Here is a 288358-nt window from a genome sequence, read left to right on the forward strand (position 1 = left end):
CTGTTGATCAGATATTTTAAAAAACAGCTGAAAACAGAAGGTGTGCACTAGCCCCTGTGTGCTAAATTATTTCTTTGGTTGACTGTACCTGAGAATCAGTCTCTTCTGTTTCATTCTTCCAAGAAGAGAATCATTTCCATCAATCTTTTATATTATCGTGTTTCCCACAGAGATAGAGAGTTGGACCCGTCAGCTGTGTGTGTGTGTGTGTTTTTTTCTAGCACCTAGGAGAATCTCTGATAAAGAATCATAGACTTCAGAAACTGTAAGAGACTGGATGCTAACTGTAATCTGGACTGCCTGCTTGCCATTCCTCACGGGGTATTTGCTTGAACACCAGCAAAAATCTTAACCAGGCTTGAGAAAGAAAAAAAATGTAATTTTAAAAGGCCCACTGTGTGTTGCTGGGCATGGTGGTAAATGCCTACAATCCTATCACTTGGGAGCTGAGGCATAAGGATCTCAAGTTCCAGGACAGGGAGTGAGTTCCTGTCCAGCTAGGGTTACACCATGCAACCCTCTCTTCAAATTAAAACATACACAAAAAGAAAATCAAAGCAACATTTCAGTAAGTTGAGAAATAAGCAATTTAAATGAGAAGTAATCAAATATGATTTTCTAAATGTTTAAACGTTTTATTGGTTCTTTGTGAATTTCACATCACGTGCCCCAATCCCACTCATCTCTTCTTTCCCTTATATCCGCCCTCCATCCTTGCAACCTCCTCCCACATCCCACAGGTGAGAAAAAAATCTCATTGTAGAATCTATAGTGTGTCACAGTGTGTCCCACAGTACACCCTTTCATCCACACTTCTTTGCTTGCAAATTTCCATTGCAATGACTCCTTGGTCTGGTACAAGGTCTCTGGCTTCTGCTACTCTATCAACACTGGATCCTCACTGGGACTCTCGGATATCCTGTTGTTGCTCTGTGTCATGGAGATCCTGTAGTTTGGGATCTGTAGGATGGGTTCCTTCATGCACTCCAGCAGTTCACCTGATAGGGTGTTGGGCTGGGCCAATTCAAAGCCCTGGATCTGGGCCTGAGCTAGTCAACCTGCCAGCTCTCCTGCATCCACACCAGCAGGTCGAGCTCTTCTGCCTGGCCCCGGCTGGCCTATCCAACACCACAAGCAAGGGGCAGAGCCAGCCCTTACACTCTCACACTCGGGCCTGGCTCATCCACACCCATGCCATCAGAGCCAGCTCTACTGTGTTGTTCAGGCAAGGTTCAAAGCCTGCTTTTCCTGAGTGCCCAAGCAGTCCAGGGACAGGGCCCAGTTTTCCACTCTCATGACCCAAGGCCAGCTCATGGACCTGCTATAGGTAGTGAGGGACAAGGGAAGGAAGGAAAGCATCTTTCCCTCCTCCAGCAGATAAGAGGCAGAATTGGCTCTCCCACACTCATTCCCTCAAGGCTAGCTCAGCACCTTATTACCACCACTACCAGTCTGCTCTGTGCTATCCAGGGGAGGCGCAGGGCCTGCTCCCCCAGGTGCTGTAGGTGATGAGAGGCAGGGTCTGTCCTGTCTCCCGCCTGCCACAGGTCTATAGGAGATAGGTGGCAGGGCCAATGCAGCTCTCTTATACTCATACTCTTAGGGACAGCTCACCTGCAACCAGGGCCAGCACTGCTGTGCTTCCTACGCCCATTCTCTAAGTATGCATTTGGCTAAGGGCAGGTTCAGCTCACCTGCTCTTCCACCCCCAGGGCCAGAACTCCCACAATTCCCAGGTGAGGGGTGGAGCCAGTTCTGCACAGCCCTGACATCAACATGTCTCTGGGCATTTAGCGCAGAGCAGGGATGTCTGCCTGGCCTTTGGTGGCCACAGATACCTGCTGTTGCAGGACCCCAGATCCAGGCCCCTGATGTCAGCACAGGCCAGGAGTCCATGACGGTCTCAGGTGGCATCTCTGGCTACTCCCATCAGGCTGTTCCCCACTACCCTTGAGTCTCCAGTTCTGCCTTTCTTTATTGTGCCCACATCCTTCTGTTTCTCTTTCGTTTTTCCACCACTTACTTGCTCCACTTAGTGGTACTCAGAGTCTCTGAGCATCTGGGGTTGTCTCAGGAGCGGTCTCAGGAAAGCAATGCCCCACCTGTGCAGTATGGCACAGGGCAGGGGTCATATCAGGCATGTTCTGCTTTTCCCTCAGGTCTGCACAGCACCACACCTGGTGGTCACCCAGGCTAGCTCGTGCCCAGACCCCATGATGCTGTACTTGTGGTCATTTTGGGCTCGATCCTCACCCAGTCCCAGTCCCAGGGTTCTTCTAGTCTCTGGGATGGGAAAACTATAATCAGAATATGTATTTTTTTTTTAAAAAGCCTACTTTCTTTTTAACCTTTTTTATTTATGTAATCACTTTACCACCTGATCCTTTCCTCCTAGTCCCACCCTCACATCACCCTCCTGCCATTCTCCTCTCTCCTTCTCAGAGAAGGGGATGGGGTACCAAACCACCATGGTACCTCAAGTCACAGTAGGACTAAGTACATCCTCTCCCATTGAGGACCTGACAAAAGCAGCCTGGCTAGGGGAAAAGGGATCCAGAGGCAGGCAACAGAGAGACAGCCCCTACTCCCATTGTTAGGGGGCCCATATGATGACCAAGCTGCACATCTGCTACATATGTGTAGAGGGTCTAGGTCCAGCCCATGCATGCTCTTTGGTTGGTGGTTTGGTCTCTGTGAGCCCCCATGGACCCAGGTTACTTTACTCTGTAGGTCTTCTTGTGGTGTTCTTGACCCCTCTGGCTCCCCTAATCCTTCCTCCCACTCTTTCACAAAACTCCTTGAGCTCGGTTAATTGTTTGGCTGTGGGTCTCTGCATCTGTTTTCATCAGCTGCTAGATGAAGCCTCTCAGAAGGCCATTATGTTCGGCTCCTATCTGCAAACATAGCTGAGTATCATTAATAGTGTCGAGAGTTTTAGCTCTCTCCTATGGACTCAGGTTGGGGCAGTCATTGATTTGCCATTCCGTCCATCGCTGCTCATTTTAATCCCTATATTTCTTGTAGGCAAGACAAATTTTGGGTTGAAGGTGTTATGAGTGGGATGGTGTCCCCCTCCCTCCACTGGAAGCCCCACCTGGATACAGAAGATGGTGACTTCAGGCCCTAAAAAATCCATGCTAGGAGTCTCAGCTAGGGTCACCCCCATAGATTCCCAGGAGTCTCCCCTAGCCCAGAAATGACCCCCACACTGTTCTCTTTCCTGGTGTCCCCACACTGCTCTCCCCACATCTAGCTCCCCTTCTGTTTCCCTACCCACCTTCACTTCTACCTAGTTTCCTCTCTGCATCTACTTAAGATGTCTATTTTATTTCCCCTCTGAGTAAGATTCAAGCATCCTCCCTTGGGCTGTCTTTGGCTTCTTTGGGTCTATGGATTGTTGCATGGTTAACCTGTACTTTGTGGTTAGTATCCACTTATAAATGATTACATAGCATATGTGTCTTTCTGGGTCTGAGTAACCTCACTCAGAATTATCGTTTCTAGTTTCATCCATTTGCCTACAAATTGCATGAGGTATTTATTTGTTTTTAATAGCCAAGTAGCATTCCATTGTGTAAATGTACATTTTCTTTATCCATTCTTCGGTTGAGGGACATCTAGGTTGTTTCCAGTTTCTACAAATAAAACTATGACCATAGTTGAGCTAGTGTACTTGTTTTATGGTAGACCATCTTTTGGATATATGCCCAGGAGTTGTATAGCTGGGTCTTGAGGTAGATCTATTCCCAATTTTCCATAATGGTGTACAAGTTTGCAATGGAGGAAGGTTCCCCTTTCTCCACATCCTCTCCAGCATGTGTTGTCACTTGAGTATTTGATCTTAGCCATTCTGATGGGTGTAAGGTGGAAACTCAGAGTTGTTTTGATTTGCATTTCCCTAATGACTAAATATGTCAAACATTTCTTTAAGTGCTTCTCCACCATTTGATATTTCTTTGTTGAGAATTTTCTGTTTAGCTCTGTACCCTGTTTTCTAAATGGGTTATTTGGTTTGTTGGTGTTTAATTTTTGAGTTCTTATATATTTTGGATATCAGCCCTCTGTTAGATGTAGAGTTAGTGAAGATCTTTTTCCAGTCTGTAGGCTGCCCTTTTGTCCTATGGACAGTGTTCTTTGCTTTATAGAAGCTTTTCGGTTTCGTGAGGCCCCATTTATTAATTGCTGATCTTAGTTCCTGAGCTGTTGGTGTTCTACTCAGAAAATTGTTTTTTGTTTTGTTTTGTTTTGTTTGTGTGTGTGTGCGTGTGTGTATGTGTGTGTGTGTGTGCGTGTGTGCGCGCTAGTGAGTTCAAGGCTATTCCCCACTTTGTCTTCATATTGAGGTCAAATCCACTTGGATTTGATTTTTGGGCAGGGTGACAAATATGGATCTATTTGCATTCTTCTACATGCATACATCCAGTTAGACCAGCACCATTTGTTGAAGTTGCTGTCTTCTTTTTTCCATTATATGGTTTTGGCTTCTTTGCCAAAAATCAAGTGTTCATAGGTGTGTGGGTTTATTTCTGGGTTTTCGATTCAATTCCATTAATCAGCCTGTCTGCTTTTATGCCAATACCAGGTGGTTTTGAATACTATTGCTTTGTAGTACACTTTGAAATCAGGGATGGTCACACCTCCAGAAGCTGTTTTATTGTACGGACTTGTTTTAGCTAGCCTGGGTTTTTTATTTTTCTGTATGAGGTTGAGCATTTTTCTTTCAAGGACTGTAAAGAACTGTGTTGAAATTTTCATGAAAATGGCATTTGAATCTGTAGATTTCTTTTGGTAAAGTGGCCATTTTTACTATGTTAATCCTACTGATCCATGGGGATACGAGATCGTTCCATCTTCTGATATCTTCTTCAAATGTTTTTCAATAAAAAAATAGTGGTTAGTCTGTGAAATGACTTAGCAAGTAGAAGTGCAGGTGTCTCAGGCTTGTGGACCGAAGTTCAATCCCCAGGTTCTACTGTGAGACAAGAGATTCATCTCCTGTAGGTTCTGACTTTTACATGTGAGGCACAGTAAGTGTGCACCAGAATTACTCACACACACAGAGACACTGACCATATGTTTCTCTTGGTAATGAGATTATATAGATTATAGATAAAAAGATTATAGAGTACAATCACTCTCATTGTAACCAACAGAGAAATACAACACATTCACAGATCCAATTGCTGGTGAGACTGAAACAACCTTTTCCAGTTGACCTAAACTTAAGCCCAAACAAAATTAATATTGGTGAGAAAATCGCCAGCCACATCCTCAGTACACTTTTTGGTGGTCTCTTTTGTGTGCGTGATCTTTAAATCTAAAATTATGGATATGTATATTTTAATTAATTGTGTATCTGTTGATGATCTATGCTTATGTGAAGACCCTTCCTAGAAAATAACTGAAAGTTTCATAATAAATGTTAGTTTTTCCTTCCTTTAGGGTAGCAGTTCTCAACCTGTGGATGATGAGCCCTTTGCAAATCTCTATCTTTAAAAATACATTATGATTCATAACAGTCGCAAAACTATAGTTACAAAGTACCAATGAAAATAATTTTCTGGTTCAGGGTCACCATAACATGAAGAACTGAATGAAAAGGTTGCAACATTAGGAAAGTTAGGAACCACTGCTTTATGGCTTTGATCAGTCATTTAGGGTAGTGTGGTAAATGAAGCTCTAATAGTAAAAGTGTAAGGCAGTTTTCTCTGGAAGAAAGAAGTAAGCCTTTGTAGCTGACCCAATATTAGATCTATAGTTCCACCAAAGACCTCTTCTCCCTGCTGTGTCTATCAATAATTTAGCTATTGTGCTGCACAGAGGAAGTGGTTCATATTTACAGAAAAAAAAATATTGGAACCTCTGCAGAAGATAAGGCTTTCGGGTCCCACAGTAAATCTGTGTGCCTATGTATTAGATTGCCACCTTTTGTATGATGGCTAGAGCTCCAGTGAGCCAAAGGTGCTTTTTCTCTTCTGTGAGTAAGGGCTGGAATGGAAAGAACATCTTATGAGCTCTGTTGCAGACTTGTTCTGAGGCCTTGTAGGGCAGGTAAATCTAAAGCTCAGGTTTTACAATGACTTCAACACATTCTTCAGCAATCGCTCCATTGAAATGTGTGTATAACCACATGATCTGAGAGTCTGTGTATAGGCACACATGTGCTCTTCATGCCCAAGTTCAATATACAAGGTTCATGTATTTTCAAGGCTAAGAATATCATTTCATGGAATACACATTATTATTTTTGCAGGCCATGTAAAATTGGATTGTTTTAAGTCGGATTTCTTGTATCATTCAAAATTAAATGTTAAGGTGGTTATGCTTATAAGCTCAACACATCGAGATTAAGGCTAGAATATCTGAAGTTCAAAGACGTTTTTAGCTATGTAGAGGGTTTGAGGTCAGTGTGGGATACAGAAGACCCTATTTCAAAAGTGGAGGGGTATGATTGTAATGTTTTAAAATGAAGATTGATTTTGAAAAATTAGAACAGGGAGAATTTATTGGTATTAAAAATATTATCCACATTGTGATACTGACACAAGAGAGAAGAAGAAACATTCTTCTGTAGCCAGAACTATTCACAAGTAAAGTCAAACGCATGCTGGTTATTCCTCCTCCTTTTTAGAACCAACGGCAAATCACTCAAGACTTGTGGTTAAGAAGATGTAAGTATAGCACTGTGGAAGAATGACACCAGGGGCAAGGAATTTCCAAGGTAGGGTCTGTGGCTGTGGTCTCCAGCTTTCAGGGACAGGAAGGAAATGCTGCCGACCAACCTACTCTTGATCTCTACCAGTTTTGATTGTTTGTTTCTTTGTTTACTGATCCTCCGTCTCTTCTTTTGACAAAGTCTCAGCCTGACAGGCGGTGGTGGCACACACCTTTAATCCTAGCACTCAGGGAGGCAGAGGCAGGCAGATCTCCAAGTTCACGACCAGTCTAGTCTACAGAGTTGGTTCCAGGAAAGCCAAGGCTACACAGAGAAAGCCCGTTTCAAAAATCCAAAACCAACCAAACAAACAAAGTCTCATTCTGTAGTAGGTCAGGTTGATCTGTGATTTACTATGTCACCCAGGCTGGTCATGAACCTGCAGAGAACCTCTACCTCTGCCTCCTAAATATGAAGATGACAGCCATGCTCTTTCACATCAGACTGTTACCCCTTTGCTATTTTAAAATATTTTTGTTTCCTCCAAATTTTTGTTCTGTGCTTTTTCCAATTTCCCTTAAGTAATGTAGGGAGGGGCGAGGGGAAGTAGCTCAGTGATAGCTTGCTTACCTGGCCTGCACAAGGTCCTTGATTCCATCCCCTGCATGATGGTGATGGTAGAGGTGGTGGCAGTGGGTATGGTAATGGTGGTAGTGGGGATGACAGAGAAAATTAAGACAAATCTATCCCCAACAGATCATTTCTAATATGGCCTGTTTGTTCTATCTCTTCAGGGTGGATGGGAAGATAACCTGGAACATTCCTACAAAAAGTGTCAAAAGTCCTCCTTCCCAGATTTCAGAAGCCAATAGAAATCCTGCCTACTTCAAGGGCTGCCTATAGTCAGTGACGGGAAAAAGCCCAGGTGGTGTCTGCCTTTCCTTTGCCTTCTGTCTTAGTTACTTTTCTATTGCTGGAAGAGACACCATGACCAAGGTAACTTAGAGAAGAGAGTTTATTGGGGCTTGCAGTTGCAGAGGGGTAGTGCATGACCATTAAGGGGGGGGGGAGAGTATAGAAACAGGTTGGTAGGCATGGTGCTAGAATAGCAGAGATCTCACATCTGATCTACACATAGGAGGCAGAGAAAAAAAGAACTATCTGGGAATGGCAGTGCCAGCTTTGAAACTCCAAAGCCTGACCACAGTGACACACCTCCTCTAACAAGGCCACACCTCCTAATCCTTCCCAAACATTTCCAACTGGGGACCAGTGTGAGTCATTCCCACTCAGGCACCTTCAATATCTCTCACCCATCTGTTTTATTTCTTTTCTTTTCTTTTTTGTTCCATTTTGGTTTATCATGACAGGGTTTCCCTGTAGCTCTGGCTGTCCTAGAGCTTGCTCTGTAGACCAGGCTGGCCTTAAACTCACAAAGCTCCACCTGCCTCTTTCTCCTGAGTGCTGGGATTAAAGGTGTGTAACACTACCACCCAGCACCAATCCATTTTCATGGCAGAACTGAGGTGAATCCAAAACCCTGCTAGCAAGGAGGATGGGAAAAAATGCTCCAAGGTTTCTGCTTAAGAGAGAGGGAAGACATAGGGTGAAGAAGAACCCAGAGGCCTACAGACAATATTTCTCTCCCTTGTGTATTACCCAATCAATACAAGTAGCCCTGTTAGACTGAAATAGAAGCATTAAATATGCATAGAGAAGACAGATTACTGGCTAGAAAGAGTTGAAGAGAGGGGAAAGGAAAGGGAGAGAAAGGGAGACCTAAAGACAATAGATTAAATAGGTATTTACTAGAAGTCCATTATGGCTCTTAAACAGAAAGGCTATATCATTTAAAGCAGTCCTTTAGGACAAGGACAGGATGAACTTCCTAGCTGTGTGGTATTGCAGTGGAAGCAAAAGAGCAAGGTAGAAAGTGCAAGTAAGGAAGCCTTTTAGAAGACAACCTTAAGAATCCCCCAGTGACATAGGAACCTATTAATCATGTACAAGTCAGGAGAAAACCTGAATAGGGGCCTGTGAGAAAAGTGGCCCTTGGTCCAGAGAAGTGTTCTTCTATAGATGGTATGAGCCACCATGTGGTTGCTGGGAATTGAACTGAGGACCTTTAGGAAGAACAGCCAGTGTTCTTAACCTTGGAGCCATCTTTCCAGCCCAGAAATATTCTTCTCTTAAGAACATTTTAGTATCACCAGTCAGTGGTAGTCCATGCCTTTAATCCCAGCACTTAGGAGGCAGAGGCAGGCAGATCTCTGCGTCTGAGGCCAGCCTGCTCTACAGAGTGAGTTCTAGGACATCCAGGACTACACAGAGAAACCTTGTCTCAAAAAACAAATGAATGGATAGATAGATAGATAGATAGATAGATAGATAGATAGATAGATAGATGAATAAATAAATTCCTACTATCTCATAGAGATACAACCCAGTTGGGACAGGGCACATCTGCAGGTGAAAAGCCCTGTATTTAATTCCCAGAACTGTATAAATTGGGTATGGTGCTGTACACCTGTAATGCCAGTAAAATAAAGCAAAGACAAATTTTCAAAAACCTTTTTTATAATGAACTCCATCTTCTATTCCACTCCCGGGAGAGCTCTGCCACTGCCAGGCTTATCTTTCGGTCTCCTACATTCTGCTGATGTCCTCTGCAGGACCTTCAGGATGTACGTGCTCATCATGCAGTTCTCTCTAGGGCATTTCTGGGGACTTAGAAGTCAATAACAGTAAGAACTGGAATGGGTGCCTTTTAGTGCGGAAAGGCAGGCTAGAAGGAAATGGCACTGTGCATTAGAAGGTCAGAGGAGAGGGAGATAGTGAGTAGAATGGCCTGCCTTTCTGTCTTTTAGTCTTCCTTTTTTCTTCCTTCGTGTTTTGTTTTTAAACAAGGTCTCCTACATGCCTGGGTGGCCCTGATTTTCAGAGGATGACCTAGAACTTATGAATCCTGCTTCCTTTCCACTCCCGAGTTTGTACTCAATTTATGCAGTGCTAAGCATGGAACCCAGGGTCCTGGTTTTGCTAGGCAGGAACTCTACCCTCTGAGCTACATCTCCAGTCCCCTCCATGACGTTCTTCATTTCATCCCACCTCCCGATTTGCACAGCCAACTTTCTTTATACTCCATTGCCTAAAATTTCTGTAATTTCCTAACCTTCCCAACCCACAACAAGTATCTACTTCAGTGTCTGACTGCCTCATGTTTTCACGTTTTATCCATACAAACAACAGTAACACTCCCTCCTCTAAACAATATTGGAAATATGTGGCCATACCCAAACATGGAATCTTCCGTACCTGTTTGTCAAATGTTCCGTGAGATCACCTGCCTTCATGGCAGCACAGTCACCATTTATAGAATCCTAGTTAACGAAGTCATGAAGTAAGACTTGAGAGAAGACTGACATGGGAAACTGGAGGTTGGAAAAGAGTGAAGAAGTCAAGGCTGGGCTCAAGGTCAAAATAATGGATTTACAAGAAATGAGTCTTTTTAATGAAACTAGGGCCTGGAGACACAGTCGGACAGAGAGATTGATGGGGACTAAATCATGTTAAGACAAATTTTGTGAGAGGATTATGGAGAAGGAAGAAAACAGAGGCTTAGAATTTGGCTCTCTTGGCCCATTCTCTTGGCTTTGTTGCATCAGCCTGACCTCAGGGGCTTGCCACAGCTAAAGCAGGCCTTGCTACACTAAATTCCTCCCTTGGGATTTAAGAGCACTCGAAATTCATCTGTATTTGCCCCTGAAACAGACCAACAAGAACAGCTGACTACAAAGGAACAAAATTAGCTCATCTCTGGAACTGGGAAGATCTCCCGGTAGGAGAGTCAGCTCCTTGAACGAAAGGTCTTGCTGTTATCTATTCTTCTATATTTGAAATCCCTTAACCTGACAGAAACCTTCATAAATCTTCATTTAAAACACAGATTTTGAGTGGCTGGACATATGAAAAAGATTTATCATTCTAAGAGAGATTATGTATTTAAAGAAAGAGTGAATAAACAAGAGAAATGTAATTTCATATTTACACAATGGGACTGTCTTTGGTTGGTTATGTTTTGAAAAAAAAAAATAGACGAAACTGGACACGAACATAAAGCAAACTAAGCCGGTCACAGATAAATAAACATCACGTTTTCTATGATTTGTAGTTCTCAGACTTTGTATGAACAAAATTCTTGTGTGCGCATATGACATCAAAGTAAATGTAAAGCTGTGTAGAGGACAGGAAGGTATGGGGAGGGATGAGAGGAAGAACTATGTTCAACATGTAACATACACATCTATCAAACTTTTAAAAAATTAACAATTTGCCTATAACCCCAGCACTCTGGGAAAGAGAGGCAGGTGGATCTCTATGAGTCTGAGGCCAGTCTGGTCTACAATGCAAGTCTAGGACAGCTACGGCTATGCAGAGAAATCATGTCTCAAAAAAAAACAAAACAACAACCAAAAATATTTAACAATTTAAAACATAGATCAATTCTCATAGATTGAAAAATCTGAGTGTTCAATGGGAAAGTTCAGAACTGAATTTTGAAACTGAAAATTGAAAGTTTAGAATGATGAACACATTAAATAATATCTTCAGGGTTTTACTTGGGAGGCCTGTAAAATTGGTTCAGTAGTTATAAGCATCTGCTGCTCTTGCAGAGGACCCTAATTAAATTCCCAGCCCCCATACTAAGCAGCTGACAACTGCCTGTAACTATAGTTCTGGGAGTTCCATGTGCATTCATGTGTACACAGCTATACATAGACATATACTTATATACACAATTTAAAATAAATAAATATTTAAAAAGAGTTTAAATTTTCAGGCAGTGGTGCATGCCTTTAATCCCAGCACTCAGGAGGTAGAAGCAGATTCTCTGAGTTCAAGGCCAGCCTCTTCTGCAAAGTAAGTTCCAGGACAGCTAGGAGTACACAGAGAAATGCTGAAGAGAAAAAAAAAAAAAAAAAGAGTTTAAAATGAAATATTTAACAAATAACATACTACGTTTAAATGACTGGCTAGATAAGATGGAAGTAAGATGGATCAGTTCCATTACTGATCCACTTACGTGTATATGTATGTATACAAATAACCCTGTAGAGACATTCAAATGTGGTCCAGGAGATGGCTCAGCGAGCTTGATTTCCTGAATTGCTTAGTTTATTTATACTTGTCAAGTTTAGTTTATTGAAACCTTATTTGTCTAGTGAAAAGAAAGACTCAGATAGATTTCCCCAGAAACCATAGAAAAAGGGAAGAACCATTTCCCCAAAATTGTCTGTTGATTCCTACATGTGTACATGTGTATGTATGCCCATATGTCATAAAGATACACACAATTACATGGGAAATAAAAATTAAAAAGGTCTAAGTGAATGTATATGCAATTGTAGTAAAGAGGTTAAGTGCCTATTTTCTTTCTTTATAGTAGTTAATTTTTTACTAAATTACTGGAAAATTGAATTTGTATTCCATATTTGTCTGTCTGTGTAAATCAAAATATCATATTTTAGTTAAAAATTATCAAGTTAGCTGGGCACAGTACAACATGTCTTTGATCCCAAAACCCAGGAGGCAGAGCCAAGTACATCTCTGTGTTTGAGGCCAGCCTCAAACTACAGAATGAGTTCCAGTATAGCCAGGGCTACACAGAGAAACCTTGAATCAAATGCCCTACTCAACAAAAACAAAAACAAAAACAAAAACAAAAACAAAAACAAAAAAAACAAGCCAATGAACTCACTAGATAGAAATGGCCTAGGACAGGCTCTTTGACCTCCCCACCCCCCAAGGGAGGAGCAGTCCTGCCAGGCCACAGAGGAGGACTTTGCAGCCAGTCCTAAAGATACCTGATAAAACAGGGTCAGATGAAAGGGGAGGAAGTCCTCCCCACTCAGTGGACGTGGGAAGGGGCAGGGAGGAGATGAGAGGGGGAGGGAGGGCTTGGGAGGGAATGAGGGAGCGGGATACAGCTGGGATGCAGAGTTAATAAAATGTAACTAATAATACAAAAATAAAAAATTACAAAAAAATAAAAAATTCTCTTCAAAATACAATTAAAAAAAAAGAGAGAGAAATGGCCTATGAATTATGCTCCAGAAATTTGCTGACTTTGGTGTTAATGAGAGCAACCACAGTAATTAGTTTCAGCCAAAAACCCCACAAAAAACAAAAAACAAACAAACAAACAAACAAAACCAAAAACATTTACACACACACACACACACACACACACACACACACACAATGTACCCCTAACTAACTACACCCTGTTTCCGGGAAAGGAAAAAAAAATCTAATAAACTTAACATAAAGAATATATTATAATGACTGTGGTGGTTTGAATGAGAATGGCCCCCATAGGCTCATATATTTATAATTTAGTCACCAGGGAGTGGAACACTTTGGAAAGGATTAGAAGGTGTGGCCTTGTTGGAGAATGTGTGTCACTGGGGGTGAGCACTGAGGCTTCAAAAGCCCATGCTAGCCCCAGAGACTCTTTTCTCTCTCTCTCTCTCTCCCTCTCTCTCTCTCTCTCTCTCTCTCTCTCTCTCTCTCTCTCTCTCTTTCTCTCTCATCCCCCCTTCCCTCCCCTAACCCATGCTGTGGCGTGATCAGGATGCAAAACTCTCAGCTCCAGAGCCATGCCTGCCTGCTTTCCACCTTCATGATCCTGGACTTGCCCTCTAAAACTGTAAGCAACTCCCAAATTAAATGCTTTCTCTTGAAGGAGTTGCCTTATTCTTGGCATTCCTTCATGGCAATAGAAAAGTAAGACAATGTCAGTTGATACGCATATCATTAGCTGTTCTAACGTTGAGACAACATTGTCGTTGGTCATGTTTTCCTTTTTAAAGAATGCTTTATTACCTTTTAGTGTGTGTACACTAGGCGTGTGTGTCTGTGTGTGCACACGTGCACATGTGTGGAGATGAGTGAACAGTTTTCCAGAATCAGCTCTTGAATTTTATTCTAGACATCCAAGTCAATTCACCAGGCTTGGGGGTAGGTGCCTCCACCCACGAGCCATCCTGCCATTCATGACCCACAGCCCCTTTTTATTCTTTTTTAGAACATAGTCTCAGGCCACCCAGGCTGGCCTTGAACTGCTATGTAGCTAAAGATGACCCTGAACTCCTGCCTCTCCTCTTCAACTGCTGAGATAATAGAACTTTTTGGATTTTGTTTTGTTTCTGGTTTTGAGACATGGTCTACGTAGTTTGTTATGGTCTCAAATTGTCAGCATTTCTTCTTCCTTGGTCTTCTGAATGTGCGTCATCATGGTGCTCATTCTGGACAGTGCAGATGTGAGTGACAAAACACCGGGCCACGAAGGCTGCACAGGATAGAGTATGATCAGCTTCTAGGTCTGCCTGCAGACATGTGCATTTCTTAGCCAGCAAGCCTATCTCTAAGGCCTGCCAGTTCTCAGGGAACAAAACCTTATTGATCCAGTGGAAAGTCTGCCTTGAACAGACTACTGACTGACATCACATTATGGCTCTGGTGTGGAAAATGTCCAATCATTTGTTCTCCTCTCACTTCTTTACAGTCTTTTGCCTCATGCCCCTGATTACACCCTAACCCAGAATTTCCAGGTATCATGGGGTGAAGAATCACTTGGGACCATACCCAGTAGTCTCTTGCTGTCTACACTGCAGAACCAAGGCTACTGTATACTTTCTGTCCCGCTAAATTCTTTTGGTGTCCATGCACCTTATAAGACATTCATGAACTCCTGTGAAATGTGAGCTAAGATGCTTTACCGCTGATGGGCTGGGGAGACAGTTCAGATGGCAGACAGCTTGCCTAGCACGGTTTGAATCCCTGGAGTACTCTTAGTACTGCAGAAACTAGGTATAATGGCTCAAACTCTAATCTCCCAACACTTGGGATATAGAGTCAGGAGGCTTAAAAGTTCAAGGTCATCCTTTTTTATGTAGCAAGTTCAAGTCCAGCCTGAGATATGTAAGACTTTTTCTCAAATTGCGGGGTAGAAATCTTGCATTGTAAAGCTTCCAAGCAAAGAAAATAAAGCATTATTCATATGTCCTAGAAGAGTAGGGGACTATGTTTTTGTGTTTTTTTTTCTGATCATTTTTTGAAATTAATGTAAGTATGTCATTTCCCCTTTCTTCTTTCCCCTCCAAGCTCTCCCATGTGCCCTCTATTATAGTCACAGAGAGGCTGTGTTTTTTAAAAGATTTCTTTATATCTACAGGATCCAGCACAGTATCATGAATGCCCAGGAGGTTCATAAATTTTAGCCGTGGATGATGAGCCAGTCTTTCCCCCTTGCTATCAGCAATATCCCACATAATCACCACACAGGCGAGAGTCAATCCTGATTTTACAGATCTCCAGGGAGCGTAAATCCAAACCTTCTTCCATAATTCATTTCATTGCCTGATCAGCCTTAGCATCTGCTAGGAGCTCCTTCCTTAGAGGGTAGTATTTATAAACAAAGGATTCCCTGGATTAGACCCAGACACTTGAATAACCAAGTCAACCTCATGAGAGGAAATTAACTGGGACCCAAGAGGGGATACTGCTGGGAGAGCTTCGAAAAGAGATAGCAATAGGTTTGCTTCCTGCTAGGAGGAAGTGGCTTAATGTTGCATTGATAGAACTGGCCAATGCTAGTGTGGCTGAGAATAAACTAGTCAGGAAGCTGTGGATGTGCAGTACTCAGGAATGGCACACAGCAAGTCTGCAATTGGTTATCCAGCATTTTATCCCTGGGAGATCTAAGAAGCCTGAGGGGGCCTGAAAATTGGCATGACTCTTTCCATTATCCCTCAATGACATCAGCGTGACTTCCCATCAATAAGAAAGACATATTCACATTTAAGATAGGTAACACATGACTTTGGACAACTTCCTCTATAATGTGGTGTGCACATGCTTCAGTATGAATGTGTAAAGATGCTTGGGGTTGGGGTGGGGACCGGAGTGACCAGAGGTGAGAGAAGGAAAGGTTAGTCCCTTAGGTCTTTTCATTGTTGTTGTTTTTGAGACATCATCTCGCCATGTAATTATGGCTGTTCTAGAAATCACTATATGGACCAGGCTGACCTCCAAGTCATGGATACCAGCCTGTTTCTGCCTTCCACATGCTTGGATTAAAGGTGTGTGCTAAGTTAGTCCCATAGATCTGAATAGACAAAGGTAAGGGACCTAGATTAAAACTGAAAATCAGAACTGACAACTAAATAGAAGAACTGAGAAGTCAGTGAAGGCTAAGGACAGGAAGGGCAAAGGCAAGGCTGAAAGGAAAACAGAGCTGATTGAGGAAGAGGCATGAGAATGTAGGACAGTGGAGATGCTGGCATTAGCTTGGATACAAAGCCTGGTCTCCTGAAAATAGGGTTGCAGAAGGAGTTCATTTTCAGGGCAGTTTCAGATCTCTGGTTAGGACTTCCTAGCACCTGGGGAGCAAGGCCTGGCTGCAGGAAAGACAGACACACTCTGTAATCAGAGGACAGGATTGCCTGCCTCCCTGCAGGGACGTAGCACCAAGTGCTTCTAGATAAGCTGAGTGCTGCTGGAGCCGGGTAAGGAAGTGCTCAGTCCGGGAACAAACAAGATTTGTTTCAAATTCCGTGGGGCTCCAGTTGTTTGCAGGAGAAAACATGGCATACATCCAGCTGTACGCTTTCAGGATACCAATAGCAGGACAGGATGGATTGTGCAACACTAGCTGCGTGGACTGGTACTTCGATGGTCACATGTAATGAATCACTTAAGAGAATATAGGTCGGTTTAGCGGGAAAACTTTCTGGCCTACTATGTCTCATCGTTCTTCCCTAGGGTCCTCACAAGCAGAAACGCACCTGACTGGAGAGCAGCAGGAAGTTGTGGCTTGAATAACCCCAGCTGATAAAAGAAGGCCCTGTAGAACGAAACGCCATGCAGTGGAGAGTGGGTGGAGAGTGGGAGTCATGAGTAGTGACTGGAAAGCCTTCTAAACACTGTCCACCTTTCAGACTAGAACAAAGGATCGGCCTACTTCTTCCATCACCGCATTTCCCATCTGCTTAAATGTCATTCTCCCTCTCTCTCTCTCTCTCTTTATGTGTGTGTATATACATATGTATATATATGCATATATATGTATGTATATAGAAGGGAACAACTCTAACTTCCTGCAAAATATGTATGTATATACATATATATATGTATACATATCTATACACATGTGTGTATACGTATGTATGTATGTATATATATATATATATATATATATATATATATGCAGGAAGTTAGAGTTGTTCTCCTCAACTTGTCTGTAAGTGGCTTCTTTTATACATATTGAATCAAGCAAATAAAAATCTTCATATAAGAGACAAACCTGGGGTGGGACAGGCTGGAGACATGGTTCAGCGTTTAGTAACAACTGTTGCTCTTCTAGAGGATCTGAGTTGGGTTTGCAGCACCTGTCACAGCTCCAAAAGCAGTTGGACCTGGGAGAATAGAGTCCATAAATGAAGCAGACCAAAGTCTGAAATAGTCAAATTTATTCAGAGCCTCAGACCATTTATACTCTTAGGTTTAAGAAAGGTCACATGAGTAAAGTTCTTACGTGTTCAAGCTGTATACAGTTGTAAGGACAGGCCACATATGGCAAAAAACACGCTTTTCCATGGAAGCATATAAAGGGTAGTTTAAAAGTTTAGTTAGCTGCAGCTGTTAGAAACCAGGTGCCCCCTCCCCCACCCCACCTTCAGCAACTCAGTGCCAGCAGCTATGTCATCACCAGCTGACAAACGTGATGCCCATACCCTTTACAAGTTAACTTCGCACACCTGTAATCCCAGTACATAGGGAGTCAGAGGCAGGAGGATCTCTGTGAGTTTGAGGCCAATTTGATCTCCACATCGAGTCCAGGACAGCCAAGGCTACACAGAGAAACGTCTTAAAAAACAAAAAACAAGCAAATAAAAAAGTTACCTGCCTGCTCTCTGTCTGTCTGTCTGTCCCTCCCTCTCCCTCGCTCTGGCTCCTGCTCAGAGGTGGCTTCCTCCTGTTCCCCCACCCCCTGCCCTATAAATCTCTTCCCTGAGATTTGTTGCATGGTGTGATTTCTTCAGCATTCCCTGGCTTCGATTTACCAAGGTGCTCTTCTGCGGCTAAACCCTAACATTTGTGCCAAGACTTGGATAGGATGCCCTGATTCCTACGTTCCCCCTCAGGATCTGAGGCACATCAGGTACCAGGAGCCGACCAGCCCTCTCCATTCCAACATATCTGCCTTCTGGCCTACCCACCCTTTAGCCCTCAATCCATCACCTGCAATGATGAGTGATGCCTCTCCGTGTACATACGTAAATGCTTCCCTCTGTCTCTGGTACTCTGGAGGCAGAGGTACCCACCTCTGACCCAAGAGGTCAGGTGAGGATTCTTTCTTGAGTTTGGTTTTCGCCCTTTGGCTTCATTCAAAAGTCCTGGTACCAGGCTCTGTGCCTCCTCAGGCTTTTAGCCCTGATCTGTGTCCTGTGAGGTCACTGAACAGCTTGTGTCTTCCTCTTTCAGTCCCCCTGAGTCCTGGAGACACCTTGTATTTCAGGCCTGGGACATTCCCCCTCTTACTTATCGGTGGGAACAGCATCATCTACAGAAAACCTCTGGCTTCTCCTGGCACCCGACCTGAAGGGCTCCAAATTTATTCGCTTAAGTTACAGTTGATGATGCCGGCGCTTGCCTTTAATCTTTGCAGTTGGAGGCAGAGGACCTCTATAAGTTTGGTGCCAGCCTGGTCTACAGAATGAGTTCCAGGACAGCCAAAGCTACACACGGAGAAACCCTGTATTAACCCCCCCCCACCCCCGAAAAAAAAGTTACAGTTGATGGATATGTAAGTTTGGGAGCCAGAGGGAGACCTAACAGGAGTTGTGACGAGAAGAGTGGCCAGCTGCAGTGTGCACACACTGGGGTTAGAGGTAAAGCCTGGAGTCCTTGCTGAGTAGGATCAAGGTCTTGGATTCAATTCCCAGCATTTCACGAAACTGGGTATGGTGACACACGCAGGTAATAGTCAAGAATAGACTTCATTTTTATCTCTTCACACCCAAGGTAGAAAGTCTTTCCGGCATGGTTTTGGGGAAAGAGAGTCTTGGACAGATGATTAGACAGAGGTGTCTCACTGAAAAGTGACTGCTTGGTCTTCAGCACTTTGGCTCCTTACTCTAAAGCTGAACTTTTCAAAGGAGATGGAACGGAGTTAAGCTGACTACTTCCTCCTTGCTAGGGCAAGCTTTCCAAAGACGTGGACGTATTCCATCTGGGGGTCCTGAGAATGGAACGGTTCAAATCCACTTTCCCCTAAGGGAAAGTGCACTGAGGGTCACGGCTCTGCAGGACTGTGGCGAGCAGAAGTTCCCAAACAAGATGTGGCGAGAAACAGAATTTCTGCCCAGTTGCTCATGTGTGCAGCTGTGCATGGCATAAAAACCCCAGGCCACCTGCTTGCCAGACACAGTTAGCTCTGCTTGATCAGTGGAATGCGGCTCAGTGGAACAGAACACAGGTTGCCAGATGTATCACCGGTCAGGTCTCTATGGCCTTTCCTTATCTCAGCCCCTTTCTCTGTCCTAGTGAAGCCTTGTTTCAGAATAAGCAGCCAAGACTGCCGACAAGGCCAGGATATCAAACTGTAAAGTGTGCGTGTGCACTTACAGATATTGTTAGAGCAGAAATCATCAAACTGTAAACTAGAGACTAAGCCTTCCTGCTATGAGCAGTTTCCATTCCATTAAATGGTTAAGAGCAGGGAGAAGGGCAATAAAGAAACGCACAGCCTAAAACTTTACTAGCTGGCAGTTAAAGTTTGCTGAGCCTAGCTCAGAGCTCCTATTCTCTTTTGCCTGCACTCAGTTTTCCTGACCCTTCTTCATCCCCTCTAGAAAGGAGCTGACCTAGTTAGTCCTCAGCTACTGATCACTTACTCAGCAAATACAGCTTGCCTTTCTGCTCAAAGGGAAAGCCACCAAAAGCTGCAATTCTCAGTCAACAGGATATTTTCTTTCCTCTACTACTGCCGTTCTCTGGGCTTCCCCCATGGAACCAGGAATAGGGATGCCCCCACCTCCACGCAGTGAGAATCCTAGTGTTCATTGCCCATGGCAGTAGACCCCTTTGGGCCCAAGAAAGGGTTCATGAGGCCCCTGGACCCAGAGTGCTTTTGAGTTCCCAGCCTTTCACTAGTTCTCTCTATTGCCCCCTGCATGTGGTGGTGGTTAAAGTCATGAACTCAGACTTGGGAGGTATCTCGGAGGGCAGAGTGCTCCTCTAGCACGCGCTGGAAACCTGGGCTCGACTCCAATACTGCATAGACCCAGTATGATGAAGCCCACTGCGAATCCCTGCACTCCGGTGGTGGAGGCAGGAGCACTCTCACGTGCATAGTGAGTTGGAGGCTAGCCTGACCTGCTTGAGACCCTGACTCAAAACAATGAAGTCTTAGAATTAGTTCTCTGGATAAAAGCTAGTTCTGGATACCTTGGTGGCTTAGTGGCCCAGTGCCTTGGTTTTTCATTGTGGATAGGGGTATAAAAATATTCCCTGCTTCACTGAGATATAGGGAATTATTACATCTGTAGGACACTGTTTTGAGCTCATTGTGAGTAGCCAATACAGTGCCTTCTTTCCCTGCTTCTCAGTCTTCTGAGGCTTCAGTAGGGTCATGGCTAGCTTTAGCCACAGTCTGTACTACTTTGCACCAGTACAGCTTAAAGAAAAGTTCACTTCAAGCTTAGGCCAGGCCAGCCCCATAGGACTGGCAAGACTAAGAAACAGGTGAAGTGTGTTGATAAGGCTTCCCATCTCTTTTTTTTTTTTTTTCTTCTGGTAGGGATAGGGGTGGTGGTGGTGGTGGTGTCAGAATTCAGTCATGGTGTTGAGATAGAATATTGTGCTGCCCCAGCTAAGGATGACCTTGAATTTCTGCTTCTCCCACCTCTAGCTCCCAAGCGCTGGGATTACAAGGATGGGTCACCATGCCCAGCTCTCCTTCATTCTTTATGTGAGGGCTCACATTCACATGTATGCCTGTGGATGCCAGAGGTTAACCTCAGGTGTCATTCTTCAAGAGATTCCCAGCATGCTGCGGGGTCTCTCATGAACCTGGAACACACCGTGTTTACCAAGCTTCCGGCTCAGGGATCTGCTGGTCCAGGCCTGTACAGCACGCCAGTCTCTGCTGTACACCACCACACTTAGCTTTTCATGTGGGTGCTAGGAATAATACGCAGGTGTCCATGCTTGCATGGTGAATATTTTAGCAACTGAGTGATCTCCCCAGGCTTGCTCCTCTGTGTGGGGGCCATGATCTGCTCTCATAAGCATATTACTGGATGCTTACAGCATTCCTTACAAATAACCAGCTTAGGGTGGGCACCTGAAAACGTTGACTCAATGAGAGATATGTCAGTCAGTAAATGACATGGTGGTTGTTTTGATGGGTTGTTGGTCACACAGTGACCATCAGAACTGTCTGATAAGCATTTTGAACAGCCACAGTGTTGTCAACATTGTCCCCATTTTATCAGTAAGATAAGCAAGTTTCTGAACTTGTCTAAGAACACCCACATAGGAATGGTAGGGCCATTTCTGGAGCCAAATTTCTCTGCTGTCTCGTCTAACATTGTTGCCATGTTATTCATGCAACCAAATTAGTTGTCTGAGGTTTCCCTTGCCCCGAACCTGACCCTCGAATTCCCAGACAGAACTGGTCAGGTGCACCTTTTCTTGCTGTGGAGATTCCTTAACAGTTACAAACGACTAGAGGAAAAGGTATCCTGAGGCAAGGCCCCACCACTACAGAGACATGTAGCCTTTCCGGGCCCCTATGCCCACTGCCTTCCTTCCTCTAATCTTGTGAGTAACGTGTCCCATTGGCTAGTGTCAAGGAAGGTTCAGCATCTTTCGACCATATTGAGAAGTACCCTCCAGTGTCTGCCAGCTCAGTTAGCCACTCCATGCACAGGAAAGCATCTCTCGTGAGCCTACTATTTATGACTCCCACCACAAATTCATATATTGGCATCTGACATCAAAGGTGACCTAAGATATGGAACTTCTGGGCCAGCCCTCATGAAGAATCACGAGCTAGCTTGTCTTCTGCGCCCTGTGAAGAAGACATTAAGAAGGTGCTGGTTGAGCTCGGATCTGGGCCTTTCACCTGACACCAAATTTGCCAGAAGCAGCAATTTGGAATTTCACACTTCCATAATAGAGAAATTTCTGTTGTCTAGAAGTTACCCAGTTTATGTAATCTATAGTAACGATCTAAACCAAGATAGTATCTTCGCTTGCTCAGGACAGAACTATTTAATATTTTTATTTACACAAATGTGTGTGTGTGTGTTATTTACCTGTGCGTGTATAAGGCTCAAGTGTAGAGGTACCTCTGGAGGCCACTGAGGGCATCCAATCCCCTGGAGCTGAAGTTACAGGCTGTTGTAAACTGCCAGGGACTGAGCTGTAGTCTTTCGGAAGAGAGGCAAGTGCTCTCACCCACTGAGCTAACCCTTGGCCTTCAAGAATGAACTCTGCTTTAGGAATAACTTCATTTTAGACTGGGACAACACAAATGTGAGTAAAGCAATGTGCAAACTAAAGCTATAGCGCTGTTATTTTTATTTATTTGAAAGTGTTTGTATTTGTATTTTGAGTTTGTGGGTTTTTCCTTTTTTCTTTCGTTTCTTTTTGTTTGTTTGTTTGTTTTTGGGACAATGTGCCCAAGTAGTATAGTCTGGCCTGCAATTCATTATGTAGCCAAGGATGTGCTTGAATTCCTGATCCTCCTGCAATTCATTATGTAGCCAAGGATGTGCTTGAATTCCTGATCCTCCTGCAATTCATTATGTAGCCAAGGATGTGCTTGAATTCCTGATCCTCCTGCAATTCATTATGTAGCCAAGGATGTGCTTGAATTCCTGATCCTCCTGCAATTTAGGTTCATAAGACTGTTTAGATAACTCTTAATGTTCAAAATAATTTAACAATTTGGAATAACTAAAGGGCTGTTGAGATGGCTCTGGTATTAAGGGTGCTTGCTGCCAAACCTGATGACATGAACTGGATCTTTAGGACCCACAAGATAGAAGGCTATTACCAAATGAGGCATGTGCACACATCCCACACAATAAATGAATGTAATTTTTTAAAATAAAAGAATATTAAATTATCTTGTAAAGCCAATGTAAAATGTAAATTAAAGCTATATGATTTAGACTTGTGGTTTCAGGCGAAGAAGCTATGAGTTTTATTAAATCTATAGACATTTTTTTAACGTCCAAGAGAACCTGAGTCACATTTTATAACCATTCAATTATATTTATGAAAATTATTTAACTGCTTTTGATTCTTCTACTTGCCTAGCAACTTAAGATTTTTGCTTTGGTTTTTTTTTTTGTTTTTGGTTTTTTTTCCATTTTTGTTGTTGTTTTGTTTGTTTTAAGACAGGGTTTCTCTATGTAGCCCTAAGTGTCCTGGAACTCACTCTGTAGCCCAGGCTGGCCTTGAACTTGGAAATCCACCTGCCTCTGCCTCCCAAGTGCTGGGATTAAAAGCATGTACTATCACCACCGGCTGTAACGTAAGCGTTTTTAAAAAGGAGATTGGACTCTTAAATGTACACATTCCGCTTAATACATGGGAATTTAATTAACCAAACTATAAACATGCCTTTAAAAGGAACAGTTAGATCTTTAAACTTGAACTTTTATTTTTCTTGCCATTTTGACATCACTACGAGCTTAAGCAGGCCTTTAACTTGTGACAATCATCCTTCTTTAGTCTCCAGAGTGACTACAGGTGAATGTCACCATGCTAGGCTCTGTAACTTGACTTCCAAGGGTTAAAAGAATAGTCAGGTTTTCACACGCCTAACTACCAAGATTGCTATAGAATGGCAAAGCCTGTAACCAGGTGGTCATATGGTGGAGAAGAGGTGGTGGAAGACAGGAAGACGGTGGCCACTCTCTTTTTATCAGCATGTACTATTAAGACCCCAAACAGGACATCCACCTGACTGCTTATTCCCTTTCTGTATCTAGTGAATATTTCTTAGATGCTAAGATAGGAAATGTGACACAAATGGGCCTCAAATTTCACTTAGAGCCAAGGACAACCTTGGCCTTCTGATCCTCCTACTTCTACCTGTATCTCTTTATTCTGGGATTTTCCATGTGTGCCAATGTGCACTGTGGTACCTCCAGCTTCCTGCATGCTGGGCAGTCCAACAGAGCCACATTCATAGCTTAAACATAAAAGTGGGTTTCTATTCCTTTTTCTTTCTTTCTTCCTTTCTTCCTTCCTTTCTTTCTTTCTTTCTTTCTTTCTTTCTTTCTTTCTTTCTTTCTTGCAATCCTTTGTCCTTTCTTTTTTAATTTAATTTTATTTATATATTTATATATTACTACTTATTCACTTTGTATCCCTGCTGTAGCCCCTCCCTCGTCTCCTCCCAGTCTCACCTACATCCCCTCTTCTCCCCCTATGCCCTTTCCCCAGTCCCCTTATAGGGGAGGACCTTTACCCCTTCCATCTGACCCTGGTCTATCAGGTCTCATCAAGGTTGGCTGCATCATCTTCCTCTGTGGCCTGGCAAGGCTGCACTCACCAGGGGGAGGTGATCAAAGAGCCGGCCACAGAGGTCATGTCAGAGAGAGCCCCTTATTAGGGGACCCACTTGGAAACTGAGCAGCCAATGTGTCTTGCCTAGACCTGCATATTCTTCCTCCATTGAAATGAAGTCTGTGCCTGTAGAAGCCTTAAGTTCATGTTCTTGGCTTGCCTGCAGCATGACCTGAGATTCACTATTTGACTTCATTATGCCATGCGTCAGACTATAGTCCCAGTACCCTAATGAGAGACACAAAGACTTTGTTTCCTTTCTCTGCTGTGAGGACACAGGGAGAAGTCACCAGAACCTGGCCATGCTGACACCTTAAACTCAGGCCTCCTCACCCCCAAATGTCAGGAATGTGTTTGTTCTTTCTGCCATCCTGTTTAAGGAAGACACCGCCTTTCACAAAATGTCTTGAAAAGAGCTTGCACTATGATTTACAAATGAGAGCAGCTAACACTTTTCTGTGCATCAGTTGTAGACATATACAAAGTCACTGCATGCTAACCTCTGATTACATAGGTTTATCAGGGCACTCCTAATTAAAAGAAAACTTAGCTGGCCATGACTGCATACACTTTTTATCTCAGTACTTGTGGGACAGAGGCAGGTTTATCTATCTCTGTGAGTTCAAGGCTTGCCTGACCCTGTCTCAAAACAAACAAACAAACAACCTCGTCTTTCCTCCAAATTTAAACCTGGCTTGGTGGTTCATGCCCCAAATCACAGTACTGTGGATGTCAAGATGGGCAAGAGTTCAAGGTCATCCTCAGCTATATAATGAGTTGGCCTGTCAACCTGAGCTACATGAAATCCTATCTGGAAAGAAGACAAACAAACAAACAAACAAACCCACAAAAGCCAGAACAAAGCACATGAAGCATAAGCATGAGCTATCAGGTAACTCAGTACGTCTCTGTTTACACAGACTGCCTAGTTTACTATGTCTATCTACATCCAGAATTTTAAATATTACCTTTATCAAGGACCACCTCCAAACATTAGGTTAAGGGCCATCCTCCTTACAGAGTAAGACCCTGCCTGTCCACAGTCTAGTCCTTCTAGCCAATTCTCCACACCATCTCTGAGATTTCTGAGTCCTCAGCGCCCTCTTCCAGTTGGTCTTCTATGTAAGAGCCAGTGGCCTTCTCTTTGAAAGGAGGTGAGCCAAGCAAGGTTTTTGCCCACAGCTTTGCTGTGGCGGTCCATGTCTGAGAACGAAAGGCCCTTTCTCCTTCCTTTGCTTCACACCATTTGCTGCAATTTGCTTAAGCTCCCAGGATACAGCAGTTGTGCTCTTACTGGTTTCTATGTACTGTGTCCCCTCTGCCTGTAGCGTCCCTTTTCTGATGGTGAATACTCACTTCTCTGTGTCCTCTTCTGCTCCTGTGTCACTGCAACTCAGCATCCTTCCTTCTCCATCTAAGACAACAGGCCATGCTTACTCCCTACCTTGCTTTTCTTAATCTGTTATTATTTCACTTTCAAGTGCCGTTATCTGACCTATGGACAGGCAGTGAGGAGTGCAACCACCAGTGGCTTGATGTGACTGGGAGCGAGAGCAGGAGAAGCCACTCCAGAGCTTCGCTGGATGGATGTGGTATGCTGCAGAGTAGAACCATCTGGCTCTTTTGTGTGTATGCGTGTTTGTGTGTGTGTATGGGCATGGGTGTGTGTGATAGGTGTGGGGGCCCATGAACATATGAATGTGGAAGTCAGAGGACATCGTCACATAGTTGGTTTTCTCCTTTCAATGTGTTCTGGAGGTTGAACTCACAAGACTTGCAGGGAAAGCACTTTTACCTGATGAATCATCTTTCTGGCCCGTGGCCAGCCTTTGTGTGGGTGGTGAGGCTCAAACTCAGGGCTTCCAGCTTGCAAGGCAAGCACTTTACTAAGCCGTCTCCCTAGCCCTGCAACGCTAAGTCTTTCACAGCTTATTCAAATGCTTCTGCTTCAATGTCAGCAGGAAAAGAGGACAAACCTCCCCAAGCCATTTTGTCTTTGTGACAAAAGCCAAACCATAATGCAACTTAGCTTCTTTTCTTTTCCTGTTTTGTTTTTTTTAGACAGTCTCACATGGCCCAGGACGGCTACAAATTTTATGTGTCGTTAGGATGACCGTCGACATTTGCTCTTCCTTCACCTGCTCTATAAAGTGTTGAGGATGGAACGCTGGCTCCACACACGCTAGGTAAGCACACTACCAATGGAGCCAACACAGCCTCAATTACGCAACTTAGCTATATTTTTTGAAAGTTTCCTGATATTTGTAAACCCTGTTTAGTACAAGATTGAAATGTATACTCCATAAAGCCTAGGGGCTGTTTGGTTCCCCGTAAACAGCTTCTGAATGCCTTCTCCTGCTAAGCATTCGGTAAAAGTTTGTTGAATGAATAGCAAAACTGTCAACACAATATGAGGCTCTTCATGCTGCCGAGCAGCACAAGGCTGTCAATAAAGGTAGGTGGTTGGTGAGACCATTTGCTGTGTGTATGTTTGGCTTTGTGTTTTGACTGAATCACAAACAGGATGCAGCCTGCTATTTCTATATTCTGTGAGATATGAGGAGTCTTTAAGTGTGGTTTTTCTTTCAGAATTTTTATTATTTTTAAAATTACGTATGTATGTGTTTGTCTGCGTGTGGATATGTTCAGTTGCTTGTTGAGGAGAGAAAACAGTGCCCTGGGGCTGAAGTTATAGTAGGTGGTTGTGAGGCATTTGACATGGGTGTTCTTAACTGCTAAGGCCCCTTTCTTTTTCTTTTCTTTTTTGTTTTTCAAGACAGGGTCTCTTTGTGTAGCCCTGGATGCCATGGAACTTGATCTACATGTAGACAAGGCTGGCCTCAAACTCAAGAGATTTGCCTGCCTCTAACTCCCAAGTGCAAGGATGAGAGTCGGCACAGAGCACACCCAGACACAGATTCTCAGCACAAAGGAGATTTATTCACCCCACAAAGATAAACAAGCTGCCTCTGGAGTGGGCAAAGATCTCTTGGCCAATTGGCACATAGCCTCTTTTTTGTTGTTTCGAAACAGGGTTTCTCTGTGTAGCCCTGGCTGTCCCAGAACTCACTCGGTGGACCAGGCTGCCCTCAAACTTATAGAGACCTGCCTGCCTCTGACTCCCAAGTGCTGGGATTACAGGCATGCATCACCATGCCCAGCATACATTGCCATTTTAAGGGCTCTAGTGTGGGGATGGGGGTGGGGTGGGAATGTGTCTCCTAGGGAGAGGGTTGGAGTGGCTGTCTCTAATTGGCGAGGAGGAGAACAAATGAGATGAGGTAGCAGGCCTGGTGGGCTTGAGAGACCGTATCAGGGACAACACTTCTGAAATCTGATCACAGGTCGCGGAGCACTGCGACAAGGACACACTGATGAGAAAAGGTCACAAGGGGTACACCCTACACAGACGGAGAGAAGCTTGTGTGCTGAGATCTAGACTCTGTGGCTAAGCTGTTCATCAGTCCTGACAGCGTAGCCTGGGAGCCCAAGAGCCACAGAAGAACTGCGCAAGTTAGAAGGAAACAGAAAACCATCAGTGCACTGGAAGGATGCCTATAGAACCTAGGCAAGCAGGAGCCACTGAGAGCTAGGGTGAAGGACGGGCATGAGTCAGAGCACGGGGCTACACAGTTGTTTGTTTTGAATGCTTTAATTATGTGGGCCACACAAGCATTTTAAAACACCATGGTGGTTAGTCTTGCTGCATAATGCTCCTTGGATGAAGTATTATTCAAGTGAGACAAGTCACCATTTGTTTAGCCAGAAGATATGTGAGTGTGAGCAGTGATTTTGTCAGGGTTGGTAATAATAGACTTTACTGAATGGGCACTCTCCTAGGCCCTAAAGCTTTTCTTCTGTCTGTGTCTGTCCGTCCATCTGTCTGTCCTGTCTCTCTCTCCCCCTCTCATGGCCCAGACTGTCCTTGAATCCCTTCCACAGCAGAGGATGATTTGAACTTCTGATCCTCCAGTTTCCACCTCTTCAGTTCTTGGATTACGAGTGTGCAGCACCAGCCCCACTTTAGGCAGTGCTGAAGATGGTTCCTGGGTGATAATTTGTCCTTTTTAGAAATATATAACATTTCTATTCAAACTGCTGAAAATTAGTAACAATTTTTACCAATTTGTCCAGGTCTAATTATTGCTTGAATTTCAGTTCAGCCTTTGATTTTGTGTGCTGGGAATGTTGGAATGGCTGATGGGTGGGTGAGGTAACAGACAGTTCCTTCTACCCTTGTGCTGAGTCTTCCAGCTGCTGCAGTGGGTAAGATGCTTGCTGCTCTTGCAGAGCCTGACGCTCATGTTGCGTGGCTTACGACTGGAACTCCAGCTTCAGGGGATCCACAGACAACACACACTGCTGTGGAGCAGTCTCCTTGAGACTAAAACACACACACTCACACTGTTCTTTGATAGTCTCGAGATTAAAACATTCCACCCTGCTGGCAAGCTCCTTAAGCAGGGAAGTAAGCCCAGTAAGTATCTTTAAGACCTCTCTCAAACAGACCAGATTCACTAGGCTCCTCCCTGCCAGAGTAAATAAAAGCTGAGAGTCCCTCGCAGAGGAAGAGAAGTTGCTTAGAAGATTTTCAGACCAGCCAAGCAGGCTCTAAGAAGCAGACAACATGAGCTGCTAGAAAAGGCTCAGACCAACGGAGGCAGCTGGAAAGGACACTCTCCAGCCTGCTGAGCTGCCTGCAGGCTGTGCCGTGTGCTCCAGGTTCCCAGCTCTATGGGCTGTCCCCAATGCCGGGGTGGGCTTTGGTGACGCAGCAGTGATTTCTGCTCCTTCACTAACTCCTCTCCCACATTCCTGAAAGGAACTTCAAAAAACCCGACTGGTTCGCCCTGTGGTATCTCTACTTTTCATCAGTCATCTGTTCCCTATCTGGGGTGAATAGTGTTTCATCTCCCAAGGAAAAGTCTTGTCACACACAACACATACCCCTGCATCCCACACACAGATTCAAAAGACAAAACAAGCAAGCAAACAAAAGGAAAAAAATGCTGAAGCCACACTGAGCTTTCAGATGGGTTCCTGCACCCAGAAACCAGAGCAGCCTCCCTTTAGCAGGGAGGCACAAGCATTTTCCACAGGTAGGCTTCAGTTTTATTTATTTTTAAAGTGGAAAAGCATTTAAAAGAATGTTAGGACTCTTGTTGACTCTCTGTGTGTGTTTAGATGCAAACATAGGCGAAGAGTATTATGGGGTCAAGCTTCAGGACTCAGTTCTTAGCTTCTTCCTTAATTTTGGGCCTGGGTGTGTAACCTTGGCTGTCTTTGAGTTTACCATGTAGATCAGGCTGTCCTATCTACCTGCCTCTGCCTCCCGAGTGCTGGGCAAGACGTGTGCCTCAAGGGTCCTGAACTCCAGGACAGCTGGCCGAGAAGCTTCCTGCTCCCCGTCCTGCTGTAGCTTAGGGACTGAATTCCAGGTTGTCATATCAACCTTAGCAGGTGGCATATCAACCTGTGGAGTCATTTCAAAGGCCCAATTAATGCCTAATAATGGTAAGAGATCCTTCCAGCTCGTAAAAGGGTGAGGCAGGAGGATTGCCAAGATTTTGAGACCAGGCTGAGGTACACAGGAACAAAAGGACCAAACAAACCACGAAAACAACCCCCCAAACTCCAACAAACAAACAAACAGACAAAAAGCTTGAAGGGCACTTTACTGGAACACGTTTAAGGTTCAGACACCCAACTCTGGTGACTTTTGTCATGACATTCAAGGAGAGCAGTTTAGGTCGGAAGAATACTGCCTGACAGTCACAGGTTCTCACCACTTTCAACGTCCAGTGCATACGGAACAACTTGAGGAAGCAACCTGACACAGGGTCTAAGGACTTCTGGCTGGAGGACGGTCTTGGGAAGAGACATCTCACAGGAGGGCCAGGAATCACCTGCTTGGAGCTGACTGTTAAGACTGGTGTACATTCTTATCACTCAAAGTGTGGCTTCATCTTCTTGCAGCTGCCGTCTAGGTTAAGGGCTGGAATGTCAGCTGGCCTGCTCATGCTGCCACCGTAAAATACTGCAGTGGCTCCCTGGGTGTATCAGACAAAGAACCTGCACTACAGTGACAGTTTTATGTTGAGCAGGCATACATAGCACTAGAAAATTCTTAAACACTTTCGCCATATGGCAAGATGCTAAGTTCACTGGGCAACTGAAGGACTGAGCCAGGCCTCAGCTTTACTGGTTCCCTAAACACCCAGCAGTGTTTTGGAAACCCGCCGTTATCTAAATTCCCATCAGGTGACATTGTTTAATCTAACATTCCCTTTTTCGCATGTGTCAATAGCTCCGGGGACAGCCAGGCTCAGGCTTTGAACTTTGGTGGAGAGGGCGTTTCCAACCCCAGACTTCCCTTTGGTGGCTTTCCCACTCTATTCCAGTTATGTCAGTCTAACAGGCACCTGCTGCTGCCCCCAAGGAGGGGCCCACCAGGGGAGAGATGTTGACCTTGACTGAAAAGACAAAACAAAACAAAAACAATCCAGTCTAATTATGGAGTTTATTAGGCAAAACAGAGTCTATGGAGGTGAAAGTTACTTCAAATGATACTTTGTTTGAAAATTTATGTTTGAGGCACTAAAGACAGTGCTTGACAGGAATATACATGTTTCCAATATTTTGACAACTTGAAACCGAACCTCTCACCCAAAAAGGCTGCAAAATACTATTTTTAAAGATAGTAAGTGAAAAACAGAGCTTCAAGTTATATGTTAGCATTAAAAAGAAGGCTGCCTCTTAATCCCCAGGTTTCTGAAAGGCTCCAAAGTCACCGCACTGTTTTAAAGTATGTCTCTCTTAAGAAACAACAACCCCCCCCACCCCTCTGCGCTCCCGCAATCACATTTCGGCATCACTGAGCAGCCAGATTGGACTTCAGAAACCGCCTTCACGTGCCACACGCATGCAGAAAGTAGAGGGGACGAACTCCCGCGGACAGCACGCCAGGGCGCACACTTAGGTGGACAGTCCTTCGGTCTGTGGCTTGATTTCCGCGCAATGGGAACTGACCGAGCAAACCTTCCAAATAAGACCCAGCAGGCGAGTCCCACATTTGGGCGCACAAACTCCCATCACAGCTTAGCGTTGGCACCAAAGCCCTCTCGCCGTCTGCGCGCCGGGACCCCCAGCCCGCCGGTCAGCTCCCAGCAGACCGAGCACCTTTCCAGGTACGCTTCCGAGCAGGCGAGTTTACGCGCCGGCGGAGCGCGCGGCGCCCAACACGCGAAGTCCACGCGGGAAGACCGCACCGAGCGCCCTCCACCAGCCTCCCCGCCCCGCTGAACCGCTCCGGGCGAGGGGAGCCGAGCGCCACCCGGGCGGCCCCGGGACAGCCCGGGCTGCGGGCTCTGGGACCGAATGTGCCGCGAGCCCGGCCGCCAGCGCCGCCGCGAGCGAGGGAGGGCGGGTGGAGGGAGCGCGGAGCGAGCGGGGAAGCGGAGACGGGAGACTGGAGCCGCGAGTCTGCCGCCGCCGCCGCCCCCACCGCCGCGCGGCCCCGCCCCCCGGCACGCCCCTCCCCCACCGCGCGCTCCTCCCCTCCCCTCCCCCTCCCGCGCCCATCCCCTTCGAGCGTCCCTTCCCCCCTCCCCCCAGGCTCGGGCTCCCTTCCCCCTCGCCTCTCCTCCTCCGGGCTCCCTTCCCCCTCCACGCTCCCTTTCCCTGCCCCTCCTCCAGGCTCCCCTCCCCCGCTTCTCCCTCCCTCCCCTCCTCCTCCGGGCTCCCCTCCCCCTCCGGGTCCTCCTCGCTCGCTCCCCTCCCCCTCCCCGGCGCGCCCCTCCCCTCCCCCACCCCGGGTCCTCCTCCCCTCCCCCTCCCCCTCCCCGCTCCCTCCTCCCCGCGCGCCCGGCGCAGGCCGCTCGGGTTTGTTTTGCTGCGCGGCCGCCGCCGCCGCCGCCGCCGCCGCCGCGGGCCCGGAGCTCATTTGTGCCTGGCTGGTCCCCGCGCTCCCCGGTGCCGAGCCGGAGCCGTTGGCCGCTCGCGCGCTTGGCTCTCTCCCTTAGTAACAGCTCCCCTCCTGCCTCGGTGCTGCGCCCTGCCCCCGCGCCCCTCCCCCGCCGGACCCGCCGCCCGGCTGTCAGCGCCCGCACCCCAGGGCGCCTCGGGGTGCCGACGGCGGCCAGGAGGGGAGCGCCGCGCGTCCGGGAGGGGACAGCGTCGCCCAGCAGGTGAGCGCGGGCCGGGGGCGGCGGGCGCCGCGAACTTGGCCTGGGAGCGGGGGAGGGGCGGCGGCGCTCACGTGCTGCCCCCCGGCTCGGGGTGGACCGGCGGCGGGAGGCGCTCGGCCCGGGCGGGCGGACGGACGGACGGGCGGGCGGGCGTGCGGGCGCCGGCTGGATGCGGGGCCGCGGCCGCCCCGTGTTTGCCTTTAACCGGGGGAGCCAGCCGGGCTCGGGATGGGCGCCCGGGCGCGCGGGCTGCAGCCGCCCGGTCGCGCTCCCCTCCCGGCCGCGGCGCGCGGGGACCCCGGGCGGCGGCGGGGACCGCGGGCGGCTGTTGGGGCGCGGGCGGGGGAGGGGCGCGGCTCGGCCTCGCTCGCTCGGGACGCGCGTGTGGACACCTTGTGCCCGTGGGCTCTCCAGAAGGAGGCCCTGGCCGCAGCCTTGGTAAAGTTGGGTCAGAAGTGTATACAGTTGGCAAACTTATTGCCAGCTTCCTGGTAAGTTTCGGGGTGGCACTGGCACACAAGTCACATTATCTTCTGACAGTATAGAGGCCACGTTGTGAGTGTTTGCTTGGTGACTTCCTCCTTGCAACCGATTTCTTTTTTTTTTTTTTTTTTGGAACAGGGGCAGACTTTCATCTAAGTGTAATTCCATGTTGAAAGGCAGCTCGAGGGGAGCCTTGAATGTGTTTTTAGAGTGTTCGGTAATTTTGGAAGTTCTCAATTTGGATTAAATTTAGGTTGTGAAAATGGTCCGTTCTGTGTAACATTTGGGTTGGGTAGGTTTTAGGAAACACTCTCTTTGTTAGGTTACCAAACACTGAAAATAATTTGGTGATCGCACAGAATTGTTGGAACGTATCTAAGCATTACATTTCCTCAGAGTCTGAAGTTTTCCTAAAACCTTGGACTTCACAGGCCCCTGGGTGAAGGGTTTCCCTACCTATGTCATGTACAGTTAATTAGGGAAGTTCACAGTTGCCTTTCTTGTTTCCCATAGAAGAACCTTATGCTGCTCTAAACATGTTAAATAAAATATGGTGGGTGAAATGGTGTTGTTTTTAGTTTGAATCTTGAGATCCCCCACGAGTGTAAAGTAACTACCCGCCACCCCCATCCCCCTCCAAATCACTTGGGATAATACAAAGGCCCTGTCAAACTGATTTAGTTTAGTTAAAATGATTTGCAGTATCCTGATGAACCGTTGAAGGTAGTGAGTTTGGGGTTTCCCTGTGTGATTCATGTTCATTTTTGTTAAGTAAGAGCCCTGCTTATTGGAGTACTTCAGTAATCCCGACTTCCTGGGACTGTGTGTTCTCACCACTTTAATAAGTTTATAGTCTGGGGAAGTAGGGCATCTTTATCTCCACAAAAACACTGTGTATCAGTTGGATTGAATCCTGTGAGCTAATGGCAAACTTCCCAAATTACCATTGAGAGTTCTAGAAACAGTTGGCATTTACCTATGGGGGAGGGGAGGCAGGACGCCACCGTGCCTGAAAGGAGTTAGCCCTGTGTGCGCTTAGCTCCCAAGGAGAGGCTTTTCTGTGGCCTTGGAATTTTTCTATTAGTTTTGCTGTCCTGCAAGGCATGAAGTCTGTGATCACAAACACTAAACACTTCCTTCTTTTCTTGTTTGAATAGAGTCAGATCTCTAGAATTTAGGACAAATGCTAACCTGTGGGGGAAGAAAACAATGTACAAAGTTAAACAACTTAATTAATTTGTTAATGACTTCAGAATGTTTGCACCTTGACCCTCCCTTTGAAGCACACTTCTAATCTGTCCATGTTACATAGGAAACTGGTGGGAAATGGAGCAGTTTCTTAGTTTGAATTTTTGTTTTCTTTTTTTGGCAATACTGGGAATTGAGCTAGAGTGTCTCCAAGTTAGCCAAGTGTTCTGCCACTCAACCCAGCCTTGAGATTCTATTCTGTATTGACTTTTGTTGAAGATCCGTTAAACATCTTAGCTTTTTACATAAGCCTGAGAACCTCTTTTGATACTTGTAGTTTCCATCTAATTAAGGTGTTTGCAAGACTGATTATCATAATACCTGTCTGCCAAGGGAACAAGAAATAACTGCTTCCTGTGACCTGGGAAGCTTTCCAGCCAGTGAGCAGAGAGGGTAGCTACTGCTTCATAAACATGGATTTCTGAAAAAAAAGGTGTGTGACATTTTTGGACCTTTGAAGCTATAACCTGTTGAGTAAACGTGCTAGTTCACGTACAGTGATAAAGTGTAACTATAGTGTGGTCAGATGGTGTGGACAAATGAATTTCCCCACACAGTTCCTCCTGGGATGGTTATTACGGACATTGAGCACATTTAGATGGAGTTAGTAGAAATAATTTGTTAGGTTTGTTACTTACAAACAAACAGAAATACATTGGAGCTCAGGGGGTAGAGATGGCAGACACGTTGGCGCTGGTTAGGACTGTGTTTTTCTAGTACCTGTGAATTTGATTCATTTTCAGAAATAATATTTATAGTGTACATCCCTGAAGTGGGAAGAGAGAGCTGTGAGCAGAGACATTTACATTTTGTCCTCAGACCTTCCCTGGGGCTGTGTAGCAAGGAATCTCATTCACTTTGCCTGCTGAACTGCTACCACCACCAGGCTTGTGTAAGAGCTGATTTTCATGAGGTTTGAGCACTTACCGCCTTTGGTGTCATAACCAGTAAGAGTACAGTTGTCCTCTTACCAGACAGCCAGAGGGACGGACTGCCTGAGCCACCTCTAGGAGGTGTGAGGTGCTGCCTGTCATCTAGACTGATCCCCTGTGAGGACATGGGCAGGTCCTCAGAAGGTGGCGGCTGGCCTTCTTTCTGACCCTTCTTCCGTGCTCTTTCTTGATGGTCTCCCTGCTGCTTTGGCAGGCTTGGTTTTCTGATTTCCTGACAGACCTTGTGTTTCTAATAAGGTTGCCCTCTGAGGTTCTTCTCAGGTGATGGCATGGGTGGGTGATAGTCTAGGAGTTCTACCATCCTGCTTAAGCCTTTGAACTGGCTGCTGAGGTCTAGTGCCTTGTCAGCTGTTGTGTTTCCTAATGTTAAAGGTAGCCGCCAAATACCAGCAGCAGAAAGAGAAAATGAAGAATAGAAAGCCAAGTGTGGCCAACAGCCCTCACAAGTGCGCATTTGAAAGCTCTGAACAAAGGGCCCTGCATTTTGTGAGCAAGGGTTCTTTGGGGTAACTCCTTAGTCTGTCCCCTAAAGGCTGGTGTCCTTGAGGGCTTTTAGTTCTTAAGCCTTCACTTTAGTTTTCTGCCTTGTATCAGAGAATTGAGACAGTGGAGTGGTAGGATGTGTCGTGCCCAGAACTGTGTTTGACTTGCCAGGCATTGCCAGAGTGTCAATGGGTTGTGAGGTGGTTTCCTTGTATTACATTTTACATCCTGTTACTGCTTTCAGTGGGTGTAATGCCACCAAAGCCCATGGCAGGTCTGTTTCCATAGTTCCTGGGCAACATTCTTGAAATAAAGTTAGCGTAATTTATTTATTCTCAAAGTTGTGATGGAGGCTGGCGCATGAAGAATTAGATTGTATTGTCAACACTTCCTCGGCCTGTCCATTTCCTTGATCTGTGTGGTTACAGGGCAGAGGGTTGGGGTGGGTGGGGTGGGACTGTTTCTGTAGCTTGCTTACTGTCTCTTCTGATGCTTGCTCTTAGGCTTCAAACATTTTTTAAGTTTTTAAATAAAAAGGAATTCTTGAAGCTGAGTCCAGTAGGACTTGTGACCTGCCTTACAGGTGGATGTTTTTTCTGCTCTCTACCCTTGACCGTTTGTACTCCGTGTCTTCAGCTGTCAAGACGGCTTTTCTCAGGACTTCTTGCTCAGGTCTTAGGCCCATTCTTTTGTTTTGTTTTCTACCACGCTCAGCTCAGCAGTACTAGTGCTGTGTGTCAGGACTATACTGGTGCGTTGACAAGTCCTTGTGACAATTTGAGCAGCTGGTACCCTAAATTTAACTGAGGAGCAGAGGCTCAGGTAGTGAACGGCGAGAGCGGAAGCTTGAGCGCACTGTGGCTTTGAGGCCACTGTCTTCTGGCCTCAAGACAGGAATCCAGGAATGTGGGAGAGCTTTAGGTTTGGTCCTTGCATTGATGTTCCTGTTTTTCTGAGCAGATTTGTTCTCTTATCTACTGTAACTACTGATGTCTCATTTGTTTAAGGTACTGATTTTTATCAGTTAGGTTCTTCCCTGGAAAGTCCAAAATGGTTGGCTCTTTCCAAGTGTTGTGAGGTCATGGGCTCCCACATGGCTTTTAGGGCTCTTTTCTACGGATTCCACTTTCCATGCCCCTCTTGCAGCTGGACTCTTGCCTGCCTCTCAGATTCCTTACCTGCTGTCTCTGTCTTTGTTTTACTTGTGACCTTCCTCCCCCACTGTTTTTTTTTTTTTTTTTGCCTAGTTTCAGCCTTGTATCTTGAGAACTCTCTTTTGCAGCCATGACATGTTCACCTCTGATTCCGTTGCATTTTGTGCATGCAGCAGTCAGTCCCCTTTCCTCTTGCTCTTGCTTTGCTTGTGGATGTAGGCCATGGTGTGCCATTGAGAGGTGCTGTGCCTCCTGAGGGGAAGACCTGTGTTCCTCAGGGAATTTATCAAAGTTGTTGGCATTGTAGCAAGAGCTCAAATATTATTTTTACATAAAAATGACCCGTGTTGTTTCGGTGAGCAATAGTATCCGTCCCTGTTCCATGATACGCTAGAATCTTCTTTCTGACATCTCAAGCTTAGTAGTATTACAGACATGGGGGACTGCTCTGTTAACTCAATTTTAATGCTGCTGGAGTGGACAAGGGAAAAAAACTTGGTTCATTCTTAGTATTTAGTGAAAGTGGGTAGGTTTGTCCTTTTTTTTTTTTTTTTTTTTTGAGACAGGGTTTTTCCGTGTAGCCCTGGCTGCCCTGGAACTTAATCTGTAGACCAACGGACTGGCCTGGCAGAAGATTCACCTGCCTGTGCCTCCGAAGTGCAGGGATCAAAGGCGTGTGTCACCCACCACCTGGCCAGGGTTGTCCTTTTAGCTAGAATAGTAGCTGCAGTATTAAAGGAGAACGTGATTCCGCTTGTCACCCACTCAGCCTCATCCAGCTGCACACACGGTGTCTTATCTGAACTCCCGGGAGTTTTGGTTTTTTCCCTTCATATTTTAGCATGTACATTATGGGATCTTGAGTCTGAACCTGAAGGTCATTTTTGTTTCATGTGCACATTGTACCATAGCATAAAGTGATTTCATGTTTTAGTATTGCCTGGTTTTCCAGTGTCTTGTCATCTGAGGTTGGGGTTGAGTTTGTGTTTGGGTCTGGTTGATGGTAAGAAATTTTTGGAGTTTTGGAGCATTTCAGATTGTGGGCTTTCTAATTAGGGTTGTTCAACCTGTGTGTTTGCCAAGTATGATGCTTAAAATTTCAGAATTTGTGTGTGTTGAGACAAGATTCCAGGCTTATTTTGAACTGAGTGTAGTTGAGGCTGGTCTTATTTCTTTCCCATTTCTGCATTGTTGCTCTTTGAGGTGTGCTATTATGGCTGTTGCTTTCTTTAAAACTGTAAAAGACTTCCTTTATCTTTCTTTCTTTTATGCATCTGTTTTTTTGGAGAGGCTCACTGTGTATGCAGCCTCTGCTGGTCAGGAACTTGGAGCAGTCCTGTCTCTGCTCCTGAGTGCCACTATCATATCCCGCTAGAAAGTAGTGTTTTTACCTCGGCCTTTTCATTCAGGCTTTCCTTGGCAGTGTATGTACCTAAATAAAACTGGGTTTTTAGCTTTCTTTGGTTATAACATTCTGATGAAGACTGGAGCTTGATCTGAGCCATAATATTTAACATACCAGCATTTAACACAGGACTGTCTATTCAGTGCATGTGGGTGTAATTTACTGGAAGGACTCTGTCTTAGCCATCTCCTCTCTGAAGGTTTTTATGGCATAGTGGTACTGTTTTCATTCTAGTCCACCAGAGTAATTGACACCGAAGGTAACTAATTTGATGTTATGTCCTTTCAAAATGTTTAATGTAGAGTTTAAAAATGTGTGCTTTCCAGCATGATTTTGAGTTGAACAAAATGCTGCTTTGAAACTGTGGCTCAGAACGAACACAAGGCGTGCCCTAGAGCTGGGAGCATTAAGGTGAAGGAAGAAACTGCAAAGAGGGGGGGTAAGGAGCACAGGAGGAGGATGGGTATTGAATGGGCACCAGACAGTGCAGCCGTGGAGTCTGCTACTTGTGAATGTCCTCCCTGGGTTTTCCTGAGGAGGTAGAATGTAAAAACCAGAAGAGAAGGTGGTGATGAAGTCAGAGATGATCATTCCATCAACTTAATAGAGTATTTTCTTCCTGTGATTTTGAGACAGTGTTGCTCTGTAGTGCTATTTGACCTTGCGCTCCTGACCTTCCAGCCATAGCCTCCCAGCCAGGAGATACAGATGTGTTCACCAGGTCTGGCTCCATTAACTATTGACACTTGCCCTTCTTCCCACATCTCCTCCTGCCCCTGTCTCTCAGATGCTGGGATTGTAGGATGAGACAACATGACTGGTGCTTTTTCTGTATTTTAAGTAAAGTCGTAGTTCAAAATTTTTATTAGTACAGTGAACTTTACTTTTTAGGAATTAGATGTTAATTACAAGATTCTCTCTTTGTGAGGCAGAGTTCCATGCTGTCCCAGGATGCCCTCCTGCACATCTAGCTGAGGATAGTGTTGGACTTGTGGGTTGACCTCCAGCTCCTATTGCGTGCGGGTTACCAGAGTGCTCTGGACGCTCTGTGTGTGCGCCGCTGGGGCTGGTGGGATCCAGGACTGCACTTTCACTAGGCTAGCACTTGGTTTCTTTTTTCTTTTGCTCTGAGGTCAAAGGTATTAGTGCGTTTTTTTTTTTTTTCTTTTTCTCTGTGCTCTGGAAGGCAGAGTGTTGGGAAGAGGTAATCAGTGACGCTTTAAGAAATTTACAGGTTTGTGGTTTTGTTACTACTGTATGTTTGCTTGAATGGTGGCAGCATTTTAACATGGAACCAGTGCTAAGTCATCAGCTTTATTTTGATTTTTAATGATAACTGTTGTAATTTTTACATGTATGGTGTGTGCACTCCCACAGTTGCTGCATGCCTGTTGAGGTCGACTTCTGGGAGTCATTTCTTTTCTTTGCATCCTCATGCAGTTGGGTGTTGTGCTCAGGTCTTCCGGCCTGGTGGCAGGTGCCTGTTCGCCTGTGAGGTATCTTGCCATTCTTTTTATTTTCTTTTGCAGTGCTTGGGATTGAGCCCAACAGATGATAAACTCCTCTCTCCCCAACCATGGGGAGAAATAATTTAGCTTCTGTAAATTTATATCAAGGCCATTAATGAAATACTGTCAAAAGTTTTCTCACTCACTTAGCTCATAATTAAGTCAGTATACTCAGTATGTCACTTCTGTTGAAATGTGAAGTCTGTCAATTAAAATATTAAACATTTATTACATTTATTTTATGTGTGAGTATGTGTGTATATTGTATGTATGGGGGTTAGAGGACAAATTGCAGCAGAGTTTTGTCCTTCTATTATGTAACCCACATGATCAGACTGAGACTTTTTGCCAGTTCCAAGTCTGTTGTTTTTGTTTGTTTGTTTGTTTGTTTTAGAGACAAAGTCTCATGTTAGCCCAGTTGGTCTTGTTATAGCTCAGGATTGTCTTGAACTGATTCTGCTGCCTCCCAAATCCGGGATTGTAGGCATGTATCACATGCCCAGCTCAGTTAAGACTTTTGTACAATTATGCGCTACCCAAATATGTATTAATATTGGTTACTGGGGTGGGGCACAGGCGGTGGTACACATTGTATGGAGGTTGGGAGAGAATGTGGCTGTCAGTTCTCCTTCCACGCGGGTCCTGGGGATGGAATTCAGATCTTCAGGTTTGGTAGTGTTCCTGCTGAGCCATCCTGCCAGACCTCAGTTAAGCATTTTAAAAAAATCTTTTAAGCTGGTTGTGGTGACCTATTAATTCCAGGGAAGTTCAGTGCCAACCTGATATAAATCCAGTGAGACCTTATTTCAGAAAAGTAAAACTGAAAAGGAAAAAAGAAGTTTTAGTCTTTTAATTTGGATAATTGAAGAGGGAAAAAGCGAGCCAGGCAAGGTGGTCATGGTCTGTAATGCCTGAGGTCAGGATGCTGAGAGGGAGGTTACCAGTTCAAGGCTATCCTGGGCTGTGGCCATCAGTTAGGGAGACAGAGCTGTTCTCCTACCTTTCCACCCAGTTTCTAAAAGAGCTAAATACATTTATTTCTGGTAACACTTCATATTTATTACTCTGATTCACTGACAGAATTAGAGCTGTTACATGATGAGGATTGTTAGAATGTTTTTGTTGTTGGGTTTTATTGTTTGTTTGTTTATTTGTTTATTGAGTCAGGGTTTTACTATATACAGCTCTGACCAGCCTGGAATTTGTTTTGTCAACCAGACTGGCCTTGAACTCACAGAAATCTGCCTGTGTCTGCCTCCTGGATGCTGGGATTCAAGGCCTGGGCCACCACTCCACATGTTGGTATTTATTGTAGCTGGGTGTTGTTTAAAGTTGGTAAATAAAAATAAAGTTGTGGTTGTCCAGCAAGACCTAAGTAATCTTATTTCAAAAGCAGTGCTTTGTCAGAGGTTTGGGAGTCAGGTGAAAGCCTGTTCTCTTAGGCTGCTCCTTGACTTTAGTGTTGTGGTAATCTTTGGTTTGGAAGGATTTGTGTCACTGTGTGGATTCTGCACGGCTCTTACTATGACATGTCAATTGTATTGACTCTGCTTTTGGCTGTGATTGCTGTCACTTACAATTGTGTTACTTGTACTTACCCATTGGCAGTTTAGACCTTGTGTTGCCTTCAGTAATTTGTGTACCTCATATTCGGCTTCAGCTGGAGCAGGTGGAACACTGTTCATGCTAAGGTCTGCTGCACTGATGAGGGGTCAGCTTTCCCAAGGCAGTGCCCTCTGTAGTGACTGGGGGCTGCATAGGGTCTGGCAGCAGACTCCGCCTCTGCATGCTACTGTGCAGAAGAGCTGGCTCCCGGTGGTGCTGGTTTGATTCCTTTCACTCCTGTTTACCTGTGGATATGTTTGTGAGATCATGTGGCTATTACAGTTGGTTTCCACACCGGGAAGTGGAAATAAAGCATAGTTCTTTGTTCGATGACTGACTGAAATGAGAATGCATGTAGTTAGTATGGTGCCTGGCAAAAGGAGTTCCTCAGGTAATGCTAGCTGCTTCCTAATGTCCTTTAATAATTAAAGAACATTATGTGTATACTAAGGATAGGTCTGTGCATGTGAGTCCAGTGTCCTCTGAGGCCGGGGAAGGGTGTCTGGTACCTTGGAGCTGTAGTTACGCATGGTAGTGAGCTGCCTGATATGGTGCTGAGCGTCAAACTGATCAGTGAAACCTTCTCTCTAGGCTGCTGGCCTTTGGGAAGTAGCAGAAGCTACAGATGTGTAGCTGAGGAGGTTGGGCAGTATAGAGTTTTGCAATGTTTGAAGTATGTAGGTTTTTTGTTTTTTTGGGTTATTTATTTATTTTGATTTTTGGTTTTTAATTTTGAGGCAGGTTCCCATGTAGCCCAGGTTGGCGTGTAAATTCCATGTAGTGCAGCTTGACCTTGAATGCTTGATAGCCCTTCCCAAGTTTTGAGATGACAGGAATGTGAAGCCATGCTTGCCTCACATGTGTTGCTTTCTGTGGAGTTTGGTAAGACTGATGTTTTCAGAGGAGGGTTGCTATCTGAATAGGTAAGTTGCACTGCTTTCTCTAGACCTGGGCCAGCCATTTCCTCGGTATAAGTGAATGTCATGGGAACTATGATATGAGTGACAGTCACTGAAGCCTGGACAAAACAACGCGGGTCTGTGTGTGAAGTAACGGAAATAAGTGAGCCCAGAGGGTTGTTAACAGGGCCACAGTCGTCTTCTGTACTTTCCTGTTTCTTTTAAGAAAGAAACCCCATGTGTGTTTGTGTGTCTGTCTGTGTGAGGGGCCCCCTGCTGAGTGTATTTTGAGGTCAGAGGATAACTTTGTGGAGTTGGTTCCTTTCTTTTACATACTCTTCAGGGATGGAATTTAGGTATCCGGCATGTACCTTTACCTACTGAGCCATCTTGCCAGCCCTTGTTTGACTCTTTAAATTGTTTGCCTTACGCAGGGTCTTTCTTCCTCTGTAGTCCAGGTTGTCTTTTAACTCAAGGCAGTCTTCCAGGTAATGGGATTACAGGTGTGGCCATCATGTCAGGATTTTGTTTTCATTTAAGGACATTTCTATATTTTTATTTTATATTTTAAAATAAAGAAATTTTCTTTCTGTGAAGGTATGGAGGGGTTGTTACTCTGTGTATGTAGTCCAGGCTGGCCTCACCCCCCTGCCTTTGCCTCAGCAAATGCTAGAATTACAGGCAAATGCTATCATGACCAGTTTAAATTGACTGGGGTGCAGTCAAAAAGATGTTTGCCATGCAAGTATGAGTGACTGGAGTTTGGGTCTCTAGCACTTACATAAAAACGTGTGTGTAGTGGTACGTGCCTAAATCCCAGTGTCGAGGTACAAGCAGAATCCGTGGAGATTACTGCTCTGGTCTAGCCTTATCCATGAGGTCTTTTTTTTTTTTTTTTTTTTTTTTTTTTGTGGTGAGAAAACCCTGCCCTGTTTTTAAAAATGAGGTGGATAGTGACCAAGAAAGATACTTAGCATTGACCTCCACATGCCATGTACGCACTTTGCCTATCACACGCAAAACATTTATCTTCCCCTTCCCCAGGAAAAAAAGTTTTAAAAAACCTTTTTGAAGTTTACTTTATTACATCATAGTATTTTTATATTGTATTTTGATTGTATTCCCCCTACTCCATTTCTGCACCTGACACATTCTGGATCTAACTCTTACCCTACCTCCAACCTTACGTTCTCCCTGTCTCTTAATTTACTCCCCTCCCCCCAGTCCAGCTTTTGCTGCTGCTGTGCACATTGGTGTGGTGTCATCCACTGGAGCATTTTTGACGTACTCTTAAGTAAAACTGACTCCTCCTCCCGGAAGCTATCAACTGTCATTGTCAGCTTAGCTAGGGGCCAGGTCTAATGAGCCCCTCCCTTTCTGCATGGGATTGTTGACTGGTCTTGATAATTGTGCAGGTCCTACACAAGTAACCGCAGCTGTTGAGAACTTATTAGGATACTGGTCCTGTCATGTAGAAGACACAGTTTAGCCTAGTTCTCCTGAGCCTCTGGTTCTTAAAATGTTTTCTTACCCACTCTTCCTCCATGTTCCCTGAACCTTGAGAACACAGGTAGGACTGAGTACTCCACAGATCTTTATATTTTGACTGGTTGTGCAGTAGCTATCGTCCATTGCACAAAGAAGCTTACCCCGTGAGACTGAAAGCTGTGGTGCACCAATATGTATATAGTCCATTTTAGCAATATGATAGTAAGAATATCACTCCTGGGCTTTAGAACTCTGAAGCCATGGGTTCTTGGCCAAACTTACAGTGCCACACAGAAGTTTCTTCCTGTGGAACTGGCCTTGAAACAAAAGAAAAGAAAAGCCATTGGCTACCCCTGTAACATGAAGTGCCAGTGTTATTATTATAGCTCATGGGGTTCACAACTGGGTAAGACTTGCTGACTTTTCTTCTTCAGCAACCTATGTAGTAACTATGAAAGTGAGCAAGCAGGGAAAAAGCTTCCCAGTCATACCAGCTTCATATCTCCCTTCATGTGACCGTTCTTTTCAAAGCTATACATTTATTATAATATTTAATAATTATTATTTTATTATTCATTGAACTTGGGAACTATGAGTTTAAATATAGAAATACAAATTTTTACGTTTATGAGTTTAGAACCAGTATTTAGAATGGGCTGGAAGGAACAAATCCCATTTTGACTGTTGCACCAAGCCATGCAGGCCCTTCTTTTTTATAATTTCCTGTTCCTTTAGGTGGGTAACTTTCCTCCCTACCCCAAACTTCTGGAATAATGACTCATGAGATTCAAAATATATTTACAAATGCGTAGGCCATATAGCTAAGCTCTTCTCTGACTAGCTCATAACTTAAAATAACACACTTACGCGAGTCTACATTCTGCCACAAGGCTGGTTTCCTCTCCTCAGGTACCATGCGTCTGTCCTCACATCTTCCCTGGTGAATCTCCAGGGCCTGACTTTTCCCCAGAATTCCCTCTGCCTGCCAGGTGACCCACCTTCTATTCTTTCTTATAGGCCATACATTTTTTTTTAATGAAAATGTTGCATCCATACAACACACAAGATATTCTGTCTACATTTCTCTCCTTTTTGGGCTGCTCCTGTGCAGGGCTGGCTGCCCTGATATGCCTTCTTTGTCTTTCTGTCAGATGACTCCAATAGTCTTGTAGAAACACTGGTAGGCTGTTCCCTTTGCTCTGACAAAGTGGCATAGAAATAATGTCTACAAGTTGAAAGGGGCCCCCCGCCCCTATTCTGAGACAATAGTTTATTATCTTTGAAAAACATAATATTGGTCAGTGAGGTGGCTTAGTGCCTGAGGGTGCTCACCACTGAGACTCAGCCTGAGGTCAGTCAGTAGGACTTACGTGCTGGAACGAGAGAGCCGATGCCTCAAAGTTGTCCTCTGACATGCACATGTGCCCTGTGGCTCTCCTGGGCCTACGTGCATATATGACATCACACACAGGTATATGGTATAATTTAATGGCTATGGTGTGAAGCTGGCTCAGGGTTTAGCTGTCAGTGTGCATAGTGGGAAGAAGGCTGCTGAGTGAGTTCAGGAATAAAGAAAAGTTTGGAAACATTTCATTTACCAACTTCCTTTCCGTTATTTGCAAAGTACCACATATATCTTATGGGTTTAAGTAGAGTGGAAAATTGAGGACAAGCCCAAGAGAACAGTCCAAGGTGTGGAAACCGGGAAGTTCTGCGGCTTTATCAAGAGTTGCTCTGGCTCCTGCACCCTCCCCTCCCCTGTCTGCTTGTAAATTGGAGAGCTCAAGAGCTTAGCTGCTCAGGAGGTTGCTGAGTTCTTTGTTTTGGGAGAGGGGGTTGGCTGTCCATCTTCAGTTATTTTTTGTTTTTGTTTTTTCTTTTTGGAGAAAGCCCCACCCTGTATCCTGCTGGCCCGGAATTTGATATGTAGACCACCCTGGCCTCATACTTGTAGTTATGCCTGCCATGGACTCTGCCTCCATAGCACTGAGATTACCCAGAGGGCTCCAGGCTCACGTCTTGTTCAGCAGCCTCATGTATTTTTTGATTCTTTGAGGTTTTTGTTTTTCTACCTGAAATTGAATATTTTTCTCATGAGAAGTTAGCCACTAAAATTTTTATTAGCATTTTTATTTGGATTGTTAATTTTTGTAATGTTTTGTTATAAAGTTTTATGGGTTTTGAATGTCTGTATTTCTGTTTTAAATTGCTGTTGTCTTCAGCATTTGACTTCACATACATTGAAGTTTTCCACCAATCTGTTGCTTTTAGAATGTGTAGCAGAAAGCACCTTTTGTCTGTTACCGCTCACTGTGGAGCTGCTCATTGATGTCGGTCACCTTCCCTTTCTGTTTCCTCAAAAGGGCCACAGTCTGTAATCTCAGCCAGGCAGGGTAAGGAGGAGGGTTGCAACGAGTATCCAGCTTGCGTCCTGAGTCCTGGATAGTCAGGGCTACGGTGAGATTTGGTCCCCAAAAAAGTCAACCAAAAACCGAAAAGGCTGAGTGGATTACATTTGTAATCCTAATACCTGGAGGTGGAAGCAGGAGGGTCAGGAATTCAAGGCTGGCCTTGGTTACAGAACAAGTTCAAGTTAGTCTGGGCCACATGAAACTGGGACCCACCAAACAACAACACAACACAACATCGAAAAAGCAGCCTTAATTACTAAAACCGAAAGCAGGGCAGTTACTATTTAGTTTTTGAGTACTGCCTCCCCCTTACTGCACATCTCTTATTTCACAGTGACTCCCCCGCTGGCACTGCCTGGCCAGCCCTGGCAGCTTCAGACTCAGGGATGTGCTTGCTTCTGCCTCAGCTACTTTGTTCTTTGTCTCAGGCTCTGCCCTGGAATTGGTATGTAAAGTAATGCCCATCCTGTGTGACTGTCTATAGGTCCTTCATTACTGTTACCATTTTACCACAAAAAAATCTTCCTCCATTGACACCTGGCCCCCCTGCATAGTTCAACGTTATGAGAGCAAGAATGGATTCTGTTTTCCTCGTCATTTTCTCCAGTACCTAGAACAGGACCTAGAGGTGTTTAGTTAGTATTTTGATGCCTGTAATTTTTTTTTTCTTGACCAGCTGATAGCCTAAAATGGAGTTTACTCTTACCATAGGATACTGTAACAACTCTTTAAGAAGCCATAAGGTGGGCTAGAAAAGGTTAGATTAAATTGGTGTTTTCATAATGTTTGTAGCTAGTTCTTAGTAGTTGAATCATTCTGGGAAAAAATAGGTAAAGGGATAGTTGAATGTACTGATACTAACATTTGTGCTAAGATATTAGTTTTTAAAAAGTTACATTTCATTTCTTTCAGTCTGTATATTTCATCATTCCTTAATAGGAATGGGCTAAATATCAGTTACAGTGGAGTTGAGGAAACTTTGCAGTTTACTTTCAGCTACATTTACCTGAGATGTGGAGGTGTCTACGCAGATCTACTTCTTAAAGCTAGCAGTGAGGCAGAACTCAGGTGAGCTGTGCTATAGAGGGCCAAAGCAAGCTTTTAAGACGTGATTTTAAAAAGGCCCTCGTTGGCATACGTATACATCACTCTTACTGAATTACCCCCCTTTGGGAAGAGCACCAGGCCAGCTGGGCTATCTGTATAGCCAGAACCAGATCTGAGTACCACGAATGTCGTGACCACAACAGCCTAGCTGTTTTCACTCCTTCATAATAGTCCTTTACCTACTTGGAAGTAGAATGACAGTTTCTGAATTTGGTGACTTCTTTACTTTTACTAGGAGCTCCCTTTAGGACTCTGATCAGTGTAGCTTGGGAAGGGGCACCATAATTGTATTAGAATTTGTTGCTTCCAAGTGCTGGAAGATGAGCTTGGGGATTGGCGTGTATATATATATATATTTATATAGGTGAAGGCTGGCCCTTTAGTCTACTTTGTATGTCACTTAAGATTGGTGTTTACTCAGAAGTGGCATGTGTCTCAGTACACCTGCCACCCAGCTGTTTCAATAACCTAGGGTTATTTTCAGTCTGTAGGCAGTGGGGTGCTGATGGGGACTGCCCTCAGAATGAGCTCCACCTCAGTAGGATGTGATGGCACTGAAGGTACTGAGGGAGGGCGTCAGTTCTTTATGCAAATATCTGATATTGTAATTTCTGAGGAAGAACATCTAAGATGTATTCTATTTATTTCATATGTGTGTGTATGTATTTCTGTGTGGGGGTTTGCACATGAGAGTGCAGACACTCATGGAGGCCAGAGGCTTCAGACCCTCTTCTGGAGCACAAGTTAAGCTGCCTGACATGGGTTTTGGGAAGCAGCCTTGGGTTTTCTATATGAACATTACATGCTCTTTATTCTATATTTAAGTAATCTCAGTGTATCACAAAATGGTAAGAAAACACTCCCCTCACCAAAGTAAAATGAGTAACTTGTGTACCTGCTCTGACCTAAGCTACTTAATTTCTTTTCCTTCCTTTCTTTTTTCTTTTTCTTTCTTTTTCTCCTCTTCCTCCTCCTTTTTTTCCCCCTCTTTATCCTCCTCCTTCCTTCCTTCCTCCTTTTTATTTGAGACAGGGTTTCTCTGTGTTGTCCTGAAACTCTGTAGACCAGGCTGGCCTTGAACTCACAAAGATCCACCTGCTTCTGCTTTGCCTGCACTGCCCAGCTATTCTTTTTTTTTTTTTTTTTCTTTAAGTTAGCGGTTTTACTCTGTACCCTATGATGGCCTACTCCCTCTTTAGCCCAGACTAACCTCAAACTTGGGGTGACCATCTTGCCACCTTCACCTTACTGCTGGAGATTTGCAAGGTGAGTCATCACACCTGGCTGCCTCTTGAATTTTATTTGCTTCATTCTTACCATCCCGGATTCTGTGGATTGTTCTCACCATCTCATTACTCTCAGCCCTTTAATTACATATATGACTTAAACATGTTGATCAGATTACAAGGAAGATGAACGGTACTGATAATTTCTCAGATACCTCTGTTAAAATTGACTTTAAAGGAAAACTCATGACTAGCTGAAGAGAATCTGGTATTAGTTCATTTCATGAGGAGTGTAGAAACATGAGTCATATCCTCTTAGATTGTAGAGACTACTAAAGAAATACCAACCAAACTAACTCAGGATTAAGGATGATTTTTTTTTTCCTCTCATGCATGCTTGGCAGGATGGTTTTGAAAATCAAAGCAGTGTTTAAGCATTAAGGTTTCGCCTTGCTCTGTGTACACATTTTAGAAACATTGTATTAAATAGATAATTTGAGAAAATTCTCTTTGAATTTGTAATTTTTAAAGCAAAATCACTTTGAGTTTCAGGAGATAGCCCCTCTACCTACTTGATAGTCTGCACATGTAAAAAGTATTTTGTAGTAGACAGATGTGAGTGATGTGTGAGTGCTAAAGGGGGAGGAAAAGTAGGTGTTGGCATGAATGTACCAGCTTGATCTTTTTTGGCAAGTGGTTTAGTTTCTGTCTAGCACAAGGTGTAAGGTGACAGGAAGGAGCAGAAGGCTGGAAGCAGGAAGCAGGGGAGCTTCTGCTCTGCCAGAGGGCAGTGTGTGTGTGTGCGTGTGTGTGTGTGTGTGTGTGTGTGTGTGTGTGTACCTGAAGTGGAACAGCAAGGATTCAGCCCTATACCTAGTGTGAGGTAGGGAAAAGACACTTAATTCTGTACAGAGTAAGGAAGTTCACTGTGTGGTTGGATGTGCAGGGGCACAGATTCTGGCTGTATTGCTACCTGTGTTCGGAAGTCTGCAGAAAGCATTGGGATCCTACCAGCGTTCGTTGGATATTTCCTGACCCACCATGCCCCTCATTAACCTCAGTGGATCACAAAGTAAAACAAAAAGAGGAATGTGGGAAAGGCTCCTATAGGGAAGAGCTGGTACAGGTGGGGACTTGACAGGTGGGAGTCAAGAGGGGATGGAGTTAGAGTGGTCAATTCATTATATACAGCTATGAAATTATAAACAAATACAAGCAGTGGGGAATGCAGGAAATGGTAGAGAAAGCTCATTGCTGGCTGTGCTCCCTGGCTTACACTTCACCTTGGTTTCTAAAGAGCAGGGAAAGAAAGACTCATTGGCTTATGGACAGAGCCCAAGTGGAAGAGAGTGTAGGACAGTGATGATGCCTTGATTCACTGCTTCACTCATTTGAGGTCAGCCTCCAAAAGCTAGACTGAGCTGGGAACTGATTCTAATGGATGTAAGTGTTACTGACTTCTAGCGTAGTCACTTCAGAAACTTTTTTCTTTCTTCCCTTCCTCCCTTTTTTGAGATGGGGTTTCAAGTAGCTCAGAATAGCCTTGAATTTATTTGGTCTGTAGTTGAGGAACTTCCTGCCTTCATCTCCCAAGTGCTGGGATAACAGGCTTGCTACCATACCAGTACTTTAAAAGTCTGTTTTGTTTGTTTTTTCTTTTGGAGTGCTGGGTATGAACACAGGGTTCTTATCCCTGAGGCCAGTGCCCTTTCTCAGAGCTATACCTGTAGCCCTTTGCTAAAGTTTTTAATTTTTTCCCCTGACTTGTCTTCTATCCTTGATTGTAATTACACACGCTTGTTCTCTAAGTTTACTCTTGTGAGTTTATTTTATTTTGTGACAGTTTTAGATCTGGAGTAAGAACAGTTGCAGAAGTAGGGTAACTTTTCTTTGTACCTTTAATCCCCCTTTCCCAGCTGTTACTTGCATTTCCCGTTTTGCCCATTGGTATCTGTCTGGTGTTCCAGGATATCACACTGTGTTTTCAGTCTCCTTAGACTCCTCATGTCTTGGTAGCTTTCATTCTTTGTTTTCACTATCTTGACAGTTCTGAAAAACATTTGTCTGTATGATTGTCTTTGATTGTACTGAGGCTGTATGTATTTGGGGCCATCTCAAATGAGACCATCTGGGTGTCTTAAGATGATGCTAAAGTTGATTGTTTGATTCTGGTCCTATGTCCAGGTGTTGTCACTGGGAAGTGATTGTTCTCTGTGTCCACCGTGGGAGCTCAGCTCATACAAGATCCAGCGTTCAGTTTGTGTAAAGCCCTCCAGTCAGCTTCCAGCTCAAAGAGAGAATATAACTGTGGGCAGAGATACAGATGACCCTTTCTTTTTGTAACATTTTTCTTAGTAGCTTCAGCATCCACAAGAGGTTTTTCCGGGCAGTGGTGGTGGTTTGGCCCCACTCCTTCACACAATAGTTGTCCCCCATTATAAGAGATTGTTTCTGCTTGTTTATGTAGGTTTTATTATGTCGCCCACTCGGTCATGCCTGTGTGGTCCTGTGTTGATTTCTTTTGTCCTTTGGGTTATAATTTCATACTTTTTCTAGAAGCCTGTTCTTTTAAAATTATTTTTATTTTTTAGTTTTGGTTTTTTAAGACAGTTTCTCTTCGTAGTCTTGGGTGTCCTGGATTTGCTTTGCAGACCAAGCTGGCCTCGAACTCACCATGATCTGGTCCACTTGCTTCTGCTTCCTTGAGTGCTGGGACTTTAATCGACTCAGGTGGTGTGCACCACCACATCCAGCATAGAAACCTGTTCTTTTCTCATGGCTCCTGCTTTTGTTTTTGTTTTGTTTTTTTGAGACAAGTTCTCACCGTGTAGCCCTGGCTGTCCTAGAATGTATTGCATTGACCAATCAGGTTGGCCTTCAACTCACAGAGCTCCTCTTCCCTCTCCGTCAGTGCTGGGGTTAAGGGGGTGTGCCACCACACTGCCACTTACGCAGTCTTTATGTTTAAGAGCACATTACCTGTGGTCTCCTTTTAGCACTTTGAGATACAGTAGTATCCCAGGCTCACCGTGTGTGTCCTGTTCCACACCCACCATTTCAGCTCTTTCTCCAAAATTTCCCGAGTCCTTTTATTTGAATTATAAGACGTTTATTCTGTCCGAGGAAGCAAAATTAAACGAAGCTAATACAGAATCATATTAAGTTAATACTGACAGCTTGCAAAATTCATTGTTGTGTTTTTGTTGGCTTTAACTTTTTTTAAAGAATTTTTAATTTTTAATCTTGTGTGTGTGTGTATATATATATTTGTATGTGTGGTATATATATGTATATATTTACATGTGTGTGTTTGTGTGTGTTTGGTCCGAGGTCGATATTGGGGCTTCTCGCTCACTGCTTCCTGAATACTGGCTTTTCATGTGCGTTCTAGGGGTCTGCACTCCCTTCCTCATTTATGTGTCACTCTACCGTCTGTGCTGTCTTTCTAGGCTTTAGTTTTATTCCTTAATATTCTTAATATTTTCTTTGCAATGTCTGTTACACTAACTGAAACATGATTTGGTTGTTTCTCATTCTGATTCTGAATGTAATGAAGTTGTATTTTTTAAAAGCATAAGTAATTGTAAAATATTTGAATTTTTTGTGGCTACACAGTCATTATAATTTTAGATTTAGATTTAAAAGTCTTTAAAGAGGTTAGTCTTCACAGGCTTGGCCTCCACTGACATGAGCATGTGAAGTGGTGAAATCTCTCGTGCGTATTAATAAGCAGTCTTATCCAAGAAACTAACAAAATAAAATGGCTAACCAGCTGGAATGGAGTTTTCATTTTGATGGGATATATACACTGTGTATATAATTGTATAGTCAAATTTTAGGAATTCAGACATCCTCAAATAATAAGAAATGGTAAATTCTGTACATTGGCTGGGGAGTAGGAAAGCTTATTGCTAGTTGTGGGTGGCTGGGAGGATGGTTGGTTGGTGTGGCCAAGCCAGGCTACATTGCTGGATGCCTCGTTGCTGGATTGTGCTCACCTTTCTTCGCCTACTAGAGATACCACAGTCGATAAAGATTGCTATTCACGAGTACCTAAAATAGCTCTAAACAAAAGAATAGGAGTTTTAGACTTAATAGGTAAATTCAGAAGTAGTTGGAATGTTATTTTATACATTTAGGTCATTTTAAAAAGTGTGTTGAAACTGTGTTAAACATTCACAGTTTTGTAGACAGAAGGGCCTGCTGGACACCTGTGTGCAGGGATACCAGGAGGCAGGCAGGCTGCTCATTCAGTTCAGTGAGCTGTATTCTGGAACATTTAGAAAATTATTATTTCTCAATTTCTTTCATTTTAACTTGAAGTGTATTTTTAAAAATTTTGTCCAGCCATGTGGATAGTTAAATACGATTTTATAGAAAAGGATTCATGGGTTCTGTGTCTCATTGAAGAAAAACAAATGAGATCCTCATCAAAAGAAAAAAAAGAGTATCCTATGTGTTCTTTTTAATTTAATTTAAATATAATTACATTATTCTTCTCTCTTCTCCATTCTACTCCTTCCCCCACCATTTGTGTCCTTTGTGCAAATCCACAGAGCTCAAGTGGCAGCACCGGGTACCATGTGATGTCCCAGCAGCTTCTGAGAGGAGGCCAGAGGGGTGGAGGGCCGCACCCGCCTCAGAGGAAAATTGGAAGCTGTGGCATAGGTGGACAAAGCTTGTTAGGAAAGAGAGCCGAAAGTCCCCATCATGTTCCTTCAAGAGGAAGAGTGGGAGAGGGACCCCAGGGCCCAGATGTTTCCTAGTTAGTTTTTTAGTCTTGTTCAAAAGGCAACTGACCTAGAGGAGAATGCTCTGTAGAACTAAGGAACCTCATGGCTAGAAAGCGTAGGGAAGAGGAGGAAGGTGAAGATGAAATAGGTTCCAGCACAATTTTTTTTTCTTGGCTATGGAATATTTAAAAATCCTGTGTACAACTCACGTGTTTAAAAGATAGCAATTGAAATGTAAGGTAGTAATATTTGCTTTTGATGGTGGCAGCGCTGTGTGTATGCATGCATAGTTAACGCACTACTAAAAGTGCCATTAGATGACCCTGTCCTGGCAGTATTTTCCAGAACTGCTAACCTGGAATGACACAGAATTGGGCTGATTGTCATGGAAATTAGAGCTATTTTTTGTTGGTCTGTAGAGCAAACTAGTTACATAGGGGGTAGGTTTTAGGTTTAGTTGTCTCTGCTGCACCTGCTGTGGAAGAACTGCTCTATTAACTGAACACCACTCCAACTGCAGAAACAGAACAGAGAATGGTGCAGCTGTTTGGTGGATATTTTGAATGTATCTAATTAAAAAAAAAATTTGATGGGTGGGGAGGGAATGCCATAGTTCAGGCAGAGCAACTGCCCCTGAGACCTGAAAATAGACAGACTAGCAGACAGACTGGTAAGCTACTGTTGACTCATTTACCTGTGAGAGACGCATGGTTTCAATGATATAACATGCCTGGCTGTCATCTTATTTGTATATTTTTATTTTATCTCATATTGAAAAAGCACTGGAAGCTGTTATTTTCTTACTTCATGAAACTCAAGAGTAATGGTATGAGGTTTTGCTCTGTAACACTTTTTTATTTTTTCTAATTGGTTTGTTTTAGGTCTGTTTTGGTTCACAATGAGATTGAAAGGAAGGAGCAGAGGTGGTCCTGTCTGGGCTTCATTCCCAGCGTTGGACTTCTTTAACAGAGGCGGGTCTTTGTAATTTAGCCCGACCAGTATTACCTGCACTTCTAGGTCAAGCTGCTGCTCATTCTACATTTTGACAAATATGTCATGATGTGTATCTGCCATATGGTCTTATATGTAGTCCCCATCTCTTAGACCCTGGCCATTTGTGATCTTATTCAGTCTCCATTGTTTGGCTCTTAGGCTATGTGTATAACTTATGAGTCATACAATATGTGACCTTTTTAAAATCATTTTTTAGGATAATATGCAATCAGATGTCCTTTATGTTCTCTCTCATTCCTTTATAGCTCTTATTTTAGTGCAGAACACACTACTGTCTGTCTGAACCTGTCTTCATCTGTTGCCCGCTGGATATCGTGGTAGCTGTAAGTTTGGGTAGTTATGAACAAAGCTGCTAGAAATATCCACATGTAGATCTTTGGGTAGATATAAATTGTGTGTGTATGTGAGCTTATGTAGACAAGTAGCACAATTGTTGGAATATTTGTTGAGGCTGTATCGTTTCATAAGCAACAACCAGTAAGTGTTTTTTTTTTTTTGTTATATTTCTAGCAGCAACAAGAACATCCTGTCCCAGAGAATTCCCCAGTGGTTGGTGGTATCTGTATCTTGATTTTGATTGTTCCAGTAGGTATGTGGTAGTGTCACATTGTAGTTTTTAATTTTCCTGGTCAGTGTAAGATAAGGAATATTTTTTTTTCTTTTGCTTAATCCCCTTTTATGTATCATTTTCCTTTTTTAAACTCTTATTTATTTTATGTGTGCACGTGTGCGTGTGTGCTAATGTAGTGGCCAGAATTTAAATAACTGCATTGCTTACTTTTTGGGGCTGGGTGTCTGCCTCCCTGAGCCTGGAGATCACTGGTTGAGGAACCTGAATGGCCAGCTCTTACAGCCACTGGGGTTGTACATACGTGGGTACTGGGAATCTGAAAATAAGTCTTTATGCTTATGTGGCTTATGCTTGAGCCATCTTCCCAGCCCCAGTTGTTCTCTTACTGATGAGGTTTAGTAGTTCTTGCTATGTGCCAGGCCCTATATTTGAGCCACAGCTACTGGGGAAAATGTGCTCCTTGTATAGTTGGTTAACAGTCTTTTATCAGATCACGTCAAGTGTGTCAGTATGTCTCTGTAGAGCACATATAGCTCTAGAGGAGCATGTACTGTGTAGTGAGTCTCATCTCAAAATCAAGCAACAAGCCAGACACACACACACATACACAGGCCCCTAAAAATTCATGTCCATGACTTTTCAAAGTGTATTTTTAACCTGTATTGTGATGACTATGTAATGATAGGTAAAGACTGCATTGCTACTCCAGCTGGGCTCTTTCTTCCCACCACACGACCATGCTAGCTAGCCCTGTGCCCCTTACGAGTTGGATGTGCTACAACTCCAAGCTCAAAAGCAGCCTTCTTACTTTAGTTTGCTACATAGCTGGGGCTTAGCTGTATCACCATGCTGTGTCAAGCAGTGTCCTCTTTCCACCTCTCTCTTTCCAGATAGCTTGATTCCCCTTCCCCTCTTCTTCCTATAGGCTTTCACTCATCACTGTGGACCACAGTAGTCAAATTAGTCTGGGACTTAAGAGCTGGAGGGAGATCACTAGCTGCTAGCTCGCGTAAGGAATGTCAACCTGCTCAGGCTGTGTTTTGCTTTGTCTTGTATAAAAACCCTAATGGGAGCTTGGGGCCTCTGCCCAGAGACTGTTTGCTCTTGACTATTAATGTTAATACTAACATTATCATTTTGGTTTTTTGAGACAGGGTTTCTCTGTGTAGCCTTGGCTGTCCTGGACTTGCTTTGTAGACCAGGCTGGCCTCAAACTCACAGAGATCCGCCTACCTCTGCCTCCTTGAATTTGGGATTACAGATGTGAACCACTGCACCTGGCTCATTATTATTATTATTATTATTAAGACAGCATTTCATGTTACCCAGGCTGACTTGAACTTAGGGTCGTTCTGTTTATACCTCTTGCATGTTGGGATTTCAAGAATGCTTTTCTATGTCTGGCTCCTGTGTGCGTCATAAGATAACTGGTGGATTTTTCAGAGAGAGAATTGGTGAACATCACCATCTCTTTTCCAGGTAGGTCTTAGTGATGGCATTAGATTGGCCGTGGTGACATTGTCCAACTGGTAGTGTAGCTTGTGGTGCCATGTTATCTGTCAGTGCTGGTCATCATCAGGAGCTTGTTGGGCACAGGACCTGAGGTAACCGGTGCTTCTGGAGTGGGAGCTCAGAGATCTACCTGCCTCTGCCTACTGAGTGCTGGGATTAAAGGCAAAAGTCCCACCAACCTGATTCATCTTAACGATGGTCCAGAAAAACATTAGTCATATGACTTCATAGGGTTGAGAGAGAAAACCCTGCTCCAGGGTTTTTGAATTCCTTGTGTGACCAGATGACCTGGTTTGGTGCAGGGACCACTCCTTTTCTTTCATACTGCCTTCAGGAGCTAGGTGATCTCAGCACTGTTGTGACCCTAGTACTACAAAGGTTGTCCTGGTACTCTTGATACCTGCCTCTCTTTGGTGTTGTCCTTGGTAGAGATGATATTTTGGATTTCAGCTTTGTGCTTTTCTGAGTGAAACTACAGGATGTTACAGAGTCTTCATACTCTTTAGTACATTAGACATAGAGCTGATGGAATGTAGACACAGTCTGTTAAACTACAGTGGAGAGCTGCCAAGGTCCCCTCAAGGGGACCAGCGTGCTGAGCAGCAGTCTGTATTGGTGCTCTGTGGCTGTTCCATGCTTTGGATACACTTAGCATAGTAAGCTGTGTATGTGTGTGTGAGTATGTATTGACTTTGAGTTGCTTTTTGCTTATTGTTGGTACGTGATTCTTGAAGTGTTTTAAAGGATTTTGATTCCTTAAAATATTTTAATGGGATTATATGTTTAGTGCGTTTATCTATGCACTTGTTCAGGGATGTGCATGCCACTGTATTTGTTGAGGTCTGAGTTATTTTCATCATAGATTGAACTTGGGTCATCAGGCTTGGCAGCAGGTGCCCTTATCTGCTGGGCTTCCTCGGTGGCCATGGTGTGGGATTCTTAATTGACGTGGGATTTGCAGCAATTAACAGTTTTTTTTTTAATGGATTACAGAAATTAACTTATTGTGATATGAGATAGTCTTTTAAAAATCTGTTTTTAAAAAAGTCACAGCAGCTGTAAACAAACATTTTATTTGCAGTTAGGATTGTGTCTTGCTTCTGAGTTGTGTAGCATCCATTTGAAAACCTAGTAGATTGAGATGATGGTGAATCTAATGCTGTATTGATTCCCTTACAGTGTTTTAAGCTTAATGAAATCAGAATATCTTGTCAATAACTGTACTTTGCATGTGTATTACATTTAGAGAAGGAAAAATGCAAATAGACTCCATTCATATATGTAGCTCAACTGTTGAATTTCTCTACACGTTCACAGCCCTGCTCAGTGCTGCACCGGGGTGGTGGGGGGGTTCTTTTTGTCCTTATTCCCTTACCAGATTTTCCTTTGTAGGCTTTTGCTTGACTACTGTTGAGTTAATCTTTTCTGTGTATTTTATTAGTTGAGAATTAGAATTACCCAGTTGGCGTGGTGGCATTGACTGTAATCCCATAATGCAGTAGGTGAAGGCAGAAAGTCAGGTTCAGCTAGAGTGATGACAGCCACTTGAAATGGGAGGACCTATTTCAGAAATACAAAGAAAAGGAAAATGAAGTCATCTTTTTGTTTGTTTGTTTGTTTGAAACAGGGCTTCTTTGTGTAGACTTCGCTGTCCTGGACTTTGTAGACCAGGATGGCTTCTAATTTACAGAAACCTGACTGCCTCTGCCGAGATTATAGGTGTGTGCCGTTGCACCTGGCTTAAACAGTTATTTTAAGTTACCCATTGTGTACACAGAGATGTGAGGAAGCTGTGGAAAACAGTCTGTGTGCTTACTCCTTCTTTACTCAAATGCTTAGGAGAAGGAGTATGAGATGGCAGACTGACTAGCTAAAACAAGCACATAAAAGTGAGGAGAGCAGGAACCATCTTACCAACACAAATCAGAAGCTAGGCAGCACCCTGGGCTTTCTACATCTAACAGAAGTAGAAACAGAAAATTTTGGTGTTAGGAATTTACTGAATTCAAAAAAGCAGACTCAGTGTGGCTGGTGTTTATGCATCTATAATCATGTGTTTGCTTGTTTAATATTCAGTACACACTTTTTTTATTTTGATTCTAGAAAATGTGTTAGGTCTTTAGACATGTTTTATGAGAGCTTGATGAAAAAAGAAGAATTTATGGGAATACATTCCTGAAATCTTGAGTGCTGGGACATGTCATGGAGTTGGAAGTAGTAGGGGAAGGAAGGGTGGCCCAGGGGAGGGGTATCTGGACTTGAGTCGTCTCTGAAGCCTGGGCATAATGCTTAGCTGGAAGCCAGTTTCCACTTGCTTTTTGGTGTAGAGGCACTTTCCTTTCCATTCTCTTCCCTTTCTTTTCTTTTTCCTTAGATTAAATATTGCACACAGTGTCATGTGCGTATCTGCCCCTTTAGCCATGCTTTAAGCCATTTAATCTGTGAGGCTGAGTTTTAGTTAGGGTTTCTATTGTTGTGGAGAGACACCATGACCAAGGCAACTCTTATAAAGGAGAAGACATTTAATTGGGGCTGGCTTACAGTTTCAAAGGTTTAGTCCATTATCTTGGCAGGAAGCACGGCAGTCTACAGACAGGCATGGTCCTGGAGAAGGAGCTGGGCCGGCAGCAAGAAGACAATGAAATGTGCTCCCTTTGGCAAGGCCACGCCCCTAATAGTGCCACACTCTGTGTACCTATGAGGACCATTGTTATTCAAACTGCCATGTATTATATTTATGAGCTTGATTTATGGGTTAAAATGTCACAACTTTTAAATAGGTAAAATGCCAACTTTCCTGGAACCAGCAGATGCATGATTTATTTCTTGAAACATGGGGGTCCAACTAGTTTGTTTCCCAAACCTAAGTGGACACTGCCTTGCTGTGCTTATGTGCCTGTTGGCAGCACTTATGGGGCTGGTAGAGCAGGGATGTGCTTGACTTGTTGAGCTGGTGGTTCTCATTTTGCAGTGGTCATAAGTATTTGTTGGGTCATTTTGATTTTTAGGATTTGTGTCTCCAATGTTGACAAGGGATGCTTTATGAGAAAGTAGAGAGTGGAGATGGTGCTGCTGTAAATATGATGCCAATTTTGTCCTGGTGTTATCAAGTAGCTACTGTGAACAGACTTGGCATCAAATCTTAATGATTAATATTAGATATGTTTTCTTAGCATTTCTTTTTAAATCATGTAGCCATTGTAATGCCATTGGATGTGCTCTTACTTTAAATTGAGGGCTGCAGTTTCACTAAAGTGAGTATTTATTTACCTTATTTGCCGTCTTTTTAGCATTAGAACATTTTTGTAATTTAAAGGAGCTTGCTTGTTCACTCAGGTTGTGAAGTAAGCTCTTTCTTTGCTGAGACAGGAAGTTTGCTTCAAGGCTAGCCTGGCCTGTAAATGAGAAAATTGTCTGTAAAACTAAAAATGAATGAAATTTGGATTCTCATTTGAAAGCAGAATCTCTCCTTTGATGGTGTTTGCTTCATCCTGTGGCTCAGGATGGTCAGGAGCTCATTATTCCCAGGGTACAGAGTGGCCTTGACATGGGCTTATGAGAGAAGTATGTGGCAGTGCCCTGCTGAGGAGTTTTTGCCTGTAGTAGACTGTCTGAGGAGGACCTAGCCTTAGGCATGTCATCTTGGGCTGTGTAAGAAATCTAAGTAAGTGTGAGTGTGTGAGTGAGCAGCATTCTTTTCATGATTTCTGCTTTGATTCCTTTGCCTTGCCTCCCTCGCTGATGTAATGTGACTTGCAAGTGTAGTCCCACCATACCCTCTCCTTGTTTTTTTTTTTTTTGTTTTTTTTTTTTTTTATCACAGCAGGAAACTAGAGTAGGTTTAGGCTGGTTCCTGGGTTTGTGTGTTTTCAGGATTGTCAGTGGCTGTCCAGTGTTCTGTAGCTCTGTATCCTTTCTCTGATCACGCTTTCCTTCTTCAGGCCTGTCATCAGCTTAACTCCTCTTGCTTCTGAGCTGCCTTCCACAGGTAGCACCTGCAAAACAAGGCATAATGAGGATTTAGAATTGTACCATGAGGATGATAGTTCCTTGGCCAGAGTGGGGTCCTAGCCTCAGCTCTTAGGCAAACACTGTCATTTTAGTGTGTGCTTTGCATTGTAAGAGCAGCTCTCTTCCTGTTTGCATCATGTGGATGAGACAGGGCATCAGTAGTCCAGCTTGTCTTAAACTTGCTACACAGTCAAAGTGACCCTGAAAGTCTGATCTTCCTGTCTCCACCTCTGAGCACTGAGTTTACAGGTGTGCACCATCATACGGGCATCATACTTGTGGCGCTGGGGATGGACCCAGGTCTTTGGGCATTCCAGGAAGCAGTCTTCCCACTGAGCTCCATCCCCAGTCCTTGCACACTAGCTTTAACTAGCTTTATTATTCATTTTAGGGTTCTCTGAACTACTTTGAAAGAAAGTTGATGTAATTCTAGATTAGCGGAATTCTTTGTTGGTGAAGAATTACCATCATGAGCTGTTAAGTCTTGGTCTTGCCATTTACCACAAGAGACCCAGGGCCGGTCAGTGCACTGTTTCCAAGGTTGTAAACGGTGGCGCTGGTGAATGCCATCATTACAGAGCAGCCTGTTTAGGCATGGAGCAGAGGTGAGCATGAGCTCCAGACACTTCTGAAAGCTGCATGGAAAACAAAAAGCAGAGGGAGGGGGGCAGGTGAGGAGAAAAGAAGGGAGAGAGAAAAGAAGGGAGGGAAGGAACAATACTCCCTCAGGGCAAGATGAAAGGACAGTGAATGGGATATAAAACTTGGGAGGAAAAGAGAATGATGCCCACAGAATCTGTTGTTACTCTGCTGTTACCTAGAAAATAAAGAAGTTGATGTGTAGCTTGAAGACTTTTTTTGCCTAGTACTAGTGATGCCCTGGCTTCAATCCCCAGGATCACTGAGAAAGGAAATAGAACAGAGTTTACATATGTATGTGTGTGTGTATACATGTATGTATGTGTGTATGTACACAATTCAGTGGGTGAGGGAAATGCCTACATGCATAGCAGCTCTTTGTAAAAGCTAGAAGGCAGAATGGCTCACATTGTGCAGGCCTGGAGGAGACGGGAGTACTCTACTGCAAGGAGCGAAGGTAGCGTTCACAGGAGGGTCCTGAATACCAGGGCAGCAGAGTGACAGTAGGCAACAGCTGTATGAGCTTTTCAGCACAGGCAGCCAGCCCAAACAGATATTAATTCATTATAATTATGCTGGATTTATTCCTGAATTTTCCTCACCTTGTTATATGTTTGAACTGGTTTGGAATTAGTTGTATGTAACAGATTTTAGGTCAAATGAATGCAGTCTACAGTGGAATTCCTTCTCTGCGAGTAGTGAAAAGTTGTTCTGAGGTTCACAGCAGCTGCAGGAGCAGCTGGCCTTGGGTGCAGCAGGGTCCTCAGTAAGTCTCTCTGTGCTGCAGCAGGACAAGTGCCACTGCTCCCCAGTGCTGCTGCTCCTGCACGCTGGTGAACTAAGCTATGAAAAATACCTCATAGCTCCAAGTCGTGGTGCATGCCTTCTATCTCCAACCCTGGAGGTGGATCAGAAGTTCAAGGCCAGTCTTGGCTACATCACTAGTTTGAGGCTAGCCTGTGATACTGAGACCCTTTCCTTAAAACCTAACAAAACAAAAGCTTTCATAACTAGATGTGATTCAGTTTGGAAGATATATTTTGAGAGTTCCAGCTTTGATTTTTACATACCTCAGTAACCCAACTTTTCTAACACTGCTGCCTTATTCTAAAGTTTAGCAACATATTTAACTTGTTTTTTGAGTTTGTTGTTTGAGGCTTTACTAAAAATGAGTATTTCTTGCTATACATTAACTAATGGCATCACCTTTTCTTTTCTTGTTTTGTTTTTGAGACATGGCTTTGTATAGTCTAGGCTGAGCTTGAACTTACTATGTAACAGAAGTTCTGACCTTTTGCCTTTATTTCCCCAGTGCTGTGATTACAGGTATGTACCAGCCCTGGTTTATGCAATGCTGGGGCTAGAGCTCAGAATTTTTTGTGTGCCAAGCAAGTACTCTATTCCTCTCCTCCCCCGCACCTTGAGACAGGGTCCAAACCATATACCCCAGTTTGGCCTGGAACTAACTTCTGTCCTGGTGTCCCAGGGATTTTAAGCCTGTGCAATCCAACCCTTTATTTTTTTGGAATAATTGAATTTAAGAGCACATTATTCAGTTTCTGATTATTTTAGTTTCCCGAGATCTCTCATGCTGATTTAATTTCACTGTCACCACATCTGTCAGGCCAAATTGTTTGATAATATTCAAATCTTTTATTTAGCCTTTCCTGATTTTCTGTTCCCTTTTAGTCAGTTTCTGAGAATCTGATACTCAAGTTGCTTAGCCATTGGGATCACAAGTTCTATTTCTTTGTGAAACTTTGTTTTTGTTTCATTTATTTTGAAGAAAGTGACTAGGTTTATGAATGCTTAGTGTTTTTTGTCTCCGTGTTGTATTGACTCTATTATTGTTACCGTTTTTACCTTGCTTATAGTCCGTACTTTAAAATCTGCTCTATCTGATATTTTTTTGTTGTCATTTCATCTTTCTCTGGAGTAGAGGTGGCATGGTCTGTGAGATTTCCTCTTGATTTTGTTTTAGTCTGATTATATGTGAGATTTGTTTTATGTTTGATGTGGAGTAGTTTTGCTTGTTCAGCTAGTTTCAACCTCTACTTTGATTACTAGAAAAATTTCCTTCTGCTTTCTTAGTGCTTTGGATTATGAAGCCAGACTCTATGGTATGGGCCTGAATGCAACACCCACTTTAAAGTGATACATAAGAAAGGTTACCCAGCCACAGTAGATTTATTATTTACAGCTACCATTTTCTTCACTGCTCTTTCCACTGCCTAGGCGAATGGGTTCATCTGGTATCCTTTTCTCTCTTAATAGAACAGTTCTTATACTTCAGGCGTACTCGTTATTATTTTACCTTTGTAGATCTGAAAGAAAGTCATTTCTCCTTCTTTGCTGCTGGCTAGTTTTTTTTGTTTTGTTTTGTTTTGTTTTTCCTTTGAGACAGAGTTTCGTAGCCTTGGCTGTCCTGGACTCACTTTGTAGACCAGGCTGGCTTTGAACTCACAGAGATCTGCCTGCCTCAGTCTCCCTGAGTGCTGGCTAGTTTTATACCAACTTGGTACAAGCTAGGATCAGCAGAGAGGCGGGAACCTCAACTGAGAAAATGTCTCTAAGATCAGGCTGCAGAGAGACCTGTATGGCGTTTTTAAAATTAGTGATTGATCGGGGAGGGCCTAATCCGTAGTGGGTAGGGCCACCCCTAGGCTGGTGTTCCTGGGTATTATAAAATAGCAGGCTGCACAAGCTCTAAGGAGCAAACCTCCATGGCCCCCATATCAGCTCCTGTCTCCAGGTTCGTGCCCTGTTTGTGTTCCTGACCTGACTTTCTTCAATGAGGGACAATGATATGGAAGTGTAAGCTAAATAATCTCTTTCCTACCCAAAAGAAATAAAAGCTTTAGTCATGGTGTTCATTTTTTATTAAGTTTTTTAGTACATTGTTTATTACACTTATTTTAAAAATTTTCTGTGTATCATGACCCATGGTAGAGATAAGGTGACAACTTTGTGGAGTTGGTTCTCCTTAGGGATTCAGCCTTGTCAGCCTTTGCAGCAAGCGCCTTTGCCTGCTGAGCCATCTTGCTGGCTTCTTACTTGGGTTTTAAAATTAGCACACAAAGTAGTAGGCTTCATTGTGATGCTCTCATACAGACTTTGTTCTTACTGGGTTCCTCCAGTAGTTTCTGTTTTCTGTCCTCTTCCTGGTCTCTTCCCTCCCTTCTAGTTGGCCCCTTTGTGCTTTTGTGACTTGAATTCCTGAACCTTACTTGAGCTCTTCTTACCTTTCATGGACCCCTTTCTAGGCCCCCTTACCCCCAGTATACTTGTAAAATGACTAAAATCTACGATTTGCATATGGGAGAAAATGTGGTAGTTGACTTTTCCGAGTCTGAGTTATCTTGTTTAACACAATTGCAGAATCCATCTGTTTTCCTGTAAATGTCATGATTTCAGTTTTCTGTAAGGCTGAATAAAATTATACTGTGTACATGAACCACATTTTATAGAACATCTAGGCTGGTTCTGTCCTTTGGGACAGCTCTGTGGTATGTAGACCTTTCTCCTAAATGTCCAGAAAGGTTAGTTCTGGGTCAGGTGACAGACAGTTCTATTTTTAGAATTTTTAGAAACCTGCACACTGATTTCCATAGTGGCTCTGCTTGCTGACTATTCTGCCAGCACTGGAGGGTTTACTCTCTTCCACATGTCAGCATGTGTTTTCTACTGTTCTCTTAGTGTTAGTCATTCTGCCTGTGGTGCATTTTCAGCACTATTGTGTTATTTCCCAAAAGACTAAGGTTGTTGAACATATTTTTTTTTCCAAAAAATTTAGTCACTTATAAAAACGTGTGTATGTCTGTATAAGTATTGCAGTTTTGTGGGTATGGGTTTTGCCTGCATGTATGTCTACACTTTGTGCATGCAGTGTCCCTAGAGACCAGAAGAGGACGATGGAGCCCCTGAGACTAGTCACAGACAGTTGTGAGCTGCTATGTGGCTGCTGGGCACTGAACCGCAGTCCTCAGAAAGAACAGCCAGTGCTCTTAACAGCTAAGCCATCACTCCAGCCTTGCTGTTTTGAGAATGTCTTCAGTATTAATTGGAAGATCTTGTTTTGTTTATATATTCTAGACGTTACCCTCTGTCTACTGTGCTGTTGTAGTGATTTTCCACCCCATTCCCTTATTTCTGTCTTTTAATACTGATGATTTTTTTTTCCTTTGTTGTAACAAAAACCCTTCAGTTTCATTCTTTCCACCCATCAGTTTTTGAGGTTATTTTTTGTGTTATTGGACTCCTTTTCAGAAAGTTATTTCCTGTGTTTTGAAGAGTTTTCTCTATGTTTCAACATTTCAGTGTTTCAGGTTTTATATTAAGGACTGTGATCCAGTATAAATTGATTCTTGTATAAAGTGAGAGATAGGAATCTAATTTTATTCTGCATATAGGTATTCAGTTTCCCTGCGCCATTATTTGGAGAGGCTTTTTTCCATGTATGTTTTTTTACACTTTTGTCATAAATTTGGTAGTGGGTAGGTGTGTGGGTAACTCAGTTTGTCCTGCTACCATATTGTCTATGGCACTATAGAATAATTTGAGGTCAGGAATTATAATATATTTAGCATTGTCTTTGGCCAGAGTTGGTTGGTCGATTGGGTTCTCTTGTCTTCTCTTCTCTTCTCTCTTTCTTTCTTTTTTAAAATTTCATTGTGTATGGGTGTTTTGTCTGCATTTATATCTGTGTACTAGGTGTATGCAGCGCCCATGAGGCCCAGAAGAGGGTGTTGGGTACACTGGAACCGGAATTACAGATGGTTGTGAGCTGCCATGTGGGTGCTGGGAAATGAACCCAGGTTATCTGGAAGAGCATCCATTGCTCTTAACTGGCGAATCACCTCTCTAGCCCCGGGTTGATTGTTTTGACAGGGATGGTCTTATTTTGAACCAGATTTGTAAAGTAAAAGACCACCACTTTTTATTCACCTGTTTCAATTGTTTTCTTGGAGGCTTACTACCTCCTTTTGCTAGCCTACGCCTAATTCTGGAAGCTTTGAGCCTTTGTGCAAGCTAGCCTAGTCCTAGACTGTTTTCAGCCTCTGAGAATTACTGCTTAGTAGGCTTTCCCTTTCTTGTTCTTTCTGAGCTCATAGCTGGCTGGTTCAACTCAGCTGTTCTGGCTTAACCATCTCCCAGCTTCAAATCTGGCAGCTTTTTGGCCCCTGGGTTGCTCTGCTGGGCTTCGAACTAACTCTAGTACTGCCTTTTATTCTTCTGGCTCCTTCTCATTCTCTGGTTCGTTTGGCCTTTAACTGTGTCTAGCTTGTTCTCTCTTTGCAACCAGTCCTGGCAAAAACTGCGTCCTCTCTCCATTAAGTTGGATATATACTATTCTGTCACATCTTTCTCTGATTTCTGCCACTGTTTCTGCCACTCAATTAGACATCACTTTTAAACTTGGGTGCTTCTTTCTACAAATTAACTTTAACTTCACTGTTTGGGATTAAAGGCGTGTAACACTGACACCTGGACCTAAGCTTTTCTTGACCAGAAACTTGTTCTATACCAGGCTGGCCTTGAACTCAGATCTGCTTGCCAGTGTCTCCTGGATTAAAGGTGTGCCTGTATTCTGGCTGGATCTCACAGATCCAGAACATCTTTTTGGATGTGATCATCTTGCCAGAGCAGCCATGTTCTGAATTAACATTCCTCTACAACAGATCGGTCTGGAGCTTACCAAGTAGCTCAGGCTGGTCTTAAACTGATGGTGATGCTCAATTAGGCGTTTTGATTACAAATGTACCATCATTCCTGGCTTTCCAGCAGCAGTCTTTGTTTTAGGTTGCTTTGGCTCTTTTGGAGTGTTTTATGTCTCCATATGATTTTTTTCTGTAGTTCTGTGAAAAATATCATTAACATTTTGATGGCAGTTGGTATTAGATCTCTTGTAGCATCTTTTTATATTAATTCCAACAGTTTGAGTGTAGGAGGTCTTTCAGTACTTTAGTCTTCAGTTTCCTTCATCTGGTCTTAAAAGTTTTCATTGAAGAGACCTTCCAGTTTTTGCTTAGGTTCATGCCTGGGTGTTTTATTTATTTTTAAACTATCACAGATAGGATATTTCTCTTGATTTCTTCTTCTTATTTTTTTTTTTAAAGAAAGTTTGTTAATTGACTTATAGGAAAGCTACTCATACACATATATGTATGTATGTATGTATGTATATTTGTATCCCACAGTATTGCTGAAAGTATCAGGCCTGAGAGGTTTCTGGTCAAGCCTTTAGAGTCTTTCAAATATAGGTGTGTTTAGTATGCAAATACAGTAATTATTCTATTTCTATCTCTTATATTTCTCTTACTGTTCTAGGTAAGAGAGTACTATTTTGAATAAAAGTGAATGCCCTTGTCCTGGTGCAGATTTTGGAGAAAAAAAAAATCATTTTTCTGTCTAGTGTTGGCTGATATGTTATGTGTAGTCCTGGATGTGTTTGTGAGCCGTTCTTTCCTTGTGAGGGCTTTTATCAGCAAGGCATGTTGAATTTATGTCATAGATGTTTGTGCACTGAGATGAGCATATAGTTTTTGTCCTTAACTCTGTATTGTTGTACATCTTTTGACTTATGTATGTTAAGCCAACCTTACCTCCATGGTAGGAACCTAATTAACGGTGCTGTATGTTTTTGTAATGTGTTCTTAAATATGATTTCCAGGCAGATAATTGAAAGTTTTTGCATCTGTGTTTATCAGGACACTAGAACGATACTTTTTTTATTGTGTCATCTGGTTTTGATACTAGGAGCAACACCCTTTTTGTTTGTTTGTTTTAAGAATGAATTCAGTATTATGTATTTTCTTCTGTTTTGTGGAACAGTTTGAGAAATACTGATCTCAGACTTCATGGTTAGGTAGATTTCGGCAGTGAATCATGATCTTGGGCTTTTCCTTGTGAGAGACTGTATTAGTCAGGGTTCCCTAGAGTAACAGAACTTATAAAATGAATCTTTTTATAGGAAGGGGATTATTATTAGAATGATTTACAGGCTGTGTTCCAGCTAATCCAACAGTGGCTGGCTGTGAACCCTAGTTGCTCAGTCTATGAGGCTGGATATCTAGCTGTCTTCACTATCTACTGGAATCCTGAAGAAGTAGGCTCTAATGCCAGAGAAGGAATGCTGTTGCTAGGAAGGCCGGAGGAAGCGGGTAAAGAGCAAAAGCTTCCTTCTTCCATGTCCCTTACATAGGCCTCCAGCAGAAGGTGTGCCCTAGGGATTAAAGGCTGGGTGTGTCTTCCGTACCCCAAGGGTTCAGACTAGAAGTGGATCCACCCACTTCAAATAAAGCCAAATTAAAAAAAAAAATCACTCACACGTAGGGCTCCATTTTGGGGGTTTCCTTCCAGATGCAGGCAAGTTGACAGCCAAGAGTAGCCATCACAGATGCTTTAGTTTTGTTTGTTATGGATCAGATTAAATCGTTTATATCTTTATGTAATTTTAATTCATAATTGGCTAGCATTTTATCTAGTTTTTATGTATTTTCTACATTTTTAAATACAAGTTTTTAAAGAAGCTTGAAGCTCCTGGATTTCACTGAGGCTTCCCTAGCATTTCCTGACCCACCTCTGTTTTTGTTAATTGGTGTCCTCTCCTCCCTCTTTTGGTAGTTTGGCCTAGAGTTTGTTTTTTTTTTCCAATCTTGTGTATTTTCAATGAACCAACTTTTTGATTGAATGATTTATGTTTTGTTATTTTGGTCTTCATACTTTAAATTTGTACCTTGATCTTTATTTAATTTTCTATCACTTTCTACGTTTAAGTCTGTGTTGTTCCTTTACTGAAATCTGGAGTAATCATTAAGTTATTAATTTTTAATCTCTCCAGTTAAAAAAAAAAAAACATTTGTGTGTATGTGTGTGTGTTGTGCACCATGGTGTACGTGTAGTGGTCAGAGCCATCTCTCTGCAATTTCTGTATTTTTAGTTTAGATGATCTATCTAAACAGGAAAGTGACTATTGAAGTCATCTATTGTTTTAGTATCAAGAGTTACGTAATTTTGTGCCTATGTATTTAAAATTGTTGTATCTTATTGATGAATTGTCTTCTTTTATGTGTAGTGGTCTTTTCGTTTCTTTTTATTTTGGCTTTTGACGTCTCCTCTATGAGATATGAACATGACTTGGCTTTGGCTTTTATTTTTTCTAAATATGTTGACTTCCAGCTCTTGTTAGACTGTGAGTGGCTTTGCTGGAGAAGTGTTCTTCTTCGAGACATCTTAAAGTTGGATCTGTTTTTCTTTTTCTCTCTCAACTCATTCAGATAGTCTGTGTGTCTCTTTTGGTGAGTTGTGGCCATTTATACTTAAGATTGTCATTCAGAGGGATTTACTAATTTCTGTAAGTTCATTGGTTGTTTTTCTGGTTGGTTGTGTTTTATTATTTGCTTTTTTCCTTCTCTTATATATGTACTGATATATATGTACCCTTCCCCCAAGGTATTTGAGTTTCATGTTGGGCTGATGGGTTCCCTTGTTTGTCTCATGATATTCCTATGAGGGGTGTTGTCTCCCTTTCCCTCCTCTATGCATCATATTTTTGTGCATTCCATTTTCTACAGTGCTGGTGTTCTTCCTTGTGCTTCCCTCCAGGGTCCTATTTCCCTGTCAACCTTAAAAGGGTAGGTTTGCTGGATATAGCAAAATTTTGTTTTGTATTTGCTCATTGTTTAATATATATTGTTCCATGTTTTGTTGGCTTTTAGAATTGTTGGTTAAAAATTGGTTGTTACTCTGGTATGCTGCCACGTGTAGGTAATGTACTTTTCCCCTTACAACTTTTAATATTTTTTTCTTTGTGTTTCTGACCGTGGTGTGTTATAAAGAAGTTGTCTTCTGATCTTGTCTGATCTTGTTTGTAGTTTAAATGCCTCCTATCCTTTATGACATTGTTTCTCCAAGTCTGAGAATATTTCTTGTATAATTTCATTGAATAGGTTTCTCATGTCTTTAATTTGAATTTCAGCTCCTGTACTGTGTATGTTTGGTCTGTTCATCATATCGTGACCTTCTTGTCACATGCACTTACTTGTTTCCTTTTTCACTTTTGGGTATATTATTTTCTCCTTCTTGTGCTCCATCCTTGATACTCCTCTTGGTGAGTCTGTTAATAATATTTTTACTGTTTCTAATTTTTTCCCTCAAAATCTCAATTTTCTTGGAGAATTTTCCATGCTTTTGACTATTCTTATTAATTTATACTACTTCCTTTCTCTCTGCTTCTGCATGTTTGTGTGTGACTGTCCTCACCAGGTCATGGAGTGAATTTATGTTGTTTTTATCCTCTTGAGGATAACTTACCATTTTTAGTAGTAAGCTTTTGAAGGCTTGGTATGACTTTTCCTGTTTGTATATCTGAGTCAAGTTGTGATGTGGAAGATTCAGGTTGCCTTGCTCTTCGTGTTTTTGCATTTAGGTTTGTGTATCTATTTTCAATATGTCATTTTCAGTTTTATTTGGAGATCTTATCACTCAGCCTATGCTTGAGGCATCAGCCTTCCTTAATGGGGCTTCTTCCCTTCCTGTACCAGGAGCCCCTGTTGGAGCTGTATTTGGCTGGAGTATTCTCTTTCATCTGTTCTGGTGAAATTTTAATGCTCTATTTTTCTCTCTGTCTTACTGACTTTCCTGGGGTCATGTAAAGGGATCTTTTCGTCTGCCATCTTACCAGGAAGTGTCCTGGTTTTTGTCTTGTCTTACTTGGGTACACACACACTCACACACATGTGCACGCACACACACAGCTAAATTTTGAGGAATACAGAAATACATAGAAAGTGCTGGGATATGTTAGGAATGATATATTTAATAATTAGAACCTGACCGTTATTGTACGTTTTGTTATATGTGAGCTAGTAGACACTGACATTTAAACATGAGTGTTTTTCTTTTGGGATGCATTTTTTTCCTACAGAAATATACAGATAAACCTATCGTCCAGGATGAGAAGGATGTTCTTGTATTAGAAATATAGTAAGGAAGTCAGGTTGGTAACTGGAGGTGTACCCAGCTCACAAGGCCATGGGAGAGCTATGGAGTGCTGTCACAGCTGGGAGCTCTGTGCAGCCATAGCTCCTGCATTCTCTTTGTAGCATCATGGTTAGCTGTCTTGTGTTTAGAACAGTCTTATCAGGGACTTGAATTTTCTGTGTTCTCAACAGCAGCAGTGTTAGGTCTCCAAGCCTACCATTTTGCCATTACAGCTTAGTTCTTTGTCTCTCTGTGGGCCATCCTGCTCTAGGCATGCTCTGTGCTTGTTGCTGTGCTGTTGCTTCTACGGGCCTCTATCACATTTAGTTTTTTAGATTCTCAGTTTTTTGTTGGCAAGCAACAGAGTCCTAGTTACCTGAAGGAAAAGAGGAAGGACACAGTACTTCACTGAATTAAAGAAACCCTGAGGAAGCGAGGCCAGGTTGTAGGTCAGTGGCTGTCTGAGTCTTGACTGGTGGATATCTTCAGTTACTTACCTTGACAATTTATGTTTTTGCCAGCAGAATGAGGGGCAGTATGATTTAATCCCAAGGCTGACTGGACGCTCTATGTAGTTCCTTCATTGTAAGATTAGAGGTCTGGAAACCACAGATCTTCAGTCCTGCATTTCTGCTGAGCTGTCTCTCCCACTCATTATCTATTGAGGCATGTTTGCTGAACTCATGGGGGTGTGGGTGTGTCTGTCAAGGTCACATGGGGTGTGGGTGTATCTGCTCACATCCAGTGTGCTTGTGTCTGCTGAGGTCACTTAGAGTGTGGAAGGTGTATAGAACTTTGGGAGCTGAATGAAACCGGAGTGGAAACAGACAAAAGAACACTGACACAGTGCTTTTGGATCATCAGTTCTGTCCTTGTGGAGTCAACCCCTTGAATACTTAAGTACTTGTTGTTTATTTCCTGTGCTGCTAGACTCTGCATGACAGCAGGCAAGGAATCTTGCTTGTATTGGAAGATGCCAGGAATTACCCAAACATCTTAAAATTTGATGAAGGTTACTCAGAGCTCTAAGTATCCTTATCATTGTGGGGTGGTAGTCTTTTAGTTATGGTACCTCAGTGTCTTACATTCCATGCCATCAGGTGCAGTGGTGTGGAGAGGCAGGGGTATCTCTCACTGTGGCTTTGTCTATTTGATTCTCCCTTCAGCGTCTCTGTGTTTAGACAAATATAGCTTCAGTTATGTGTGTTGCTTATTGTCTTGGAGGAAGAATTAGAAATGCAAAATGTTCTCCAAAGTGTGTTGTTGGCGATGTGTGTTGGGCTAAATATTATTTATTATTATCCCTATAATTATTGCAGCAGAATTATTCAACCCACTATCACAAATCATAAGACACAGACACCTGTTAGATTTTCTAATTGCCTTATTTACCATGGGCCAGGCAGATATTTCACCCGTGCTGTCTCAACACTTCACCATACACCTCCCAGCCTCCATCCAGTGCCATCCGCCGTAACCATCTTTATTTGGGCTACAATCCATTCATTATCATATAAATACTTGGCTTGTATTTTTCATCTGGGTCTTTCCATGCCGTTCTTGGAGTCCTTCCTCCTAGCCCATATGGTTCTTTCTCCAACCTAACCCATTGTGGCATCCTCCTTTCTCATCTCTTCCTATCTTGCTGTCTCTATCCCATGATTCTCCTGTCCTCAGGAACTTTTTTTTTTTTTTTTTTTTTAGCCAAGCCTACCCCATTCTACCCTGCCTAGGTTTTAGGCCTTTTACTCAACCATTTAGATATAATGTCTTAAGCAGGTCCACACAACAAGGGTAGGTGTATCCAGGCAGTAACCCGATCATGAGGGCCAGTAATTAGCATCAGAATATAAGCTTCTTATCACCCCCAAACAAAAATGACAGTCAGGAAAAGAATGTGTTCTGTGCCTTCCTGCAATCCTAGTTTCCAAGGAGGCTGAATGCATGGTTAAAAACTGTTTAGGCAGAGCCCGCCAATTCCCCCATTAAGAAAACAAGCAAAATACAAACAGATAAATCTGTTTCAGCATTTATCATCAGGTGGGTACCAATTAAAAAGTAGCAGCGACTTTTGGAGTGCTCCTTTCCCACACCAGACAGGTAAACTGTGCCTGCGTGTGTTAGTGCGCCTCCCTGAGTGCACAGCGGTGGTGGTACCTCGCTGTTTTATGCAAATGCAGGGTGAGAATGGGAAGTATCTTGCATGGGAAGTATTGGGTGTGGGAAATACTGCATTCAAGGCCATGGTTAGTAATTACTGGCAAATGCTGATTTCCCTTCAGATGTAATTTCTTATTATTCTCTGTACCCTTTAGAAGGGAGATGTCGAGAACCTTACAGCATGTGTGGAAATAGTCTTCCCTTTACACTGCTGATTCCTGAGTGATGAAAACACTGTGCATGTCTGCCCTCTGCTTCCTTATATCCTCACGCTTTAAGCTCTGTAATCTTTTTATGGGATGCTCACATCAAGTGGTCTTAAGGTTCCTTGCTATGGGGTGTGTGATGGACCGAACTGTTCTGAGCATGTTCTCTGAAGCCTTCGGTTCAGGTGGCTTCATGAGTTGAGGCTCTGACCATCTCTTAATGACTCTGCTTTTGCTTCTCTTTTAAGTCACTGGTATTAATTAGGCTTAGTTGTTTAGAGCTTTGGGTATTTTTCTATGGTTGGAATTAAAACATCGAAAAGTATGCAGTAAAGGGACTTCTCCACTAGTCTGCAGGGACTCGGGGCCTCCACCTTCCTCAGGCATTGCCAATTCTTGAGATTCCTTCCAGAGGTGATAGTGTCACATACAAAAGTGTAACATGCTCTTTCAACTTATTTTTTCTTTCCAATTAAAACTTTATTGTAAAGAACTGGAAAACGATGCATCATCAGTGAGAGAAAATTAACTTTGTATCCTCTTTCATGACTTGTATCCTTTTTAAAAAATCCTTTATTATACAGTTTTGCTCATTATTCTTTCCCACTTTTAGTTTAACAGTATGCTAGGATCAGGCCCATAAGTGAAAAGGTGTTTAATTTTTTCAACTAGATTCTGTATTATTGCTAGGACCATATTATTGCACAACAGGTAGTTTGATTCCTTTTGATAATACTGCCATAAATAACATTGGGAGCAAGTTATTTTTGTGAGTGTGAGTGTGAGCATATTTTGGAGGATAAATTCAGTGAAATTTTAATCAAAATAGAGATACATGTGCTTTTGAATTTGACTGTCAGGAGCTTTCTCCCTGGAAATTCCGTGATTGCCACACCACATGCAAGTAGCATATACATGCGACCGTGATGTTTACTGAACTGCAAGATGAAGCTAGGATCATTCACAAAAGAAGGGGAGTTTCACACAGTTGAAAAGACCTGTGTAACTGCTGATCCAGCCACGTCCCCAGCCTCTGGCTTATATCTTGTCTGTCTGTCGCTTCTTACTTCCAGTGGCCCTGAAGCTTGAATGAATGCCTATAACTCATTTTGCTCAGCTATACTCTGGAGAATCATGAAATCTCTCCCTCCCCCCAAGATGCGGTCTCTGGCTCAGGCTGTCTAGACTTCATTGTACAGCTAAGGAAGATACTGAAGTTGTGGTTCTCCTCCTCTGCATCTTGAGTGTTGGTGTGGACCTGAAGTGCACAGCCAGTGCACGCCAGGCAAGGGTTCTGCCAACTGAGTCATAGTTTCCTCCCTTCAGTGAAATCGTAATTTGCTTTTTCTTACAAGAAATACTGAATATCTTTTTATGTCTTAACTTCTACCACTTTTATGTTCTGGCAATATTTTATTTCTTGCACCAATGGGCAATAGGACTATTTCCTCTTCTGGTTCTCTTTCTTTATGGTTATCTTCATATAATCACTTTCCCCTCCCTACAAAAGACAAAAAAGATAGGGCCTCACCATGTACATTTGGCTGGCTTGGAACTTGTATTAGACCACTTGTCTGGCCTTGAATTCCCAGATAGTCACTGGTGTCTGGAATGATGGGATTAAAGGTATACACCACCAACCTACCATTCTTTTCATTTTTTGATTTGTCATGTCATATGTAACTTGATTCATTTTTTTCAGCAGTTACTACATTTCTATGTGGATCTGTTTTCCTTTCTGAGCTGTGGGCCTGTGCATCCTCATAACTCCAATTAGCCCATATCTGATTGTCACAGAGGGAAACTTCCAGTAAGTAACAAGTGGGCATGAGTACTTGCTGCTCCTGCAGAGGGCCAGGGCTAGCTCCCATACATGGTGGCTCACCAGTGTCTGCCTCTCTGTTTCCTGGTGTCACACAATATACAGACAAACAAGCAGGCAAACATGGGTAAACATAGAAAGCACACACACATATATGATGTTTAAAGTAAAATTTGAGTTGAATGTAAAAGGAGTGAAAGTGAGTGTGGACATGAGGACAGTAACCGCAGCTCCAGGTTATCTGACACCGTCAGGGCTCTTTGGGCACCTGCACTCACACTTGTTTGTGCTTGCACACACACACGAAAACACACACATGCATACAGAGACCTGGTTTCAGAAAGTGGTAGCTGTTGCCTAAGACTGAGAAAAGATGGTGAGCCTATGTTGCGGACACATGGCTTTCAAAGTACTTGATTGAATTCACAAAAAAACAATTTTTACAGACTTACAATTTATAATTTTCCATATTAAGTAATACTAAATGAATGCTAATTCCACAATTTTTATTTTTTTGTATTTGTAACAACACTGTCAATGTTTTGATAGGTTTATAAATATCATGAACAATTAACAATAATTAAGAGTGATTAGCTTGATTTTATTGTTGGTCACTTTTTAGCCCTACACTGCCATTTGAAATATCTCTAAACCATACTTTCCAAGCTCCTTAAATTGACTATATTTATAGAGTTTCACACAGCTACTTCTTCCTTGTCTGTTCTTACTTTGGAAACCATCAAAAATAAAAGCAGAATAAGAAATTTCCTGTATTTTCTTCTGCAGTGACTTGAGTGTTCTGGATTTCATTTGCTTCAGAAATGTCAAAATGTGGATAGTACTTCCTATGTTACTATGAAGCATGAAAAGAGCAGCAATGACAATAAAGGCTTTATGTTTACACAGTAACACAATCTCAAGCACCATGATAAGAATGGGAACATGAACAGATAAGGCTGGTGAGATGGCTGAGCAGGTAAAGGTGCTTGTTGCCAGCCTGACCACCTGAGTTTGATCCCTGGGACCTACATGGTGAAGGAGAGAAACTTCAAAGTTGTTCTTTGATCTCCATACTCTCACAGTGTCATCACTCACATACCCACTCTATAAATAAATATATATATATATAAAATCTTAAAACAATGAACAATAGACAAACATATAACAATAAAAGTGTAAAAAAGTTTTAAAACAGTAAATGATAGGTAAGCCATTACTTTCAGTCCACAAAGGGCAGACAGGAAGATAATATATTAAGCAGATATCACAGAATGATTGTAGATACTACAAATGAGATCATTTTAAACATTCAGGGCTCCTGAATCTTTCGTGCTTTCTGTGATGTTGGTTATACTATGGAGGAATGATTCTTGTTCGGGAGAGAATTTGTGAGAACTGAACCTCTGTAGTTCTCAGGCAGTAGCATGTTGAGACACAGGCCACAGCAAAGAGGTGTTTATGTTTTGAGATAGGGCTATAAACTGGCTGGCCTAGAAAAATCCCTGTGTAACTCAGCTGGCCTTGAACTCCCAAGTGCTGGGATTAAAGACATGCTGTTATGCCTGTATCCCAAGGTACTTATTTGTTTTAACAAGGCTTATGTGTGCATATATACATAGCACATATGTGGAAGTTAGAAGACAACCTGGGGTCCTTTTAGTGTATTTTTTGGGGTGGGAGTGGGGGAGGCTCTTAATTCTGTGCCCCTGGCTGGTGGGGAACTAACTGTGTAGTCAGACTGGCCTTAATTTTATAGGGACCTACCTATTTTCAGCCAGTGATCAGATTAAATCTACCAGGATATTTAATGCATCATTTGTCATCAATATAACAAATGACTTGTTTTATACAAATTCATTTTTTAAGAGAACTCTTGAGTTACTTGATCAGCTAAAAAATAAAATGAGGTTTTGAACTACTCATTCTGCTATTCTTATTCTGCTAGGTTAAGTATAGTCATATGGAAAGGGTTTTATTTAATTTCTCTGCTAAGGCCTGTCATGATTTTATTGTTGTTTTGGGATGAATCAAGGCTACATTATTGAATCCTTGTATATATGTCTGCTGAGCACCTTTTTCAATGTTCTGAGGCTGTGCTGGGAGTTGGAAGGCACTGGGCTACGATACTGCAGTTCAGTAGGTGAGGTTAATACCCAAGAATGAAGTGATTGTCATCAGCATTGGAAAGTGTGTAGACATGAGAAGTTGAGTGAAGCTCACAGGAGTAGGAGGGTGTTTCTCGCTGTGGGAATCATGAAGGACAGGGTCAAGTCATTTTGGTGTGTCAGTAGTACTCTGCCAGTTGAAGCCAGTGGCAGTGAAAAATCCCTGACAGTGTAAGCTTCTGTTTTTTAAAAGCAAATTATCTTTTTTTTTTTTTAAACCTAAATTTCTAGTTGTATTACAAAAGATTGACATCTTTCTTAGAAGAAAAGCTTAAAAAACAAGGAAGCCTTCTGGTCACATTAACTTACTGGGAAGGGCGGAGTCTTGCTGCTAACACCTCCTCGTGTTCAGCACCATTGCTGTGAATTAACCATCAGTTTCTCACGTGTTAGTGGTTTCCTCTTTCATTTGGTTCTTTTTTATATACTGAAGCAGTGCATATTTGCTGAATGAAGAAAATGAAGCTTGTTACTATAGTTGAAGCAGGCAGTAAGCACTCACAATTTCTTCTATTCCTTGTTTGGTTAATCAGCAATTTGTCTAGAGTAGTCAGGAATCAGGTAAGTAGATAACTCTAAAATGTAGCTGAAGCTTAAATTAATGTTTGGTTGTACAAGTGAAAGACCCATGACTTCTGCTTAAGAAACAAACCCAGTAACAGCTTTGATGTCTTAGTGAGCCTAGGTCAGGACAGGGGTAAAGTAGTCTCTGGTTGCTGTCACTAGAGGTTCTGACATGTGGCTAGTTGAGCAGCCCTTTTGCACCTTCATGCGTATCCAAGACAGGTGGACACACAGATTTGGGTCAACAGGATGGGTTATGTGTAAATATAAGTCACCGTGTTGTTTGTTGGGGATCCACACAGTGGTCCCTGGAAGCACACGCTGGATTTTGTCTTCTGTAGCCACTTGGGAGAACTTCAGCAGGTCTTCCTTAACTGATGAGATCCTTGCTTGCTGGCACAGTGGGTGGTATGTCATTGGCTGTGGTTCCAGTTCTACAGTATTTAGCTGTGCTCGCTTCAAGTTTCACGTAGAGTAGTAACTTACCACTTAAAGTGGTCTCTTGGCCGTATTTCCTGGAAAGACCCTATGTTGGCACTTGTGACATAGTCCCTTTGAACACATTATGGATAATTTCAGCCTTTATCTCCTCGTACTACACAGGGCTTTAGGCTCAATCTGGGATCTTTACACCGAAGGCTTAGATTCTGGCTGCGTCGGTGCTTCCCACTGCGCAGTGCGCCGCTGAACGCGCGCTGTCTACCCCAGCCTTCAGAAGTCCCTTTTGGCTGGTGAAGCTGCAGCCAGTACCTGGAGTCGAGCGAGAGTTGTATCTCCAGTGGCAGTGTGCCTCAGCACAGTGTTAGCAGTAGTCACTGCAGGGCTTTCTTGTGGGTGGCCAGCTGGGGCCTCACGGTGCCAGAGCAAGTGGGCATGAAAGCAGAGTATCCGTCTGCTGGTCGTGGAGGATTCCCACCACAGCAAAAGTTCCTTCTCAAGTTAAGTCGAGTCCTCCTTAGTAGCATCTAATGAGGGTTATGCACCTTTGTTTTTCAGGGACTTCTACAAAACACAGAAACAGCCAGCCAAGGCATTCCTAATTGTTGTATTGTTTGGAGATAGGGTCTTAATTTTTGTGTTTTTGTCTGGTAACCTGTCAGAGTTTAGTAAAAACTAAACCAGGCCAAAACATTCACAAATCTGTAGCACATTCAGTTAGGTGTTCTTTGCCATATTGTTAATCATCTCCAAGCGTGGTTTTGTTTTAAGCCTTGTTTTGAATTAGAACTTGAGCACTTCTCTCTATCACTGCTCCCACCTTGCTTCCTTTTCTGCTTAGAGACTAAAAGCCAAGGCCATTGGCTTCTGTGCTTTCAGACACTTGATGTCTTGCTCACCAGTGTGCCTGCACACAAGATGAGTGTGGACACCTCTTGCAGTTCAGGCAGCATTCAAAAGTTCACACTGAGCTGGAGGGTCCATCAGATCGGCTCTATCATTTCCAGTGTTTGTGGCAACAGCTGAGTAAATAGCAGTACCTAGTCATTGCTCTTACGTCCCGAAACACATTACACTGTGCACACCTCACCTCTCCCAGAGAGCGCTGTGTCCAGAATAGTGTGTGTGTGGTCGTTTGAACAGTAATGGCTTCCACAGAATCATGTATTCTAATGCTTGGCCCATTGTGAATGGTGCTGTTAAGAGGTGGGGCCTTGTTGGAGTAGGTGTGATCTTGTTGGGGGAAATATGTCACTGTGGGGCAGGCTTTGAGGTCTCCTATGATCTGGCTCCGCCCAGTGTGGAATCCAGGCTCCTTCTGCTGTCTTTTGATCAAGATGTAGAACTCCTGCCTCTTCTGTCACTGTGCCTGTAAGCTGCCATGCTTCCATGATGACAATGGACTAAACCTGAAACTAAGCCGGCCCCGATTAAATGTTTTCCTTTATAAGTGTTTCCTTGGTCATGGTGTCTTTTCACAGCAATGAAACTCTAAGATAGTTTGTTTCTGGAGGTGCATCAAGAGTAATAATCCAAAATCATAGGTTCAAATATGAATGATAATTTAATTTCTTTCAAGATGTACATACAACTTTGCTGTATTAAGGCTGCTCATGTTTTACCACAGCATGCATTCATGTGCCTGCCCAGTGTTTACTGATGCAATATAAACATCCTCAGACTGGTCAACATCAATCCTCAGGATTGTTCTTTTTGGGCCTGGGTCATGCACAGAGGGCTCATTTCTTTGTGCCTGGGTGCAAAGGGCATCTTTATAGCCCCAGCTTTTCCTCTGTGCTCCAATTCCTGAAATAATGAAGTACTGCCACATGGCTGGTTGGTTACCTCTACTCAGTTTCATGTGTCTGTCTTCCTTAGAGTCTGGGACGAACCTCCCACCTCTCACTTTATCTCAGAATTCATCTCTTTCTCTTGGAACTCCTACCTCCTATTTCTTGCCTTAGGTAATAGGCCATCAGATTACTATTGACAGGTGATGCTTCCATACAGCACACTAGAGCTGCTCTCCACACGTCTTGGTTCTGAAGTTGTAGTGGCTGCAACCCCCTCAGCTCATCATGGTGTCTTTGGCTTATAACCTACATAGCCTCTAGGCTGCTTCCCTTGTATTTTAATTTTTATTACTGAACATCTGTTTGATAAATGAAGTCTGACAAGTGATTACTGTATCCTTAATATTACATGTTTTATTCTCCAAAGGATAATCTGAGATGATCCTGAAGTGTAATAACTCTTGAGTGTGGTTCGGGCAGAATTTCAGAGCTTGTGGTAACTTGTTAGAAATGCTGTTGGTGGGACCCAGCTGTGTTTTAGCAGGTCTTCCTGCCTCTAAAGAGGAGCAGCCATTTCCAGCCTAGATACTCTTTTAAAATATGCGTTGTGTCATACCAGCTTTATCAGGCCAGTACAGCTGTTAATGACACCACACTTTTGTTAATCATATGTAAATTTAAAATCATGTCGCTTCGAAGAGTAATTTTAATTTTACAACATCATTAAAAAATTTAAAACTACATTCATGTGTGCATGAGCATATGTGTGTATGTATGTATGTATGTATGGTATGTGTGAGTGAGTTTGAGTGTGTTTGTGTGTACAGTATCATACCTTAAGTCAGAGGTCACCTTGAGGAAATTGGTTCTCTCCCTCCACAATGTGAGCTCTGGGGATCAAAGTCAGGTTATCAGGCTTGGTGTAAGTACCTTTTCCTGCTGAGCCTTCTCACCAGCCTTTTCACCAGGAAGGATAATTTCTTTACTTCTAAACTTGATAGTCTAAGGGCTTGGAGAAATGGCTCAGCAGCTAAGAGTACTGGCTGCCCTTACAGAGGACCTGGGTTCTATTCCCAGCATCCACATGGAGGCTCACCACTGTCTGTAACTCCAGCTCCAGGAGTTCTGACACCTTCACACAAATACACCTGTAGGCAAAATGCCAGTACACAGAAAATTAAGATAAATAATTAAAAAAAATGTTTTTAAATTTGATGGTCTAAAAATCAAATACTTTAAGGACCTATTTTAATCACCATGAAGACACAATGCCAGCACTTGGTTAGCCACCTAGAATTTATTTATCTCATCTTAGTTTTGAGATAGTCTTATTATATCGCCCTGGCTAGTCTGCAATTTGCTGTGTGGTCTAGACTGGCCTAAAACTCATAGATATCCTCTTGCCTCTTCCTCCTGAATGGTAAGCATCAAGATATGTACTTTCATGTGTGGCCCCTCCTAGAGCTTAAAATGCGTTATTACTGTAGTAATTGATAATGTGTACGTACAGAACATTTTCATTATTTTGGAAGCTTGACACCTGTCGGTTTCATAGTTGACCCTGTAAGGATTGAGCCACCAATATGGGGTCCACCCCACCTCCATCAGAGGATGTGGGTTTCCGTTTCCCATACTCCTGTTTTTTAGTGGTTTTGCTGCTGGACATTTTGGTTCATGGGGTTTCTGGTAAGTGGCACCAAGGATTCCTTGCTGTGCTGGCTGACATTGTGAATGCTCTGTGCAGTAAGTACCTGCTTGCATTCTACAGTTGTTTCCTTCTTCCTGTGGTACTTATTGAAGTACTTATTGTAGTACTTGTTTATATATTCTAGATACGAAGTCCTTTATGGAGCAGTTTGCTGGAGTGTTTTCTATGGGGTGTCTTCTCATACCCTTTGAACTAGAAAGTTGAAAATAGGGGATGCCAGTTGACTTTCTTTTGTTGGTGGGTTTAGCCCTGTTTAAGGAAACACTGCTTTATTCCGCATCCTAAAAACTTGTCCATCTGAATTTTATTTTATTTTTTGCCTTTAGTTTAGGCTATGCTGATTCTTAAATGCATATGAAGTTGGTTTGTGTCACACCTTCGTCTTTCATCCTGTTTTAGGACAGGCTGTCAAGAATGTTGTTGACCTTTGAGCCCAGGCTGGCCTGAAGTGCATCTTTCTTACCTTCGCTTCCTCAGGAATGGGAATATAGGCACCAGCCATCACTTCCTCACTGCGTCTAGCTTATTTTCAAAATTCTCTAGTAATTTAAATAAATAACTTAACACTTATAGCTCTTGAGTTTTCTTAAAGCCTCAACATCACTGCCAGACTTGTTCGTTGGTATGACCATGCTCACTGAGGGAATGCATTCTACCAACAGCCAACAGGAGTGCAGAAGTTAAAATATTTCCTCTTGGTGCTGTAAGACAGGTACTACCACCATCTCGTTGTCCAAATTGAAAGCGTAAACAGTAGATATTAAAGAAAACTTGCTGCAAAAAGGACCTGCTGTGGTGGTTGGAGTCACTTGAGAAGGAATTAGACTGGAACACATTGGGTTTCTGATTTTTTTTTCTGTCATATAGTAGGTTTTGTAGTTGTTTCATTCAGACTTCAAAACTGCAGTTCAAGTATTTACATCCAGGTATGAGAGCCTGAGAAAGAGGCTTTTCAGGAGTTTGAGTAGAGGTAAGCTTGATTTGATTAGCTCCCAAGCCTCCAGTTAGAAGTTAGCAGCGAATCCCAGAGAAGAGAGAGCTGATTATAGCTGTCTAGTAAGGCAGACTGAAGTGATTTGCCTTCAATACAAAAAGGATTGTCTAGCCCAAAGGCCCAGCCCTGGATTCCTGGCTTATTCACTAGGCTGTTTGTTAGCTTTCCATTTCCCTTCTATGTTAGGTAACACCCACATTTGTTGAGCTTTTTCCCCTCAAGGCTCATCCTTTCTTAAACTGTTCCAAGTAGTGAAATGAGAGCAAGGAAAGTGAGAGGTTTTGTCTCAAGTGACTGAACTATGGAAAGGCATGGTGTTTGATTAACTTCTGTGTTGTCATGGAGGTTGGTGCCAGAGCCCTTTCCTTAACCCTGATCAAAGGAATCTTGTTTCCCCGACACTGAAGAGACTGTGGAGACCTTGATGGCCAACAACCCTGGGGATCTGTCCTTCTCTGTTGTACATTGCTGGGACTGTAGGCATGCACCACCATACCCCACTTTTTACAGGCTTTTTATGTGATCCAAATGAACACATGTCCTGATGATGGCAGCCATGTTCCCAGTTGAAGCAATCCCTTTTTGCTTTTTTGGTGAAACTGGTTGAATGGGCAGATGGTAAGTATCCAGCTTTAGGCATAGTAGTTTGTGAACCTGAATTTTCGCTGTGAGGCTTGAACTACAGAATATTTCTCAAACTAAGTTTGGAATCATGAGTACATATATATTACTTTGGAGTGATATTTTTTTGAATAATCTGTTTCCTCCTCCTTAGTTGTTGTTATTATTTTGGCTTTACTGGAGATGAAAACCAGTGCCTTCCACAAGTTTTGAAAACACTGTACTGCTGAGCCATATTTTAGGAAGGAAAGCTTTTTAGAGTAGTCTTTCATGTATTGGTTAAAACTTACCTTCTTTTGTTGAGTTTCAGGTATTTCTCTTTTCGTAGATTTTTTTCCAGATTCTCATTTTTGAGCAAAGCCCGGAATTTCTTGGCTAGAAACAATTTACTTGAAAAACCTTTTTTGCAATGCTGCAGTTATACACAATGGAGAAACTGGACTTTTAAAGACTTAAATTAAAAAAAAAAGTTGTGTAATGTATACTATGAGTAAGAAGTTAAAAAATAGTTAGACCTGGTGGTACAGTATATAATCCTTGCTACTTTGTCTGACCTGGAAGAATCACAAGTTCAAGCACAGTCTGGGCCCCAGAGGTACCCAAGACTGTTCTGGGTAACATTGTGAGACCTGATCTCAAAGTAAAAAGGAAAGGTTGACAGGAGTTGTATTGCTGTGGTGAGACTTGGGCCAGTATATTGGAGGTCCTAGCTTCAGTCCAGGGGTTATAAAAAAATAAAAATAAAGTACTGTTCTGAGACATAAGAGTTCTCTGAGGTTACATTTAGGTTGTTAAAATACACTAATTAAGATTTTCCTTTGTTTTTGAAAGACTGTCTTGTCTTAGTTAGGGCTTCTTTGGCTGTGAAGAAGCATGATTACCAGGAAAACATTTAATTGGGGCTGGCTTATTATAGTTCATATGTTGAGTCTATTATTATCACAGAAGGAATCTTGGTGGCATGTTAAGCAGACATGGTGCTGGAGCAGGAGCTGAGAGTTCTGCATCTGGATCAGCAGGTGTTAGTTCTGAAATCACTGCAGAGAGACCACCACTCACATAGGGCATTGGCAAGCATGTTTTATTTTGTGAAAATCTGCAAGCAAGGCTCAAACTATTTTATAAAATAGTGACCCTAGACAAAGGGTCACAGGCCTGATTATAGGAAAGTAGGGAAATTCTAGCAAGGGTTAGGTAATCTAAAACCTGATTGGTGGGTGCCAGGAAGTTACAAGTGTCAAATCCTAATGGGCTTGTGACCATGTGGTCCGTGGGCTACTTCCTGCGCCGTGAATGTTCAACTACAGGATTAGATGAGGCTGCCCAGCACAGATGCCCCATCCTAAGACAGGATATTTTCCCATTCTTGTGGTTATCTCCAGGCTGTTCCTTGGGTAGGGGATTGTATGATCATCTTCCTGGAATTGAGGACCTATGGCCTAGTTCCTGGGGTTGATGACTTTTCTTTTAAAGTCAGGCCTATTCCTAAAATGGAGACAAAATGGGGTTTATGTCGTCCTCTCATAGGCAGCAGGAAGAGAAAATGAGACATTGGGCCTGGCTTGAGCATCTGAAACCTCAAAGCCCACCCATAGTGTCACACTTCCTCCAACAAGGTCACACCTCCTAATAGTGCCAGTCTCGGTGAGCCTATAGGGGCCATTTTCATTCAAACCAGGACACATCAAACTACCTTCTTACCTGACACACCTTTGATACCATATTTCATGGAAACAACTAACACAGAGGTATCAATTACTAGAAACCTGAAAATACAAGCCCCAGAGAGATGGGTTTGAAGGAAAGAGGATGAAGGAAAACCCTCACTCCATCCTACAGGATGTAGAAATGGAGGCTAACCCCAGTGTTTCAACTGAAGGAAGTTAGAATCATGAAGTGTTTAGAAGCCTAGCATGCTAACATGACAACACACATTGTGCTAATGGAAAATGTACATGTTTGTACTGAGATCAGCCTCAACATCACTGCCAGAGTTGTTCGTTGGTATGACCATGCTCACTGAGGGAATGCATTCTACCAACAGCCAACCAGAGTGCAGAAGTTAAAATAGTCCCTCTTGGTGCTGTAAGACAGGTACTACCACCAAGCCCATGTCCAGACATCTAGGAGTTCAGATAAAACCTTCACTCAGACTGGAATAACAGAAACGGTGGTACTAGTGAGCTATGAATATTCTGGGTCAACGAGGCAGCACTCACACCCCCATCATGCCGTCAGAGTGGTCTCTAACACTAGTGTCATTTTAACTCTAGTGGACTGGAACAAGATCTCTGATCTAAAACACTAAATAATAAAGTACTACCATTATGCCCACACTGAAGCCACGGGTGTCGATTCAACTTCACTGCAGTAGCTTTTCAAGGGAGGATACTGCAAGAAGCATGGCAGTCTTTTAAACAGTGGGCATAGCTACAAACTCAAGAAGAGATCACCCACCACATGTGTTCACAAAGCTTGGTCAAATTTTAGTCTTCCCAAACTCATCCACTGAAGTCAAGCAATTAATACCAACAACTATGCCTTCCAGGGCTAATGGCATTTAAAAATGAAAATAGAGCTTACAGCCTTTGAATGTGGGCACAAATTCATTTAACAAGATTGCTAAACATTATAAACAAGAATGAAGGTACCGAACAACAGCGTATAAAACCCCTACATCCTGTGGCTTGTCCTATAAATGGAGGTACAGGTGGTATAGTTCTGGTGGGATCAAGAGAAAAAAAATCTAAAGAGCACAGTCTTTACATGGCCCCCATAAACTCAAAGGCACTGGCACTTATTAGGAGGTATGGCCTTGTAGGAGTGGGTATGGCCTTGTTGGAGGAAGTATGTCACTGTGTGTGGGCTTTGAGGTTTCAGAAGCCAGGCCCAGTGTCTCATTTTCTCTTCTTGCTGCCTGCCCATCTGAATGCAGAGCTCTCTAAATTGACCATCTATAGTGTTGTTGGGAGATGGCTCCTAGACTTGTTGGCTTAGGGAGGCCCAAGGGGCTGTTTGAGAAGCTGTATCCCTGTTCTCCTATTTGTGATATTTGATGTAACAAATCGTAAGGCTTGTGGAAGGAAAAGATAATGATAATGATAACACCAGTAAATGACCTTGAAGAAAATGGCTCAGGCAGTCCAGAGATGCAGTCGCAGTCCAGAGGTGGAAGAGTTCTTCAGACATGTTCCTGTGCCCCGTGATTGGTCTGGAGTATCCAGAGACTTAGCCTAAGTATGATAATGGTTTTGGAACAGTGGGAAGCAGTCTTGGAGATATTAAATGAGCTGTACAGTGGGTAGTCAGCGTTGCTGCCTAGCCATATCTAAGCCAGCAGCACAGCGTAGCTCAGCTGCAGCCGCAGTGCAGTGCAGCCACAGCACAGCGAAGCACAGCAAGTACTCTTGCCAGTTCATAGCAGTTTGAACAGTCCATCCTATGGTAATAAAAACGAAGATAGGGTACCTGTATCTCTTCCTTTGTAAGACTACCTGCCCCAGGACTGGTGTCTTTCCTTGTGTTATCCATTCATCCTACTCATCTCAACCTTCCTAATGCTGTGATGTTTTAATACAGTTCCTTAGGTTGTTTGGTTTCTACTTTGTAACTCTAATTTTGCTACACAATCAGGAATCAAGCCACTGATTGAGGAAAGTACAAAGCAGCCAGAGCTAAGCATGGGTGGTTGAGTTCTAGGAGTGGGATTATTTGTTATATTACTTATCTGTTGCTATGATAAAACAGCACAACTCAAAGGCAACCTAAGAGTTTATTTAGGTTTACCGTTATAGAAGAATAAAATGTCCATCATGGTAGGGATTCATGGCTGGAAGTGACACTCATGGTTGCAGGAGCATAAAACTGAGAGGTCACATACCAACCACATACTGGAAACAGAGTGACCTGGAAGTAGGTGAGGCATTCCACTTCTGAAGCCCGCCCTATGGCTTTGAGCTTTTTTTTTTTTTTCCAAGGTTGCACCTCCTCATAGCATCTCAAATAGCACCAACATCTGCAGAGCAGGTGTTGAAATAATGCTTGAGCTTATAAGGAACATTTCCACTCAAACCACAATGTTTGGATTTGGTGTTGAGTATGGACATACGGGACCACTGCAATTTCTTCTCCTTTCTCTTTCAAGCTTGGTTATCAGCTTGGCTTGTAACCTGTAATCCCAACACTTGGGTGGCAGAGGCAGGAGCACTGTCATGAGTTCATAGTCACGCTGAGCTACATAGTCAGTTCAAGGATAATCTGGTTTACAGAGTTAAAAACTCTGTTTGAAGAAAACAGCCAGCCAGCCAACCAACCAACCTACCAACCAACCAAATAGATAACTTGGTTATTAGAATTCTACTCTGAGTTATTCCTGTTTTGTCAAGATCATACAGAGTTGCTCTCTTCTGTTGGCAGTATACTCAAAGACATGTTATTACTGTTTACATTTTGCTTTTCTTCACTGAAATATATATCTCTTGATTTTTCTCACTTCTGGTAGCCGCTAAAGTCTTATATGGCCTCTTTTCCTCACTCAGTCTATAGCTAGCTGCTTGTGAGTGAACAAGAAGCATGGCATTCCACAGCTGACATGATAGCCCGACACTGTAAACCATAGGCGACTCCCTGAAGCCCCAAAAGTCTATCTTCTAACTTCCCCATTTTTTATTGGCCTTACTTTGAACAGTGAAGTTATTTTGAATGTTTTAATTTCGGCTAAGAATATAGTTTATCATTGTATAATGGTAGAGAGACTCTGTACTCATTGAAAAGCATATTTTGGTACAGGGTAATCTGAAATTTGAGAACTACAGAAGTAATGAATTCATGGAATGAAGCAGTGAGGAGCCTCCCCTTTCCTTTTCTCTCTTCCCCTTTTTGAAGCAGGGTCTTGCTACATTCCAGGCTGTTCTTGAAAAAGTTTTTTTTTCTTGAATTCTTGATGCTCCTGCCTTAGCCTCCTAAATGCGGATGATAGGTATGTACTACTACCCCTGCACTTCAGTAAACTTTGCTGGATGAATAAGTGACTGTTGGATGTTCTACAGACATTTTGAAGGCACAGAAGCTGGGCTCTTGTCTTTTGGCTGGCATGCACCTAGTTTTTTACTGCCTGAGTTAGGCCAGTCATTACTATTCCTGGGTTTATATGTCTGGTAATAGTATCTCTACTAGTAGGGAATGGGGCAAGCCACAATTTATATACTATATAAAATCTATATGTACTCTTTCCGCCACCTTCTGTGCAGCCACCATGGTGCGCATGCATGTCCTGGTGGATGCTGAGAAGAGAGGCAAACGCTGGCCTCATCAGTTCGTGCTCCAGAGTCATCATTTGGTTCCTAACTGTGATGTTAAAGCACGGAAGCACAGTTATATCGGTGAATTTGAGATGATTGAGGATCACAGAGCTGGGAAAATTGTTGTGAACCTGACAGGCAGGTTGAACAAGTGTGGAGTGATCAGCCCTAGATTTGAGGTGCAACTCAAAACCTAGAGAAATGACAGAGCAATCTGCTCCCATCCTGTCAGTTTGGCTTCATTGTACTGACTGACAACCTCAGCTGGTGTCATAGACCATGAAGAGAAGCAAGGCTAAATACAGGAGGGGAAATCCTGGGCTTTTTTTTTTTCTTCTTCTTCTTCTAGAGATGTAAAACATAAATAAAAAGCCTCCATGGGGAGGGGAAAAAAAAAGAAATTAGTCCCGTGTGGCACTAGACTCCTGGTTTCAAATTGCTCAGTATCTTGCACAATAATGACTTAGAGCAAGTTGATGGGTCATAATGCCTCTGGCTCTGGACTGTCTTGCTCCTTGGAATTGAACCCATTCTGCTTCTCCATCTTGTGAAAGAACGGCCAGTTTTGCCTTATGTCTCGCCCCCCCGTCGCCCCCCCCCCCATAAGTCAACTAGAATTTATTAGCTGTCCAGGTAGGACTTGGAGATTTCTTTCAAATTTGAGTAGTCACAGTACTGGAGGAATTAGGAATTGGACTGAATCAATTTGTTAACGCTTTTATTACTGGTGAAGATGCATACTCACAGAGTTTAGATGTGCATTCAGTTTGTCCAGGCAACTAACATCTAGAAACGTGAATGTTTACCTTCTGTGAGGCACTACCTTAAATGAAAATTTGCAAGTTGATTCCTGTTAATGTTTTAAGATTATTTTGATGTCATGTGTAAATAAAAAAAATAGGCAGTATTCAGAGTACTTTGAGTGGCGATCAAGAAGGCGTTATAGAAGCCTGTTCAGTTTACCCATTATTTGCTGTCATGAAAATAATCTTTCAGGAATTCAGTCTTGCTGATTTTGGGCAGTAGTTTAAAAACATTTTAAAGATATTTACTTATTTTATGTGAATGAGTGTTTTGCCTGCGTGTGTGTGTGTGTATGTGTGTGTGTGTGCGTATGTGTACCTCATGCATACCTAGTGCCTCAGAGGCCAGAGAAGACATTGGATCCCCTAGAACTGCAGTTTTGAATTACATGACTACCATGTGGTTGCTGGGCATTACACCTGGGTCTTCTGCAAAAGCAACAAATGTTCTAAACCATTCTCTAACCCCTACACAGAAGTTTTATTTGCTTATTACTGTTTAGAAGGCAAGAAGTGAGAATAGTATCTAATAATGTTACAGTGAAGGTGTTTTTATTTTGTTTTTTAAAGGCTGGTTGATTAATTCAATGCCCATGGCCAATTTTTATAAGCCTTTTTTTTTTTTTTTTTAAATCTAAAGAAGTGTCACTGTTTTTCAGTCCAGCTTTGAACTCCAGGGTCAGGTGAGCTTCCTTAGTTTGGGGCCATGGTAATTGCACTGTCCTGCTTTTTATATTGAGATTTTCAGAATGTTTCTAAGAACGTTTAAGTGCAAAGGCCCGCTTTTGTTTTTAGCACCTTGTAGTACATTCACATTAGTTGTGTTGGTTGGCACTTTCCCACCTTCCATCAGTGGTTCTAGAAAGGGTGGACCAGTGGTTTTTCACCACACAAAAATCTGGTAAAGACACAGCTGGCCTGTATTAAGCACATCTCAGCTCCTAGGTCCTGCTGTACACTTGCTCCAGTGCTTGGTACTCACTGTAAATCTCTGTACTCACTGCACTCTGCGTTTGCACAGACCAGGAGGAGAGCTGTCAGCCTGTTTCATCCTCCGCCAGTGCTAGAGCTCTGAAGTTCCATACTGACTTGTGAGGGAAAAACAAAGATTTTTCTGTTGATTTCTTAGTAGTTTGTGAAGAATGGCTGCCTCAGTCCAGTGATACGGTTCAGCAGGTACCTATGTAAACCTGATGACCTGAGTTCCATACCAGAGCCCAGGGTACAAGGAAAGAACCTATTCCCTAAAAGTAGTTCTTAAAATCCCCTTCTCATTCCTGCACTCGCGCATGCGTGCGCACACACATGCACACACACACACACACACACGTGCACACAAACAGATTGAAACTAAAATAAAAAAAACTAGATGAAGCTGTGAAAAGTAGGCATTAATGTGCTATTGACTACAATAATGTGCCCTAATACAGTTGAAAAGCATTTTTGTTTAACGTTTCTGTAAGCTTTACAGGTGAAACAGCTTGGTATTGGCTCAAAGATACAAAACATTGAGATACCCAGAGAATGAAGAGAAGAGGAACAGGAAGTGTGTGTGTGTGGAAGAGTAAGCCAGGGATGTGATTGTCTTCTTGTGGTCTTTCTGTTGTGATGGCCACCAGGGAATCTGGCAGACAGGGGAAATGGATACCAGTTTTGCAGTAAGCCCCTGAGGTGTATCATGCTTTCCAACCAAGAATGTCTGTCTCTCCAGTCTGCCTTTCTAGGACTTTGAGACCAGAGGGAAGACTCATCTGTTTTCAGCTGCCTGATTTTCTGAAGTGGCCTTTCCTGCTATCTGCCATTCCCTTTAACTGTCAGGAACAAAGAAGGCTGGAGAGATGGCTCAGTTATTGAGAATACAGTATATTCTCCATAGGTTGTTAATTAGTGTCTCTCAGGTACATCTTTTTGTGGAGGAGACAGGCATGAAATGGCTAGAGACATGGTAGAACAGTGTAGGCAGAGCATGGGTCACCTAACAGCCAAGGCATGTGTCATGTTCAGCTGGAGACAGATGTGAAGAAACACCTAGAAATAGCAAGGAAATGGTGCTTGCTTAGTGGTAGGAGGCAGGGGAGAGAAAAGCTTTATTTACAGCCAGGTGCAAGGCTGGGGTAAGAGGTGAATTAAGTCATATACAAGTAAGTTTGAGATGTTTTGGAAAATATCTAAGAATGGGGGATACCCTATTTACTTTAATGACACTTTGAAGTCAGTTGAGAGGCACGCAAAATGTATTCCATTCTTGGTGTGGTTGTGTGGGTTGGAAGTGGCTTTCGTTCTTAGCATGGTTGAGAATGAGAAGTAGGAAGTGTTCCCCAGGCTCCTGTTTGGGCCTGTATCATATCATTGAAGAATAGCAGGGAGGGAAACTATCTGTACATACTATGCTATTGGTTTGAACAATATTGAGATTAGTTAACAATAGCACCTGAACTGTTGTAAGAAAAGGAATGGTTAAGCATTATAGCCAAGAGACCCTATGTTGACTGTTTTGCTTCAAAATTAAAACTTGAATTTCAGGTACCAGTGATATCCCATTACACATTTTGGGAGGTATGCCTCTTAAAAATAGTTTTTGGGCTTTAGACTTTATCAGAGTTGTAGAAATGAAGTACACTGAGATGTTTGGAAAGGAATTGACAAAGCTTGGAGGTGTCTGGGCAGACAGGAGAAAGTTGGATGGCTTTGTCACCTTTATTCTGGGTAACTGTTTGTACAGAAACACAGCTCACACCCAAAGAAGGCAAGAGATACTTTGTTCTAGAGCCAAATAGGAGTTACCATGACCCCTGGAACAAATTAAATGCCATGTCCCAATGTGGTAATAGTCGAATGAAGTTTTTATAATAACAGAACAAAGACAGTTATAAATCTAGGCAGCTTTCAGATATATTGGTAGAAACATCAAATTGGGTAGGTTGTATAGCAAATGGAATGTTAGGCAATAATTAGTCAAATATTTGAATATAAATAGTGCTTTTCAAGACTTACTGATAAAGTTGATAAAGGATTATCTATTTTAAAATTCCAATTTCTTTAGGAGTCCTGATTATGTAAATTAAACAAAATTTTGATATGAAGTCCCTCGTTTTTAATTAAGAACAAAGCAAACAACAAAACAAAAGACACATAGAAACAACAGTATTCAGAAAAGAATCAGCAGTGTAAAACTGTAGCTCAGATGTGTCTAGAAGGCTGGGCAGGGTGAATGGCAGAAGATGTGTGTTGCTTTAGGAGGGGAGTCAGTCTCATGGTTTTGCTAAACAGTGTGCAAGATCCTTTTGACTCAGTCCTACATGGGTAGAATAAGGACACAGTAAAGTGTCCTCAGTAAAGTGATACTTTAAAATCTTCTGGAATCATTTTTAGGGAACTAAGCCTTTGGAAAGATTCATAAGACAGAGGGTAGGTCAGAACAGAAGATCTGGCCTTTCTGACGGTCTGCTGCCTCCCAGCTCTCTGATCATGGTCTGGGACTTCTCTGAGCCTCAGTGAATTTAGCCTTGAAACTGGAGCAGACTAGAGAATATTGTTCATTTTGTCACCCTTGGAAGAGCAGTGCTCAGTCTCTTTGCCTTAGTCTTTTAATGCATAAAACAAAGAACATTAAGCTAAACTCTGTTAAATTTTGTTCAGCTTCTTATTGAGACATTTTTATATGCTATTTGTTGATGATTATTAATATTTAATATTTACCTTTTAGTTAAACAGCTGGTTTAGTTATTCCCAAACCAGTGTATACCCAGATCACCACACAGAGACAATGATTTATTTAATTAACTTAGAGCACAAGGCTGGGCAATAATTACTCCATCCTAAACCTTCAAGCCCGCATAGCTTCCTCCCATTCAGATTTCCCACATTATACTTACATTTTAGTCATATCATAGGTCCTGTTCATTTCTCATGATGTTTCCTGGTCATCTCCTCTCTGGCCTCTCCTCCCACTCACTTTCTCTTCCCCTGCTGACCAGGATGTTCTACCCTATTCTCTCCCATTTGTTCTCAGCATCAGAGAACAAATGGTGGCATGTTTACACAAATTTGAGACAGGTGATGCTCAGGGTAAGCATCACAATGCAATGTCTGGATTGAAACCAGATAGTGGGGGATGGAAATCAGCATCTGAATGAACAAGGGTAGATTGTATACGTTACACAAGAACATTATACCAACAGCTGTTTATGAAATTTCAGTTTTTGTTGGCTTAGATTTTTTTTATTATTATTTGTGCACATATGTTCATGTGCGTGTGTGCGTGTGTGCATGTGTAGGTCGGAGGGCAGCTTGTAGGGATCAGTTTTTCATCTGTCAGTCCAGGGATCGAATTGAGGTTCTCAGGCTTGCCACCAGGTGAGTTATCACCCCCCCCCCACACGCAACGTTTTCTTGTTAAATAAGAACATTCTGGGCTGTGCAGCAGAAGGCAGGAGATAGTTTTGTTTGAAGGTGTGGCTTCTGCCAGTCCCCCTCACCCCCTTTTAAAAGAAGCCTTTCAGGCTCTCAGGCTGATCATTCAAACCCAGGAGATGAGTCAGTACATAGTATCTAGCTGCGGTGTTGGATGCTGGCATACTAGGGCCAACATGGAAAAAGGACCGAAGTGCCTTGTTCCTCCTCCTATGAAGAGATGACTGTGGCTTACATTTCAGCATTCTCAAATGCCAGCATGAATTGTTGTGGGTGAGGGCTGAAATGAGTTATGGGCATTGGTAGTGAATCTATCCCAAGGGCTGAACTTCTTGGAAGATGTGCCTGTAAAGTAGTTGTTTATAACATAAGCTTGGGTTATGTGTGCTCGAGTGCATGTGTGTGTGTTTAATACTATCTGGGGGGGATGGTTCTTATCCAGGACAGTTCCTGGATGAGTCCATCTGTTCCTCTGTCTGCCCTTCTCCTGCCTCCCCTCCTCCCTCCATCTCCCAGTTGTGTTGCGGGAGTGACTGAGGTACTTACTGATTCCAAGGAATTTACCAGTATGAGAAGTCCAGCTGGTCTCTCTGGAATCCTAGAGTTGCACATTTCTCCAACAGGTCTCCCTTCCTGTTCTTCTAATGCACATTGGGACTCAGCTGTGGGGAATCCCACAGAACAAGGCCAAGGTCAGGGAGAGGCCTTTCCGCATTGGAAAGAGCTTTGGCAGTCTTAATTTTACCAGCGAACTATTTTGAAAGTAATGGTGGAAGGTATAAATATTGTCTAGGAACCCTGTGAACATCTGTAGCTATTAAAAAAGCTCACTAAGTTGTGTTAGGGCATATGTGGCCGCCTGTCTATTCTCTTCCAGCGACATTTTCCTGTTTCCCAGTATCACACGTCTTGGGAAAATTTAGAAATCATTATGAACCATGTAAGAATAATTTTATGGAAATATTTAAAGTCAGATTGATAAAATGGCTCAGGCAGGATTCCTGGAACCTTGACTTGAGCCTTGAGAGCTCACTGGAAGGGAGAAAACCAACTTCTTTGTTGGTGTTGTTGTTGTTATTGTTTTCTTTTTGTTTTTGAGACAGGGTATCTCTGTAGCCTTGGATGTCCTGGATTCATTTTTTAGCCTCAACTCATAGAGATCTACCTGCTCCTGCCCCCCAGAATGTTGGGATTATAGGCCTGTGCCACCATGCCCGGCTGAGAACCAACTCCTAAAGCTTGTTTTTTGCCCTCCACAAATGCACCCTTGCATAGACACACATATTATGTAAACACTAATAATAAAATATAGAACTGAATGTATTATGAACAATTAGCATTTCTGATTTGTATATCTCTTCACTAGCATTTGATAACATCTATGATATACTCTCCACAATACAGTGCTAGGTAGATCTTTATGTTATAATGCCTAGCATTATCTCTCATGGGACTTGCAACTTCATGTGTAGGAGATGGAAGGTTACAACAGATGTTTCAGAGAAAGAAATTAGAGTGCTTGAAACATAAAAAACAGTTTTGTGAACATGAACGTTCCTGGTATGATTTACAGTGTGTGATTGGAGTTAGCATCAGCCCAAGGCTGTCTCCAGGCCTGCATGCAGGGCAGAGTGCAGCAGCTTCCCAGGCTCTAGAGCACTTCAGAGTCACAGTCCCTGTGGTTCTGTCCATGCCACAGTGTTAAATTAAGGCAGAGGTGGTGCTTCTCCCTCAGCTTTTGAGTTCTTAAGCCCAGTTGGCTCTGTTTCCTAGTGCGCATCCGACCTTGTCCTTGCTGCATGTCCTGCTGAGGTGAGCACCCTTGGGTTGCTTAAGCACCTCTTCAGAGCTGGCCAGACAGACGGGGGAGTGCTGTGCCTTCCACTCTCTTCACTGTGGCACACTTTTTACTTTATTGACTCGTGGGAGAGGAGCCTTTCCTTAACTTGTGCTAAAGAATGTATTCACTGCTTTCTTTGTATCTAAATGCACACTAAAATAGTTCATGTTGTGTTTCCTTTTATGCCTCTTTTTAAAACAATCTCCATAGGAGCATGTCTGTGTTGTGTTCTTCTTATCGGGTCCTTATCATACTTCCTTTGTAATTGAATTTTGGAGAGACACTGAGTTTTTCTGGTTCCTCATCATTAGTCTTGAAATGAGATGAATATAGCTTTTAGTTCATTCTTGGTATATTTCTCTCTAGTTCTCAGCACTGCTTACTTTGCAGTCTAAAAATGAAAGAAGCCATCCCTTTGCTCCACTTCCAACAGGATAATAATTAAAATAACAAGGACATCCTCCCCCCCCTTCCCCTCTTACAGCTAGTAGTTCACCACCCTCCAGAGTTAGAGAGACATTGAAGCTCAGTGATGTTCAGGTCTCTAGAGCAGCGGTTCTCAACCTTCCTTAGGCTGCTACCTTTCGGTATAGCTCCTCATTTGTGGTGACCCCTAACCATAAGATTATTTCACTGGTACTTCACAACTGCAGTTTTGCTATTGTTCCAAGTTGTAATGTAAATATCTGTATGTGACACTTTGTGACACCCACGGGCATTAGCTGGTACAGACCCAGGGTAATAGAGGTTTATCAGTCAGTCGCGCAGTATGCTTGGTGGCGCTCTTTTCGTTTCTGCTCAAAGGAAACTGTTCACCTGGGATGTGCTGTTTTTGTCTAGTTCGCTGTTTAGAGTCTTGATGCTGTGACTCAGCTACTCAGCATTTGGGATTAGTGTGGCCTAGTGGGATTTAGGAAAGTTGTCAACTCCTTTGCTTCCTAAACCAGTGAACCTGTGTGGTTTTAGGCAGCAAAGACGTCATTGCTCCTGTCAACTTTTAGATACCTGTGCAGTTCCTATAGCTTCCCCTTTTCTGTATGTTTCATTCCTCTAAACTACTGTTTTGTTATCTTTTGGTCTTGAAGGGATAGTATATTATATCTTTGTTTCACCAAGAAAACTATCAAAGCTATAGTATTTCTTAGGCATTGTGAGCTGCATTACTAATTTACTAATTTAAGAGGAGAGGAGCAATTTGAACAATAGTGATGTGTTCACTCATTTAATAAGTAATAGACATTTATACATGAATCCAGATATTTTTCTGTTTTACTGTAAGCTCACATTTGTGGAAATTCTCTATTGACATTGAGCTGAAGGAGTTTTTTGCTTGTTTTTGTGTGTGTGTGTGTGTGTGTGTGTGTGTGTGTGTGTGTTATGGTCTGAGTAGTTCAGGCTGGCCTCAAACTCATTATGTAGCCAAAATGACCGTGAACTAAATGGTGGAGGTGTGCAGCGACATTTGTGGCTGGAACCTAAACTTGACCGTGTTCATTTTGTTTGTTTTGACAGGGTCTGTGTGCCCAGGCTGAACTCCTGATCCTCCTGCTTCTACCTCCCAAATGCTGAGAGGTGGCTAATAATGAATTTGACTCACAGCAGGCACACTTTGATTTAGAAACTTTGCTGTAGTTAAATTTGAGCAGGCAAATTTTGAAATATTTGATAACTTTGCTGTATCCCTGCACGGTGGTTTATGTTTTATGTTTATGCTGCATCATGCACCCAGCTGAAGGCAGGAACTGGCTGCTTAGGCAACTTTATATGGGTATGTGGTCTTGAAAACTTGCCTAGTTTTACACAGTTTAAGGTCATACTATGCAACTTTTTGGATCAGGTTTCCCCAAGTAACTTGAATAACAGTGGGAAGTGAAAGCAAGCACAGGTTAAGCCCAGGAGGCCTCTCCTGACTGTTGCCCAGCCAGGCTGCTTCTTTAAGATCTTCCTGCAGGGGGAGCCACTCCCACCTCATCCTCTGGTGTCCAACAAGCACTCCTGTGTGTGTGTGTGTGTGTGTGTGTGTGTGTGTGTGTGTGTGTGTGCGTGCGTGACCGCTGCTGCACTGAGCAAGGGCAAGGGTGAGCTGGGGCATGTGCATGTTTGTGTCAACTCAGGCACATTGTATACTGTTTCAAAGGCTTTCTTCTACACATTATAGGGTTGTCAGGGATTGCCATACTGAGGAAATTACTCTATACATTTTGTTTTGTTTTTGTAAAATCAACAATGGGGAAAGATCATTTGAAACTGATTTTTATATATAGCCACCTTAAAAATTGTCCCTCTAGGGGATCCAGTTGGCAATTTTCCTTAGGAATTCATTTAATAGCATCTTTCCCATTTTATTTATGGGTTTGGGGTTGAGCTACATCCAATTGAAATCTCGATTAATAAATCAGCTCTGGTAAGTTTTCCTCAGTTCTAAATGTGACATCCGGGTTCTCCACACACAATGGAAATTTATTGTTTTCTTTTTTTCTTTAAGTACACAGATGCATTTTCTTTCACTTGGCACAGACAGCTGTTCTTTAGATTATGTTGATCCCTTTAAAGTAAATGTTTGTTTTGTTTGCACTTTTCCTATGGGAGAAGCCACATTTTCCACTGTGTTTTCAAAGGCATCAGTGAATCAAATGAATTTATTGTTAGAAACCAGTCAAAATACATTTTGTCATTTTTCAGATTTTCTTTTACGTATTAAAAAATGCCTAATTATGTGTTAGTGGCATTACTTGGAAGATGTTTGCTTAGTCCCAATGTCTATGCTAAACGCCTTTTCTAAGATTAATGCTTTATTCACGTTAGGCAACCGTTGGTGTTAGCTTTAAAAAGAAATATTTTGTTTGGAAACTGAATGAACTTAAATTAGTTTTAACAGTCCACAAAGTTAGCTTTGTAATTTGTGAGGTGTGCTTTAGTTTTCTGTTAGTGGAATATCAGTCTGTCCTTGCCACCTTCTGGAAGTGGTGTGAAAGGCTTTCTTCACCAGTATAGCAGCAGCCAGCCACTTCTTCCTCACTCCTGTGGTTGATCCCATACCTGTGCTGTGATAACACTCAATTTCAAGAACTACATATTTTCTAGTTGTATAGAGGAATAGCAAGATGAGCAAATGGGCCCTGGTCTGCAGAACTAGGGGGGTCTGCTAGATAGCTACTGGAAGAGTTTTGCTAAGGACAGCTCCCCACACCACCCCCATTGTGCCATGGGTGGCTGTGGAGTAATCTGATATGGGTTGAACCCTGGAGGAAGGAAGGGAGCTAGGTTTGAGGGCAGAACCTTTCTAATAGGGCATTTCCAGTACTAGAATGTCAGTGCCATGGCAGCTACAGACTGCAGAGGACTGAAGGGCAAGGGAGTGGAAAAACTGACATAGAGCCACAGGAGTAAAGCAGATCATGGTGCTCAGAGGCTGGAGGATTGCATGTTAGAAGCCACCTGGGCTGCAGGTAGAGGAAGAACATGCCTCCAGAAAACAAAAGGAAATTAATGGGCAGGTGTACAGGACACGCATTACAGCTCGATTTGCCTGCCTTGGTTTTTAAGCTCATGGTCCTGTGATTAAAGTGCACCTGTAATGTTTGTAAATGCTATACAAGTATTATCTTTGTTTTACAAAATTAAATTTTCCTTTTGTGTGATTTTTCTTTTGATTAAATACATCTGTAGTGTTGGTGAGGAAAATTCTCACTGACTCTAAGAAAGGAAAAGAGCCTTGGAAAGAAGGAAACTGAGTTGGTTTAGTATTTTCCCCAAGTAATGTGTGGCAATTCATGTGTATGGATAGGTACACAAGATGTGATGTGTCTGTGGCTAGAACATCATTGTTAGTTCATTGATGCTCATTTAAGGTGACAGCATTGTTTCTGATACTTGATAAAGGACTCTGGTCTGCAGTGCAGCTGGCTCTGATGGAAGAGTCATTTATAATATGGACCATATGTCTGCAGAGAGAGGTGGGGAGTGTGCACGATTCTCCTTGCCGTCATTCCATTGTCCAGTGCATCTCAGTACTGGACTTTGAGTTGTGCCTTCACTTGTTAAGTGGATTTTGGATTATAGTCTATTCTGTTTAACTGTTTTATAAGAAGATTCTGACAAAGAAACTGCATATTGAAAGAAGAACAGGGCAGGCTGGTAGGGTTGATATCCATCTGCTCAATCTAATCCGTTTAGATGTTTGAAGCTAAAGATCATCAAGGAAGGACTGTTACAGGTACATGCCTGTTGGTTTAGTTTTTTTTCCTGGATGTCCTGGTACTCACTATATTAACCACTTGGTCTTGAATTCACAGAGATCCCTCTGTCTCTGCTTCCCTAATGATAAAGGCATGTATGTACCAGCACTCACGGTAAACCCCTCCCTCTTTTTCTCTCCTTTCCTCTTTTTTGTTTTTGTTTTTGTTTTTTGACACAACGTTCTATCTCTAACCCTGGCTCTCCCGGAATGGGCTGTGTGTTAAGGAGGCTGGCCTCAAACTGAAGAGATCCATCTGCTTCAATAAAAGCATGCATCACCAGTGCCTGGCTGAAAATAGTTCTTAATGATGACAAGAAAAGATGTTGATTAAGAAGACACATAAAAATGTCCCAATGTTAACACAATAGTTAGAAAATGTGCATGCAATTTGTTTTCTGTGTATTTAGCAATGTATGTTAATTGTATATAAATAAATAGAAAACATGTATGGCAAAGGAAAACTTTTTTTTTCTAATAAGAACATTACTAATAGATAACGTTAGCTCAGAATTCATAAAAACTGGGCAGCAGTTAAGAACCCCTCCATTCCCACCACTCACAATGGTAACTAGAGGCAGCTGCCTCTAACTTCACTGGATCCAAGGAATCCAGTGCCCTCTTCTGGTCTCTGCAGGCACCTACACATACATGACAGGTACACATACAGAGTCATACATACACAAATAAAAAATTTAAAAATCCCCTTTAGAAGTTCATGTAAAATATGAACATAAAAATCCCCTTTAGAAGTTCATGTAAAATATAAAATATGTAAAATAAGTGATGTTCACTGTGCGTAACCTTACAATAGCCAGAGTCTGGTGGCATCTGTGTATTTTTGGAAATCAGTCATGCTGTCTATAGAATGTTTCTCTGCATGTCTTAACTCCTCATACCTAAAACCAGTGCTTTACACATAACATATCTTAAAGAACTGGAGGCCAGTACAGGGATGTATGTTGACATGACCTTCTGTAACTCAGTATGTGGTCTCTAAAGTTAACTTGAGTTCTTGGGTCTCCAGTGAGTGTAGCCGTGGTGCCGGGATATCTGGGTGCTCAGTGAGGAATAAAACCAGAAGAACAAACCTGAGGGACTTGTGAGTTTTGTAGATCTTCAGATACTGCATAGTGATCTTTATTCTTGACTTGCTTAAACTCACCTTTCTCATGCTGTAGGATACATTCCTAGCATAACACTGTGGCTACCCTCTTTTGGTGCCTTCAGCTTGGTGCTGCCTTTTAGTGTGCTTTGCATTGATGGTTGGTGTTTGTTCTGACATTGCCTCTTAGGTGTTGCATGTGAAACATAACATTTTCTTCCCTCTTTCTTTCACCTATTATATACCAACTGCAGGCTTTCCTCCCTCCTCCCTTCCCAGTCCCCCTTCCTAACCTCCCTTCCCTTGCCCCCAATCATTCCTCCCCCATTTCTCTTCAGAAAAGGTTAGGCTTCCCAGGGATATCAACCAAACATGGCATATCAAATTGCATTAAGACTAGGCACTTCCACTCATACTGGACCATGCAACTCAGTAGGGGGAAAAAGGGTTCTAAGAGTGGGCAAAAGAGTCAGAGACAGCTCCTGCTCCCACTGAACAAGAAGAACAAGCTACATAAGTGTAACATATATGCAGAGGGCCTAGGTTAGATCCATGCAAGCTTCCTGGTTATTCATTCAGTCTCTCTGAGCTCCTACAAGCCCAGGTTAATTGATTCTTGGGTTTTCTTTTGGTGTCCTTGACCCCTCTGACTCCTATAATTCGTCCTCCCCCTCTTCAGTACGATTTTTCCAACTCTATCTAATGTTTGCCTGTGGGTCTCTGCATCTGTTGCCACCAGTTGCTGAGTGTAACCTCTCTGATGACAGTTGGACTAGGTACCAATAGCAGAATATCATTAGGAATCATTTCATTGACTTTTTGGGGTGCAAGGGGTAGTGGTGTTTGGTTCTATCCTAGGTCCTTGGGATACTAGCCTCTGGGTCCTAGCCCTCCAGTCATTGTAAAGTGTGGGCTCTCTCCTGTGGCATGGGTCTCATGATGGACCAGTCATTGGCTGGCAATTTCCACAATTTTTGCACCACCTTTACCCCAGCACATCTTGTAGGCAGAGGTTTTGTGGCTGGGTTGGTGTCCAGAAGATGGAAAGTTCTTTTATGCTCATGAATCAAAATATATAGAATGCAAGTTCACATCATTTTAATGGTTTGTTGGTCATATCTGACGAATAGCCTGTTGAACTTTAATGCAGTTTTACTCGCTGGGATTGGGCTGAATTGGTGGGCCTCATGCATGACCTTCCTTGGATGGTGGTAATTGCATTAGCCCCCCCATGAATGTAGACATGCAGTGTTTGCTGCTGTTAGTGACACAGCTGCCTGGGGAGAGTGTCATTGGTGGGATGCTGAAGCCTTGTGTGAGTAATTTGAACATGCAAAGTTTGGTGTGGGAAATCTTAAATTGAATTTGGGAACACTGAAACTTTTCCTTTTTCTCTTCCTTAGCAGCTTGTGATTGGTGGTCGGATATCCAGTTGCACACCCTCACATCAATGCACTGCCAATGGTAAGGTGCCTCTCTTTTTTATCCTGTTCCAGGCAGTGCTCTGATAGCTGTGTTTGTTCTTGTTTTTTAGAGACTTGAGAATTAAAATTTCCTTAACAATCTGAGAAAACTCCGTGTAAGAGTTTAAATTATTAGCAAAAGGAACCCTTACTTTGAAGATTCTCATTTTTGTAATTTTTAATGGTCACCAAGTATCTTTTTTATTGTTGTCATGAGTGACCATGACCAAGGCAACTGATAGAAGAAAGCTGACAGTTTTACAGGGCTAGAGTCCATGGCATAAAGGCGGGGAGCATGGCAGTAGGCGGGCTGGCATGATGTGGTAGCTGAGAGCTTACATGTGGAGACCACAACCACAAGGCAGAGAGAGAAAGCTAACTGGGAATGGCTTGGGCTTTTGGAACTTGAGTTGATGGGGCCATTCTCATTCAGACAACCACATCAAGATTTAAAAAAAAAAAAGAAATGTGATATAAGTATGATCTTTTGTGACATGTACTACATTTTTTGAGTAGGAATTTCTTTTGTTGCCATTAAAAATTTAGTATTAGTAGTAATAGTTCGTTTATTTTTGCTCATCATTCTAATGGATTTTAGGGTACTGTGCTTATGCTGATGCTCCTTGTTAGTATGCAATTAAGTGTATAAGATTTTACAGTTTTATTTAGCTGCTAACTTTAGGGGAGAGGCATATTAAACTCTTTAGAAAGATTTTAGGTTTGGATGATACACCTCAGCTGTCATGCATGCAATAGTAACTATACTTCCTGAATACACTAGGGCTCTCTGATTTTTGACAGTGTTTAATGACTTGTAAAAATTCAATTGTAGAGTTGTGTTAAATTCCTAAGACTTAGAGTTTTAGGCTATAGGCTAAGTGATCTCACAAACTAGAATTCAGAGTGGTTTTCTTCTACTTTCATATTGTGTGTTTTGGGGATAAGGAAATAGTAGAGTGAATGTTTTTCGTGGTCTCTGATAGCAAACCCAGGACTTTGTGCATGCCGCTGTTCAGTTTACAGTGGACAGTCTCAGTGGGCAGCTGAGCAGCAGTCTTTTCTGTGTAAATGTTGCCTGATGGTTGTGGTCATTGTCTCACCATTTTTATTCCTACGTATTTCAGTATTAGACGTGGCAGACTACTATATAATCACAGTAGCATCCTTTTGCTTTAAACTGTGAGAAGGAAAATAAGTATTCTTTATTCATATTTGAAACCACATAACAGGTGCTAACACCGTTGTTAATGCAGGTGTCAGCAGTGGTTGAGTGTTCATAACAGACTGTCTAGACCTGTAGTGCCTTCATTTCCTTTTCTCTGAGTTTCAGTAATTTAGGGTTCTTCTGTAAGTGCTGTTCTAACAACGCTTGTCTCTTTCAGATTGTCTTCTTTCTGTTTCTGTATATGGTGCCTTGAGGTCCAGTCATGTTGTAGTCAATGGCGCTCTTTCCTCTTTTCTTTTTCTTTTTTTTGAGACAGGGTCTCATTTGCCTAGTTGACCTGGTGCTTACAATGCAAAGGAGGATGCAGATCCACCTGCTCTGTCTCCTGAGTGCTGGGATTAAAGGCGTGTACCATCCCTCTCAGGCTATCTTTTCCTTTTCAAAGGCTTAATAATATACCATGTTATACATATTTTCTTTCTCTGATTATTGTTTTGCATTGTGGGCATTTGAATTACTTCTCTTTTGGTTCATTCCATGGTAGAGTTATCTGAGATCCTGACTTCAGATTTTAAAAAGTTCTTTTTGAAACTTCAGAGCAGGCTGTTTTTAGAGCAGGAACATGTAGGTATTTTAGTTGTACTGTTTTGAGAATTTCCATATTGTGGTCCAGATATTGTTGATACCTAATAGGTGAGAGGGGAATAACAGTTTTAATAACCATTTAATAATCATTTAAATTTCTTTAACTTCTTAATAATGTTTTCATAGAACAGCAACAAGATGTCCAGATGCTGGGCACAGTTTATGTAATTATCCCTTTCCTAGACTCTGTTGTTAACTTTATCGATTTAGGGTAATGTACATCTTTTCCTTGTATTTTCTGCAAACCAACAGCTAGGTCTAAAGGTTTAGTCTAGTTTTGGTCTCACCCTTGTTTCTGAGTGCTAGGGAGACAGGGCTATCTGTAGACATTACTAGTACGTCCCCAAAGGATCATCTGATAGCTGAGGATGCTCATTGGTAATCATGGCCTAGACTCTAAATTCATTATTCTGTGAGTATTCACAACATTGCTGTCTCTGCAGGTCCTTGGTGTCCTGGCTTGTAAGGGGAGGCATGCACATTGGGCTCTTTCCTTTCCTTATTGGTTTTCAAGTACTGACTTGTTTCCCGCATTCTAGAAGGTAGGGTTTGTTTAAGTTTTATTGTGTGCTTTTAGATTTGAACATTTACATATTTATTACTTTGTGGTTTTATTATTGGTACCATATTTTCTTGGTTAAAGGAGCTTTCTCAAGTTGACTTTCCAGTCGTTAAAGTGACCATAGTAGACATTGATAGGTTCCCAAGCCATCATAACAAGATATTCTTCACATTGTCTTCTGCACGACATTACTCTTCAAGTCAGCTGTGTCTCTGCATGCTGATGTTTTTAGTATGAAGCAGTATTGAGGCCACAGTATTGGGCTCAGGATGTGGGTTGATTCTGGGTGTATGTGTGTGATATGGTATTTCTGTTACAAATTTAGCCTTTTATTTTAAAAACACAACTCCTTTACCAGTATTTTTATGATGAAAAAAACTGTTAGTGGTGTTTACCTAAGCTTAATTATTTTGTATACTTATGCATATAATATACATAATAAATTAGGAAATATTTAAAAATAAAGACTATAAAGAAAAAAAACACCAATTTGTTAACTATTAATCATAGCCAATGTTAAGTGTAATAATTGCTGTATTGGCTATATATATTAACAATACAACACATAATTATTGTTAACAATCATAATATTTTATCCAGCATTTAATTATATTTAATAGGGAATAATAAAATAATTCTGTAATAAAATGACATGTAATTAAATATATTCAACATAGAATTTGTTTTTTTTGAGACAGTCAGCATGTGTGTGTATGTATGCATGCATGCATGTAGCTCAGGCTGGCCTTACTTTCAATTTTTCTTTCTCAGCCTTTTAAATGCCCTGCCCCTCCTGGCTGTTGATGTTTTCTTCTGCACAGCTGGGCCACTGCTACTCTGTGATCAGGAAACAGATGAGTGCTGTGTTTAGTTTTCTCTTACCCCATTCCCCACTGATTTACCATTGTGTTAATGTGTTTTGAAATTGTTGTGTGTGTGAGGGTGGGTGTTTCAATCTGAAAGCTCAGGTTGGCTTTTGCCCTCCCTATCGTCAACCTGCCCTAACACAGGTGAGCTCCCTGGACTTGTGAGTGCTGGGATGACAGGTGAGGGCCATTGTTAAAGCCGCCACCCTGACTGGGCATTTCATTAGCTGTCTTTCATTTATGTCTAGTATTTAAAATTTACATTTTTGATTGGTAAAATTTCATGGTGCCTTTTCCCTCTAAGTGCTTAAAAAAAGAAAACAAACTACAGTTTGTCTAGTTTTTAAAATATAAGTATAGGGGCTAAAGAGAGAATAGTTAAGAGATTAAGCACCCTTGCTGCTCTTCCAGATTTGATTTCAATTCCCAGTATCGACTTGGTGACTCACAACAGTCAGTCCTAGGGGATTTTACAATCTCTTTGGCCTCCTTGAATACCAGCACACACTTGGTGCACAGATGTACATGCCGGCAGACTACTTGTACACATACATAAACTTTTAAGGTAGTGTGTGTGTGTGTGTGTGAGAGAGAGAGAGAGAGAGAGAGAGAGAGAGAGAGAGAGAGAGATGGGCATTTCGGAGCACACCTTGTAATCAGGTGAGATTGTTACTGAGGTTCTTCTGATAGACACAACTGCCAGAAGGTGTTATTAAGACTGTCTGCACCTCCTTTTCTTTAAGTGTTCGAAGAGCAATTCTTGCTTCACAGATAAGTTTGTGCCCCTGGTTCATCAGTCTTGTTAGACCCCTTTTCTTCTTTTTGTTCTGATTCTGCAGTCATCAGACAACATATAAAACCTATAATTTTATTTAACAAGACTCCTACTAAGCTTAGAACCATGAGGGTGGCTCTGTTAGGTTTACTAATTTCTATAGAATTGAACCCAGAATCATAACTGTTTGTTTTCAGATACATCCAGAAAGTTTTGGCGGGCAGACATAGAAAGGGAAGGAAAGGCTACAAATACTGGGTGCCTTTTGAAGAGTAGTTGATGTGCAGACAGACTCTGAGGAAGGCAGCTCCATTCTGCTCAACATCTCCTGACTGACTTGTGGCAGAGACACTACCACCCCACCTCCTCTGCATGCACATGCTTTGTGCAGAATTGCCCAAATCTCAGCAAAGTTTGATTGATATGCCCAGGAACTGCCCACGTACAACATCATAAAAGAGCAACCTAGGTAAGACTCAGAGCACCATGGTGAGTAAGAATACAGAGAACAAGGTCCCTTGTCTTCCAAATTTTAGAGGAAACAGTTTTTTTTCTCCCATTGGCCATGCGTTTGTTATACACACCTTTGTTACATATGGAACTATGTTCCTTCTAATTCTTGGCTTTTTATTATGAAGCGGTATTGTCCTGAATTCTCTTTATATTTTTGGTTGTGAGCCTAGCCTTTAGTGGCTGAGCCATCTCTCCAGCCCCTGAACTCTCTCTGTGTGCTGAGTCACACTTAGAGTTGTGCGCATCTCTAAGATGAAGTCAACTTGGTCATGGTGTGGGACCTTAACGTATTCTTGAATTTGTAAGGATTTTGGAGAGTTTTTACATAGGTGTTCATTGGAGAAATTGTCTGTAGCTTGCTCTCTTTGTGTCCTTATCAAGTTTGGGTATCAGTGTAATGAGTTTGAGGAGACTATGCATGGTATGAAGGAGAGAATTATTTCAAGTTTGACGTCTGAACTTCATATGTAAGATATGACAAACCCCTCTCTCCCAAGAAAATAAGGACTGAAAAACAGTTGGGGAGATTTTGCAAGTGAATCCATCTAAATGTGAACCTTGCTGAGAAGCTTTTGAATTACTACTTCAATGGCACTTATACTAAGTTGTGTATCTTCTTAATTCTAATAAGTCATACACGGCCTAGGAATTTATTCATTCTATGTAGATTTTTTTAGAGTATAGACTGTTTCAGAATTCCTTAATGACTGACTTATTAAATTGAAATCTGTAGTAACCTTTCCCATTTTATCACTGATTTTATTAATTTGAATTTTTTTCTTCAGTATAGCTAGGCTAGGATTTGCTATTCTGAATTTTTTTTTTCCAAGAAGTAGTGCTGTTTGTTTGATTTTCTGTATGCATGGTTTTTAGCCTCAGTTTCACTAATTTCTGCCTAGATCTTTTACCATCTGCTGCTTTTACTCTCGTTTCGAGGACATTTGAGTGCATCGTTAGGTTATTTGTATATTCTCTCTCTCTCTCTCACTGTAAGCACTCAGAGCTATAACTTTTCCTCTTAGAATTGCCTTAGCTGTGCTCTAAATGCCCTGGCCTATTATCTTGTATATTCATGTGGTTCTAGGAAGTTTTTTCTTTGCTGAGGTTTTCATTGGTCATTTAAGGGTATATTGCTCAGCCTCCATGAATTCCTGTAGTTTCTTCAGCTTTCTAGCAATTTCTAGTTTTATTGCATGTTGATCTGGTGGATAAGAGCAATTGGTTATTTGGATTCTTTTGCATTTTCTAATACTTGGTTTTTAGCCTGGAATGTGGTCTGTTTGAGGAGTTTTCCTTGGCTATTATGAAGAATGTGAACTTGTTTCTGTTGGATGTACTGTGGTGTAAGTAGTGGTTGTGCCCACTTTGTCTATGCTAGAGTTTAGCTCCTGGTTTTCTTTGCTGGTTTTTAGTTTGGGTTCTCCTATCTGAGATGAATTTGGGGCATTGAAATCTGACATCAGGCTTATCAGGACTTTTCTGTTCTCTGGTGCTCTAGTATGAGATTGGTAGCCTTAGTGTTGGGTAGATTTGTATTTATAGTTGTTACTTCTTGATGAGTTGTTCCCTTTGCTAGGCATGTACTGACCTTCTTTATCTACTTTATCAGTTGTCAGGGTAGGAGCTGTACTTCCTGTTTGCCAGTTTTGTTCTTTTGATAGATTGCTTTCTATCCTTTGACTCTCAGTCTGTGAGTATCTTTAGCCATAAGGTATGTTTTTTGGAGAAAGGAAGGTTGATTCTAGTTTGTTCAACCAGTCTGTCTCATTTTTGGGTAGTTGAAGTCATGCTTTTTGTTTGCTTTTAGGTTTTTAGAGACAGGGTTTTTGTGCAGAGACTGGCCTTGAATTACTGATCATCCTGCCTCTGTGCTACTATGCCACCATATCTGGCATGTAAAAAGAATTGCTTGGGTTTTGTTTTTGTTTTGTTGTTGTTTGAGACAGTCTCACTGTGCCATCCTGGCTAGCCTGGAAGAACTGTTATGCATGGCAGGCTGGCCTCAAACTTTATACTTTACCCCGTCTTGGATGCTGGGATTAAAGTCATGCCACAACACACCAGCCAACTCCTGTTAGTGTATCTGTGTAAAGCAATAAACCTGACATTCACCAACCATTTAAAAACTGTGACTCCTAGCCATATAATAGGCATGAAAATTCATTTCAAAAATAGATTTTTCTTTTATCTGTGTTAATGTCATGTGACAGTGTGTATGTCAGTGTTACTGCCACTACCATAGATTAAGGCATGTTGAAGCCCTGTCTTGCTGTAGAGCTGTTCTATTGCTGGCAGTAGGATCATCAGCAGTTGCACAATTGGAAATGAGTAGCCACTGCATATGCGAGAGAGAAAAAATACACACCGTGTTGACAACCTTATATAGTCTATTTTTAATTATTTTACTTTTTGAGATTATAACATAATTACATTATTTCTTCTTTTTCCTTTCCTCCCTACAAACCCTATGATATACCCTTCATTGCTCTCTTTCAAAGAACGTGGCCTTTTTTTTTTTTTCATTATTTGGTGTGTGTGTGTGTGTGTATTCCTAAATAATTAAATGCAGCCTGCCCAGTTTATGTAATGATACTTGTACATATGTTTTTTCATGGTGTGCTTTTCCATGGGAAAGATTATTTCTTTCACTCAGCATTTCTTAGTTGCCTGTAGAGTGTATGTGTGTGTGTGTGTGTGTGTGTGTGTGTGTGTGTGTGTATAATTGTGGCCTCCTGAACTAACCCCTGTCCACTTTGGCATATCCAATGCTGTTGTCTTCATTCAAGCTTATGTTTAAGCAGTGATGTTGCTGAGACTTCCTGGGTGTAGATTCTGACATTCCTAAGAAACACTCTCTCAGCAAACTTTCTGTTCTGTCCCTCTGGCTCCTCCTGCTCCCTCCACCCCAGTGATCCCTCTAGCTGGAAGTCCAGTTGTTTTACAGATGCATCAGTTGGGACTAGGCCCTACAACCCTTGCATTTTGACTGTTGTGATTTTCTGTGATGGCCTCCATTTGTTGCAAAGAGAAGTTTCTTTCATGAGGGGTGAGTACTATACTTAGAGTGGGGATAAAACAAATCTCAGACAAGACTGTTAGGGATTGTGCTAGCTTAGTAAAGTGGCAGAAAACCTTTTTTTTTTTTAAATAAGGGAAAATATTTAATTTGAAGACACTAAGTAACATCAAAACCTGAAAGTGGTCTGTCTTGAAAGACTCCCAAGCATGGTTGACCATGTGGTATGTATATTAAGTTTTCCTACACTTGCATACCCATAATAAGTTTAATTTCTGAATTATGCTCAAAAGGATCTTGATTAATGCTAGTAATAATAAAACCAGAACAACTGTAGCTATAGTATAATAAAAGCTATTTAAAACTTCTAAGATGTTTTTGGATTTTCACTATGTGTTTTCTGGTCGTTGTTAGCTGTGAGTAAAAGAAGTACAGGGAAAATGTTGGTAAGGTAGGTTTCTACTGTTTAAGACATACTGAGTTAAATAAAATGTTGTTATAACAAGTTCTCTTTTTTAAAATGTTTTAAAATTTTTATTCTTTACTTATAATACATTCTAATCACTCATTCCTTATATTCCTCTTGCTCCATTTCTCCCAGTGCCCTCAACCTCACTTTTCTCCTAAATGCTCTCTTCCCTCCATTTTCTTAAAAACAAAAACAAAGAAACAAAACAAACAACAACAACAAAAAAAACCACAAAACAGGCCTTCCAGGGGTATTAACCAAGTTTAGCATAAGAAATTACAATAAGGCCAGGCAGAAACCCTAATATCAAGTCTGGATGAGGTAACTAAGCAGGAGGTTTTATGCATTGATGTCCCAGTCCCATTGCTGGTAGCTCAGATAAGCCCAGTTTGGGCACTGTATCCTAGGACACTTTGCCAGGATCACTCTTACATATTCCAGAGAATTTCCACTGTCCTAGGTTTCTACATTCTTCTCCAAATGCCCCCAACTCCATTTGTCTCTCCCAGTACTCTCTGCCTCTGTCCACCTGAACACTCTTCTTTCCATCCCCACCCACCCTCAGTCTACCCACAAAATCTATTTCCCCTTTCCAGGAAGATCCATGTGTGGTTGTCCCCACCAACCCCCCTTGATCCTTCTCTGTTATTTAGCCTCTTTGTCCTTTACTTATGTGCTAATATCCACTTAAGTGAGTATGTACTATGTTTGTCTTTCTGGGTCTGGGTTATCCCATTTGGGACAATTTTTTCTAGTTACGTCCATTTCATGATGTTTACATCAATTTCATGATGTTGTTTCTAATATCTGAGTAATGCTCCATTGTATAAATGTACCGCATTTTCTTTATCCATCCTTTCATCGAGGGACATCTAGGTTGTTTCAGGTTTCTGACTATTATGAATAAAGTATCTATGAATGTAATTGAGTAAGTGCCATTGTGGTATGGTGGAGCATCTTTTGGGTATGTGCCCGAGGAATAATATAGCTGAGTACTGAGGTAGGTTGATTACCAGTTTTGTGAGGAACTGCCATATGGATTTCCATAGTGGTTGTGGGTATTTGTACTTCCAACAGGAAATGGAGCAGTTCTCCTTGCTCCACATCCTTGCCAGAATGAACTGCCACTTGGGCTTTTGATCTTATCCACTCTTATGATGTAAGATGGAATCTCTGTTATTTTGATTTGTATTTCCCTAATGACTAAGGATGCTGAACATTTCTTTAAGTATTTCTCAGCCCTTAGAGATTTCTCTATTGAAACTTCTCTGTTTAGTGCTGTATGTCATTTTTAAATTGAATTATTTGGTTTGTTGATGTCTAGTTTCTTAAATTCTTTATGTATTTTGAATATGAGACCTCTGTCAGATGTGTAGTTGGTGAAAATCTTTTCTCATTCTGTAGGCTGCCATTTTGTCCCATTGACAGTGTCCTTTGCTTACAGAAACTTTTCTGTTTTAATTTATTAATTATTGATCTTAGTGCCTGTGCTGCCCTTATTATGTTCAGGAAGTTGTTGCCTGTGCCAATTTAGTCAAGGTTGTTCCCCACTTCATATCTTGTTCAATGTTTTATATTTGCTCTTATGTTGTTGTCTTTGATCCACCTGGACTTGAGTTTTATGCAGGGTGATAAATATGCGTCTATTTGTGTTCTTCTATAAATGATTCTCCAGTTTGACTAGTATCATTTGTTGACATTTCTTTTTTTCTGTTGTATATTTCTTTTCTGGCTTTTTTTTTTTTTTAAATCAGGCATCCATAGGTATGTGGATTCACGTTTGTGTCTTCATTTTGATTCAGCTAATAGTATCTGTTTGTATTATTGTAGCTTTTTAGTGTGTTTTGAAATTGAGAATTCCAGGAGTTTTTATTGTCCAGAATAGCTTCAGCTATCTTGGGAGTTTTTTTCATACGAAGTTGAGAACTGTTCTTTCAAGGTCTGTAAAGAATTGTGTTGGTACTTTGATGGGAATTGCATTTTACCTGTAGACTGCTTTTTGGTGGCCATTTTTACTATGTTAATCCTGCATGAACATGGAAGAGCTCTCCATCTTCTGATACCTTCTTCAATTTCTTTCTTCAAAGACTTGAAGTTCATATTAGACAAAATCAGTACCTCTCCTATACACAGATGACAAATGGGCCAGTAAATCACAGAAACAACACCTTTCATAATAGCCACAAATGATAGAAAATGAAAGGTGTTGTTTTCCTGGTTTAGTTATTAGCCCATTTGTCATTTGTGTATAGGAAGGCTACTGAGTTTTTTGACTTAATCTTATATCCAGCCACTTCACTGAAGGTGTGTATCAGTTATAGGAGTTCCCTGCTAAATTATTTTGGGTTGATTATATATGTTATCATGTCATCTGCAAATAATGATACTTTAACTTCTTTTCCAATTTGTATTTAAATGATCTCCTTCAGTTGTCTTACTGTTCCAGCTAGAACTTCAATTACTGTATTGAGTAGATGTAGAGGAAGTGGACAGCCTTGTCTTGTTCCTGATTTAGTGAAATTTCTTTGAGTTTCTCTCCATTTAATTTGGTGCGGGTTATTGGCTTGCTGTATATTGTGTTTCTTATGTTTAGGTATGTCCTTTTTATCCCTCATCTCTTAAAATCTTTTACTAAGAAGGGTTGTTGGATTTTGTCAAAGGCCTCTAATGAGATACCTTTGTCAAAGGTATCTAATGAGATGATCGTGTTTTTATTTTTCTTTCAGTTTGTTTATATGGTGGATTACATTGACAGATTTTTATTATGTTGAATTATCTCTGAGATGAAGCATACTTGGTCATGGTGGATGATCTTTTTGATGTGTTCTTGGATTTGGTTTATGAATATTTTATTGAGTATTTTTGCATCTATGTTCCTGAGGGAAATTGACCTTTAATTCTCTCTCTTTGTTGCTTTTTTTGTTTGGTTTGGGTATCAGGGTAACTGTAGCCTCATAAAATGAATTTGGCGATATTCTTTCTGTTTAAATTTTGAGGAATAATTTGAAGCATATTTGCCTTAACTCTACTTTAAAAGTCTGGTACAATTCTGTGCTAAAAGCGTCTGGCCCTGAGTTTTATTTTGTTTGGAAGATTATTAATGACTGCTTATATCCTTAGGGGTTAGTTATAAGACTATTTAAAATACTTGTCTGAGCTTGATTTAACTTTGGCACGTGGTATCTATTGAGAAAATTATCTACTTTTAGATTTTCCTGCTTTGTAGAGTACATGTTTTCAAAGTATAACCTAATGAAAAAAAATTTTTGTTAATTTCCTAGATGCTGCTTTTCTCTTCTGATTTTGTTAATTTGAATAGTCTCTTTCTGTTTTTAGTTAGTTTGGATAAGGGTTTGTTGATAATTATCAAAGAAGCAACTCTGTTTCATTGATTATTAGTATTGTTCTTTTTGTTTCTGTTTTATGGGTTACAACCCTTAGTTTGGTTATTTCTTGACATCTACTCTTGGGTGTGTTTTTTGTTGTTGTTCTAAAGCTTTCAGGTATGTGGTTAGGTTGCTAGTATGACATTTCTCCCATTTTTTAATTTTTATTTTTAAAACAAGTTTATTTAAACAAGATGCTTGACTTAAAGGGAAAGCTATCTAGGATCATTTTGTTCAAGAGTAATTTACCCCTACTTCAAGACAGATTGCCCTATATGTAACAGCTATGTACAAAAAAGTTATAAAATTGTCTTTGATCTCACAATGATAAATGAAAAACATTAAAACTCTCCAATGAACAAGGTAGGCAAGGACTTTATGAGGTTGGGCTCTTTTGTTAAAACAAGGAAAGAAAGATAGCTTACTGGAATATAAAGATGGTAACTGAATGAGCATGCCGCTAATGTGAAGAGGGGAGATTTCACAGAACCAGTACTTTCCCCTAGACCATCTCCATCTGACGTTAGCCAAAACAGAACATTGGCCATTTAGTTTAAAAAGAAAAAGAAAAGAAGAGCAATATGCTTGTGCACATACACCAGTTACTTTATATACAATAAGAAATGGGGAAATGAAGGATGAAAGGCAAAACCATAGTGTAGCAGTCAGGATGTGGTGGGACCAAAGTGCAGCTTTCGAATTGAGAATGTATCTGGGTCTATAACAACATTCTGGAGTAAGTAGCGGGTTCCCTTTTCCATAGACACCTGTCTGCTGCTGGAACACATCAATTGTATCTTAGTTCCAACTGTGCAGGTGTGTCTGTTTTATTGGTTGGTTGCCCATCAAACTTGATCTGACCTATCTCATTGACAAACTCTGTTGTTCACAATAGGCTTTCATTAGTTTTGGTATAGACCTCTTAACCTTAAACTGTATCACAGAACCATCCTGCCCTACCACCTTCAAATTAGTATGATCCTTGTTCTCAGTCTTGACTCCTTCCTTGGGTTTCTCATCAGCTTTGGCGAGTGCTGGAATCTCTTCAGATGCCACAAAGAGGCAGAAGTCCACACTACTCTCCAAGTTCTTTATGCAGGTATTTAGTGCTGAGTTTCCTCTTAGCACCACTTTCATTGTGTCTCATAAGTTTGACTATGTTGTGCATTCATTTGTGAATTCTAGGAATTCTTTAATTTCTTTATTTCTGCCTTGATCCCAGTAATCATTCAGTAGAGACTTGTTCAGTTTCCATGGGTTTGTAGGCCTTCTGCAGTTTCTGTTGTTGAAATCCAGCTTTAATCTGTGGTGGTCTGATAGGATGCAGGGAATTATTTTAATTCCTTGTATCTGTTGAGACTTGCTTTGTGACCAAGTATGCGGTAGATTTTGGAAAAAGCTCCGTGTGGTGCTAAGAATGTGTATTCTTTTGTATTTGGGGAAAATGTTTTGTCGCTCTCTGTTAGGTCCATTTGGTTCATAACATTTGGAAACTCCAGTATTTTTTTTTTGTGTGTGAAAGACCTGTCTATTGTTGAGAGTAGGGTACTGAAGTCTCCAACTATCAATATATGAGGATACATAAATGATTTAAGCTTTAATAGTATTTTCTTTACAAACGTTGGTGTCCTCGTTTGTGGGGCATAGATGTTAAGAATTGAAAAATTAGAAAAAAAATTGAAAAAATCATCTTGATTTATTTATTTATTTATTTATTTATTTTAAAGACGTGTCCTCAGTTTCTTTTGACTAACTTTGGTTTGAAGTCAGTTTTCTTAGATATTAAGATAACTATACCAGCTTGTTTCTTAGGTCCATTTGCCTAGAAAATATTTTTCTAACCCTTTACTCTGCGGTAATGTTTATCTTGATGTTGAAGTATATTTCTTTAATGTAACAGAAGGATGGATCCTGTGTTCTCATTGATCTGTTAATATGTGTCTTTGTTGGACATTGAGTCTGTTGATACTGAGAGATATCAATGACCACTGATTGTTAATTCCTGTTATTTTGATGGTGGTGGTAGAATGTGTGTGTATATGTGTCTGTCTGTCTCTCTTTGTGTTTTGCTGGTATGAGATTGCCTGCATTTTTTGTGGGTGTAGTTAATCTCCTTGGATTGAAGTTTTTCCTCAAGTACTTTCTGTAGGGCTTGATATGTGGTTATATACTTAAATTTGACTATCAAGGAATATACTGTCTTCTCCATTCTGATTAAAAGCTTTACAGTAGGCATCTGTCGTCTCCTAGAGTCTATAGGGCCTTCTGACTTTTAGGGTCTCAGCTGAGAAGTGACTATCAAGGAATATACTGTCTTCTCCATTCTGATTGAAAGCTTTACAGTAGGCATCTGTTGTCTCCTAGGTCTCCAGGGCCTTCTGACTTTTAGGGTCTCAGCTGAGAAGTTAGGTATAATTCTAATAGGTTTGTCTTTATATGTTAGCCCTTTACCCTTGCATCTTTTTATTTTCTTTGTTCTCTGTTTAGTGTTTTATTATGTGATGAAGGGGCTTTCTTTTCTGGTCCAATCTATTTGGTGTTCTGTAAGCTTTGTGTACCTTCATAAGTATGTCCTTCTATAGGTTAAGAAAATTTTCTTCTATGATTTTGTTAAATAATTTCCTGGACCTTTGACCTGGAATTTTTTTTTTTCCTCTATTCCTTTTATCCTTAGGTTTGGTCTTTGTATAGTGTCCTAGATTTCCTGGATAATTTGTGTCAGGGATGTTTTAGCTTCAACTTTTTCTTTGACCGATGTATCTGTTTCTTTTATCATATCTTTAACCCCTGAGATTCTCTCTTCTATCTCTTCTATTCTGTTGATGATGTTTGTGTCTGTAGTTGCTGTTCACATACCTAAATTTTTCCTTTCCAGAATCCCCTCCGTGTGTGTTTTCTTTATTGCTTCTATTTTCATTTTCAAATCTTGAACAGGTTTATTTGTTTCATTCTGTTGTTTTTCTTTTTTTCCTTGACTTTCTTTAAGGAATTTATTGATTTTTATCCAATTTTTTTAGTCTTTTTCTTGACTTCTTTAAGGGATTTATTTATTTCCTCTTTAAGGCTCTCTATCATCTTTATAAAGTCAGTGTTCGGGTCATTTGTGTTGGGATTTTCAGGGCTCGTTGTAGTGGGATGGCTGAGCTTTCGTGAGGATATGCTGCCCTGGATGTTGTTGACGGGGTTCTTATACTGCTGACTGGACATCTGGGTTTGAGGTGATCATAGGTCTAGGTGCTTATTTCTGAGTTTGTCTTTGTTGGATGGGTGCTTTGTTCCTTGGTTTCTGTTTCCTCTCTGGTCTTCTGGCTGGAGTGTCTGAGTAGAGGGCCTCGAGTCAGTCACTCGAGTTGGGGGCTGGACTTGAGATAACAGAGATGGTCTCTGGTCAAGCAGGGGATTTGCTCCTTTTTGGGGGCTAGAGTTTTGGCTGCCAGTGTGGCCTCTGGTGTCACCCAGGGTCCTCTTTAGGAGTTGGGGACAGGGATATGGTGAAAAGGAAGGGAGGGTTGGTTGAGAGTGGTTTGGACAGGCATGGAAGTTGGGGGTGGTCCACTGGCAGGCAGCTTACCTGGGATTCTGGATGACTACTGATTTAGTAGAGGCCTTCATTTGGAGGTGTGGGCCAGGATATGGTGATGAGCAACAAAGGGGCTGTTGGGTCTGCTGGAGGAGTGTTCCTTGTCTATAGGCAGGGAACTCTCCTGGTAGACCAGGCTTCCTCTGCTAGAACAGGGGATTTTCACTAGAGGTGTGGGCTGGGATATAGCCAACTTCTACTCTACAAAATTTTCCTGTAGCTTCAGGAAAACACTGAGTTATTCAAGTGGTTCATCTGGCTTACTTTTGGGGGTGGGTGGAAGGAGTGGTTTTGTTCACTGTTCTTGTCAGGCAGAGCTACATTAACAGAGTCTAGCAACTTCTTTCTAATTGGTAAAAGTAAACAGCACCAAAGAGCATGCTATAATGCTGGCATGCGGAGAGGGACAGCCCTTAAGGTTCAGAGTGTGTTGCAGAGCACAGGTGGTTTTTATCATTGATTCAGTTGTTCTTAAATTTTCAATTTTAATTATATTAAAATGCATACTGGATGTTAGTATGACACTTTCATTTTTATAATGTGTTTTGATCTTCCCCATTACTTTCTTTCAGACCCCTCTGATTTCTTTTTTCTACCTAACTAGCGTCCTTTGTATCTTCATGTCTTCTCTCTGGTTTTTTTGTTTGTTTGTTTGTTTTACTTTTTTGAGTGAGGGAGTGACCAAATATACTGAATTAGGGTTTTTATGGAAGCGTGGGTCGGGGTTATTTGCAGAAGCATGGATGACTTTACTGGTGGCTACAAGTAAAATGTCTCTTCCTCTCTCAGCTGCCTGTCCTAGCAACTATTAGCTGCTTCCAGGTCTTCAGGGAGGAGATGAGCTTGGAAGCGCTTCCTCCCAGAGCACTGTTGAGGGTGAGCCACATAGTGTGTGCAGGGCCATTGGCTGGAGCTTCAGGGTGTAGGGAGGGGTGTAGGGTGACAGGTGCAGGTTAGGAGACTTCAGGTTCAGCCTACTGTTATTGGGAGTTATTTCAGAAAAGGTTTCTTTTGCAACTGTTTCCTTTCTTTTAAAATGTAACCTAATTTTCTTATTTTTAAAATGTTCTTTAAAACTTTTTTTATTTTACTTTGTTGTAATTTCTTAGGAAAACCTATTACTTTCTGCTCTTTTTCTGCACATTATTTTGCCTAATGATGCTTCTCGTTCAGTCTTGGAATTTCCACTTGGCTCTTTGTGGTTGATGCCCTTGAGGCTGACATCTTCCTGCCTAGAGCCTCTCTGGTAAACCTTCACCGTGTTTTCTCAGACATTGCATCTACTACTGTGTTCCCTTGCTCCTTTGTTTGTATGTTGAGTAGTTTGGAGTCCCATCATCTCTGTACAGGGTTAATTTAAATTTTGGTTTTAATTTCAGAAATTGTAATGGGTAGCAAAGCTGCTTAGGCTTGAGATCTAAACTCAGCCCTTGCTGCTGGCAGTGAGTAGTGTCCACCAGTCTTGGAGCCTGCTGGCTCTGCTGGTGCTCTTAGGTGCTCTTCAGGACCAGAAAGGTCCTGTCCTAAGTGACACTTCAGTGTTCGTGTACACATTACTGGGTGAGTGTGTGAAAAGGAGCTGCATCAGCATTTCCTCGCTTCAGCATTTCCTCGCTTCAGCATTTCCTCACACTTTCTAGCTTCTGGTGGCAGCATTTCAAGATTCAGTTTGGTCTGGTTTTGTTTTCTTTTTTCTTTTCTTTTGTTTTCTCTCCTGAGTAAGGAATAGGTTTGAACTCAGCCAGGCTGGGCTCAGGTTTATAGTAATCCCCCTTTCTCTGCCTTCTAGGTATTGGGGTGGCACGTGTGTGCCAGCAGGCCATGTATCTTGGCTTTTAAAACTGAAAGTACCCTAATCAAAATACGGAGTTTAGAAAATAGAAAGGTGTGTCACTGTGGTGTCACTGTGTGTTTTACATATAGTAGAAGGTGTTAGTTAGGAAGAGTGAGTCGTGCCTCCTACACAGTATACCTCGCACAAGAGCAGCTGCAGGGTCTGCACAACCCATGGGGAGACAGCCACTGTGAGCACCTTCGGACAGACCCAAGCACGCAGGAGCGGGGTTCCTACTAACACAGGAGTCAAGAGGGTGCTGAGTTCACAAACTGCGATGGGGTAATAGAGAACGAAGGAGGGTGCAGGTAGAACCCACATGGATTGAAGAGACGGACTGTGCTCTGAGCTCTGGTGGTAGGTGTGGCTGCCTTCAGCCTGTGGTGGTGAAGAGATTGGAGAAGACACTGCTGTGTTCCTTCCTGCAGTGGAGACCTGAGAACAAAAAGACCAGACTGTCAGTTTAGCAGCTAGGATTGAGCTTGAAGCATGCGTGTGGGCTTGCACATGGCTATCATGTTTTCGGTAATAAATATAAGGAAATGTTGAAGTCTAATTGATAGCTTTGTGAGCATTTATTTTTATATATGTCTGAAATTTTTCATAAAATGCTATAAAAACTAAAGGCTAGTAGTGGGAGGTGTCTAATTCAGATTTCTTTGTTAGTGAAAGTTTTATGCAGTTATCACAACTGGGATAAATTTAGTAATAGCTCAAGTGATTCATTGGCAACAGTTCTGTCTGCTCTTAGCTTTGAACGACTTGGGATACAAAGAAAAATATAGAACTGTTAATAGCAATAAAAGCAAGAAGATAAAACACTTGGCTAAGTAGTTTGTTTAGTTATTCCCCTTTACCTGTTTTTTATTTTCAAGAATTTAATGAAACTCGTCAATTACAATCTGAGAATATTAAGTGGAAAATTACAGAAATGCACCTTATGTAACTTGTGTGTTGTGTGAAATCTTGGCCTGTCTTATCTGCCTGGAGAGTGAAAAGTCCTTGTGTCCAGACTGTCTGCTGGCCAGCAGCGTGGCTGTTGCTGTCTTGACACTGACATTTTTAAATCTTTTACTGTATTTTATTTATAAACTAAATTGCTGTATAAGAAAGAAATAAAGTATATGTAATGTGTTACCATCTGTTCTTTCAGGCTGATTAGGGAATTGTAGACTCTTTGGCAGATAGAGGATGCTGCTTGCTCTAGGAAACATATTCTTGGGGTAGATGGACACCTACATGCTTAGGTTTCACTGAGATTGGTGGGAGATGCAGTAGTTGGGATCACATGTGAAGATGTTCCTTTACAGAGCTATAACTGACAGATAGTGCTACTGAAACAATGCAGTACCAGGATGTCCAGTTTTATTCTTTCTTAGGAAAGTTATCATGTTAAAATTATATGTATATATATGTATAAATATATATACATATATCTTATTGAAGTGTGTATAAATGGGAATGAAAATCAAATATTACTATAAATACAGTTTGTAATTGGTGAGATTTGCTTAACTAGTAATTCCATCACTTCTGTTTTTATTAACTTTTTCCTTTCTTAGTTCTGAAACATGTGTTTCCAGTAATACAGAGGTTAAGCAGTTCTTTTAAGGTAAAAGGATTATGAAAATATATGTTTTAAGAGCCTTAAAAAAGAAAAAAAGTTGTCATGTGGCCCAAACTAGCCTCACATTTGCCATGTAACTAAGGCTGGCCCTGAACTTCTACAGAGTATGATGAGTACCATGCCTAATTAAGAACTCTAGCTGGGAGTGCTCAGGTTTGTGCTACTTTTGACCTTTTGGCCTTCTCCCCAAATACATTGCAATGAATAATATAAAGTCCATTTTCCTAACTGTTGTAACTGTTAGAGCAGCACTACATTGTGCTGGCCTTCAGCTGTTTGTTTTGTTCTGATAAACTATCTATATCTAAGCCAAGCGTTTTGGTCTTTAGACTTTGGAAGTAGAGTGAAATATGTGTGCTTACTCTTAATGGGAGGCATGGGGTAGGGATGTAGTTTAGTAACGGAGCACTTGCCTGGCATGGATGAGGCCCTGGGTTTATTCCCTGCTATCTCCCTAAAGTAGGACATTTAGCCAGGAGCAATCAAATGGGCTCACATATTAGCTAGTTATTTAAATGCCAAAAAATCTTATTTATCTGCTGGTCTCTGTATAGGTGACTTCTTCCAAGGTAGGTTTAACCTAAATAAAGGTCATTTTTATTGTAGAAGGGCTGTCTTACACTTTTTATAGTCAACATTATTCATAACATCGTTTGTTCATTATCGTTAAATGTCTCGGGCTTGGCAGATGACTCAGTTGAGAGCCTGAGTTTGGATCTCTGGAACCCAGGCAGGCAATTCCCTGGCTCATAGACCTCTTAGCCTGCCATGTGCAACAGCCAACAGCAAAGAACCCTTGTCTCAAAGAGGGTGTAAAGAGTGCACTGACACCTGAGGTTGCCTGCACTCTTACACACATGCACACGCACAAACCTAAAAATAGATAGTATCTTAATGTTTAAGGCTATGAGGTGGTAATGGGAGAGAGAAGGCAGAGAAAGTGCTGAGGCCGCTCCTAACGGACTGAAGCCCTAATAATTAACACTAAACATGATGGCATTTAATCAGCTTGCTATGACTATGATTAAAAATGTAGTTAGTATAAGTGAAAGTTTTGTTCCAGAGATTCCTATCCCAGGGTCAGTCTTTAGTTTCCACCATGGTAGTTTTATCTTGCCTTTTTTTTTTTTTTAAAAAACAGGGAATGATTCTAAATATTCCTTTAGGTGTCATGTATTGTCAGGGTAAAGTATTCTGATGACTAAGAAATGAATTGTTTGTATGCCAATTTATTTTAAAATCGCTTTAGGTAATTTGCATTAAAATGAGCTTTAAAAATATTCTTTTAACAGATTTGATCAGCATCTATTAATTGTTTGAAATAACTGGTTTGGTCACAATGCTTTCATTCTCCTGAGTACCTGGTCGGTATATCATGACCATGCTCAACTCTACAGCCCTCTCTTTGTCTCTGCCCCCACCTGGGCTGTTTGGCTGGAAACAGTCCCTTGCTAACAAGTTTTCTTTTTTTGAATGCTTGATTGTGTCTATGTTTGTTAGGAGATGTCCTGGGTGAATTGTGATAGACTCCTGCTATGTAAACTTGTTAGTTCTCCTATCTGTGGTGTTTTGAGTTTACCAGGTAAGAACCTGACGTCAGTGTGAGCAGTAAGGACAGATGGCCCATCTTCAGTTTAAAGCATAGTTAAACGTGTCAGGTCCTAGACTGTGAACTGGATGTGATCAGTCAGTTACATTTAGGAAACAGAAGGTGGAAAACCACTCCTGCTGGAGCAAGCTCAGGGCCTTGCTGCTCTCTTGCAAACCAAAGTGTTATCTCCTTGAGTAGAAAAAAAGAAAGACAAAGGTGTGCACATCACCTAAAAGAGGAAGTTAGTAATGAGGGAGGGAAGGTTTTTTTTTTTTTTTCATTTTGCCTTGTCAAAAAGTAAAGCCAGATTCCATTTTTTGAAATTTAGTCAGAAAAAATACTGTGCATAGGGAAATGGCATCATTAACAACAAAATGTCAGACGTATATTTATCTATCACATATTAAAATAAAACCAGTTACTTAATTTAACATCTTTCTTGTTTTTCTGAAATAACTGAGTTGGCAACAGTTCTAAGTACTTGTTTGCTAGTCCTAGTACTTAGTACTAGCCCTAAGGTATGTCATGCTGGAGGTACAGGTCTGACTGGTATTGAATGGTAGGTGTGGAATCCTTTCAAGACATGGCTTTGTAATAAGTACTTATACCAGCACGTATCAAGGTGCCTAGTACCTCTAGTTGGAATTTTTGCCACTGGCAGACCTCCCTCTTTGAATCATTCTCCTTAGCCATCCACTCAGAGGATCTCTTTAGGATGACAATTTTCCTGGTCCCTTATCCCAAAACCAGCAAGGTTCCCTTTCCACAGCGACATGCATTTTTTTTTTTTTTTTTTTTTTTTTTTTGCTTTGTACATATACCTAGGATGAGGTATATAAACAGAAAAGATCCCACACAGAGACAGAGTGTGGTAAATGGAGGTTATTGTCTACAGTGGTAAAGGTTATTTAAAACTCATCAATTGTTTATTTCTGTAATTTTCCTCTTAGTTCTTTTGGACCAGGATGAATGTGGGTAACTCAAGTAGGGAAATGGGAAAGGAGAGGCGTTATATACTAATTCCAATTAATTTCTCCCAAATGCTGGGATTAAAAGTGAGCCACTGATCCACCATTCTGTTTCTATGCCAGTACCATTCAGTTTTTATAACTGTTGCTCTGTAGTACAGCTTCAGATCAGGGATGGAGATACCTTCCAGAAGATCTTTTATTATAGAGGATTGTTTTACCAATTCTGGGTTTCTTGTTATTCCATATGAACTTGAGAATTTTTTTTTCCAAGTCTGTAAAGAATTGTGTTGGCAATTTGATGGTAATTGCATTGAATCTGTAGATTGCTTTTGGTAAGATGGCCATTTTTACTATGTTAATCCTGCCCAGCCATGAGCATGGGAGATCTTTCCATCTTCTCATATCTTCTTCTATTTCTTTCTTCAGAGATTTGAAATTTTTTTTCATACAAGTCTTTGACTTCCTTGGTTAAGGTTACACCAAGGTACCTTATGTCATTTGTGGCTATTGTGAAGGGTGTTGTTTCCCTAATTTCTTTCTCAGCCCTTTTGTCTTTTGTATACAGGAGGGCTACTGATTTTTTTTTTTTGAGTTAATTTTGTATCCAACCACTTTGCTGAAGGTGTTTATCAGCTGTAGGAGTTCCCTGGTAGAGTTTTTGGGGTCACTCATGTATACTATCATATCATCTGCAAATAGTGATAATTTGACTTCTTCCTTTCCAATTTGTATCTCCTTGATCTCCTTCAACTGTCTTATTGCTCTAGCAAGGACTTCTAGAACTATTTTGAAGAGATATGGAGAGAGTGGGCAGCCTTGTCTTGTCCGTGATTTCAGTGGAATTGCTTTAAGTTTCTCTTCGTTCAGTTTGATGTTGGCTATAGGCTTGCTGTATATCGCCTTTACTATGTTTAGATATGTACCTTGTATCCCTGGTCTCTCCAATACTTTAAACATGAATGGCTGTTGCCCCTCAACTGAAGAATGGATGCACAAATTGTGGTACATCTACACAATGGAGTATTACTCAGCAATGAAAAATAAGGAAATCATGAAATTTGCAGGTAAATGGTGGGACCTGGAAAGGATCATCCTGAGTGAGCTGTCCCAGAAGCAGAAAGACACACATGGTATATACTCACTCATATAGACATATAACATAGGATAAACCTACTAAAATCTGTACATCTAAATAAACTAATCAAGAGAGAGGACCCTGACTAAAACACTCACTCCCCATCTCAAAAGGCAAAGAAGATGGACATCAGAAGAAGAAGAAAACAGGAAACAACCTAGGAACCTGCCATAGAGGGCCTCTGAAAGGCTCTGCCCTGTAGACTATCAAAGCAGATGCTGAGACTTATAGCCAACTGTTGGGCAGTGTGCATGGAATCTTATGTAAGAAGTGGGAAATAGTAAGATCTGGAGAAGTTAGGAACCCCACAAGGAGAGCAACAGAACCAGAAAATTTGAACACAGGGGTCTTTCCAAAGACTCATACTCCAACCAAGTACCAGGCATGGAGATAACCTAGAACCCCTGCACAGATGTAGTCCATGGCAGTTCAGTGTCCAAGTGGGTTACATAGTAATAGGAACAGGGACTGCCTCTGATATAATCTGATTGGCCTGCTCTTTGATCACCTCCTCCTGAGGAGGAAGCAGCCTTACCAGGCCACAGAAGATGACAATGCAGCCACTCCTGATGTAATCTGATAGACTAAGATCAGAAGGAAGGAGAGGAGGACCTCCCCTATCAGTGGACTTGGGGAGGGGCATGGGTGAAGAAGCGGGAGGGAGGAGAGGAGGGAGGGGCTTATGGGGGGATACAAAGAGAATAAAGTGTAATTAATAAAAATAAATAAATTAAAACATATAAAACAACTTTATTATAAAAAAAGTGTGAGCCATTATTCTTACCACAGCCTGATGTTTTACTTGATTGAAATAACATTACACACGTGAACTTTTAAACAAATTAAATTTTAAAAATTAAATGAACACCCAAAATGTCTTTTTCTTCACTCATTAGCTGCCTCTCACCATTCTCCTCTTGTTTTGCAATTTAAATAAACTATTTAGGCAAAGTAACCTGTTTACAAAAGTTTTGGGCACTAGCTGAAGGTGTAATGGTCAGCATTGCAATATCTGTCTACCTAGCATAGGTGGGTTCAGAGCCCCTGCTCTGCCCTACCTCACACTACCCATGAATCTTCAGTTTTGGTTACCTTAAAAGTTTTATTGCCAGGCAGGCTGGTCCACGCCTGTAATCCCAGCACTCAAGGAAGCAGAGGCCAGCCTGGTTTACAAATTGAGTCCAGCTACACAGAGAAACCCTGTCTCGAAAAACAAAACAAAATGAAAGTTTTATTTTGGGCACTATGGCATCTTAAATTTGATTATTATTTTTTAAAAGAAAACTTTCAGTAAGGCAGTTGCTTATCTCCAGCTCCTGTAGTCTGACTAGGCACCAAAGCTATGACAGGAAATACTGACAGAGTCATGAACTTAACTTCATAAATTGAATTAAAAGCAAGTTCAAGAGTTTGGCCAAGATTTGAGAAGAGATAAGAGAGCAGTTTGTGTGAGTGAAATACCGAAAAGCCAAGAATTATCAGCCAAAAGACAGCATGCTTGGCAGGAAAACAGCTTGTGGGCACAGGGAGGAGACTGTTTATGTTGTAAGCTCCATTTTTTGTTTTTCTGTATTGATGCTCACTTGTCCTCAAGTTGGCTCATGTTCCCCCTTGGTAAAACCTTACCAGTTTGGGTAACTCTTGCTTTCTGACTGATAGACATTACAGTGTAATGTGGTCTTTGAGGTCTCTGAAGGACTCAAGTTGTTGAGTGAGCTCACATATGCTTGCCTGGGTTCTTTGCACAGAAAGCAATACTGCTTGTGAGCAATGGGGAGGGCTTCTAGGGCCTTTATCACTGAATGCACTTACTAGCATCTGTGTTTGTGGTGGGCCTACATGCAGGAACTGGCTCATTCAGTTATGGAGGTTGAGAGGTCTGACACGCCATCTGCAAGTGGCAGAAAAGGAGAGAACATTCCAGAGCCTCAGAATCAGGCAGCTGATGTGTGTGTAGGTGGAGCCCTGTAAGTGTAAGGCAAGAGAGCCTGGAACTGGTGCAAGCCTGAAGTTGAGAGAGCAGAAGAACAGTGTCTGAGCTCCAAAGGTGTCAAGAAGGAGAAAGCCAGAGCCCTCTACATGTTTGCTCTGGATTGAGTAGCAGATACTTAGTCTAACTGTGCCTCATTGATGATCTGTGAACTGCTGTACTCATATTCCCAGCCATGTTTCCTTTGCAACTTCTTTTTTTTTTTTTCAATGCAGTTTATTCAGGAACCTTGAACAATCATTTGACCCTGGGTAAAGCCAGCCCACTTTAAATAGCCTCTGGGTAGCCAACCTCAGCATGCCACGTGGGCAATGCAGATAGGTCCACATACATGGAAGCAAGCCAGATCCTCAGCCTTAGCCAAATGTGGAGTTGTTTGTCACAGAGAGCACTCACCATCGGGAAGGTGGAAGGCGGAAACCAGCTCCATCTTTCAGGCGTGGCATTACGCAGCTCTCTACAGTTTCCCCTTTTTGTTTTGGACACATCAGGCAAGAGTAGAGGTCTGATCTCTGATATTAGAAATAAATTGGGACTTTGTACCAATGTTCATTTAGGTGTCATCCACCCAAAGAGCATCAGACCTGTCCGATACCTTTTTCTCAGAGGGTGGGACCTGGGGCATCAACCCGCATGCAATCAGACATGCTCTTCTCTGGATCCAAAGCGGCTGACCCTGAGTGCAGTGCTTAGCCTCGCATCCTGAGCGTAACATTTTGGCTTTTTATGGTAGCCAACCATCCTTTGCAACTTCTTAAGTATCACCATAAGAATAATATTTTATGGACTTTCTTACATACTATAGATTGAGATTTTTAAATGTTTATTATTTTCTTAGGTGGTTGGCTGCTAACTCATCATCTTCCTGCCCCAGTTTGGGATTAGAGCACCCGTTGTTGTTTGTTTGCTGTTGCTGTTGTGTTAAGGCAAGATCTCATGCACCTCACTCTAAACTCAGGGTCGCTGTGTGGTTAATGATACTGAAATCCACTTCCCACGTGCTGGGATCCAAGTGGCACGTGCTTCCCCTTTCTGTTTTTGTGTCAGTGAAATGGCCGTTCTACCCCCCTTTACATTTTAGTGTATACTGTGGCATTCATGTTTAACAATGAATACTGCAGTAGTTTTTTTTTTTTAATGGGGTCCCATATCACATGGGCCCCCAGAGGGCTTTATAATACATATTTATAACTATGTTAAAGTTTTGGCATTCATTGCCTATCTACAGTCACTAGCCTTTGTTAAACTTAACCTGTCAGTATACAAATTAACAGTTGAGACTGAGATAAAGTGAGAGAAGCAGACATTCAGGAACATGTCACTGAAGTTTTCCTGGAGAAGGTCTAAGGAAAGAACAGGAACAGACAGTGCTTTATTTTGATGACAGCAAATTATATCCTGCAAACGCTGCTTTGTATTAGCTTACTCTGGAGCAGCAGTTCTCAGCCCGTAGGTCGCAACCCCTTTGTCAAACCTCTCTCCAAAAATATTTACATTATGATTCCTAACAGCAGGAAAATTACAATTATGAAGTAGCAATGAAGTAATTTTAAACTTAGGGTCACCACAACATCAAAAACTCTATTAAAGGGTCTTTGTATTAGGACGGTTGAGAACCACTGTGCTAGATCATGAGAACTTTAAAAATGGGTGCGTGTGGGATATTGAGCCATTCATTGCAGGGTTGTTGTTTTTTTTTGTTGTTGTTGTTGTTTTCTAATGAGGACCAGGTGTGTCCCACTTTCCAACTGAACCCGGAGCCAGATGAGCTTTGTGGGGCCATGTTGGATAAGCACAGACTGCCTTTTAAAATGCTCCTAATTAATTGTGTCTGAAAAAGATATGTATTGGAAGATGAGCTAAAAAAAAACAATGTTAATACTTAAAGTATGAGTGCGTTCTTAAGCATTTCTACCAGTAAGGTGTGTAGGCTGCACTCTGCTTTACAAGTGAAATGGCACAGTTAAGTAACTGTGCTTAATGGTAAAGGATCTTGAAGAAAACATCAATTTTCTAGTTTTTAGAGCTATTTCTTTGAAGAGTAGTATACTAATACTTTGGGATAGGGAGGAAAGTAGCCCATATCATTAGGTATGATATTTGGGCAGGTATTAAAGGGAAATAGCATTTGGAGAATAACATTTTATAATACTTATGGTTGAATCAGGAGGGTTTCTGGCCAACTAAATGGCTATTTTTAATCAGAATTCAGATGAAGGCTGCTACTTGCTTTTGTGGCTAAATTTTTATCAATTTTTGCTTTTTGTTCGTTATTAAAGATCAAAGCCAGACCTTGTACATGCTCTAGTGGCCATCTGCAAGGCTGCTAAGACTTTCCAAATCCTTCCACTTACCAATAAAAGAAACTGATTCATTTATATTGGGATATTCTCAGAGCTAAATAATCTTTACTTGATCTTATCCAGAAGAGAAAGATGCAGTTGAATAACAGTGTGCCTTCAGTATTGTTTAACATGTTATACCACTTCTGACATTTCTAAAAAGTAGTCATTAGAGACTTGATTTCCTTCACTTCCTTGAAGTGTTGTCTTTACAGGCTGCCAACATGGTATAACCATTCTGGTTATTATATTCCTTTTGTTGGTTCTGACACTGACTAGTGAGGTGTTGTTACCCCAATCCTTCTGCTATGGTTGGAACGCTCTGTCTTTTCATAATTCATGTTGGAATCCAGTCTCGGTGTGTTGTACTGAGTATGAGTTCTTGAGTAGTGATGAGTGGGTTTCTATATGGTCTTTTTTAATATTCTTAGTACCCTTAGTACTGTCTGCTCTATCCCCTTCTCTGCCCTATCCTCCCATTTCTCTTGTCAATTAAGCCTCCTTCCCTATTATTCTTCTGTCCCCATTTAGATCACTAGTATTTGTAGAACCCTGGACACTCTTGGTGGGAAGAGAGAAGAAAAATGTGAAAAGAGGAAGCTAATAAATGTGATATTCAGAGTAATCTGACAGGTTCTTCCTGCATCTTGAGGTGTCTAGTTTACTGTTGTATGTTCTGCAGATAGAAGTAACTTACAGAGTACAGTGCTATGCCATGAAGTGATGAAAAGATGAAAGATGAAAAGATATCTTTTCATATACCATGAAAGATAAAAAGATATCTTCATTTTTTATCTTATTGAAAGTATTTCTTTATAATTAATTTAACCTGATTTCTTGTTTGTTTTAGCCTTAAAAATTCAAATTAGTGGTAGGTGTGAGTGGGCAACAGTGGAATGTCTTAGTTGCCACTGGACTGACGGAAACATCAGTCTGCTCAGATGTGGATCATAGCCTCACAACCATGTGCTTTCTAACCTGTAGGGCACTGGGGGTAGTTCTTTCCAAGTTGGAAATCTGAACCAAATCCCATTATACTAAGCTCGTTGTTTAGTAGAGAAATTGAAAATTAAAAAATGCCCCCCCCATTCCTTCAGCACTATGGATGACATCTTGTTGGAAACAGAATCTTTTGAGTTGTTCTCAACTCAAACTGAGTCATCAAAGTGAGCTCACTTCAGTATAGTGTTCTGATACAACCATCAGATTTTAGACAGACAGACACGCTGATGAGTAAACGCTGGCCTTGTGCAGATTACACAGAGAAGCAAACACTGATGAGAAAAGGGGCTGTATGAGTTGCAAGAGGCCTGCCATTGTGCTTGAATTGTGTCACTAGAACTGTGAGGTGAGTTCTGTCAGCTTAGTTTTAGCCACTTAGAAACTGCTGCCAGAGGATGTGGACTTGAGTAATTTCTGCTTAAAAGGCTGTTTCTCTTAAGTCGTCATGTTTTGCAGAGATATAAATAAGAATGTTTTTATTGGGGTAAATTGTTTGTGTGCTCTGTTCTTAGAATCCTGCTAGGCTTCTGAGAAGTTGAGGAGCAGGCAGGTGTTAAGTAGAGAGTTTATTTACTGGACCAGTCTGAAGCCTGGAAGGTTGCTGGGTTCATAGGTTGGATAGAGGTGGGAGAGCTCAGCTTACAGTCCTGTTTCTGCTGAGGCTTCCCAGTGGCCTATGGTGATAATGTGATAATGGTTTTGAAAAAGGAGAGCCCTGTCATCTTCTGTTTGACTATTTTCTAATTTATCCACAGTTTTTGGTGTAGTTACTTAACCATTAGCAGTGTGTATGTATAGATGCTGCTTTTGACCTTGTTAGACACTTGTGCCTCTGTTTTCTTGACTTTTTGCTGACTTTTTTAGGGTATAAGATGGCCAGGATAGACACTGTACCTGCTAAATTGCACCTGAAACTGGTAAACTGGCTGAAAAGAATTTTAGGTTTGTTTCTCAGCCAGTAACTTTACTTTTATTTCTGTACCACTACCAGGTATAGTATATGGTAAATGTGATTCTGCAGTGTCCAGGCTGTTTCCTTTGTTGCCATATATTGCAGAGAAAGCTATAGTTCTTTGTAGCCTTGAACATGATCTCTTTGGAAAGTGAAGCCTGTGGGAGAGAGCGCAGCTTTAGAGTTGTAGCTGCAGAGAAAAAGGATTGCTGATGAGTCTTGGTAACTGGACCCCAGCAGCAGAGAAGCTGTGCTTCTCCATCCAGCCCACCTGTTAGAGAAGGAGCTGTCGTGGAATGGGAGGCAGTCTAGAATGCGGCTACAAGGTCTATTCTTTTTAGTGACATTGGCTGCTTCCCTTCTTCCTTTTTTTTCCCCTTCCTTCCTTCCTTTCCTCTCCTTCTCCTTTTAAATGTATATGCTCTTCTTTGATTAATTTTCTTAACACATAGAGTAATAGTTTTCAGTGGTATTTTCATGAACATGTCATTGTGATTTGTTCTATTTCTCTCTTTTCCCCGTTCTTATTTTCAAATTTTAAAATCTGTCTGTCTGTATCTAGTCTAGCTATCATTTATCAGCCATCTATCATCTATTAATTCATTGATTCATTCATTTATTCATCTACCTACCTCCCTGTCTGACTGTCTGTCTGTCTGTCTATGAATGACAGTGTCTCAAATTAGTTTGAGACAGCCCTGGCTGGTCTGGAACTCACCATGTAGACCAAGCTGGTCTTGAACTCATAAAATTCTGCCTGTCTTTGCCACCTGATTTCTGGGATTAAAAGCATGTGCCACCACAACTAGTTTCAATTTTATTTTATTTTATTTTCCCGGTATATAGGCGTGGTAGCATAAGGAGATTCTACTGGCCTACCTTTAGGGATCTAGCAGTTGCCCACACACCATCACCTGCCGCCACCATCAGGCACAACATGTTATCAGCCTATAAAAGGCGCCCCACCCTCGCTTTCTCTTCTTCTCCCTTTCTGTCCTTCTTGTGCCCCACCCACTTCTCTGTTCCTCGTGGTTCTGTTCATACTGTGTGGCTGCCTACGTGGCTCACTGCTGCCTCTATACTTTTTCCAGGCTCTCCTGTCCCTTCTCCATAAGCCTCCTTATATCAGATCTGTTGCGTGGTGTCATTTCTCAGGGGGCGCAACCTGGCACAGCATCGTTATAGTGTGTAACAGTGTGCACTGTGTGCATGTGGTGCCTGAGGGAGTCCAGAAGAGGGTGTCAGATTCTCCTTGGACGCGGTTACGGATGGTTGTAAGGTGTTATGTAGATGCTTGGAATTGAACCCTGGCCCTCTGTAAGAGCAAGAAGGGCTCTTAACTGCTGAGCTAGCGCTCTCACTTGTCTATTTTTAATGTATTGGCATGGGACAGTGACAGGTATATAATATCTGTGAAAAGCATGGTGACTTAAAACATTCACTTTCAGTAAGAGTGTTAAATCATGGGGGTATCTGCAGTTATGGCCTCAGAAAAAAATTTTATTTTAATTTTTTTGTGGCTAGAGTTACAAACCATATGTTTAATAAAAACAGTATCTTTTGAGTGCTTATGTATAGTTTTGAAGCTAGTATCTATTCTGTTATTAAGTACATTTTTTGAGGGGGGAATACTTACTGCATATTCCCACATGAGCATAATTGGAAGATTTAGGTCAAGGTAAACTCTGAAAAACCGTTGTGGCATAATGAGACAGTTTTCCTTCTCTCCAGTCAGCTGACTTTGACAGAGAAATGATAATTGGTATTGCTAAGAAGGAATGGGGTTTTATAGCCAGCAGTCTTCAAGGCATCCGCAGTCCCCTTACAACTAGAGTTTATTAACCGTAAAGACATTTTTTTTTTTTAAATGTGGATCATGTAGTATTGGTTACTGCATCAGATACTAAAAGTGTAAAAATTTATAATTCACATTTTAACATAACTCCATATATAAAATAGTAACACAAATACTGTGTTTTCCAAGAAAAGTATTTAGATTGACATTGTTTTATGTTTTTGCAAATCCTTTAATCTCTGGCATGATGCACAGCTGGGTATTCACATCTGCTGTGAATTCAAGTGTGAAGATGTGTTGCTACAGTTGGAACATATGGGGAGCCCTGGCTGTGCAAAGAGAGCAGGAAAGTTTCCAAATTAAAGCCAGAATTTACTTTTGGAATAAACTTCATAGTCTTCTTTATTACCAGACTAAATCTCAGCAAATGGACAGTTCTTTTAAGGGTTCACTGTGATGCTGGATCCGAAGTTATATCAGTGAAACTTTTGTGTATTTTTATTTTATTTTATTTTTTAATTGTGTGGGTATGTCCCTGCAGAGGGCAGAACATGTGATCTTCTCAAGTTCCTTCCCCCATTTGGTGTTGGATTTCCTGGAACAGTGCTCTTGACTGCTTAGATTTCTGCCCCATTTTATAATTCTTTCATGTTAAAATATGCCAGCCTTTCTCAAACTTTCTTTCTCTCTCCCTCTCCTTTCTTTCTTCCTTTCTTTCTTTCCTTTCCCTCCCTCCCTCCCTCCCTCCCTCCCTCCCTCCCTCCCTCCCTCCCTCCCTCCCTCCCTCCCTTCCTCCCTTCCTTTCTTTCTCTCTTTCTCTCTCCCTCCTCTCTTTCCCTCCCTCCCTCCCTTCCTCCTTTCTTTCCCTCCCTCCCCCCCTCCCCTTCACATGGATTTCACTGTAGCCCTGGCTTCTCTAGAACTCCTTGTGTAGACAAGGCTGGCCTTACATCCACAGAGTTTCTCCTGCCCTGCCTTTTCAAGTGCTGGATTACTGATACACACCACTACACCTGGCCATTTCTACAACTTTTTTAAAATAGTCTCTATTTTTATATAATTTTGTAAATGTGGTGCTGGCCATTTGAAAAAGGTTTATTAAGTTAGGAAAGTTTTCCACAATCCTGTTATACAGTGTTAACATAGCCAAGCCATTAACAAATTCACCATTTTCTTCATTAAGATTAAGCACTGGGCTGGGCATGGTGACACCTTTAGTCCCAGCACTTGGGAGACAGAGGCAGGTGGATCTTTGTGGTTGAGGCCTGGTCTACAAATCAAGTCCACGTTAGCCAGAGTTATTACACAGTGAAACCCTGTCATAAAAACAGAAACAAACAAACAAACAAACAAAAAACCAAAAAGGCAACTTATGACTGTTTCCAAAAATCATAAGGTTTTCATTTAAAAGCTTAAGTTTAATCTTTGCCAACAATTATTAGTATTTTCTTTGAAGTGACAGTTTTGCCTAGTTCATTTGTAAGAACTATCTATGGTGTGCGAACTGTTTTTTGAACTGTAAACTAGTGAGGGTGTAGCCAGGTCAGCTCTGGAAACTAAGGCCTGTATGAGGTTGGTGCTTTGTTACCTGGGATATTAAAGATCATATTGGTGTTAAGATATTAATGCAATTAATTCTTCATGGAGAACTTATCATTTGAAACCCTGGACGAAGTGCTTGTCTCCCCACTTTTCAAGGTCTGTGTGTTGTCAGTTACTGAGCACAGTAACTAACTAACAGCCCAAGCTTAAACAGGCACTCATTGTCCTATAGGGTCAATGCTGATTTCTTCTTTAGGGTTTTCTTCTTTTGTTGAAGCACTGTATACTTAGTCTCTGTTGACCACCTGTTTGCTACCAGGACCATATACAAACACCTTGCTCAGCTTACTTAGGCTTGGTAGTCTCAGTTTCGCTTACTTAACTGCTTATTCTAGAAATGCCTTCATAAATATCTCATTCCCACAGTTGGGCCCAGCATGGTTTTCTCTCTATTCTTACTTTTTCGTAAGACTGAAGCTGCAATAATAGATTAGATTGTTCTAATTTAGATGATCTAGGTTTTTATGCCCATGAGCTTTCCATGCTCTGGAAGAGTGTGGCTTTCTGGTTTTGTTTCCCATACTGGACTTACATTCTTTCTCAATGAGAAGTAGTTGATTACTTTGAATCCTATACTTGATTTCCACTAGATCATTGAGAAAAGGTATCATAAGACCTGCTCTCTGTCTACTAGATTTTGTGTCTCACTCTTCAGTGCCCCTGTCTACGTGTTTGAACTTTAGGTGACTTAGTTTTCAATACATAGTAAGGGAGTTCTGTGCACTCTCCATTCTAGATATTTCTGTAAATAGTCACTTGTTTTTGTATGTTTTGGAAACTGCAGACAGCATAGGAAGTAATTTATCACAGGTCTTTTCAATGAGAACATAGTTAATGCTAATTGACAGGTTACTCCACGTGTAGACGCTCATTGACTACTAGACACCTTTGCTAAGGCCGTTTAAATGGCTAACGTGTGAGTCCAATCTAGTGTTCTCTAGTATAAGATAATGGTGACTGTCTTATTTAAAAACAACACAAAAGTTAACTATAAGAAGAAAGTGCCCTTTTGTGTAAAATGAACATGTGGCCAAGTGTAGTCTTGGGGACTTAACTGAAGACGACCATATGTCAAAAGAGGGTGGACTTCTGTTTTTTCTGCTTTTACTCTTTTTGATCCCTGCATTTGCTTCTGTTACATGTGAAGATATGATAGGCTGTCTGTACTAGAGTGTTATAAAGTACTAAATGTGTCTTGTAAAAAAAAAAAAATAGACATGAGCCGGCTGTGTTGGTGCACACCTTTAGTCCCAGCCTTCAGGGAGGCAGAAGCAGGTGGATCTCTGTGAGTTCGAGGCCAGCCTGGTCTACAAAGTGAGTCCAGGACATCACGGCTATGCAGAGAAACCCTGTCTAGGGGGGAAAATGTAGCTGCAGATTCAGTGAGTTTTATTTTAAAAGGATATTTTTCCCACTGTAGTGTGAATTTCATAGGTTACTTCTTAGGATTTAAAAATGCAATGTAAACAGCATTTATCCTTAGTTCAGGAAGCAGGTTTCTTCTTTTTAAAAAATCTACCCAGGAGTTGGAAAGATGGCTCAGAGGTTAAGAACACTGGCTGCTCTTCCAAAGATCCCGAGTTCAAGCCTCAGCAACCACATTGTGGCTTACAACCATCTATAATGAGATCTGGTGCCCTCTTACAGCATGCAGGCAAACACTGTATACATAACAAATAAATAAATCTTAAAACAACAGCAACAACAACTAACTTTATTAAAAAAAGCAATCTGCCCAGGTGGCACTTCTGTACCTGTGCGAAGTGTTTCATGGTGTGGATGGAGAAGATCAGTCACCACCTCTCACCTTGTTGTGCCTGCTGTCAGCTCACAAGATGCTCCTATCTCTGCTTTCCATCTTATGTAAGAATGCTGGAGTTGGAAACTCATGCTATAATTTCCAGATTTTATGTACTGAGACTTTACTCCATTCCTCCTCCTGCTTTTGTAGCCAGTGATCTTGACCATTGATTGAACACCTCCCCAACCTGGGAGTTCTTTTTAATTAAATAGATTCCCAGCAGCTGTCCATACATCGTATGTATAGAAACCGTAGTGTTGATAAATGCAAAAAAAGTAAGTGTATTGCACCTATTGATGCTTTAAGAATTTAATTGATTTACCAGGCATGGTATATGATGGGTCACACCTTTAATCCCAGGGCTCATCAGGCAGAGGCAGGTGAATCTCTGTGAGTTCAAAATTCCAAACCTTGAGGGAAAAAATGATTTGATTTTGTTAAACTGGGGTTTAAATTTACTTTTGATTAGTTGTTAAACAACCTGGAACATATATTTCATTCAGGGAGTTTCCTCCTGAGCTAGTCGAATCACATTAAGATCTTTTTATTTAGTCTTAAAATAATAAATATTCTATGCCATTTAAAGGTATGTTTAGGGTTAAGAGGTATAATAAGCCCACCTTGTTAAAGAGATGCTGTTGCCACAGTGTATCTTGGCTTCACAAAGTCAGATTGGCATTCATGTGGTCCTAGTGAGCAGCTTGACCATAGATGAATGATGATGGCTCATGGGTTTCAGAGCTTGCCTCCCACTCAGGATTGTGCTAGTTGAACATGCTGTGTATTTCTGAGCCCTAGCTCAGTGGGGACTGCATTGTCTCTATATGTGTATCATATTCTGGTTGCCTTTGAGAGTATGATTGATGCCATTTGGTAAGATAGCATTGTGGATAAGCCGTTGTGATGGCCCCCGCTGCTCATGCAGGTTAGTAACATGGGTCAAGGCTTGTAGTAGAATGTGACCACCTAGTGCTGAGGTTTTCCTACTGGTCTCATTTATCGACTCTGTCCTGCACTGCTGGTAGTCATCAGAGGTTAGTTTTTGAATATTCCTTTGTGAGTACATAGCCCTGTCCATAGGAATGGTTTTCTCATAAGCCAGCCTCATATTGAAGTGAGGAATATAATACTGAAGAAGGAAGATGAACATATATTTAACCAGGCCCTTTACCTATTGTCTGGCAAGTCTCTGTAAATGGAACCCCTCCCCCATGCCCTGCCTTTGTTCTCCTTGTTTTTAAACTAATAGGAAGAAGTGTGTTATGTCATAGAAATAAAGGTAATTAACTATACTCAAAAGATTTGAATTAAAAGATTAGATCCTCCTCACTATCCTAAGGATGGCACTTGTGAGCCAGCCATATTTTACATCTCTTGTCTGCTTATCCCTAACTTGTGTGCACTCCATGTTGTCCAAATTGTAAAGAAATAACTGACTTTCCTCCACAAACCAGGAAGGTTGTGAGGTGTGGCTGTAGCTTCCTATGTTTGTCAAGTCTCAGGCCTGTTGTCATTCCTAGCACCCCTCAGCAAGTTCACTCCTGAGCAAGTAGAGGAAGTTGGTCAGACCGTGCTGCAGCAGCCTTTTCGGTGCTGGTTTGTTTGTTTTTGTTTTTCTTTTTTAAGCCTGCACTTTCTTTTTTTAAGATTTATTTATTCATTATGTATACATTATTTTGCCTACATGTGTACAGGCGCAAACCAGAAGAGGGCACCAGATCTCATCATAGATGGTTCTGAGTCACCCTGTGGTTGCTGGGAATTGAACTCAGACCTTTGGAAGAACAGTCAGTGCTCTTAACCTCTGAGCCATCTCATTTCTAATTTTCCTCACCAGAAGAGCAGGCCATCGGCACTGCTCTCTGTGAATCACGGCAGCCGTGGTGCAGTTCCTCTGGACCATGTCTGCCAGCATTGTCTTTTACCTTCACATCCACGTCAGCCAAGTGTGGTAGGCAACAGCTGTGCATATACAAAAGATGTTGCAGGACAGTTAACACAAGCCATATGTTAAATGCACCTTTATTCTAAGTAGATGTCAACTTATATTTTTAAATCTGATCAGTGTACAATATGTCAAACCCTGCCAGCCCATCACCTCTCTCAAAAGGACCAAAAGCAGAGAATCCTTTTTTTTCTTCCAATTTTGTTTTGCTTTTCATTTTTAAAAATGTGCTTCAGGGGAAAAGAAGACTAATATTTAGTACACAACAATTACTGTGAAATGTAAGTTGCAGTGTCTACAAATAAAGTTTTATTGGAGCCCAGCCACATTCATTTGTTTTCATTTACTGTTTTACACCACATGGTAACACTGAGTAGCTGTGACAGACTGTATGGCTGGCAGAACCTCAAATATTTACTGTCTGGCATTTAAGAGAAGTTTTGTGACCTCTTTTCAAATTGTGAGAGTTGATTTATGCTTATATATACTTAAGTCATATTTTAGCATGTCTCTTTTCCTACACTGCCCTATTCAGTAAGAGATTGTGGCATTGTAAGAACTATGTTCTAGCCTCCTAGTTTTGTACATGTCCAGATCTTGTATTATATACGTATGCAGACTTGAGCACTGTATTGTGAGATTCTGAGTTGTAGGGAGCAAGGCATGGAGAGATCAGACAGAGCTAGAGGAGAGGACTGAAGCTCCTCCTTGCTTTTTCTGCTTTTAAGTTGTGCCTTTTTCCAATAATCTTACACCTAGAGTCTCAAATTTTGTTTTTGTTTTTGTTTTTTTTTTCTTTTCTGGTTAAGGAGATTAAAGGAAGTAAGTTTTATTACTTGAAGTGTTGAAGGCCTTTGTGAGTCCTTTTTGACAAGATGTTATCCATAGAAAAATAGCACTAGCTATGTTTTGATTGTGTACATCATTTTGCTACCTTTGGAAGGCAATTGTGGTAATACTGCAAAGCAATAAGAACCTTTGTTTCACATCATTTAATAAAATCAAATGTGTTTTACAACATTGTTTACATTTTGTTTTAGTACATTCTTACTGAGAAATAATTAACTCTGCTTTGTTTTAGGGTTCTGTCCTGTGTTGTGGCCTCATGGTTTAAGTGGGAATAAAGATGAGCATAAGCAGCGATGAGGTCAACTTCTTGGTGTACAGGTACTTGCAAGAGTCAGGTGAGTACTTCTGCAAAGTAGCAGGCCTCAAGTTCTTGTGCTGTTCCCGAAATAACCTTTATGCATTGGAAATTTGTACCAGTCCAAACTGTTGAGTTTTGTCTGTTTCTGAATGCCTGGACTGCCACTTTAAAGCTGTTTTTCCTGCATGGTTTAACTCTCTGATTCTTTCAAATATGCTGGGATCATCTCGGGCAAAGAGATATAGCCAGCGGTTTGTCTTTTGATGTTCAGGGGTCATTTTTAATAAGTAAGGTGTTCCGAAGTGACGTTGCATATGTCTAGTAAGAACTCAGATTCGTCAGCTTGGTAATTATTACATGTGCACAGTTAGTTGTTATTCCTTCTTAAAGTAAGAATCTTAAAAGCTATATTAACTATTTTTCAGAATATTTTCATAAGCTTTATTCCCAATTTATTAAATATATTCTGATCTGAATTATGATTGATATATTGGGACAGTTATTAATATAGATCATTGAATATGGTTTGCAATTAATATTGAGATTATTGCTCATCAAAGTTTTCTAGATAAAGAGCTCTAATCATAAAATAGAAGTAATACCGCAAGTAAAAATGTTGCTGGAACAGGCAAAAGATGTAAATACCACTATTCCTCTAGCTGGGAAGATGATGTCTGATCAGAAAGAGGAGGGCAGGAAAGGGAGCTCAGTGACTAGAGTAACCAACCATGGGGAGAAGAAGAGAGAGACTGTAGTGATCTACCACTTTGGCAAACAGACAGGAAAAAAAGGACAGGAATAACCAACCACCGTGGGGGGTGGGAGAGACTGAGACTTAATACACAGGGAGGGAGCAGTGAAAGAGGGAGAGGAGCAACCACAGGGAGGGAGAGAGAGCTCTGAGCCCAGAGTAACCACCCAACAGAGAATAATCTGTTGAGAAGATTTAGAATTTGTTTCTACTGATAGGGAAGGCAGATCCAATAGGAGGTGTCCAGGGACTGTTTAAGATGATTAATAAAAGTAAGAAAATAGTAGCTTCATGACTCTACTGAGTATAGCCTGTGAAAGTGTTTACAAGTTATTATGTGACACTTTGCCCCACATGGAAAGGGTTTGTTGTGTGGACACAGTTGCTTTCTCTTCTTAAATGTCAAACCCCAGCTTTGAAGCTTTTGGACAAGCAGGGAGAAAGCAGTGCAAAGGATGAGGATTTGTTATGAGGTCTCCTTTGATGTGCTAGAAAGGCAACTATTTATACTGACATTACTGTTTGAGGACATCAGAAACAGCCAGGCACCTCAGAGCACCTGTGATTCATCCATTGCCCAGGTGAGGCAGGCGGGTGCCTTACAGTGCTCCTGCTTGCTCAGATTCTCCTGTCCAAACAGTTCTACAAACTGCTGCTTATACTCCTAACAAGAAAATAATTGGAAAAGGGAGGAGGTAGTGAAATACCAATCTGTTTAATTTCTGAAAAAATATCCAATGATTAAATATTAAAAGCCTCATAAAGTTACCTGTGTTCTCAGTGAAAATGTGAACACATTGGGTGGTGTAGCTTACAGTGAAGGTAAAGCCAGAGAGCAGGCATGATGGTACCTCTCCATGGCCCGGTGCTTAGGAGGCGTAGGTTCAGAGTTAGTGTCAATCCAGATACAGATATATAAGACCTTAACCCACCAAAACAGAAAAACTAAGGCAGCAATTGCATTTTTAAAGACCCTGAATAATCAGCTCAGATCATCTTAGTTTATATAACTAGTGTTTATTTAATTAGCGTCCATTGTAATACTAAGTGAGGTTATGTTTTAGCATTATACTATCATTGTACTGGTATTGAAAAATCAGTAAATAACATGTATAAAAGTGAAAAGAGAATCTTCGTAAATATTGTAACATCATGACAGGAGAAATTGGTTTACTTGATGATGTTTTAACTGAGGATATTTGTGTTCTGGCAGTGCACCTTGCCATAAATGCAATCATACCTCCTGACTCAGGGCTTGTGTCTGGTATTGTCTTTGGCTGCTTGCATTAGAATCACCTGGTAAGCAGCAGGCAACCCAAGTTACTTAGGACAAAGTTTAAAGGTCCGTGCTTTGTGTCAGTCATAGAATAGTTAAAAATGAACAGGAATGGCTGGCAAGATGGCCGAGTACCTGTAAAGACCCTTGCTTTGAAGCCCGAAGACCTGATTTTGACCCCTGGAACCCATATAACAGTGTAAAGAGAGACCAAAGTCCATGACGTTCTCCACCTCTACACACACCCCACCAAAAATAATAATGATAACAACAACAACAACAAATAAAACTTAGAATCGTTGTGCTTTTTAGAAAAGAGAAAGAAGAAAGTGCATGTCATGGGTACAAGCATGTTCACAATGTCCTGAAAGAAAACTTATAATTAATAACGTGAGTTTAGAGTGAACAGCCCGAAAGATATACATACTGAGCCATGTGGAGCGAGCTGTCTTCTGAGAACCATCACAGACAGTACTGAGCGTGCAGACAAAGGTCAAACGAGCAGTGAGGGGTGCTTTGGTATATAAGTTGTCACCAGACACTGCTTTTAAAATTCTTCCAGATGGAGAAGACAGTAGAGTTGAAGGATGTTACAGCTCTGTGAACTCAACACAAGGATCTGGAACCTAGTTACCCCAGCCACAGCAGACTCCACTTGCCCTAGATCTGAGCACTTAGCTTGTGTTCAGAAAGCTCAGTCTTGGTTATATTTGTAGTCCTCTCTGGAACCGTGTGGTTCACTTGACTTCAGGGGTGCTTGTGGCAATCAGTTAAATTAAGCAATATGATGTAAGTTTTCTTGTGTCTTAACAGTTTCTCTTGAAATGCCTAACAACACAGAAGTCTTCCTAACTCCTGACTGCATCCCCCTGTAAAATAAGGAGACAGACAGAAAGGAGGCCCTGGCATGACCGAGAGGCTTAAAGAACTAGTCCGTGACATGACTGGGCTAGAGTGAAGGGTCTCAATGTGGCTCTCAGATGAGAAATGCCTTAGAAAGCTTTGGTTGTGTTTTGATAAATAGTTGGTTTAGAAGTAACATTTTTCAGTGAGAACTTGTAATGTCTGTTCCTTGAATACTGTGATTAATGTTGACTAGATTGTGGTACCCATATCTAGATAGAATGAAGCTATTTTAGTCATGAGCCTCCAGATGACTAACTTCGGAGGCGGGTTTGCTTGCTGAAAAGAGATGGTGTTGTGAAAGCTTTAAATATTCAGTTGGCCTTGACTTTCCAAATTGACTGTCTCTCACAGGCCAAGATGAAGACAAAAATATTATTTATCATTGGGCTTTTATTAAGTATTGCAACTTGTGCTTCTCAATTTTTTCTCAGTTAAGTTCGTAATAAGAAACTTGCTGAAGAACCCAGCATTCAGCATTTTTAGGAAGCCAACCCAATGTACAAATACCTCTTAGGAAAAGTTTTTTTGTCCTTTTGAGGTAACTTAAAAATTCTAAGTATTTGTTACACAAAAGTAAGGAGTAACTCGAACCAGTGTTCCTCCTCAAGTTAGTGTTTGCCCCAGGGTATGTCTTTGTTTGCCCTGACTTACCTGGCAGCCTGTGTAGTAGGTACTCAGGGGTCCATGGTGAGTTGTGTAATTGAACCCGACATAGTATTCACTATAGCTAAACTGGTTTGAATCTTTCTTACCCCCGCCATCCACATTTGATTTTGTTTGTTAGGTAAGGGTGTTAAATACATTTTCTGGTAATTTCTTGTGAACTTTCTGGTATTTGTACTTCTAGCTGCTTTGTTCCAGAATTTAAAATTTCAGTTGAGTAGTGGTGTTACATGCCTTTAATTCTAGCACTTGGGAGGTAGATGCAGATGGACCTTTGAGTTGAAGACCTGCCAGGGCTATACAGAGAAACCTTGTCTTAATAACGAGGGGTGGGGGGGAGATAAATTTTCATTTTGATCCCTTTGGTTGGAGAAGTCTTCACAGATTTGCGTGTCATTGCACATGTACAAGAATGTGGTAACATCCATATTGATGGTGAACTTAGCTCTTAAAAGTCAAAACGTGCATTTTTATGATTGACTAAGTAGAAATCACAAAGATCAAAGTGTGCTTACTACTTCTAAAGCCATGAAACCACTAGATTATGATGCTGGAAAGGAAGAAAGCCCATGTTTTTCAGAATTGAGAACACGAAAGGTGTCAGGTCTCCTGGATAGAGGCCTAGCACCTTACCATTTTTGTGATATAGTCTTATCAAAATGATATAGAAAGTGGCCAAAAATTTGAAATCCAAAATGTTTCCGAATCTAATATCATGTAATAACTAATTTAATGCAATACAAGATTCCTCATCTGATATCATGTTAAAATGCAGGCACACTATAATGTTACAAGAATACCTCCAGATTTTCTGTAACAGGTGATGTATACCATTTGTTGTCACATGGGTATCATCCCCAGGAAAACAGTCTCATTTTAACTAGGCAGATGTTTCAGAATCTGAAGTCAGAAGAACATATGGCCATTTCAGACTTGGAATACTTGGCCTGTGTTTTAGTTATAAGATCACACATCAAACCCTGTGTTACTCTTTCTAACTTAGAAAATGTGATCACAATAAGCACAACTGGAAAATGTTGTTAAGCTTCTGTACACCAGGTGCAGTTCATTTATTTCTCTTCTTTGACAGTTTTCTGTTAACCTCAATAGTGTTAATAAAATGTCAGTAACCAAATGCCAGCACAGTTTCTGTTGACTCATATAAGGGTAATTAGATAGATAATCTTCCCTTCCTGTACTAGCCATAAAAAACAGGACAGAAGGGAGCTCAGGTTGGGGCTAGCTTCACTTTCCTTTTTTTTTTATTTAAATGAGAAGGGCAAGTCAGTTTGCGTTTCTTTATAATAAAGTGTATAATAAATTAAAAATTAGGGATGACCTAATTAAAGGACGTTTATACTTTCAAATCAGTTTTTCTTATTTTGTAAGTGGAACGACCGCTTTGTATGAAATAAGTTTATATTTCTCATTTCTAGAGATAATGAAGTCCATTGGAATAGTTGCCAGAGTAATTTTTAACAAAAGTATAAAGAGGTATATATACATTGCTAGTGGCAATGTATATATATATATATACACACATTGCATATACATATATATATATGTATGTATTTACATAGTTTTTTGGAAAACAGTATGATGGTCATAATGATATCTTTTTTTTTTTTTATGTGAAGAGTAGCCATTGAAGTTTTGATGGGGATTGACTGCTTTGAAGCTTGTAGATTGCTTTTGTGACTCTAGCCATCTTTTTTTTTTTTTTATTAATTACACTTTATTCATTTTGTATCCCCCCATAAGTCCCTCCCTCCTCCCCTCCCAATCCCACCCTCTCTACCCTTTCTGCATGCATGCCCCTCCCCAAGTCCACTGATAGGGGAGGTCCTCCTCTCCTTCTTTCTGATCTTAGTCTATTAGTTCTCATCAAAAGTGGCTGCATTGTCCTCTTCTGTGGCCTGGTAAGGCTGCTCCCCCCTCAGGGGGAGGTGATCAAAGAGCAGGCCAATCAGATTATGTCAGAGGCAGTCCCTCTTCCCATTACTAGGTAACCCACTTGGACACTGAACTGCCATGGGCTACATCTGTGAAGGGGTTCTAGGTTATCTCCATGCATAGTCCTTGGTTGGAGTATGAGTCTCTGGGAAGTTCCCTGTGTTCAAATTTTCTTGTTCTGTTGCTCTCCTTGTGGATTTCCTGTCCTCTCCAGATCTTATTATTTCCCACTTCCTACATAAAATTCCATTCACTCTGCCCGACAGTTGGCCATCAGGCTCAGCATCTGCTTTGATAGTCTGCAGGGCAGAGGCTTTCAGAGGCTCTCTGTGGTAGGTTCCTAGGTTGTTTCCTGTTTTCTTCTTCTTCTGATGTCCATCCTCACAATAAAAGATCTTCTGGGGGTATCTCCATCCCTGATCTTAAGTTGTACTATAGAGCAACAGTTTTAAAAACTGCATGGTACTGGCATAGAAACAGAATGGTGGATCAATGGAACCGATCAGAGGACCCAGAAATAAACCCATAGATCTTTGACAAAGATGCCAAAACCATACAATGGAAAAAAGATAGCATCTTCAACAAATGGTGCAGGTCCAACTGGATGTGTACATGTAGAAAAATGAAAATAGACCCATACTTATCACCCTGCACAAAACTGAAGTGCAAGTGGATCAAAGACCTCAACATAAAACCAGACACATTAAATTGGCTAGAAAAAAAAGTGGGGAATACCCTAGAACTCATTGGTACAGGAGAAAACTTCCTGAACAGAACACCAACAGCACAGGCTGTAAGAGCAACAATCAAAAAATGGGACCTCATGAAACTAAAAAGCTTCTGTAAAGCAAAGGACACCGTCATCAAAACAAAGCAACTGCCTACAGATTGCCAGCCCTTTATCTGACAGAGGACTCATATCCAGTATATATAAAGAACTAAAGAAGCTGAAAAGCAGCAAACCAAGTAATCCAATTAAAAAATGGGGAACAGAGCTAAACAGAGAATTCTCAATAGAGGAATATCGAATGGCATAATGGTATCTTTTAAATCCTCCCCACGCACACACAAAAGCATGAGCGTGCACACAGACACACACATCTTTTAGGAAAACTTTACTAAGGAGGAGAACGAACTTAATGTATTACAAAAGCCACACACACACACAGACACTCAAGGTAAGAATCTTCATAGCAGTGAACATTGTCAAAGCCCAGGTGTCGGGCTGAGTCATGAATAATTCCTGGTCTCAATGTTGTGATCCTGGTTAAATAGTTAAAAGGGTCTAATGTCCATATGAACTCTAAAGTAGTTAGTAGATTTTTTTCAGATCTATCTATCTATCTATCTATCTATCTCTCTCTCTCTCTCTCTCTCTCTCTCTCTCTCTCTCCCCCCTCTCTCTAGCTATCATCTAGCTAGCTAGCTAGCTAGCTAGCTATCATCTGTCTATGTCTGTCTTATCTATCTATCTGTCTATCTAATCTATATATTGCCTGTTTGAGGGTGTAGAGAATGCTGGGGATCAAACAAGCCAGACCCTGGTGTGCAGGTTCTCTAGAAAAAAAGCTTACTCCCCAGTCCTGGATTTAAGTTTCAAAAGCAAGATTTAGGGCATAGAACGTTGTGTCTAGTGTGTGAGTATTGTCGGTTTGTAGCTCTGCAGGATTGAACACACTGTTACACCTTTACATTTTTTCTTTTCTAAAAGCTGGGTCTAGAAGGCACAGCAAAAGGAATGTGGGTAGTGTAAATTAATGGCAGTTTCTGAGCATTACTTATCTGAAGCTTAAACAGGAATTTAAATAAATCAGCTTCATTTCCCTATTAGGACACTGCTGTTACCTTAAGGTGGGGAGAAGTAGGTTGCTTATCCAAGTGCCCTATTCCCTAGCCATGATATTCAAGAACCTTTGTTTTGTTTTGTTTTGCTTTTAAAATTCATGTCTTTTTGTGTTTGCAAAGTAGAGTTACCAGACTCTGGAGGACTCATTCTCCTTTTAAAGTCCAGCTCTTCCCTGGAAAACACTTGCTTATACAAGCAGTGGGGAAAAACAGGAATTTTGTGATTCACTGTGTAACTGAGGCACGCATAGAGCGCATCCACATCCTGCCACTGTCCCTATGACCAGCTGGCATGTGACTTCCTGGTTTCTACCTCAGACCTCTTCAGGGCTCCTCTGCCTCACACTGCACTCACTTGTACTTACCCTACATGCATTATCGAGGTGCTACTTACGTCAGACTCACGTTTACTTGTGAAAAGAGTGCTGTTTTTAATCAGCCAGATTTCAACAGTTTGCAGATTTAAGCAATCCCCTTTGCTCCTGTGTAATTCTAAAGTTGAGTCAGCATTTTCTTCAAATAAATGGGAACTTAAGGGGAGTGTAAACCTGGTTCAAACTTTAGTTGTTTTTTAACAAGACTATGGCTTTTCTAAAGCGACAGATTTTTACATTTGCCAAAATGCGTTGTGGTGGAATAGCATTCTGATTTAACAGATGATTACACAGGCAGCTTACTAGTTTCCCAGAGGTAAAGGATTGCTGTGTTGAAGCTGCTTCTTTGGTTGCCACATCAAGCAGTCAGTGTGACTGTTTGGTTTGGTGTTCACCATTCATATGTAACTTCTAAGACCACCGGAGAAACTGATTAGGCCAGGAGAGTGAGATGACAGTTCCGTTCAAATGAGGACAAAGAAGCCTGTGAGGCTCACGGGCATGGAGTGGTGGAAAATGGTGAAGCCGCCAGCTGCCATTAGTGTGTGCCCTGGGGACAGGGCTGCCCTAAGGAGTTAGGCGAGGATGAAGGGAGAAAAAGGTGTGACGAAGTTCCAGAAATGGCTGTGTCTATGTCATAGTACTGAGGGGATTACCAAGAGGGTTTGTTTTGTGGTACTGTTAGTTTTAAGTTGATGAGTAGTCAGCTAACTGAAGGGAGGGAGGGACGGACTTAAGGCAGGAACAGCCCAAGCAGAAATTGAGGGAGACTTGATTCTAGATGACAAGGACAGGTGCAAAGAGAGAGGCTTAAGTGTTTTGGAGGTAGGGTGCTTTGACCTGATGGTGCTTGAATAGGCCAAAGGGGAAGTGGGAGTTAGTATAACTGACCTTGTAGTGTCATGAAATGGGACTGGACATTGCGAAGGAAACAAGTTTCCAGCAGGGAAAGAAGAGTAGCTTTGAACAGACCAACAGTGAGCAGCCTTGTGTATGTGAATACAAGCAACTGCACTTCAGTGCCTAGTCAGATGTGTGCACGTAGGTCTTTGGTAAGGGCAGCGGGATGGGGAGGAGAGCCAGCCTGCTGCTGATGCTGGTCGTCCCCTTGCTGTTTGAGGTCACTCAGCACATTTGCAGTAGTTTGAGATGCCTTTCTGCAGGTCTGGCAGAACAAACCCTAACTGTGCTCAGCTTTCCTGTTCAAAGTATGGTTCTGCCTGCTACTGCAAACACTTGTGTTCTTGGGCAAAACATTAAGCTTAAACTGGAAGAAAATTGGATAGGGCCTGTAATCTAATAGCTGTGCGTAATATTGTATTTGAGGAGAATGTAGAAAAACCACATTTACTCAGTTTATAATTGTTAATGAATATGCTCACCTTCCCAATCCTGGTGGTAAGGCTAGTGAAATGTCCCAGTGTTTCATGTAGTACCTGTTTCTTTTTCTCTGCCCCTGGGGAATAGCTGAGCAGTCATGGACTGCTGGTCTCTGGCTGGAAGTGTAATTTTGCTGCCATATTTTGACTTTTCAAGAGAGGGGGGATGCAGAATGGATTTGAGTTCTTACTGTATCCTGTGACTGCTTTCCAGCCGTAATTCTCCACACAATGTAACTTAGCACACAGTGCTTTCCATAATATTATCTTCTGTTTCACAGTCTTCCCAAGTGGTTGCCACCACCTGATTTTCAGTTTATTATTCACTCAAGAATCTCCAATGTCATTCTTCACCCCCAATCATTTTTCCTAATGCTTCCCGCATTTAGCCTGTGCTGGTGTCTGGAACCTACCAGATTCAGGAGCTTGGAATTTCTAAAAGATAATGCTTCAGAATGCTGTCTTTCTCCCCAGTCTCACCGCAACACTTGCCTCTGTCATCTTCGTGACCTCAGATTAAACACAAAACTTTTAAGTGAGCTTAATCACCAGCTAGTCTGTGGGTGAATTCATGAGGTTAAAACCATGAGGTCTTAGAGAAATGCCTGTCTCTTCCCTCCCACTGTGGGCCATTAAAGTAGAAGTAGGAGCTTTAAGAACACAGCCAGGTACATTGGCTACCGTGAGCCTTTCCCAGCCATGTGCTGTTTAGAATTGTACAAAGGTTTAAATCTTAGTTAACTGTGATGAGATTTCACTAAAGAGAGAAACCACCATGTTTGTTCCTGGAACTTCCCTTTGCTATTTGGACTAGACTTTCATAAAAATGTGAAGCTAAGGTAAAGAGATTGGTTATGTGAGCCTCATGCTTTTAAATACTTCTTTTACTTATTTAATTTTCTGAGGTGATCTGTGTAGCCAGCCCCTGCCTATACTGGGATATGTTGTGTACCCTGCCTCTGGCCTCTGCCTCTCCACCTCCTTGTCCACCTCCTTATCGGAGATCTAGAAACTAGGTTTTCCTTCTGTGGTTTTTTTGTTTGTTTGTTTGTTTTGTTTTTGTTTTTATTCCTTAAGAGTTTGTTTAGAGCTAGGTGGTGGAGGCACATGCCTTAACTCCCAGCACTCAGGAGGCAGAGGCAGATGTTTGAGGCCTGTCTGGGCTGCAGAGCTAGTTCCGTGACAGTCAGGGCTTCACAGAGAAACCGTCTCAAAACAAAGCAAAACAAGAGTTTGTTTAGGTGAGTTATTACTAAATGATAAAATTAATATATTTTATTAAGTGTTACCATTTGGCTTTTTATTTTCTTTCGAAACAGTCACATACACCCCAGGTTGGTCTCTGTGTAGCCAAAGATAACCTTGAACTCCAACCTTCCAGCCTCTACCTTCTGAGTGCTGGCAGTACAGGTGTGCACCACTGCTGCACCCTAGGGTGCATCTCCAGTCCCCAGGCTGCTATCATTATGTATTTTCTGTAGTTTGCATTTTATTTCTTTTTTTTAAAGCCATAAAGGTGTTTGATAGTTTGTGTCTAAATGTGACCTGTCGCATAAATCTTGACCAGTTTGTCCCATGAGGCAGTTAAGATGTGTTGTTTCCCAATGCTTCTCAGTGTTTTGCATTTGCATATTCTTGAGGACAGTTGTGTTACTGCTGTTTAGAAAAACTGATGCCATACAACCAGCAGAAACCAGATCATTACTAGAAGTACATGTTTCTGTACTGTAATGCTGACTGTTTCTCAGTTAATACTTATTTTATTTAATATCAGTTTGCTTTAGCTGACCATTTACAGTTTCAAGTGATGGTATATAATTATAAAAGATTACAAAGTTTTTCCTGTTTTTTAATTTAATGTGCTGTTACTAGGAAAAGAAGTTCTCATGCCTTTTCTTTTTCTTTTAGGATTTTCTCATTCCGCATTTACCTTTGGTATAGAAAGCCATATAAGTCAGTCCAATATAAATGGCGCCCTGGTCCCTCCAGCTGCACTGATCTCTATCATCCAGAAAGGCCTACAGTATGTAGAGGCAGAAGTTAGTATAAATGAGGTAAGGCACATGAGCGTCATTGCAAATACTGACTCTAATTTACATATGTTTGTTTAGTCAGTATCTGACCTTGACTTCACTGGGTTCAGACTAAGATCATTATTTGTAATGTACCAGTCAGGCTGTGCCCACTGTTCATGTGGGTTTCTGCGCACGCGGTGGGCACTGTAGATTATTCCTTTTCTGTGTGTGTGTTAAGTAAAAACAAGGAAATAATCTTTACTATGTCAGTCATTGGCTTTATAGTACTGAAAAGTACTCACAAACAGCAAGGAGTTAGAAAGCCGTTGTTAGTACCCTGTGATGTACCCTGATTTTGGAAGCCGGTTTATTTATAAGTGATTCCAACTCTGATGCTCAGAGCTTCGTGTCTGAGGCTCGTGTGTGAGTGGTATGTTTGTTTTGGGTATTGGCATGCAACTGGTGCCTGAGGCAATCTTACCTGCTGCCTGATTCTGTAAGACAGCTTTGTAGCACAGCCAAACTCATTCACTTCTAGACTGTCTATGGGTGGATACTAAGAACCTGAGGTGAGGTAACAAGTATCCTACAGCCTTCAAAGCACTAATCAGCACACACTGCATGTTCTTTTCGAGAAGAAGTCTGCAGAGCTTTGCTGTAACTAGAAAGTTTAGTGTGTGAACAGGACTCCCAACATGGTGAGGGCTTCCCTTTATTTTCTCTTGACAGCAGACCACACTTCCCCCCCTCAATCCCTAGTCTCTGTTTCTGACTTTCTCTGCAAAAGTAAGTGAAAAGATTTCAGCTGTTTAAAGCAGTCCAGGCCCTGTTGGTATCCTTAAGAATAGATCCCACATCACCAGATGGCACTATCTGCAGCTACTCTTCACTTAGACCAAATGGCAAGTTTATATATCATGCACATCTAGATCTCTTATGATATGATTATCCGGTAATGTTAGAGTTACCCTGTAATGTTTAGAGAAAGCCAGCAAGGAAAAGATCTGTTCCAGTTGTATACAGGTGCATTTATGTATTCCAAGGCCTGAATGCAGAGTACTGATGAAGGCACTGCCTCCTTGTTGTATGATCTATTCATATTGGTCGATGTTTTTAAAAAGGCTTTATTACCTGAATTTTATATTTGCATTTTATCATCTGTTTAAGCTTTCTGAGTGGCCTCTTAATATTACATTTGTCTTTGTGCAGAGTTTAGCAGGACCTAAGTGAAGAGTAGATGCTGTTTACATCTGCCTCTTCTATTACATTCGTCTTTGTGCAAGTGTAGAAGGACCTAAGTGAAGAGTAGATGCTATTTACATCTGCCTCTTGCAGTGTCATTCTTCTTCTCCCCCATCCTACCTGCTCAAGTTCAGAAATTTACTAGGTTTTCCTCAAAAGGAAGCTCTTCATTTTGTCAGTAGAATGCATGTTGCCCTCAAGGCTACATCTCATTTTTCTTTCCCGGTTTTCCAACCCCAGGATGGCACCTTATTTGATGGCCGACCCATAGAGTCTCTGTCCCTGATAGATGCTGTTATGCCTGATGTAGTCCAAACAAGACAACAAGCCTACAGAGACAAGCTCGCACAGCAGCATGCAGCCGCGGCCGCTGCCGCAGCCGCGGCCACTAATCAGCAGGGATCTGCGAAAAATGGAGAGAATACAGCAAATGGGGAGGAGAATGGAGCACATACCATCGCAAGTGAGCTAAGAATGTTTAGAGACTCTTAGAAAATACTTTTGCTTTACTAGACTGCCCCATTAGAGCTGGGTACAGTGTTTGCCTCTACCTCCGACTTGGCATCACATAGTTCAAATGGTATACCCAAGGTTCCAAAAAGCTAAATTCACTGCATATGAACCCCCCTTCTACTCTGGAATGAGTTTTACATCTGCATTTGATTTCCAAGTGAAATTTGTAATATTCTCTGTTGCAAATGTATAGTAAGGCTCTGACATTGAGGAATAAAGACGGCTCATGTTATATGAATGATATCAGCAACCCCTACTGGCAGAAACTCAGAATAGTATTGTTGCAGACTGTTTAATTCAGCCATGCTGAGGTATAACCTTTGTTTTTCTGTCTTACCACTTCCATATACACATTCTGTGTACATAAACACTCACACACTTAAATCTAGTAAAGTCATCCTTGCTAGAAATGTGCTTACCTTATGACAAACACTGTTCCTTCCTGTGATGCAGATAATCACACTGACATGATGGAAGTAGATGGGGATGTTGAAATCCCTCCTAATAAAGCAGTTGTGCTACGGGGCCATGAATCTGAGGTTTTCATCTGTGCTTGGAACCCTGTCAGTGATCTCCTGGCATCAGGGTAGGTTTTTCAAAGGGGCTTCTAGATGTTGGTTATTTTGTTTGGTTTTAGACAGGATTTACTTTTTAACCTTGAACCTTACTTTTAACTTTTTTACCTGCTTCACCATGCTCAGCTCCACAGTGGTATTTAAGAATGAACTGCTACATATTTTATATATATTTACTTTCCAGGTACTCTTGTTGATTGCTTATAGTGATTTTGCCTTAGTAAATAAGAATTTCTTTGTGAAGTAATTTTAGAATTGTTTGTAGAAGCTCTAAAATGTAGAATAAGAAAAATATTAGAAATGTTTATGCCTGGTAGTCTACTTTTTATTCAAATGCTAAATGTATGGCTTGGATTCTGGAATGCTTGCAAATGTCATGACAACTTAAGCTAATTTTTGGACTTTGAAGGTCTGGAGACTCCACAGCAAGAATATGGAACCTTAGTGAGAATAGCACGAGTGGCCCCACACAGCTGGTGCTGAGACATTGCATACGGGAAGGAGGGCAGGATGTGCCCAGTAACAAGGATGTCACCTCTCTAGATTGGAATGTGAGTGCTCTTCTCTTGCTTAAGTGCTCTGTGAGTGAAGACATTTGAGGACTTTACAGACAATCTGGAAATTAGATCCCGATTTTAGCTTCAGCCTGGCTCCATGTGCCCAAAGTCCTAATCAGAATTAAAAAATATTTTGGAAGATGTTACTTTTTACTTTTTATAAAAGCATGGTATTATTTTGATTTTTCCCTGGTCTTCTACCTACCCTCATACTTACTTATGGGCATCTGTGAAAACGTCCTTTTGACAGATGGATACTGTCAGTCCTGCTACACAGTGCTTACTGCCAGTGCTCAAATTTAGGATGAGTCTTTAGGATGAACCCTGTGAGGGGAGGGCGTTGTGCTGGCCTTTGTTAGCACTCACACATAGATGAGGGTCTTTTGTGTCAGGCACTTGAACAAGAAGCATGTTTGCAGTAATTACGTGGCCTTTTGAGGTTGTGTAATGAACAAAATGTATTTCTTTGACAGAGTGAAGGTACACTTCTAGCAACTGGGTCATATGATGGATTTGCCAGAATATGGACTAAAGATGGTACATATTTTTTTTTTTTTCTAACTTTATTGATGTTCTAAATTATAGAGTTTGAAGTAATCTAAAAGTTTGTTTTTGTTTTTGTTTTTTTTTAACTTTAGGTAATCTTGCCAGCACCTTGGGGCAGCATAAAGGCCCTATATTTGCATTGAAATGGAATAAGAAAGGAAATTTCATCCTAAGTGCTGGTGTGGATAAGGTAAGTGAACACTCAGCTAAGCTCTATAAGGAATATATTTGAAAGTAATCTTGTTTTTTTCTGATAATCACTTAAACAGACTTCAGTTCATACAAATATGAATTTGTGGCAATAAAAGAAATAATTTCTTATATTGTCTGCCTGTTTTCCTGACTCTGCTCATACCATATCATTTGGTCATATCATTTGCTGATATGACCACTCCTGGTTTTGCTGGGATTTGAACCTAAGGAAACATCCTCATTAGGCACTCTTGTGCTTTTCCAGTTTATCTCAGTGCTGACTGTGATGTGGAGTGACTCCATGGGCCCTCCATGCCCTCCTGTGCTTATTAGAAACACAATACCTTCCTAGCTCCAGGCTGTGAATAGAGACTGGTTGAAACTGGCTCCTTTTTCAATTCCCACTACACCTCCCTTAAAAATCAAGGGTTTAGGACTATTTCCATCCAGCAAAGAGCAGGCTGTTAGTCAGGTCAGTGGTGTGTAAGGAAGGGGAACATAACTCTGGCTTACTCTCATATTTTTAGGGAGCAACTTTAAAAGAGAGTTGAAGGAATCTGGGAAAGGAAAGGGAGAATAAGAACCAGTATCTGTCACTTTCATGGGCAGTTTCATGACCTGCTTTAAGTGGCATCAAAAGTGTAAACAGCTTTTGATTGATTGTTTGTTGATTTGGGCTTCAAAAAATAATTGAAATCTTTCAGTATTTCAAATTAGATGATTTCACAGTAACAAGAATTTACTGCCTCATAGCTTCTGATCTGTAGAAACTCATTGAATGCACCATTGCAATGATATCCACTAAGCAGTGTAATACAATGCCAGACACTTTGGTGACAAATATTGTTATTGTTAGTAAGTTGGTGAGAAGTTCTCACAGAAAAATTAAACTATATCATGATCGTTTCCTCTAAGCTGAGTGTAGGTGGCCTTGTGCTATGAGGGATAAAAACATTGAAGATGAAGTTTATTCTAGAGTTTCATTCTGCCTTCATACAGTTAAGTATCCATTATTGCATTCACACACTCCTTAACTTCAGAATTAATTTTTGTTCTCCTTTTACTCTCAGACCACCATCATCTGGGATGCACACACTGGTGAAGCCAAGCAGCAGTTTCCTTTCCATTCAGGTAAATCTTGGCGGCACACAAGGCAGCTGACTCACTCCTGTGTTTCTCTCATTGGAGTATTGTATCATGGAATTCATTCAGGACCTTGAGTGTCACAACATTCTTGTTACCAATTCTCTCAGGAAATGTTACATAGCCTTCGGCTGGCTCCTTCTCTGAGGTCCAGCAGGTTTTCCGTGAAGTATACCATAAAAGAGGCACCCAGGTTCTATAGTTAGGGGTGGTGCTGCAGAACTGCAGATGGTCTGGTGGTACATGGCCTTTCTTCACTTGCTCAGCTCTCAGATCACTTCACTGTTTTCACTGTATGTGAATGAGGGTTCCTGATAGTTATATATTTATTGCAAGGATAAGAAAAATGACATTTGTGGGGATAAATTAAACCGTTACAGGTTTACATATCACCATCTTTTGCATTTTAGGTTGGTGTGTCTAGGTTGTCCCTCCTTTGTCTGTGACGTAAAAGATAGGCATCCTCGGTGTGTTGTGGGTTTTCTCCTTATACAGCCATGCTCTGAGCATGTAGTTCAGTGCCCTCGTTGCCTTCAGCCTGGAAACACTGCATCTGTTCTCAGTGACTAGCTCTGCTGTTTGAGAAGTCAGGGAGGAACAATGTCCTGCTCTGTGTCCCAGGCTGGCCTCAGACTCACAACATTTCCTCTCTCCTTCCTCAGCTCTGGACGACTGGGACTGCGGCTGGCTCCTCAGTGAGGTTCTTGGTTGCAGTAAAACTATCAGGGTACTAGTTTTAGTGTTGCTGGATAATAGCTGCTCCTTTTAAGAATTGTGTTCTAAGGTTCTGCACTGGGAGCTGAGCGGGAGACTGTGGTCGTCCTCCTCATGTCTTAATAATGAACCGCCACAGACAAAGATGCAGAAGTACAGCTGCAACCAAACAAACCAGCTAGGAGCAAAATGTTTTTCAGTAGCTTCTGAGTAGTGGTTTGCAGGCATTGTGTTAAGCACCAGACGGTTTACTAGAGCTTACCACTCCCTGTTTACCTGTTCTGCTTCTCTTTCACCTTGGCTTCTAGTCCTTTCCCAGGTAGAATTTTTCTTGCTCTCTGGCTGTCACAGGTTTGCTCATACTTCTGGAGTGATTTAATGTTAAAGGAGTTTGTAGGGGTGGTATGTGTGCATGCTTTGTCATAGTGTAAAAATGACACCAGTTGAGGTGTTTCTTAGACTTCTGACCAGAGCTTGCAGAGGGATAGAACAAGCCTTGTCCATTTGTCCTGTCCCATGTGTGCAAGTACATGTGTGTGTTAGGAGATGCTGGGCTAAGGGATGTGGTACCTTTTAGATAGGAACCAAAAGACAAGGGAACAAAGAACCTGAGAGAAAATGAATTAGGGAGTGAAGAGCAAGGGTGGGAGGAAATAGAAACTTTTGAAAAGAAATTTGTAATTTAACAAAGTTCTGCTGAGAAATAGTTGGCATATAATGGAGTAGATATATTTATCTTGAAATTATAACATATATACATCATTGAAACTATCAACACACTGAAGATACAGCTACACCTGTTACCACAGGCTTTGCTCCTGCCCCTCTGTGATGTCATTCTTCAGGCACTCACAATAGTCTTTGTCACCAAAGATTAGTTTATGTTGTACACACAGAATCACAGGTGTATTTTATTTGGATGACTAGGGCCTCTTTCACTGCATAATTTTTCTTCTGTGTTATAACAAACATTTATTCAGTACTTCGTGTTGCTGGCAAGGTCTCTTTTGGTGGCCTGTACAGTGTGTTTGCCTACTGTTGAAGTAAATTAGTGTTTTCTGTTTGGGCTTGTTAACAGATAAAACAACTATAAACATTCAAAAGTCTTTAAATGAGCATGCATTTTCATTTCTTAGTTTGCAGTAAAATGACTGTTTTACTAAGAAACTGAAATTGCTTTCTAAAGCAGTGTATTCTCACCAGAGACCTTAGTGTATGACCATACAATAATTGTAGCCAATTTGATTGTTTTATGATGGCATCCTAGTATGGTTCTAATTTGATCATTTTTCTAAAAAACTAAAATGTGGGGGGAGGTAAGTGTATATGGAGGTCCAAGGTGGTCAAGGGGCTTCCCCTGTCATTTTACTGCGTTATGTTTCAAGGCAAGGTCTCATTTATTGACTTCACTGGCTAACCAACAAGCTTCAGGGACATTCCTGTCTCCACCTCCCCAGTGCTGGGATTGCAGGTACACACTATCAAGTCTGACTTCTTGTGTAGGTTCTGGGCTTCCAAACTTATTGGCATGCTTCTGGCATAATAGAGAAGTCATCTACTGAGCCATCTCCCCTCATCCGCTTTTGTTAATTACATTTCCTGTAATAGGAATGACCTGTAACAGGTCATACTAGGTGTATAGCAAACATTTTCCCTTCATCTGTGGTTTCTTTGCTTTTTATTATGTTTTGTTTTCAAAACAGGCACTCAGCGTGCTGTCTTCACTGATCTCAAATTCAGGGTGCTCTTAGGTTACAGACATGTGTTCCACTCCCAGTTTGATGTTCTTATGTTGATTAATTCCATCGTTAATATTATGTTCCATAATTGTTTTGGTATTTATTTTTGAGACAGATGGTCACTGTGTAGCACAGGCTACTTGAACGCTGAAATTCTAGGCCTGCTCCATGCGACTTTACATATGTGTGTATTCCATTTCCCTCAAAATAACTTTCTGACTACATTTTTATTTCTTTGAATCTGTAAATTATTTATGTTATGTGGCTTGATTTCTAAGTATTTGGTGCTTTTCTAGAGGTCTCTCAAATACTAGTTGCTAATTTGGCTTCACTGCTCTTAGAAACATTATTTAATTGGGTTAACCTAACATTAATGTTCACTTTAGTGGGTTTTTTTGTTTTTACCCGTTACTGCTTTTCAGCCTGTTAGACCATCCATTGTTGAGAGAGAGATACTGAAATCTCTCAACTTTTGGAAAATACCCAGTTTCTTTCTGCTCCTCCTCTTCAGCCTTTCTCCTCTTCCTCTCTGTCTATGAGTGTGTGTGTGTGTGTGTGTGTGTGTGTGTGTGCGCACATGCGCACACACGCGTGAGCTTGCATGCTTCTGCAGAGGTCAGGGGAAGCTGTCAGGTGTTGTTACCTCTTAACACTTACTGTCCAAAGGGTCTCGTCCTGAACTTGGAGTTCAGTGGTGGCTTGCAAGTTCCAGCAGTTTTTCTGGATCTGCCCTCCAGGAAGTGATGGAGGCACAGATTCAATATAGGCATGGCCACAACTGGCTTATTCTGTATGGCTTATGATATGGGTTGTGTGAGCAAAACTCAGGTCCTCATGATTTTGTAGCTTGCACTCATTCCCACTGAGCCATCTCTCCACCCCAGCTGTTTCTGAAAGGCAAATTAGAGGTTATTTGGAGCTGTGGTCAGGTGTCTGGATGAGTTAGTACTTAGTGACCATAGTAGTCAAGAAGTTGTAGAAATAAGGAGATAGTTGCATAAAAATGAATATAAGTAAACAAATTTGTATATTTAGAATTAGTTAAAATTTGTTGTATGTATGTCATAGTCACTGGTCTATTGCTGCAAAGAGACAATGACAAGGAAATTAAAAAAAAAATAAAGCATTTAATTGGGCCTTGCTTGCAGTTTCGGAGGTTTGGTCAGGTGTCACGATAGAAAGTATTCTAGCAGGCAAGCTTAGTGCTGGAGAAGAAGCCTAGCGCTACACCCTGATCCACAGGCCAAGAGAGAAAATGGACTGCTATTTCCTTTTGACACTCCACAGAGCCCTTTCCCAGTGAGACACTTTTTCCATCAAGACATAGCTTCTAATCCTTTCAAAGAGTTCCATTTCCTAGCCACCAAGCTAGGAATATTTGAACCTACGGGGACCTTCCTATTCAACCACCACAGTGTATTTGGCCATGAAGCTTTAAAATAATGAAAAACTCTGCACGCCATTGACCGAGACACTTTCAAAATGGGTGAATTACTTCTCAGTAAGGCCATTAACGATGCCAGTGAATTATCAAAGAAAAAAATTTAAGAAAAATACTATGAGAAATGCCCTTTTCTTCATAGGTTTATTCTTTGCAAAAATTATTGAATCTGTGTATATTGATGAAAATAAATCAGAATAGAATTTTTTATTTTAGTTCTAAAAGTTTTAAAATTTTTTTATCATACTGGGAAAAATAACTTTTCTTAGCTTTCTCTAAACATGTAATATATGGCCTTATCAGACCTTTCACATATCGGGCACATTTTGTGTTAGGTCTGTAGTCTGCAGTCCTAAAGAACTTACACTTCATGGACCTGCCTCAGGAATGACTATTTCCTGGCGTTTGCCTGGATTGCCAGGGTCTATGGGGTTTTAGAGACAGGCACACTGCAGGTGCTCTCATCACAACACCTCGTTCAACATTCCTAGCTGAATGTCGTAGTTATATAGCTTTCTTTTTTCCATGAACCGAAGCTATGGCTGTGTTAGTGCAGCTTGCTCTTTGGCAGCCTCCTCTCACATTTGCAGACCACTTAGGCTTTCAGAGGACCTGTCAGATATTTGGCTTTCTTCATACTTTTATTTATATACATAATTATCTATTTTTTTAAAATATTAAAATTCCAACCTCCTCCTCCCTTATTTTTTACTTCTTAATATTAGAATTATTTTTTATTAAAAATTAATTTAGCATTTTAAAGAATGATATTTCATGTTAATAATTGCAATGTTCACTAAATCAAGATTTTGTCAGGAAGACAGTTGATGTATATATACTTGGAAATCCAAGAAAGGTACTTCAACGGAAGGATGTCATTGTAAGCAGTTCTGGGAAAAGGGAACATTAGGGGCGGTGAGGTCACCCAGAGAAGAACAACTGCAAGAAAAGAAGAGACTAGAGAGATGGAAGGTGCTGCCACTGCAGTTGGAGCCTGAACCACTGGGAAGAGGCTGCCTAGTAACAACAGGGACCATTGAGAAACCTAGGCTGAGCCAGCGGCAGGAACACTGTCTCCTCCTGCTGGCCTTGGGCTTCTGATCCCCTCTTCACCTCAGTGAAGGATGCTCAGGACTGGGAAGCACAAAGGCCTGGAAAGGGCAAGTTGTGAGAGATAGCCTCATGGTCACCTTGAAGAGAGCTGGGACTGCTGGCTACATAGAGGATACACCAAATATTTGCCAGCGGTCACACGCTGTTGACCAAGGTAGCCACATTTGCTGGCTGATAAAGGCTCCATCCACCTGGAAGTCATACCGAGCCCAATGTGAGATAGGTTTAGGAAATGTCCAAGGAAAGCAAATTGGGAAACATCCTTCACTTTTCTGTTTCTTTTTGTCTCTAAGTGGGGTTGACAAACATATCAAAGTTCAGAAAGTAGCTTTTTCTCGTTTTGTGGACCATAGGATTCATGCTGAGGCTAAGTCTAAATGTCCTATTATTTCCCCTGTGGAAATCCCTTCACACAGCTGATGGAATGTGAAGACAGTTGAGTGTGTCCACAGTTAACCCAGTCACTTGCTGCCCTTGCCTTGGTCTGTGAGACTAATTACAGAGCCATTGCAGCTTTTTACAAGGAAAGAAAAGTACGCTCTTTGAGCTAAAATCAGGCTACATAGTAAATTTTAGCCTGCTTTTGGACTTTTTTTGAGATTTTAAGTTTAACAATTTAAGAATCATTTGATTTTTCTTTTTTTATGGTTTTGTTTTTCGAGACAGGTTTCTCTGTGTATCCTTGTCTGTCCTGGAACTAGCTCTGTAGACCAGGCTAGCCTTAAACTCACAGAGATCCACCTGCCTCCGCTGGGATTACAGGCATGTCCCACCGTTCCCAGTCATTTGATTTGTCTTAAAACTAAATTTTATAAGAATTATTTAGAAGAAAATGTATTTGTTGATTATATGCAGTGTAGTTGCCAATAGGAATGGCTCCCACTCCACATTTATCTGACTTGTATTTTGTAGCATTCTTTCAACATGCAGCTCTTTGCTTGGTCTTGGTAGCATCTCCAAGTACTAAGTGAAGTTTAGAGGTGGGGTGTTGACCCCAGGCTCAGAATGAAGTGTCACCATGCTAGTAGGTTCAGTAATTTGTTTCTCGTAAAACAATAGCAGTGGTAGAACCAAAGCTTCCTGTTGATTACACATGCACAGGTAAATAGAAATAAAAAGTTGACCAGGTTTTTTATGGTTATACAAAAGAGAAGCCAAGACCTACTGTTCTACTTCAGCCTGAGTTGTCCTGCACAGTGATCACACAGCTGAAAGTTATTGGCATTTTTGACACCCAGATATTTATTTATTGATATCTTAAGAAGTGTGAAATATGGGCTGGAGAGATGGCTCAGTAGATAAGAGCACCAGCTGCTCTTTCAGAGCACACAGTTTTAATTCCCAGCACCCACAGGACAGTTTACGTAGGCATACATGCAGGTAAAATACCAGTGCATAAATAAATGCACACGTGAAAAGGTGAAAAGTAAAAATTATAAGTACTGCCTAGGATACTTAATGTTGAGCCACAGTTCAGAGCTAAAGCTCCTAGGTGACACATACACAATGCAAATCCAGCCTGTGTTCCTTTCCAGCCCCGGCACTGGACGTTGACTGGCAGAGCAACAACACCTTTGCATCGTGTAGCACAGACATGTGCATTCATGTCTGCAAATTAGGACAAGACAGACCTATCAAAACATTCCAGGGACACACGGTAAGAAGGCTTTTTTCCTCCTAAAAATGGCTGTTTTGAGCAAGTAATATTTCAAAATAATTTTTAAGTATGCATATTCAATATCAAATAGCCTGTTCTATAAAATGAAAATATAAATATTTACTGTTGTTTTTAGAATGAAGTAAATGCTATCAAATGGGACCCAACTGGCAATCTCCTAGCCTCCTGTTCAGATGACATGACCTTGAAGGTAATTCAGTTATGGGTGCTTTAGGGTGAAGGTGTCCCATGGACATTTTACCTACTTACTTACTTACTCACTCACTCACTTACTTATTTATTTATTTATCTATTTATTTATTCACTTGTTTGTTTGTTTGTTTATTTATTTATTTATTTGAGTCATTGTCTCACTGTGTAGCTCTACTGTCTTAGAACTCAACTGTGTCAACCAGACTGGCCTGGAACTCACAGAGACCCACCTGCCTCTTACATGCTGGTGTTAAAGGTTGTATTGCTACACCTGGCTACTTAAAAATGTTCTTTTGATATGTTAACCGAAATGAGGACTTGTCTAGCTTTTTAATGGTTCATCTATTTTTCCTTTGAAATGCTGCATACTTGAATATAGTAAATTCTGTGTTGTACAGGTGAATTGTGCTGCTGTGCTTATCACAGTTCTCACTTGTGAGGAAGTAATAGGGACATAGATTATAAGAGACTTACAAAAATCTGTACACACAATCATGGAGGCTGTGAATTCCTATTCTCACTTATCTTCAAACTGGATGCCCAGGAAAACCAGTGTCTTTTCCTTTGTTATGCTAAAATACCATTATAAAGGCAACTTAGAGAAGACTTTATTGGGCTTAACAGTTCAGACAGTAAGTCCATGATCATTATGGCAGAGAACATTGGCAGCAGGCATGGCGCTTGCTTACATCAACAACCATAAGTGTGTGTGTGGGGGAGATGTGTGAGAGTGAGTGCTAAATGGGAATGGTATGGGTTTTTGAAGTCAAAAAGCCCACCCCCCAATGATACACATCATTCAACAAGGCCACACTTCCTAATCCTTCCAAAATAGTACCATCAACTGGGACCATTCTCATGCAAACCCCACAGCCGGCCATGTGATTACAAAGTTGAAATCTAAGGCCTGGGAATCTGGAACAGGAGGGCCGTACTTCAGGTAAGGCCCATACCAAAGGCTGAAGCCCCATATTTCAGCTCAGTAGTGAAGCCAGAGAAGCCAGAGGTTGCTACCTACGTGACTGCTGTGCATTTATATTGAGAGTGCAGTCTGCTTCGTTCTTTTGAGAGACATGGGGAAATAATGCTTAACCCAATATCTATGTTCTTCATGACTCAAATCAAGTTGAGACAGGGAATTAACTGGTCACCAACACAGTGTATGTGACCAGAAGTAAAACTTAATACCGTTCATACCACAGGTAGTGAAAACATACTTTTGCGGTAAAGACCAGCCTAGTGCTAATCTCCTCAATTACTAAATCTTATGCTTCTTCATGCTATACATGCTCCACTGAAAACATTTTATTCTTAGCCTTGCAGTACCAGTAACTGTCCTGAAACCCTTACAAATAGGATTGTCCTGCAGGGTAAAGCACTTCTTTTCCTATGAAAAGGCTAAGTGTTCCTTTCCTCCCTTCACCTCCAGGTTCAAATAGAGGACTTGGGTGTGCTAAAGAAGCATTACAACTCTGAGCTGCATCTAAGTCTTTTTTTTTTTTTTTTTTAATGGAGCCAGAATCTCACTATGTAACCCAGGCTGGCCTTGAATTGGAAATTCTTCACATCCTCTCAAGCACTGGGTATAGGACTATACCACCATACTAGCTTTACTTGTCTTTGGGTTTTGGTTTTCCTCTCGTGCACATGCATTAAAACTTATACTGTGAAAGAATGATGTCGATAGCCAGAGGAGCTTGTACTGTGAATTAAGCTGCAAGCTGAATAGCCTGGAACTAAATAACTTATGCTCTAGATTGGAGTTGTTGTTTGTTTGTTTGTTTGTTTGTTGTTACCCAACAGAAAATTTACGGTTAAAGGGTTTCAAAGCACAAATAAAGTTGAGTGGTATATAGTGAACGTTAGGATGATAAATCTTGAGAAACAGATTTCCCTAGATCAAGAAGGTGACCAAAGTAGATAGAAAATGTGAAGAGGATTGCAAGGGGTGATGTGTCACACTTGCCAGTACCAAAAGCTTGAAAAGACCCCCTACCCTCAAAAAATGTAGAAAAGAATGGTGAGCTGGCTCAGGGGTTAAGAACATTGGATGCTCTTCCAAGGACCCAGGATCAATTCCCAACACCCACATGGCAGCTCACAACTGTCTGTGACTCCAGTTCCAGAGTATTTGACACCCTCACACAGACACATGCAGGCAAAACACCAGTACACCTAAAATACAAAGAAACAAATTATTTAAAAAGAAAAGTGTGGTGAGCTTCATCTCGCAGTCCTGTGTCTCTCTACTGCGTTTCAGGAGTGTGAACTCCAGTTGGTTTTGGTGTGTGTATCCGGTTCTGGGGAACCCAGGACCCCACACAGTGCTAGACCACTAGCACAAGTGCTCTGCCACCGCGTTAACCACAGCTGTAGTTCAAGGACTTCATGAATGTTGGACCTTGAGCAGCTTAAGACTGTTCAAAACTGCAGTTGATTCAGCCTTCAAGTTTTGCAGTAGGGAATTTTTGTGAAGAATTTAAAACATTTTTATGGAGTAATGCTAAATATATTCAATTGCTTTAAATTTCTTTGTAGTAGTCAATTCTCTTGATGTCTGGTTATATGACTCATTTTGTACTGGAAAGATAGTGCCTTTTTAATTGTATGAAAATTACCATGTTTTTTTTTTTTCTTTTGGTTTAGATCTGGAGTATGAAGCAAGATAACTGTGTTCATGATTTGCAAGCACATAATAAAGAAATTTATACTATTAAATGGAGTCCAACAGGACCAGGGACAAATAATCCAAATGCCAACCTTATGCTAGCAAGGTGATGGGTCTGTTTCACTTTTCCTATTGAGTCTCTCTTGAAAAAAAAAAAAAAACTTTGGGAAAATATGGCAGAAAACAGGGAGCATATCTTGGGGAATATAATTCAATGGAAACCTTTAAAACATGTGATTTTTAATATTAGTATTTCAGGGCTTAGTGGCATTTTGTGTCTATTGAATAAAATCCAATGGTTAAGGCTTTGCTTATTGATACATGCTTGTAACCCAGCACTTAGGCCTTTGTGCTGAATATAGTAAGCCTAAAGTCAACCTGGGCTCTATGGTGAGACCCTGTTTCAGTCAACAACATGATCAGATCAGTGTGGCATAGGATAATAAAGTTCCATCAGCGTCTTTTTTTTTTTAAGAGATTAATTCCAAGTTACATTCAGTTTGAGGTTCAGAACCATGGACTGCTAAGCATAAAGTGACTGGACAGGGCCTAGGGCCTTCAGTCTTTTTCTTGTTTCCCTTGGGTTTTAGCAGTGTGATCTGCTAACCCTTTAGGGTTGGCTGGGGTGAAGCCAAGAGAGTATGTGATTAACTTACAAAATTATTTTCCCTTCTATTTTCAGTGCATCCTTTGATTCTACAGTTAGGTTATGGGATGTAGATCGAGGGATTTGCATCCATACTTTGACAAAACACCAAGAGCCTGTGTACAGTGTGGCTTTCAGTCCTGATGGCAGGTATCTGGCAAGTGGTTCTTTCGACAAGTGTGTGCACATCTGGAACACACAGGTATGTCCCAGTAATTTAAACACTCAACTACACGTACACTACACCACACCTCTTTGCCTGTATTTTGGTTATTTTTGATGTGGCATCAGCTTACTGCTTAGTCTTAAAAAATCCTAACACTGCTTTTGAGGCACTTTATAGCTAAACCAACACTGACTGAAAGTTGCATTTTTACGTGCAAATCAGTTTAGAAATAGATCTCTTGCCTTTTAAAATTCTTTAACAGCATAGTAGATGAAGAACTGAAGAAGTTTATGATGCACTTGACATTTGTTGAGGTTAAAGACCAATATGGGGGGGGGGGGGATTGTGTGAGTGAACCATTCCTAACATGTGCTGCCTTTGCAGGGATGATAAAGAGCCACTCCTAAAATAGAGCAAAATAGTGCTTTTGCTTTCACTTTTACAGCTTATCAGTACATGAGCTTTTGTGCCCCATGAACCACCCTCTGTGTTCACCAGGACTTTGTTGGGATGAGGTACTCTCATACATTATAGGCAGTCATTTCCCTTTCTGTAATAGATTTCCACTGTAGTTAATTTGATGGGTTACTTGTAAACTATCACATTTGCCTATTTTCTTCATTAAGTTATGCATCCTATGGCTTAGGAAGGTCTACTGACGAGCTTTTGGCCATCTCTGCCTTCGTGTTCCCCAGTGACTGTTCTCTCTTTTTTTTTTATTTTTATTTTATTTTTATTAATTACAGTTTATTCACTTCGTATCTCAGCTGTAGCCCCCTCTCTCATCCCCTCCCATCCCACTCTCATCTCCAATGCCCCTTCCTCAGTCCAATGATAGAGGAAGGCTTCCTCCCCTTCTATCTGACCCTAGCCTATCAGGTCTCATCAGGACTGGCTGCATTGTCTTCTTGTGGACTGGTAAGGCTGCTCCCCCCTCTTCTCCCCAGGGGGAGGTAATCAGAGAGCCAGCCACTGAGTTCATGTCAGAGACAGTCCCTGTTCCTGTTATTGGGGAACCCTCTTGGAGACTGAGCTGCCATGGGCTACATCTGTGCCGGTATTCTAGGTTATCTCCACGAATGGTCCTTGTATCAGTCTCAGAAAAGACCCCAATGCCCAGATTTTTTGGTTCTGTTGCTCACTTTGTGGAGCTCCTGTCCCCCTCCAGGTCTTTTATCTCCCCCTTCTTTCATAAGATTCCCAGCACTCTGCCCAAAGTTTAGCTATGAGTCTCAGCATGTGTTTTGATACCCTGCTGGGTAGTCTTTTAGAGGCCCTCTGTGGCACAGTGACTATTCTTACTAGCTTGTCTTTCAGTCTTACTTAGCTTACTACACAAAGCACCATTCTTCCGGCTTTTACTTAGCAGAGGCCCAGCTTCTTGGTGGAGGATGACATTTCAATGAGACTCTGAGTGTCACATGTAAGGGTGGTATAGACTGACTTCCCTGTACAGTTTTTAAATTAATTTTAATTTTGCTTTTAAGAAGTAGTAGTAAAACTAAAGGACTTTATTGTGGCACTTTGTACATGTTTTGCTTTTGTTGAGCCTGTTTCCTGCTCCCCTCTGCCTGTCAATGAGTACGTTACTCATTTCTTGACATGTACTCTACCTACATAAATAAAAATTAAAGTCTAGGATCCTTATGAGAGGAAAAATTTGTCTTTATGAGTCTGGGATATTTTGCTTAACGATAATTTTCATTTCCACTGATTTTCTGGTAAAATTTCATGGTTTTATTATTTGGGGGGGTTATATAAAATTCCATTGTGTACATAAAATACATGCTTTCTTTTCTATCTCCATCTGTTGAAACCATCTAAGTTGGTGTCATTTCTTGGTCATCTTGACTAGCACAGCAGTAGACATGGCTGTGCATTTGCCTCTGCACCATGTTAGCTGAGTCCTGCATGTGTGGACGCACCATAGGACTCGCTCTTTAGGAGCCTCCATAGGACTTTCAGTATGGGTGGCACCGATTTATACTCCTGCCAGCATGTTGACACCTGTTCTCCTCATGAAAGCCATTCTGACTGGAGAAGTTGCAAGCTCAAAGTAGTTTTAGTTCGCCTTTCTCTGATGGCTAAGGATGTTGAAACCTAGAAAAACATTTATTGGTTTTTTTATGTCTCTTCTGCCAGTTGCTTATTCAGTTTACCCGTGCATTGACTAGGTTTGTTAATTATTTGGTGCTTAATTTTGATGGGTTTTTAAAAAATGTATTTTCTCTCTATTTTATGTCTGAAGTATGTTTGGCACAGATTTTCCTCATTCCCATTTTCTGTCTACTCTGAGCATTTGCTTTGCTGTACATAACCTTTTATTTCATGGTATCTTTTTTATCAGTCTTGGAATTACTTCCTGTGTAGCTGAGGCCCGATTAGGAGCAAGCCTTGTTCTTTTCAACTGGATTGTTGGTACTTTGGGGTTTTGAGAGGTCTCACTTTGTAGACAGGCTGCCCCCACTTCCAATTGCTGAGATTAGAAGCCTGTTCCTGGTTTAAAATAAAAATATTCTACTTTAATATCTTACTGGATATTGTCTTATCATCATTCTTTTTTCTTTATCACTTCACAGCCTGACCACAGCCCTCTCCTTCCTCTCTTCCCTGTCCCACTCTCACAGCTCCTCCCCCAACTCCCATCTCAGAAAAGGGGAGGACCTCCATGGGTACCCAGCCCACTCTGGCACAACAAGGCGCAGCAGGACTAAGCCCATCCTCTGCCTCTGAGGTCAGAAAAGGCAGCCCAGCTATGGGAAAGGGATCCAGAGGCAAGCAAGAGTCAGAGACCGCCCCTACTCCACTTGTTAGGGGACCCACATGATGCCAAAGCTACACATCTGTTCCATATGTGTAGGGGTCTAGGGCCAGCCCATGCGTGCTCTTTGGTTATTGATTCAGTCTCTGAGCTTCCATGGGCCCAGGTCAGTTGACTCTGTAGGTCTTCTTTTGATGTTCTTGGTCCTTCCCACCTCCTTCAGAACTTGCTCCCACTCTTCCACAAAACTCGCCAAGCTCAACTGTGGGTCTCTACATCTGTTTCCATCAGCTGCTGGGTGACACCTCTCAGAAGATAGCTCCTGTCTGCAAGCATAGCAGAGTGTCATTAATAGTTCTCTCCCACAGGGTGGGTTTCAGGTTGGGCCAGTCATTGGTTTGCCATTCCTTGATTCTGCCCCATCTTTATCCCTTACACGTCTTGTAGGCAGGACAAATTTTGGGTTGAAGTGTCTGTGCCCAGCTGCTGCCAAGAGAACCCACACCATTTTGGATTTTTATTTTACCTCTTTCCTGAATTCTTAGTCTGCTAAACATTTTATGATTTGGTAGATAGAATATTTATTTGCTCTTACTTAATCGTAATGTTCAGTTGTACATTGTTTGGAATAGATACACAGCACAGCTCTCCTTTTCTTTTTTCACTGTTGATTGGTTGGTGGTTGTTACATGTTCTGGGCATTCTTCTGTCCTGGTTGTGGTCTGCTCTGTGGTCTTCCTTTCCATTTTCTTCATGGAGAATTTACCATATCACTCTTTTAATGGTTGTTCAGATTGCTGCTTTTTATAGCTTTATATATTGTTTATGCAAGATATCTTTGGGGTCTCTAAGGTTTTTTTGTTGAGTTTTTTTTTTGTTTTGTTTGTTTGTTTACAGTATTTAAGCTTGATTTTATTTGTGGTTCCTGTGGTGTTGGTTGGGATGGCGTGAGGTCTAGAAAGGAAGCCATCTTTACACGTGGATAGGAAGTTATCTTGGAGTCATTCGTTGTCTTCTTACTGTTATCGCATGTACCAAGTTTGTAAAGCATTCACATGGTGGGCTTGCTCCTTGCCTTATAGTTCAGAGAATTAAACTAGCACCCCAATGGTGCCAGGCAAGCACCCTGCACTAAGCTGCATCTCTAGCCCCCAGTTCTCTTTTGGGCCATTCATACATTTGTGCATAACTGAATCTGCAGTACAGGCTTAACCACTCTCCATGGTATGTGTGGTGGTCCAGTCTTCAGTTCTTGGTACTTTAGTCTTCAGCATTTCTCAAAATAAGTGTACGTTTCTGGATTTGATTGACCCTTTAAGTCTACAGGTTACCTTGAGTTCATTACCCAAGAATGCACTCTATCTGTTTACCTGTCTTATTTCTTCAGTAAAGTGTTAAATTGATTGCTCTGGGGTGCCTGTGGTTTTTACATGTAAATGCTATCTTTTAAAATATGTATTCTTTTTACTTGTTGCTAAATATTTGGAAGATTTTCCAGTTGGAATCTTAAGACAGAATAATTTCAGTGAAATGTAGCTTACTTAAGGTATGTGGTCAGCCATTTGCTGCTATGCTGTCCACTGTTTTGAGGCCATTTACCTTTTGAAACTTCAGTGTGATTTCACTGTGGCATCTGGTACTAAATGCAGATTCTCTGCTGTTGTCCTGTGGGATTGTTCCTTTGTGTTGATCATAGTGCATCTCCTAAGTGTGTGACGGGAGAAGGGGATAGTTCTTGTTCCAGCATACAGATCAGATAGCCTGACCCACTAACCCTCACTAACACAGTTCTGCCTAGTTGGCCTTGTTTGGATCATTGTTGTCCTGTTTGAGCGTAGAGATAGATTGGTACATGTTCTTAATGTAGGTAGATAGGTGGTTTGGGCAGATAGGTGGCCATTTGTTTTAATCCTGCATTCATCATCAGTGACAGGTCTGCAGGTCTACAGGTCTACAGGATTTGCTTTTTAGGCCCCAGTCACTTTTTAACTTGCTGGCTGCTCTTTTTTTGACTCAGTAACTGCAGATACTTAAAGCTACTGTACTCAGCTTTTTTTGTCAGTCTGAAACTATGAAAATTTATAGGAAGTACAAAACATTTTAAAATTTTAGTCAAATCTATAATCCCACCACATCTGTGGTTTGCATATGGTGTTTTGCTGGATTTGAAGAGGAAGTCAAGGCAAAGGTAGACCATGTAGGCTTATGTGCCAGGATAGTGGTAGGGTAAGTTTGTAAGGATCGTGGTTTGTTGCTTTCTGTTCTTACAGAGATCCTCCGGTTGCCATGGAGCACAGGGGCCACTTACTTGCTTTGTCAGAGCAAAGCACCTTGTAGTTTGTAACTGCCACTGCACAGCCTCTTCCCTTCATGCTACTACATCTCAGGAGAGTACACTTCCGGTCTGAACTTAGTTCTACAGAATTTTTTATTTTGTTGAAGGAATAAAACAGCTATATTTAGAATTCAGCTAAGAGAATGGGGTTGTTAACATCCTGAACATATTTTTAAGGAACTTCTGTAACAGCCTTTAGGAGGAAAATGTACATCTTTTCTTCCTTTAGCTTCCTTGGACTGTTGCTAGCCCACTCATACTACACTAGGAAACCTGCTGTAAACAGCATGAACACAGTGTCTGTCTTAGCTTTTAAAACTTCGTCTTTGTGATGCTTCCTTTCTGTTGGCAAAGTGCATATGTCCCTCAGTAACACGTGCACTTTCTACCGTGCATTGAATGTTCACTTGTAGGTGTTGTTTCAAGGAAGCTAAAACGCCTAGTGGGGAATGGTCACCAACACTAGAAAAGCAGTTTGTGCTGAAAACATCCTATTCTATGAGAATAGTCTCATAGAATGTGTGAAAGCGTTATCATAGCACATTTCTGGAGTTTTAGAACCTGCCTATAATTTTATTTGAAACCAAGTCTCACCTCTGATTGCTAGAGAATTAATGCATCATAAAAATATTTTTATATTTTTTACTCATTCTCAGACCCAATCTATTCACAAATTCTGTTATTTATGACAGTGTATCTTGAACTGTATACTGCCTTTTAAATTACTTCTTGATTCTGAATTTATATGAATTAGTATAATAATTCTGCTATAATAGCCTCGTATATGGGTTTCTTTTTCCTTTCCTCTCTCTCCCCTTGCTTTCCCTTTTTAGAATTACTATATGGTAACTATACATAACAATAGGCTTCATTATGATATGCTTATACATAATATGATGCATTTTGACCACCCCCTACCCCCTTGTTCCACTCCTCCTGACTCTTCATTTTCTGTGTAGTCCTCCTCCTCTAATGTCATCTGGGGGACTGGAGGAGACCCAGCGAGTCTAAATAGTTACTTGTAGGAGCATGGGCAACTAATCAGTGGCTCCACCACTGAAGAAAATGTTTCTCCCTCCCTCAGCCACCGTGAACTACTACAGATCCTCAGGGGGAGGGAGGGGTTCATGAGCCCCTATCCCACATTATATTCTTTCCTCACTATTTAGGCGATTATAACTATTCTTAGGGTTCTGTTTCTCATATTTTTAGACAGGTGCTCTAGTCCACAGTTACAGGGGAACAGGTGGGATTTTTGAAGTTTGCTGGAATGCAGCAGGAGACAAAGTTGGAGCCAGTGCATCGGATGGTTCAGTGAGTATGCTCATGAATTTTAAGTTAGGAACACAGTCATGGTTTTTGCAAAATAAAAATTTTTAGTTAAGGTATTGACACCATCCCCACCACCACTCCCTATGCTGTGTGCTAGATATGTTCATTACATTTGAGTATGTAAATGAAACTTAGGGTTACTCTGCCAAAGAATCTTCATAAACAAGTAATGAATAGTTTTAAATGTATATCTCCATTTGTGCAGTTAAATGTAGTGAAGTATCTCTCACTAATGGTTTTTTTGAGGCCCTTTCCCCAACTCTTCTCTCTGTGGAGGAGTGTTGGAGGTTGTGGAATAGAGACTGATTTTTGTGTGGAGGTATTTGACACTGAGACCTTCAGGATGTTGTTAGTCAGTTGTTGGGGGAAAAAAATAGTGTGACCTCCACCATTCTAAAGCAGGGAAAGCTGGAGAGAGTGTTCCTGCAATGGCCTCCGAAACTTCTGGTGTCTTCTATTAAGATTTGATAGTTAGGGCCTGGAGAGATGGCTCAGAGTTAAGTGCACTGGCTGCTCTTCCAGAGGTCCTGAGTTTAATTCCCAGCAACCATATGGTGGCTCACAGCCATCTATAATGAGATCTGGTGCCCTTTCTGGTATGTAGGCAGAACACTGTACACAAACTAAATAAACATTAAAAAAAAAAAAAAGATCTGAGAGTTAGGAACAGTCTGCTTTGTATGTTTCCCGGTCCCTGTTTATAATGACTAATTCCTAAAAATTATAACTTTTTTTCATTTACTGTAGCTCCTAGGAGCTAACTGCACATCATAGTAATTTGTTACTTTGATTTTACGGATTTGTATGTTTAAAACATTGTAAATTACACTGTAATCTTTGGACACTGGCTGACCATTGTCATCTCTTACAGGTTTGTGTCTTAGACCTTCGGAAATAGCATTACTAGTTGGAAGCCATGGACCGACTATGAATGTGTACATAGCCACAAGACTATCCCTGACCCACATACTGCTAGAGTCCCACTTGAACCATGGCCAGTCCACTACAGCCAAATCTAAAGAGATACATACATGCAGTATACACGAACACAGCTGTACCCCGAGGATGACAGTCGCGCCCCAGCTTGTGAATTCTGCTCACCAAGTGCTGGGATCTAACCTGCTGTGCCCCTAAGTAGTGTTTAGAAGTTTGGATATGAAAAACAGAAGAGAAGGAATATGCGTTATAAGAGCAAACCACACTTGTACCAGTTTTGGATATTAATGACAGCCTTTTTTCTCCCCTTTGAATCAGCAGACACCATGGATTATATTTTGTTTCCCCTTCAGTAGTGCGCAGTTTGTATGTACAGAAAACATGGACTTAACAGAAGCTTGTGGCAGTAGTGCGTTCTTGCTTCCAAGTTTGTTTTGGTTTAGATTACGGATGCATGAAGTAAGGGAGTGAATCATTTTCTTGCTTTTATTTTTCCTCACCTTTTAAACAACAACAAAAAAAATCTTAAAAATATTTTACTGTATTTGTTGGAAGAGGTAGCTGTTTGGTACATTTTATGGCTCCCAGAGCATATATTCAATTGGTGCACATTGTGGAGGGAATTGGATTAAAGGAAAACCCGCATGACATCTGTCATGTTGTTCTCTAAGACACATCAGCAAAGGGTATTATGTATCTTTGTTTTGGGTTTTTGTTTTTGTTCTGTATGCGTGTGTGTGCGCATGTGCGTGTGTGTATATGTTATGGTTTAAATAAAATAGTTTTTTCTTGGGGACGTATTTCTGCCAATTAAAGACTAGAAGGGCACAACTTTTTGTTTTTTTTAATACCATAAAGAAGAGACATTTAAAAAAAAAATGTTCTGATATTTTGTAGCCATAACTAAATTATGGTTAAAATGTGCACTATTGTGAGAAGGAGCAACATAGTTTGGAGCTTTTAAAATTTATTTTTTATTTTTTATTTTACTGTTTGTCTGTTTTACTTTGTTTCTTAAGAGATTAAAATGTTTCTGGATAAGGATTAGCTTCTCAAAGTGTCCATCATTCTGTATAGAAGCTTAAATATGTAATGTAACCAGATTCCAGTATTAAAAATTTCTCATGTTATTTTTCTTTTTACGAAGCAAGATTATGGCATATAACACTGCCATTACATGGCTAAGTGTTTGCTACCTTAGTTTGAAAACCAGCTTTTAAAGGCTTGCTTCAAGGTGTTTTTAAGTAGCAGTGATTGAGAATAGCAGTGTGGCTGAGGTCAGCATTCTTCGGGTGTCGACGACTCTGGGGCTGCTTTGTCAGGCAGCGGAGATCTACGCTGCTGTTTTTCCAGTGCTCACTACTAGATCGTGTCTTTTACTCTGTTTATATCAAGCTTTTTTTTTTTTTTTTTAAGATCTAGGTATCCAATCAGATCTCTTCTTGTCTTAGCTAAAAGTAAAATATACCTACAAATGTTCACCAGAGGCTATGTTTGTGAAGGTTTTAACAGGCCAGTCAATATTAACAGAAGAACCCAGAAGGGTCGGTTCTGAAGAAAACAGTTGTCAAATTTATGTCTTTAAATTTTTAAGTAAGAAATTGCTTAACAAATTTATAACACTATTTGTGTCACTGGTTATTTTGAGGCCTTTAACTCCTGAATCCCACCCTGTGTTCTGTCTGAAGAAGCAGCTCTAACCCAGCCCTGCAGCGTTGATGCACAGTATTTGCTGCTTTGCTCTTTTCAGAACAGCATTGATTGCCGCAAGTCTTGGCTTCACTGAGGTTAAGTGGTGTTGGCTTTTGGTAAAGAGGGTGATACACTTAAATTTTACCGCACATCGTTCTATCTCCCCGTTGTTGTTAGTGGGGACTGTGATACTGTAATAATATTTTTAAAATCTACATGCAGAGAGGCAGTCATGGTTTGTGCCCCGTGTTTTTAGGGTTCGATCACAGTGAGATATTCAGTACTCACTGCCCTGTGGCTCTGTAGGAAATCTAAAATGCCGAGTGTCTGGCACTTGAGATTCTGCTTTTACTGAAAGAGGGTCACATCTGTTGGCCCCTGTTGTTGTTTAAAAATAAAAATAAAAATAAAAAAAATCTGTGCAATAATTTTTAAATGTGCTCCCAGGAATAGACACAAATGTTTTGAGTATGCCTAAGCTGCATTTCCTTCAGCGATGCATTTGTCAATTGCACTGAATCTAAACCTGAAAGTCAGAGGTGATTGTTGATAGTGCTTTTGTATTTTGATATGGACATTTTATTCATTTGCATACAGTCATTGACGTTCTTCCCAGCTGATTCAAAGACAGTCACAAATTTCTGCAATACAGCTGCCAAAATGACAGCTGCATTTTATGATATTGTCTTGCTTTCTGTTGGGTGTGTGTCTGTTGGTTTGTTTTTGTTGTGGTTGTTTCCACCCTAATTCTTTGACTCTTTTACTTCAGCACACTAACTGTGATAGGATGTCTAATAGAACATAATTGCAGAGCTTTGCTATCCTGAAGCCTCAGGTCTCTCCTGCACAGACATGGCTGAAGGTGTCCATCTTTTAGGCTGGTTCTTCATGAGTGTAGGACTGTGTGCCTTGCTGCTGTTCTCACTGTCACTGTAGCCTGCTGACGTGCCACAATGCTGCTCCACAGACACCACACCATGTCTCTACCTGAGCAGTCAGAGGATCATAAGAGTGTGGTCCTCTTTAGTATGTGAAGTTCTGTCTTGGGCTCTTTCCCTTTTGTCTTTTTCTGAGAATTTACTCTGAAGATCCACAGAGTCCAGCAGTCTTTCTATAGTGTTCAATTAGATCATTGTTTTATATGCTGCTGTAAGGAGCTCAATTATAAGGAAAGAGAATAAGGAGACTTAAATGAATACTCATTGATTAAAGAGTATGAATAGAGAGAGCAGCTGCCACCCTTGAAAGGCAAGAAGGAATCTGTTCTCCATGCGGGAGACCCTTGGGCATTTAGATGTGCCCCGTTCCCTTTTTCCATGATCAGGTAATCACACTGACTTTCAGAGGACTTTATGAGTGGTAACTGGAATAGGTCTTAGAGTGTAGCAAATTCTGTTTTTATGAGTTATCCTCTAGGTGAGTATGTTTTAGGATTAAACACCTTTTACAGATACTGAAAGTGCCTCCTTTTATGGTATAAAACAAATTATGGTGCAAAAAGTTATCAATAGATCGAATCACATGAAGGTTTTTTTTGTTTTGTTTTTTTCTTTTTGACATAAAAATGTCAAGAGACAGGCCAAAGATTTGTATTTTTCACTTATAAAGCACTCCTTTTTTCCTTAAGATTCTTTCTGTCGAATCAGATATAATGAGAGAGTACTATTTTTAAGGAGCTATCTGTTTATGTACAATGATTTTGTTAAAAGAATAATGTAAAATATGAATGAGGAGCAGAGGCCCGCAGAGGACTGGGCATTTTGCTATTGAAAGGATTCACGGATGACCAGGCTTTTGCAAGCATAGATGACAAGTTTTACTAGATACATAGGAAAACCATCTCAGTGCTGTCTTGCTCTTTCAAAGACCATTTTTGTTTTTGTAAGCGCATTGCACATTTCCACAGAAGCTGGGTTCTCAGGAGCTGAGAGCGATACTTGCACAGTTTCTGCAGAAATCCTGCCTCCATGGACCAACATCGTGGCACACCAGCAAAAGCCAGCATTTGGGGCTAGCAGCCAGCCTACAGAGACCCTGGGGGTGGTTTTCTGTGTGTTTTGGTTCCCTCCTTTCCTCTGAAATCAGCAGGGAGGGAAGTATTCTTCCAGTTATAGCTCTGAAGTGTCACGTTTAATATCAGTTTTTTAATAGTGATTGTAGTCAAATGTAGAAGAGAGAGAAAAAAAGGGAGTGCTCACATTTTTTTAATCCACTCATTTAGAAATTGGTGTCTTAATAGCAGTTCTGAGGTTTTATTCTTTATTTCTGCCCTTCTGTGACAGTGTTAAAGCAGCGTGAATAACTAGGCTTTTTTTTTTTTTTTTCTTTTAAACCTAGCAAGCTGTTTCATGTTTTCTTTGGACTTTCTGGATAAGTTTGAGGAAACATTCTGCATGTTGCATCTGCTGTACTTTTTCATCTCATTACAAATAGGCAGGCTTCATTGTGTATCTCTGCCATTCTTAAATACAGAAGTGATTTTTCTCTCCTGATTTTGACATTGTTGCTATATATGTTTTCATTTGGGTTTGGCAAATCCTTTGGGTCTAATTCTGTGAGCCTACCTTAGCACTGGGTGATGACGTCTGCATCCATTTTTTTTAGTTCCCCAGTTAATTTTCAGTCTGTTGTAAAACTGTAAACTAGCCCATGACAGTTTTTTGTACATGTTAAAGAACTTTATTGTTCAGTTTCCATGATGATTGTGTAAGGAAGACTGATATAAATGTCTATCTCTCCTGGACCATGTCAATGACACTTATGTATTTTGGTTCCACATCACAGTGATTTGTCCCCAATGACCCTTTGACCCTTTCCAGGCACATTGTGTGTGTGTGTGTGTGTGTGTGTGTGTGTATGTTGTTGTTGCAGTTTTCCCTTTGCATTGTATTGCTTTGACAACTGTAATTTGAATCAGATCTGAAAGAGGTCCAGAATAAAATATATTTTGATATTATGTTGGCTGTGTACATATATAATACCTTTGATATCTATGTGGTTTGTATAGACTATTTAGTCAAGAAGAGAGGGATGGTGTTTGTTTACAATTTCCTGTTTACATTTCACTTGCTTTTATCCCCACTGTTGAGTGTAGTAAAATGATTTTGCTCCAAGAGTCTTCCCTACTACACCCTATCTGTCCTCGCTCTTACTATCTCCAGTGAATATAACTGCCATGGGAATCACTGTTTTCAGAAACACTGTTTCCAAGATGTATACTTTAAAAAAGCCCATAGATGAAATTAAAGTTTTTGCTATTTTATTACTTCTTGCAGGGGATAAGATTTTTTAAAATGGAGGGATTATTTTCTATATTTGTTAACTAATAGCATGTAATCAGCTAAAGGATAATGATGACTCCTGAGTGATTTTGAAAAAAATTGATAGTTTATTTAGAGGATTTCGCACATGAACTAAGACTTCATATTCACTGTTAGCTTAGCACGCAGTACTACAAGACACACCAAGTGTGGCTGAAGGCTTTCAGGGCGGGAGCTTTTTCTCTTCATGGCATTCTCCTTCAACAGAAACCAAGCATACTGCAATGGTTTCCACCCTTAGCTAAACGCCGACAGTACTACAAACCCAATAATCTCTGAGGAAAGTCGCCAGGCACCTGTCCAGCCCCAGTTGCTTTCAACACTTTTGTAGTTCCTTGAGACTTTTTCAGAATAGAAGCATTGGACATGTTCTTTATTTTCTTGGTGAAGATGCCTTCTCCATGTCCTCTACCTTTCCTCAGTTTCTTTGGTAGAAACAGGCAGCTATAACCTTGTTGTGCTGTCACTGCAATTGCTAAAGCTAACGATTTTTAGTTTTCAAGGGGTTCATTTCTATTGCATGGCGTATGTTGTTAATGACAGTCTGTCTTTATACTTTTCCAGAAAGCATTGGGCTGCCAAGGATTAAAGTCCATATGAGCCTGGAGTTAAGCAGAAATTCATTGAGCCACCATTGCAGGGGGGATTACTTTTAATTTTACAGTTCTCATACTTTATCATGAATTAGATTTCTTACCTAGTATAATATGTAGCTGATTAGATTGAAGTTTACTGGGTTCTTTTTTTTTTTTTTTTTCCTATATATTCATCTGAAAACTACAGTAGAGGAAAAGCCGTTATGGACACTTGGTTTTGTGGTGCTTTTCTCTGCTGTACCAAGGCTCTGTCAACAGTGATAATGTTAACCCTATGCTGCCTTTCCCTGCATGCTTCTTAAATGTCATCTACAAATGCTTAATTGTCCTAACTTGTAATATTTTTGTATTAAATTTTTTAGGAGTTCCTTGTAATTTCTTTATAATTTAAAATATATTAAACACAAAGTGTTTAGTAAAGTACAGATGACAATTACTAATGTTTCTTGGTTGTTGGGTTTGTATGATCAGGTGGGAAGGAAAATTCTCCTTTTAAGAACTGAGAGCGGTGGGATGGACTCAGAGCTGGAAAACAATGACAGTTACTTAATTTAAAATAAAGTACTGATATAGGGTCAGAATGGGGTGCTCTACAAGATGCCATCCTGCTGGCCAGGACAAGCTTGGGCTGGCTGGCACTGCCAGGGGGAACCTGACGTCTGCAAACATGAGATCTGGGGACACCAGCTCCGGTGTCTTTCATAATTCAGGAAAGCACAGCACCTGTATGCGGCCAGAACTTCTGTCACAGATTGGTAATGTGAGGAGACTTGCAGGAGGGAAGGCACAAACAAGGACCTGACTGTTGGGTGGGGATGCCATCAAGGGACCACAGAGTTACCAGAGCAGATGTTCACGTGAATAAGCTTGTGAGGAGAGTCCTAGCATTTGGAAGGCAGAGTCAGGAAGGTCAAGAATTCAAGGCCTGTTTGGTCTGAGGCTAGTCTAGGGTACTTGAAACCCTGTGCCCCACCCACCCCACCGCATGCCTTCCTCCCTAAGAAAGGGAAAATATACCTGTGTAGTATTAGTATTTCTAGCTGGGTTGCCGAAATATTTCAGTGTACAGTAATAAGCATGGATACTGGACCTGTAAGAAGTCAAGTCTCAGATATGAATAGTACCAGAGGTAAGTGAGATTCAACTTTAAAAAAAAAATGCACCTGAAATGTGCATTAGAGTTCTTTTAAAACAAGGTGTCTGGCAAACCTCTGACCCAGTAGGGTATAGTATATACTACTACTAACAGTAAATATCCTTTCTTTTATGAGCTTGTTTGTGCAAGAGCTGACTGGGGAGTGAGGCTGGCTTTGGCATTGGGGCTGATTGCAGACCATGCATACAAGGAAATTCAAATATAAAGTATAATAATGTCTGATCCTAAGCATTAAGCAGTTCCTCACTCGTATCCATTGTTAGTAGTTCAGAGTATTCTTCAAAAATGTTTCAGTTTACACTTTCATTTTCTTTCTTCCTTCTTTCCTTCCTTTTGGATATGAAGAGATTTATTTGGTGGAAGGAAAGGGGAGAGAAGTTAGAGGAGAAGAGAAAGAGGAGCATGGTGGGGGTCTCCTGGAGAGAAATGTCAGAGAAAAGGGAAAGAAACTGATGCAGAAAGAGTGGATGGGAGTAGCAGATGGGTTATATCTGACGCATCTGGTCCAGGCGGTGACATAGGATGTTGTCAGGACCCTAAAAGCCCCTGAGGGCAGGCCGGTTGAATTGCCTGAACAACATAACAATCCTCCCTTATTTTGAAAAAGGAGCTAGGGAGGGGTGGTGAGGCAGGAATGAGGACATTGGACTGCTTCTCATGCATGGCAAAGTATATAAATGTAGGTTCATTGGAAGCAGCTCTTGGCTCTTGGTTGCTTCCAAGGCGGTGAGAGAGAGAGAAGTATCAAAATGTCCAGATTATATGGAAGGGGAAGCCCTTGCCCTGGAAAGTTCAGGGTAGAGAATAGGGCTTGCCTGCCATGCCCAGCAGCAGATAGGAACTGAGGAATGCTGGGAGAACCTGGAGCTGTTTGTCCTGGACCTGAAGCAACTGTTTCAGCCTTTTGTTGGTAATAAATGGTGATGGAATCAATCATCTTTGGCTACTTTCTGCTGACGCTGGGGTGGTGACAGGAAAACCAAAAGGCTGAAATGTTGGCCAAGCACAAGAAGAGCTGGCTGTTGTATTTGCTGTCTAGGATCTGAGAACATCTGTGGCTGGGAGGGAAACTGCAGCTCCAGCTGACACAATCTGTGAGTAGCTGCTTTGGTACTGTTGTGGATTTAGGAAACACCTAGGTCTGGAAGGATACTGGAACTTGTATATGGGCAGAAGACAAAGTTGTAGGTTAGGGGAAAAATTCCTTTACGTGTACATTTCAAACGTTTGGGAGAATGAGTAGAGACAAGGTTTGGAGCGAAGAACCTCCATTTACCTGATCACTGGCAGTAATTAAAAAGGTTTCTTTTTTGATTTGTCATCTTAAGGGAAATTGAAGCCAAGTTTGGTTGCAGGAGTGTGTAAGCTTAGAAGCCCTTAATGCAGGCACTCTAAAACTCTCCAAAAGACATCCCAGTGAGGAACCTGGAGGAACAGACAAATGACCTGCTCCCATTGGACAGGTAGCAGTCAGTGACCTGTCAAGTTGTCCCAAGAGCAAGGTTTGGCTCAGATTGGTATAATTTGTTCCAACAGCTCGTCAGCACTGGTTAAATACCAAGGGCATAGTTGCCCATAACAGACACAGTTTACCTTGTATCAGGATTTCATAGACATATAGGGGCCGGGGGCAAAACTGCTGGCAGAGGAAAATCTCACCCAAGGGACACAAGGTCCTAGATGAAGGGTTTACATGTAGGTTGGTGAGGATGGTAGGAAGCATCGATGCCAACCAGAAGGGGAGACTCACCAGGAATAAAGCGATCAGGTAACCAGAAAAGGGGAGTCAAAACCAGGGAAGGGGGGAGAATCCCACCCTCCGCAATAGGCAAGTAGGTGGGACTTAGCCTGCTGATTGGCAGGACTCACCTGGGTTACATTTGCCCTGAGATGGTGATTCAGGGGTATTTCCTGTAGGTGGGACTTAGCCTGCTGATTGGCAGTGCTCACCTGTGTTACATTTGCCCTGAGATGGTGATTCAGGGCTATTTCCTGTAGCTCACAAGAATCCCTTTTTTAAATTTACAAAGGAGGGAACTTTAGACATGTTAGCATCACCACTGTAATATGCAGTGAAACAGACACTGTAGAAAAGGCAGTAGGCATACACCTTTGTGTTCACAGCATAAGCACTCTTTAAGGTGAACTCTGGAGAGGCAGAAGCCTTCCATGAAGTAGAGGGGTCAAAAGTTCACACGATCTTTAATTTTTAGCATGAGCACACATCATGAAAGAGGGACTTCTTCCCTCTATCCAAAACACTGGATGTATGTAAGTTTAACACAGTGAGAAACAACTTTTAAGTTTATACTTTAAAAAGATAAACCAAAGGAGATTTAGAATCTTGTGCTTGTAACTATGATAGTGGAGTATATAGTGGAATGTTGTTGTTGTTTTTTTTTTTATCAGAGTTAGATTAATAAATCAGAGCTCTAGAGATAAATGTCAGCTCTGGACAGTTAATGCAACAGAAAGAAATATGAAGCATTTTTATCTCTTTAAGATACTTTAAATCACCTGAGACCTTTCAACCTTCAATCACCTCTTTTATTTCAGTAAATTATTTTATTGGTAGGGTTTTTTAATTAATTAATTAATTAATTAGTTACAATTTATTCACTTTGTATCCTGGCTGTAGCCCCTTCCCTCATCTTCTCCCAGTCCCATCCTCCCTCCCTCTTTGCATGCCCCTCCCCCTCCCTCTTGCTATGCCCCTCCCCTAGTCCACTGATAGGGAAGGGCCTCCTCCCCTACTATCTGACCCTAGCCTATCAATTCTCATTGGGACTGGCTGCATCCTCTTCCTAACCTTTTACCATTCCTTTAGCTAAAGGACAATGAATGCTCACTGCAGTCACACCTCTGTCTCATACATAGGAAATGTCCTAAGGATACAGAAGTTTAAGTTATGAGGATTTTAAAAAGTGTCTGGGACAGTGCAGCCAGTCCTCAGACACTTTTTAACATCCTCATAACTAAAGGAATAGTAAAAGGTTACATCTGAGACTTGTTTTTTGAGTCTGCTAGCAAAGTAGACCATGTCTCGGCTTGACAGTATTATTTCTAGGATAAAGGATAACTTTAAAATCTTTCCCAAACCATAGTAAATCCTGTCCAGTCCCCATTCACATTTCCTTTTACGTAAAAATAATGATAAAAATAAACTTTGTAACTGAGTCCTTTTCATGATTCTTGTTTTTCCTAATTTAAATGTATATTTTTTCTCTTTTTAATTTTTTATATTAATTACAGTTTATTCATTTTGTATCCCAGCTGTAGCCCCCTCCCTCATTCCCTCCCAATCCTACCCTCCGTCTCTTATCTCCTCCCATGCCTCTTTCCAAGTCCACTGATAGGGGACGTCTTCCTCCTTCCATCTGACCCTAGTCTACCAGGTCTCATCAGGAGTGGCTGCATTGTCTTTTTTTTTTGTGGCCTGGTAAGGCTGCTCCCCTCTCAGGGGAAGTTGATTAAAGAGCCACTGAGTTAATGTCAGAGACAGTCCCTGTTCCCCTTACTAGAGAATCCACTTGGATACTGAGCTGCCATGGGCTACATCCCTGCAGGAGTTCTAGGTTATCTCCATGTGTGGTCCTTGGTTGGAGTATCAGTCTCAGAAAAGACTCCTGGGCCCAGATTTCTTGGTGCTGTTGCTCTCCTTGTAGAGCTCCTGTCCTCTCAGGTCTTTCTGTCTCCCCCTTTTTTCATAAGATTCCCAGTACTCTGCCCAAAGTTTGGCTATGAGTCTCAGCATCTGCTTTGATACCTTGCTGGGTAGAGTCTTTCAGAGACCCTCTGCGGTAGGCTCCTGTCTGTTCCCTGTTTTCACCCTCCTCCTATTATCCTCTTTGCCTTTCTGAATGGGGATTGAGCATCTTAGCTAGAGTCCTCCTTCCTGATTAGCTTCCTTAGGTGTACAGATTTTAGTTGTTTATTCTATATTATATGTCTAATATCCACTTATACGTGAGTATATACCATGCGTGTCTTTCTGCTTCTGGGATACCTCACTCAGGATGATCTTTTCTAGATCCCACCATTTGCCTGAAAAATTCATGATTTCCTTGTTTTTAATTGTCGAGTAGTATTCCATTGTGTAAATGTACCACAATTTCTGTATCCATTCCTCCACTGAGGGACATCCGGGCTGTTTCCAGGTTCTGGCTATTACGAATAAAGCTGCCACGAACACGGTTTTGTGATTCTCGGCGTAGCTGCAAAGAGTCAGCATGAATGTGTAATAGCACCACTCTGCACCATTTGAGATTTTTGTTTTTTCTTTGGTATTTCTCTCCAAACTTTGTAGTGGTTGACTCAGCAGTGATGAAGACAAGGGAGTCCGTGAGCATGGAGAGTCCAGCAGGCCACATCTTACAGGCAGTCTTCCACATAGAAGAAATGGGGCCTTCTAGTCAGGCTATGCCTGGCACAGGTGTTGCCCACACTTGTTAGCAAGTTGTTGCTGGTATCTGTGAAGACCCCCTTGTCTCTGGAGGGAGCCAGTTGTGGCCTGCCTTGAGGGAGGAAGGGCATCAGTCACTAGGCTTCACGTAAGTATATGTAGCAGGAGATTCTGGAGCCAGTCAAGAAGGCATTCAGTTAAAGATGGTCAGGGAAGATTTGTGTCCTGGGTTGGGGTGTGGGCTGAGTGGCAGGGGCTGTTAGGAACTGTCAGTTTAGCTGTTCTTAGGGAACCAGACACCTACTGGATGCTTTCTTTTCCCCTTTATTCTTAGAGTTATAGCTGTCTTTCCCCCTCATCTGCATGCAAATCCTCACCCTCCCTTTTCCAGCCTTCTTCTGGGGTCAGGCACCTGCTAGGCAAGTGTTCTGTCAGTGAGCTTCCTCCCCTGTGGCTGCAGAGATCTGATGGCTTCTGCACTCCACAGGCACCTACACACATCTGGGAGGCATAGAGACAAGCAGGTAACAAATGCATACACATAAAATAAATTTAAAATTATTTTTTATTTCACGTGCATTGGTGTTTGGCCTGCAAGTATGTCTGTATGTTGGTATCAGATCTTGTAGTTACAGTGTGAACTGCCACGTGGGTGGTAAGAATTGAACCTGGGTCCTCTGGAAGAGTAGTCAGTGCTCTTAATCACTGAGCCATCTCTCCAGCCCCCATAAAAATAAATCCTAAAAACAAAACAAACAAAAAACTACATCCTCTGCTCTGTCTGACTGTCCCCCCTTATTTTGACAATTTCATGCATGGGTATAATATGTATTATGATCACATTTACCCATCATCCTCTCTTCCCCTTACATTCCTGAGAACCTCTTCGTTCCAGCAAAACCCTGTTATACTTTGATGAGTCTTTGTGCATGTATCTGAAAATAGTAGCTTTTGACTAGTCACCTAGCAGCTCGTTGATCACTTCTCTGCCTCCATTCTGAAATACTTGAGACCAAGCCAGTAAAGTGTAAAAGACCACTGTGCTTCTCTCTGGATCTCTAGAATCTAGCTCTGGGCCTGGAAAATGGGTGATTGGGTGATTAGTGAGAGACATTGATAAGAGGGCAAGGTGACCAGAAAGGTGACTGATTCTTAGAAGAAACAGTACGTGATTACTTCCTGTGACATCATTAGTAAATTTGGGCGCAGCATTAACAGCACCTAGTCTGAATATGCACTGGGCTCTAGCATCAGTTTGCATATGGAATCATTTCTAAAACTGCATGTCATAAATTTCACTCCATAGTTGTACAATTCTATGGTTTTTGACAAATAGAGTCATTTATCTACTAACTACCAAAACACTATAGAGAAATACAAATCACCATGAAAATTCCCTTGTGGAGACACTGGGGTCAATTCCACTCTTGTGTTTCATTCCTCAATTACAGATGTATTTTCAAATAGTTTTCAGTTTCCAAGTATCACATAACTGAAATTTTGAACACACACATGAGCAGAGGGGAAGCGAGAGAGAGAGAGAGAAACAGACAGAGACAGGGAACAGCTTGGCATTTGCTCTTCCATCCAGTTTTTAGAAATGGCCTAAGCTGACCTTTCTTACCTTACTAAAGAGAGATCAACATTCATTCTTTTTCCTAAAAACTCTAATGTCCATAAACTTTTCCAGGTGTCTTTTATGTAGTTGAAAATCACTGTTCTCCTCGTATTTGGTTGAAAATTTCATTGTGAATAGATATTGAATGACAAATGCTTTTCTTTGTGCAGATACTATGTTTCCTCTCTTTAATCTATTGATGTCATTAACTACCTAGATTTGGTTTTAAAAGTTTGAACCAACTTTACAGTCCTGGAAAAGTTTGAGTTACTTTCCTAAGGTTTTGTTCTATGTCAGTAGAGTCTGTTGTTCTATATTTTTTGTATGGTTTCCTATTTTTTAAAATTACTATCATTTATGAGGGATCGGGACATGGCTGGGATACAGAGTTAATAAAATGTAACTGATAAAAAAAATAAATAAAAAAAAAGAAAAAAAATTACTATCATTTATTACAATTTATTCAATTTGTATCCCGGCTGTGGCCCCTCCCTCTTCTCCCACTCTCACCCTCCCTCCCTCTTCTGCCCCTTTGATCCTCCCCAAGTCCACTGATAGGGGAGGACCTCCTCCCCTTTTATTTGACCCTAGCCTATCAGGTCTCATCAGGACTGGTTGCATTGTCTTCCTCTGTGGCCTGGCAAGGCTGCACCCCCTTAAGGGGTGGTGATCTAAGAGCCAGCCACTGAGTTCATACCCGAGAAAGCCCCTGTTCACCTTACTAGGGACCCTACTTGGATACTGCTACATCTGAGCTGGAGTTTTAGGTCCTCTCCATACATTGTCCTTGGTTGGGTTATCAGTCTCTGCAGGGGCCCCAGGGCCTCAGTTTTTGTTTGTTTGTTTTGGCTCTGTTGGTCTCCTTTTGGAACTCCTGTTTCTTCCAGATCTTTGTATCTCCCCCATCTTTCATAAGATTCCCTGCACTCTGCCCAAAGTTTGGCTATGAGTCTCAGCCTCTGCTTCGATACCTCGATCAGTAGAAAAAGCAGAGGCCATCTGTGGTAGGCGCCTGTCCTGTTCCCTGTCTTCTCCTATCTCCAATTTCTATTGCATTTGTTCTTCTGAATAAGGATTGAGCATCTTCCCTAGGGTCTTCCTTGTTTAGCTTCTTTGGGAGTATAGATTTTCGTATTCTATAATTTTTTAAAAGAAAACGGTTTCCTTTTGGGTTTGTTGTGATGCCTTGTTTTGTTATCATCAAGGTAAGTCTAACCAGCTATGGGATGCCTGCTAAAGACCTAGCACTTAGGAAATAAACTAAGGAAGACCCTGAGTGGGAGGCCAACCAGGGCACATAGCAAGACCCTGTCTCAAAAACAAAGAACAGAAACAAGCAAAGAAGACGATGCTGTGAGTGTGCCTGGGAAGTGCCCCTTTCTTCTGTCTTCTGGGAAATTTGTGCACTGGGTATTGTCTGTTCCTAGAAAACCCAGTGGCATGGTTCATTTCTGCTCCTGTTTTGTTGAAAACCCCCTTAACTGTGTAAGGTAGTTTATCCAGGATTCTTGTTTGTATTTGGAAAGAATTTTACTGGGCTGGGGAAATGGCTAAGTGTAACTGTGAAGACCAGAGTTCAAATCCCCAGAACCCCAGTAAATACTGTGTGGGCATGGAAAATTCTAACCTCAAAGCAAGGGGATCCACAAAGCAAGGTGGCTACCAAGACTAGCCATATCTGCAGGCTTCGAGTCTGATTGACTAATCGGTCTCAAAGAATAGATTAGGGAAAAAAAGAAAAAAGAAAAACCATATGTAGAATGATTCTGAACATCAATCCCACGCCTCCATATGCATCTTGTATTAATGACTTTTTTCATTGTGCTAAAACACCATGACCAAGGCAACTCATAGAAGGAAAGGTTTATTTGCAGTTAGCAGCAGATACAGTGGCTGAAGCAAAGTCTAAGTGCTCAGGCCTCAAACTACAAGTATGACCCAGAGAAAGCTAACTGGGAATGGCAGGAGGCTTTGAAATCTGGAAGCTGGTCCTGAGTGACATCCTTCCTCCACACCCCCTAAGCCTCCTCAGACAAAGCCACCAACCGGGGGTTAAGCAATGCCCAAGACGATGGAGGGACATCTAATTCACACCATCATGCACTCCCATGTGAAAATGTATGCACACACCCCAACACATACAAATATGTACACACTCACAGAACGCACACACCTGACAATGGGGGCAAAAAAGCTATTTGATTATGCATCTTTTAATTTGTGAGCTAAAGTGGTTTTCAGACTTTCCCTACTAACAATGAGATATTACCAGTGTCCAAAGTTTACTTTTTTATTACAATATTCATAGTTTATGTCAGTTCTTTAGTTTTTCTCAGAGTGTCTATGGTCTTACTATTGTTCCTTGAAAAGTATCAGCCCTTTTGGGCATGGTTGTATACACTCTTAATCACAGCACCCAGAAAGCAGTGATAGGTGGAAAAAAAAAATCAGCTTTTTTTCTTGTTTATTTTCTATTTTTCAATTCAATTTCCATTTCTGTTCCTTTTTATTTTATATCTCCTGCTAATTTGGGGTTAAATTCCTATTTCTGGTACCTTGAAGAAAAAGTTTTAATGTATGATTGCAAGTGTGTGTTTATTTTATTTTATTTTATTTTATTTTATTTTATTTTATTTTATTTATTTCCAGATTTTTCTGGCTTCTCACAGGTCTTAACATAGTGTGGGTTTCATTTCTACTCAGTTTAACATGACATGATTTTTCTTGTAACGTCATTATGAGTAGGATTTTTGTCTGGTTTGGTTTGGTCTTGTGTAAATTTCCAGTAGCTGGTTTTTTTCCTATACATCCTTCAGCTTAATCCATTAGGTTCTCAGAACATAGTTACTATGTGTAGTGGTCTGTGTGAAAATAGCATAGGTTCAGGTATCTGGGCACTTGGTCTCACTGGTGCAGTTTGGAGAGCTTACTGTCTCGCTAGGAGGCGCAGCCTTGTTCATGGAAGTGCACCACTGGTGGTGTGTGTATATCCTCGCACCATCTCCAGTTTACTCTATGTGCTTCCTATGTGAGGTTTAGATGTGATGCGCCCTGCTCTGGCCACCATGCCCGGCCTTCCATTTTGAGGAATCTAGAACCATAAGCGAAGCAAACTTTTCTTAAGATTTTCATGGTGTTTATCACAACTATAGAAAAGTAAGCAATACGCTGTGAACTCAGTTCTTTAAAAAGGTTTGATTTATGGCCTACAATAAAGTACATCTGGGAGAATGTTCAGTGTGTGCTTGTGTGAATGTGTATTTCAGTTTTTCAGAGCTCCATGAGTCAGTTAGGTCAAGAGCAAATCTTAGGTGTCTCTGTATATGCTTACTACTTTTCATTTTAGTCTATAGATTAAGAAGAGACTTAGTAGCCATGGTAAAAGCTTGTTCTCTTCCCATTTCAAAATAGAATAATAATGTGTATATGACTCATATGGTAATAATTATTAAGTAAACTAGAATAATACTTTTTCCAGAGAATACATCATTCTCTGTTGACATTGTGGGACTTTCCAGATGTGGTTTGCTGTGCTTCTTGTTTTACTTAGGTGCCTTCCTTTCTCTGATGCAGAGAGTCTGCGATTGCTGTTTCTTGGGGTCTCCTGTCATAGTGTTCCTGGTAAGCTCTGTTAAATAAGTACGTCTGAAAAACTTGTCTCTTAGACAATCAAAGCAGTCCTTTTTCAACCTTGTGCACATGCTTTGGGGACAACAGTAGAGATTTTAGATGTGACACTGTGGAGTCAGAAAGCCAAAAGTTGTCACTGTAAATCTTACAGTGATTCCACAAACCCCATGTATTTGTTTTCTAGGAGGTTGTAACAAATTACCTAAGACATCCTGGTAGAATACAACTGAAGACCAGTCTAGTAAAATGTGTCAAAATGAACTAATTCCAAAAATACAATTTATACTTAGACTTTCATTATATTCTACAGTTGTAAAGCCAAGGCTTTACTAAAATTTTGACAGCACTGCTTCTTTTTTAAAAAGGTTTATTTATTTGTTATTTACACAGTATTCTGCCTGCATTTGCAGACAAGAAGAGGGCACCAGATCTCATTATAATGGTTGTAAACCACCATGTGGTTGCTGGGAATTGAACTCAGGACCTTTAGAAGAACAACTCCTCTGAGCCATCTCAGTGACAGCACTGCTTTTTTGACTCAGCACCATTTTAGAGTATCCATCTCTCTCTCTCTCTCTCTCTCTCTCTCTCTCTCTCTCTCTCTCTCTCCTTTCCTCCCTTTCTCCTCTCTCCCTCCACCTCTGTCCCTCTGTCTCTCTCTCTCCACCTCTCTTACCTTCTTTTCCCAACACCTCTCTTCTCCTTCTATTATCCACTTTAATATTTTCTTTGTTTTGTGTGGGGGAAGTGTGTGTGGGTGCATGTATTCCTGGGATAATTTCAGGAATTGTTGTTTTTGTTTTTTTTTTCTGTCTACCATGTTGTCCCAGGGATGAAACCCAGGTTGTCAGGCTTGGCAGCAAGTTCCTTTACCCGCTGAGCCATCTTGCCAGGCCTACTGTCTATTTTTTAATGGCCAAGCTGGATAAATAACTGGCTATACCTTTCCTCTTGTATGGCCAGCTGATGGCAGCCCCAGTGCTGTGTTTAACCTTCTTCTCTTCCCTGGTATATCATAGACCTGAATTCTGGGGTTAGGATATGAGCATCTGTGTGTAGGCTGTGATTCTACTCACCAAATGCCATCATGTCTCAACTTTAGAAATTTATCTTTAAGGAGATGAAATGTTGAAGAGGGTAGGATTGGGAATTAATGTTCTTATTGCTACTTTTTAAGTCATTTTCTAAACCTGGGGATTGTGCATGCTAGACAAGTGCTTACTACTGACCTTCAACCATTCTAGCTGCTATTTAGAGATAATAATATCTCTACACATCCACTTTACACGCCAGCATGTTCCATACTCTGTGCACATTGCCCTGGGGCTAGCATAGGATAAGGCAGAAAACAGAAATGTTCTCCAGGTCTTTATCATTTGATCTCTAGTCCAACAGAAGTACTTCCCTGTGGAGGTGGAGGCAGGAGGCTCTGGAGCTTATGGTGTGCTTGGGCATCCTGTCACTATGCTTAGGCAGCTTAGGAGACCCTAGAGCTATGGTACCTTTCGTGCCACCATGTAGCTGCTTTGTACATTTAATAAAACAGTTGAGAACAATAAATTGAAAAATAATGGCAATACATTAAGGATGAATTCAAAAGCATTTTGTATAAATATTAGAGATGTTGGACCTCAATGAAACATGAGGATTATGAGTTCAAAAATACACAAGAATGAATGTCAACAATTTTGAAATCAAACCTGGGGTCCTCTGCAAAAGCTGTGTTCTTAACTGCTATCCATTTCTCCAACTCCAGATTCAGACTTTTTTTTTTTTTTTTTTTGAAGTGTCTTTTATGAGAAAGTTACAATGGCAGCTTGTGATTTTATGATCTTGGCCCAGGAACGGTTGGGTTGGAAATGGAGGTGGGGCTGACCTCAGACCTACTGCACCACTGTTTGAACACATAAGAACACGGATGCCAGGAAAGGTGAAGAGGCAGCTTGGCAACTAAAGTAAATATTTAACAGCTGACAGTGGTCACAGCAGTAAGTAGTACCAAGCAAACAGTCAAGGGAGAAATGAGGTGGGGAGTAGATTTTCAGTGTATATCTACTACGTTGAGTCTTGACCTTAAGACTTCCTGGGGGGAAAAAAGACACCCATATGAACATTTGGTTCTAGTTCAATCACTCTCCAATTTTCTGCTGAAAGTATGGAGCCATGGCAGCAAAATGTTTTCAAAAGGGACAATCCATGTGACCTTAGACAAGTCTCATTCATTCATTCATTCATTCATTCATTTAGAGGCAGCCCTGGCTGTCCTGGAACTCACAGATTTCTCTGCCCCTTAAGTGCTGGGATTAAAGGCTTGTATCCCCACTGCCTGGCAGATTTAGATATTTTTTAAAAGCACGGAATTTAGAATCGTTCACTCTCCTTCTGTTTTATTAGAATGGTTCTCAGGAGAAGCTCTTATGTAATTTTCCTGGAGGCATCATTGAAAAATGTGCTGTGCTGACACAATAGCCAGTGACAGTAACATCTTAGATGGAGAGGAAGGGTCTGTCCTGCCTAAGACAGTCCAGGTGTGGGCTGCATTATCTCTGAAGAGTGCTGTCATTACCGCAAGGAATCAAGAGCTCAGACTTGACTCCACAGAGACTGTGTGCTTCAGTGCACAGGACTTTTGCAATTGCACACATCTGGTTTTGAAATACAGAACAGTCTTTTCCTAGCTGCACAACCATCACAAGTCTCTCGACTTCCTAAAGCTATTTTTCTTCCACTTACAAATGTGGGATAATCCTGCACACCCTTCAGGATGGCTGTAAGTACTCAGTGGCATAACATATATGGAGTGGCTGTTGCCCCTGGGAGCAGCTTTAGTAAATGTTTGTCTCCACACAGATGAAAATTACCCTACATGCATGTGTGCTGTTGAGAAATTTGGAGGGTCCAGCTGTTTCTACAAGACAGTGACAGCATCACTATCCTCACAGATTCTAAAGTTTTCCACTGCATTGACTGACTGCAGTCCTGCTGTCTATCCAGCGTTCATAGCGGAACCAGTTCCTCAGGTGCAATGTAGCAACCTGGCAGGGTCGTTTGTTCCTTCCCCATGGACAGTGTACACATATAGAGTTCGTAGGTGCTACCTCTTGGGGCTACTCAGGAGTGAGGATAGAGACCCTAGCAAGTAAAGTGCCCTTAGCTAAGGGGAGTTTGTGACCCCAGGCCACTCATAGGTCTCAGCCAAGGGGAGGATGAGACATTGTGATGGCAACTGTAAATTTGACAAGATCTAGAATCACCTAGGAAACCGACCTCCGGGCCTTTCTGTGTGAGGGGACTTCTAGACGGGGCTAACTGAAAGGGGCTAATACCTTTTGGAAGAGAGAATTTGCCCTCAATGCAATGTGTATGCAACCATCTGCCTATGTGAAAGATGAATGGAAGGAAGCACAATAAGAAGGAGAATAAAAGCCCTGTTAATACTCCAGTACCATACTGCCGAGCCACAGATCTGCCCTTCTCTGCTAAATATAAAGAATTTATGCCTAAGTAAATAAACACAATAGTTCTTACTCACCCCTACCGCTGACTACATGATAAACTGTACCATTATTCATTGCCGACATCTAGTTCTCATCTGCTAATCTATTGTTGCCTACTTCAATATCTTCCTTCGCCTTCTCCTCCTCCTTTGGCAAGGCCACGTGTAGCTTGGGCTGGCTTCACTGTGCAGCAGAGAATAACCCGCCTGTACTGTCAAGTGATGGGCCACACGTGTGCTGCCACACCCAACTTTCAAGATGTCGCCACACTTCAGTATTTGGACAGAGTGGGTATTCAAATTACATTTAAATAACAGAGTCTTGAGAAATACATCAAACCTCAATTCTTTTTTCTTTCTAGCATTTAAGAGGCTGGTTCTATGAAGGAATGCCATCATTGTAGATCACAGCACGAATGACTTAGCATCTTTAATAAAGAAAAAAGATAAGTTTTCATTTCTTCTTTTTCGTATTATTATTTTACTGTTTTCCAGAAAGGAAGAAAACAAACAGCAATAAATACAAATGTGCATTTAAAAGGGGATTTCATTTTTTTAAAGTACACATTTTATTGTTTTTATTATCAAGTTCCAGATTGCAGCATACAGCAATCTTGGTTGTTTTTGTTGTTGTTTTATTTTTTATGTACTTTGTTCGCTGGTGCAGTTTTGCTCTGGCATCTGGCAGAGGAAGCAGGTCTTTGGAGGCACTTGAATGGTGTTTACATGCATATTAATGAAACGCTACAACTTTCCTATTTAAACTTTGCTGCCACTTCTGCTGATTATGGGCCTGGATAATTGTCACACTGAAGCCCATATTTAGTGCAAACAAAGTATATTGATGACAAACATGTTTCTTATCAAAAGCCAGGAGGATGGAGCAGAATTCAGAGCAGGGAGAAGCAAGGTTGTAAACTTATTACGTGAACAGGCTCCACATTTACAGTTGGCTCAGGAAAACAAAAAACAAACCAATGAGGGCAACTTCAAGTCTGAGGGAAGAGACAGCACCAGGCTTCAGGGCTTGCAAAAGGTCGGAGAATAGACAAGTTTACGAGGAGATGCACATGAAATAATCTAAGCCCCTGGGGAGTGGCGGAGGGAAAGGCAGAGCCAACGTGGGGGGAGGAGCTGATGGGCTGGAGTGGCTGCAGGGATGGTCACAGGTTCTCACCCTGTTGTCCTGGATCTGTCTGATCAGAGAAGTAAGCAGGGATTTGAGGCCTAGGTTTTCTCTAAATAACTTTCTAGTTAATAATGAAGATTCTCGCCTGTGGCAGTGGCACACCCCTTTAATCCCAGCACTCTGGAGGCAAAGGCAGGCAGGTCCCCGAGTTTGAAGCCAGCCTGTTCTGCAGAGTGGGTTTCAAGACAGCTACACAGAGAAATCCTCTCTTGAAACCCCTCCCCCCGGAAAAAAAAAATCTTTCCAAATAGTGTACACTTAACTGGAAACAGAATATCACCATTCATATTCCCTGCCACCGTAGACAGACGTAGGCCAAGACAAAAATTGAAATTTTCTTTAGGATTCAAATGAATTTGTTGTTATCAGAGGCTGGACTGACACACCATGCTGGGTATGGGAAGGTCAGAGGACAATTTGTGGGAATCAGTTCTGTGGGTTCCAGGGCTGGAGCTCAGGTTGTCAGGCATGGGCAGCAAGTACCCGTACCCGCTGAGCCTTCTCACCTATCCAGGAATTGAGTCTCCAGGCAATCCGAGGAGACAATGAACTAATGACATCCCAGCAGATTACTCGGGAGGAGAACAAAGGCAGGAATCAGGCCGGGGTTTAGTCCACCCCTCTCTAAGCAGGTCAGCCTCCGCTCTGAGATCCCAGGCGTTGGTGGCCTTCTTCTCCAGCACTTTCCCTCATGACGAGCTCTCTGCATCTGGGTTTGTCTCCTCCCAAGTGTGATAAGCTTTGCCCTCCTCCCTCAGAGTCACCTGGACTCAGGGGCTGATGCAGAGCAAACCAATCATTTCAGTGTTTCTATCTTGAGCTCTTTACAGTGTGTATGTACAGATTTTTTTCTTCTGATATAAAGTATAAATGTAATCTTTCTTAAATAAAATATTTATTTTTATTTATATCTGGGTGCAGGTGCTCGCAGAGGTAAGATGAGGGTGCCAGATCCCCTAGAGCTGGAGATGCAGGTGGTTGTGTGCTGATGGCATAGGTGCTGGGTATTGAACTCAGATCTTCTGCACAAATAGCACTTGCTATTGACGAATGAGCCACAGATGTGCTTGTCTTTGTCACTCTTCCACTGCTGTGCCGAGACACCATGACGAAGGTGACTTACATAAGGAAACATTTAATGGGGTCTAGCTTACAGTTTCAGAGGTGTAGTCCCATTATCATCGTAGTGACATGCATGGTGATAAATAGTTAGCTGAGAGATATATCCTGATCTGTTGGCGGAGAGAAGAGAGAGAGAAAGGGGAGTGAGTGAATGAGACAGGGAGTGACTGGGCCTGGCATGGGCTTCTCAAACCTCAAAATCCAGGTCCCAACTGGTACTTCCTCCAGGAAACCCATACCTCCTAATCCTTTTACTACTTTGAAATAGTGCAACTTCTTGATGACTAAGCATTCAAATATATGAATGGTGTATTCTTAATCACATCACCACAGTGCTCTTAGAATACAGAATAACAGAATACACACTGTCCAGCGTGTATTTGTGCTGGGAATTGGGCTCAACGTTCTGTGTATGACAGACAAGCACTCTACATGGACCTTCACCCTAGTCCCTGCTTTGTGTATCTTTTCCATATTTTTCAACTTAAAGACAAGGATTTGGGGGCATTGGGGATGACTACATCAGTAAAGCACTGGCCTCATAAGCGTGAGGACCTGAGTTTGAGCTCTTGAACTCGTGTTAAAATACTGGCATGCTCCATGGCATGCACTAATGCTAGGGAAGCAGAGACAGAAAGGGTTCTGGAGCTTGCTGGTCAGCTACTCTAGTATAACTGGTGAGCTCCAAGCTAGTTCGAGACCTTACCTCAGGTAGATGGTGTTTCTAAGGGACACACGTACACAAACAAGAACCTTAACAAGACAAAACCCCCAAATGACAGGCATCTCTCACTGGGATCCTCTCTAGCTTGAAGGTGAAAGTTGAAAATACAGTTACTACATCTTACAGTTCCAATGTCATAGCGTTGGCTCATTCTACCTCTAACATGCTCACAGCACTCAGGTTACTCTAACCTGAGTATTTCCAGAGCATATCACTAGCCTGGAAGGAGCTCAAAATTCAAACTTAGAATCGTGTTTTCTACTGAATGTTCTTGAGCTTTTTTCATCAACGAAAAGTTGCGAATATTTAAAGAGAAGCATCAGAACTAGAGGACTATCTCTATTGGCTGCTTATACTCAAACTCATTAGACATATGAAACAATTCAGTATTATTCGTGGATAGCTTTTACGAAAGAGCGAGGTTCTAGATTGCTAAGACACAGGCGTTTTCTCACTGTGTACACCAAATGGCCATTGTTACCTGCAGAGGAGGCAGAAGATGTCTTAGGATAGGGCGTTGAAGCCTATCTTGGGGAGTATGCAGTTAGCTTTCCTGTCACCTTGGTAAAATTCCTAACAAAAGCAGTATAATATGGGCTCATGGTTTGGATAGAACAGTTGGTCCATCCTAGTGGGAAGCCCTGGTGGCTGGACAGCTCTGTCCATATTGGTGGGAGCATGGCATGGTTCTTCACATCTGGATAGTCCAGGAAGCAGAGAGCTTGGGTGGGAACCAGATGGTGGATAGGGCCCTTCCCCCTCAACAACCTTCCAAGACAGTGCTACCTGCTGGGGACTACATATTTCAGACACGTTTACCTGTTGTGGGCAGGTCACATTCAGATCGGAACAGAGACGTGGCAATAGAAAGCTGGTGAGCTGCACCCTCTGATGTATCTCACCATGGTCCTAAGGGCTGGCTAGATAGACATCAGGCTACCTCTGTCCCTGTACCCCCACAAGCTTGAATTTTCATTTCCAGAAGATCAAAACGTTCCTAATGATTCCTCTGGCATCGGTGATTCCTAAATACAGTGGAAAGTATCACCATGAGCTTCCCCGTGTACCCCCAAACCATCCTAAATACGCTCAAACAATCGAGAAGGCATCACTTAAAATCCTGCTCATGCCCTCTCTCTGTTTGAAATCTTTTTGGGAATGCCTTCCACCATAAACTTAAATTTACAATGTGGTGCCATCTCTAAGCTTGACCCATCCCAGATAAATCAGAGGGTCACAGCCTAAAAATTGTCCTTATTGACAGTTGTGTTTTTTTTTTTTTTTTTTTTTTTTAACACATTCTACTGGCATTAATTGGCTATGAGCTTCCTAATGGCTAAAACTCTAGACAAATAGAATTTACCCTTGTTTCTGAGTGCCCCTAGCATTGGGTCCTCCCTTTAATCGTCAGAGCGACCTGGGAACCTTGGTTGCCAAGTTCAGCTGCACAGTAACTAGGGAGGAATCACAGACCTCAAGTCACCCAGCTCATAAAAGGAAACCCTTTATGCCTGGAAGTTTCTGTAGAGTTACCTTTCTCCTTCCTGCGGTGTCACTGGCAAAACAGTGAAGGTGACTTAAGAAAGGGAGGGTTCCTCCTGCCTCCGCCTCCTTCAGCAAATCCTACCTGCAAGAGCCGCCACAAAGGAGGGGGCATCCAGCCCACAGAGGAAGACAACGCAGCCAGTCCTGATGAGACCTGATAGGCTAGGGTCAGAGGGGGGGGGAGGAGGACCTCCCCTATCAGTAGACTTGGGGCGGGGCATGAGAGGAGAAGGAGGAGGAAGGGTGGGATCTCAAGGGGACGAGGGAGAGGGCTACAGCTGGGATACAAAGTGAATAAATTCTAAGAAAAAAAAAAAAAAGAAAGGAAGGCTTGATCCTGGTTCACAGTGGAGGATGAGGGTGGTGGGGGCAGGACACAGAGGCGGATGGCGGTGTCCAGCCCACTTTCTCGTTTTTACTTAGTCAGGGAGCCCAGCCCTTGAACCGTGCAACCCTCATTCAGAGTGCCCTTCTCAGTTAAACCTCTCCACAAATACCCTCATGGTACACTCAGAGGTTTGACTCAGGTGAATCTGTCTCCTGTAAAGCTGGCAGTGTTAACATCTCATGTCTGGTTCGCAGCTCTGATCATATGGTCTTCGGAAGAAGACTCCAAGGAGGAGGCTTCCAAAGAGTTCTTCAAGGACAAAGACCTTGGAGAATTTCTGTCAATTTCAGTTTTCTTAGATTTAAGGGCGGGCTATTTCTGAATGTCACCAGGCCCCTCCTGCGTCCTATCCTTGTGTTTAGTTCACCACTTTAACGGTGTGCTCCAGACATTTGACGTCTTGCCTACATCTGCTTTTGGTTCAGTATTCATTTGGTAACAAGTATTTGAAGAGGTGTAAGTTCTTATGTATTAAAAGACCACCCCTCACTCTCTTCTGATTTTCCTTCTGTATGGTTTGAATTAGGCTAAATCTCTTTAGATGACATAATTTTTATGCTCATGTTCAAATACGCATTATCCAATAATAAAAGTGGTGGGTGTCTTTGAATCAAAAACCCTGATAATTGCACAATCTTTAAATTAATTAATGAGCCAAAGGCTGCTAAATGCCAGCATCTGAAAAGATCTGTGCAGCTTTCACCCCTAATGAGTTCATTGCAATCCATCACAACCCGCCTTGGAAAATAGAGGCTGCATTTAATCATATTCAATCAGATCTAACATTGAAATTACGAACAGAAAGCACTGCTGAGTGTGAAATTGCCGTGGCATGTTAATTGTTAAACAGGTTTCTGTGGCTGTGTCTAGTTGAATGGTAATTTGATGAGGAAGTGTGCAATCTGTATACAGTTGGCTGTTTGTCCAATATTAAGGAATTGTATGGTGTCCTAACTACCCACTCATATAAATTCCTCACTCAGTTGTCTTACCCACTTCAGAGATTCGACTGCCTGCAGGAAAAAAAAAGCTTCTGAGGTTCCTTACCTTTGAGTCTGTGAGTTTTTGCTTTCTTAAAATGATATAGAACCATATCTGAAGACTGTTGTTGGGAGCATGTCATTTTGACATTGATTTATAGTATAAGGACTTTTATTTTTTGAGACAGGGATTTACTCTGCAGCCCAGGCTGGCCTTGAACTTGTGATAATCCTCCTCCTTTCAGCTTCTCAAGAAAGTTTTTAATTGAAATAAAATGATAATATAGAAGACTTTCCCCCATTTTGCCTTTCCTTTGCTGGCCAACTACACTCTGAAGGTAACCACCATTCCTACTTTTAAAAATACTGTGTTTTACCTGATCTTACTATTTCACACTTCTTTCATAAGATTCCCTGCATTCTGCCCAAAGTTTGGCCATAAATCTCAACATCTGCTTTGATAGTCTGCAGGGCAGAGCCTTTCAAAGGCCCTCTGTGGGAGGCTCCTAACTTGTTTCCTGTTTTCTTCTTCTTCTGATGTCCATCCTCTTTGCCTTTCTGAATGGGGATTGAGCATTTTAGCCAGAGACCTCCTTCTCTTTCCTGAGACTCATACTCCAACCAAGTACCATGAATGGAGATAACCTAGAACCCCTGCACAGATGTATCCCATGGCAGTTCAGTGTCCAAGTGGGTTTCATAGTAATGGGAACAGGGACTGCTTCTGACATGAACTGATTGGCCTGCTCTTTGATCACCTCCCCCCTGAGGGGAGAGCAGCCTTACCAGGCCACAGAGGAAGATAATGCAGCCACTCCTGATGAGACCTAACAGACTAGGATCAGAAGGAAGAAAAAGAAACCCTCCCCTACCAGTGGACTTGAAGAAGGGCATGCGTGAAGAAGGGGGAGGAAGGGAGGGATTGGGAGGGGAGGAGGGAGGGAACTAGAGGAGGGATACAAAGTAAATAAAGTGTAATTAAAAATAAAATTAAAGAAATTTAAAAATTACTGTGTTTTACCTCTTTTTATTTTTTGTTTTCAGTAAATGGGATCATTTAAAATAGACTTTGTTGTATCTATTTTGTTATCTAGTTTCTTCTGTTAATATCATGTGTGTAAAGGTATATTAGGATTATTCTCCTTTATTTCCTTTATAGGAAACTGCAATTTGACCTAGTGAATAGGTATACTGTAGCCTAAATCAGGTGTGTGTGTGTGTGTGTGTGTGTGTGCGCACATACAACAAATAGATGTGTTCTATAAGTAGCCAAGGTTCACCCAATTCTAGGCAGCCAGCGGACTAGAATAGCACAGCAAATATGAGCTAACACCGTGCCCAAATAAAGCAAATGCTTCCTATGGTCAGCATCTTAGTTACTTTCTCGTTACTGTGTTCAAATATCTTGACAAAACCAAGTTAAGGGCAAAGGGATTCATTTTGGCTTATAGTTCTGTCATGGTTGGAAAGGACATGGTAACAGTCAGGAAAGACATAATGGTAGAAGCAGGAACCTGGCTGGTCAGATTGAAGCAGAGAGCACAGAGAAAATGCGGATGTGTTATCGAGCCTCAGGTCCATACCCAATAACCCGCGTCCTCTAGTGACCCTGCCTCTTACAGGTTCCACCGCCTTCCTAAACAGTGCCATCAACTGGGACCCAGTGTTCAAGTCCAGAAGCTTAGGTGGGACATTTCATTACGCAGCAGTCAGGTGAGGTTCTGCTTTACTTCCACAATCAGTCTCAAGAACTAGCTGCTCTTCCCATCCTTCTGGTTTGAACTGACGATCGGTTCATGAAGCGTTCGTTGATCAAAAGCCATTAACTTTAACTTATCTGAGCTTAATTTGGAGATGGAGAGATATCTCAACTGGTAAGAGTGTCTCTGGCTCTTGCAGAGGACCTGGGTTGGGTTCCCAGGAACCAAACATTGGGTGGCTCACAGCCGTCTGTAACTCCAGCTGCATGGAATCTAGTGCTGTTTTTGGCCTCTGCAGGCATTAGACATGCATACATGTGAGTACTTGCACATACTTAAAAATAGTTTTTTTAAAGTCTCACATTGTTGTGCAACTAGATTGATATATTTTTTTTTTCATCATGCAAAACTAAAGCTCTTTGCTCATTAAACAGCTCTCCATTCCTTGTCACTCTCTGGTCTACATTTACTGTGTTTCATGAATCTGACTATTGTAGGAACATAATTTAACTGAAGCCATATACTCTTTATATTTAGCATAATGTGCTCAAGGTTTGTCCACATTGTAGCATTTCAGAATCTTTTTTTCTTTTCTTTTCTTTTTTTTTTTTTTTTTTTTTTTTTTTGAGACAGGGTTTCTCTGTGTAGTCCTGGCTGTTCTGGAACTCACTCTGTAGACCAGGCTGGCCTTGAACTCACAGAGATGCACCAGCCTCTACCTCCCAAGCCCTGAGATTAAAGGCCTGCACTTCCAACACTGTTACCACCGAGCCTAGAGGTTTTTTTTTTTTTTTTCTTTTTAAGAGTGAGTTTTCTTTTTAAGAGCACATTGGTTGTGTGTTCCATTTTAGAAGATATTTGGGTTGTATCTGAATTCAGTTCTAATGGTAATATATGCACTTAGGTCATAGAATGCGTAATTTTGCCAGCAATTTCCAACAAAAAATCACACCTATCAAACATGATTGATTCAGAATATTATTGTTTATTTCAACTTCATATGCAACAGTGGCCACGTGCCAGTGGGTGTATTTTCAGTTCCAACATGCATTACTCTAGCTAAGGTAACACTGTCTTCTGCAACAGTTAGAGCTTGTTTCTCGCAGCGCTTATGTGTATTTCTGATGAGGCCGTTCCCTTGCCTCTGTGAAATGGCTCACTATTCTTTATTCTTTCCTGTATTTTATGGCTTTGTCATATTCAACCCATAGTTTCCAATAGCATACTGAGATCTGTTACCAGAGGAGTGAATATGGAGCAAAATGTATACCAGATTTTTGACTGTCTCAGCCAATGAGATGTGAGCCAGAGGTGCACAGCTCACAGCGGCATGCTTTCATTTCTACCAGGTTTCTGTTTTGTGCTCGAGTAGAATGGTGAATACAGACAAAAAAGAGTGAGAATTTGTTGAGTGAAAGGGAAAGCTCTCATTAGCCAAGAGGAACCAGAGGGTTTTGCAGAGAAAGTGACCCCACCAAGGGACAAAAGGGAGAAGGCAAGGTGTTCCGTGTCTGAGCCGCTGCTTCCATTAACAAGTGTACATCATGGAAAGGGAGAGTGAATACTTCATTGACAGCTAATCACAAAAACATAGGTTTTTGTGTTTTTTTTTTTTTTTTTTTGTGTGAGCTCCTCAGAAACTATGTTCTTTTTAGGATCACTTGTTGAGAGCATTTGACAGACATAAATGAGAGGACTCAGTAAAGTGGATACTGTCAGTATACTAGAGACAAAACCAAAACCAAAAAACCTTACTGTTACTGAGACACATCTCAATATTTTACAAAACGCTGTTCCATTCTCTTGACAGCCTTTCATACAGTCACTTATTGTAGAGATTTTGCAAAGAGCCATAAATAGCCTAAAGTAAGGAGAGAAAGAAAGAAAGAGGGAGAGAGGGGAGAGAAATCGGGGAAAGAAGACAGGGAAAAGAGAGAGAGGGAGGAAAGGAAAGAGAATTCCAAGGAAATTGAGAAGCAAGGTCACCCAAGAGCACATGTTAGGGATATGTGTTCCTGCAATTTCATCCTGTATCTTGGCAGATCCTTGATAAGTATATGGCATTCAATATATAAGTCTTGATCTGAACCAAAAAATATGGAGTTTTTGTTGTTCTTTTCTTTAAGACAAGGACTCATGTAGCCCAGTGTCCATAGAAGTCACCCTATGGCAAGAAAAAGTTGACCTTGAATTCCCGATCTTCATGCCTCCATTTCTGCAGAGCTTGGATTACAGGCACAGCTTTGAATCTGAGTGGCCTAGAGAAGCTTCGGTTCTTCAGGTCTCAGCTATTTCTCCCATCTACATCTGAAGCATTGGACAGCCACCTGCTTCATGTCCATCCACAGTCACAAATAGGAGGGTACAAAGCCTAGCCTTAGTTATCTGTTCTGCAGCAAGAGTGGTTTGGGTTTATAAACTAAAAGGGAACGTGATGAAAAAAATCAGTGGGCTTCTACCCAGGGTAGGGTGTGTGTGTGTGTGTGTGTGTGTATGTATGTACAGGCATGAGAGAAAAAGAGACAGAGACAGAGAGGAGTGTGCCCACCTGGTCTCTGTCTTCCTGTAACACAGTGACCTGTATATGCTGCCTGTTGGAGTAGTTTTCTTTTATCTTCTTCCTAAAGTAACTCTGTGATTATTGCTTATGCTATGAGGCCATTTACAGCTGGATGAGCTTTGGAGCTTCAAAGACAAAGAGAGCTGTGATTTGGCACACTTCACTTAGCTGCGTGTGTAGGTGGCGATGTTGGGGAAGGGAAGAATGGAGACCTCTGAAAATAGCTAATGCCTATGCCTATTAGCTATTGAAAATAGCTGACAGTATGCAGTCCCTGTATGTTTCACCTTGTGTTTGCAGCATACTCTTTAATCCTCATGGCAAGGGAAACACTGAGGTTCAGAACGGTGGCATGCTCATAGTCAGCTAGGACGTCAAGAAGCCACAGTGTAAGCTGGTTCTATTTGACCACTGACCAGGGAAAGTGGCCCTCATGAAGAAACAAATAGATAATGAAGCCTGAATTGTTCTGTGTAGTGGCTTTGCCCTTAATTAAATCAAGAGCGCCTTTCTGAGAGTAGATTCACTGCCATTAATATACATCAATGTGACCTTGTCAGCCAATAGTGAGAGCTAGTTACATAATAAACACAAGCTAAAAAGCAATTGCAGTTTTCTGGAGTTTTTATGTCAAAACATTCTTCTAATCTCCAAGTTATTTCTGCATATATGTGCATATGTTTCTTCATATATATATATATGTATATATATATAATGTATACGTACATGTATATGATTGAAATGTTGGAGTGAGCTAATTGCAAAATGAAGTATATAAAGACAGGCTTATTGCGAGCAGCTCTCAGCAAACATGCAGGAGGAGGGAGAGAGAGAAAAGCAGAGAAAAAAGGGAGAGTGATCAAGAGAAGAGAGAGGAGTGAAGAGGAGGAGAGATATAGAGAGAGGAGAGCAGAGGAGAGAGGGGGGAGGGAATCAAAATGCCTGGATTATATACTGAAGGGCCTCTGGGAGAAGGGAGGCCTCACCCCAGAGCTGGGGAATTCAGGGCAGGGTCTGCCAGCCACACCCTGCAGCAGGAAGGGACCAAGGGATGTCTGAAACCAGACATCCCAGCTTTTTGTTGATAATAAATGAGTAAGGGGCAAAGCAATTGTCTTTGGCTACTTTCTGCTCACGCTGGGGGTGCCGATGTTGGGGAGGAGCAAAAGCCTGCAATCTTGACAAAGTACAGCAAGAACAGACTAATCTCCTTGCTGTCCAGAATCTGTGACACCACCTGTGGCTAGGAAAGCGCAGGCCAACCTGAAGGCCCTGTGTTCTGGATGTACCTCTTAAGGAAGCAGCTGGACATGTTGGGCTGCTAGAACAGATATGTATTAGGGGCAGAAGATAAAGTTAAGAAGTTCAGGGAGAGATTATTATTATTTTTTTAGATGTATATTTGAAACTCCTAGGCCCACGGTCTTGGCAGTTGGGGTGGGGAGAAGAGAATAGATCCTGTCCCCAGGGATAGGCTGATAGGGAAAGAGGCTGTTAACTGACAGTTCTTATCTGGAGTCCATTTGACCTGTGACAGATGGATCTGAGTGGACTCCCTGAAGCTTACAAGAATTTAAGTTTACAAAAACAGATAAATTTTAGACATATTAGCATCAACCCCAACCTTCATAACTTGCACTTACCAACCCTAAAACACCTTCTTAGACCCTCAAACACTTTCTTACCTTACGTAAGCTTTGCAGTCTTCTGAGAAGGCAGATGAAGCCTTGGTTTTTGCTGTGAAGCTGATCTTCAAACCCATCAGAGACCTGAGAAGGATAAATGACCACAGAAAGTATACTTCAAATGGCCTATGTATTGATTAATATGGCAGAGGCTTACTGATTACCTAGATGGACTTCCCAGTGGCTTCAGTGTAGGCACAGGTCCCAGGGTAGCACCGCCTTCAGCTGCCAGACCTGGCAAATCTGGGAGGGCTTTTTTTGGAGGAGGAACTTGGGAGACTGACCTACCTTATTTTGTCTAGGCAAAATGGAGCAATCAACTCTCTGGGTGTCCTGGTTATCCACAGTTCAGGCCAGGCCTTAGCAGTGGGCAAGTCATTGTGGCAGTATGGCCCAATGGTTAGCACACCACGCTCCAGGCAGAATCCTTTATCATTATGTAGATATCTTTTTAGAGGCCTCACGGTCACCGCTGAAAGCTGGGGTCTCTGTTGTAGTAAGCTTTTTCATTAAACATTTAAATGCAGGCTTGGAGGCCAGCACTTACCAAGCATTCTGAGTTAAACAGTCCTTGTGTGTGTTTAGTTATCTGCTCTGTAGGCAGTCTTCTTGTTCTGATGCCACTCCTAGGCATATATCCAAAAGACACTCAAGTACACAACAGGGACATTTGCTCAACCATGTTCATAGCAGCTTTATTTGTAATAACCAGAAGCTGGAAACAACCCAGATGTCCCTCAAGTGAGGAATGGATACAAAAATTGTGGTACATTTACACAATGCAATACTACTCAGCAATTAAAAGCAAGGAAGTCATGAAATTTGCAGGCAAATGGTGGGATCTAGAAAAGATCATCCTGAGTGAGGTTATCCCAGGAGCACATAAGGCATATACTCACTTATAAGCATATACTATAGGATAAACATACTAAAAGCTACAGTCCTAAAGAAGCTAAATAACAAGGAGGACCCTAGGGAAGAGGCTGAAACCTTACTCAGAAGGGTGAACAAGATAGATATCGGAAATAGAAGACAAATAACAGGACAGGAGTCTTCCACAGGGAGCCTCTGAAAGACTCTACCCATCAGGTATCAAAGGAGATGCCGAGATTCATAGCCTACGTTGGGCAGAGTGCAGGGAACCTTATGGAAGAAGAGGGAGATAGAAAGACCTGGAGGAGACAGGAACTCCACGAGGAGAACAACAGAGCCAAAACACCTGGGCACAGGGGTGCCTGCAGAGACCAATACCCCAACCAAGGACCATGCGTGGAGAGGACCTAGACACCTTATCAGCTGGTGGATGGGTCACTCACCAAGTCCAAAGTTTTAGCAGACAGAGAGGAAGATGGGAGGAGAGAAGTGGTCCCATGTGGCCCTGAGCCACCAGGGCTGGGTACTCAGCTTCTCTAGGGTTTCCAGGTGGAGAAAGATGATGGAAAGGGACTGCCACTATGTAGGGGGAGGGAGGGAAGGAAAGGAGGAAGGTAGAAAGGAAGGGAGGGAGGGAGGAAGGAAGGGAGAGAAAGAAGCAGAAAGAAAGAAAGAAAAGAGAGTAAGCATTGAGAAAAGAGAGAGGGGAAGAGGAGGAGAGATACAGAAAAAGAGGAGAGTGGGGTGTGGGGGGGATTATATAGTGAAGGGCCTCCAGGAGAGGAGAAGCCCCACTGTGGGCTGGGGAATTCAGGGTAGAGGACAGGGTGTGCCAGCCACACGCTGCAGCTGGTAGGGACTGAGGGAGGTCTGAACCAAACAGTAGAGTATGTGAGGAAGGAGCATGCTTTTCAAATAAAATGCTAATTGATAATTCAAAGTGTATGACCCAAGTTCTCTAGTCACCCCCCAAATTGCAATGATAACAGCTTATTTTTAGACTTTGCCCAAGGGTACTGGCTGTTTTGCAAATGGCAGCGGTGTTTTGGGAGCTGCTTAGTTTTGCTATGTTTGTGCCGGGTGACGGGGTCTGACGAGTCATTGGAAGTGCTGAGTTGCCGCAATGAACATCTATAAAAAGGTAGACATGTTCCTGGAAACCGTGCACTCTGTAAGAAGGTGACTTTTGTTTGTGTTCTGCACGTCAGGTCGCCTCAAAATGACAATTTACTTATCAGCAAGGGAGGCAAATTACTTCTGCAGCGAAATGGAGCTTCAAGTGTGACCTAGTCAGGAGAAACTGTGGGACCCTTACAGAGTGTCACATTAAGAATCTGTGTTCCTTTCGTATGTCTGATTCTATGCACCAAAGTACTAGCCTCTTTTTGGCCTCACCAAATATTCTACAAACTTAAGGGTGTTTACACTTTCTACTTTTTTTTTTCTCATTTGCTTGTCACCGAAGCTTCAAGTACTCTATTCAGTTATTTCCATATTTAAATTAATTACAGTTACTTTATTAAGAGTATCAGAGTAGGTGAATTGTAAAACTAAATTGACACCCTCCATACCCGCCAAAGACACACACACACACACACACACACAGGAAATATGTACAGTAATTCAGGGACTGAACTATGGCTCTACCATCAGTGAAGCTGCAGGGTCCAGTGCAGTAACTCAATTTAAGCCGATCCAGCCCTACAGTTGTGCTCGCTGGTTTTGAGTGTGCACATGTGTTTGGACAGAAACATACCCACTAGTTCAGAAAGCGTCCTGGAGGAGCAACTTTTTTTTTTTTTCTAGAAGGTCTTAGCCAGGATGTGTCACACAGTAGTCAGATCGCTCTGCTACACTTCTGTATTATGTCCATCAGGTGTGGAGATTAGTGGACAGATACCTCCACCACACCAGATCCGTGTCCTAGTCCAGATGTAGCCTAGCAGAAAGACTTTGGAAACATACGCTAGCTGTCCCTCCGACAAATCCGAACGTTTGCTTCTGAGCAACCCAGACTTCCTGACTGCACCCTCCTTTGTTGGAAGCAGTGGTGGTGCTACGTAATTGCTAGGACCTTTATCAGGAAACACGTACACAGTGAGCGAATGCAAGTGTGCTTTGAATTTGAATGATCTATCACTATCGTCTCTCTCTCCTTTCTCTATATTCTATTATCTATTTCCTATTATCTCAGTATGTATATTTATCAATCAATTTAGCTCTCTACCATCTATCTTTCTATGTATATATCTATATCTATCTATGTATATGTATCTATCATCTTTCTACTTATATATCTGTCTACCTATCTAGCACCTATTACCTATAACAGCTGCATGAAAGATCATCTAATTGATGTAAATCATTCATTCATCCCTGTATCCTTGCCCATTATCATAAAACTTTGAAAAATCATTTTCTGCCCCTTGAATCCGCGCTGCTGACCTTGTAACTTGTTTAGACCACTAGGATAGGCTAGTTCTTTGCTTAGACCTTGAGAAACACTATTGGCTTCTCACCATAATGAGAAAAGCCTGCTAGGCTGATGATCTGGTCCAATGAAGAGGGGTTGATTGACAACAATTGACTCTTACTTCTCCCAGCCGGTCTCAGCTGAGGCAGGATCTGAAAAAATGAGACTTAAACAGAATGGAGCGTGATTACTCTCAGCCCTCATGAGTGGCGATAACCATCGTATCGATTCTGTTCATCTGTATCTATTTATTTGAAAAAGTTTTAACACTGTGATCAGTACAAATGACCTAAAGCAGTGAGTCAATCAAGAACATGTTTGATGAGGTTTACAAAATATTTTCTTTCTTCTCTTTCAGTATTACTTGGGCCTTTGGTGGGGGTGGGGGGAGGCTGGCTGGTCTCATAGTCACAGAAATCCACCTGCATCTGCCTCCCTAGTGCAAGGATTAAAGATGTATGCCAGAAGGCTCACATATCATTTATTTTTATGAAAAAGTTTACTGAGTATATTGCAAGAGATAGTGGGTTGAGTAAGAACAAGAGTTCCACCCATAGCCAGACCATGACTTTATTAGGAAATCTTAATATGTAGCAAATAAAGTTTCAGCTGTGAGATGGCTGACTAAATGCTGCCATTGTATAATGCAATAAATGAAAAGAATGAGGATAATAAATAATGACTACTCCAAAGAAAGCAGAATTTGAAGAGCACCAGAAGTCATGAAGAACAGCTGAAAAGTGCAGAGATGAAAAAATGTGAGACAGAGAAAAGGTGCAAGCATCATACGGTTCAGCCACAGTGGTTCCCCCCCCACACACACACATAGTGAGAAAGGGAAGCAGAGACCTCATTTGAAAGCAGTGTGTTTTATGTTCTCTTAAAGAGACTGGGTATTGAGCCAACCCACCCGAAGATATTAAAATGGTAGAAATGCTGGGCAATGGATTCAGAAATCAGCTTCAAAAAAAAAAAAATACAGGTTTCAAAGCGGAAACAGGCACATAAATAAAATACACAAAGCCAATTTGTGTTGGAGATTAAAATAGTACTAAAAGAGAAAGAAACACAGATGAAAACGTCAAGAAAAAACAGGGTTTGAAAGGAACAAATAAATATTAGAAATGAAAGACCCAATAAACAAAAAAACACAAGCGAAACTATCACCAATAGACCTCAAAATTAACAGAAAGAGTCCCTCAACTTAATACACACTGACAACAATAAATAAAAGGTAAAGCCACAGCATTTAAGAATCCTGAAACATGGTCAAATGAGCAAACCTAAGTACCCACGGACTAGAAAGGGGAACTGTGATCTAAAGGGAACATACAAGAAAAGTCATTCAATGAAATGGTAGCAGAGAACCTCCAGCAGCTATGGGAAGATAGTGGCACTTGAGAACAAGAGGCATTTAGAATCTTTCCAGAGGAGAACATTTTCTGCTCCATTATAATAACTCAAAAGCTACAAAGCAAAGAACTATCATTAAAAGCTATAAGAGAAAAACATCATCTCCCAAAGGCAGAGTCATCAGTATAGCATCAAGCCTTGGAGCAGATACCCTCAAAGGTGGAAAGCATGGGATAATATGTTTTAATCCCTGAAAGTCAGTGACTGCTAATACACATATTCAGCAATGACAGAAGGAGAAAGACAAACATGGGATATACTCACTTATATAGACCTATAAGATATGATAAACATAATGAAATCTATACACCTAAAAAAGATAATCAATTGAGCGGACATGGGGTAAGATGATCAATCCTCATTTAGAAAGACAGATGGGATGTGCATCGAACGTATGACAGGAGTCTACTGAGCGCATCTGAAAGACTCTAACTAGCAGTGTTTTCAAAGCAAAGACTCATGACCAAACCTTTGGCAGAGTACAGGGAATCATAAGAAAGAAGGGGAGTTAGTCTGATGGGGAAAGGATAGGAGCTCCACAAGGACCAAATATATCTGGGCACAGGGTCTTTTCTGAGACTGACATTCAACCAAGGACCATGTATGGACATAACCTAGAACCTCCACTCAGATGTAGCCTGTGGTAGCTCAGTAACCAATTGGTTTCCCAAAGTGAGGGGAACAGGGACTATTTCTAACAGGAACTTGATGACTGGCTCTTTGGTCTCCCCACCCCCGAAGGGAGGAGCAGTCCTGTTAGGCCACAGAGGAGGGCTTTGCAGCCAGTCCTGAAGATACCTGATAAAACAGGATCAGATGAATGGGGAGGAGGTCCCCCCATCAGTGGACTTGGAAAGGGGCACGGTGGAGATGAGGGAGGGAGGGAGGGACTGGGAGGGAATGAGGGATCGGGACACGGCTGGGATACAGAGTTAATAAAATGTAACTGATAAAAAAAATAAAATAAAAAGAAAAAAAAATTGACAGAGTGCTAAAGACATGTTAAGACCACCATGATCTAAAGGAACTTATGACCACCAAGCCCACATTGTGGAAGGCACAGAAGAGAGTCCTACACAGGAGAATCTCAGTCATGAGAGTGTGGGGAGGAATAAAATTCATGAGAGGAATACATAAATGAGGAAAGAAGCACTCGTGTTCAGCTAAGCAAACCATCAAACCCCTAATATAAATAGAGGAGAAAGAAAAGGAAAAAAAAATCAACGAGAAAAATATCAAGCAAAATTAGAGGAACAGCATACCCCTCTCGACAATAGCTAATTGTGAGTCTTAATTGTCTAATAAAACATCACCGACTATCTGACTGTATTAAATGAGATGCAGTGGGTGCTGTTGATGCACATCTTTAATCTCCGCCTTTGGGAGGCAGAGGCAGGCGGGTCTCTCTGGGTCTGAGTTCAGCCTGGCCTACAGGGTTAATTGCCTGCTAAGGCTACACAGAGAAGCCCTGTCACAACAAAAAAAAACAAACAAAAAAATGAGACACAACATTACACATACCTTGCTGGCAAAAGCACAGGCAAATTGAAAATGAAAGGGAAAAAGGGCAACATGCCAAGGAAATGGAAAACAAAATCCAGCAAGAGGCACTTAGTTAGTTACATGGTACACTTCATGCCAGTAGCAGTCAGAATAGATAAACAAAGCCACTACGTATCACTAAAGGGAACTGTTATGTTACCTCTCCTTGAGGGGTCTTGAACAGATGAGTATACACCCCAGGTAGGGCACCAAAGGTAGATAAAAAGCAAGGAACCCACCCCATTCCAACTTAGTGAGCTGTTTGTTAAATGTGTCTATAGGCTCATGGGTGAGAAGTAACTCAGAGGAGGGTAAGTGACACCCAAACAGCTGTCTCACTATAAAGTCCCAGCCGGTTGTGGATAGCAGCTGATGGAAGCCACATGATTACATCGCCCTTCCTCTTAGCCTTTGACCTCCTACCTAGCTTAGGGTGTCCTGAGATCACCTGGAGCTGTGTGGGGGAGTGGCAGCTGGGATTCCAAGTGAGGGTCCTGTAAGCCTCCTCTCAGATGCAGCTTCAGTCTGCCTCGGTCTCTTGTCTCTAACCTCCCTACCCAACCAGATGACGTTTTCTGTATAATATTCAACACATACCGTTCTTCAGGGTTGTGAATTTATATCATTAGAGCAATAAAGAAATGTCAAAACAAGTGCCAACGATATATAATTATATTGAAAATTAACTCGTTTGCGCTCAATGAAAATCAGTTAAACTCAAGTAGAACAGAAACTAATGTAAAGGAATATACCCATTCCTCTCAGCTATCCAATTGCCCTATGTCATGGAGATCCTGCGGCTTTGGGACATCAGAGCTGGTCCTTTCACATGTTGCAACCACTCATAGATGATGTAGATTTTGGGGTGGGCCAGTTGAGAGCCTTAGTTCTGGCCTGGATGGTCGCTGAGCTGGCCAGCTGGCTGGCTGTCCCTTATCCTGCACCACCAGGGCGAGCTCGCCATCACCGCTCTGACTAGGCCACTCAATGCTGCCGTTGGCAGGAGGCAGGGTCAGCTCTCCCGTCCTTGAGATGCCACAGCCGGCTTTCCTGGCTACTGCAGGTGGCAAGGAAGGGAGGGATAATTACCCATTCCCTTCCGCCCTCCGGACCAATGACACCTTCTGCCAGACTCGGGTGGAACTAGCTTTCTGTGCTCTCCCCTATCTTCCTCTACCAGGGCCGGCTCTGCTGTGCTGCCTAGAGGAGCCAGCTGGCTCAGGTGTCGAGAGGTGAGGAGACGAAGGGCTTATCTTCTGCCCCGGGACACCTCACAGCGGAGGATTGGCAGGGCCAGTTCTCCTTCACTCGTGCCCTGGGGGATGGCTCACCACCCCGCAACCCCGTCACGGCCAGCTCTACTGTGCTTCTGAGGCGAGGCGCGGGGCCCACTCTCTGGATTGCTGGAGATGGTGAGGGGCGGTGTGGGGCGGGGTGGGTGGGTTTCACCTCAGTGTGCCACCCCACGGTAGGCGAGTTCAAGTTTAGCTCTCTCACACTCATGCTGTTGTGGCCAGCTCCACTCTGCTGTCTGGGTGAGGTACAGGGCCTGCTCTCCCAAGTGCTGCCCCCGATGAGAGATGGGGCCAGCTCCCCAGAGTGCCACATCCAGTGAGGGATGAGGCCAGTTATGCACAGCCCCTGAACATCCATGTGGTCCCCAATGGCTGCCCAACCAGGGACATCCCCGTATTCTCCAGCGGTAATAGGAGCCCCAGACATTGACACCAACCCTGCCACTGGCTGGCCATGGACTCAGACATGGCCCTCAGCAGCAGCTCAGGCTGGGACCTCACCATAATCCCAGGTGGCGGGTCTGGCCCCCTCATAACAGGCTGGTCCTCTCCACCACCTAGTCTAGAGCTCCATCTATCTCTCTTCACAATGCTCAAGCTGCTCCACTTCCCTTTCTCTCCCAGCTGACCACTCGCACATCGTGGTGGCTTCCCCTACTGGCTGGCCACGAGGCTGACGGGCCCCTGGGTGACATCCTTCATCCATGCTTTGTGGCCTGGTGGCAAATGGGTGTCTGTGGCCTGCCTGTTCTGTGGAGGGCAGGTCCATGGGTGATATGACAGTCAACAGGTCTCTGTCTGTCTTCCTCCTCCCACGCTGTGCTACCTGAATTTTATTTTATTTTTATGAGTCCTAGGCATAAGACAGCTTTGGCTACCACGACAGGCATCAACCTAGGATGAACAAAGGAATGCCATCTGCTATGTGTGTGTGTTGGGGGGGGGAAGGAGGATAGGGGATCGGCAGGAGCTGATTTTGCTAGATGCTTTTCTCAGACAGGCTCCCCTACTTCTGCTGTAGTTCCAAACTGTGAGGTGATCGCCAACTGTGACCTTCTGATAGCAACAAGATTCAGAAGTACTTTAAAGCAAAACAAAACAAAACAAAAAATGTTTGTTTCTTTTTAATTTTGTGTGGATGAGTGTTTTGCTTGCATTGCAGTGGTCTGAAGAGACAGCTAGATTCCCTGTAACTGCAGTTACAGATGTTGTGAACCACTATGTGGGTACTGGCAACTGAATTCGGGTCTCTGTAAAAGCAACAAGTACTTTTAACTGATGAGCCACCTTTACAGCCCCATAAATATTACCTTTAAAGAAATCAAATCCGGGCACAGTGGCTCACACCTGTAGTCTCATCACTTGGGGAGGCAGAGGTGGATGGATCTCTGTGAGTTGGAGGCCAGCCTGGTCTGCAGAGCAAGTCCAGGACAGGCGAGGCTACACAGAGAAACCCTATCTCCAAGAACCATGAAAACTGTCACAGGATTTGAAGGAAGGCCTAGAGAACTCCAAATTTAGATCATAGCTTAAGAAATCATAACTTTAGGGCCTGGAGCTGTCGCAGTGGAGTAGACGCTTGCAACCCAAGTGAGGACTGAAGTTTAGATCCTTCACATCCAGACCAACGCCAGGCAGGCAGCTGGGAGGCAGAGACAGGAGGCTCCTGAGGCGGGCTGGATAGCTAGATTTGTCTACAGACAAGCTCCGAGTTAAAGTGAGAGACCCTGTCTGGAGAGGTCGTGGAAGACACTTCACGTGAACTTCAGGCATTCTTTCAACACGTGCACTTCCACCTGCACACACAGGTTCCCTCCCACACATGCAGCCATACACACACACACACACGTGTGCCACATACACAACCCCCTCCAAATTCACACAAATGGAAGACAGTCATGTTTGTGTTTGTTTGCTTGTTTTGCTTTTGTTGTTTTTGTGTTTGATACGGGGCTTTACTACACAGCTCAAGCTCGAGTACTGTCTGGCCTTAAGCTTCCTGTGATCTTCCTGCCTCTGCCTCTTAAGGGCTGAAATGCCAGGTTATACATTGGCGTTCATGGATAAGATAACATGTGTTAACTTTTGTTTTTATTTTTCTGTAAAAATGATTAATTGTATTTATAACTTAGTGTGTGTATAGCAGGATATAGGAGCACATATGCTAGAGCACACATATAGAGGTCAGAGGGCAACTGAGTGGGTCAGTTCTCTCCATCCATCATGTGACTCAGAAAACAAGATATTTAAGCTAAAAAAATTAAAATATATCTATCCCATACATCCAGCTCTACAGAAGACAGTGGAAGAAAAACTCCAGCCCAAGGAGCTTAACTACACCAAAGAAATAAATAATTCCACTCCAGGAAAACCAACAAAAGGGAAACACACACACACATACATGCTACACCACCAATATCAAAGTAAGAGGGATTAACAATCATTGGTCATTAATATCTCTGAACATCAATGGATTCAATTCTGCAATAGAAAGACACAGGATAACAGGATGGATGTGAAAACGGAGTCCATCGTTCTGCTGCATATAAGAAACACACCTCAGCAACAAAGACAAACATTGCCTCAGAGTAAAGGGTTGGAAAAAGTTTTTCAAAGCAAACAGACCCAAGAAGTAGGCTGAAGTAGCTAATATCTAATATATGATCTATTAGACTTTCAACCAAAATTAATAAAAAAAGATGGGGAAGGACACTTCAGACTCAAAGAAAAACTTCAACAAGATGACTTCTCAATTCTGAATATCTATGCCCAAATTACAAGGGCACCCATATTTGTAAAGAAACATTACTAAAGCTCAAACCACACATCAAAACCCACACATTAATAGTGGGAGATTTTAACACCCACTGCCTCCAATGGTCATGTCATCCAGACAGGAAAAAAAAAAACAAAAAACAGAGAAATAATGAAACTAATAGATGCTATGAATCAAATGGACCTAACAGATGTCTACAGAACCTTTCACCCAAACGCAAACAAATATACCTTCTCAGTACCTTACTGTAGGCATATTTGTTTTATCTACTTTAAGTTCTTACACCTCTAACTACCTTCCAACCCCTCAACACTAGGTAGGCGAGAAAGAAAGTTAGAGGGGAAAGGGGAAGCAGACATCATTTAGCTGCTTACTGCTGATTAGGGGTTCTTTTCCTTGTCAAACCACAGCAGCAGCCAGGAGCAGCAGGGGGAGCAGCCACAGCCTTCTTCAGAGCACCCCAGTCCTTTTCCTGGATCTGGCATGTATACACTCTCAAGAGTTCCCATAATTAAACTATCTCCAGCTGGCACAAATCCCCAACTGCTAGAACGTGAGACACATTATAGCCACCTGCTGTGGACAATCTGAAGGAGCCCCATGTCCCACCTGGGATTAAAACAAAAACCTATTCACATAACATAAATGAGCTTTTGAAGAAACAAAAATTCTCATTGATTTCCCTCTTTAATTAAAAAAAATGGCTTTTTCTCTAACATAAATAAGCTATATACAATAAGAGCAATCATGAGAACTATCAGATTAAGAATCACATTCATAATGTACAGTCCATTTGGATCTGGCAGCCTTGGAGATAGTATTCCACTATCTATCTTGGTGAGTCCAAAGTTCTGTATCTAAATCACTTTCTTATAACTTTCATTTACCAATCTATAACTACCTGTAACTCCAGCTTCAGAGGACCCAACACCCTCTTCTGGTCTCTGTGGGTACCCCTCCCTATATGTAAAAATAAAATCTTAGAAACTCCGGAAACCCTATATGGAAGCTTACTACCAGTCGATATAGGGAACTGGCCAGCTGGCGAAGGGCAGCTCAAGTCAGGATTTAATGAGTGTGTGCTACAATATCACCAATTATTTAAAAATATAAAGACAACATATTTAGTGCCTGCCTCATTTATTTATCATCTATCTATCTATCTATCTATCTATCTATCTATCTATCTATCTATCTATCTATCTGTCATCTCTCTATGTGTATCTATCCCTATCTGTCGTTAAAGTTTGTTGCGTAGCTCAGCTTTTAATGGCTGACCTAGCTCTTCAGTTTTATTTTTGGCAGAATCTCATGTAGTTCTGACTGGCCTCAAACTCCTGATAGCTGAGGAAGACCTTGAACTCCTGCTGCTCCTACCTCCGGCCCCCAAGTTAAGAGGTATGCACCACCATACCCAATGACAACGTATTTAAGATTTTCCTAAAGAAAGTTGCTAGTCAATGGAGCAATGTTTTTTTAAAGATGGAGTGTAAGGATCAATTATAAATGTCACATTTCTTCCTAAGAACTTAGGCATGAAGGTTATGAATTTTTTCCCTTTAAAAGCTTTTGTATAGCTCATTGGTCATAGTGCCCTACTACCTTTATCAAGCTGCAATTATGTCCTTTGGGATGGAGCCCTGTGCTTCTGTGAGAGGTAATTATGAAAGCTGGATTAGTTTCCTTGAATTATTTATGCAAGCATAAATACCGCAGCAGCGATTAAATCTCAGAAATTTCTTAAGATGCAGATAAATCAATTTACATTGTGTACCTCCAGTTCATTTCAGAGGATGAATGGGAGAAAATAGAAATATCAGGCAAAAGGCAAAGCTACACTCAAAATTCATCTCTCCATTAATGTTTTTTTCTCTCTAAACATAGCCCATAAAGTGATTCCATGTGTTATTGTAATTCTTTCCAACTGCCAAAGATAATAAGTCAAAAGACACCGAGAGTTTTTTTCTTGTCAATACCAAGAAGTTAATCTTCTGTCTATTCCAGCATAATTTAGTGCAGTAAGAATCAACTGATCTCACAGATATTAACTTTATTGAATATACAAACAGAAGAATAATAGAATAATTTCTCCCTCAACAGTAGAGATAACCTAGCAATCAGGAAATTCGATCTCCTCTTTGGTGTCCAAATTTATTCAACGACTGGAGCTTTCCTGGAATGCCTCCCTCCTCCTCCCCAAGCAGTGATTGATGGAAATGGAACCCTCGGGCTGCACTTGTGCAGGTGCTATGGGGAGGGATTGGCTTAAGGCACCTCCAAACAGTGCTGAGAAAGTTATTACGTCTGTGGAGAAAGAATGCAAGGCAACACCGTTAAACAGTGCTTTAGGTAGCGCCATCAAAGGAGGGCTGTTTCTGAAGAGACGGCTGTGTGGAAGTCAGACGACAACTTTGTGGAGCCTTCTGCTTCCTCTGAGTTCTGGAGTGGAATTCAGGTGGCCAGGCTTTGCATGGCAGGCACTTGCTCATCCATCTCACCGTAGCTTCTTTTAGATTTCTAATGCAGGGCATGATGCTGTGAAACGTGTGTGATTAAATCAAGATAATTATCATCTGCTTTCCTTTGTGTGGTTTGAGTGTGTGTTAAGGAAACGAGTAGTTTACTCTCCATAATTTCTCAGTATGAATGTGTTGCTATTAAGTATTGTCACATTGAATGGTGGCCTCTTAAAGTTATCCCTCTTATCTGAACGGAAATGTTATGTCCTTGAACAATCTCTTCCTGATTCCCATAATCCACCCCGATCTCTGGTGATTTTAGTCTATTCTCTGCTTCTGTGAACTCTCTGTTATTGATGGAGATCAAGCCCAGGGCCTTGGCATGACAGCCATGAGTTCTCTCACTGAGTTTACATGGTTTAAACTTCACATATAAGTGAGGACACATGGTATTTATATTTATATTTTAACAAAGATTTTTGAATTTATGTGTATGTACACATACGAATATCACACACATATAAATAAAATATTTATATAATTAATAATCTGTATTATAAATATGTAATCTTTGTGTATGGATGCACACAGGTGGTACCGATACAGGTAAGGTGAGGGCATCAGATCCGATGGAGTTTCAGACGGTTGGGAGCCCCCTGACATGAGTGCTGAGAACCCAACTCTGGTCCTCCACAAGAGCAGCACATGCTCTCAGCCTTGAGCCCTTATACATGTGTGTTTGTATGCCTGGGTGTGGGAGTGGACATGTTAATACAATGTCATTGGTGATCAGAAAAGGGCAACCAGCTGCCTGATGTGAGTGCTGGGAACCCAACCCCAGTCCTCTGCATGATCAGTACATCAGATTTAGCACTGAGCCATCTCTCCGGCCCCTCCTGGTATTTGTCTTTCAATGCCCGGTTTGTTTCACTTACAATTCTGTCCCCAGGTTCACACATACTATTTCAAATGAGAAAAAGCGGAGTACTATTTCACTGTGAATGTATGTCCACCTTTTTAACCTAGCTGGTGATGTGATTCTAGACCCAGAGGTTCCAATTCCCTCCCCTGGCTTCCATGGGCACTGCAACCATGTGCTGCAAAGATATGCACACAGGCAAACCACCCGTACACATAAAATAAAAGTTTAACTTAACAAAGATTTTACGTCGGAATTAACCGCATTCATATATTAAAACACATGAAATGGAAGCTATAGAGAAGTGAAGTTTGGTAGCGATTCAATAGAAAATATAATTTAAAAATTCAAATGAACATAAAAATCTGAAAAATTAAAGATAGTGTTCTGTACATGTTAATGAGCCACAAATGATTATGAGGGAGTTAGATATATGTCATTCTGCGTGGTGGCTATTTTGATTAAAAATTATTCCATTTCTTAAAAGTGATAAAATTCTTACATGAAAGATTCCTCCCTATAAAATAGCATTTATGCCATTAAAGATGGAAAACTCAGGCCAAAGGAAATTTACAAAAAGACAGACACTATGGTAACTTGTATTTTCTGCTGCTTCTCTTCTCAATTAAGTCCTCTTGCCTAACCCGCGTTCAGTCTCACGGTTGACTGCTCTTGGCTCAATTCTGTAGATAAGTAACTCTGTTTATATTGCTGTTCTTTTCGGTATCAGAGCTCCCACATCTCATAACACTTCATTAAATAATATTGTTTGCTTTCCTCCTGCTCGAATATCAGTTTGATTCTCGGATCTCTCTGGAACCCTAGGTGGAGAATACCTACTCAAAATGATAATGCCGAGGTAGCGGGATGCTCTATGATGGCCCCATGGGAAGGCAGCGCAAGACTTGTTCCATTGTCTATGGCGTGGGCTCTGCTGCAATGCAGGTGCCATTAAACCATCTCTTGGCTTAAAGCACATCTTTACAGTCAATATCCTACCAGAGACACTTGCACACTCATGCTTACTGCTGCTCTGTTCACAAGAGCTAAGAATCATAACCAGCTTAAAAGTCCATCAACATCGGACTGGGCATGGTAGCACTTACCTTTGATCCCAGCACTTGGGAGGCAGAGGCAGGCAGGTAGCTCTGAGTTTGAAGTCAGCTTGGTCTACAAAGTGAGACTAAGACAGACAGGGCTCTGTTACACAGAGAAACCCTGCCTTGAAACAAACAAACAAACAAACAAACAAAAGTCCATTAACATGAATAGGTAACTAACGTGTGCTTTGTTTGAAAATTAGTCATAATAAAGTATTCAAATATTTTATCTGTTAGCAAAAATTAAAATTACATTAAAATAAATAAAAATGATATTGATAATATAACATTAAAGAAACAAAGAAAAAGCAGACAACAGCATCACCCCATCTCTTTAGCATCCCACTCTTCTTAGCATATGTGACCAAAACCTTCACCTGGACCAGCAGAGCTCTGCATGGCCTGGCCCCTGACTGTCCCTCTAGGTTCTTCCAGTGATAGGTGCTCTAGCCAAACTCCTTTTTAAGTTTTCTGACAGAATATTGCTTGTGCTGTTTCATATGTTTGTCCTTCCTGCAATCCCACAGTTTCCTATGTCAGCACTGCCCTTGTCTCTCCCTGCTGTGTGGATTTCTCATGAGGAACATTTCTCGTTGGTCTGAACCTCCCTAGCAGAGTTCCAGGTAACCTCTCTCTGGAGATTAAGAGGCCTGCCTGTCTGGAGCCAGCCAGTCCTTTAGAATGCCCTTTCCCCTGCCTGGGACATCCTGCCTACCCCATAGTAATCACGATATCCTCTCTTCTTTCCTGGATATTTGGTCATGCTAATCTCTTTTTCCCAGAGGGGCAGACTTGCCTGGTAAGAGTTAGTTTCTTGAAATTCAGGATTTCTTTGTGCACCTTGTTGCTTGAGCAGGTAGCTTCTGTCTGTCAAGGCTGATAGGGGGTTCATGGTTATCTGCTACTGTAGCAGCATGCTGTGATGCTCTAAAACGGCCCAATATTCAGTGGGTGCTCAAGGTTTGTTGAATGAAGAGAGAGGAACTTACTCTAATGTAGACAATGAGGACTTGACAGAGAAGGATAGGTCTCGTTTTATTTTGTTTTTGAGGTAGGGTCTTCACTTATTGACCAGGCTGTCCCAAAACTTACTATAAATCAGGTGATTCTCCTGCCTCTGCTGCCCCTGTGCTGGGTTTATCAGTGTGTACCACCATGCCCAGCTAGGAAGGAGACATTTAGAGTGAGCCTTGAAGGGGATGGGAAATGGCCTATTAGAGACAAAGGGCTGAAGGCACAGTAGTCCACGCACAGCCCCTCCCACACTGTGAGAAAAATAGCAGTAGTGTGTCTAGAGGTACCATTAACTCCGTAAGTGTGTGAGCATTGAGTTCTCTGTGTGGATAGTAATGACACGTGTGTGGTTTTTATGGTAAATGTGGACACTTTCATCTTTCCCTCTCTCTCTTCCCTCCTTCTTTTCTTCCTTCCTTCTTTTTTTCTGTTCTTTCTCTTCTCTTTTTTCTCCTGTGACTAAGTCATGTTATATAGCTGCTCTGTGCTCATATCCCCACCACCTGATTCCTGGCATCATGCCCAAGTCTGTCAGCTGCTCTTTGTGACTGTAGCAAAGTGCAGAGAACTCTGAAAGTTAATGAAAACTGAAGATAGATGTGTTTGGAAAGATTTATTTTAGTAAGGGCAAAGAGAGAAGATAAAAATCTCAAAAGTGCCTAGGGAATAGTCTCAATTTATTTATTTTTTTATTTATATTTATTATTTTGTTGTTGTAACTATGTAGCCTTGGCTGTCCTAGAGTTTACTATGTAGACCAGGTTGGCCTTGAACTCAAAGAGATCACCAGCCTTCCGAGCATTGGGATTAAATGCATGTTACACCATGCCTAGCTCTTTCCTTTTTAAAAATTCTGCTAGTGAGGCATGAGATTTGAGTAATGACTCTGCTGTTTCTTCTCCGTTGGGAAGATTGGAAAGAAGGAAGAAGATACCAGTGAACCACTCCTTCTTTTCTTTTTTCTTGAATTTTAAAACCAAAGTTAGCAGTGGCAATCTGAAGGCATTTTAGAACCAGAAGAAGCAAGAAAAGTATTGTGACATGCAACAACAAGCCACGGAGGCCCGTACCTCTGATTTCTAGGTGAAGGGTAGTGAGTGGGGCTAGTTCTGCAGGTGTGCTTTCAGAAGGCCATGTCCAGCTCCTCAGCAAAATGGGACCAGCCTGCTCCTTGGTACTGGGCAGAGCCATGCACTGAGTTCCTCAAGGTTAAGATTAGACACATGAAACTTAATTTGGGCATTCTTGTCTGTCGTGGTTTGAATAATAATGTCCCCCATAAGTCCCTGGGAAGTGGTACTATTAGGTGGTGTGCACTTACTGGAGTAGGTGTGGTTTGGTTGGAGGAAGTATGTCACCAGACGGTGGGCTTTGAGAAGCTCAAACCAGGCCTAGCGGCACACAGTCACTTCCTGGTGTCTGCCAATCTGGACCTGGAATGCTCAGCTTCTCCAGCACCAAGTCTGCCTGCACACTTTGCACACTGCTGTGCTTCCTGCCATGATGATAATGAACTAAACTTCAGAAATGGTAAGCCAGTCCCAACGAAATGTTTTCCTTTGTAAGAGCTGCTATGGTAATGCTGTCTGTTCACAACAAAAAAACTGTAACTAAAACACTGAATTAAATAACAACGCTTTTGTGCTTTCTTATTAGCTCTTATTTTTGTTAAAAACTGCAACAGAAAGTTAATAAATCATCCCTTGGGAATTCTCTTAAGGAGAAAAGTGAGAATGCAAATTCACACCTTAGAAACAAGAACATCTTTCCTTGGGGGTTCTCTTCAGCGATGACACTTCCAGACCGATAAAATATTATTTTTATTTTATGTGCATGAGTGTTTTTCCTTTGTGTGTGTGTATGCACTATGTGCATTCCTGGTGCCCACAGAAATCAGAAGGCATTGGATTCCCTTGAACTGCAGTTATAGATGGTTGTGTGCTACCGTGTGCTAGAAACTGCATCTCAGTCTTTTACAAGAGCAACCAGTGCTCTTAGCCACTGAGTCAACCCTTTGGGTCCAGAAAGTATTGTTAATGAAAGTCCCATGTAGAAACCATACCACTTAAATATTCTAGGGTCTTTATTTCATAATTCTACTGGTTAGTTATAATGGCTAGGGCTTTTGGATACACACAGGGCTGTTTTCCTTTTTGTTGAACGGCCACAGATAGCTGTGTCTCCTCATTTATGTTTTCATCACTTTCCCACTTCTCTTCATTTGTGAGCTGTACATCCACTTGCCTAAATTCCAACCGTATTCCTTCCTTTTTTGCTCTGTTTTCATTTCTTTGGAAGGAGACTAAAGAACAAACAGGTGACCTAAAGTTGGGAATATAGATCAACCATGACTGGTCCATGGCAAGGCATCTTTATATATTTACTTCTGCATACATGTGTATGTATATGCATGTGTGTATGTGTGTGTGAGGGTACACTCATGCCACCCAGTGCATTTGGAGGTCAAAGGTCACCTTTTGAGGGTCTGTTCTCATCTTCACTCTGCTGTGGAATGGTCTCTCTTGTTTCTGCTGCTGCGCTGTGTACCTCAGGCTGGCAGGTGCACAAGCGATGCTCCTGTCTACGCTTCTCATCTCACAGCAGGTGCACGGAGCTTACATACTCGTGGTATGACGTCCGACTTTTCACATGAGTTCTGAGCAATGAACTCGGGCTGTGTTAAGTCCCAAATCATAGCACAAAGACCACCACTCACAGATGAAACTGATAAAAGACTGTTTTATTTCTTGAAAACCTGCATGTGGGGGTCAAACCGTTTAAAAAATGGCGACCCTCAACAAAGGCACACAGTCCTTTTTATAGGAAACTAGGGGAACTGTAGCAAGGGTTAGGCAATCTAAAACCTCATTGGTGTGTGAGGGGGAAGTTACAAGGTCAATTCCATGTGGTCAGTGGGACTGCATTCCTGTGCCATGAAAGTTTAACTATTGGATGAGATAAGGCTGCCCAGTACAGATGCCCTATCCTGAGACAAGATATTTTCCCATTCTTGTGGTTATCTCCAGGCTGTTCCTTGGGTAGGGGATTGTATAATCATGTTCCTGGAATTGGTTTCCTATGATGTAGTTCCAGAGACGGATGGCTTTTCTTTTAAAGTCAGGCCTGGTCCTAAAATGGAGACAAAATGGAGTTTATGTCGTTCTTGCAGCTGTCTGATTGCCATGGTAGCCCTTTTCCCTGCTGACCATGTCTGTGACCCAGCTTTTAAGCTTTGTCCATTTGTGATTGCTTCTTGTCCAAGAGATTTTTTGTACAAGCGTAGAGTCCTGAGTTCTATCTTCTAGAATTCCTGTTTTGTTTTTTGTTTGTTTGTTTTAGTCTAGTTTTTCACAGGTGCCTGTAATCCCAGCCCTGATGAGGTAAAGACAGGAGGTTCTTTGGCGTTTGCTGACAAATCAGTCTAGACGAATCAGTGAGCTCCAGATTCGGTGAGAGTCCCCTGTTTCAGTATGTAAGGTGAAGAGGAATAGAGGAATTCAACCAGTCAGACCCCACATGGGCACGCACGCGCACACACACACACACACACACACACACACACACACACACACGTGCACCCTGCCCCAAACAGGTTTACACACATACACAAGAAAAAAACCTGTAAGGAAAGATGGGCCCCTGGGATCAGTATGGAATCAATAGGAATATCCAGACCCCAAGATTTATTACCCGGAAAGAGCAAGTGGGCAAAGTTGTAGGGATAACCTTTTTGTGTGAAGACTGTTGTTCTGTTGTTCAAATGCTGATTTCTGTTCCTGCAGAGATCTGACTAAGGCTGGACTTTGGTATTGTCATTATAATGAAGCATCTCTTGCCTCAGTATTTTGTAAACATTGTTCTCCATCAATGTTCTCCATCATTGTTCTCCATTGTGCTGATTGGTCAAATAAAATGCTGAACGGCCAGTAGCTGATCTGGAGAGGAAGAAGCAGGACTTGTGGGCCCAGAGAATGGGGGAGGGGGTCCTTAGGTAGGGACTAGAGGGAGAGAATTCCCTATTCTGATGAAGAAGCAGGTACCAGAATGAGGTTAAGATGGGAAGGTAATGGACCACATCACTGACATAGGCCAGGCCAGGATAGTTGGGTTAGAACAACTGAGTATCTACCCAGCTATAATGCCCTAAGCTTATAATAAACATATGAGGTCTGTCATTATTATGACCACTGGCCGTCTCAAAGAAACTCTGGTTATAGGGGTAGGGGTGAGGGTGGCTACAAAGACAAATAGCAAGCAGCAGCAGCAGCAATAGCAGCAACCGCAAGCAAGCGAGAACAGTTGTTTCTGCAGGAGTGGGTTGGTTTTTATTTTTATTTTTTTAGAGATTTATTTACTATGTATGTAATGTTCTGCCTGCATGTATACCTGCACACCAGAAGAGGGCACCAGATCTCATTGTAGATGGTTCTGAGCCACCATGTGATTCCTGAGAATTGAACTCAGGACCTCTGAAAGAGCAGACAGTGCTCTTAACTTCTGAGCCACCTCTCCAGCCCGTTTTTTTTTTTTATTTTTTATTTTTAATTGATTAAGTTACTTATTTACTTTATGTCTTGATCCCAGATTTTCCTCCCTCCACTTCTCCCAGTCCCTCCCTCTCCCCTCCCTTCCCTTCTTGTGTGCCCCTCCTCCCTTTTCCTCAGCAAAGATGAGCCTTCCCTGGATATCAACCAGCCTTGGCATATCAAATTGCAGTAAGATTAAGTGTATCTCCTGTTGAAGGTAGACAAAGCCCAGTTAGGGATCCAAAGGCAGGCAATGTAGTCCTAGACAGCTCTTGTTCCCCCTTTAGGAGGCCCCCATGAAGACCTGGCTGCACAACTGTTACATGTGTGCACAGATCCTGGGTTTTTCCCATGCATGCTCTCTGGTTGGCAGTTCAGTCTCTATGAGCCCCAAGAGATGGCCCAGCCATTAAAGGCTAGGCTCACCATAAGGTGTGGGCTTTTGATGAGACGAAGGGGAGTCTGTGCTAGGGTAAGTTGGTAAACCCTGATTAGATATGTTAGTGAAATAATGAATTTTGATTGTTGGACCTTGGTGTTCTATCTCAGGAATAAGTCGGTGGCCAAGTAAGGGAATGAGCCTTGGGGCTAGCTTTTGGAATGTAATCTAATGGCTTTTAGCAAGGGAGAGGGAAGGGTAAAAGGAAAAATAACTGTCGGTGTCATGTTTGCCATGCTTTGGGCCTGTGTTTGCCATGCTCAGTCCTGTTACAAAGCCATTTACCCACAAATAACTATAAGTCTAAACTGGGGATTAAAGATATTGTTGAATCCTGATAAATCCTTTTGCTGAAACATGGTTGAGTTAGCCTTTGAAAACCATTTTATGGTTCCACATCCTTTATCATGGACTCAGGACATAGATAATGAAGACCAGCTAAGCTTGGTACTAACCAAACTCTGGGACTCTGCATCCTTCCCAGGTGATGAAGCAGGTGACTGCCTTTCATTTGAGTTACCTTCAGGTCCAGCAATATTTGTATTATGTCTCCCAAGCCTTTCCCTTTCCTCATGACTCCCTCCCTGGCATCCATTAAGAGGTCCTCATATAGACTACAGCTCAAAGAATTCCAAAATGGCAGGCATAAGAAGACAGCAGAGGAGGGGTTTGAGGTACCATGTCCTGAGACTGCATTATCACTTTAGGAAAAGGCCCTTATGGGGTGTTATAGTTTGAATATAAAATGTTACCAGGCCAACTGAATTATGTAGTGAGATCCTAGACACACACACACACACACACACACACACACACACACACACACAGAGAGAGAGAGAGAGAGAGAGAGAACAGGAGAGAGAGAGAAAGAGAGAGTTGGGAATAGTTCCTCTAGATCAGTGGTACTCAACCTGCCTAGTGCTGCAACCTTTTAATGCCATTTCTCATGTTGTGGTGACCTTCAAACAAAAAATTATTTTGTTGCTACTTCATAACTGTAATTTTCCACTGTTATGGTTATGAATTGTTATGTAAATACCTGATATTCAGGATATCTGCAGGTCATGACCCACAGGTTAAGAACCACTGCTCTAGATTAATGACCATTCACCCCACTGGAAGGCAAGAGGCTGACCCATTTTTACCTCTGGGCTAACCCATATAGAGGGTCCTTAAATTCCTAGGAAGATGATAAGGATACCCTCAGCTCCCTCACCTCTGTACAAATACACGCAACATCTAGCTCAGAGGGAACGATTTACCCCAATCTGTAACAGAGGAAGAAGAATTGCAAGCAACAACGTTACCTAACTGATACCAAGTTATTTCCCCTTTTAAAAGGTTAGGCTGAAGAAAAGCCTATGGGACCACTGGAGAGCCAACTGTTCAATCCGCCAGCGCAGCCCCACCAGCAGTCTCCTAGCCCAGCGGGGTGGAAGGTGCTGTTCAGTTTGAGAAGGCGTGTGTGTGTGTGTGTGTGTGTGTGTGTGTGTGTGTGTGTGTGTTTATCTCTCATCTCAGTTGTTCCCCCTGTATTCTACTTACCAGGCAGTGATTCCATGCTAGGAACTCACTTAGTTCCACAGGCTCTGCTCTGTGCTTGCACATGTGTGGGAGAATTTAAGCCCTCGGCAGCTGACAGCCAACACCATAAAGACAGCGAAACAGTTGCTTTTAGGTGACCTGGAAACAGAAGAGAAAAGAGACAAACAAGTAACCATTTCCTCTATAGTCGCTACTGTTAGGCTCACAAATGTCCATTTCTTTCCATTCTTTCTTCCTTGTCTTCCCTGCCCCTTTCTTTCTCCTGTTTCTTCCTCTCCTCCTCTCACACCTCTCTTTCCCCTTTATTGATATTAACTGCATTAACTTTTGACATTAATTAGTGGAGACTGTTAGAGAACTGAGAGTGCCACTTATGTACGACATGCAGATATCTTTAGTTAGTTAATGATGATAAGGAAGATGATTATGACAGCCAGCATTTGGATTCTTTTTGTTTTGTTTTTGAAATCCATTTATTAACTTGTTTATTTACTCTACATACATGTAGGGAGTTTCCCTTCCTCCTCTCCTCCCAGTTCTTTCTTCCCACCTCTACTCACCTCCCCCTGTGCCCTACTCCCTTTCTTCTCAGAGAAGGGAAAACCTCCCATGGATATCAACTTACCTTGGCATATCAAATAGAACTGGGCCCATCTTCCCCTATTGAGGCCAGACAAGGCTGTCCAATTAGGGGAAAGAGATCCAAAGGCAGGTAACAGAGTCAGAGGCAGCCCCTGCTCCTGCTGTTAGAGCTCTCAAATGAGGACCAAGCTGTACATCTATTACGTATGTGTGGGGGCCACAGAACCATCCCATGGATGCTCTCTCGTTGGTGGTTGACTTTGAGAACCCTTGTGGGCCCAGGTTAGTTTGCTTTTGTAAGTTTTCTTGTGGTGTCCTTGACCTCTCTGGCTCTTTAAATCCTTCCTCCCCCTCTTCCATAAGCTTCTACAAGCTCCACCTAATGTTGGCTGTGTGTCTCTGAATCTATTTTCATCAGCTGCTGTGTGAAGCCACCCAGATGACCGTTATGTTAGCCTCCTGTCTGCAAGAATAGTAGAATATTAACATTTGGATTCTAACTCTTCGGTAGATATTTCTCTACGTATCCAAGTGGTTTCAACAATACTGAGTTAACATTGAAACTTACTTATTTGTGTGTGTGTGTGTGTGTGTGCGTGTGCGTGTTTGTGAGTGTATGTGCATGTCTGTGGGTGAATGTATCTGTGGATGTACACGGAGGCCAGGGGAAGGCACAGGGTGCTCCTCTTATCACCCTCCTCCTAGTCCTTTGGGACAGGCCTCATCAGATAAATTATTTTTCTCCTCATCAGATAAATTATGCACACTCAAATTCTCCACGTCAGGCTCAGCTTAGGGAGGTATCAAAGTAAGGCAGAACTTGCTAACCTGCCGCCCTGTATGGTAGTCATTGTGTGCTTTAGCAGATGCTCAGGTCTCGGATTCCCTATCTCTTTTCTCTATCCCCAACTCCCAACTGTAGGTAGTCTAGGACACCTGGGATTCTCTGTGTTCTAAAAATGATTTTGTCATCCTGTGCTCCTCTGCTAGAATCTGGGTTCTGTCTGGCCGTTATTTGCATGGTTAAGCATTTTCCATCACAACCCTGGGTGGTGTGACAAAACGCCTTTTGGGTAGCTGTTGACGTCATTGGAATTCAGCCTGTTTTTGCCGCCTTCAGCATTACACTGCTTTCTTGACAGTGGCTAACTTTTAACTTAGTGCTAACCTGTCAATATAAACAGTACCGCTTACATTCTTTCTTCTTGCAATTTTATAATTTTTGAGCAAAAAAGAAAAGAAAAAGGAAATTGACCTAGGAATCAAAAATGATTATTATTAGTTCTACCATCTAGGACAGTGGTTCTCAGTTCACGGCTATGCTTGAAAAGCAGCAAAGGAACTCTGTAAGTGTTCTTATTCATTGACTCCACCCAGAGTCTCCCCAGAGATCCCACCATAACCTGTCTAAGTATTGCTTATATTTTAAGTTATTGCAGGCTTAGATTTTTCACTTAACCTACTTATTTAAGGTTCTTCAATGCTTCTACCTCCCTTCCACCCACTGACCAGAGGTAGGGAAGAAAGAAGGTTATTAGGTAAAGGGTATTGTAGATCTTTTTAGAAGTAATTATTTGGGGTGAGTCCATTTTTTGTTGCCTGGTACTAACAGTCTAGTCCAAAGGCCAACACCAAGCAGCCACATGAATCAGGATGATTCAGAAGATCAGGACAAGTCAGCAAAAGCAGCAAGACTCAGCTGGACTGCCCCAAGTAGTTCTCTGGAACATTTCTCTCTTCAAAGTCAAGTGTCCAAGCATGAAGATATCAGCGCGGCGATGTTGATCCGAAGAGCAAAGTCTCCCTGTCCGTGGGCTTCTACACTCCATCTCTCTTCTGCAGATGTTCTCAGATGGCCAAAGTCATGCCTCTCACACAAGACAGCTCATAGCAAAACATCACGAGCCCTCTCACGAGCCAGCCTCCAGGGAAACACCCCATGACTCAACTGAGTCTTGTAAGAAACCAGAAGCTTCCACTTTAGGTTACCACGTGAGTCTATTAGGCGTCACGGCTGAAGACCAATGTAGAAAATTACCAATAAAGCCTTATGGGGATCCACAAGACCCTTGCAGTGTCCTTCCAGTGAATCTATTCTCTTCCCTTACCCTAGGTGATGTCACCTCTCAGAGACCCTAGTCCTTAAGAGAAGAAGACACTTACTTCCATCTTTGTGATGGTTTGTGTTAGTAGAAACATAATATCAAGTATGTGTGGAGGAAGTATCAGCAGTTGGCAGAGAGTTCCTGCCTGGCATATATGAAGCCCTGGCTTCCATCCTCACTGCACGAAACTAGATTGATGGTGTACACACCTGTGATTATAGTACTCAGGGAGTAGAAGTAGGGTGTCAGAAACCCAATGTCATCTTTGTCTGCATATCATATATGGTATGTGTATGTGTATAAGGTATCATGCAGTCCTATCACCTCCTATATTTTGCTATTATACATCTGAGGGTCATTTTTTCTTTATTTTCTTACATTCAGTTTTTAGTTAATATAAAAAATGGTCTTTATTATGATGTTTCATATATTAAGAGTATATGCTCATATTTGGCCCTATTCTGTCCTTCTCCTGCTAGTCTGTCCATGTATCTGTTGGGGTTTTAAGTGTTATTTGTGTTTTTACTATTTTATTTTTCTTCAATATAATTGCTATATGTAATTTTGCTTTTATGGGAAAAATTCAAATGACATTCAGTGAGTTGACATTCAGTCACCATAAACAGCAAGGACGTTAGAGCTGCATTAGAAAACTATACAGCTGGAATTAAACCCTACCATCCACACTCTCAGGAGAATGTTGTTCATTTCAAATCAGCATCACTGATTTGAAAGACAGTGGGAGCAAGAAGTGGACACAGAGTCAGTGCACAGGTAAGGATAGAAATACATCTCCTGAAGGAATCTAACCCTGGCACATTGTCATAGCTAAGGAACAGGAAAAATCCATGGCTTTAAAGGATGGCTCTTTGGCCACATCCTGGTTTTTACTAGGATATGTGATAAGCCAAGTGGCTTAGGACAGGGTGATATTTTCAGACCAAAAGCAGTCAATCTTAGTTTTCCTGTGTGGCTTCAGTAGGAGAATTGATGGAATCTGCAAGCTCAGGGCTGGGTTTCTGAACACAATTTGTTTTGCAGAAATTAAACATTATAAGCAGCAAACCCTCCTCCCATCTCCCTGCCAGGCCTCAGATATGTACCACTCACTATACCTCCCCATGCCTGTTTTGAAATGAAATTCTATAGCAACAGTGGGAAGTATTCCTTTTCCTGGTTCCTTCTCACTCTAAAGCTGGTCCCGGCCCAGTGCAGACAGACTAGTTACACTGACTCAACCTAATTCTCCCTTTCCTTTGTGTCACCATCTTCCTCATCTTCTTCTCCCTGATGAGTTTTGGTGGTGGTGCTATGAAGGAAACATTGGCTAGAGGGACTATTTCCCCATCCCCAGATTTCCAGTGGGCTCTTGTATAGTTTCTTTTTTCATGGTTTGGTTACTTTTCTTGCTGCTTGCTTTTGTCGCACAAAATACCTGACAAAAGCAATGTAGGAAGAATTTATGTTGGCTCCCAGCTGGAGGGCTCCCAGTCCATCCGGGTGGGGGAGGTGTGGTAAGGGAGCATGAAACAGCTGGTCACACTGCAGCCACTGTTAGGAAGATACGGATGAAGGCTAGTGCTCAGCTAGCTTTCTCTTTCAGCGCAGTGACTGCAGTCTACTCTTAGGGTTGTCTTCCCCATCTCAATTACCCCAGTGTAGGCAACCCATCTCGGGCATGCCCAGAGGCCCGTCTCTTCAGCGAGTCTACCGCCTGTCAAGCAGACAATAGTATTAAGCCCCACAGAGTTCTCAACCTGCTACCAGCCGGCTCCTTTCCAAACCCTGCCCAGTGCCTCAGAGCTTGCTGCTTGAACTCCCCTTGACTAATTCTTGCTCCTTAACAAGCACCAGCATTAACTGCTCCATTTGATTGGTTTCCAAGTTTTCTTGGAAGCACTCATGGCCCCGGTGATAAAACCCACATCTCTGTCTTAATGCTGGCACTGCCAGCGCCAGGGCCTCCTGCTGGGAACCCAAGGCTGGTGGTATGCTGTTGAATTTTGAGTCTCATCCTCCTGTTGACCTTGGTCCCCAGATGGCCTCACACTCTTGCTTGGTGCTTTGATTCTTTGCTCTAGTTCCCTCTTCTCGTACAGGAGCCATGCTTAATGCTCAGCATCTGCAGGGCCGGATGTCCACCTGTAGGAGGATGACAGATTGCAATGTCGGTCCTGGAAAATATTTCCTTTTACTTCCTCTCCTTCGCTGGCTGCTTTTGTTTTTGCTTTTCCTGCACTCACTTGTTCCACATGATTCCAGAGATATGAGAAACTTCATCTGCCGAGCATCCACGTTACTTTCTGTCTGAGAAACAATTGCCACACCATTGTCTGGGGGCTGGGGATAGAGCTTGGTTTGTAGAGTGCTTGCCTAGCACGCATAAACCCTGAGTTCTTTTCATCGCTTCATAACCAGGCCTTAAGAGGCTGGGGCAAAAAGATGAGAAGTTCAGTGTCATCTCTAATTACCCAGTGATATCAAGCCTATCCTAGACTCCATGAAGCCCTGTCTCAAAAACAAAAATCACAATGTAAAAATTGTGTTGGCTTAAGTTTGTCTCTCTCTCTCTCTCTACCCGCCCCCTTCTCAAAGGCACATGCTCATGCACACACACACACACACACACACACACACACACACTCATACACACACACATAGACACACACACACACACACACACACTCACACACACACACACACACACACACACACACACACACACACACACGCACACACATTATTTAACTGAGTGGTTGATGTCTTTTTTAGCTTGCCTGATCTGACGTAGCATTCTGGACAGGTGTTCCACTGACCAGATGTGCTGACCAGTTGGTATATGACACAAAGTGGCAGGATTGGCCTGTCCGTTAGCTCCTCAGATCTGCTAATCATCTAGCACTAGAATTAAAGGATATCTTCCACTTCACTGTTGGAAGAAATGACCTTTACAAGTGACATAGGAGAGTTCGGTTAAGTGTGAACAAGTAACTTTTTTTTTTTTTTTTTTAATGAAAATCCTTGTGAGTTGTGAGGAGATTTACTAATGTATTTTCAGTTTGAAGTTCTATTGTGCAGAGGATTGAGCCGGAGACTTGCCACAGGCCTATGGGGTCTCTTCAGCTACACTGCGGTTCCCAGCACTGTCCCCCTCAGTCATTAGAGAGCTGCGTCCTTGTCTCTACCCTTTGATGTTTGTTTTAATCCTGTCCTGCGTGTCTAGCAGATTTTACAGAACTGGACTGGAGCTGTTCAGGTATAGTTTTGTACTTTTGGTGATCTTATTATGTTTTACATTTATTTATTTGTATGTCTGTGGGACATGTCACTATGGTACACACAAAGAGGCCAGAAAGTAACTTGAGGGAGTCAGTTCTCTTCTTCTTCCATGTTGAGTTCCAGGGATGGAACGCAACATCAGGCTTGGTGACAGCCATTTTTTACCGGCTGAGCCATCTTGCTGGCTCCAGTAATTTTCATTTTTAAAATAAAGAGAAAACAAACAAACAAACAAACGTGTGCAGGCGTGCATGTGTGTGTATGTAGAGTATACGTGGTGTATGTGGTATGTGTGTGAATGCAGAGGCCGGAGGTCAACCCAGGTGCTGTTCCTCAGGTTCCTTCTTTCTGAGGGAGGGTCTCTGTTGGCCTGAAACTTTCTGATTTAGGTAGGCAGCTGGCCGGTGAACCCAGGGATCTTCATGTCTCTGCCTCTCAATTTTGGGATTTCAAGGAAATGCCACCACATCGGGCTTTACTTTTTTTTAATAGTTAGATTTTGGTCTTCATGCTGTCATGGCAAGCACTTTACACAGTGTGAGTGTTCTTGTATGTGTGTGTGCTTGTGTGTGTATGTGTTCATGTGTGTGGATGCATGTTTGTGTGCATGTCTGTGTTGGCCAGAGTCTTCTTCAGTTTCTTCATACCTTGTCTTTTGAGACAGGGTCTTTTATTGAATTTGACGCTGGGCCAGTTTGGCCAGGCTGGCCAGTGAGCAGCTTTTACCTATCTCCACCTGGCAGTGCTGAGACTGCAAGCAGGTGCCACTCCACCTGGCTATTTAATGTGGATTCTGGGCATCAAACTTGGGTCTTCATGCTAGTGCATCAGGAACTTTACCTACTGAGCCAACCTCCCACAGCCCTCATCCTTTCTAAAGTTGTCACTAGCCCCATATACGGAAGGCGACTTTGTCTTTAATTTTCCAACCCTCTTCTCTTGTTGAAGACAGTACCTAGAACATTTTGCTGACAGTTTAGAGATAAAAGGTAAGCATTTGTGTGTGGAGAGGGAGTGTGCTAAAGGCTGGGCTGAATTTTCTTCGCACATTCTGTTCAAAGGTTAAATTCTTTCCTTTAGAGACTGTATTAAAAAGGCAGGTTTTAAAAAGGCAGTTAAGGTTAAATCATTGCAGTGGACCCATATCCAGCAAAACACAGAACACAACACCAACAAAAAGACCACAGGAAGCTCTGTGGAGAAGATGGCTCAAGGAGGGAGCCCCGGAAGATGCCAGCTTTGCTATTGTACCGAAGCTTCTGTGTTTGTGAGAAAAGTTGTTTCCATGATTTAACGACCTCGTCTGTAGTAGCTTTTACGGTAGCCCAAGCTGATTAACATGGGAGAGTCTATTAAAATAGAACACTGCCGAGGAACTAGTTTAAAATTGACTACTAGCTATCTTTAATCTCTCTTCCATTCTACTTTACAACCTTGTTAAGAAGAAAAGACATTCTTAGGATGCGTAGCAAGGTACATGTTTCAGAGAAGCTCAGCGCCCATGCCTGGCACGTCCCAGGCACCTCATCCCACCGTTTTCCAGCTGAAGGACTTGGGTTTGAACATTGAACCTGTCCATCTTCAGGTCCTTTTCTCTTCTTGGAGATGGTGCATACATCACCAGAGCTTTTGAAATACATTTTTTTGAGGCAGAGTCTCTAATAGCCCAGGCTACCTCAAACTTCCTACATAGCCAACAAAGACTTGAACTCCTACCTCTGTCTTTCATCTATTGAGATTAGAACTATATGTTAAAAGGGTTATTTTACTTGTTGAATAGACAAAACAGTATATGAAAAATGCTTAGAAAAGGTTTGGCTAGGTAGTCCAGCAGTTAAGAGCACTTACTGAGCTAGGCAAGGTGGTATATGACTGTAACCTTAGTGCTCAGGCGGCAGAGGCAGGAGGATCTCTGTGAGCTTGAGGCCAGCCTGTTGACATACTGAGTTTCAGTCCAGTGAGGGCTGAATAGTGAGAGCCTGTCTAAAAAGTAAAAATGAAACAAATCTTAAGAGCACTTGCTGTACCAGCACACTGCCTGAAGTTTGGTTCCCTGTACCCTGGTGGCAAGTGGGCCATCTTCCAGATGCCTGTAACCTTAGCTTCCAGGTGGACAGAGACAGGAAGAACTCTGATGATTGTTGGCTTTCAGTATAGCTGAGAAAACACCAGTCCCAGGTCCAGGGAGAGACTTAGTGTTAAGGAAACCGGCCGAGACTGACAGAGGAACTCACCCAACACCGGCTTTTGACCTCTGTGAGTGCTCACACAGGCATACACATCCACCTGTCCACATGCACATACACTTATACGGGTGTGACACACGACACAACACAAACAAGTATTCAAAAACTGACTAAGGTCACAGCAGAGGGCTGAGCTCAGCAAATAGAAGGTGCAAGCTCATGTTACGATGTCGCTTTCCCAGCACAACATGGGCGAGCGGCTATAGGAAAAGGCAGTAAGTAGCAGAGGCACCCAGGCAGCTGTGTCAGTCCTGGCCAGGCCGCACACCTCCTCGAGAATGCAGATGGGCAAGAATCCTCTTCTCTGACTCACTGCTCTTCTTTGTTGTCAGCTCCTGCTTTCTTCACTTCTTAGAGTTCTTCCTGTCCTTGTACCACAGACTCTCTGAGACCCTGATTTGCCACACTGACATCACAGAACAAGAACCTCATACTTACCTGAAGTGCCAGCCTCTGTGCTTTTGTGTCAAGGAAGGTCTAGCCTAGTGACAAGTAGGCGAACAGAAAGTAGTTTGGGACAGCAATCTTTTAATTAATAATAAATTATGCTGGGGTTTGTAGGCACTCATATCTTGGAGGACCAGGGGTGGCTTGAAACAGCAGAGTAAGATTCAAGGGGTACATAGCTGTCATTTTTATAGCAACATGGTACTTTGTTATCTTTGAGGAATGAGGATAAACGGCCTAATTGTTAGCACCAGCCCATTGCAAAGTAGATCAGCTTGCACCCTCATGGCTAGGACAAGCCTCTTCTGTGAATCAAAATTGGGGGGTGATGCTATCACTAAGAAACCAGCAGCTGAGGGTCCCATACAAAAAAGATGATGCCCCAGGTGCCCAGAGAAAGTCTTCTCCCACTTGGTCTTGTCACTTGGATAGAATCTAAAATCACCAAGGAGATGGGCCTCTTGCACATACTGGTGGAGGATTTTGGGCCCTGGGCATGTCTGTGTGAGGTTTTCTTGGTTGTGGTCATTGACGTGGGTCTTAGCTGTAGGCAGGGCCATTCCCTGGACAGGAGATTCTGGACCACATAAAATGGAGAAAGTGAGTTGAGCACTAACAAGCTCTCTGGACTACAGATTAAGCCAGCCTGCTTTGATCCTCCCTTCCCCCCATGACGGGCTGCACCTTCAACCATGAGCCAGGACAAACTCAAACTCTTTCTTCCTTAAATTGCCTTTGCCAGGATATTTTGTCAGTGGCAGGAAAAGAAGCTAAGACACCACTTGACACCTGTCTATCCTTTTCAAGTCTTAAGTAATGTATCAGCGTTGCCAAGTTCTGCCAGGGAAGCTGAAAGCTTTCCTTTGTATGTGCTGTGAATGAAAAACACTGGGGGAAAGTGCCATCTAGGCCCTAACTTTTGTCTAATGTGAATCCTTACCATCCCTCACGTCGTGCTTTTAGGGTTAGTTATTAATTATATACATTATAGATTATACAATCAATATGCCTGAGTTCCTCTAAATTATCCCTTAATTTGATCACAGAACAACCCAGTTAACAAGGCAGAAATAACTTTTAAATGATGTCTAATTACCACCCTAGCCACCAGATGTCAGTTTTTAAATGCAGGTCACGGATCAAAAGGCATTTTTACAATTGCAGGGGAGGAAATGGTGGCTGGTAGAGTTCAGCAGTCCCGGTCTGTGGCTTCCTGGGGAGTGTTCAGCAATTACCGATGAGTGACAGCAATTCTGTTTCTGAGTGAGCTATGCTGAGGAGCTTTGGTAGCGTGTATGTCAGTGTACTTCACATTTCTGTCACTATGAGGAATGCATGCCTGAACCCCAGAAACTATCAGACGAGCTCCAGGTAGAGGCTGGTTGGACTATCTGTCAGGAAATGCTGGCTTATAGGTGATGGGGGTCCATATGTATACCAGGGAGGGTGGGAAGTTATCCAGGCACGCCCACCTTCCAACTGCTCTGCTCGCCCACATTTACATTGTCAATGTTCTGTCATGCATCCTATCTATCTATCTATCTATCTATCTATCTATCCATCCATCCCCCCATTTACCCTTCCTTTCTTTCCCTTTCACTCTCCCCTCCTCTCTCCTTTTCTCTCTTTTCTCTCCAGTGAAATCAAATGCAGAACTGTAAGTGACCTAGGATAGGGGTTACATAATTTTCCAACCAAGTCCTTCGATCTAATTCAAGATAGAAAGCGAAAAGCTGCCTCTGCATTTTCTCTCTAATATGTCCACTTTCCAACCTCAGTAGCTCATAAGAAACACCAACATTTTCCTGTGACGATGATTCTGTTTAACGAGTAGATAATCTAAGTGGTAAAGCCACACATCATTCCCCACCTGAGGAAGGCCTGGCTGATGGGAGCAGAAAGCCATTTCCATTTGTACTGAAGGTGCAGGTTGGCAATGAACAATTTTGTTTTCTGAGTCCGGTCATTGGGGATGAGTAGGCACTCAAGCACTCAAGTGAGGAATAGGTCTCTTCCAAGAAGCAGCGAGCTGTGACAAAGGTGCTCTGGAAGCTGCGGGAGCAGGCGCTAACCAGGGTGATCATTTCCTTTTTACTTAGGGCAAGGAAGGTTGAGGGTAAGACGTGGACTGCCGTTGACGGCCCCCTTTTCTAGCATTATTATGATGATTATAGGAAATATTGTGAGCACAGTGCTGCAGCTGGATGGGCCACAGGAACTTGCAGCCGTCACGCCATCAAATACCGTAATCCCAGCACTACGGCCGGCCGGAAACAGGACAGGCAGATCTGTGGGGCTCTCACTGGCCAGCCAGCCTCGCCTACGTAGTTACAGGTATTTGAGAGACTCAGTGTAAAGTGTTGAAGTTCTGAAGGGAAAGGCCTCCGCCATAAAAATATCTCAGCTCTGCTCTGGCTGCTGCAGGGGAAGGTTTCACCAAGGCAAGTGTAACAGTTCTCCGGCAGGGGCTCTCCAGTTACAGTGTTACAGCTCTGCTCCGGAGAGGTATGCCGGCAGTTGGGAGTCAAGAAACACCACAGCACTGCACAGCAAACTCACACAAGACATTTATTGGGAGGGAAACCTCCAAGAGGGTGGTTGGCTCTGCCTTAGTGAGAAGTAGCAGGGAACTGAGCAGGAGTCAGGGTTTATACAGGATTTCTTGGGCGCGGGGGCAGGGTGGGTTCTAGTGTGAGGACTGGTGAAATTTTGGTTCTCCCTCCACCTGAGCTTGGGTGAGCTCATGGACTGGTGGGTTTCTTATGGCAAGCTCAAGGACTGGCAGGGGTTTTCTTGGCCTTGGGCTTGGGGTTGGGTGAAGACAGGGTCAGGGTGTTTTTCCATTGCCCTTTTATCCCACACTCTGTCTCAAAAAATAAGTGGCTGAGAAATAGTACCACTGTGATTTCTGCATGCATACACTTGTGCATGCGAACTGGGCCTCTCAGAAATTCTCGTACATAAAACTATTACTCTCAGTGTCCACACAACACCACCACTTTTATTTGCTTAGTTTTGTAAACATGTTAAACCAAGTCCTGAGCCACAATGCTCACTAATACTGCCTTCCTCATTTTCATCTACTTTTTAAACCACACCTGCCCTTCTACACATAGTTTGAAGCTGACCTTCCCCCTCACCAACCAACTCCCACTGCCCAGATGCCTCTTCCTTTGTTCCATTCCACGGTTGCTTAGCAACCATGTGCTGCCCTATTTTTTTCACTTTTTTCTCCTCTGCCTTGTCTCCCCAGTGAAAGCTCAGGGAAGCTGCCTCACCTCCGTGTGTTTTGTCAGTTGTTACAGTAGTTCAGAACAGAGGAGGCCAGTACAGCCATGAATGACTGTCTCAGTGTGCTTTCTACTGCAGCGATAAATACTGTGACCAAAGCAGCTTGAGGAGGAAGGCTTTACTGGGCTTATGCATCCATATTACAGTCCATCCTGAAGGGATGTCAGGGTAGGAACTCAAACCAGGAGTTCAAGGTGGGAAGTGAGGCAGAGGCACGGATGAACACTGCTTACTGGCTCGCTCTCATGGCTTGCTCAGCCTGATTTCTTGTATGACCCAGGGCCACCTGTCCGGGTATGGACTGCCCCCAGTCCTCCCACATCAATCATTCATCAAGAAAGTGCCTCATAGACTTGCCTCCAGGCCTATCTGCTAGTGGTGCTCTCTCAGTTGAGGTGCCTTCTTTCTAGATGACTTTGGCTTATGCCAAATAGACAAAACCCCCGAACCACGATTAGGATGATGTAGACAGACCAGAGTGAGTGAATCCTGTGGAAGGACATGTGGCTGCTTCCTGTGTCGTCTTCGTTCACAGATGGGCAGCTAGAGACTCGGACACAGCAGACACCGGCTCACAGTTTTAACTCCCCGTTTCACATCTGTATAGTGTTTATTAAGCACTCACAGGGATTGTGTTAATACAGACCTAAACGAGACATTTCGGCCAGTACGTATTGATTCTTCATATGCAGACTATCAGAAAGTATACTCTTAATGTGTTTTGGGGACTTGCTGCATAAACAAGACGAAATTAATAATCCAGGCATAGTGGCACATGCTTGTGTTTGGGAGGCAGGGACAGGAGCATTCCTGGGGCTCACTGGCCATTGTAGCTGGATTGGTGAGCTTTAGGCCCATGAAAAGATCTTGTCTCAAAAAACAAGATGTATGGCTCCTGAGGAAAACCACGGGAGGCTGACCTCTGGCTTCCACAAGCACACACCAATACTGCTCACACTCATACCTTTGTATACACACACACACTTGAATTTTGGCGTATTTTATTTTCCTCACAGGGTCTTCTATGTTGCCACAGTGGCCTCAAGCTTCTGGGATGAGATGCCTCTCCCACCTTGGCATCTACTGTTATTAATGTGCCACTATGCCCAGCTTTCCCAGATTAAAAAAAGTCATTAAAAAAAAAAAACACAAACAGTTTAACATGTGACATTGTTTTTTTCAATACTGAAGGTAGCGTCTGTGTGTGCCAGTTGTGGGGAGTTTTAGTTGCTTGCCTCGCTTCCAGTCTCTTGTCCCTTTATGGGAACCAGACTGTGTTCCATCGTTAGTCAGCTTTCTGTCACTAGGGGGACATACCCCACACAAGTTACTTAAAAGCCAGGCTTACTTTGGCTCAAGGCTATGAAGGTTCGCGTCCAAGATGACCCGGTCCCAGGTTTTAGCCTTCTGGTAATGGAGGTACTTCATGGTGGTGACTGTGACAGAGTAAATGATCATGGTTTGAGCTAGAAGCTGAAGAGGACAAAGTTCTCAATTCTTTTGGGGCGTCTCTCCCCAGTGACCCAGGACTTCTCACTAGACTCCAGCACCAATCCTAAAGATCTGCAGCACCTCTCATGACCAGCAGACATCAAGCCGTTCCCATGTGAATTTCTGGAAGGACAGCGTCCATGTTCAAAGGAAATGCAGTCTCCTCCCCTCCATGCACTCCATGTCACTCAAATGTAGTCCCCTCTGCCCTTATAGATGGATCCTGATTGCTTTAGGCTCTCAGATAACAGGTTAATCTTAGGAGCCTGCCAGTTGATGGATAATGACTGTTTTAGCATTTAAATCTGAGTCAAGAGAAATTGCTTGTGAAAGCTTTATGGGAAGGGTCCTCCTCCCTCCTCTAAAGTCCTTGAGGGGTTGAGGGTGTGATGTAATCAAGTGATTACCATGGAAGCATGAGGACCCAGAACCCATATAAAAAACTGCATGTGTGTTGTCAGGCTTGTCATTCCAGCACTGGGGCAGCAGAGACAGGAGGTTGCCAAGGGCTCACCAAGCTAGCCTACTTTGTAAGTTCTAGGGCAGTGGGAAGCCTCGTCTCCACCCAGGAGCAAGGCCCTCCTCTGGTCTTCATATGCACACATTCACACATGCTCCTTTCGTATCCCTCCGACAGTCCTTGGGAACTGTGCTCTCTCCAAGCAATGTAAATGAGAATACCACGGGGACCCAATTATGTCGTCTTAGAAATGTCTTAGGAGCAAAGGCAGCAGCCTCAAAATAGAATATGGCTGCAGCAGGGACGCGGGGGAAAGAGCGTGGGCTCTGCGTCATGTCGCTGCACCGCTGGGTCAACACCAATTCTTCGCCTGCGCTGCGCTCCATAAACAGGCGGAACTCGTGCTGACCGCAGTCCTGTTGCCCGACTGACATGGTAGCAGAGGCACAGGGGCAGATAGTTCCCTGAGCATACCAGACGGGTCCTTGGCAGGCAACAAAATGTAATATCTGCTGTAAGAGAAATTAACACTTCTGCAGACCCCTCCGGGGAGAGCTCAGAACTAGTCAAGCGATTCTGAGTGCTGTTAGAGAGTTTTAAAATAGTGATTTGAATATTACAGCCCAGCTTCTAACAGCCCCAAGGATCTGTGGCTGTGAGAACACTTATACGCTCAGCGCATACCTGCGCGAAGCCTGCGCTCAGTGGAGATGTAGGATTTTTGTCGTAAGATGTAGACTGGGAATTGAGAACTCGGGAAACCTTAGAGTGAAGAACACTTGACGTGCACACTTAAACAGTCCTAATGTCTTTATTAAGTTCCCCAAAGATCCCTCAGTGGCATTAAGACCATGGCATTGTTACCTTATACTTACTCTGGGCCAAGTCCTTTATAAGCATTTTCATTTAATTTTTCTAATTACATTGGGGCTATCCCATTCTGTACATAAACAAGCCAAGGCTAAAGAACAAATAAACAAAGCCAGGTGTGGTCATCCCAGCACCCAGGAGATGTCGACTGGAAGATCAAGTGTTCAAGGTCATCCTTGGCTACACAGTGAGTTCAAGGCTAGCTGGGACACACAAGATCTTGTCTCAAAAAGAGAAAAATTAAACATGTGAAAGGACCAACATAGACTATAAAAAAGAAGTCAGTTTTAGCTCATGTCTCTTCACGTTTAAACTGTAGGTTATCAGCCAACATGTTACACTGTCTTAACACTGTTACCACTTTGCTCATTTCTTCTTCATTTAACATGATCATCCGGGTGTTGTTTCAGGGGATGTGGATAGAACACATTAGAGAATAGAAGGCAGTTGCTGCCCCACAAACTTACAAAATACCACCTTGTATTTAGTGCATAGACAAGGCAAGACTTCATGACTAAGGGAAAGCCATTCTGTGTGGTTTCCTTTCAAAAACATTCGTGAGCCTCTCACCTGACGTTAGGTGGTGCAGCTGGAGGGTTTGAAAGCCTGGCCTTGGTCACAGCGCAAGGAAGTTGGTAAAACAGGGAAATTTTAATCCTCGCCAGTAGGTGGCAGTCATGCACCACAGTTATCTGAACCTGATTGGCAGTTACAACTCACAGTCCTAAATTCTCTGATTTTATAATGCTAGCGTTTCCTGTGCTATCTAATTATCTCTGTCGAATGGGTTGAGTATATGAAAGGCTTATTCAGTACAATCTGAAATACAGGTAATGTGGTAGTGTAATTTTCAGTGACAATTTATATACTTTATTTTAAGATAGTCTCCAAAGTGTACCAAATCTTGTTGAAGCCTATGGATTATATTTATATTCACGATGAACAATCTACTCTGTGATGGAAACAGTCTTATGGAAGCACAGCGTTCTGTTAAATTATACGGTCAGACACAGAATTGAGATTCTAATAAAGGTTTTCACAGAGGAAAATGAGATTGAAAAATAAACCTCGTTTCTGGAAACCGATATGCCTTTTAATCAGGCTTGAAAAGTTATTTTGATGATCTGCAGGGAATCTTTGCTATTTTAGAGGAATGAGAACACTGTTCTGGGCTGAGAAGAAGAGTTGTGTATTTTGAGTTCTGATTAAAGGCGTTTTAGTAACATCCTACCACTGAATTTCTCACTGTTTTTCCCCATCCCAATTGAGGGCTTACAGCATGCATTTCCAGGCCATGCGAGCACTCTGATTATTTTGGGCTGGGTTCTCATGCATAGGCTAGCCTTCAGGTTACAGTCTTGTTCCTTCAACCTCCCACGTGCCTGGGTTACAGGTGTGAGTGACATCATGTCCGGTTTCATACTACTGTTTTTAGCATATGTAAATTTGTATGTATGTGCAGGTGCATGCATGGGAAAACCAGAAGACACCTCAAGCGTTTTTCCTAAGTCGCAACCCACGTTTTTCACTGTCTCTCACTGGCCTGGTGTTTGCCAGTCGGCTAGGCGGCTGGCCCACACGCCGTAGGGATCAACATGTCTTGGATTCCCCGGCACAACCTCTTGCCCCACCATTTTGTTTTTGTTTGTTTGTTTGTTTGTTTTTAACCTGTTGGGTTGCTTAATCTTGGTTGTCAACCTGACCACATCTAGGATCAGCTAAAATCCAGAGAGCTGGGTATCCCTGTGAAGAATTTTTTGATTAAGTCATTTGAGGTTGGAAGACTGATGCTAAGTTCGGCCACAACTGGACACTTTTCCTTCTTTTCTTTTCTTTTTCTTTCTTTCTTTTTTTTTTTTTTGGCAAGGTCATCTATCCTGCAGCTGAGGCATTCCTTCTCTGGAATTAGAACCTACTCCTTCAAAACTTCAATGTAGGCTGAAGGCCAGCTAAGACAGGCAGTCTTGTGGACTGACCAGCTCCAGGGTTTTTGGACTACAGACCACACAGTCTCCAATCCACTCTAATTAATATTAATTAATATTGTCTCTCTCTTTCTCTCTCTCAGTCCAGTTTAGTTCTGTTCTGCTAGATGATCCTGACTAACTCACCTGGGCTCTGGGGATTAACTTCAGGTCCTTTTACTTGGCCAATGAGCTATCTCCTCAGACCCCCACATTGGTTATGGGAAGCAAGCAATTGAGATTGTGGTTGGATGAAACTCAGGTCTGAACAGAATTTGGAGGTTTATTTATTTTCTGCTGTTTAGACTGAGTTGACTGGGGCCACGGAACCTCCAACACTTCTTTCTGGCCTGCTAGTCCTTCCCCTTGGCTGAGACTGTTATTTGCTTTCTGTCTGGGCTCTCTCCTAAATTCCACAACAGCAAGCATGTTATTTTAAGAACTGTAAGTCATTATGCTTGCATTGTTGAGAATCTTCTAAATAGTAATGAGAAGACATCCTGCTGGCATTTTCCAGGACCACTGAAGATTTGACTAGGCGGCTTGTGAGTCACAGTCTTGAGCATTCTATGCTTTTTCTTTCCTGTGTCAAATTTGGAAGTTGCTGGAGAGAGATTGTATCAGTTTCATTTTTTTGTTGTTATGACAAGACACTCTGACAAAAGCAACTTCAGAAAGAAAGGGTTATTTTTGCTCATCTGTGATACAGTTCCACCATGGCCCTCATGACAGGGAAGGTGGGACAGGAAGATGGGAAGGTTGGACAGGAGGATGGGGAGGTTCTGTTCCACTGGCAGTCAGTAATCAGAGAGAGAAAACAGGAAGTGAGGCCATAAAAGGCATAAAGCCCTATCCCCACACTCCCTCCACCAAGGCTTCACCTCCTAAAGATTCCACAGTCTTCCAGACAGTGCCACCAATTGGGGGCCAGGTGTTCAAAGACATGAAGCTGTGGGGTTCCTTTCCTCTTTAAATGACAACAGACAGCTTTCAGCTATCAGCCAGCGCTATTCTATTATGTTTCTGCAGTGTTTGTTAGATACATTTCTTTGTCACATTGTTTCTCTCTGTGGGTATGTGTCTGGTATGCTAGCCTATAAAATACACAATAAAATGGCTATCGTATTCAGTGAAATTTCATTTATGAAATTAAAATGTTTTGCCAATTTCTTGGAGGGTGACAGGACAATACTGGGAAATTTTCAAACTCCCATGGTATTTGGAGTTTCTCAGATCCTGACTAGATTGTTCAGGGACTCATCTGTCTGTAGCTCCAGGTTCTATCTTCAGTTGGATTTAATCCAGTTGCTTGTTATACAGAATTATGTCTAATAACTTTCACATCTAATATAACTGTGCTTCAAGTCCATGAAGGTTTTAACATAAGGATAGTGGGGTAAGAAATCTTTCAGAACATGGAGACTGTTGGTTTAGAGATTTTTGTTTAAGATAATTCAACATAGCACATGACACTTGTCTGTAAAGTGCTAGGGACAGAGACCTCCTTCCAAGGTCTCGAGAAAAAGCCAGAGAGGGTACAAGGGTCTTGCTAGAGTAGAATCAGAGAGATTAAAGCTAAGTCACTGTGCACTGTGGCATTTCAACAGAGTGACAGCTGAAGAGTGGAGTTCACATTCCCTGCCTTTGCTAAGTGAAGAAAAATAAAACAGAACAACAACAAAAATCCCAACTGCCTTACTGTTTCGAGATGTGGATGTAAAGACCTCGTAGAAGAGTGGAGGGCCCCAGGAAAGCATCTGAGAAGAGACAGCATGGCCCACTGCTTCTAAATTAGATTACAGATTTTCTAGCTGATGGCAGCAGCTCAGGGCCTCATCCTGAAGGCAAAGATCTGAGCACATTACATTTTAATATCCTAGGTTCATTGGTTCCTGCTGAGATTCCACAGAGGCAAAAGCATGCGCATACATGGAAATGCAGGGCGCAAGGGAGCTGGCAGCAGTGCAGCGTAGGGACAGAGGGCCCTGGTGGACAGTTGGATCCTGTTGCCTCTGCAGTAGACGATGGATGCCAGTTAATACGTGCCAGCTCTGGGAGGCAGGCTCTTCTCTCAGAGAGAGCCAGAGCAGACTTCTGAAGCAAATTTTATCTGTTGAGGTGTTCACGTGGTTCATGGACTGGATCCTCACTTTTCTCCTTACACACAGGAAAAATTTAATCTACCACAATGTTGGGAGTCAGAGGAAGTTTATGAAATGATGAAGATGACAAAATTATGTGTGATTTATGTCTTCGCAAAAGGGTAGGATGTTGTGATGGTTAATCATCATTGTCCACCTGGCTGGGTGTGGTATTAATGTGGAGATACACATCTAGGTCTGTATGGAGAATGTTCCTGAGGTTTTTATTGGGCATCTTGATCATGGGCTGAAGTCTGAGGCCGAATTTAAAGGGGGAGAGGAGGAAACTACTGGGAGCCATCGCTTGTGCTGGTTAGTTTTTGTCAACTGAATACAAGCTCAGATCATCTAGAAAGAGGGAGCCTCAACTGGGAAAATGCCTCCATCAAATTGGCTGTGGGCATGTCTGTTGGACATTTCATGCGTGCTTGCTTGAATAGTGATTGATGTGGAAGGGCTCAGCCCACTGTGGATGGTGTCACCCCTGGACAGGTGGTCTTGGGTTATATAAGAAAAGAAGATAGTAAGCAACATTCATTTATGGCCTCTGAGTTCCTACCTTCTCTTCATTCAGTGCTGGATTGTGCTTAGAACATGTAACCCCCTCCTCCCCAAGATGCTTTTGGTCAGTGTGTTCTATTACTACAATAGGAAGCAGACTAGAACGAACACTGGTCTCTCTTGTTTTCTGATTGCAGACACAATGTGACCAGACCTCACACTTGCGCTGGCATGCCTTTTCCGTATGGTAGTTGTACCCTCAAACTGTGAGCCAAAATAAACCTTTCCTTCCCTATATTGCTTTTGACAGGCCTCCCTTTACAACAAGAAGAAAAGTAACCAAAATGTTTGTTTTAGTTAATTTTTGTTGCTGTAAGCAAATGCATGAGAGAATCAACCTAAGGGGAAATTATTTCTCTTGGCTCACTGTTTCAGATGGCTCAGTCCATGGCCACTTGGCCTTGTGCTTCTGGGTCTGTGGCAAGGAAGAACCTTATGGTGGAGCCAACTGGCAGAGGCTCTTCTTCATGGTAGACTGGGAGCAGAAAAAGGGCTAATATTCCAAGACACGATAGAACAAGAAGAAAATGTCCTCAGTGACCCACTTCCTCTAATTAGAAACCTGTTTCCTACCTATTACCAGTTCTTGATAAAGTCATCATATTATATATTGATTATATCAGAGCCCTCATATCTAACATGATTAATGTTAGGAGAGTTCTTCTCCATTCATCAGGTGATTCGTTAAGCCCCTAGGTGATTCTGAATTCAACCAAGTTGACAAGAATAAGCCTTTTAGATACAGTTAGAATACTTTAAACGAAAGTAAGTATTATCTTGAGCCTGGGAGATGTCTTGGCGAGTAAAGGTGCTTGCTGCTACGTTTTTTCCACCTGATTCAACACCTGGGGCCCACATGGTAAAGAGAACTGAATCCTGCAAATTTCCTTTTGGCCATGGCATGAGGGTCTCCCCCAAAAGAAAATGCAGTAAGAAAAATGTAAAAATGATGTGAGAACTAGAAGAAGGGTAATCAAGAGAAGGAAGACACAAGAAAGTAGATGAAAGAGTAAACATGAGGCTACCCAGCAACTGCTTGAACACAGTCGTCAAAGGAAATAGAAATGACAGTGACATAGGGTTTTAAGACAGAGCCCTATTATATGCATGGGATTAGTTACAGAGATGGTATCCCTAGGAACGAAACAAGTGTGGAAGGCTTTTTTAAATATAGATTTTTTTTTTCAATGCAGTGTATTCAGGAACATTGAACAATCCTCGGACCCCGGGGAAAGCCAGCCCACAGCTTAAATAGCCTCTGGGTAGCCAACCCAGGCGTGCCATGGGGCAATGCAGATAGGTCCACATACATGGAAGCAAGCCAGATCCTCGGCCTTAGCCAAATGTGGAGTTGTTCGTGACAGAGAGCACTCACCATCGGGAAGGTGGAAGGCGGAAACCAGCTCCCATGGAAAGCTATGAAGTAACACAAATCTGAAGCACTCATTTGGAGAGAGATAGGGCCATTTTCCTTGGAAAATCTATTCTTCTTGTAAACATTCATTTTAGCTTTGCAATTTATCCTTCCGCACGTAGGTGTTTGTTTCTTTGTTTTACAACTGAGCTTGACATTCAGTTAATGAAAAAAAAATCTTAAGCATATAACTTGATATGTGTATTTGCTTGGTTTAATGCAAGCATGTGACTTGAGTTAGCTACAGTTAAAAAGCATCGGCCCTTCAGAGTGTTACCGCCTGCATTTGCCTGGCCAGAGCAGTGTGCGTCTCAGACTCGGTGATCCCCCGGACATTACTGTCCACACTGCCCCATGAGCTCAGTTGCATTGAGAAGAAGAATGGTTATTCAAAGGGGGACTGAGGAAAGGGTTGAAGGGCTGTGGAGATAAGTAAGGGGCAAGTTCATAGTTAGGAGGCAGAGGAGGGAAACCCCAAGGGGCTGCTGAGGATGTCCAGAGAAATGGCGTATTATAAGTTCTCAGGGGAGGAAGAGGATTAATCATGTGTTGTCAGCCTAGTCAACTGTTCTGGAACATGTTGAAGAGTGTCTGGTTTAGGGAGGAGAGGCCTCGCGAAGCTAAATTTCAGTAGAAAGAAAGAGGGTAGAAATCAAAGCCTAAGGGTTAAGAAATATGCTTAAATATGGATTAAGAAATAGCCAGATGCCACAAACGTATGGGTTTGTTGCCTGGGAAGCTGAGGCAGGGCCCGCATAAACTTTTCTCTAGTTTAGACTAATGCAAGGCTTAGATGAGATTCAGTTTTGTTTAAAAGAAATGAGAGAACAGAAACAAGACAGACAGCTTAATGTCCCCATACAATTACAAAGTATAGATGTATATATTATATATATAAAGTGTATATATATGTATTCATATATATATATATTATAAAGTATAAAGGTATTGTGTTTGAAAAAACATAAATCATTACTGGTTTAAAAAAAAGTCGCCGAAAGCCAGGCATGATGGGGTACCTTTGTAGACCCAGCTACTCAACAGGGTGAAGTGAGATCAGTTTGCCCAGGAATTCAAGATTAGCTTGAGTAGCACAGCCTGATCTTACAGAAAAGAAAGAGACAGATGGGGATAAGACATAGGAAGGCAAGGAAGGAAGGAAACAGAGGAAGAAGATTTTGAATGAAGATTTACATTTCTGTGGGCTGATGTTGAAAAGGAAATATGGAAAAATCCAAGCCTAAGAGGGAAGCTCCATCTGTGGAGCAGGCTCTGGGGGATCCTTGGTGCTAAGTGTAACGGCAGCTCCTGTTTTCTTCTTCCTTTCTAGGAAAACTAAAGACAGTTTCAGGGGTTAAAAACAGTGGCCAGTGAGATGGCACAGTGGGTGAAAGAGCTTGTTGTGCCAGCCTGAGGATCCCAGTTTGACTCCCCAATTCCCGTAGAAAGCTGGGCAGGGCTGGTGGACTGCCTGAGACACAGCACACAGGCACTCAAGACCAGGAATCCCAGGGCTGAGGTGGCTGACGCTGAACTGGTGAATTCTGAGCTCATCAGTGTGAGGTCCTGAATCAATACATGAGGGACAGAGCTGGTAAGGAAGACATAATGTCAGCCTCTGGCTTCCATCTGCATGATGCATGCAGGTACAGGAGGATTTGTGCACGTGTGTGCTCTCACACTCATGAAATGCCCACACACATACACTACATACATGTGAAAAGAAAAAAAAAACAAACAAAAAAACAACTGAACAAATGACAGCAAAAATCCAATTACCCTTTGTTATTTAAAATACCAAGTCTGAGGAGAGTAAAAGTTGCATTTGAGTTACAGGGAGCCCAGGTGGCTTCAATGCTGATGGTCCATGCCTATGAGCAGCAAATTGTCCTGGAAACATCCTCCTTGTCAGTCTGGGTGATGTATGGCATGACCCAATGACTAGCTTGGCCTCTCCTCTATCATCTAGTGGATTGTATTAAGCCACGTAAGCACAGTAATTTAATTATTGCTGCCCTTGATGAGCGATGCTCTCTAATCATCCTGGACAGAAGCAGCCAAATCAGAAGCACAGGTTAGGTTGCCGTTTGACTTCACCCTCGTGCCAGGATTCTAGAATTTAGACCAGATTCCTGGAGAAAACGAAAATCTGGCTGCCAAGTTTGCTAAACACGCACACAACAGTCCCGTACCCAGGAGTGGCTGGGCATATATTTCTTTCGCCAACTTGGCCAAAGCAAATGCACGCTCTCCTTTTCCAACTCGAAGCTCAAGAGCAATCTCACCCGGATCCCCGGAGGGCCAGTTCAGCGTGCCGGCCAGCTTCCCTGTGTGAGCCTCTCATCCAGCATCAGCGCTAATTATGACTGATTAGATGAGATGCGTTTGTTGACGGAATAGCTAATGGAACTAATCGACTCCAATCTTTTTCAAGTTAATTTTGTAAATGTATTCCAACTGAAGCACCATGGGGTAGGGACTTCTCTTGTTGAAGCTCTTTATTAGCAAGAAGAAAGAAGTATGGGATAAACAGTTGGAGTTGCCTTAAATGACTCGGGCTTGTGCTTGATAAAAAAGAGTTTTCTGGAAGCTCTAGAGCCATCTGTAAGTGCTGTAAATGCTGACATGGCTCCATGGACCAGTGAGCTCAGCTGTTTTCAGATGCTGTCTGCTTTATAAATGGCTGCTTAAGAATCTCTCACTTGGGACGGTGGCTCTCACCAAAGAGTGTGTTCTAGAAGAATCATGTTTAAAAAGTAAAGTGGAGAGCCCATGTTTTGTGGTCAATTAGTTGACATCGAAACATCTCCTTTTGTTCAAAAGTGGATATCAGTTGCTTGAGTTACAACATTGCAGTACTGATGCCCAGCCTCTTGAGTTAACAGGGACACTTTCTCATGTGTGCAATAAAACTATGCCCTCATCTCAACAGCTTCCCTCAACAATTGTAAATATTCTGATTTAGTAAAACATACAAGCAAACAAACAAATAAAAAAAAAACAAGTCATGTATTTTAGTTTAAAAATTCAATTCAAAATCCACTTTGAAGCTTCGCTAAAGATGTGCTTTCCTAGCCAGGCAGGCAGTGCTGACCTACCTCTTTAGTCCTAGCACTTAGGAGGCAGAGTCAGGCAGATCTCTGTGAGTTCCAGGCCAGCCTGGTCTACGGAGAGAGTTCTAGGGCAGCCATGGCGACACACAGAGAAACCCTGTCTGGAAAAACAATACAAACAGTGTGATCCCACCACACACACATGCTGTTGGAGTTAGCTCTCCTTGGCATCCTAGCATTTGAGTGGCTAGCTGAACATTGTTCTCCCTCTGTGTATCCTTTCTCGCTTTCCTCTTTACCCTCCTCCTCTTTCCTTTCTCATCCCCTCTCCCATCAACTGATATGGCATATTCTAACTTTCAAAGGCAGGAGATTTTGGTGAGAGTGAAAATATTTTTGCTTCATCTGGCACTTACTAACAATTTATATGAAAGATCATTGAAGACATTATTTGTGTAGTTCATTTTTACAGATTTCCACAGTTAAAGTCATTCATTCATTCATATATATATACATAAATATATAATTTTTCTGAGGTAATTATATCTTACCCAGCCTTATGAATTGGAAGCCATTTTGAAAACAGTACTTTTTGTGTGCTCACATGGGATATGGGAAAACTTAGGATTTTTCTGTAGTTCAATTCCAGAAGTTAGAGTAGAGCTGGAGAAAAGGTCATGAAGAACATGATCTTTACCTTTGCTGTCATCATGGAAATCATTTGGCTGCACTACGTTTGCTCTGGAATGAGTGAGGGTTTGTATTTCATTCTCGTCAAAACACCTGTGAGCGGGCATTGAACCAATGAGGTTTGAAATGTCACCTTTAGTGTCTGTCTTGTGGTCCTAGGCAGGTGTTGTTGTGAGCCTAACACTTGTGACATGTCTAAGGGAGTGCGGCACGGAGGAGTACAGAGCGGTGGCAAATACATACGCACGTGCGCAGGTGATGACAGTGCGTGGAGCTCAGAGAGTGGGAGACATGGGCGACACTCTTATCTCAGTTTCCTGAATGCGGAGAGGTCTCAAACGAAGAAAGCTGACTGCCCACTCATTATGAGATCGTTTCAAAACCAACGTCATCCCTGAGGTGTTTTCTCCAGCTCCATCTTGCCCGACCCCCTCGTTTATAACCTGACTGATCTGTAATGCAGTAAACGGAGTTATGTTGGATTATAGGGGAATTCTACTCAAGCATCACATCTATGTCCGAATAGTAAATAGCAGCGAAGGTGTCAGAATGGCAGATGACCGAGAAAGTGTTAAAATTCCAAACAGCTCAGGAGATAGCTTAGTGGCTAAGTGCTTGCCCTGTAAGTGTGAGGACCTGAGTTCGGACACCCAGCACTCACATAAACAAATGGACTGTGGTGCTATGTACCCATAATCCCAGCACTTGGAAGCAGGGCTAGGAGGATCTGAGGGCCAGTCAGTCTAAAGAATTAATGAGCTCAGGTTCTTTAGAGATCCTATCTAAAACAAAACAAAACAAAACAAAACAAAACTACAACTCCAATAGAAAACAAAACAGAAACTAAAAACCCAAATCAAAGATGCCCCCTCCCCACCTCCTCCAAAATCTGGGTACCATAGAGGAAGGCACCCAACATTGACCTTTAACCTTCCACAGTTGCACACCCAGGCTCATGATTCCCACCTACATGTATACACCTACATACACACAAAAATTTAAAAGGAAAGTCTTTGTGAGAACACTGCCCACTCCTCCGAGAAAGCATTCTAAGCTTTACCAATGTGGGAGAGTTGAATAGCTTAAATTTTAGGATGGGAGAAGGCAGTTTTGCGCGTGTTCCGGGCTGGAAAATGGTTTAGTTGCTGTGCATGCATGTTTTATCTGACCGTCATAAACATGTTTCCTGTACTTCTTGTGTATACGCTGACTGAATGGAGGCCCTCTCTATCAGTAACAGAAAAGTTACTGTGATAAAACACCACACCCAAAAGCGACTGTTTCTTCAGGAAGAAATAATGTATGCTGGCTTACAGTTCCAGAGGCAAAGGCCACGTCATGGCGGGATCATGTCATGGTGGCAGGAGCAGGGCATGGTTGGTCATATTGTCCCCTGCACTCAGGCACAGGGAGCATCAAACAGGAAATGGGGTGAGGTGATCAATCCTCAAAGCCTGCTTCCCAGTGAGATACTTCCTCTAGCAAGTCTGTACCTCCCCAAGCAAGGCCACCAGTTGGAGACCAAATGTTCAATTACATGAGTGTATGGGGGACATTTCTCCTTCAAACAACCATAGACCGTTTCTGAAGCTTTAAGATTTCAAATAATGGGCACAAGGGAATTAAAAGCCGTTCTACAAGTTTTCTGTGCTGTGCTGGATCGTTTTATTTCAACGTGACACAAACTAAAGTCATTTAAGAGGAGGGAACCTCAAAATGCCTCCATAACACTGGGCTGTAGGCAAGCCTGTAAGGCATTTTCTTAAGTCAGGATTGATGGGGAAGGGCTCAGCCCATTGTGGGTGGTGCCATCCCTGGGCTGGTGGTCTGGGATTCTATAATAAAGCAGGCTGAAGAAGCCATTAAACAGCACCCCTCCATGGCTTCTGCATCAACTCCTGCCTCCAGGTCTCTGATCTACGTGGGTTCCTGTCCTGACTTCCTTCAATAATGAACAGTGATGTGGAAGTGTAAGCCAAACAAACCCTTTCTTCTCCAAGCTGCTCTGATCGTGGTGCTTCATCACAGCAACGGTAAACCACGTGCATAGGGAGTTTTTAATTGTAAATCTTTGTCTTCGTAATCAGGATTCTCTTTGACACAGGACCCCGTGTCCCATAGTGGGCTCTTCCTTATGGCTTCTTCCTGCTATCACACCTTTCTTCAGAGCTCTAGCCCCAACCTCTCTCCCCGAGAGGTAACATGATAGAGAGGGGGGAGCATACAGACAGCAGGCAGGACTGGTGACTTCAGCTGTGGAGCAGGCGCTGGTGGCCTGGGCCAGGCTTGTGTGAGAGCCGTGCAGGAGGTTGTGGGATTTCGAAGCAGCCAGCTGTGTGCTGTAGAGTTTGTCTCCACCTGGCTGTACTACTGGCAGGTGGTGGAGCCTTAAAGGGGAAGGAAAGAAGAGGAATGAAAATGTTAGGTTACTGAGGCTGTGCTCTTGACGGGTGTCAGATCCCTGGCTCTTTGCTTGTATTGTTGCTTTCCAGCTGCCATGAGGCCCCAGTCTTCCTCTGCCACGTTGCCATCCCACTCACCACAACAGCCAGGCTAAAGAACCTAGAAAAAGATGTTTGAAACTATGAGCCAAAACAAACCTCTTTCTTTTAAAGATTTTTTCTTTTTTAATTTTCAATTTTGTATATATGTATATACCTGGATGGGCATATACGCATTTCAGTGTAAGTAGGTAAGGTATTTGGGAGCTGCCTGGTATGGGAGCTTGCCAGGAAAATGAGTGAGTATACACCATGTGTGTCTTTTTGCTTCTGGGACAACTCACTCAGGATCATCCTTTCCAGGTCCCACCATTTATCTGCAAATTTCATGATTTCCTTATTTTTCATTGCTGAGTAATACTCCATTGTATAGATGTACCACAGTTTCTGCATCCATTCTTCAGTTGAGAGGCATCTGGGCTGTTTCCAGCTTCTGGCTATTACAAACAAAGCTGCTACAAACATGGTTGAGCAAATGTCCTTATTGTGTACTTGAGCCTCTTTTGGATATATGCCCAGGAGTGGTATGGCTGGATCTTGAGGAAGCGCTATTCCTACTTGTCTGAGAAAGCACCAGATTGATATCCAGAGTGGTTGTACAAGTTTACATTCCTATCAGCAGTGGAGAAGGGTTCCCCTTTTCCACAACCTTTCAAGCATGTGTTGTCACTTGAGTTTTTTATCTTGGCCATTCTGATGGGTGTAAGGTGAAATCTCAGGGTTGTTTTGATTTGCATTTCCCTAATGGCTAATGAGGTTGAGCATTTCTTTAAGTGCTTCTCTGCCATTCAATATTCCTCTACAGAGAGTTCTCTGTTTAGCTCTGTTCCCCATTTTTTTTAAGTGGATTACTTGGCTTGCTGCTTTTCAGCTTCTTTAGTTCTTTATATATACTGGATATGAGTCCTCTGTCAGATAAAGGGTTGGTGAAGATTCTTTCCCAATATGTAGGCGGTCGTTTTATTTTGATGACAGTGTCCTTTGTTTTACAGAAGCTTTTCAGTTTCATGAGGTCCCATTTATTGATTGTTGCTCTTAGAGCCTGTGCTGTTGGTGTTCTGTTCAGGAAGTTTTCTCCTGTACCAATGAATTCTAGGATATTCCCCACCTTTTTTTTCTAGCCGATTTAATGTGTCTGGTTTTATGTTGAGGTCTATGATCCACTTGCACTTCACTTTTGTGCAGGGTGATAAGTATGGATCTATTTTCATTTTTCTACATGTAGACATCCAGTTGGACCAGCACCATTTGTTAAAGATGCTATCTTTTTTCCATTGTATGGTTTTGGCATCTTTGTCAAAGATCAGGTGTCTATAAGTGTGTGGGTTTATTTCTGGGTCCTCTGTTCGGTTCCATTGATCTACCATTCTGTTTCTATGCCAGTACCATGCAGTTTTTAAAACTGTTGCTCTATAGTACAACTTAAGATCAGGGATGGAGATACCTCCAGATGATCTTTTATTGTAGAGGATTGTTTAAGAAACTAAGCAAGAGAGAGGACCCTAAATAAAACGCTCAATCCCCATCCTGAAAGGCAAAGAGGATGGGCATCAGAAGAAGAAGAAAACAGGAAACAACCTAGGAACATGCCACAGAGGGCCTCTGAAAGCCTCTGCCCTGCAGACTATCAAAGCAGATGCTGAGCCTGATGGCCAACTGTCGGGCAGAGTGAATGGAATTTTATGTAAGAACTTGGAAATAGTAAGAGCTGGAGAGGACAGGAACTCCACAAGGACAGCAACAGAACAAGAAAATTTGAACACAGGGAACTTCCCAGAGACTCTTACTCCAACCAAGGACTGTTCATGGAGATAACTAGAAGCCCTGCACAGATGTAGCCCATGGCAGTTCAGTGTCCAAGTGGGTTACATAGTAATGGGAAGAGGGACTGTCTCTGACATAATCTGATTGGCCTGCTCTTTGATCACCTCCCCCTGAGGGGGGAGCAGCCTTACCAGGCCACAGAAGATGACAATGCAGCCACTTCTGATGAGAACTGATAGACTAGGATCAGAAAGAAGAAGAGGACCTCCCTTATCAGTGGACTTGGGGAGGGACATGCATGCAGAAAGGGGAGGGAGGGTGGGATCAGGAGAGGAGGAGGGAGGGGCTTATGGGGGGATACAAAATGAGTAAAGTGTAATTAATAAAAGTTAAATAAAAAATTAAAAAAATAAAGATATTTTTCTTTTTTAATTTTCAATTTTGTATATGTGTATGTACCTGGATGGGCATAAACACATTTCAATGTAGGTAGGCAAGGTAGTTGGGAGCTGCCTGGTGTGGGAGCTTGCCCAGAAACTCTGGCCTTCTAAAAGAGCAGCGGGTATTTCTAAGTGTGGAGCCTCCTGTCTCACCCCCTTTCTTTTAGGTCATTTCAAGTCTATGGTCACAGTAGTTAGTGACATACGACACAATATGCATCAACTTCCCACTCTTTGGTGTTTGTTATTTGCTGCAATTACAATTTCAGGTTTTAAGCACATGCCAAGTCGCATTTCTTGTCTGAAAAAATCTGTAGTCTCTGAAGTTAGGTACCTTGAGGAGACTGGAGTGTCACCTTTGGGTGGCTGTGGACTGTAAGGGTAGGTTCAGCTGAGGGAAGAAAAATCAAACGAACAGGTTTGAATGGGAATGCAGCCCCACAAACCAGAGCATGGCAGAGCAGAGGCAGCAATACAGCTCTGCCCAGATCCCAAATGTGGCACACAGTGAGAACAGGGTCCCAAGGACAAAGCAGAAGTGTAAGATCTGGAGAAGATTAAATCTGGGCAGCAGCCCAGTTAGGGAACACATCTGAAGAGAACCTCTGAACATCCAACTGTGTGTGAAAAAGCAACCGCACTGAACTGGCCTAGAGAGAGGTGTTTAGAAAACTTTTTTTGTTTGTTTGTTTGTTGGAGAAAGTGGTCAAAATTGAAAAATCACAGATTAAAAGTGAAAAACAAAAATTGGAAGATTCCATTTACTAGAAAATGAGTTCAGGGTTCGGGGCTCACTCAGTGGGTAAGAGCATGGGCTGAGAGCAAGAAGACCTGAATTCAAGTCACTGATGCCTCATGGAAAGCCAGACAGGACTGTGCATCTGTAACAGCAACGTGAGTGGAGACAGCAGCATCCCGAGGGCTCACTGTCAGGCTAGCTAGCTCAGGGAGGGATCCTGTTGGAGGACAACAAGCCTGAGAGTAATCAAAGACACCTGATGCCTTGCTCTGCTTTCTCAAGTGTCTTCACACTCATGTGAATGCAACACACACACACACCACACCACACACAGGCATGTACATACCACACTACAACACACACCACACTCACACACACACCACAAACACACACAGACAGGCACCATTTTAGAGCAGAATTTTGGATAACATCATGAATAGTCACTCTTCTTGCTGTGACGAAACACCAGAAGCAACTCAGGGAAGTGAGGTTTGCATTGGCTCACAGCTGGGAGATGTGGGTCATGACCACAAGGAAGGCACAGTGGCAGGATCATCATGCAGCCAGTCACATTGAGCATGCAGTCTGGAAGTAAGTGCTGGGACTCCACTCGCTTTCTCCTTTTTATCCAATCCCAAGAGCAGTGAATGGTTCCAACTACATTGAAAGTGTGTCCTCTCTCCTCTTTAAACATCTCTGAAAAGTGTCCCCAATGGCACCCACAGAGGTCATTTCAGAGGTCATACAGTCAAGATGACAATGATGATGAACCATCACGCACATACAGTAGATTTTTTCTTAAGGGATTGTTCTCAGTCTTAAGTTGTTAGTGAAATCCGTAGCTAGTTATTATTCATCACGTCAACATTCCCTGTACCTGGCTAGCCCTCTGTTTATTGGACCTGTACTGCCTTACAGGAGAGCCTCAACTTACTGTGAAGACAATATGTATCTCTTTGCACAAGGAAGGGTAGGGAGATACCATAACAGTGTGCTCTTGGAATTTTTGGCTCATTCTACTTAATTTCATAGCTTGTCACATTGTTTCACTGGAAAGTGCTATTTCCAGTAATTTGAAAGAACAAATGAGCCAAGTATCCAGTTGTATCAGGGATGAAATGAATTGTATTTGATCAGAACATTCTACACAGACCTCTTAACCATCAGGACCAGAATTCTAACTGGCCTGTTTAAATAAGCCCTGTTTTCTATCAGTTTATATTAAAACTTTGGCTGAAGGTATTTCCCTGAAAAGTATATATTATTATTTAAAGACAATGTGGTGAATTAAGTATCAGGAAAACCTAATTGCCAACTCTGGACTTCCTATTTGCAGAAGTATTTTTTTTCCCCTCTCTTTCTATTTACATTCCATGCTCCCGTTGACTCAACATATCCCTAGGCTTAAACAGTGGGCACCTGTTGTGCAGTTTCTTTTCAGCCACATTTATTACACAAATTGTTCTGGTGGCCCATTCTTTCTCTGCTAGTTCTGTTTGATACAATGGGGAAAAAAGCATGTTTCTCCTTCTCTGTAAATTCTCCTTTACAATCTATCAAACACACAAAGACGTTTGAGGCTGAATACATGTGTTGCTAACAGTAGGGGGTGTCTCGTGGCTAAAACATTTAGGACTTTGTTTTTGACACTTGTAATTACATTCCCTAATTTGCTCAGGGAATTGGTGAGGAAGATGAGTGACAGGTGATGCTCTCAGCAGCTGTCTCGGTGGCTCTTTGTCTCAATTGTGGAGATGGCTTGTTTCAGAGAAGACACAGGTCAGTGAGCAGAGGGGACAACAGAAAAGGACTCAAGTGAGGTAGAAGAAAGCCAGAGTTGGTTTCTTCATCCATTTTATGTATGTTAGTGGTCACCTGCTTTGCTGGGGTCATGGAGATGTAGTTCCTGTCTCCTGGGTGCTTATCTGGTGAGGGACAAGGTGTATATTGAAGAGACCTTTGTTTTTCCGGATATGTGCAATTTTAATATTAGTTAATATTGAATATAGATCTACTGGTTTTTATGATGGCTTTGATTTTTTTTTTTTTGGCTTTGATTTTTTGAGACATGGTTTCTTGTAGCTCAGACTGGCCCCAGCATTGACAAGATGGTCTTGAACTACTGATCTTCTTGCTTCTGTCCTCTAAGTGCTCTGTTATGCAGTGTTGGGGATCGACCCAAGACTTTGTGTATGCTAGGAGGACACTCTACCAACTGAACAACACCCCCAGGTACCTCCTCATCCCCCCTTTTTTGAGACATTATCTTATTATTACTCAAGGTGGCCTTGAGCTCACTCTGTAGCCTGTCCTTGAACTCTTGACCATTCTGCCTCCATCTTCCAAGTCTAAGGATTACAGGCAGGCATCATGGCACTTGAAAAAAAAAAAGAGTTCTTGTTGGGGAAGTAGATCCAACAAGAACTGTGTGGTAGATTGCCTGCCTAGCATGACTAAAACCCTGGGCTTGATCCTCAGTGTCACGTAGGCCAGCCTGTGAGGCGTGTGTACCATTTCAGCACTGAGGAGATAGAGACAAGGCATTGTTATCATCAAAGCAAGTTTGAGGCCAGCCTGGACTATGTGAGAGCTTGTGTCAAGAGTTCTAGTTATCCTCCCCTCCTCTTCATGCTTGGCTCACAGAATGTCTTCAGTGCTCTTGGATTTCCCAGTGTCAGTCATTATTCTGAAAGACTTAATTCCAAATGCCAGGATTCCCAACTCTGAAATCTTCCTATGACTAAAATTCTGAAAGGTTGCAATCATCAGAGCTGAAATCCCCCAAACCACAATTCCTGCCTCCTGGTCCTTGCTACTTTCTCCAAACTACGCTCTCTCAACATTCCTCAGCAATTATATTTTCATTGGGAAACCTCTTTGCATTCTGAATAAAATTACCTCTAATCCGTCAGAACATAAGACACTTATTTGTACACTGGGTGGGTAGACCTTCAGGCTTCAGTGACCAGAGCTGTACAGAGAGCCTTTTTAATAATTTTTTTTTAGAATTTGTACTGCACAAGAGAATAGGACATTCTGTGTGTAAATTGGACATTTAGCATTGTTTTGAAAATATATTTATAATTACATATGAAGCAAAATGCATGTAATATGTATGGGTTTATTTTTAATTATCTATTTCTTAAGTAAACATTTCACTAAGGTTTCAAAAAAAATAAAGTCTCACAGCTTCACAAAGAAAATAAAAGAGAGCAGGATGTCGGTTTTCGGGTTGTAACATTTGTGTTGTAGATCAGCCAGGAGCGAATTAAAAAATGGGTGATGTTGAGAAAGGCAAGAAATTTTTTTTTCAGCCATGTGCCTGGAGCCACACTGTGGAAAAGGGAGGCAGGCATAGACTATCCATGATTTTTTTGAGGGAAATACAGGTTAGGCCGCTGGATTTTCTTACACAGATGCCAAAGAAAACAAAGATATCTTCACCTGGGTAAAGGATACCCTGATGGAGAATCCCCAAAAGTACCCACCCCTGGAACAAAAATGATCCTCTCTGGAATTAAGAAGAAGGGAGAAAGGGCAGACTTAATAGCCTATCTTAAAAAAGCTATGAATGACTAATTGCACTGCCTTATTTATTACAAAACAAATGTCTCTTGGCTTTTAATGTGTACCATAGTTAAATCTAAACAGCAAAATTCAGATCATGAATGGCTAACAGTGCTTTTGTTGTACAGTCCCGATGTAAGTAAATTTGACTTGTAGTAAAGTGTATATGATCTTTTAAAAAAATAACAACCAGCTGAATGCATACAAGAAAAGGAGTAGATAAAATATGATAAAATCAGATGATATAATTCACATGAAAAATAAAGTCAGACAAACTCAAATAGAAAATACATAAATAGTTTTGTGAACATTGTACTTCTTCATGACACAAACATTGTTTTAAATTTTTAAAATGCACTCTATCATATTATCTTAGCTTTATGCCCCCCCATTAATGTATTTATATTCCCTTTGTTTTTGTTAACCCATTGAAGCAGCTCTCAGCTAATTATCACACCTAAATGGCCCACAGATGCTGTCTTCTCACAGAGAGAAGAATACGGTTATATTTTGTGATATGGCTATATTATCTTCAATGAAGACAGTTTTATTATATTAAAACTGCCCCTGCTTTATGTAACAAAACAACCTCCAAATTGATAAAACAGCTGCACAAGTAATAAATAACACATAGAAAAGTAGGTCACTTGGCATTAATTCATAGGGAAAATGCTTCAGCAGAGGTCTTAGAGGTGCAATTAGTGTTAGTCATTTCTTTCCTGTTGGAAGGAGTTGTGATTGATTTCCTCCCTTGCTGCCTGGACGCTTGTGTCAGTGAACACTGAAACAGCAAACGAAAGAGGTACTTCAGCAGTTCTGAGAGAGGCAGCCAGGTGAAGGTCTGGGGTTAATGGCAGCTAAGTGTCTGTATCCCCTCACAAGGATGGGCCAATGCGGCATGCACCCCAGTTCCCCACCTAGAGCAGGAGATCTGCCACCTACCCTCCCCCTTCCCCTCACCACATCTCCATATAGAAAACCAGGAGGTACAGCCTGCCCGTGACACTCCCAAGTCTATGGCTGGCGTTTGTAAGTCTCAGAACAACTGCTACTGTGAGCTCCATCAGGACCCTTCTCTAGGAAGCTGCCTGTGGCCTTGAACAAGTGATCCTGGGGATTTGTGATAGAGGTGGGAAAGTATTTTTTCTATGTGGGGGAAACTGATGTGTGAGTCAGTGTATATAAGATAGAGGTTGTAAATTCACAGTTCCATAATATATTTTCTTATGTCAGACATTTTGCTCATTATTATTATTCTTCAATACTTAAAAATCAGAAAATCTGTAGGCAGTCGTTTTGTTCAGACGATAGTGTCCTTTGCCTTACAGAAGCTTTTCAGTTTCATTAGGTCCCATTTATTGATTGTTGCTCTTAGAGCCTGTGCTGTTGGTGCTGTGGTCTGTTCAGGAAGTTGTCTCCTGTGCCAATGAGCTCAAGACTCTTCCCCACTTTTTCTTCTAACAGGTTTAGTGTGTCTGGGCACAGGGGTCTTTTCTGAGACTGATACTCCAACCAAGGACCACTCATGGAGATAACCTAGAACCCCTGTACAGATGTAGCCCATGGAAGTTCGGTATCCAAGTGGGTTCCCTAGTAATGGGTACAGGACTGTCTATGACATGAACTGATTGGCCTGTTCTTTGATCACCTCCCCCTGATGGGGGAGCAGCCTTACCAGGCCACAGAGGAAGACAATGCAGCCACTCCTGATGAGACCTGATAGACTAGGATCAGAAGGAAGAGAAGGAGGACCTCCCCTATCAGTGGACTTGGGGAGGGACATGGATGGAGAAGGGGAAGGAAATGGGATTGGGAGGGGAGGAGGGAGGGAGCTACAGGGGGATACAAAGTGAATAAAGTGTAATTAATAAAAATTAAAGTAAAAAAATCAGAAAATCTCACATAGAGATGGTTCAAGTTTCCTGGATTTTCCTCACAATCAGGGAATCTGTCAAAGGGCCTGATACTCTCCTGACAACTGAGCAGCAATAGCCTCTGGGCCTGGTACCCGAGGCTACTCAGTTCTCCCAACACCTACAGGAAGAGTCATTACCAAACCCATACTCACAAATCCTGATGGCACCCTTGTGCTGGCCTCCTCCTGCTGCCTTCATTTCTGTCACTTACCTTCATCTTTTGGATCAGTGACTTGCAAAATGGGAACACAGCAGAACTCTGGAGCTTCTGTAGGCTTCAGCTACAACCAACCAAATTCATTTTCTAGAGTGGAGTAGTGTGTGTGTGTGTGTATGTGTGTGTGTGCGTGCGCACGCGCGCGCGCGCGTGGTGTGTTGTATAGCCCAGAAGACAACCTCAACTGTCATCTGCTTTTTAATTTTAAAGGAGGATATTTCACCTGAAGCCGCTGAGTAGGCTAGGCTGGTTAGTCAGTGAGCCCCAGGGACCGACCTGTTTCCACTTCCCCAGTGAGAGCCTTAAAGCATTCACCACCATTTCTGGCTTTTGGAGTTGAGTAGTCTTAGGAGAATCTCAGATGATTTTTTTTTAAACATAGGACAAAACTGAGCAATTCTGGTCAAGATGACTAGATGGCAGCAGTGATTATTTTCATTCTTTCTAATTATTATTATATTTTTTAAATTCTACTAATTACATCATTTTCTCCTTTTCTTTCCTTCCTCAAAACCCTCCCATACACTCCTCCTCCCCTCCTCCAAATTCATAGCCCTTTTCCAATGTATTACACATAGACATGTACATATGTAAATATGCATAATATATAAACATATATATGCATGTATATTAGGAATATACACACACATACTCACACTCCTAAAAATGTAAGTACAGGCAACTCAGTCTGTATAACATTATTATCTGTGCATTTTCAGGGCTGACTATTTGGCACTGGGTAACCAACATCAAATAATTGGTGTGCTCTTCCTTGGGAAAGGTTGTTTTCACCACTCCCAGCATCCCTTGGTTGTCTATCACTCTTTGTATAGGGGTAAAAATCTCCTGAGCGTTTCACATTCCACATTAGTGTGTCTGCTGGTGTTGGCCTTACCCAGGTCATGTTGAGGCAGCTATGTTGGTAAGACTTTGTGGGTGCAGCTTCTGACATTTCCAGGAGACACAGTCTCATAATAAACTCCCTATTTTCTGGTTCTTGCAGTCTTTCTGCCCTGTTTCTGCAATGATCCCTGAGCCTTAAGTATAAGAGTTATGTGTAGATGTATCATTTGGGACTGGTCTCCACAACTCTGCATTTTTATTGTTTGTGGATTTCTATAATGGTCTCCATCTGTTGGAAAGAGAAGTTCCCACAGTTGGGGAGAGGTCTACACATATCTGTGAGTGTAAGGATAGAGTCAGGGATTATTCTGGCTTAGTAAAGCGGTGGTTGTAGGTTCTTCTCCAAGAGCTATGACTTCACTAGCCCTGGTCATTACCTATGTTTTCAGAACAAGGCATGATTTACCTCTTGTTGAGTGAGTGGGTCTTAAGTCTAGGTAGAGAGTTGTTGGTTATTGCCATATTGGTGTCATTACCAAAACCTCAAGGTTATTGTGCCTTGCTGGTCATTGCTGTTGCTAGGAGGTGACTTTCTCACATGGTTCCTACATGAGTCATTGCTCCCCTTCTTATAACCTCTGCCAAAGAAATTGTAGGTTCCTCGCCTTTTCACAGCCTGATCTACACAGTGAGTTCCAGGCCTACCAGAGCCCCACAGTGAGACCCTGTTTCAAAAACAAAACAAAACAAAACAAATTCAAAAACATGAGATAGGATAGATTTATTCTTCTCTTCTTTTAGATTTCTGGTGTTTGAGGATTCAGTGGGCTTTAGGGGATTTGCAGACTGTGCCGCTGACAGGGAGTGGGTGGCATCTAGTGGTATCTAGTCTTTAAACCTTTGATAGATGCCAAGGACCACACTCCTGCTGCTTGAATTTCCCCTTCTTATAAAGCAGAGGTGAGAGCTATTGTCTGATTCCCATGAATCCCTCTGTCTCTCTCTTTCTCCAGTGCAAAGTGGGAACTTTTTGGCTGGTAAAAGACGATGTGTCTGTAGAGTATGCATGTCATGAGAATATCCTTTGTAATGTCCATAAAGAGACAGGATGTCAATTTAAAACCTCATCTGTCATAAGCATTTTCAATCTTGTCATGATTTATGAAATACTGTAAATTGCAATCACTCTGGACCATAATATCCTGGCAGCTACTTCAATAGCCAAACTTTCATCTAAAAATGTGATCTATAAGCAGAATAAAACTTTCTGAGAGGGAGTGTCATTTAATAGGCAGAACTATTATCCGGTGCTCATAAGGGAACGTTTTTCTCAAGGATGGGCATTTTGTCACTACCCATAGGTCCTGCTTTTTGAACAGACATGCCGAGGGGCATTAGCGTGAATCGGCAAAAGGTGCCAGAGGTTTATTGGGGGAGGGAAGAGAGAGACATGCTGTCTGAATGGGGACATGATTGAGAGAGAAAGAGAGAGAGAGAGAGAGAGAGAGAGAGAGAGAGAGAGAGAGAGAGAGAGAGATCAAACAAGACACAGAGAGATCTGGGTGACCAGGAGTATTTATATATATATATATATTTAATTTATTTATTTTTTATATTAATCACAGGTTATTTACTTTGTATTCCAGCCATAGCCCCCTTCCTCCTTCCCTCCCAATCCCACCTTCCTTCCCTCATCTTCCCCCATGCCCCGCTCCAAGTCCACTAATAGGGGAGGACCTCTTCCCCTTCCATCTGACCCTAGCTTATCAAGTCTCTTCAGGCCTGGCTGCAATTTATTTATATTTTAAAAATTATTGTCATTTATTATAAGTTATTCAATTTGTATCCTGGCTGTGGTCCCCTCCCTCATCTCCTCCCAAGCCCTCCCTCCCTCCCTCTTCTCCCCCTATGCCCCTCCCCTGATCCAAGATAGAGGAGGTTGTCTTCCTCTCCTATTTGACCCGAGCCTATCAGGTCTCCTCAGGACTGCTTGCATTGTCTTCCTCTGTGGCCTGACAAGGCTGCACCCCTCACGGGGAGGTGATCAGAGAGCCTGCCTTTGAAAGGGTGCTTGTGTTGCATAGGGAAATGTGAAGCTTATAACATGACAGTGGAATTCTGCAGTCCTTGGTGGCAGTGGCAGGCATGCTGCTGCCGCTGAGCTGCTGAAAGGCAGGCTGGCAGAGTGTCTAGTTTCTAACAACGGAGAAGTTCTGGCATGAAGTTTTCTAGGCAGCTTAGGAGTGAGCTCAAAGAGGATGTATAAAAATGTACAAGTGGGAGGATAGAAGTTTTCTTTTGCAACCAACTCTCCAGCCTTCTTCAAGTCATTGTCTGTTTTCTCTTGCAGGAAGACATGCACAGTTCTCCGGGAAAAGACAACTCTGCCCATCAGTCAGGAGGGCTAGTCTGATATGCAGTAGACTGCCTAGTTTCCAATGATGAAAGGAATGGGAGAGAAGAATAGAGAGAGGAGAAGGGAAGCAGGTGGGGGAAACTATTAGTTGAGATTGTGTCTAGTTGGTTCTCCTTGTACTTTGATAGCAGAGTGTAGTGGCTTTCCCACATCATGTTGTTACGTTAGATTCTTTTTTCTTTTTTTAGACATAGTCTCACTGTATAGTTCTGTCTGGCCTGAAACTCACTTTGTAGACCAGGCTGACCTCAAGCTCACAGGATCCTTCTATCTTTGCTTTCTAAGTGTTGGAATTAAAGGCACATGTCCCTATGCGTGGTTCTTTTTTTCTTTTTTGAGACAGAGTGTCATATAGTTTAGTCCAGCCTTCAACTTGATATATAGGAGAGTCTCTTGAACTCCTGATTCTCCAGAGTGCCGGGATTACATATGTGTGCCACCACACCCAGTCTATGTAGTGATGTAATCAAAACCAGGGCTTCTTAAGTGCTAGACAAGCACTGTACTAATGAGCAATATCCCCAGCCCGGTGGATTATCTGAACAAGTTCAACCTTTAAGATTACATAACTGTCCTTTCATCAGGAGCTTACTATTACTATCACCCAACTGTGGTGAAACTAGACTCTAGAAAATTCACCTTTGTCATCTTCCTTCCTTCTTTCCTTCCTTCCTTCCTTCCTTCCTTCCTTCCTTCCTTCCTTCCTTCCTTCCTTCCTTCCTTCCTTCCTTTCTTCCTTCATCTGTTCTGGTTTTCTGAGGCAGGGTTTTCCTTGGCTGTTCTGGACTGACTTTGTAGACCAGGCTGGCCTCAAACTCACAGAGATCCACCTGCTTCTGCCTCCACGAGTGCTAGGATTACAGACATGTGCCACTGTGCTGGCCTTAGTCATATTTTCAATGCAGGCACTAGTTGAGTGAAGGGCTGAAATAAAAATCACAAATTCAGAATTTTATTTTATTATACTTTTAATTTTTTTTACTTTTAAATTTTATGTTTTGAATTTAAAATACAATTACATAATTTCCTTCTTTCTTCTTTATCCCTCTAGATCCATTCTGTGAAATTTTACTCTTGTTATTTTTCAAATTCATGGCTTATGAATTATTTTTCATTAATTGTTGTTATACCCGCTCACACACATACGCACACACACACACATATACAATTCTAAGTATATAGTTATAACTTCCTCAGATTTTATAATGTTACTTGCATGTGATTTCAGGTCAGATTCAGCTTGGGTCCTTGGGGTCCTGTGCTTAAAATGCATGGTGTTTTCAATAGTAGGGAGTACATTTATCCTCTGTAAGGCATACAAAGGTAACAAAAATAACCTACACTATTATGGGACTCTCCTGGACTCCCTCACCAACAATGCATAAGGGGGCTTTTCATGTCTGGCATTGGGATTTTTGTTAGATTCAAACTTAGAATTTTAAAGTAAGATATCTTTGTTTATAAAAACCCAGCAGAAATGAAAGCATCGATCCTGCCAGAGGTTGGGAATAGCCTTACCCCAGGTTTTTTCTTAGACTCAATCTTTCAAACTTTCCCTGTGGTCAGAGGGGGACAAGGGACCCCTCAACATTCAGGTAAGAGAGAGAGGATAAGGGACACCTAGTGTGGAAAGAAAGGTGAATTTTTAAAATTTATTTTTATATTAATTACAGTTTATTCACTTTGTATCTCAGCTGTAGCCCCCTCCTTCATGCCCTCCCAATCCCACTGTCTTTCACCCATTTCCTCCCATTGCCCCTCTCCAAGTCCCCTGACAGGGGAGGTCCTCCTCCCCTTCCATCTGACCCTAGCCTATCAGGTCTCATCAGGAGTGGCTGCATTGTCCTCCTCTGTGGCCTGGTAAGGCTGCTCCCCACTAAGGGGGAGGTGATCGAAGAGCCAGCTACTGATTTCATGTCAGAGACAGTCCCTGTTCCCATTACAAGGATACTTGGATCCTTGGATACTGAGCTGCCATGGGCTACATCTGAGCAGGGGTTCTAGGTTATATCCATGAAAGGTCCTTGGAAAGGTCTCAGAAAATACCCTGTGCCTAGATATTTTGGTACTGTTGCTCTCCTTGTGGAGCTCCTGTCCTCTCTAGGTCTAACTATCTCCCCCTTCTTTCATAAGATTCCCCGCATTCTGCCCAAAGTTTGGTTATGAGTCTAAGCATCTGCTTTGATAACTGCTGGGTAGAGTCTAAGAAAGATGAATTTATAATGAGTTGTCAGACTTAGAAAAAAAATCTCTCTGAAAGTGGTATGCATTTAAAAGAGGAAGGATAATATACATTTACTTATTTATTTGTTTAAATTAATTTTTTAATATTTTATTCACTTTACATACCAATTGCTGCCTATTGGCTACATCTGAGCAGGGAGCCTAAGTCCTATTCATGCAGGGCCCTTGGTTGGTGCTTCAGTCTATGCAGTCTTCCACAGGCCCAGATTTGTTGGCTCTGTTGTCTTGTTATGGAGCTCTTGTCCTCTCTGGGTCCTTCTATTCCCCCACTCTTTCCTTCAGTTGCCTGCACTCTGCCCAAAGTTTGGCTATGAGTCTCCTCAGCATCGGCTTCGATCCCCTGCTGGGTGGAATCTTTCAGAGGACATGCATGATAGGCTCCAGACCTGTTCCCTCTCTTCAGCTACTCCCGGTGTCTATTCTATTTGCTCTTCTGAATGAGAGTTAAGCATCCTCCCTAGGGTACTGCTTGTTGCTAAGCTTCCTTAGGTCTGTGGGTTGTGGTATGTTTATCCTGTGGTATATGCCTGTCTTTCTGGTTTTGGGTTACCTCACTCAGGATGATCTTTTCTAGTTTCATGATTTCCTTGTTTTTAATAGCTGAGTAGAATTCCATTGGCCTTTTTCCCTTGCAGCTTTTAATATTTTTCTTTGTTTTGTACATTTAGTGTTATTTTTTAACTTTTTTAAATTTTTTATTAATTACACTTTATTCATTTTGTATTCCCCCATAAGCCTCTCCCTCCTCCCCTCCCGATCCCACCCTCCCTCCCCTTTCTGCATGCATGCCCTTCCCCAAGTCCACTGAGAGGGGAGGTTCTCCTCTCCTTTCTGATCTTAGTCTATCAGTTCTCATCAAAAGTGGCTTCATTGTCCTCTTCTGTGGCCTGGTAAGGCTGCTCCCCCCTCAGGGGGAGGTGATCAAAGAGCAGGCCAATCAGATTATGTCAGAGGCAGTCCCTCTTCCCATTACTAGGTAACCCACTTGGACACTGAACTGCCATGGGCTACATCTGTGCAGGGGTTCTAGGTTATCTCCATGAATAGTTCTTGGTTGGAGTATGAGTCTCTGGGAAGTACCCTGTGTTCAAATTTTCTTGTTCTGTTGCTCTCCTTGTGGAGTTCCTGTCCTCTCCAGCTCTTACTATTTCCCACTTCTTACATAGTGTTTTGATTATTATGTGGTGGGAGGATTTTCTTTTCTGGTCTAATCTTGTATGCTTATAAAGAGCTCTTTAAACTAGGGAAATTTTCTTCTATGATTTTGTTGAAAATATTTTCTGGGTCTTGGAGACAGGAATCTTTTTTCCCTCTTTGCCTATTATTATTAGGTTTTGTCTTTTCATGGTGTCCTTGAATTCTTGAATGTCTGTGTCAGGGATTTTTTATATTTAACATTTTCTTTGATGGATGCATCAATTTCTTCCATTGTATCTTCTACTTCTGAGATTCTTTCCTTCATCTCTTTCATTCTGTTGGAGATTTTTTCCTTCATCTCTTTCATTCTGTTGGAGATGCTTACCTCTGTAGTTCCTGTTTTCTTCCCTAAGTTCTCCCTTCCCAGGATTTCTTCACTTTCTGTTTTCTTAAATGTTTTCATTTCTGTCTTCAGATCTTGTACTGTTTTGTTGGTTTCCTTCACCTGTTTGTGTTTTTCTGCTTTTCATTCAGTCTCTTCACTTGTTTGTATAAACTTTTTTTTATTTCTTTCAGTGATTTAATTATTTCCTCTCAAAAGGGCACAATCTGTTTGACTCTATCTTCCTGTATTTCTGTATGGATTTTATTGTCTTCGAAAGTACGTATTTTTCTTGAGTAATTTTCTTGAGTTTCACTTGTGTTAGGGTATCCAGGGGTGCTTGCCTTTCGGTAACTGGGTTCTGAAGATGCCATATTGCTTTGGCTTTTGTTAATTGTGTTTTTATGCTGGCCTTTACCCATCTGGTTGTCTTTGGTGTTGGCTGGTAGTTTCTGGTGCCCACTGGAGACCTGGAGAGGGGTATGGGAAAAGCCCTGGGCAGGAAACTGGATATTCCTGCCGTAGCCCTCCTCAGATTGGTGGGTATGGTCTGCTACTGGCAGGTGGTTCTCAGGAAATTGCTGCAGCTCTCCTCAGGTGTATGATCCTGCGGACTAACTGGACTCCTTAGGAGCCCAGGAGCTCTCCTTTCACCAGGAGAAGTCCTGAGACAGCTGCCCCACCACTGGCTTTCTTGCTCTGGAGTTAATGAGCTGCAACTGCCCAGACTCTGTGGTCAGACACTGTGTTTGCCAGCACAGCCATCTTGAAGAAGCAGTGAGCTGAGAGGTTTGATTGGTCTTCCTAGGGAGGCAAGTTGAAATTTGAAGATCCAGTCTGGGATTATTCCCATATCTCCAAGGTGCCAGGAGGCCTGAGGTTGAAGCTATATGCCCCAGTACCCAGAAAGTATTCACTTGCCAGTAACACAGCACATAGGTGTGTGGCTAGATGCTGGAGCCCCCAGCCTGCAGGAACCCAGGAACTTTTCCAGGGGATTAGCTGTGTGACCCGAGGTCAGACCCAATTGTTTCCCTCACCATGAGGTTTCCTCTTCCTGGAAAACACAGTTGCTGGTGTTTTGGGTCCCACAGTTCAGTCTGTTGGTCTCTGTGCAGTCATTGCTGCCCTGCTTATCAGATAACAGTGTGGAATCTGTGCCGCCATCTTGGATCTCCCAATAATATACATTTGAAAGGATATCAAATACATATTTGAAAACCATTGGAAATACAGTGTTTGTTCTGAAGAACAGAGGGAATTATGATATTGAAATTCTATGAAGGAGTCATGATTGTTCAACAAAATAAAATCCTAAAGATAGTTTTGGATAGTTGACTCTTTTCTGATAAGCTAAGTTCTTCCAGTTGAGTAGGGCTCATTCTCTCTTGCTTTATCTTTATCAGTCTTAAGCCCCTTCATGTAGTATTATGAAGTCTCTCTTGCCCTATGTTAATGGCCCATATTCTCCTCCATGTAGACTCACCCAGAGTAGCTGTTTGTAGAACATATTGAGTAACATTTTACTTTCTGGAAGAAAGAAGTTTGATTTAAGGGCAGTAAATTACTTGATGCAGTCCACAGCTGGAAGCAATTTTTTTGTTGTTGTGTGTTCTGACAGGGTTGAACTTTACTGAGACTTTGTTTACAGAGGCTACCGACAGTTGAGTAATCCTGTCCCACATTGGTGTCCTAGAAATGGCTTAACCAGTGTTAAAGAGAACTGTACCAGACAGAATTAAACAGGCAAGGAAGACTATTCTAGCAACAGGAGTCAAGACTGTTTCAATAAGGGAGACAGAGTGAAGCCAACTCTCAATATGTGAGGAGCATTTGGGGACAAACAGCTCACAGTCAGGGAGAAAGACTCCACGGAAGGAGTTTGAAGACAGTGACGTTGAAAGGATACCTGACTTTTATGCTCTTGCGATGGTGTGGGGTGGGAAGCCCTACCCTATGTAATTTAGACTGGGATTGCTTATGTGACACAGAACATAGATGAGCAGGGACTTGGGCAGGACCATAAAGTAACGTGTGAAGCAACTGCATAGTGTGGCTGTCAAACCTTTGTCCTGCTCTCCTGGGCTGTGGGATCTGGCTGGTTAGAATGACCAGCATCTTAAAGGGGCAGACCATGATCTAACAGATTTAAACTTCCAAGAGAAGTTTGTTTGGTTTCAGGATGAGGCAGAAGAATGGGTGATGGTGAGGCCCAGAAGGCTCGCACTAAAAAGACTTACACAAATCCTGTAAGTCTAGAGTAGGAGGACAACAATCCCAACAGAGAAATGCTCAGAACAGCACCATTTCCCATCCCCCAGGCCGATGAGAACTGGCTTGAATCACCAGCACAGGTGGGTGCAAAGTGTGCCCTGTGGCTAATCAAACTTACATTACAAAATCCCTGGGTGGAGATTTCAGATTCTAATGTGATGCATACAGTTGTATTACATACATGTAACAGAGAGAACAGAAAGTCCCTCACTACCTGGTATAAGAGCTCCATCCTTTGCAGTGTGATCATTGAGTTTCTCATTTCCTCCTCTGCTTCTTTCTTGTTTCCCACATCTTGGAAGTGGTCTATCATTTGTTAAACCATATCTGCATCTGTTCCTCTCCACAAGTCTCTGTCCAATTCCTTGTTCTACAGAAACCTGGTATCCATTGATATCAAGGTTAGGGGAATTCTTGCTGAACTGAGCAAGGTCAGGCAATCATGAGTCCTTAGTTGACAAAGGAGCCTTTGGCCTGGGAAGGTATCTCTAATATGAGAGGAAACCCATGCCACCTGTCCTGGTGACTCCCATAAGGTGATGATGTTCTTGTTCATTGGCCTCCGATATCCCGCTTGTTCCTTCCATTATCTCAGAGTCATTCTTGTTTAATGAATGCTCTCCTTGTTGCAAAAGCCTGAGAAAAAGCCATCCTCTCAGTTGCACAGTGCAGTCCTTCCCAGCATTGGATCTGTGCTTGAATAGCAGTAGACTATCTGTCCTTGAGAGCACTTTTTATTTTTTCAAATTTATGATTAATTAATTAATTGACTTACTTCTTTTGTGTGTGATGCATGCATTTGTGCACGTCCCTCTGTGCAGAAGCCAGGGGAGAATGTTGAGTGTTGTTTACTATTCTGTGCCTTATTATGTTGAGGCAGGGTGTCTTACTGAACCTAGAACTTGCCATTTTTGGTTAGGTTGGTTGGCCAGTAGCAGCAGCAATCTCCCTGCTTCTGGCCCCCATAGCGTGTGGCTTATAGGACGCATGGCTATGTCTGGGTTTTTGCATGGGACCTGGGAATCTGGATTCAGGTCTGCATGATTGTATTAATATAGTCTTCTACTTATTATGCCATTTTCCAAACCCTCTGAAACCCCTTTGCTCCACCTAGGCAATGGGCTCTCCAGGCCCACATGTGCTCATTCCTGGCTGACAACTGAAAGGATGGTCGGACTGCATCCTTGCCCACTGAATCCTAAATACCTATTGCATGCAGAACTGTCTCTGAGATTTATAGGTCTTCTGGAAAAAGCACAAAGAATTTCTTTCTTCATCTTGTAAAAGGAAAGGTACTAGAAATAATTAGTCTTATTAGACACAATATTATCAATGAGTTCCCTGGGAAAAGCTTTTAAGCTGGGTTAAATTTGTAATTAATGTGAGTATGTTAAAAATTATATCCCACTAGGAGTTGGAGAGATGGCAGTTAAGAGTATGTACTGCTTTGGCGGAGGATCCGAGTTCTGTTCCCAGCACATAGATCAGGTGACTCAGAGCTTCCTGTTACTTCAACTCCAAGAGGGTGACAACCTTTTCTGGTCTCTCTCTTTCTCTCTCTCTTGTTCTCTCCATGCATAGACAACACACACACACACAGGCACATACACACAAACACACATTAAAAAGAGGGTAAATCTTTAAAAAATGTGTAGCTTTGTCAGCTAAAGTCTTTATTTTGAATGACAAATGAAATACAATAGAACCCCTGAGACACTTTTTTTTTCTTTTAATTGCAGCCTTCCACTGTTTCCTCTACAAAGAGCTCCTCTGTGTTTTCAGGTTCATTGGCTGATTGTTGGAAAGTGGACATCAATCTGGTGGGAACTATTGACCCCCTAGTTTAGCATACTCTGTTCTCTTTCTGATAATGCCTGTATAAAACCTGCTACTTTTGTTTCCTTTGATCTGTCTAGTCACTTTAAATGCCATTCTTTGAAATGCCTCCTGGAGAAAAATAATTACACTAGTTAAGAACACCTAGACCCAGCAAGTACTGAAGATCCACTGGTCAGATTTCACACTTTACCCTTATGTGGCTGTCCCTGGATGTCTTCTGAGCTGATAATTAGGTTTCCAGGGTTTGCTTTCTCATTAATGGTCCCTGTACTGTCAAAACCCCCATTGAGAGTGAGATTTATTAAAGAGAGAATTAAACTCTAATCTAGAGAGAAGGGCCAGGAATCCACTCCACGTTACCCAGCACTAACAGTATTTTGGCCGCCCAGTGCCTGGAAAGGATTTAACAAAATCTTTGCTTTTCAAGCTCAGTTTAGGATGTCCAGAATCAAAGTGTTCCATGTCAGTTACAGCTACTTTACTGTTGCTTTTTGTCTTTGGATTTGAGTGTGGGGCTGTCCTCTGAGCAGAATCTCTTGGGCAACATGTGAAATGGAGGTCTTTGCCATGGCAAGGGGGCTCTTAGTTTTTGTGTAGCAGAACTGTAGGGAGCTCAGAGCAAGACAAGATGCAGGTGAGAGGGAAAAATTGTTGTCAGTTTTGGTAGAGTAGTTGGTAGGGAAATATTTGGAGATAGGGTAGCGGGGTTTAGACAAGACAAGTAAAAGGAAACTGAAAACAAACATTTATTACAAATCTTCAAAGTGCATTGAACTTACCTTAATAAGAGATTATTGGACATCTACTACCTAGCAAGTGTTGTGTTGGGTTTTCGAGAGACAAGTACAAGCTGAGGTCAAAATATTTCTCCATATTCGTTACAGTCTCATGAACAAAGATGCAGTACTATTCATTGTTTAGATCCTGAACTGAAGAAATACCTAGTGCATGGCGGACATTAGGGGAATATCATTAAAAGGGATGGAGATTTCCAGGGAAGGGAAATGGGAAAGATTATTGAAGGAAAAGGTAAGGTATGCAGGACAGTGTGAATGTGAGGATGAGGACAGTGGAGGCAGAGGTAAGGGATTGTTCTTTGATCCTTGGGGTAAATGATGTCTTTTATATAACCTTAAACAATAGAGTTACCATTTACTTATATGATTTTTAAGATACGGAAATTGAAAAAAGATTTTTTTATAACCCATACACAATAAAAACTAGAGGAAAACAGAGGATATTTTTTTGATTCCGGTCATTTTGCAAATGATTAAGCTCAAGTTCAAAGAGGCTGGGCACCATTCTCCCAATCTCCAGTAGCTGAAGACTTAGCTAAAGGGTAGACCCAAAACTCTGGTTCTCAACTGTGTCACTCATATATGTTTTGGTGCACTAGCATACTGGCAACACTTCTAGAAAGGTTCCTTTTCTTCCAGGAGGCCACACAGACAAGGTTGCTAAATTCTTGTCTGATGGAAATTAGGCCCTTCAGTGCTGTGATTATTAGTATAGGAAGAAGCTGTAGTTTCTTGGGAGTAAGTCCCTTGTGTAGGCATAAGGTTATTGTATAATTCAAGTAGTTCAAATGCTGATTTCTCTAGCTCCCATATCTAGTTGCAAACTTTGTTCTGAGAACCTCCTGTCTCAATGTTATGTAAACACTGCTTGCTCCGAAATTGTCCCTGACAATAAAACAGCTTACGACCAATTGCTGAGCAGGGGAGAGAATAGGATTGGCCTTCCTGCCAGCTAGGGGAGGAGGAATTAGAGGAGGAAATAGGGGATTCTGCCACGGGAGAGGTCCAGGACACATCAGGAGAGAGGAGCTGGAGTACGATGTTACAAAATGCAATTATCTCTGGGATGAACGCTTGGAGGAAACCAAATTAGCTTAGAGGATTAAGAATAGAGTTAAAAGTTGCTCAGGATTGTGCTGCAAAGCTTGTTAAAATAATACAGTAGAGTCTCATTCATTTGTATGATAGTTGGGTTAAGAGAGAAACTGATAAGCATAGTTTTACAAAAATAACAGTAACACCCCTGTCTCTGTCAAGATGGTCAGAGAAACACAGTGGATTAAATGTAGGGAGTGCCACAAAGGCATCGAAGGTCTGAGAGAACAAAATACTTTGTAGTATACTCATCACAATGATTACTTTAGAGGAAGTCATTGTCTCTGAGACCAGGGGAACCGAGACCACCTAGTGTTGTCATTAGAAGTAGGGCGTGGCGCAGAGAACTCATCTGAGTTTCCCAGTCCCCTCAGGGGCTTGGGACTAGACCGGTATGCAGTTTAACGGGTGCGCACAGCCCCATGGTGCTTCCTGCTGGCATCTAAATGCTCAGCAAGGTCCTAACCCAGAAGGAACATGGGTTGTTTAAGAATGTGGCTTGGCAGGATGGCCACTGCTGAGTCCTGGAAGGACTGGTGGCTGTCCACTGTCAGTTGAAGGAACTCATTTGGAAGAAGTGTGGGAACATGTACTTCTTCTTCCCAGACGCCTTCTTCATTTTCTGTTTGTGCAGAATTCATCCAGAACCTGGAATCTGTGCTTGCTGTGTCCCAGTCTCACTATGCCCAAGCAGAGCAGAGTTCCTGGGTGAACACAGGAATGTATCTGCCTATGCCCTCAATGGGAGGGGCTGGAGGCCTTGAACTCTTATCAATGCTACTTGCTTATAGTTGTTCTGTTCTTAGCCTCCTCACCTATCAAAATAAAGGTTTCAAGACAAGATACTTAACAAATTCCTATTTGAACTGAGGAGTTTCGCTTGTTAGTGCTTATTTTATTTGAGATAGATTCACAAACAGGCCGGCTTTAACTGCCAAATGCCAAGAATGACCTTAAACTGATAGTCCTGCCCCATCTCCTGTTGGGATTATAGGTGTGTGCCACAGGCCTTGCTTATGAATTTGGATTTTTAAACATTTCTAAATGTTTAAAGGGATCTTCAGTTGTCTGCTGTCTGTCTACCCTTGGCAGCCTTCTTAGGAGTCAGTGTTGGGAGATCATCTCCAGTTTTTCATTCTCTGATCACTTGTTTTATTTAAGGAGTCTCTTACTATGTTGGGAGAGGTGTTTTAAAAAGTAGTTCCGGAATGAAGAGGGACTCAGAGATTCCAAACACACCCTATCAGAATTTGTATCTTGAAACTAACTCCCAAGGTGATGGTATTTAGAGGCTGGCATTTGTGAGGCAGTGAGGAAATGTGGGCTTAGAACTCATGGAGAGGAATAGTTCTAGAGAGACAGCTTCCCTTGCCAACTGTACGGACACTGACTGGACTGGGAAGCTGGCCCTCACTAGACATAGTCTTCCATTGTCTTGTCCTTGGACTTAAAAGTATTCAGAGTGTGAAAAATAATGTTTGCGTCTAAGCCACCCAGTTAAAGTCTTGCAGCCCAAATGGACAAAGACACTGACCTTTTCCTTTTATGTCAACACCGATTTATGTCTGAAAGAGCCATGAGATCCTTAAAGGACTTCCCTAAAGCCTTTTTTTTTTCAGCCAAGTATTGCTCTGTGTTTAAGTTCCTAGCAATTAGCTACATCATCATTTCCTATTCTCTGTTCACTGGCAAGGAGAAGTGTATGAATCCTCTGGAAAGATGTTCAAAGGAGGCTAACATGACTATGAAAAGGGCCTTCCCTCTTTCTCTTATTTCTTTTCCTGCTGTTTGTAATAGCCGGGTCTTGGACTACAAGTTTACCGTGAAAATTTAAGCTTTGACTGACTTTGTGCAGCAGAAAGACTGTTGTGCGTCTCTGTCATCACTGGGAGGCATCTGCAGCAGGCACATGTTTCTACTATCAGGGTCTTTTCTAAGGGAGAGTGGCATTAGTTTCTTGTTTGCTTAAGTAGCTCTCTGTTGCCTTTATTTTTAAGCAGCTGATTGTCTTCTAACAGAAGCAGCTGTGCTTCTGTTTTTGCTCTTTTGAGACAGTCCCACCAATGCCCGCTGCTCTGATTTCCATATACATTAGCTACCTGACACAGAACTGCCTTTTACACATTTATATCTCACTTAGCTCTGACAGGGAATCAGTCACTTTGCTGTGGTGAAGCCAATATCCTCAAAAAAGAAAAAAAAATGGTGAGCAGTTGACCTGATCTCCAAGGCTTGAGCTCAGAAATTCCTCTGATGTTTTTCGTGGAGATACCCCCTTACTTGAAGGGAGTTTTATGAGCCATAGGACCTTGAACACATTGAAAGTGAGCAGAAATAGTCCATCAGACACTCTTTCTTCCATGCTAAGAAGAAAAAGAAGTAAGAAACTTTAGAAATCTACCACAAAAGAAGACTGTTATTAGGGTAAAGGGGGACCTCCCAGGGCCATTGAGATAGCAAGCCTGTGTTTGATCTCTAGAGCCCTTGTAAGGGTGGATGGTGAGAACCAACTCGACAGAGTTCCACTCTGACCTCCATATGTGTGCTGTGGCATGAATGCCCAAATCTCTCTCTCTCTCACATACATATCCTGATGATAAATAAAATTTATAAAAGAGGATTGCCTAGGGACACGTCTTTTCTCAACATGGGTGTAAGTTGTTTCCACTGAATTGGCTGAGGGTGAAATGTCCTTTCTGTAACTGTCATAAATGAACATCTGTACAAAGTCCCAATTTATTTCTAATATCAGAGATCAGACCTCTACTCTTGCCTGATGCGTCTAAAACAAAAAGGGGGAACTGTAGAGAGCTGCGGAATGCTATGCCTTAAAGATGGAGCTGGTTTCCGCCTTCCACCTTCCCGATGGTGAGTGCTCTCTGTCATGAACAATTCCACATTTGGCTAAGGCTGAGGATCTGGCTTGCTTCCATGTATGTGGACCTATCTGCATTGCCCCCGTGGCACGCCTGGGTTGGCTACCCAGAGGCTATTTAAGCTGTGGGCTGGCTTTCCCCGGGGTCCGAGGATTGTTCAATGTTCCTGAATAAACTGCATTGAAAAAAAAAAAAAAAAAAAGCATTGTCTGCGGCCTTGACCATCAGACTAAGAATCTGTAGCCATTCTGGGCTGCATCTTATGGACTGTGTTCTCAGACCCAGCTTTTACTCTCCTCTTTTGCCTTTCATAGGCTTGCTCTTGTGAGACAATGAATGTTTGTTTGTCCTACAAAATATAAACATAATGCTGTTAAGTTGCTGCACTATTTGTGGAATAAGGAAAATGGACAAAGTATAATAAGGAATAATTAGCCCAGGCAAATGTTTGAGCTGTTTTTCCTCTGGTGTTTCTAGAAAGAAGTCCATTAAATAAAATGTAAGCCAGGAGATTTTGATAATTATTTTTCATTCCCTTACTGCAAAACCGCAGGCTTAGTAAGCAATGGCACAAGATCATGATACTGTGTACTCCCCGTTAGTTAATTCTGCAGCCCTGGGATCTGTGCCCTTGAAGTTTGTCTAATATGATGTTTTTTCTTCATAACAGGCTGAGGTGTGTTTCACAATACCACTGGAGTCTAGACGCGTCTGTAATTCTCTCCCTATTATCCCAGTAGTTTTTATTGACAAAACAAAGCTGAGTACACTTAAAAAATGCTGTGGCTTACAAAAAATATCTTGGCATTTTTTCAAAGACTTGGCGATCATTTCCCAATTGTCAGAATTTTAAGAACATTGCAAACAATGTATTAAAGATGCAAAGCTTTCTGAACACTTTGGGATCTCTCTGTCTGTATGTCTATCTATATTTCACTTATTTTATCTTAAAAAATTTTAAATTAAATTTTAATCTTTTAATATTAATTACAGTTTATTCACTTTGTATCCCAGCTGTAGTCCCCTCCCTCATTCCCTCCCAGTCCCACTCTCTCTCCCTCATCTCCTCCCATGCCTCTCTACAAGTCCACTGATAGGGGAGGTCCTCCTCCCCTTCCACCTGACCCTAGCTTATCAGGTCTCACCAGGACTGGCAGCATTGTCTTCCTCTGTGGCCTGGCAAGAGAAGGCTCAGCCATTAAAGGCTAGGATCACAACCAAAAATATCTTATATTTTATAAAGGCTTGTTTCAAAAACCTGCTTTCAAAAGTCTTTATTATTCTCCAATTGAGAATTTCTTTTCTATGCCATTAAAAATATTTAAGTATTGGATTTGCCCTGTTTTTATAACATTTTCTACCCTAGAGGATGAAGATATTTAACTTTCCTCTTCTTGATTTTATTCAAACTCCCTTTCATTTCTTTCCCTCATCTCACATAACAGTTATAAAAAAAGAGAACACAGAATATTGGTCTATTGATTTTGGCACTTCAATGAAAACCATGCCTGGCTTTGGAGCATCCCCAAAACAAGAGGGCTGCTTCTCCCTCAGTTAGGTCCTTCAGCAGCAAACACTTGGCTACTATGTATTTCTTACATTAGTTTAAAAACAAGAATTAATAAACAACTTCCTGTCTCGTGCCCACCAAGTTTGTGCCTACTAGTTATATAACCTAGTTTGACTTAATGACAGATAAAATAGAATTGACTAAAGTTAGACATTTTACAGTCACACAAGCACAAACTTTGTTTATTTCATTCCCTGCTCTTGAAGAATGAGGTTGAAAGAAGGGAAAGAAAATGATTTTCAGTTGCGTGGCAAGTTAACCAATACCTTGCTCGTCATAGAGCTCCTTATACCTGTGAGGTCTTAATGACAAGAGCAGGCCATGTCAACATCTGAAGTCTGGCAGTTTACCCCCAGTCTGTGTAAGCAGCCCCTGCCTACTAAATACGTGACTGAGAGATGGAGCTGAGGCGATTCAGTGGATGGCATGAGCTCCAGCAGGGTACTAACTGATTCCCAGGGCAATGGTTGTTGTTATTGTTATTACTATTCTGCAGCAAGACATTGCTGTGTAGCCCTGGCTGGCCTAGAACTTGCTATGTTGACTCAGCTGTCTTAATACTCATGGAGCTCTGCCTGCCAGTGCCTCCCGAGTGCTCCTGATGATAAATGTGTGTAGCACCAGGCTTCTGAGGGGTTCATTTTTCTCTTTTCCACATGCTGATTCTAGGGTGAGATGACATGGGTTTGCTGTACATCCCCCTCACTGTGTGTGTGTGTGTGTGCGTGTGTGTGTGTGTATGTGTGTGTGTGTGTGTGTGTGTGTATGTGTGTGTCTATTATGTATGTCTTAGTTAGGATTTCTTCTTCTCTGGTAAAATACCATGATGAAAAGCAACTTTGGGAGAAAAGAGTCCATTTTACTTTACAACTCTTAAGTCACTTCATCACTGAAAGAAATCAGGGCAGAAAACCAAGGCAATAACCCAGAGACAGGAACTGAAGCAGATGCCATGGAGATGTGCTGCTTCTAGACTTGCTTCCCACGGCTTGCTCAGCCTGCCTTCTTATATACCCCAGAACCACCAGCTCAGGGTGGCCCCATCCTCCATGGCATGGATTCAAGCACAGTGATCGTTACGCAAGAAAATGCACCACAGGCTTTTCTATAACCAATCTGATGGAGGCATTTTCTCACTTGAGGTTCTTTCCAGACAACTCCAGCATGTCAAGCTGAAGCCAAACAAGCTGAAGCAATCAACCAGGACAGAGTATATGTGTGTAGAGGCCAGAGGACAGTCTCCAAACTAATTTCTCAGATGCCATCCACATTGTCTTTTGAGTCAGTCTCTTCCCAGCTTAATACTCCGCCAGCCGGCTGACTGGCCAGCAAGGTTTAGGGACCTACCTGTCTTCAACATCTCAGTGGTAGGATTACAAGTGTGTGCCATGGCAACTGGTCTGGAAAAAAAGAAAAGAAAAAAGGAAAAATGGTTTTAAGGCCTTGAATTCAGATCCTTAATGCTGCAAGGCAAGCAGGCACTAACTTGATGTTTTTTAAGATTAAATTTTTCCTTTGAATAAATATCTGCCATCCATCTTAGATGATTTCTAACAGTGCCCAGTCCTATCAGATGGCTGACATTTCAGAGTGGGCACAGAGCTTGTATTTGAAGTCTAAGTGTGTGGAGGAGGCACAACAGAGCCTCAGCATTTGGTAAACTTGTTACTCAGCTAGCTGAGTAATCCCGAGTGGCAGGCTATCTCAGCTTTACAGTTATTGAAGCCCACTGGAAAAGGTTTCTCCTCCCAGAGTATGCATGTGTTCACAGAATACCAGGCGCTCAGGAGCCAGCTCTAGACATCCATCAAAAACCCTGTGCTTCATTTTTAACCCGTGGTTCACAGGCCTGCTTTATACCCTCAAGAAGAAAAACCTTCAGCATCTTTCTAGGACAGGTGCTGGAGAGAGTGGGGAAGGAGACTGGGTCCCGTTGCTGAGTATCAGCCAGTGCTCATGTTTAAAAGCCTCTGCTTCCAATAGAGTGATTATGAATTCAGTAGCCTTGTGTTGTTCACATGTAAGCAGAGATGCCATTCTATCCATTCTGCTGCTTGATACGTCACTTCACAAAGTGTCAAGTTTATTCTCTTTTTTCTAGTTATCATTGACCAAATTGACTTACGCATTTATGTCTTTAAAAAAATAACGTTTAGTCTCCACCCTCATTTTTCTCTGCATTCCCGCTCCTACCTTGTTCCTTCTCGTCAGCCATTTCCACTGTCTATTCTGTTTTCCCCTTTGAGTGAGATTTAAGCATTTTCTCTTGGGTCCTTCTTGTTACTTATCTTCTTTGGATCTATGAATTAGAGTATGGCTAAAGTCCACTTATAAGTGAGTACATTCCATACATGTCTTTTTGGGTCTTGTTCTCACTCTGAATGATCTTTTCTAGTTCCATCCATTTGCCTACAAATATCATGATTTTCCTATTTTTTAATAGCTGAGTAGTTTCCATTTCCATTATGTAAATGTACCACAGTTTCTTTATCCTTGATTGAAGGACATCTAGGTTGTTTCCAGATTCTGGCTATTATGAATAAAGCTGCTATGAACATAGTTGAGCAAGTGTCATTGTTGTATGGTAGAGCATATGAATGGGGGCAGGAGGACAGAGGACTTATAGAGAGAAGAGAAACCATGAGCAGAGGCATCTCTATGACAAGCTGGAGACTGAAGACAGGGTAAACTTCTGGGAGGATATGGGGATGACTGTAGCTGAGAATCCTCATAGCAGGAGTCATGGAGCCTGAAGAAGACACCCTATAACTAAGCAGGACTCCTAGTATAGGGAGGTGATCACCAACCCACCCACAAAACCTTTGACCCAAAATTTACCCTGCCTACAAGATGTGCAGGGATAAAGATAGAGCAGAGATTGAGGAAATGTCCAACCAATGCCTGGAACAACCTGATACCCACCCCATGGGAAAGAGCCAACCTCTGACACTATTAACAATATTCTGCTATGATCACAGACAGGAGCCTACCATAGCTGTCCTCTGAGAGGCTCTCCTCAGCAGTGAATCTAAACAGATACTGAGACTCACAGCTAAACATTGGGCGAAGTGTAGGGAGTCTTATGGAAAAGCATGAGAAAGGACAGAAGGACATGGAAGTACCAGGAACTCTACAAGAAGACCAGTAGGGCTCAGAGGGGCATGCAGAGACTGAAGCACCAACCAAGGACCATGCATGGATTGTACCTGGGCTCCCTATACACACGTAGCAGATGGGAAGCCCAGGCTTCATGTGGCTTCCCTAGAAAGGGAAGTGGGGCCTGTCTCTGACATGGACTCAGTTGCCTGCTTTTTGATCACGGCCCCTTGAAGGGGCTGCCTTGCCAGGCCACAGGGGAAGAGGACTCACTCAGTCCTGAATCAACTTGTTGAACTGGACTGTGTGGGTGGGGCTCCCCTTATCTGAGGAATAGGGGATGAAGGTTGGGGAAAGAGGGTAGGAAGGTAGGACGGGGAGGAGAGGAGGGAGGAGGCTGAGATCTGGATGTAAAGTAAATAAATAAACAAATTAATTAAAAAACAAAGAAGGAAAGGATGCTATTTGCAGGGAAATAAAACTGAAAGACCACGTTAAAATGTTTAAAGTTAGCATACTAAATAACATGTTTCATTTCCCCATGTTTATATGAAAAGCTGTTTTCCCCTTCCTCCTTGCTAACTCTATTTTGCCATTCCATTGTCATTTTTCTTCCTTGATAGGTCCCTTCTACTTTCCTGTCACATGTATCCTCTTAGCCTCCCCTTCTCCTTTTTGCCTCTCATAAGATCTTTTTCTCCCCCCACTCTCTCACACACCATAGGTTCTATACAAGAACCTTTTTTTTGCAATGTTTATTCCTTTCATGTAGTGTTTAGTTTATTATTTTTACATGATATCTACTTTTATGGATCTCAGGCTAGCCTCAAACTCACCGCAGATTCCTGGCCTCAACCTCTCTTAGTGCTAGGACTCTAGATGTGAAACACATTGTTTGGCTCTCTTTTATTTTTATCAACAAGCAGCTGTATCACCCCCTCCACAGCTCAGAGAGCATCACTGAAGAGCGAGCAGAAAGAATGCAGGAGGCAGAGGATAGGAAGATGTTTAGCAAAAAGGTGTCTTCTGAGTATGTTAGCTGTTATAAGCACATTGCATTTGTGGGTTATCTGCATAAGACCTGTACAAAATTAGGACCGCCAATGTTCCATCATGAATGGGGAGAGGTGCCCATGAGACTCCATGACTCCCTGAGAGGTTATCAACACTTAACACTTGTAGAGGTAGGGTTGGCATTTTCTTTGGTGGCACAGCCATTGGTTAAGCATTCTACAGTAAAAACAACTGCTTGCCTGTGCTGGGACAAGAAACTCTAACTAAACTCAGTGAGCTGCACATGAGAAACAGACATGAAATAGGAGGAGGAGAAGGGTTCTGGGGATGTGGGTGGGATGAAAAAGTGATTGACATTCATTATATAAATGTATGGAATTTTCGAACAATACTGTAGTTTCATTTTGGTGGGTCATCGTTGTCTTCAGCCAGAAGCCCAGTTTACCCATGTTCAACTATGTATGGATTCGGGCTTAAATGCTGGCTGTCTCAGGAATTCCTCAAACAGTTCTGGCTAGCAGCCCATCACTGCATTGCATAACTTTCTTTATTCCCTCATTCCTCTCTCTCCCTCTTTCTTTTTTTTTTGTGACAGGGTTTCACTATGTATCCATAGCTGTCCTGGAGCTCACTATGTAGATCAGGCTGGCCTCAAATTTATACAAATCCACTCGCCTCTGCCTCTAAAGTGCTAGGAGTGGAGGCACGCACCACCACTCCCAGCCTTACCCCCCTTCTATTCGCACCACGAGGAACTCCTTAGTCCTCAGCAGGCTATAATCCTAGCAAGGGCACGGACAACATCTGTCTGTGTCAGCTTCATTTCATCTCAGTGTACACAAGGAATTCAGAGATTCCCATTTGCTTTTTGGTTCAGTACCAAGCACCATTCATGATGTTCTAGGTTCGAGCCACACTGCATATGAGAGCCTGCTGTTATTTGCTCTTTTCTTTGACAGCCAGCACCACACCCCAGAAGCGTCCACCTCACACTTTGAATTTAACCCAGGAAGCGCATTTCTAACAAACCTGCGGAGAGGGGAATAGCACTTTGGTGGAGAGCTTTCCCTCAGCTGTGTGAGGAAACCTCTAACATGTTCCTCTGTTCCACGTCTCCCCTACACGATTCTTCATCTCAGTCTTTGAACAGCCATCAAATACCCCCAGATTTTCTTCTCAGTGTGCTGACTATATAATTAAAAAGTCAAATATCTCCAGCAAGCAGCTTTTTTCAATCTCTGGCATCGTGACTTATTTATTTGGATCTTCAGACAAAACGCGCCAGGATGGTGGTTTCATTTGTGCCACAGAAAATACCGGTGCTTGTGAAATAGTTTAGTGAAAATCATGTCCAGGCACCTCAAACTCAGCCTGGATGTTTATAGACCTAAGGATACCTGTTCATTTGAAAAATCCAGCTTTCATCATTAATAATGAACTTCTTTTTTAAAATATAATTTTCTATTTATTACAATTTATTCACTTTGTATCCTAGCTGTAGCCCCACCCATGTCCCCTCCCAATCCCACTCTCCTTCATCTCTTCTTATGCCCCTTCCCCAGTCCACTAATAGTGAAGGACCTCCTCCCCTTCTATCTGACCCTCGCCTATTAAGTCTCAGCAGGACCGTCTTTCATAGTCTTTCTCTGTGGCCTTGGAAGGCTGCTCCCCATTCACAGAGAGGTGTTCAAAGAACCAGCCACTGAGTTCATGTCAGAGACAGCCCCTGCTCGCCTTATTAGCAAGCCCATTTGGAGATTGAGCTACCATGGGTTACCTCTGTGATGGGGGTCCAGGTTATCTCCATGGATGGTCCTTGATTAGAGTATCAGTCTCAGAAAAGGGCCCTAGGCCCAGACTTTTTGGTTCTGTTGCTCTCCTTGTGGAGCTCCAGACCCTTCCAGGTTTTTCTAGCTCCCCCTGTTTCATAAGATTCCTTGCACTCTGCCCAAAGTTTGGCTCTGAGTCTCAGCATTTGCCTTAATACCCTGCTGGGCAGAGTCTTTCAGAGGCCCTCAATGGTAGGCTCCTGTCTTATTCCTTATTTTTATCTTCTTCCAATGTCTAGCCCATTTGCCTTTCTGAAAGAAGATTGAACATCTTACCTACGGTCTTCCTTCTTGCTTAGCTTCTTTAGGTGTACAGATTTTAGTATGATTATCCCATATTGTATGTCTAATATCCACTTATAAGTGAGTTTATGCCATGTGCATCTTTCTGCTTCTGGGATAGCTCACTCAGGATGATCTTTTCTAGTTGCCACCGTTTGCCTGCAAATTTCATGATTTGTTTTTAATTGCTGAGTAGTATTCCACTGTGTAAATGTACCACAATTTTTGTATCCATCCCTCAATTGAGGGACATCTGGGTTGTTTCCAGCTTCTGGCTATTACAAATAAAGATGCTGCAAACATGGTTGAGCAAATGTCCTTGTTGTATACTTGAGCATATTTTGGATATATGCCTAGCAGTGGTATGGCTGGATCTTGAAGGTAGCACTATTCCTAATTGTCTGAGAAAGCGCCACATTGATTTTCACAGTGGTTGTACAAGTTAACATTCCCACCAGCAATGGAGGAGGGTTCACTTTTCTCCACATGCTCTCCAGTATGTGCTGTCATTTGAGTTTTTGATCTTAGCCATTCTGGTGGGTTTAAGGTGAAACCTCAGGGTCATTTCGATTTGACCCTGATGACTAAGGACGTTGAACATTTCTTTAAGTGTTTCTCTGCCATTCAATATTCCTTTTGAGAATTCTCTGTTTAGGTTTATCCCCCATTTTTAATTGGATTACTTGAGTTTTTGGTGTTTAGCTTTTTCAGTTATTTATATATTTTGAATATTAGCTCTCTGTCAGATATAGGGTTGGTGAAGATCCTTTCCCAGTCTGTAGGCTGCCCTTTTGTTCTGACGACAGTGTCCTTTGCTTTACAGAAACTTTTCAGTTTCATGAAGTCCCATTTATTGATTGTTGATTTTAGAGCATGTGCTGTTGGTGTTCTCTTCAGGAAGTTGTCTCCTGTGTCAATAAGCTCAAGGCTCTTCCCCACTTTTTCTTCTAACAGGTTTAGTGTGTCTGGTTTTATGTTGGGGTCTTCAATCCACTTGGACTTTAGTTTTGTGCAGGGTGATAAGTATGGATCTATTTGTATCTTTTTACATGTATACATCCAGTTAGACCAGCACCATTTGTTGAAGATGCTGTCTTTTTTCCATTGTATAATTTTGGCATCTTTGTCAAAGATCAGGTGTCCATAAGTGTGTGGGTTTATTTTTGGGTCTTCTCTTTGATTCCATTGGTCCACCAGCCTGTTTCTATGCCAGTACCATGCAGTTTTTATTACTGTTGCTGCTCAGGGCTGAAATCAATGATAGAAACAAATAAAACAATTCAAAGTATCAATGAAACCAAGAACTGGTTCTCTGAGAAAATCAGAATGATTGACAAACCCCTAGCCAAACTAACTAAAAGGCAGCGAGACACTATCCAAATCAACAAAATCAGTAATGAAAAGGGGGACATAACAATAGACACAGAGGAAATCCAAATAATCATTAGGTCTTACTTCAAAAGCCTATGTGCCACAAAATTTGAAAATCTAAATGAAATGTACAATTTTCTTGATTGATTCCACTTACCAAAATTAAATCAAGACCAGTAAATGAATTAAATAGTCCTATATCCCCTAAGGAAATAGAAGTGGTCAGCAAAAGTCTCCCATCCAAAAAAAAGCCCATGGCCAGATAGTTTCAGTGTGGAATTCTACCAGACATTCAGAGAAGAGTTAACACCAATACTCTTCAAACTATTCCACAAAATAGAAACAGAAGGAACATTGCCAAACTCATTCTATGAAGCCACAGTCACCTTGGTACCTAAACCTCACAAAGACCCAACAAAGAAAGAAAATTTCAGACCAATTTCCCTTATGAACATTGATG

General features: G+C 42.1%; 1 protein-coding gene across 6 annotated transcripts; it reads left to right on the plus strand.

Moving 5' to 3' along the window:
- Positions 1 to 31186: 31186 nt before the first annotated feature.
- On the plus strand, positions 31187 to 177566 carry Tbl1xr1 (TBL1X/Y related 1). 6 transcript variants are annotated; one of them, XM_060378128.1, is made up of 16 exons: positions 31187 to 31494; positions 102497 to 102557; positions 139202 to 139304; positions 150323 to 150468; positions 151912 to 152134; positions 152638 to 152770; positions 153169 to 153310; positions 153790 to 153853; positions 153955 to 154052; positions 155125 to 155185; positions 161740 to 161861; positions 161998 to 162072; positions 164721 to 164848; positions 165425 to 165590; positions 171863 to 171964; positions 172854 to 177566. In XM_060378128.1, the coding sequence occupies exons 3-16, from the start codon at positions 139247 to 139249 to the stop codon at positions 172878 to 172880; spliced, it is 1545 nt and encodes a 514-aa protein (XP_060234111.1). In that variant the 5' UTR covers positions 31187 to 31494; positions 102497 to 102557; positions 139202 to 139246; the 3' UTR covers positions 172881 to 177566. The 6 variants fall into 6 exon arrangements, with proteins under 6 accessions (XP_060234111.1, XP_021492233.1, XP_021492234.1 ...); XM_021636558.2 differs by lacking the exon at positions 31187 to 31494 and adding an exon at positions 32173 to 32493; XM_021636559.2 differs by lacking the exon at positions 31187 to 31494 and adding an exon at positions 32173 to 32493 and having other exon boundaries at positions 102500 to 102557.
- The last annotated feature ends 110792 nt before the right edge of the window (positions 177567 to 288358 follow it).

Source organism: Meriones unguiculatus, chromosome 2 (genome assembly GCF_030254825.1).
Source record: "Meriones unguiculatus strain TT.TT164.6M chromosome 2, Bangor_MerUng_6.1, whole genome shotgun sequence".
Taxonomy (NCBI): domain Eukaryota; kingdom Metazoa; phylum Chordata; class Mammalia; order Rodentia; family Muridae; genus Meriones; species Meriones unguiculatus.

What these genes read in the sequence shown, in the direction of transcription:
- Tbl1xr1 (XM_060378128.1), top strand. Translation starts at nt 139,247, where the DNA reads ATGAGCATAAGCAGCGATGAGGTCAACTTCTTGGTGTACAGGTACTTG. An exon ending in TCACCTCTCTAGATTGGAAT is followed by an intron (nt 153,311 to 153,789) that starts GTGAGTGCTCTT and finishes TTTCTTTGACAG; the next exon opens with AGTGAAGGTACACTTCTAGC. An exon ending in CAGATGACATGACCTTGAAG is followed by an intron (nt 162,073 to 164,720) that starts GTAATTCAGTTA and finishes CTTTTGGTTTAG; the next exon opens with ATCTGGAGTATGAAGCAAGA.